Source organism: Balaenoptera ricei, chromosome 5 (genome assembly GCF_028023285.1).
Source record: "Balaenoptera ricei isolate mBalRic1 chromosome 5, mBalRic1.hap2, whole genome shotgun sequence".
Taxonomy (NCBI): domain Eukaryota; kingdom Metazoa; phylum Chordata; class Mammalia; order Artiodactyla; family Balaenopteridae; genus Balaenoptera; species Balaenoptera ricei.
Genome location: NC_082643.1, coordinates 52,060,363 through 52,348,720, shown reverse-complemented (window position 1 = coordinate 52,348,720; position 288,358 = coordinate 52,060,363). Strand labels below are relative to the sequence as shown.

The 288,358-nt window shown below is 36.9% G+C and overlaps 4 protein-coding genes across 11 annotated transcripts; all 4 read left to right on the top strand.

The window, feature by feature from the left end:
* The first annotated feature begins 53,388 nt into the window (after positions 1 to 53,388).
* Positions 53,389 to 55,110, top strand: LOC132366447 (growth-regulated protein homolog alpha-like). Its single transcript, XM_059924042.1, has 4 exons — positions 53,389 to 53,542; positions 53,638 to 53,761; positions 53,864 to 53,947; positions 54,528 to 55,110. Exons 1-4 carry the CDS (start codon positions 53,452 to 53,454, stop codon positions 54,541 to 54,543), a joined length of 315 nt encoding a protein of 104 aa, XP_059780025.1. The 5' UTR covers positions 53,389 to 53,451; the 3' UTR covers positions 54,544 to 55,110.
* A 9,043-nt stretch (positions 55,111 to 64,153) lies between these two features.
* LOC132366446 (growth-regulated protein homolog alpha-like) lies at positions 64,154 to 66,080 on the top strand. Its single transcript, XM_059924041.1, has 4 exons — positions 64,154 to 64,320; positions 64,416 to 64,539; positions 64,636 to 64,719; positions 65,482 to 66,080. Exons 1-4 carry the CDS (start codon positions 64,230 to 64,232, stop codon positions 65,495 to 65,497), a joined length of 315 nt encoding a protein of 104 aa, XP_059780024.1. The 5' UTR covers positions 64,154 to 64,229; the 3' UTR covers positions 65,498 to 66,080.
* Positions 66,081 to 91,433: 25,353 nt separating this feature from the next.
* Positions 91,434 to 239,704, top strand: MTHFD2L (methylenetetrahydrofolate dehydrogenase (NADP+ dependent) 2 like). 8 transcript variants are annotated; one of them, XR_009503443.1, is made up of 10 exons: positions 91,434 to 91,735; positions 108,684 to 108,868; positions 109,497 to 109,619; positions 133,518 to 133,670; positions 135,075 to 135,182; positions 160,871 to 160,963; positions 208,944 to 209,069; positions 220,915 to 221,004; positions 222,092 to 222,409; positions 239,534 to 239,704. XR_009503443.1 is itself a non-coding variant. In XM_059924038.1 (9 exons), the coding sequence occupies exons 3-9, from the start codon at positions 108,715 to 108,717 to the stop codon at positions 233,410 to 233,412; spliced, it is 870 nt and encodes a 289-aa protein (XP_059780021.1). In that variant the 5' UTR covers positions 91,687 to 91,735; positions 93,555 to 93,588; positions 108,684 to 108,714; the 3' UTR covers positions 233,413 to 234,611. The 8 variants fall into 8 exon arrangements, 6 of the variants coding, with proteins under 6 accessions (XP_059780017.1, XP_059780020.1, XP_059780023.1 ...); XR_009503442.1 differs by lacking the exon at positions 239,534 to 239,704 and adding an exon at positions 233,300 to 233,381; XM_059924038.1 differs by lacking the exons at positions 220,915 to 221,004; positions 222,092 to 222,409; positions 239,534 to 239,704 and adding exons at positions 93,555 to 93,588; positions 233,300 to 234,611 and having other exon boundaries at positions 91,687 to 91,735.
* Positions 239,705 to 239,783: 79 nt separating this feature from the next.
* On the top strand, positions 239,784 to 245,673 carry EPGN (epithelial mitogen). Its single transcript, XM_059924033.1, has 5 exons — positions 239,784 to 239,826; positions 240,359 to 240,448; positions 243,182 to 243,302; positions 244,034 to 244,186; positions 245,613 to 245,673. Exons 1-5 carry the CDS (start codon positions 239,784 to 239,786, stop codon positions 245,665 to 245,667), a joined length of 462 nt encoding a protein of 153 aa, XP_059780016.1. The 3' UTR covers positions 245,668 to 245,673.
* The last annotated feature ends 42,685 nt before the right edge of the window (positions 245,674 to 288,358 follow it).

Here is a 288,358-nt window from a genome sequence, read left to right as displayed (position 1 = left end):
TTCCACTGCCCAGATCCCCCTTCATAGAAGAACTTGCTGTTTCTGCTGCAGGGAGCTGCTTTGACCAAGGTCGTGGCCTTCCTGGAGCAGCCTGCATCCAGTAGCTCAGTGAGAGTACAAAAGTGGGTCATTTCAATTCTAGGTGGGATGACAATATTTGCTCTGGGGCTTGCCCTGCTGAGTTGTCTAAGTCTATGTAAGGTTTGCAAAGCAATTCGACTGTTCTCCTCTGCCCAATTCTGCTTCCTCACACTTCTTTTCTTAGGTTTTGATCCTTAATAAATGTCTTGAACTCCAAAATCATCTCAGAATTTGCCTCCTAGTTTTTTTTATTGTGATAAAAAGCACATGACATCAAATTTACTACCTTAACCATGTTTAAGTGTACCGTACAGTAGTGTTAACTGTATGCACTTTGCTGTTCAATAGATCTCCAAAACTTTTTCATCAGAATCTGCTTCCTGAAAAGTCAGTCTGTGATCATACTTTCTCTAATGATCTAAATCTTTTTCAGATGTTTTGAAGTGCAGCTCTTCTTTCTTGGTAATACCCTGAACAGGTTTGCAATATGAAATTGTGAGATTGAAAGATGGCAGAAACCACATAATGCAGAGTATTTGCAATGATCACACCCTCTTTTTTTTTAAATGGGGTCTGTGAATGTTTTTCATGCACCTTGAAGATTTAGGTTTTTCTTTTTTCTAGCCCACATGAGAAGTAGATAGGAATTGGAAGGCTTTCTCCTGAGAAGTGGTAAGCAGACAGCTAAAGGTATTTTTTATTGAGAGGCCAAAAGCAATGTGGCAGGTATCTAACAAAGTTTTTACGTAAAGTTTTCAGTCCTGAGAATCACATTTGGAGTTTAGAGTTAATTGTGTTCACTCAAAATTAGAGTTGTAGAGTTAATTGTGTTTACTCAAAATTGATGTCACATCAAAACTCCATGCTTCGGTATCTCTATCTGTAAAATGGGAAGGTTAGGCTATTAACAGTGGTTTTCAATCCTATTGTGATAATTTAAAGATGGCTGAGAATTTTTTGCTACTCTTTCCATTGAAAGGTAGAATCTAATTACCCTCCTCTGAAACTGAGTTGATGTTAGTGACTTGCTTAACAAATAGGATGTGGCACAAGTGATATGACACGACTTTTGAGCTAGAACAGATAAGGGCTTGCAGCTTCACCTTAATCCCTAGGACCACTCTTCTTGGGAGTCTCTGAGCAGACCAGTGTTTTCCCAGGGACTTGAGAGGTAGGGTTGGAGGGAGAGATTACAAGTGGCAGGAGGGTGATGAAACTTTTGAGGGTAATGGATATATTAATTACCAAGATGAATGGTTTCTGGTAATGCAACAATCTGGTGATGGTTTCGTAGACATACATGTATATCAAAGATCATCAAATTATACGTTTTAAATATGTGCAGTTTTTGTAGGAAAAGTATGCCTCATCAAAGCTGGAGAAAGAGAGAGAGAGAGATTGATTAGCTCAGAGAATTTCCTCAGGTGCCAGAAAGTCTGGCCCAGAGGACCCATAGCTGGAAAAACACTCACCTGAATTTCACAACAGAATGAGGCTGACAAAGACAATACGACTCTTCCTTATTGGACAGGGACACCACAGATTGCATCATTGACCCCTGGACTCCTAAAAAGTGATTGCTTTCATGGAAGTGTTTGTTTCTGGTGCTTCATCTGAAAAGGAAGGCATCAGCTGCCTCTGCTACCACCCAATGCCAGAGTTAAGTTAGCTCTTCCAGGTGAGTTTCAACACAGACCATCTTCTATTTAGGTTCTGAATCCTACTGGGACTTCTCAGATAAGCCCAGAAGCATCTATTAAAATTCATGAAAATCTTTTTGAAAAGGAAAAAGTGGTTTCTTTCTTATTTTTAACAGCTTTTGGAACCTGGTATTATTATCTCACAATCTAACCATGAAACCCTGGCTTCACAACAAGCTGAACAGTTCATAACAGGGTATGGAAACTAAGTACTTGTCAGCCAGCCTTAGTTGACCAATAGAAGTATGGAAACCCACAGTCAGCCACATTTTTCCCAGGATTCTTTTGCACCATGACAACGTGAAAGGTATTCTCATGATGAGATACCATAATAATTATATTGGTCAACTGTTCATTAATAGATGTTCTTAGACCATTGGTCTCTACCAAAAATAATTCTCCAAGATTGTTTAATAGCCTTCAGTTACTCAATGTTACCGTTTCTTGCTTCCCTTATATATATATCCAGTATTCTTTCCATCTAGAGAATATACCTCAACCCTAGCACAAATCTTCCCCTCTAGTTTATCCTTCTATCTCCCAATTACTTGAGCTTCTCTTAAATAAAAGCTATTTAGATCCAACTCATGGGGTTTTCTATAATGATGCCCAGGAGAGAAAAGGAGTATGCTTTATTTTTTTCCCCCATCTCTGTATTCTATGAGGTAATTAATTTTCATTGGCATGCTGTGGCACTAATATACCTGGACTTTAAAGACAATAAAAATAGTCTTGTCAATGCCCCTTCTTCCTACTATAAATTTTAGATCTATATGACCAGAGTAACCAGGTCTATCTTTTTCTTTAATCCTACAACTTATTCAAGGAATTTTATCTTCTCCAAAATATACCTTGTTTTGGAGACCTCAAAACTTCTACCATGGGCATTATCACACTCCCAATTGCAAGTTCTAGCTTCTAGCTTCAGAATAATACAATCTTTTTAAAAGTGCTTTGAAAGTAGGTATTCATAGGCGCTGACTTACAGGTTAGTTCCGATGATCCTCCTTCTTACCGCCTTGGATAGTTCCCCTGAAACCCAGTACACCTCACTCTCCATCAGCTATATCCTGTCTATATATCCAGATGCTCTGTTGCAGATAGAAAGTAATTTAGAAAGCTACTTCATCATCTCCAAAGTGGTTACAAAGTGGTTACATAAAGTTACATTCCCCTTTGGGCAATGTATGTGTTCCCATTTCTCCATATACTTATGCTCAGAGTTATTCGATATATTATTTTTTAGTACTTCATTGTGGTTTAATTTGCATTTCTCTGATGGGCAATGAGCATTAACATCTTCTCACATGCATATTGGCTTACATTAAGTTTTACTTCCCTGTGAATTGCCAATATTTGTTCTCCCACATTTTGTAGTAGATTGTCTTTTTCTTCTTGCTTTGTTATCATTAATTAACTGAATAAGCTGAAAACTCATTGTGGAAAAATGAAATTTTCATCGTGTTTTAAATTAACCTGTTGGAGACACATTTCAGAGGTACCCAAAGTATCTCTGACTGTACTGAGTCTTAACAGGAATACTTTTCAATCTGCTTTACCTTTATTCACAGTTTCCAGTCTTTCTCCTAACTATTGCACCAAACTACTCCCATCAACTCTAATATGCCTTGATATATATGTAGTTCTATATATCTGTACGTCTGTAGATATATAGGAATACTTAAGTTTTCATCCAGCTTTGAACCCTCTAGCTATATAACCATTAGCATATCGCTTAACTTCTCTGTGCCTCAGTCCCTTCACCTGTTAAATTTAGAAATGATACTACCTACTTTGGGTTGTTATAAGGATTACAAACATGCAGATAAGATATAGAATAATGATAATTAGACAAAAATATATAACACACAAAAAGCATTCCAACTTCTACTCATTTCCTTGCTTAAGTTTTCTTTATGTTTTTAACAGTTTATTGATGGAGTCAAAGATAGTTTAAGATAATATTTAATATAGCTTTGAAAGTTATCTTCAGGAGTCAATCTAGCTACTTGTTCCATTTGATAGAAACAGAAGTCTATAGAGTTATGTTTCAAGCCCATAATTCTATTCCTTATTTCCTTATAAGAGTGACTATATCCACTCTTATAACCCTTGAAAAAAGTTCATTTCTCATTAGTATATGTAAAGTATCTAGGAAGAAAAGCATTTTGGTTTCTGAAAATGGTTACTAATATAGGTATTCGTCCTATTGTCTACTGTCAACTCACTTCTCAGGCCAGTCTCTTATCTGGGAGAAAGTGGATAATAATCAGACCCTCTCCTAAGGCTAATAATCTGCCCCGACTGGGCAACATGTATAGATTTGGATAGACTGTAGATTCAAAATGAAGAGAAATTGGATCTAAGGAAGAAGAAGCCATCTGTTTGAAGCCCAATTGTTAGTGGAAGTAACCACATGGTAATATTTTTAAACCTCAGTTAACTATAGATGTAATCTCACAAAGCCGTCTTGAAACAAACAACAGCAGGAAGCAGCAAAAGGGAAAACAAATTCTTCAAGTGCTATGGATCCAAGATAATCAGAACTTCTAACACAATCAATATCCTGGCTAGTCCAAACCTTATAATATCTACATTATGCCTTATGATCTGTACAACATAATTTATTCTGGGTGTCCTGAAGGTAGCGTGATAACAGAGCTAGAACTAAACATCCTGACTAGATCTAACCAGGTTATCTTTCATTTGAGCATCTGCCTGGCTTTACTATCCTGTTACTACTCAGATTAACTCTACAAGTTTTTAAACCTCTTTGAGCCTCAATTTTCTCATTGATAAAATGGGGATTCCATCTACTTCACGGCATTGTTGTGAACAGTTAATAAGATGTGAACTGTATGGCACAATTTAGATACACAATAAAAGCTAGTAAATTTACCCTCAGGATCATATAATCCGAGGATTTTGCTTCATATGTGTAAATTTCATTTCCTTAACTGACTGATAATCTCAGCATCAATTGTGTTTCCTCTCCCCTTCCACTGGGAGCCTAGGAGGGCTAGCCTTGCTAGGCATAACCACTGGTTGATGGATAGTCTGAAGTCAGCCTTGGGAACAAGTATCTAAACAGTGAGGACTTTTTCTAATAACTCATTATGAGGACTTGAGAGAAAATTCCGAAACTAAGAGGCTCAAGTATATAAACCCTCTCTGGAATTAGTTCTGTATTTTGAAAATAAAGGTATAACAGTTTCTGTAGAAGATTTTAAACTTTCTAAGTCAAAATGTGATTCATAAAATAAAAAGCTTTCAAGAAAAGTTTACATTTACAAGGAGGGAAGGGAGGGATGAAGGAAAGGAGGAAAAGAAGGAAAGAAGGGAGAGAGGAAGAAAGGGAAGAAGGAAGTAGAGAGAATGGAGCAAACATATATATTTCCAAACTACCAAAATGGTGGGAGAAAAAGAATCTGTCTTTGGGAACATATGAATAAATATGTTTTTAAAAGTTTAAAAAATAAAACTTGACATTGACAAATGACATTTATCTGAATAAAATAATGACAACCTATGGTAGAGAATAAATAATTTTGACCAATAAACAATGACACTGAACACAATGTCAAGTGAATCCTTGCTATTTTGTGTTTCAATATAATGAAACTATTATAGGGGTACTGCTCTAAAACAAGAGTCTCATGGTTCAAGCTATAACTGAGTAAAAATGAAAGCAGGATAAGCAGGGTGCCAGCAGAGAAAAGATGAGACCAGCAGCATCAAAAGCTCTCTAATGGAATATCATTAAGAATCTAAAAGAAATATAAATGTTCTCATAGGCCATTATATTATCCTATTAATATTTTTTCTCTTTATAATTGTCTCTATTACCTTTGGTTGACCCTACAATCTAAGTACATATGTTATACTATATTTGAACTAAGTTACATTTGAATATAATATTTTATATGACTATTTAAAAACTTAAAGAATTTTTACATGTCCTCACAATTCTCTTGTGTGATACCAAGTGGCATATTCTTATCCCACTTTAGAAATTCAGGAGAAACTAAACACAGTGGTTGGTTCCCAGCCCTGCAGAGCATTCAAAGCTACTGTCTCAGTCTGGTTATCCCTAAAAGCTGTCACTCAGGTATGGATTCAAGTGTCAATAGTTTATTTTGGAAGTGATCCCAGTAAACAAGAGCAGTGGGTGAGGGGGATAATAGCAAAGGAAAGAGAAGGCAACCAATAAAGTGTCAGTTACTGCTATAGGTTAATTGGAACTTCACTGGAAACCACGTACAGCATGTTTCAGAGTTATCCCACCTGAGGGGTGAGGGATTTGGGCTATTTACACACTACTCTAGTGAGTCATTAGTTGAAGGCTGCTTCCAGGGGCATTAATTTCCCAGTATTTCCAGCCTTTGGTTCTGCTGTTATAGTGGACTCCAGTGGCCAGAGAAAGCCCTGAAAGACTAAATACAGTGAGTACTGAAGTAGTGAGGATAGAGTGATATGGGTGGGGATCGAACAGAATTGGCTAGAGCTCTGATTTTATTTACTTGAATTTCATGAGCATATTCACTGAGAAATTTTTGGAAACCATGGAAGAATTATCCTTTAATTTTTTTAATCATTTTTTTCTCATTCCTCAAAGCTATCAATAGCAAACGATGAATTAAGAGTAAAGGAACTTGGACTTCCCTGGTGGCGCAGTGGTTTAGAATCCTCCTGCCAATGGAGGGGACACGAGTTCGAGCACTGGTCTGGGAAGATCCCACATGCCTCGGAGCAACTAAGCCTGTGCGCCACAACTACTGAGTCTGCGTGCCACAACTACTGAAGCCTGCGTGCCTACAGCCTGTGCTCTGCAACAAGAGAAGCCACCGCAATGAGAAGCCTGTGCACTGCAACTAAGAGTAGCCCCCGCTCACTGTAACTAGAGAAAGTCCACGCGCAGCAACAAAGACCCAACACAGCCAAAAATATATAAATACATTAATTAATTTAAAAAAAAGAGTAAAGGAATTTTTTGTTGTGCTTTTTTCTTTATTTTGAGAAATTAATAGTTTTAGGTTTACTGATTTGCTCTACATTTTCAGTTATTAAAAAAGCAAAATTGCTATTGCTGCTATTTTTTTTCTATTATTGAAGAGGCAAATACATGAAAGAAAACTTTTAAGCAGCAGCAAAAAAGGAGGGGGAGTGGAGTTAGTAAGATTCCATCAGGTAATTGAAGAGCTGAGTTTTCTGAATTTTCCTATTAGTTGCATGATAAATAAAGAATTTTAATTGAGAAAAATCAGCTCACTTCCTCAAAACTATCTGTACAACTGTCTGCACCCACTTTTGCTGAAGGTCTAGGCAGAGATACAGGTCTTTGTGAATGAGCTTAAAAAAAAAGATTTGGAGGATGAATTATTTACCTGTTTTAGATATTCCTTTGCTATTGAAATCATGGTCCTTTGAGTTCAGCGGTGAACTGAAATGGTGCCAACAGGATTTCTTCACAATTTTCTGGAAGCCACGGCAGCACTTCACTTACATTGCCAAAGGCCATTGGACCCAGCAGTCACAGGGAAAGGAATTCCCAGATTACCTGGAATCAGATTGCTAGGGTTAGCCAGCATGAACCTAGAGTTGCTTTGATCACACTAATTCCCAATTCAAACTTAATAATTATTTCAGAAATTTTGTCCTGCTTCTCCAATTACTTTAACTCTACAGGATGGAGGTTAACCCGCTCCCCAGGCTGTGTTTTGGAATCTGCTTATATCAAATAAATGAAACTACTGCTCTAGGATTCAGAAGTAAGGCAACACTGGAGCCAAAACTAAACAGACATCAGTACCACATTAAGTTTCATCAAGACAGAGATATTTCTCGTTTTTGTTTACCACTGAACACCCAGCACCTAGATATTCTACATTTGCAGATGCAAAATAACTCAGCACTTTTAAAAGCATTTACATGATTTCTCAACTTTTATAGTGTGATCTATTCTGAATCATTCTTCATTCTTTGATACATTTTGGATAGAAGGGAGTGGAATGGGTCATCACCCACTGGCACTGAAACACTGCACTCATACTTGACACAACGGAAGCAGTGAAAACAATAAGGGAACAGGTACCGGTTTCATTAAAAGTCATAACTCTGTTACATACTCTTTAAACTCTAATATAATGATTTGGAGGTCCACAAAAAAAGTCTTAATTTTAAGAAACAGATTGCTACAAGTAAAAGATTACTTTTTGGCCAGGCCTTGACATCCATTTCCTTTTTTAAAAAATGATTTTCACTGACTACTTTGAATAACTTTCTATATGAAGATTAATATTTGTAGTTTTCAAAATTAATGTTGAACCTCCATATGACAATTTTTCTTCTACTTGATTTTGCAGAATCCTCTGTGACACCATATTGGTATTTACAGGAGGTCAACTATGATCTCATCAACAAAGAAATCACCTTTAGAAAGAATTAATAGAAACATATACTATTTCACAGACATGTGTTATGTTTAAGAAAAATTCTTTAATGCTAATAAAAGAAAAAATTCAAGTGCAGAAACCACATGTTAAAAACAAGATATTATTTGTTATAGAACAGGATCTCAGAAGGGTCTAGGATCCATCATGGGGTCTTCAAAACAGATAGGAAATGATAGTTGTCTGAACCTTTGTTAACAGAATGCTAAGTAAAAATATATGGGTTACCTGGTTTGATGTTAATGGACAATATTTATCAACTGTGGCTCCCAGTGGAATATAATATAACTTATAAATGGATTTAGGTATATATAGTGATACATAGGTCTATAAAATTCAACTAATATTCAGACATATAAATATATTTTTAGCAACCAAATGCTTATATCAACTCAAATATTACACCTTCCTTAGAAGAATAGAGATAGAGCTTAAATATTTCAAAATCTAATTCAATCAGAGCTGACTTATACATTAAGCATAGCAGACACAGTGCCTAGGGCCCACAATAATTTTAGGGGCCTTTGAAAATATTTTGATTTCTTCTAAAATCAAAAAAGAAACAAAGATTTAGAGTCAAAAAAAGTGTTATTTTTTTCCTCACAACAGAAAAAGGTGAAATTTTTTGGACCCACAAAAATCTACTAAATTTTCCCTGAAGCAGAAACAAAGGTGAAGTATTTAAAGTTATATCAAAAACAATTTTTAATATTGATATCATTATGATGGGAGAACCCCCACAAAGGTAAAATTGTCTAGGGTCCATGGAAGTCATTTTGCAGCCCTGTCAACGTTAAATGAATTTTTTTTGTTTGTTTGAATAAAAATAAATGTTTGTCCTTAAAGCAATTTTGATCAGATTGAAAGCCCCTTGCTTTCTGAGGAGCATAGTTATACAAAAGAAAGCTCTAGTGGTCAGAAGGATGTGCCTACCTTCGCACTGTGTACAGAAAGCATGGAACCGCCAAGGAAGCAATAGAGCTATGGTCAGCTTGGAAGTCATGTTTACCCTGGATCCTTTCCTTCCAGTGTCCTGCAGCCCCAGACGCTGGTGTGCTTGGCTGTCTCTGAGCAATTGTGTTGGCTGGTGTGCTCCTGAGGCTTTTTATATTATTGCAACACTAAAGGTATGTGGGACCTCATCTTTGCACTACGTCACTGGAAATTACACAAAATCCAGTATGTCCCCCTGCACTTTGAAACTAACCCAAACAAACACTCCTAGGCCTCAAAAAATTTTCATCAGTTTAACTGATTTGGTATAAAACTATTTTGTTTAATGTACGTGTCTTAATCTGTTAGGGCTGCTGTAACAAAAATACCATAGGCTGGGTGGCTTCAACAAGAAACATTTATTTCTCAGAGTTCTGGAGGCTGGGAAGTCCGAGACCAAGGTGCCAGCAGATTGGGCGTCTGGTGAGAACCGACTTCCTGGTTATAGACAGCCTTCTCACTGTGTCCTCATATGGCAGAACGGGTGAGAGAAGTCTCTAGGGTCTCTTTTATAAGGGCTCTACAGGCATACCTCATTTTATTGTGTTTTGCTTTATTGCGTTTTGCAGACATTGCGTTTTTTTACAGATCAAAGGTCTGGGGCAACCCTGTATCAAGCAAGTCTTCTGATGCCATCTTTCCAACAGCATTTGCTCACTTTGTGTCTCTGTACCATATTTTGGTAATTCTGGTAATATTTCCAACTTTTTCATTATTATTCGATTTGTTATGGTGATCTGTGATCAGTGATCTTTGATGTAATTATTGTAGTTGTTTTGGGGCACCACGAACCATGTACATATAAAATGGTGAGCTTAATCAATAAATGGGTGTGTTCTGACTGCTCCACCGACCAGCTATTCCCCCATCTCTCTCCCTCTCCTGGGCCTCCCTAGTCCCTGAGACACAACTTTGAAATTAGGTCAATTAATAATCCTGCAATGACCTCTAAGCCTTCAAGTGAAGAGACTCACATCTCTTACTTTAAATCATAAACTAGGCATGGTTAAGCTTAGTGAAGAAGGCATGTTGAAAGCCAAGGTAGCTTGAAAGCTGGGCCCCTTGTGCCAAACACTTAGCCCAATTGTGAACGCAAAGAAAAAGTTCTTGAAGGAAATTAAAAGTGCTCCTCCAGTGAACACACAAATGATAAGAAAGCAAAACAGCTTTATTGGTTTTTGTTGTTGTTTTTTATAAATTTATTTATTTTTATTTTATTTTTGGTTGCGTTGGGTCTTCCTTGATGCATGCAGGCTTTCTCTGGTTGCAGTGAGTGGGGGCTACTCTTCGCTGTGGTGCGCGGGCTTCTTATTGCGGTGGCTTCTCTTGTTCCGTAGCACAGGCTCTAGGTGCGCGGGCTTCTGTAGCTGTGGCTCTCGGGCTCTAGAGCACAGACTCAGTAGTTGTGGCGCACGGGCTTAGTTGCTCCACGGCATGTGAGATCTTCCCGGACCAGGGCTCGAACCCCTGTTCCCTGCATTGGCAGGCGGATTCTTAACCACTGCGCCACCACGGAAGCCCAGCTTTATTGTTGATATGCAGAAAGTTTTAGTGGTCTGGATAGATGATCAAACCAACTACAACATTCCCTTAAGCCAAAGCCTATCCAGAGCAAGGCTCTAACTCTCCTCACTTCTGTGAAAGCTGAGAGAGGTGAAGAAGCTGCAGAGGAAAGGTCTGAAGCTAGCAGAGGTTTGTTCATGAAGTTTAACGAAAGAAGCCATCTCCATAAGATAAAATTGCAAAGTAAAGCAGCAAGTGCTGATGTAGAAGCTGCAGCAACTTATCCAGAAGATCCATCTAAGATAATTAATGAAGGTGGTTACACTAAACAACAGATTTTTCAAAGTAGATGAGACAGCCTTCTATTGGAAGAAGATGCCATCTAAGACCTTTACAGCTAGAGAGAAGTCGATGCCTGGCTTCAAAGTTTCAAAGGACAGGCTGACTCTTTTGACTCTCATGGTTAATCAGCTGGTGACTCTAAGTTGAAGCCAATGCTCATGTACCATTCTGAAAATCCTAGGGCCCTTAAGAATTATGGCAAATCTACTCTGCCTGTGCTCTATAAATGGAACAAGAAAGTCTGGATGACAGCACATCCGTTTCCCAACATGGTTTACTGAATATTTTAAGCCCACTGTTGAGACCCACTGCTCAGGAAAAAAGATTCTTTTCAAAATATTAATGCTCATCGACAATGTACCCAGTCACCTGAGAGCTCTGATGGACATGTATGATTATGATTAATGTTGTTTTTCATGCCTGCTAACACAATATACATTCTGCAGCCCATGGATCAAGGAGTTATTTCAACTTTCAAGTCTTATTCTATAAGAAATATATTCATAAGGCTACAGCTGTCATAGACAGTGATTCCTCTGGTGGATTTGGGCAAAGTCAATTGAAAACCTTCTGGAAAAAATTCACCATTCTAGATGCCATTAAGAATTTTCACGGTTCATGGGAAGAGATCAAACTATCAACATTAACAGGAGTTTAGAAGAAATTGATTCCAACCCTCATGGATGACTTCGAGGAGCTCAAGACTTCAGTGGAGATGTGGTGGAAATAGCAAGAGAACTAGATTAAGAAGCAAAGCCTGAAGATGTGACTAAATCGCTGCAATTGCATGATAAAATTTTAATGAATGAGGAGTTGCTTCTTATGAATGAACAAAGAAAATGGCTTCTTGAGATGGAATCTACTCCTGGTGAAGATGCATTGGAAATTGTTGAAATGACAACTAAGGATTTAGAATATTATGTAAACTCAGTTGATAAAGCAGCGGCAGGGTTTGAAAAGACTGACTTCTATTTTGAAAAGAAGTTCTACTGTGGGTAAAATGCTGTCAACTAGCATTGTATGCTACAGAGAAATTGTTTGTTAAAGGAAGAGTCAATTCATGATGCAGACTTCATTGTTATTTTATGAAGTTGTCACCGTCACCCCAACCTTCAGCAACCACCACCCTCATCAGTCAGCAGCCGTCAGCATCGAGGCAAGACCCTCCACCAGCAAAAAGATTAGGACTCACTGAGGGCTCAGATTAGCATTTTAAGCATTTTTTAGCAATAAAGTGTTTTTAATATAAAGTATGTACATTGTTTTTTTAGACATAATGCTGTTGCACACTTAATAGACTACAGTACAGTGTGAACATACTTTTTATATGCACTAGGAAACCAAAAATAGTGTGTGACTTGCTTTGTTGAGATATTCACTTTATTGGGGGTTTCTAGAACAGAACTCACATATCTCCAAGATATGCCTGTAATCCCATTCATGAAGGCTCCACCCTCATGACCCAATCACCTCCCAAAGGCCCCACCTCCAAATACCATTACATTGGGGATTAGGTTTCAGCATATGAATTTCGGGGAGGGGAACACAAGGATTCAGTCCATCACAGTATGTATCTCTCAATCTGATTATTTGTATTTATAACCCTAATTTTTATAACATTTTTATTTTGAAATAACTTTTTTTAATGGAACAGAGTATGAAAAATTTATTTATATGGTTTATTTAGGCACAAATTTTAAGAAACTACCACTTGTTTTGTTGTTTTTTAAATTTCTTTTTCCATTCTTGAAAACTTTTTTCACAGTCTGGAAAATTTCATTCAAGTTTCTTTTTAGAAATATGTTCACACATTAATCAAATGCTGCAGCTCGTGGAACCCATGCAGGATTTTTTTTTTAATTCATTCATTTATTTTTTAATTGAAGTATAGTTGATTTACAATGTTGTGTTAGTTTCAGGTGTACAGCAAAGTGATTCGGTTTTACATATATATATGAGTGTGTGTGTGTGTGTGTGTGTATTCTTTTTCAGATTCTTTTTCCATATAGGTTATTACAAAATACTGAATATAGTTCCCTGTGCTACACAGTAGGTCCTTGTTGGTTATCTATTTTATATATGAAATAACTTTAAACTTACAGAAAAGTTGTAAGAAGAGTATAAAGAATTCTAGAATACACTTCACTCAGATTTCCCAGTATATCCTAAGAACAAGAAAATTCTCCTCTAACCCATTACAATGATCAAAACTAGGAAATTAAGAGTGATACAATACTATTATTTAATCTGCAAACTTTATCCAATTTATGACAATTGTCCCAATGATATTCTTTACATAGATGAATAGTTGGATAGATAGATGGATACATGGATGGATAGATAGATGAATGATGAACGGATTGGTGGATAGAGACAGAGAAAGATACAACTATTCTAGGATCCAAATCTAGGATTACATACTGCATTTAGTTTTCATATGTCTTTAGTTTTCTTTATTCTGAAACAAAATTTCCTCAACTTGGATTTGGCTCATATTTCTTCATGATTAGATTCATTTGGGGCAGCAATATCCAAGGTGATGTTTTGTACTTCTCGCTGCCTCATATAAGAATATATATCCTTATTTCCATATGCACAAATAATAGTTAAAATAATTTTGCACCCCCTCAAAATAGACATTAAAGTATCAGTTTGTGCCTTAGAAAAAAGACTTGCTTAGTGAAACTCCCTTGCTCTGTTCCCACTGTTCTTCCTCTTGTTTTGTAAGAATAGTTTCAGTTTCTGGGTATAATGAGCACTGTCCAAGAGCCTTGCAGTAGTTACAATTAGTGAATATCTTGATCTAGCACCTTTCCTCTTTTCAGGAGCTTAATGCAACAGTAAGGCATATGTGTGTGTCTTGGGGGAGGGAGGGGTGAAATCTACATTAAAGTGCTCGCTAGTGAAGGGGAGCAAATGTTAGAAGTATTTGGGTCTTCTTGTTTTTAACTTTTGTATTTTTTCTCAACTTCATCCTTTATTAATTTAACAATGTCACTTAACAAAATCTGTGTTATTAATTATTTAGCAAAACCTCTTCAGCATGTATGTGCCAGGCTTTGTGGTGGGTGCTGTGAATACAACAGTGAATAAGATATAATTTCTTTACAGATGTTAAAAACTAGTGCGAGTACAGACAGGCAAGTAAAATGCAATGGGTGGAGTGTCATAATATAGATAAGTGCAAACGCCATGGGAGCACATGGATAGGACCTTTTAGTCATGTTGGGGGAATGTATTTATGAACTGAACTCTGCGTTTGAGCATAGAGTTCTTAAGGCAAAGGTGGTACACAGAGAGAGACGTGGCACTCCTAGGGAGAAAAGAGCACCTACATCCACACGGTCTCTCCTTCAGAGACACTGAGCTTGCTCATAGAGACAGCTCTAATAAAGGAAGATATTGCACAGAATTTCAGGTCACTTGCTGACTCTTCTTGGAAAAAAATGACCCCCCCAAATTTGAATCTTAGAACACTCAGTGAAGCTGCTGATATTATTCCTAAGTCTTTTGGCAAATATATTGTATTGTCCCTATTTTTTAGTCATCATTGTGACTATCGTTTTTAATATAGTTATGAGTATTATGGCTCATTTTCCAAGGGCTCAGAAAAGAAAAAGCAGCTGCCAGGGCAGATAACGACTGGGTATTTACCACAATATTCTGTTCCAACACATTCAAATTCTCAATATATACGAACAACCAAGGCATCGAATGCTCTGAGTCAGGAAAGTAGAGCCTAGGGCTGGACAGGGACGGGGCAGAGTTGCATAGCCAGTCAGGGACCCGACTTCAGCAGGGCAGCCTCTATCCAAGAAACCAGAATCAAAGTCTGCTGCTTTCCTACAAAACACTTTACACATTCCCCTCCAGTTACCTCAGCAGCCATAGCTAAACTAATGGACAGTCAGAAGAACACAACTTAAGTACTTTCCCGCCCTGGCTCCAATCTCATGTTTACTCCCCAACCTATTATATATCCAACCTGGGTCCTATAGCCTATAACGCTTGCTTTGTAGAAACTTCTAGAATAGGTTAAGTTAAAGAGGCCTCTGTAGGAATCATAAGTCTCTCTCTGTTTATGAAACCATTTCCACTTCCCATACACCACTGAGCGTATCTCCTTAACATCTCTGAAATGTCTCCTTTCTGCCTTCCTCCTTTTTTTCACTTCTTTTCATCCTTCTTTTCTCCTTAACTTTTGTCATAGTTCTGCATTACAAATATGATTCATTCTGAGTATATAAAAGTATAAAAAAGAAAATAAAAGTTATCTGTCATCTCACTATCCAGAGATTATGGCTATTAAGGTTTTGATATATTTCATTTCAATCTTGTGTGTTGTGTGCATGCCACAACTTTAGGTCTTGGTTATTTCACCTGCTATTGTGCTGTTAGCATTTCTTAATATCAATCAGTATTTCTATTTCACAACTGTCTGGCCAGTATTTCTACTTCTACTTGCATCTGTGAAGTATTCCAACATGTAACACTACCTAGTCTTTTAAACTTTTTAAATAATTTCTTAGTGAATTTCTTCTCCCTTCCTAGCTCCACTACACTGGACTGAGCCCCCCTTTCTCTCCCCCAGACCACCACAAAATATCTCCTAAATGGTCTAACCCCAAGCTTTCGCCCTCCACCGTTCACTCACTTCTGCCAAGTGAACTCTCTAAAATAGGAATCTGGCCATGTCTTTTCCCAGGCTTAGTCATCAGTGTCTCCCCCCTTGCTATGGTCTTCAGGATAGTTTACATTCTTGCCCTGATAAAAGTTTTTCTCTGCTTGGCCCCTTCTGTTCTCTCTAGATGTCTCTCTCCTCCCACCCTCAGCTTTAGTCTTTTACATTCTTGCACCTCTGAATTTTTGCTCATAATATTTTCTCTGTCTGGAGTATCTTTCCCCTTTTTTACATGACAAAACCAATGCAACTTTTAAAATTCAACCCAGGTCGCAACACGGTGTGGGCCCTTCCTGAAAGCTCATTCTTTCAGCCTCCACCTCACCATACGAGTGAGGATCTCAAGGTTTGCCCTCTCCTGTCTGTGAGCCTTCCTATAGCCCACTGTACCCTTTCCTAAGTGACTTCTTGGTTTCTTTTCCCTTAACAACAGGAGTTGAATTTGAATCCCTAGCACATCACACAGAGCGAACATTCCAGAAAAATCTGCTAAAAAAAAGACATCTTTCAAAGTTATTCTGGCTCAGCAGCTGTGAGTCCCTGTGTCTGAGGCCAGCTTCCTTCTGTTGACTCTATTCCAACATCGGCCTGCCTGACGCATGAATCATGGATCCTGGATGAGATCATTTGTTGACATGGCTATGAAGAACAGTTATGGAATTTCCCAACGATTTCAGAATCTCCCTCTAAAGTCCCTTTCCCCCAACATTTCTATCATAGGTACCTCCAGAGAAAAAGAGTAACAGGGCATTGTTACCCTGAGGATAAATCAACCACTGAAAAAATCTCCCACATTAACTTTGCTTTTAGGAGTTACAAAAGGGGAAACCACGTGAGAGTTAGTTTATAAATTTGATAAATTTAACGTGCAGATTTTAATATAGCAGATGTGAGAGTGGTTTGGGTGGACATCAGAAAAGCAGAAAGAAATCTTTGTGGCTAATTCAAAATACTAAACCAAGGAAAGAAAAATCTCTTTGAGCCTATCCTAATGTAAGTTTTTCATAAAAGTATTTCAGTGACCCAGATCTGATTCACCGTTTTGACCATACAACAGAATCCTCTCATATTTGTCACTGTTACCAGTTACTAGGGTCAGATTTACTAACCTAAACATAAGGATGAACATTTTTCCATGTTTTAAGCAATGATGCCACTCAGATAGATGAGAACTTCATCACAGCCATAGGTGGATGTATCACGAAGCTAATTAGTTTAAGCTCCAGGACCCTCACTAGTTTACTAACAAGAGTCATATATTTTTATAAAATTTGCTGAAGCCACATATTTTAACCAAATTTGTTATGACTGCTTATTTTTCTCACTCTCACTTTCCTTCTTTACACTTCTGCTTATACTGGATGATGTCGATCTAGCTGTGCTTTTGAGATCCGGCTAAGGAGAAGTTGAGTTGAAGATGTTTAAACGTAGATTTAATGATATATATTTTAGTGGTTCACAGTCATGTTAGGAATGGTTCTGTTTTTAGTAGCCATCCTGGTGTGAGACTAGCTGCTAGGAATATCCCTCTACTTACTGTGCCAACTCACCCACCTTCCTGATAGGAGGATTAGAATGGGTCTTAAGGTGCACAACAATAAAATGATGTAGGTATGGGAGAAACAAGATTGAAATACACAGAGCCAGAAGCTAGTCTGGGGAAAACTCTTCCAGTTATCAAAATGTAAAGTCAAGAGCAGAGGATTCAGTTCACATCAACCCTCAACAAAACAAACCCTCTCATTTCAGGAATATAGTTAGTAATTCAGGGAATACAATTACAATTGTTTCATACTGTTTTTTCCTATTTGACTGGAATCCTATGTTTGTGGAGCGTGCACCTGCAATAGCACAACAAATAAGTACATCTGTATATGAAATTTCATGCTTTATGCATCCAGCTATCTATAATAAAAACAAATTTTGATCAACCATCCTAACAGAAAGAATAAACTATCTTTCTATGCATAGAAGATCATCTTAAAAAATCATTGTTATATGAAGAGATCAACAGTATGTAACCAAAACCAAAGAGTAAGAGTATTTTAGAGATATTGCAAACAGTTATTTAATAAGCACATACTATTTTTTTCTGTTTATGGTGTTTTTCAGCTTTATGAATTTGTAATTTGCTATAAATTTTTTCTTATTTAAAATTAATGTTCATTTTTTCATTGTAATTTGTATTCTTTCGTTTAGAGTGGCTCCAGAATTGTATGATCCTACAAAACCAGGGTATGCATAACTTAAGATTTTTTAAAAGTTTCATGTGTATACTGCTCTGTTGGTGTCTTCAGCAGAGGGGCCCTTGTCCCCTCACTTGGATTCACATGGCATTCAAGAGCAGTAGCTGTAAAAGGCAGTCCACCCTGGGTTTGAATCCACCACTACAATTTACTTACTAGCTGTGTGACTTTGCTGCTCTCTCTCTCTCAGTCTCCATTTCCTTACCTCTAATACAAGGGTGATCCAAGGAACTCAGAAGGGGGTGAGGGCCAATTAAGGTACATTTTTGTCAACCAGTGTCTAACACAGAATATATACTCAATAAGTGATAGGTATCATTATCAAGGTGTCACAGAAATTCAGTTATATTTCTTACATGAGTTATTTATTATTTTTGAAAGACTTAGATCTATTTAAAGTAATACTCTAAACTCAATCTCAAATCCACTAATGAAATTGCTACTGTAGTCTCTCTTAATGTTAGAAAATAAGTCAACTAACTGAACCAGATAAATATCAGACATTTCATACCAGATACATATTTAAAGAAAAAAATGGTCCAGAGAATCTAATGTATAACGTGGTGACTGTAGTTGATAATACTGTTTTGTGTAACTGAAATTTGCTAGGAGAGTAGAACTTAAATGTTCTCACAAAAAAAAAAAAAAAGGGGGAAAAGTGTGTAAGGTTATGGATGTGTTAATTAACTAGATGGGAGGAATCCTTTCACAATGTATACATATATCAAATCATCACCATGTATACTTTAAACATCTTACAATTTGTCAATTATACCTCAATAAAGCTGAAAAAACAAGCAAAAAAGTCATTATACTCATAATCCAATAAATTGTTTTAAAATTTTTTTAAAGAAAAGAAATGGTCCTCATATATTTAAATATGCTCAAAATGTCTTCCCTGGCCAAAAAAAAATTTTAAAGCCATTATTTCTTTGTTTCAGGGAAATGGTATTTTAATCAAACACGGTGATAGTACCACTTACTGCGAAAAGGCAGCTGCCTGGTCCAGTCATATTGCTCTAACCTAGAATCCCAGCTCTCCCACTTGCTGCCTGTGTGACTGAGGACAACCTCTCTGAGTTCCAGTCAACTCGTGGGTGAAGGGCTGATAATCCTTCCTGGTGAGGCTAATGCCAAGCAGGAGGGGCTCCTGGGCACAAAAACCTTTCTGTGCCCCCCATTTCTTGATTACAGGAATAGGCTTCATTCAGCCTCCAGGACCTTCCTTGAGTTCCAAGGGAAGGGATCAAACAGTTGCTAATTAGGGAAGGGAGGGGATGCTGAGACAAGGGAGGGCCAGTCAAGAGAAACAACAGTGCAGCCTTGGGGCAGGGTCCTGGTTCCCCCTCAAGGCATATACACAGCAATGTCTTTGAGCTGTTTTGCAGATCCTGAAACCGCCAGCAGGTGGGAGAAGTTAACGGTATGCTACCCACAAACACATAGACCCCAGACCTGCTGGAACCAGAAGGTTGTTGATGCTGCCTCCCACTTACCTCTCCACCAACCAATTGAAGAATTTTCACGAGCTGATCACAGCCCCTTTGAACCATTATTATAAAACTCCTCACTACCCCCTCCAGGTTGGGTCACACAGTCTTGAGGGCATTATCCTGCTGTGGCCCCCTTTGACTGGCAAAGCAATAAGGCTATTCTTTTCTACTTCACCCAAAACTCTGTCTCCAAGATTTAATTCGGTGTTGGGGTAGAGAGGCCGATTCGGCTTCAAGGCTGGTGTGAGAATCAAACTAATCCACCGACTAAACCAGCACCCTGGGGCACACTGTTTTGAGCAGATACTTAACATATATTTTAATCCTCGCTCTCTTGGCAGCGTTGCCCAGCTGTTGTTCTTTATTGTGACCTCTACGATAGCCTCAAGCCCCATAAACCTAGACATTAACATGTCTACTAATGAGCTCGTGCATTTGTGAAATACTTTGGAGTTTTCAGAATGATCTGTCATGGGTAACAGAGACGATAACCCACTTCCTGTGGTTACACAGCTAGTTAGTTACAGAGCGGAGACTGTGGAACCAGTTTTCCAGACTCCAGGTCCAGCAGAACCCCTCATTCTCCACTCTCCCCACAGAGGGTCTTACACAGCTTTCAGGCTGGTACGTCCAATAGGCAGGACTTTATAGAAAGGGAAAGTGTGCTGGGTCCATGAATTATTACTTTGGACTGGAAATTTTCAAGGACATGCTTAAGGCAAGGTTTAAAATTACAAGAGGAAGTCATTTCTGCTTCCTTGTTCTGTTCCTTACTTTCTCAGAATGGGTTCTGGTGACTCATCTTGTTAACTTCAACCATCCTGCTTATTTTGAGTGCTGCAAAGCATCATGGGACATGGTCATGCATGCGAAAACAAACCCAGTACCGAAGCAGATACACCAAGCTCCTACCAGAATGAAAGCTCCACGAGGGCGGGGATTTTTGTCCATTTTATTCACTCATGGGTCCAAACTTCCTATAATACTACCTGGAACATAGTAGGTGCTCAATATATATTTGTCGAATGAGTGAATTCTACTCAACAAGAATGAGATTCTGACTTCTGACCTCACAAGGGAATTTTGGGCAGCTGTAAGGTGGCCCTTAGTCTGAATTCTTAAAGCACTTAGGACAGTTTACCTGGAACTGCTGTCAGGTGTCAGGTGAGGTGTCAGGTGGTCTCCCAACTACGCTGTAAACTCTTCTGGAACAAAAGCTGGACCTTGTGGCTGAGGACAAGAGTACATAGCACAGTGATAAATCTCAGCAGGTGCATAATATATAAATAAGCAAACAAATAAATAATTCCTCTTTGAGAAATTGATATTTCTACAAATTGTAATCCTAGTCTTAACCTAACCTGTATGTTGCTATCCTCTAACCAGAAGGTTTTCTGCTAAATGCCTGAATAATCAAAGATTGGATGGGATTAAAGGCAAAGGAGGTAGATTTGAGGCCTGTGCCGTCCAGGCCACGATGAGGCCTCCCAGAGATCACCTCCTTGTGACCAGTTCAGGGTCCCCCCAGTCCCGCCCTTGTCATTTAGGTGCTTGTGGTTACTGTATTTCATGCTATACAGCATTTCCAATGGGGGGAGGGGTGGAGAATTTTACACAAAAGGCTAATTGGAGAAAACAGTGACTTAAACCCTAAGCAAAATAAATAAAAACAATAATGTTTAAAATTACATTAAATCAAAAACTTTCCCATCTAGTTTGGGATAATGTTCTGTGGCTTCCTGCAGTTGCTCCTCTCATGACTGCCTTTCTTTTACTTGTATTCAGTCACCCACTCCTGCATTCTCCTATGAATTTTGGCACCCAACTTCCAGAATCAGAGAGCAGAATTTCCAATCCTAAGTAGGCACTGAAGGGGAGAACTTTTTTAATTGGAATTTCACAGAAAACCTCTGTGTACTTACCAAGTTTGTAAAGCAACATGCAGCCAGACATTTCCAGGGCAAATTACCTCACTACAGAATGTGGCAAGTGAAGGTCCTACTATACCCAGACAGGTCATGATAAATATCTATTCCTCATTCTAACATCCAGTTCTCAAGTAGAATGTATCCACTGTTACCTCTTCAGAAATACCAACAACATAAACCTTTTGATCAGAAGGTAGGTGTTAGATTTATTTAACATGGCGAAGAGTATTTTTGACAGAATCATAGTTTCTCAGAAGAGAGGGTATTAGGGGGGCTGGGATCAAAAATTTAAAACAGGACATTCATGGCAGGAAATTGCCTGGAATTGGGCAAAGTTAGCTGACATGATAATTTCGGGTTGGTCGACAAGTGAGGTGATGAATGACAAGTGTCTGGACGGGAACCTTGATAAGCAGCCTACTGTCTAATACAAGGGCTGTTAGCCAAGATGATCAGATTGCTGATCCAGATAAACTGACTTATAAACATTTCCTGAAGCAAACAATAAAGTTCTCAGTTGGATGACAGTTTTATTTTATAGGTAAGAATTTCCTGGAACACAGAGTAATTAAGTCATGCTAACACAAATAATCTTTGTTCTCAAACGAAAGCTCTAGGAAAGTGGGGAACTTATCTATAGCCTCAACTCCTAGTACAGTGCCTAGCATAAATAAGTGCACGTAGATATAAATCTGATAGTCAAAAAAAGTATTTGTTGATTTGAATGAACATTATCTTGGTCCCAGTTACAATATTTTTTTAAAAAATAGACATTGTTGCAAATTTGAAAGTTCCCAGAAGTAGGAGTCAGGGTTCTGAATCCCAGTCTGAGTCAGGGTTCTGAATCCCAGTCCCACCACTATCTCTACCACTATCTCTCTGTGCCTCTGTTTACTCACCAGATTAAAAAGCAAGCTGGACAAGATTATTTCTAAGGTTCCTTCAGTTCTAAAACACTATCTCTTTCCACATTCTTTTAGGAATATTTAAACCACCCACAAATACACACTTTATTCCTAGGGCATACAGATTTCAGATGTTGCTTAGAAAAAAACAGTATGTTCTGGGATTGAGGCTGATTAGGGGAGCTAGTCATTGAGAATTGCCACTTGGTGTCTATTAACAGTAATTTGGGGATTACAGAATGCCTCACCAGCCCCAGGACATGTAGGCAGGGGTGCCCGGGTTTATGATCTCAGTGGAATAAATCCTTCATCTTCTAGAATTTCATTTCTAGAGTTTTGCTTGTGCCCACCGACCCACACCCCCCCCCAAAAAAGTTGTTTTCTCTGATCAGTCCAAGGAGAACAAAGTCCCAAGCATCTTCCATGCATGAAAGCTGCCTGAATGATAAACCCAAGGAAAAAAAAAAAAAAATGAAAGAGAAAAGGACAGCTAAGCGAAATAAAAAATGTCCAAAGGATCTGAGCAGAGGACAGTGGGGCAGAGGACAGAGGCTATAGAAGGGAGAGGGAATAGGGGATCATGTTCATGCAGATCTGAGAGGGATTATATGTATGTAGTAGCATGTTGGTAAAGCAACTCTCAAGAAAAAAAAAAAAAAAAAAAGGAAAAGCCCAGATTTATAGCATTTGCTGATTTCCATGGTATAAGCATTCTCCCCATGGCCAAATTTATGCTGCCGAGAATTAATAACTGGCTACCAGAATTATTAACCTACCACTCAGCTCTTGCAGTGGGATGAGCTGGCCTGAGCCCAGCAATGACTGTAAGCAATGCCAGGAAAAACTCACTGACTGAAGGATAAGCTCCTACGGTCTCCTTGGGATGATAACTTCCCAGTTACAAAAAACTTACTTCTTCTGAGTTTTTCTTTTAATGAAACTATGACCATATTTTACTCTAGGGTGTCAGTGTGCATATCCTGTTCTTCAAGAGGAGATTTTTGAGCAGGGGCTTGTATAAAGTAAAGTGGTTTTACGCCTCAAATGACAGGCATCTCTGCTCCCCAGCTTAGATGACAATCACTATTCCTTGAGTGAACTCTAGCCACTCTGAGATGGTAGGAGGAGTGGGAGAAAGGAATGGAGCATTAGGGACACGGCCCTGTGTTCTCACCCTGCCCTCTGGCCTCTCTCACTCCGGAGCCCTGCATGTAAGGCCCTGATTTTTCTGTGAGATAAACACCCTTGGCCTTAGCTTGGAGGAAAACTGGAAGGGCTAAACTCTAAAATAAGCTAATTATCATCCATAGTCTAGGCCAAAGAAAACCAGGGAAACATTTGGCACAAAGACGTCATCTTCGAGAAATTATCTTCCATGTTACATTTGCATACATTTGTCATGGGCCTGTTATTGATGCCGAAACTCAGCCTCTGTGCACCAGTGTCAAACTGAATCTTGGAGACAGAGTAGAAAAAATAGCTTTATTGCTTTGCCAGGCAAAGAGGGACACAGTGGGCTAATGCCCTCAAAACTGTGTGTCCAACCCAGGGGGGATTTGGTGAGGAGTTTTGTAGCAATGGTTCAAGGGCGGGGCTTCTGATAAGATTAGGGTGTGTGCAGGGCCTGCATTCCTTTAATCTGGCCTCAAGTGGTCTCCTGATGAACTTCTGTGGTTCTGGAGGTTATCAAATTGTGACCTTCTCTCTGGAATGAAGAATGCTTCATCGAGTAGTTAACATCTTCCATTTGTTGGGGGTTTTAGTTTTGCAGAAGAGCTCAGAGATATTGTTATGTGTATCTCTTGTGGCAGAACCAGGATCCTGTCCCAAGGCTGCACTAATTTTTTTTTTTTTTTTTGCCATAACCATTTTTAATTGAAGTACACACATTAAGAAGGATGAACTACATGAAGAAGCATGCTCTAAAAGAAAATGTGTACAATCCAAAATGCAGAATTACAGTTATGATCAAATAACATAGCAGTAATAGTCACAAAATTAAAAGTACAGGTGTACCTCATTTTATTGCACTTTATTTTATTGTACTTTGCTACATTTTATTATGCTACATTTTTTACAAATTGAAGGTTTTTGGTAACTGCGTAGACCAAGTTTATCAGTGCCAATTTTCCAACAGCATTTGCTCACTTCCTGTCTCTGTGTCACATTTTGATAACTCTCACAAGATTTCAAACTTTTTCATTATTATTATTAATATATTTGTAATCTGTGATCAGTGATCTTTGATGTTACTATTGCAATTGTTTTGGTGTGCCATGAACTGCCCTCATATAAGACAGTAAATTTAATCGATAAATGTTATGTGTGTTCTGACTGCCCCACTGACCAGCTGTTCTCCGTCTCTTTCCCTCTTCTCAGACCTCCCTATTCCCTGAGATGCAACAATATTGAAATTAGGGCAGTTAATAACCATACAGTGGTCTTTAAAAGTTTAAGTGAAAGAAAGAGGCTCTCACTTTGTCAAAAACTGTAACTGATTAAGCTTAGTGAGGAAGGCATGTCTAAAGCTGAGAAAAGTTGAAAGCTAGGCCTTTTGGACCAAACAGTTAGCCAAGTAGTGAATGTAAAGAAAAAGTTATTGAAGGAAATTAAAAGCGCTACTCCAGTGAACATGCACATGATAAGAAAGCATAACAGGCTTATTGCTGATATGGAGAAAGTTTTAGTGGTCTGGATAGAAGATCAAATCAGCCACAACATTCCCTTAAGCCAAGGCCTAATCCAGAGCAAGGCCCTAATAACTCTCTTCCATTCTGTGAAGGCTGAGAGAGGTGAGGAAGCAGCATAAGAAAAGTTTGAAGCTAACAGAGGTTGGTTCATGAGGTTTAAGGAAGAAGCTGTCTTCACAATATAAAAGTGCAAGGTGAAGCATTAAGTGCTAATGCAGAAATGTCAGCAAGCTATCTAGAAGCTCTAGCTAAGATAATTAATGAAGGTGGCTACACAAAGCAATAGATTTTCAATGTAGATAAAACAACCATATATTGGAAGAAGATACCACCTAGGACTTTGTTAGCTAGAGAGGAGAAGTCAATGCCTGGCTTCAGAGCTTCAAAGGACAGGCTGACTTGTTAGGGGCTAATGCAGCTGGTGACTTTAAGTTGAAGCCAATGCTCATGTACTATTCCAAAAATCCTACAGTCCTTCAGAATTATGCTAAATCATATTGTTATTGTTATGTGTATCTCTTGAAGCAGAACCAGGATCCTGTCCCAAGGCTGCACTAATGTTTTTTTTGTTTGTTTTTTCTGGCCACACCTCACAGCTTGTGGGATCTTAGTTCCCTGACCAGGGATTGAACCCAGGCCCTCGGCAGTGAAAGCACAGAGTTCTAACTGCTGGACCTCTAGGGAATTCTATTCTATTGTTTCTTGACTGCTTCTCCCTTATCTCTGCATCTCCTGCCTTCCCTGATTAGCAACTGTTTGAACCTGCCTTTTGGAATTCAGGGAAGGTCATGGAGGCTGAAGTCTATTTCAGCCTCCACGGGGGACACAGAAAGGCTTCCAGGCTCAGGGGCCCCACAGGGTCATGCTTGGTTTCACCATTACAATAGAAGAGGGAAAACAACAAGACCTTGAGTCTGATGGCATCCTGTTGCCTTTCCCACCAAGATCAGACTGTTCCTCCTCTTCTTTCATTTCTTCTCCTTTTAGTGGACTCAAGTTTGGCAGATCTGAGGCTGCAGACTGAGTCCTGCTGATTTTTTTCCCCCAATATTGTGTGCTGTAAGTAATGCATATTGCACAATACTATTTCATTTTGCTGATATTTTTAGTTTGTTGAGCCATGAGTCCAACAAGTTCTTTGAACCACAAAGCAGCATTTCCTGTGGAAATGCCAGTCAGTGAGAAGCTGTAGTCAAAGGTTAAGCTCCAAAGATGAATTTGGCAAGGCCGTCTGACTTTACCATTCTTGCTCTAAGATCTGGATTCCCCTCTATTTAATACAGTCACATTGTTTGTATAAACTGAACATGAGGCTTAGCCATCTGAGAACATATCCCAAGACACATGATGACCGGGTCAGACTTCTGCCTTAACTGTGATAGTCTCACACCAGGAAATGACAATTGCTGTCCTGCTGTTAATTCATGAGCAATTTGTTGCCTCTTGTGTAATAAGTGCAAGTTGAGAAATAAACTTCCTTCCTGCGGTTGAAATTTCTACATCTTGGAGTACTTCAATAAATGGAACAAATTAGCATGTTAAATTTAATTATGAAAGAATTTGCTTAAAACCAGACCAGATTAACTTAGAATAAGTGTGTAGAGTAGGTTAGATTCTAAACCACTAAAAAATAGGCCTGTCTCCCGTTGCACAAATTTTCAAGGATACTTTGAGGAATCGTTGAAAGTTAGACAATAATTCTGTTTTTCCTAATAATGCCATATATTGCATTATGTTATCAAGAATTGATTATAGTTAAAATAGCATTTGCTAATTGGCCAAGAAACTATACTTGAAAGAAAAACACTTATTATATCCCTTAGTATAGCTTTCCTATCTGAGGTCTTAACCATTAAAACTTATTATCTACGCTCCATTCCTCTTTCTTCCCAAGAACATCGTATTTCAAGTCATTAAGCACTGTTGCATTCCAAGCACTGTAAAATGAATCCTGTGTGTAGATAAAAACATAAGTAGAAAATAAATAATTATTGTTTCCAAAAAGCAATATGTTCTCTGAGGGGGTATCAAAATGAGCAGAAATTGAAATACATTATTATATTACTCAACTTTTTTCCAAAATTCATCTCCTCAGTCATCTGTCCTAGGATGCTTTCCAGAAATCCTTCCTCAAATACACTTCTCCAATATCTATGCCCTCAGGCCCATCTCTAATAATGGTGGGGTCTTGGGGGAAGGTTCAAAGAGAGGTCCACATTCCCCTGCCTAAATATTTGAAACTTTCTAAACAAGCTAACAGAATGTTAAATGAAATAGTTCTATCCTCCTACCTTGACAAATATATATAAAAAATATTTTTAAAATAAATAAAGCTTATGGATTTTACATGATGAGAGTCAGTAAAATAGCAAAGATAACAGATTTAATTATTTCACACATCTGGGTGTTCTGTTGTTGTGCAGCCATGTTTGGATGCATGCAAAGTAAAGAGATACATAATTTATGAGTTATGCTATATTAATGGTTTAAAATTTATTTTTCTTGGCTACATTTCAGCAAAATTAATTCTTAAGTTTTTATAATTGAAATTTTCACATAGTTTGTGTTCCCAGACAGTCATGCCAAATTAGATGTTACTTGAATTAATAATCCTTAGATAGCTTTGTTATCAATTTTAATTAGAGGTTTCACTCTGCTAATGTAGTGACTTGAATGGTCAATTAGATTTCTAAAGTATTACTTGGATTCAAAAATGAACCATGAATTTTATATCATGTTCACACATTGTAATGGGTTGCTTACAATAAATTACCTAGACACTGAGCTTCCAGAATAAATGATAAAACACACAATGAACAGATTGCTTCAGGTTGTGTTTATTGAGAGTATGGGGAAATTGTTGGTCATAAGGGTACGTGGCCCTTTTGAGTTCCCCCAAGATTTTTAGGTCAAGTCCCCTGTGAAAATTCTGTCTTTTCAAACGTTACCTCCAGCTCTTCATGGGCATTCCAGGGCAGAAGAAAATGGAAGGGAGTCCGACCCTCACCTTTATTATTCATTAGCTTCCCCACTGTGTTATCCTGGGATAACACAGCCTTGGGACTGAACTCTGTTAGTCAAAAGAGTGGACATTTAAGGTTAAGGATTTTTAGGATGTTAAAGGTGATTCAATGCCCACGCTGGGCTCTGGTTCCTTACGTGGCAGAGTTGCCCGTGTGTTCTATGGTACGTTGCTTTTTCCTGTTTCTGAGAGGAAGGCCTTCTGAGCCTTTGGTTAAGAACAGGGGGCCATTCTTTTCTGAGCCTAAGGTCAGTACTGGACCCCATGTGAAATTGGCCATAACACGATACACTTTTTTCCCCCCTCTATTTGTCTATTCTATCTTTTAGAATTTAAGCCCTGCAAGAACAGGCACACTATTTTGCTATTTTTATTCCCAGTTCCTTACATAGATAAAGTCTGGCATAAATACTGTGTTAGGATTAGCTGTTGACAACCCTGTCTGCTCAACCAAATTGTGACTCTTGTGGAGGAAGGAATAGATATTTTGGTTTGTGGATCTCAGTGCCTCGCCCAATCTTGGAAGCATGGTCATTGTTTAATCAATGAGTTCATTGGTTAATGTATGTGTATCCTTAGAACTCTACTCCTACTGTGGAAAAGAAGAAACGGTGTAATCCATGTCCCACACGGTCCTAATGTTAGTTTGGTAAACATCCAAAAGAAGCAAGAAGAAAATAATAGAACAAGAATGGCATTAGAACACAGAAGTGGCTCCTGTGTCCATTATGTCCTTTCGGCTACCCTTAATTTTACTTTCTGTTTCAAAGATTCCTGAATCTTGGACCACCAGTTGGCCAAAGCCTCAAGGTTGACTAAAGAACTTCATATCCCTTGGACTTACTTCTCCTTTCCCTCTCTCAAGGATCTTTCATTCTTTCATTCCCATTTTCGCACGGCTCTCTTGGTCTCCCCTTTTTTTTTTTTGAACTCATGATCAACCCTTTATCTTCACCTAGTTCCCTGCTGGATACCACAGAGATGGAAGAGTAGGAAGGGAAAGGGGGGCTGTCACAGAGTTATACATACTGCCAAGATGAACAATTTTGTTTTTTTCCTCAGCTCTCTCCTTCCAGGGAAGTAACATGACTATGGAAGAAAGCCTGCATTCTGTACTTAGAAGACTCGTAAGCACTGGTATTACCAACCATAGAAATGATTTCTGTGCTACAGAATGGGAAAATCTGCACAGTGCTGCACTTCAAATGACCGTGCCAATGTTTATCCTTTTAAGGAAAACAAGCTTAAGCCAAAGTCCAGAGGGACATTCCTGGATGTTTCGCTCTGCATAAATCTCTTGGGACCTTTTCAGTACCAAGGGGTGTGATCAGGGAACCATAATAATGACTGAGATTGAATACTTTTCTTTTTGGTGAAATAGGATCAAACTTTAATATGTTTTAAAGAAAACAGAGAAATTTAAAATTTCCTGCACACTCAAGTTTATGGAGCAAATTCAGACTCACCACCCAATGTTTGAAGACTCAAAAAAGTGATTTGGAGGACAGTAGAGATGGAACTTTTATAAGGGCAGGTTGAAAGCTCAGAATTTAAAATATAGCCACTGACTTTGCTTTTGTTTTCACTGTAACTATGAGACGGCATACAACACAGCTGACTGCCTCTTTCATAAAGCTCTGCCTATTTTTATCTATTTTTATAATGGATATTTATGCAAGCTAGAGAAAAAAAGGTTATAAAGATGTGACAAAAAGATTATACCCTAGACAAACATATTACTATGCAAATTTCTTTGCAATTTAAAGATTTTTCAATTTGTTTAATGACCAGCTAATGTATAATTATATTGGATTTAACCAAATTCTATTACAAAAACAAAGAGTATCATCAATCTGTTAAGGGATTGAAAATTGTCCTGATTCAAAGCACACTTCAAGCTAAAAGGTAGAATTCTCAGAAGGGTATTGCCTCAGTAGTGGGGTCAAATTAATCCTTGCCTAAAGGGGATTTTGTTTTTTGTGTTTTTTGGTTTTTGTTTGTTTGTTTTTGGCTGAACTGCACGGCTTGCTGGGTCTTAGTTCCCCGACCAGGGACTGAACTCAGGCCCACTGCAGTGAAAGCAGAGTCCTAACCACTGGACCGCCAGAGAATTCCCCTAAAGGGTATTTTGAACGCACACTAAGAAAGTTTAAAATCAAGCCTCGAAAGTCAAATTGATTCCAAATAACCTAACTGTATTCCAGAACAAAATGAAAAAATATTTAAAGTGATATAAAATATATAATTACATTTATAACCAACATAAAATTCACAATATTTGACATCCAATCAAAAATTACTAAATATAGGCACTCCACTTCAGTACTGTGTCTCATCAGTTTGATTTTCATTCTGAGCATCAGACTACTACTGCTGATTAGATAATGAGTGTTGCATTCATCAACTCTCATAGTTCTCCCTGTATAACTTTCAGATATATATTCTCTCTATCATTACCCCCAGGATAGGCCCACATCATTCATGTCAACAAATATCCTATGAAGGGCATATTGCTCTGGGCCAGAAATTGTTTTATTTATTGGGATTCAAAAATGAGTCTCTGCCCTTGTTCACAAACTAAGATAATTCCAATCTAATGTAGCAAATGTTTATACAGATTAAATGAAGTGCCATAAGAAGATGTAGAAAAGAATGTCTGGGGGACTGTGGAAAAAACATAATTATAAATGGTACCATCTCATAGGTCCCTATTAAATGTCAAGGATCATTTCTAATCCTCCCAATAACTCTTCAAGGCAGGTAATATTCCCATTTTACAACTGAAACAATCTCAAAAACCTTAAGGAACTTGTTCAAGGTTAAGAGGCAGAGAAAACCTGGCTGATTCCCAACCCCTTGATTTTTCTACCATATCATGCTATTTGCAAAGGGAAATAACATGTAAGTAATTGCTTCCTGGAGGTACCAATAGATGAGCTTGATCTTGAAAAATAAAAAAGAGTTAGAATTTACTAATGGTCAAGGGAAGAACTAAACTGCAAAAAGAAGGAAAAATGGGTACAAAAACATTAAAACCTGAATGATCATAGCACGTTTAGAGAAGAGTTTATTGTTCTAAACAAGTAGAATACAGAAGGGTGGGGCAGGGATACATTGGACAGAGAGTAGATAGTCATTTCTCAAAGAGTTTTGCTCCCTTTTTGAATTTCGCCCTCATATTTCACCTTCAATGCCAGAAGAATTATCCTGCTAAATAGAATGATGTCACTCATCTATGTATAAACATTCAAGGTTTCTCTTTTTTTCTGCAGCTTCAGGTCCGTATTTCTTAGCACTGATGGCACATGTGCCTTGTTTTTCTAATCTTTGAAATGGGTATATTTTGAATATCTATTTCCTCAGTTACTATAAGGAGATTTTATACACACACACACATACAGTCCCAGCCCTGTTTTTTATAACATATAAAATGGTATGTTTTTACTAAATGTTAGTGATTATTAATAATAATTATTATTATTATTGCTATTCCTTGTGCTATCATAGTATAGTGAGTCAAATCAGACATTTAGCAGAGATGTTTTGGTGAAAATAAAGAATGTTGAAACTGAAATACAAGTACTTCAATTGATTTTTTGAAAAATTAACACATTAGGAAGTGGAGTGTAGGTGATAAGATCTTATGGTTTTACTTTTTTCTTTATTTCCCTTTTTATGCCGGCCACAAACAATTTCCTTAGTTGGATATAATAATTAGCAAATATGACCCAACAGGCCAAAGAACCAAAACAAATTTTGCTCCATGTTAACCTTTATTTTAGATTAACTTCGCTGAGAACATTAACTAAGCTGTCACCCTTATCTGCAAGAACATTAGAAGCAGGCATTCCTGTCAGGAAAATCACAGGTTGTACGGTAATTTACTGTGGTTACCTGTTGTGCAAAGTTTCAGGGAGTGATGAAATTGAAATGGCATTACTTCAGGTTTTTTTTTTCTGACCAGAAATTCTCAGCAGGTAATGTCTACAAACCAGGAACTTATAGTCACAACTTTGATCAATGAAACAAAATCATTGAAAGAATATTTTTGCCTATGGAAATTCGTTTTCTACATTTTGTGCATCAAGGGCTTAATTTCACACAGTTACTCATGTATATAAGAAAATTTTTTTCACAAGATAACTAATTATATGTGATGTATTATAGTATTTTCTTTTTTTAAATTCTATCCTATTGTACTCGACTCTGTTATATAATAAAATAATAGTTACAAGCCACAAAATTGATTTTATGACCTACTCATGCATCACAACTTGTAGTCTAAAAGCATTGCTCTAGTCTCTCATGACAGAGCCAAGCTTTGACAGTCCATGGTAGAGTCTATGTCCTTATTAGTGCCTTCCAAGGTACTTGGAGAGTTGATAGAGGTAGAATGCTTAGACCAGCTAGGTCCTTCACACACCCTGCCTATCATCCACCTTCAATCTGATTATCAGATCCTGACCTATTGTTGGAAGTCTCTGAGAATTCCATGGGATGAAGTGTTTGGAGCTGAGCTGGCACAAGTAGGAGGATCTCTGGGCTATTGGTACTCTTGGGGGCTAGTACCTGTCATCATTTCTCATATATTTTCATTTGATTCCTAGGACAAACTAGATTGAAGATTTTAAATAATGCATTGTTTCCTAGGAGGGCTTAAAAAAATGAAATGCTCTCAGTAGGCTTAAGATATACATGGTGTCTTTCTTCCCCATCTTTCTTTCCTTGTCCAGAGAAAGACTGGCTTTGAGCCAATGGGCTTCTAAATTAGACATTCTTGGGTTTGAATTTTAACTTTACCTTTAGGGTTGTCTACCTCACTTTTCTCATCCATAAAGTGAGACTAATGATATCAACTTCATAGCATTCTTGAAATTATTAACACGATTATTATGAAAAACTCAGGCACTGCATCTGACCTAGAGTTGGGACCTAACAAGTATTACTCTCCTCCCCTTCCCTTGATTCTTTACCCCCAGAACACATATTGTTTCCAAACAGCAGTGGGCACAATCCCTGAGCTAACAAGCAACCCACTAAGGACACCACAGATAATCAAAAATTTTTCTTTGGCAGAACCAGAACCCAAAGCTGGGGTGTTACAGTCAATTAAGAAAAATTTAGCACAATGAATATAAACTACATTCCCCCCAAAATCAAATTAAAAAGCCTGTAAAGCCAGTCAACCACCATGTTTATAAGACTATGGTAATTGAGAGGCTATCTTAACTTTCTCTTTAGTGAAAAAAATAAGAAGAAATAAGCATACTATGTAACCAAGTCAATTATTTCTTCTCTGAGTCAGACACAACAAAGAGATTGTACCAGTGTCCAGTTTTGTATGGGGGACAGCAAAGTTTGAAAACAAAGGGGTCACCAAGCATAAACAGAGTAAGGACTCTCAAGTCTTAATTACCAACAGCATCAGCTTACTCTATCTTCTACGCTGTAATTTTAAAGCATGGTATCCCGACCTCCATCAGATGTCAATCTAAAATCTATTGTCATTATTTCTTTGTCCTTCTGATCTCTTCCTCTAGAGGAGCAAACTTTATCCTTCCTAGTATATCTACATTCCAAGGAAATGCCAACCACAGTAGATACTTAAAAATGTGGTTAATATTTTTGGTAAGTTGCTGGGATAAGTAACTCAACTAAGCAAGAATTAATTAAGAAGAGTAATGCCAATAATTACCTAATCTGGTTTTCAACTGTCATAAAATACTTTACAGATGTGATAATCCCCCACCAACTCATTACCATCAGCAGTGTTTCTAGTCTTTTTTCAGTACGAAGTACATCTGAGAACTTTCAGGGCCATGCCAACGTTTCCCCTCATCTGTCCATCCACACCCTCCAACCACAATCACACAATATCACAAAATGTTCTCAGTAAATAATATTTAATTGTATATATATATATATTTAAGGTGGACTGTATCATATGTGATACATAACCAAGTCATCCTCCCTCCCTTTTCCTCCATATTTTCCACCCACCTGTCTTAACTGGATCTCATGGTTCTTTAACCTCCTCTACTTCAGCACCTTCAAATGACACACTAGCTCAGTCACCCACAGGCAGAACCTCACCTTTGACATCATTATCTTCAGAATGCTGCTCAAGAGTAAAGACTCTGAAAGGCCTATCCAAAACTATAACTTTTTGTCCTAACTCTTCTACTCTCAAACTTACACTGAACATACCCAACATCCTATTGGGACCTGAAAGCCCCTCAAAGATACCCCCACCACCACTTTTTCAGTTTATCATACCTTATCCTGCTTTCTGCAACTTCCACCTCAGCCTGGACTCTGTGCTTAGTCATTTCTGCAAATTATGGTCTTTATGATTTACACCAGGCTAATCCCATGGTCTTGTTCACTCTCACTGTCTTTCTCTGTTTTTGCCCTTCAGCTACAAAACATTGCTGAAGAAATGAAATCATGTGAATTGGTATCAGTGTACTTTAATGCTTTCTAGTCCTAGGTGACCTTTTCCTGATATTTTACAATCCTTTTGTTCATTAAGATCAACTACCTTAGAGACTTTCAAGAGGGCGGAGGAGTAAGACGTGGAGATCACCTTCCTCCACACAAATACATCAGAAATACATCTACACGTGGAACTGCTCCTACAGAACACCTACTGAATGCTGGCAGAAGACCTCAGATTTCCCAAAAGGCAAGAAACTCCCTGCATACCTGGGTAGGGTAAAAGAAAAAACAGAGGCAAAAGAATAGGGACGGGACCTGTACCTCTAGGAGAGGGTTGTGAAGGAGCAAAGGTCTCCACACACTAGGAAGCCCCTTCGCGGGCAGAGACTGCGGGTGGCGGAGGGGGAAGCTTCGGAGCCACGGAGGAGAGCGCAGCCACAGGGGTGCAGAGGGCAAAGCGGAGAGACTCCCGCACAGAGGATCAGTGCCGACCAGCACTCACCAGACCGAGAGTCTTGTCTGCTCACCCGCCGGGGCGGGCGGGGGCTGGGAGCTGAGGCTCCGGCTTCGGAGGTCGGATCCCAGGGAGAGGACTGGGGTTGGAGGTGTTAACACAGCCTGAAGGGGGCTAGTGCACCATGGCTAGCCGGGAGGGAGTCTGGGAAAGTCTGGAACTGCCTAAGAGGCAAGAGACCACTGTTTCTGGGTGCATGAGGAGAGGGGATTAAGAGCACTGCCTAAACGAGCTCCAGAAACGGGCGCGAGCCGAGGCTACCAGCACCGACCCCAGAGACGGGTGTGAGACGCTAAGGCTGCTGCTGCAAGAAGCCTGAGTGCGAGCACAGGTCACTCTCCACACCGCCCCTCCCGGGAGCCTGTGCAGCCCGCCACTGCCAGGCTCCTGTGAGCCAGGGACAACTTCCCCAGGAGAACGCACGGCGCGCCTCACGCTGGTGCAACATCACGCCGGCCTCTGCCGTGCAGGCTCGCCCCGCCTCCTCCGTACCCCTCCCTCCCCCCGGCCTGAGTGAACCAGAGCCCCCGAAGCAGCTGCTCCTTTAACCCCGTCCTGTCTGAGGAAGAACAGACACCCTCAGGCGACCTACATGCAGAGGCGGGGCCAAATCCAAAGCTGAACCCCGGGAGCTGTGCGAACAAAGAAGAGAAAGGGAAATTTCTCCCAGCAGCCTCAGGAGCAGCAGATTAAATCTCCACAGTCAACTTGATGTACCCTGCATCTCTGGAATAACTGAATAGACAACGAATCATCCCAAAATTGAGGTGGTGGACTATGTGTGATTTTGTCTGTATAACTTTGCTTTTACCATTTGCCCTAGGGTTCTGTCTGTTGGTTTTTTGTTTTGTTTTGTTTTTGTTCTTGCTTTTAGTAGAGTTTTTTAGCACTTGTAATCATTGGTGGATTTGTTTTTTGGTTTGGTTGCTCTCTTCTTTCTTTCTATCTTTTTTTTTAATTACTTAAATTTTTTTTAATTTTTAATAATTTTTTATTTTTTATTTTAATAACTTCATTTTATTTTATTTATTTATTTACTTACTTATTTTTTTTCTCCCTTTTCTTCTGGGCCGTGTGGCTGACAGGGTCTTGGTGGTCCGGCCGGGTTTCAGGCCTGTACCTCTGAGGTGGGAGAGCCGAATTCAGGACATTGGTACACCAGAGACCTCCTGGCTCCATGTAACATCAAACGGCGAAAGCTCTCCCAGACATCTCCATCTCAACGTTAAGAATCAGCTCCACTCAACGACCAGCAAGCTACAGTGCTAGACACTCTACGACAAACAACTAGCAAGACAGGAGTACAATCCCACCCATTAGCAGAGAGGTTGCCTAAAATCATAATAAGGTCACAGACACCCCAAAACACACCACCGGATGCAGTCCTGCCCATCAGAAAGACAAGATCCAGCCTCATCCACCAGAACAGAGGCACAAGTCCCCTCCACCAGGAAGCTTACACAACCCACTGAACCAACCTTAGCCACTGGGGGCAGACACCAAAAACAACAGGAACTACGAACCTGCAGCCTGTGAAAAGGAGATCCCAAACAGTAAGTTCAACAAAATGAGAGACAGAGAAACACAGCAGATGAAGGAGCAAGGTAAAAACCCACCAGACCAAACAAATGAAGAGGAAATAGGCTGTCTTTCTGAAAAAGAATTCAGAGTAATGATAGTCAAGATGATCCAAAATCTTGGAAATAGAATGGAGAAAATTCAAGAAATGTTTACCAAGGACCTAGAAGAACTAAAGAGCAAACAAACAATGATGAACACAATAAATGAAATTAAATATTCTCTACAAGGAATCAATAGTAGAATAACTGAGGCAGAAGAACGGATAAGTGACCAGGAAGATAAAATAGTGGAAATAATTACTGCAGAGCAGAATAAAGAAAGAGAATGAAAAGAATTGAGGACAGTCTCAGAGACCTCTGGGACAACATTAAACATACCACCATTCAAATTATAGGGATCCCAGAAGAAGAAAAGAAAAAGAAAGGGACTGAGAAAATACTTGAAAAGATTATAGTTGAAAACTTCCCTAATAAGGGAAAGAAAATAGTCAATCAAGTCCAGGAAGCACAGAGAGTCCCATGCAGGATAAATCCAAGGAGAAACACGCCAAGACACATATTAATCAAACTATCAAAAATTAATTACAAAGAAAAAATATTAAAAGCAGCAAGGGAAAAAACAACAAATAACATACAAGGGAATCCCCATAAGGTTAACAGCTGATCTTTCAGCAGAAACTCTGCAAGCCAGAAGGAGTAGCAGGACATATTTAAAGTGATGAAAGGGAAAAACCTACAACCAAGATTACTCTACCCAGCAAGGATATCATTCAGATTTGACGGAGAAATCAAAATCTTTACAGACAAGCAAGAGCTAAGAGAATTCAGCACCATCAAACCAGCTTTACAACAAATGCTAAAGGAACTTCTCTAGGCAGGAAACACAAGAGAAGGAAAAGATCTACAATAACAAACCTAAAACAATTAAGAAAATGGTAATAGGAACATACATATCAATAACTACCTTAAATGTAAATGGATAAAATGCTCCAACCAAAAGATATAGACTGGCTCAATGGATACAAAAACAAGACCCATATACATGCTGTCTACAAGAGACCCACTTCAGACCTAGGGACACATACAGACTGAAAGTAAGGGGATGGAAAAAGATACTCTATGCAAATGGAAATCAAAAGAAAGCTGGAGTAGCAATTCTCCTATCAGACAAAATAGACTTTAAAATAAAGACTATTACAAGAGACAAAGAAGGACACTACATAATGATCAAGGAATCAATCCAAGAAGAAGATATAACAATTGTAAGTATTTATGCACCCAACATAGGAGCACCTCAATACATAAGGCAAATGCTAACAGCCATAAAAGGGGAAATCGACAGTAACACAATCATAGTAGGGGACGTTAACACCCCACTTTCACCAAAGTACACATCATCCAAAATGAAAATAAATAAGGAAACACAAGCTTTAAATGATACGTTAAACAAGATGGACTTAATTGATTTTTATAGGACATTCCATCCAAAAACAACAGAATACACTTTCTTTTCAAGTGCCCATGGAACGTTTTCCAGGATAGATCATATCTTGGATCATAAATCAAGCCTTGGTAAACTTAGGAAAATTGAAATCATATCAAGTATCTTTTCTGACCACAACGCTATGAGACTAGGTATCAATTACAGGAAAAAATCTGTAAAAAATACACACACATGGAGGCTAAACAATACAGTACTAAATAAGCAAGAGATCACTGAAGAAATCAAAGAGGAAATAAAAAAAAAACTAGAAACAAATGACAATGAAAACACGATGACCCAAAACCTATGGGATGCAGCAAAAGCAGTTCTAAGAGGGAAGTTTATAGAAATACAATCCTACCACAAGAAACAAGAAACATCTCAAATAAACAACCTAACCTTACACCTAAAGGAACTGGAGAAAGAACAAAAGACCCCAAAGTTAGCAGAAGGAAAGAAATCATAAAGATCAGATCAGAAATAAATGAAAAAGAAATGAAGGAAACGATAGCAAAGATCAATAAAACTAAAGGCTGGTTCTTTGAGAAGACAAAGAAAATTGATAAACCATTAGCCAGATTCTTCAAGAAAAAAAGGGAGAAGACTCATATCAATAGAATTAGAAATGAAAAAGGAGAAGTAACAACTGACACTGCAGAAATACAAAGGATCGTGAGAGATTACTACAAACAACTATAAGCCAATAAAATGGACAACCTGGAAGAGATGGACAAATTCTTAGAAAAGCACAACCTTCCAAGACTGAACCAGGAAGAAATAGAAAATACGAACAGACCAATCACAAGCACTGATACTGAGACTGTGATTAAAAATCTTCCAACAAACAAAAGCCCAGGACCAGGTGGCTTCACAGGCGAATTCTATCAAACATTAAAGAAGAGCTAACACTTATCCTTCTCAAACTCAGACACTATAAAACTCTTAGAGGAAAACATAGGCAGAACACTCTATGACATAAGTCACAGCAAGATCCTTTTTGACCCACCTCCTACAGAAATGGAAATGAAAACAAAAATGAATGAATGGGACCTAATGAAACTTAAAAGCTTTTGCACAGCAAAGGAAAACATAAACAAGATGAAAAGACAACCCTCAGAATGGGACAAAATATTTGCAAATGAAGCAACTGAGAAAGGATTAATCTCCAAAATTTACAAGCAGTTCATGAAGCTCAATATCAAAAAAACAAACAATCCAATCCAAAAATGGGCAGAAAACCTAAATAGACATTTCTCCAAAGAAGATATACAGATAGCCAACAAACACATGAAAGAATGCTCAACATCATTAATCATTAGAGAAATGAAAATCAAAACTACAATGAGGTATCACCTCACACCAGTCAGAATGGCCATCATCAAAAAATCTACAAACAATAAATGCTGGAGAGGGTGTGGAGAAAAGGGAACACTCTTGCACTGTTGGTGGGAATGTAAATTGATACAGCCACTATGGAGAACAGTATGGAGGGTCCTCAAAAATCTAAAAATAGAACTACCATAGGACCCAGCAATCCCACTACTGGGCATATACCCTGAGAAAACCATAATTCAAAAAGAGTCATGTACCACAATGTTCACTGCAGCTCTATTTACAATAGCCAGGACATGGAAGCAACCTGAGTGTCCATCGACAGATGAATGGATAAAGAAGATGTGGCACATATATACAATGGAATATTACTCAGCCATAAAATGAAATGAAATTGAGTTATTTGTAGTGAGGTGGATGGACCTAGAGTCTGTCATACAGAGTGAAGTAAGTCAGAGAGAGAAAAACAAATACCGTATGCTAACACATATATATGGAATCTAAAAAAAAAAAAAAAAAAAAAAAATGGGTTCTGAAGAACCTAGGGGCAGGACAGGAATAAAGATGCAGACGTAGAAAATGGGCTTGAGGACATGGGGAGGGTGAGGGGTAAACTGGGACGAAGTGAGAGGGTGGCATGGACATATATACACTACCAAATGTAAAATAGATAATTAGTGGGAAGTAGTTGCATAGCACAGGGAGATCAGCTGGGTGCTTTGTGACCACCTAGAGGGGTGGGATAGGGAGGGTGGGAGGGAGATGCAAGAGGGAGGAGGTATGGGGATATATGTATATGTACAGCTGATTCACTTTGTTATAAAGCAGAAACTAACACACCATTGTAAAGCAATTATGCTTCAATAAAGATGTTAAAGAAAAAAAAAGAAACATAAAATGGTGGTCAAAAATGAAAAAAAAATTAGCAGAGCCTCCCATCAAGCCTCTTAGATAGCCTCAACCACCAGAGGGCAGACAGCAGAAGCAAGAAAAACTACAATCCTGCAGCCTGTGGACCAAAAACCACAGTTACAGAAAGATAGAGAAGATGAAAAGGCAGAGGGCTATGTACCAGATGAAGGAACAAGAAAAAACCCCAGAAAAACAACTAAATGAAGTGGAGATAGGCAACCTTCCAGAAAAAGAATTCAGAATAATGATAGTGAAGATGATCCAGGACCTCGGAATAAGAATGGAGGCAAAGATTGAGAAGATGCAAGAAATGATTAACAAAGACCTAGAAGAATTAAAGAACAAACAAACAGAGATGACCAACACAATAACTGAAATGAAAACTACACTAGAAGGAATCAATAGCAGAATAACTGAGGCAGAAGAACGGATAAGTGACCTGGAAGACAGAATGGTGGAATTCACTGCTGCGGAACAGACTAAAGAAAAAAGAATGAAAAGAAATGAAGACAGCCTAAGAGACCTCTGGGACAACATTAAACGCAACAACATTCACATTATAGGGGTCCCAGAAGGAGAAGAGAGAGAGAAAGGACCAGAGAAAATATTTGAAGAGATTATAGTCGAAAACTTCCCTAACATGGGAAAGGAAATAGCCACCCAAGTCCAGGAAGCGCAGAGAGTCCCATACAGAATAAACCCAAGGAGAAACACGCCGAGACACATAGTAATCAAAGTGGCAAAAATTAATGACAAAGAAAAATTATTGAAAGCAGCAAGGGAAAAACGACAAATAACATACAAGGGAACTCCCATAAGGTTAACAGCTGATTTCTCAGCAGAAACTCTGCAAGCCAGAAGGGAGTGGCATGATATACTTAAAGTGATGAAACGGAAGAACCTACAACCAAGATTACTCTACCCAGCAAGGATCTCATTCACATTCGATGGAGAAATCAAAAGCTTTACAGACAAACAAAAGCTAAGAGAATTCAGCACCACCAAACCAGCTCTACAACAAATGCTAAAGGAACTTCTCTAAGTGGGAAACACAAGAGAAGAAAAGGACCTACAAAAACAAACCCAAGACAATTAAGAAAATGGTCATAGGAACATACATATCGATAATTACCTTAAACGTGAATGGATTAAATGCTCCAACCAAAAGACATAGACTGGCTGAATGGATACAAAAACAAGACCCATATATATGCTGTCTACAAGAGACCCACTTTAGACCTAGGGACACATACAGACTGAAAGTGAGGGGATGGAAAAAGATATTCCATGCAAATGGAAATCAAAAGAAAGCTGGAGTAGCTATACTCATATCAGATAAAATAGACTTTAAAATAAAGAATGTTACAAGAGACAAGGAAGGACACTACATAATGATCCAGGGATCAATCCAAGAAGAAGATATAACAATTATAAATATATATGCACCCAACATAGGAGCACCTCAATACATAAGGCAACTGCTAACAGCTATAAAAGAGGAAATCGACAGTAACACAATAATAGTGGGGGACTTTAACACTCCACTTACACCAATGGACAGATCATCCAAAATGAAAATAAATAAGGAAACAGAAGCTTTAAATGACACAATAGACCAGATAGATTTAATTGATATATATAGGACATTCCATCCAAAAACAGCAGATTACACGTTCTTCTCAAGTGCGCACGGAACATTCTCCAGGATAGATCACATCTTGGGTCACAAATCAAGCCTCAGTAAATTTAAGAAAATTGAAATCATATCAAGCATCTTTTCTGACCACAACGCTATGAGATTAGAAATGAATTACAGGGAAAAAAACGTAAAAAAGACAAACACATGGAGGCTAAACAATACGTTACTAAATAACCAAGAGATCACTGAAGAAATCAAAGAGGAAATAAAAAAATACCTAGAGACAAATGACAATGAAAACACAATGACCCAAAACCTATGGGATGCAGCAAAAGCGGTTCTAAGAGGGAAGTTTATAGCTATACAAGCCTACCTAAAGAAACAAGAAAAATCTCAAGTAAACAATCTAACGTTACACCTAAAGGAAGTAGAGAAAGAAGAACAAACAAAACCCAAAGTTAGCAGAAGGAAAGAAATCATAAAGATCAGAGCAGAAATAAATGAGATAGAAACAAAGAAAACAATAGCAAAGATCAATAAAACTAAAAGTTGGTTCTTTGAGAAGATAAACAAAATTGATAAGCCATTAGCCAGACTCATCAAGAAAAAGAGGGAGAGGACTCAAATCAATAAAATCAGAAATGAAAAAGGAGAAGTTACAACAGACACCGCAGAAATACAAAGCATCCTAAGAGACTACTACAAGCAACTTTATGCCAATAAAATGGACAACCTGGAAGAAATGGACAAATTCTTAGAAAGGTATAACCTTCCAAGACTGAATCAGGAAGAAACAGAAAATATGAACAGACCAATCACAAGTCATGAAATTGAAACTGTGATTAAAAATCTTCCAACAAACAAAAGTCCAGGACCAGATGGCTTCACAGGTGAATTCTATCAAACATTTAGAGAAGAGCTAACACCCATCCTTCTCAAACTCTTCCAAAAAATTGCAGAGGAAGGAACACTCCCAAACTCATTCTATGAGGCCACCATCACCCTAATACCAAAACCAGACAAAGACACTACAAAAAAAGAAAATTACAGACCAATATCACTGATGAATATAGATGCAAAAATCCTCAACAAAATACTAGCAAACAGAATCCAACAACACATTAAAAGGATCATACACCACGATCAAGTGGGATTTATCCCAGGGATGCAAGGATTCTTCAATATACGCAAATCAATCAATGTGATACACCATATTAACAAATTGAAGAATAAAAACCATATGATCATCTCAATAGATGCAGAGAAAGCTTTTGACAAAATTCAACTCCCATTTCTGATAAAAACTCTCCAGAAAGTGGACATAGAGGGAACCTACCTCAACATAATAAAGGCCATATATGACAAACCCACAGCAAACATCATTCTCAATGGTGAAAAACTGAAAGCATTTCCTCTAAGATCAGGAACGAGACAAGGATGTCCACTCTCACCACTATTATTCAACATAGTTCTGGAAGTCCTAGCCACGGCAATCAGAGAAGAAAAAGAAATAAAAGGAATACAAATTGGAAAGGAAGAAGTAAAACTGTCACTGTTTGCGGATGACATGATACTATACATAGAGAATCCTAAAACTGCCACCAGAAAACTGCTAGAGCTAATTAATGAATATGGTAAAGTTGCAGGATACAAAATTAATGCACAGAAATCTCTTGCATTCCTATACACTAATGATGAAAAATCTGAAAGAGAAATTATGGAAACACTCCCATTTACCATTGCAACAAAAAGAATAAAATACCTAGGAATAAACCTACCTAGGGAGACAAAAGACCTGTATGCAGAAAACTATAAGACACTGATGAAAGAAATTAAAGATGATACCAACAGATGGAGAGATATACCATGTTCTTGGATTGGAAGAATCAACATTGTGAAAATGAGTATACTACCCAAAGCAATCTACAGATTCAATGCAATCCCTATCAAATTACCAATGGCATTTTTTATGGAGCTAGAACAAATCATCTTAAAATTTGTATGGAGACACAAAAGACCCCGAATAGCCAAAGCAGTCTTGAGGCAAAAAAATGGAGCTGGAGGAATCAGACTCCCAGACTTCAGACTATACTACAAAGCTACAGTAATCAAGACAATATGGTACTGGCACAAAAACAGAAACATAGATCAATGGAACAAGATAGAAAGCCCAGAGATTAACCCACGCACCTATGGTCAACTAATCTATGACAAAGGAGGCAAAGATATACAATGGAGAAAAGACAGTCTCTTCAATAAATGGTGCTGGGAAAACTGGACAGCTACATGTAAAAGAATGAAATTAGAATACTCCTTAACACCATACACAAAAATAAACTCAAAATGGATTAGAAACCTAAATATAAGACTGGACACTATAAAACTCTTAGAGGAAAACATAGGAAGAACACTCTTTGACATAAATCATAGCAAGATCTTTTTGGATCCACCTCCTAGAGTAATGGAAATAAAAACAAAAATAAACAAGTGGGACCTAATGAAACTTCAAAGCTTTTGCACAGCAAAGGAAACCATAAACAAGACAAAAAGACAACCCTCAGAATGGGAGAAAATATTTGCAAATGAATCAACGGACAAAGGATTAATCTCCAAAATATATAAACAGCTCATTCAGCTCAATATCAAAGAAACAAACACCCCAATCCAAAAATGGGCAGAAGACCTAAATAGACATTTCTCCAAAGAAGACATACAGACGGCCACGAAGCACATGAAAAGATGCTCAACATCACTAATTATTAGAGAAATGCAAATCAAAACTACAATGAGGTATCACCTCACTCCTGTTAGAATGGGCATCATCAGAAAATCTACAAACAACAAATGCTGGAGAGGGTGTGGAGAAAAGGGAACCCTCTTGCACTGTTGGTGGGAATGTAAATTGATACAGCCACTATGGAGAACAATATGGATGTTCCTTAAAAAACTAAAAATAGAATTACCATATGACCCAGCAATCCCACTACTGGGCATATACCCAGAGAAAACCGTAATTCAATAAGACACATGCGCCCGAATGTTCATTGCAGCACTATTTACAATAGCCAGGTCATGGAAGCAATCTAAATGCCCATCAACAGACGAATGGATAAAGAAGTTGTGGTACATATATACAATGGAATATTACTCAGCCATAAAAAGGAACGAAATTGAGTCATTTGTTGAGACGTGGATGGATCTAGAGACTGTCATACAGAGTGAAGTAAGTCAGAAAGAGAAAAACAAATATCGTATATTAATGCATGTATGTGGAACCTAGAAAAATGGTACAGATGAGCCAGTTTGCAGGGCAGAAGTTGAGACACAGATGTAGAGAATGGACATATGGACACCAAGGGGGGAAAACTGCGGTGAGGTGGGGATGGTGGTCTGCTGAATTGGGCGATTGGGATTGACATGTATACACTGATGTGTATAAAATTGATGCCTAATAAGAACCTGCAGTATAAAAAAACAAACAAAACAACTAATACTAAACTTTCATTGGGTTATTTGTATGGAAATATGTTAATATAAATGTTTCAGACATTGCATGAAATTTCTAAAAATCTTATATGTTCTGGTATAATGTTATAAGTAATAATCCTAGTTATTACTTTAAAATGTATATCTCAGAAATAACTAATTTTCTTGTCAACTGCATTATCATGAACTTTCATCAAATCTTTAACCGTGGTCATTTTTAAGTCTTTTGTCATTTACAGACAGTTCTGGGTGTACTCTGATGATTTTGCAAATATGTTCCTATAAAAGGGTTTCATCTTCAAGAAATTCATGGAAAAGACTCTGACAAGTACAGGTTTCTGGTAACTGAATGTACTGCTGAACTGAATGAATAAGCATTTTCAGAACTCTAATGAAAAACTGATGAACTCATAAAAGTGCTAACAAAAGATCAAGATGAAAAAAAAATTAATTACATGGGACTGAGTGAACTGATGAGGATGAGTATAATTTGTGTGACTTTCTGTCTGAATTAAAAAAAAAAAAATCCCACAAGGACTCAGAGGCAAAGAATATACAAATCAATTTTCACTGCAAAGTAAAGGAGCTGTTACAGTGAAGGATTACTGGACTGAATATCAATATTATGACATAGTATGAGTGTGTTTCATGTTTGGTAATTGCAATCATTGTTGCTTTTGTTGTGGTCATCCATGTACAATGCTTGGTGTCAGTCTATTTATCTCTTGTAAAAATAAAATACAGTGTGTGTGTGTGTGAAAAAAAAAAAAAAAGTCAGTGAGATAGAAGAAAGAGAAAAAAAGGACATAGAATTCTGCCAAAAAAATTTTTTTCAGTCCAAGGTTGAGAACCTGTTGGACTCCAATCTCCCTAAATGTAACTCACAGTGGAAGAAACATCAGAACAGAATTGACATAGTCACATGACCCTTGACGAACACAGTCACTTGTAATAAATCTAACATGTAGATGGGGTTCTTGCAGTGCCTAGAATGTTTAAAACATTTTTGTACACATTAATTCAGTGCTTTGTTTTAATGAACCTTTAAAAAACCCCAATCATGTGCCAGGAGCTGAGGGCACAAAGGTAAACACAATAAATAAAATAAAATAGAATCTCAGACAATGCTTGAAGCCTGGTACAGGAAGTAACCCTACGCACTACAAATCTGTCTGACTTAACAACAGGGTGACCCCAGGCTCCATGTAGCCAGGAGAAGGAACTAACTACCCTCCGGGAGCTTGAGCATCTTCAGAAAGTTGGTGCCTTGGATGTGGGCCTTGAGGGATTGGAGGTACCAGATGAAAGAGGTTAAAAGAGGGAAGCAAACGCAAACTCAGTGAGTCAAAAAAAAAAAAAAAAAAAGGAGCAGCATCTTTTGAGACGTGAGAAGGTAGTGAGGCTGAGATCTAACTCAGCGGGACAGAGAAATGAAACACAGGCTATACTGTCGTGGTTTTAAATGTGATTGGCAGCCTGGGAAGTGCACACACACTGACCTCAGACACCACTTTCCGAATGTGTGTCAGGCACAAAAGCAAGGGCCTAAGCAAATATTTTTTTCTCCTATTATTTTGCAATAAAAGAGTTGGTTTCTGTCAAAAAAAAAAAAAATGAAAAAAAATTAAAAGATCAACTACCTTTGCACTTTCAGAAACTGTTGTTCCAAATCCTCACAATTTCCTTCAAACACCAGCTCTGTTGTTAGCCCTGATCACTCAGCCTGCTCTGCCCTCCTACTTTACTGTGATGACACCTAAACTCATCTCCCTTCATCCTCAGAACCTCTGTATCTTCCCCTTTTTCTCCTTTTACTTTGTTGATATTGAGAAATAATTACCCCAGCCTGATCCCATTTGCTAAATTTAAGCAATCAATAAAACTGATTACTTAACCTCAGCTATGGAAGTCCAAATTCATGCATGACTTATTTTCCTTTTGCTTTTAAAAGCTATTCTTAATTTTTGTTATTTTATTATTTTCCTTTATTTAACAATATTTTATATAGAGTTTACTTTCAAGCACATTTTGCAAATGTGAACTTACTTGATTTTCATAATAATCATATGAGGACTGTTTTCAGGACTTTAAAAGAAGTAAAAATGTTTAGGTTGGCTATAAGCTGGTGGAATGCAGAATGGATAAAAATGAAGCAGATACAATGAGAAAAGCTGTAACAAGAGATCACATGGTACAGGAAAAACAGAGAATAAGCTCTATTCCTGATTTTCTATTTATCCATTCCAGCCCCAAGTAATAAGTGTTGCTATTTCCTGCCCTGGTCATGTATTGATTTCTTTCCTGGGCTTCTGCAAGTACCAAATAAATGCTAATACCATTGCCATCCCCTCACACAGAGCTTTTATTTTGCTTATGTTTGTTTGATAAGACTTCAGTTACTTGTGACATATGTTCTGTGTGTCTCTTTAAAAACAATGCATGTACAAATGGACAAAGTCAAGAAGAGTAAAAACAAAAATAAAAGTATTTCTGATGAAAAAAATATGTGGAACGTAGTAAAAAAAAATCATTGGAAAATATACTATTGACAACATTTAAAAATCAAGTTTTTGATTCTTTATTCATAATTCTTCTAGCTAAAACCCATATTGTGACACCATGTGTATACTTTTATTTGTGATTTATACACTCATCTATTGACTTCCTAAATTTTGCTTCCATAAAACCACAGTCATCATGATTTTATTCTCCAAAAACATCTTATAACATAAACTACGTATTTCCATGGAGAAGTTTCCCTTTTCTCTGTGCTGAGTTCCCTTTTTTAAAGTTGTCATAGCACCATTTCTTCATGTTACGTTATCTGAACATGGTAGCATTTATTTAATCAGGACTACTTCCATAAACATTTAGGAAACAATTTTAAGAAAATAAAGATGAAAACCTAATTTGAAGCAATTTTTAAAAATCTTTAAAAAATTGCCCAAAGCCAATATTTTTGAAGGGTACTTAGTGTAACTTGAAATGATTTTAAATTGTTGCAAATTGCTCAAATCATCCAAACCTTTACTATAGATATAACAACAGAAGTTACCTAACATTCAGAGGGGAGTATATTGGATAGATATTAATGAATGTCAAGTTAAGAGTTTGGAGTCTATCCAATTTTGCATCTCTTATAAATCCTGTCCTAGCACCTTATAGACAGTCGGTGGTTAATAAAGGTCTATTGAACTGAATATCCACTATCTCCTCATTTTCTGTCTTATCCTGAACCTTTTATTTACTCTGACCTTCCCACACACCACTTAGTACTTGGTGAATTTGTGCACATAGGTCATGGAAACACCTTGAGATGGATTTAAGAGCATTCTAATGGAGGTAACATCTGAACTGGTTTCTGAACAACAGATAGGGGCTACACATAGCCTTCAGTGACCAGGTCTTGCCTCCATCTCTCCCCCCTCTCCCTGCCTCACAGGTTTAGCCCCAGATACATGAATTGCTGGCTGCTCCCAGTAGACATGATACTCATTCTAGCCTTGATGGTTTTGTTCATCTGGTCATCTCCTTCTGGAATGTATCCTCTATCCTTTGATCTCCCAGTTCACCTGGGAAAAATTCATCCATCCTTTAAGACTCACTCAAGAGGCACCTTCCCTCCAGAGAAGCTTCTCTGAAGTTCTTCTCTGAGAGTTTGGCCCACCCCCTTCAGAAATAAGGTTAGGTATCCCACCACTATGCTCCTATCATATCCTGGGCATACTCTTCATGGGATTTACCAGGCTGCTTCATAATCTTCTGTATGTATGTCTGCTTCTCCTGTTAGACTGAAAGTTTTGCGATAATGGAATGAATCTTAAACTTTTTGTATTCCTTGAACACAGCATGTTTCCAAACTCATAAATGCTAACTTTAAAATGAACAGATGGAGAAAAGAAGGGACGGAAGGATTTAACTAGTGAAGAAATCAGTCTGTTAGAAAGATAACTTTAGAAGCAATATGAAAGACGGAGGTATTTTTCTGAACTCTTTCACTGCGAGTGATGGAATCACAACTCAAACTGGCTGATCAAGAGAAGAGAATCTATTGCTATATAACAGCGAAAGTCAAAGGATTAGACAGGACAATGCTACACTCAGGTGCTCATGCATCTTCAATAATCTTGTCTGTGCAGGCCAGGTCTGTGCTTTCCTCTGTGGCAGTCTTCTCTCAGGCAAGCTTTCCCCAAGTCATGGCAAGACCTTGGGTTTCCATTTTACCAGTTTAGCAATCCCAGCAAGAAGCAAGAGCACCTCAGTTCCCTTTGTTCCTGCACACCTGGCATTGTCTCATTGGTCAATCTTAACTCATTGGCTCCACTGTGAACCCATATTGGCTTGGGCAAGGGCATAGGTAGGAAGCAGGGAACAGCACTGCCGTAGGGTCACAAGCTCCCCGTCTTCAGCTCAGAATTGAAGTCACCGCACCTTAATCACATGGACTGACAAGGGCAGAGGTGAGGATTTCCAAAGGAAAACCAGGGCTCTGTTTTAAGAACAAGCAAGGCGAATTCCCTGGCGGTCCAGTGATTAGGACTACGCTTTCACTCCCTAGGGTGCCGGTTGGACCCTTGGTCAGTGAACTAAGATACACACTGTTCCGGCGTGACCAAAAAAAAGAAAAAAAAAAAAGGGAGGTCGGTGCCAGGCAGGAGACAGATAGAAACAGCAAATGTAGTAGAGCTTGGAAGGGGAGGTTAACAACGATGTTCAACTGAGTGCTCTTAGAGGGATGGGAAATCTTGGGATCTGTCAATAGTAGCATGTTCAGTCATCTTCATTTTCTCCCTTCAGTGTAGAACCAGAAACGTTATACACAAACTATAGCTGTTAGGAAATGGGAGGGGTGGCAGGTCAATGGCAAAGCTCTCAAGGCAAGCTAGGATAAAGCAGAGCCACACCACTCATTCTTGCTGGCCAGTTAGCAAGGTCAATTTTCAGCATGGAACAACGACCCCAGATTTTGCAGGCATAGTACATTGTATTAGTCAGATCTCAAAGATACAATAAAAATTACAGGGTAGAATGGAATTTAGGAAGCCGAGCTCCTATTTTAGAGATGACTTCATTGAGTTAGTGATTGCATTGGTTTATAGCTTGTACCTATAAAAGAGGCATTCAGGACATGTTAACACAAGAAGAAATTTGCTTATCATGATAGACTTCATAACACTGGTGCTCTTAACATTTTCTGAAACTTACTATGGGGCTGTCATGAATTAAACAATGGAAAGAGGTACATTATAAAAGAAAAAAAAGTCTTTCTCATTCCTTCCTGAAAGCAAATGATTTTAATTTAACAAGTTCTAGGAGTCACATTACAGATAATTCTACAGATAATGAGTTGATTCTTGAAGTATCTCATCATTTTGGCTGCTACTGTAAATAAGCTGAAATTCTACTCCTCCTGGGTGTTTACTCACGTCTTTGGGTTGGGTCTGGGAATCATTACAGCTAATACTTTTCATTGTTTGAGCAGCTAGCTATTAATGCCCAAGGCAGAGAGTCATTTCTTAAATATTTTCCCATAAGTGAATTAGGAAGAATTTTACTCTTATTCCTATTCTATGTGGGAAGTGATTGAAAACAAAATTTCAAACAATGGATTTTAAAAATCTATTCCAAGATTCCCAAAGAATACAGATGCATCCCTCTTACAAAATTTCTAATGCTGAAAATTTTTAAAGATAAATTAACAGATGTTTCTTTGAAAAAAAAAATATTTTTTCTGTTTACATAAGGATTCACTATAGACTGTTGCTGTTCATGTATGTATCTTAATCAGGTCGGGTGCTATAACAAAATATCATACACTAGGTGACTGAAATAACAAGCACTTATTTCTCACAGTTCTGGAGGCTGGGAAGTGGGATCAAAGTGTCTGCAGATTCAGTATCTGGTGAGAATCCTCTTCCTGGTTTGCAGATAGTGATAGTTGCCTTCTTGCTGTATCCTCACATTGCAGAGGGAGAGAGAGGATAAGCTCTCCGGGTGTCTTGTCTTATAAAGGCACTAATCCCATCATGAGAACCCCACCCTGATGGCCTCATATAAACTGAATTACCTCCCAAAGGCCCCATCTTCTTGTACCATCACAATGAAATATAGTGCTTCAGCATATGAATTTTGGAGGACCCAAACGTCTAGTCTATAACATTAAGGTTGTAAAACACTTCTATTTTGTTTATTTAATAAATATTTATACAGCATTTAGTATGTGCTACTCTTCTACAAATGTTAACACATTTAATACTCATAACAACTCTGTGAGGCAGGCACTATCATTAGCTCTCTTAAACAGAGGGAAAGCGAGAGCAGAGAGAGATTAAATAATTCCCTGTGGTCCCACGGCCATGTGGCAAGTAAGTGTGCAGCTGAGACTTCAGCCCTGACTGCCTGACAAACTCTCAGCTGTCCCTGAGGTAGACCCACTCCCTCAGCTCCCCAATCCTTCTCACAGCATCCACAGAATATCACACACATCCCTGAGGTCCTCATCGATCCAGGAGGATCAACTTAAACCATCTGCTGTTTAATCCAAAAGGGATATTGGAACTGATGGTGAAAGTGAGAAGGCCTCAGTTACATAGAATCTGAAATGTAAGTACATTGATAGCTGATACTCAAGAGAGAATCAATCCCAGGAAACAGGCAAATTCAGACAACCTGGAGTGAAATATACTAGTAAGCTAGTGTTTATGTATGTCGAAAACCATATCTGTTTGCTGCTTATATCAATAGTAAAGTCAGGAATCACTAGGTACTAGCTTTCTGATGTTTATGATCTTTTCTGTCCACGGACAAGCCTAGAAAAGGGGAATGGACCTCCTGAGGCCAGCACGGCCCCTTTCAACACCCGAGTAACTGTCATGAGTGAAAACACAGCCTCCTATACAACAAAAAGTGGTGCTCCTGTAATGACTAAATTCCAGAAATTCAAAGAGAGGGCAGATAAGAAATTACAACACTGTATCTTAAAATAAACAGTGAATTAACCTGTTCAATGGCCTACCCCCAGGCCCCTCCTCGGAAAAACAATGGCACTAAGTGTGATTTATTTGAGATCCTAAAACACCGAGAATTTGACAAACGTTCTTACACACAAACTGAGATGACAGATGTAATTTTAAAGAGTGCGTTTATTCCAGGGATAAATAAAATCTACAAAACCCAACTTAAAGAGAAAGAAGAGAGACAGACAAAAAAAGGCTGCCATTCCAGCCTCAACTCTTCCAATCTCCAAAACAGAAGTGTCTTTAGAAGAAGTTAACTCTCGGACTTCCCTGGTGGCACAGTGGTTAAGAATCTGCCTGCGAATGCAGAGACCAAAGGTTTGAGCCCTGGTCCGGGAAGATCTCACATGCCGTGGCGCAACTAAGCCTGTGTGCCACAACTATTGAGCCTGCGCTCTAGAGCCCATGAGCCACAACTACTGAGCCCACATGCCACAACTACTGAAGCCCACGTGCCTAGAGCCCGTGCTCCTCAACGAGAAGCCACCGCAATGAGAAACCCACGCACCGCAACAAAGAGTAGCCCCTGCTCGCCCCAACTAGAGAAAGCCCGTGCACAGCAACCAAGACCCAACATAGCCAAAAAATAAATAAATTTATAAAAAAAAAGAATAAGTTAACTCTCGCCCTAAAGTTGTGGTGCAGTCCCTATATTGGTCTAACCAGTCTGACACTCACCGCCCGCGACCAGGGCTGGCCAGGCGCCCACGGCCTCCCTCGCAGGCGGTAGCCCCGGCGTGGCGGCGACTCACTCCCCTTGCGGGGATTTCGGCGCAGAGACGACACCCCACCCCCTCCCCGAAGGCACGGATTACGCGGGAGGCCCGGGGGGCCGCGCCCTCCTTCCGGACCCGGGAACGACGCGTGCTTCGGGGAATTTCCAGGGCCCTGGGCTGCCAGCTTCCGCCCCGACCAGGGATAAAAGGGCTTCGCCCGGCTCGGGGAGCCACAGAACCCGCTCCGCCAGCCCTCCAGCCCGCCTTCCCGCCGCACGCAGTGACCCTCCGAGCTGAACCCCATGGCCCGCGCCGCGACCCCCGCCACTGCCCGGCTCCTCCGCGCCGCGCTGCTGTTCCTGCTCCTGGTGGCCGCCGGCCGGCGCGCAGCAGGTGCGACCCGGCGCCCGGCATCCCCAGGGCGGGACGGGGGGCAGGTGGGTGCCCATCCCGGGACAGCCCCCTAACCGAGTCTCTCCTCCCCGCAGGGGCGCCTGTGGTCACCGAACTGCGCTGCCGGTGCCTGCAGACCTTGCAGGGGATTCACTTCAAGAACATCCAGAGCGTGAAGGTGACGCCCCCGGGACCCCACTGCGGCCAAACGGAAGTCGTGTAAGTGCCGCCGCTGTTGCTGTGCTTGTCACCCCCGCCGTCCCGACGCTCCCACCCCGACCCCCCGCCCGACCTCACGTGGATTCTCCCTTCTCTCTGCAGAGCCACTCTCAAGACTGGTCAGGAAGTTTGTCTCAACCCTGAAGCTCCCATGGTTAAAAAAATCATCAATAAGATGCTAAACAAGTAAGTCATGGACTTTATTCCCACTTGCAACTAGAGCCATTGGTCACAAATACTGGCATCTACCTCCTGAAAATATTATTCGAGAAACCTATGGTTTAGTTGCAGGACTGAAAATCATTATTATTTCCCCATTAAATTCGATCTGCTCTGTGTCAGAAGGGTATTTCCAGGGCCCTCTGTCCTGATCCCCCTCTCCATCCCTATTCAAATGAGTGTGGCTATGTTCCTAAAAGATCAAGTAGATTTAGCCAGGGATGGTAAAATGCTTGTGACCCATTAAGGAACAAACATTGTTTACCTCCATTCCTCAATGGTTTCTACCTGAAATGTGGAACCCCCGGTTTTGGGCAACATGGGCCTCTGAAGCTTAGTAGTGAAGAGCAGGGACTTTTCAGTGAGACCTCCCTGAGGTCAAGTCCAGGATACCTGTGAAAGGTTTTTAACCCCTTTGAGCAGGAACCTTTTCTGAGTGCAGATCTGGGCCAGGGTCTACATGCAGAAGTCCCTCCAGCCTCAAGGGCCTGAAAGAGAAAAGCAGCTTTCTTCAGCACCTGTAACACTAACCCTTTTCTCATCACAGGGGCAGCACCAACTGACCTAGAGAGAAGTAAGAAGCTCATACGGCATTTCCTGAAGAGTGGTCTCTGCTCTTGTAGGAACTGAAAATGAAGAAGAGAACAGCTGACTTCTGGGGACACCTAGAAAGGACTTGATGTGCTGGACTATTTATTATGAGTTCTATTTATTTATACATGTATTTATTTATTTTTCATAGCTCATATTTTAATATTTTACATGTTAGTATTTAAAGATGTCAATGTGTTTCATCAAACTTAACTCAGTCCTGATAGTTATTTAATATGAGGATGATGGGTTCTAAATGTCTCATTAAACTGATATTTATTGGGAGACCATAAAGTGCCAGGCACTGTGATAGAGGTGGAGGGCGTGGGTGGGAGAGGGGATCCGTGCAATTGGACAGTGAGATCACTGTTAGAATCAGGGAAAGTGTGTGCACATCTATGTTTGTACTTGTTTAAAACAATGTCAGTTATTATTTATTGAAATTATTTCACTTTATGTGGTCAACATTTTTATGTTGAAGCTTCTCTTGGACATTTTATGTCTTGCTTGTAGGGCATAATGCCTTGTTTAATGTTCATTAGGTAGTGTTTCTCTTTGTTTTGGAACAGAGAAGTTAAAACTATTGTTACATTTTTTTAAATGACATGAAAATAAAGGTTTTGCAAAAAAATTAACATGCTTAGATTTTGTTTTATTCATCTTGATCTTTGGTTCCTCCTGGGTGCCCCCCAAAGTATTATACAGTTAGACTTAGGTTGTACCTAACTTTATGCCTGCTTCTGGCTGTTACTTCCCTTACTTTTCTGTTACTCAAAAAAGAGTATTTGGCACTCTACCCTCCCCAACCACCTTGAGAATCTTAGTTTTATATAAAATATTGCTGTTTTTCACACTGACCAATCTGTTATTCAAAACTAGTTCTTCATAAACTGTTGAATTTTTATCAATATTTCAACAAGAGCTCCTATTAAATGGTTTTGGTAAGTGGTTTTTCAAACAATTATGCAATTCTTTTCCTTTTAATGAAGCTGGGAGCAAAGGATAGAAAAGTGGATTCTTCCTAAGAACTCAAACAATTTGTGCTATTTAACAATAATAATGACCAATGGAGATACATACATACTGTACAGTAAAATACATGACAAAAATAACAAATGATAGGTAGGGAGATAAATGGATTTAGAATATGATACATCTCTTCAATTGTTAGAGAAAGTATTAAGGAAAATTATACTGTGGCAAGCATATAGTAATTTTTAGGGCAACCATTAAAAAGGAAATGCAAAATTTTGGATTAAAAATCTGAAAAGGGGATAAAATGGAATAAAAGAAAATACCTGCATAATACAAAAGTAGACAAAAATTAAGGAATAAAGGAACAAAACAACAGATGGCACAGGGACAGATGGCTTCCTTTCAGAAGAATGCCTAATAATATAAGTAAAGCCTCTTGAAGGTGGGGTTTAATTCCCCTCCCCACGTGAGTTTGGGCTGGACTTTGTGACTTACCTCCAAAAAAGAGATAAGGAAAAAGGAAAAACAATAACCTTTCAGTGGAGAATCTGGCAGATACACCTTAACCAAGAGCTCAAGGTTATTATGACCGCTTATGTCATGTGACTATCATGTTACCCCTCCCCTATATGATTTGATGAGAAGGGCACTTCATCTCCATGATATTCTCACCCCAAACCCACAACTCCAGTATAATCATGAAAAAAATCATCCTAAAAACCCAAATTGAGGAACATTCTACAAAATAATGAGTATTCTTCAAAACCTTCAAAGTCATGAAAGACAAGACTGAGAATCTGCCACAGGTCAGAGGAGAAAAAAGAGACATGATGACTAAATGCAATGTGGTGTGCTGGATTGGATCCAGGAATAGAAAAAAGACACTAATGGAAATTGATGAGATTTGAAGGAAGACTGGAGTTTAGTCAACAGTAATGTACCAACGTTAATTTCTTAGTTTTGACAAGTGTACTATAATCATGTAAGATATCAACATTAGGAAATACTGGGCAAAAGGTCCACAGGAACTCCTTGTACTATCTATACAAATATTTTGTAAATCTAAAATTATTCCAAATTGAAAGTTTATTTTTAGAAAGATAGGACAACTACAATAGCAAGATAGTAGACTTAAATCCAACTATTTTAAGAATTATAGTAAATTTAAATGGAATAAACACTCCAATTAAAAGTCAAAAATTACCAGGCTGTGTAATTAAGACAAAAAAATCTATGTTGCTTAAAAGAGGCACACTTTAGGGCTTCCCTGGTGGCGCAGTGGTTAAGAATCCGCCTGCCAATGCAGGGGACACAGGTTCGAGCCCTGGTCCGGGAAGATCCCACATGCCGCGGAGCGGCTAGGCCCGTGAGCCACAACTGCTGAGCCTGCGCGTCTGGAGCCTGTGCTCCGCAATGGGAGGGGCCGCGACAGTGAGAGGCCCGCGCACCGCGATGAAGAGTGGCCCCCGCTCGCCGCAACTGGAGAAAGCCCTCGCACAGAAACGAAGACCCAGCACAGCCAAAAATAAATAAATAAATTAATTAATTAATTAAAAAAAAAAAACAAAAGAATCCTCCCCTCTGGCCAGTTTAAAAAAAAAAAAAAAGAGGCACACTTTAAATATCAAGACCCAGATTGCTTGAAATGAAAAGAATTGAAAGTATTATATCATGTAAAAACCAACTGAAAGAAATTTGGCATGAATACATTGATATATTAATTACTTATTAATAATTATTAATTTATTATTAATATAAATTATTGATATATTTGTTAATGATTGATATATTACTTAAGACCAAATTAATACAGTAAGACTTAAGGAAAGAAGTAGTCAGAGACAAAGAAGGCTGATTTAAAATAAAAAGATGGTGGGAATTCTCTGGTGGTCCAGTGGTTAAGACTGTGGGCTTCCAAAGCAGGGGACGCAGGTTTGATCTCTGGTTGGGGAAGTAAGATCCCACATGCCTTGTGGCATGGCCAAAAATATAAAATAAAAAGGTGGCAATTTTACAAGGGACAAAAATAATTCTAAAATTTTATGAACTTAATAACATTATCAAAATATATAAAGCAAAATGGAGAAACACTAAAAGAAGCTATAGACGAAACCACAGTCATAGTTAAAAATTCTAACAAACCTCTGTCAATGCTTAATAGACAAAGCAGTAAAGAATCAGTAACAGTATAGAAGAGTTAAACAACATGACCAACCAATTTGGCCTGAAGAAAACACATAGGAATGCTTCACCTAACAATTGCATAAATGACATTTGTTTTTCCAACACACAGATAACATTTTCTAAAAGAGAGCATAGATGAGCCATAAAGAATGTACCAACAGATTTTTAAATTCTGAAAGGTTACAGAAGATATTCTCTGATCATCAGGATTTTTATGAAGATTGTAACTTTCCTAGCTGAAATATGTAACATATCACTGTACTTGATGTGTGTGCTGTGGTTTATAACTAATTTCTCAACCTCCTAAATTTTGCTTCCACAAACAGGAAGCATCAAAGCAGGGTCATCATGCTGTTTTCATGCCCATCACAGCCAAGTGTGATAAAAAACATTTCCACAGAGACATTTCCTCATTTCCTATATCTATTTCTTGACATATTCTTTGGTAATTTTGGCATTTCTGTTTTTCTTTGGCTTATACTATATGTAATGTGATTTAATTACTTCCGTAAAAGTTTAAAAAACAATCCTAAGAAAATGGAAATACAAAGCTTATATTGAAATTTATTCTTTAGAAGCCTTGGAATTATGCCCAAATCTAATATATTAGTTGGTATTCAGAGTTAGTTGAAATGAATTTAAATAATCATAGACTTTGAAACCACCAGGCTGTCTTTACTATAGGAACAGAAGGTAAGACTAGCTCTATTGCAGAAGAAAGTATGCGTGAAGAAGAACTTCATATTTCAGCTTTACCCACTACATGTCTTTTGCAAAACTGACCACAGTCTCTTGTATATTGTGTGTGCTTCATAAATGTCTTTTGATTTAATATTTTTGACGTCAAACAAATAGACTGTCAGATATTTCTTCAGCTAAGATGGGTTTACTTGAGATTAGCAGAGAACTGCAATTTGGGGATCTGTAACCACGGCAAGCTGCGTGCAAGTCCCCACGTGGCAAAAGAAGAACACTTTTGTAGATAGGAGAAGGAAGTTGGGGGCTATGGTAAACAAAGAATCCGTGGATTATCATTGATCATGTCCTTGCCAGGAAAGGAGTCTTTCTTCTTCCTCTTGGACTCTGCTCTTGTCCCAGGGTGTGAGAGCTCCCCCTTCTGGTCTCTCAACTCTATTTAACTGAGGTTTCTGCTTATTACTTTTTTACAGTATCTACCACCCCTCATTTTCCGCACACTCCGTGAAGCTTTAGGTTACCCTAGCCTTTCTCCCTCCCCGTGGTAGATAGCTGATAAAGGTCATGGTGTAGTCCGTGCAAGAGGGCTATGGAAACACCTTGAGGTGCATGTAGAGACTTCCCAATGGAGGCAACACCCACACTGGGTCTTGATGGACAAGCAGGATCCTATGGGCACATGGCCTCCAGTGTCTGAGCCCTCCCACCTGCTCCTGCCGCAGTCTCTCGCCTCTCCTTGCTCGCAGAGTGAGCTCCAGCTGCACGCGCCGCTTGCTCTCCCAGTATTCCCATGCTCTTTTTAATAGCCATGCCTTTGCCCATTTGGCCCTCTCCTGGAATGTTTTCCACCCCTCAGTGTTCCCCCTCTACCTGGAAAACTCCTTATCCTTAAGACTAACGTGAGTGAGCACTGCTTTCAGGAAAACTGTCTGACATCTCTCATAAAGCCACTCTATATAAGAGTTGCACTGGGGGTCCCTCCTCACTCCTAATACCTTGGGAATGGTTTGCCATGGTGTTTACCAAGCTTTCCTAAAAGTTTTCTATCTGTTGGGACTCCCCTGGCAGTCCAGTGGTTAGGACTCTGCACTTCCACCGCAGGGGGCACGGATTCAATCCCTGGCCGGGGGAACTAAGCTGCGGGGCAAAAAAAAAAAAAAAAAAAAAAATTCTATTTGTACATTCATTTCCCTTATTGCATTGAGAATTAGAGGGCGGCAGAGTCTTCTATTCCTCTTTATATCCCCAGCACCAAACTTCATTCCCACCTTATAAATGCTGAAAAAATTCTCATTGAAAATGCTGAAACAAATGGAGAAAGAAAGACATTAAATGTGAGTTGAAACACCCTCCTAGGTGTGAGATAAGATAACCAGCATAAGTGGAGTCAGTAACAAAAACCTAACTCAAATTAGCTTAATGAAGAGAAGCATTTGACCTATGAAACTAAAAGATTGATGAATAGATGCGATAAAGCTTGGTGTTGCAGTTCAAAAATTCTCTTCAGTAACAATCTCACTCCAGATCAGGCTGCTTTTCTCTATCCTGGCTTCATTATAGGCAACCTGTTCTCAAGCACTGGCAAAACTTTAAGCTTCTGTTCTACCAGATATAACCCAACAGGAAGCAAGGGCTTTTTTTTTTTTTTTTTTTTAAACCATTTCTTGACAAAAAGGACCCCAGGGATTTTTCTAATTTATTTATTTTTGGCTGCGTTGAGTTTTCGTTGCTGCACACGGGCTTCCTCTAGTTGCGGAGAGCAGGGGCTACTCTTCGTTGTGGTACGCGGGCTTCTCATTGCGTGGGCTTCTCTTTGTTGCGGAGCACGGGCTCTAGGCGCACGGGCTTCAGTAGTTGTAGCTCGCAGGCTCTAGAGTGCAGGCTCAGTAGTTGTGGTGCACGGGCTTAGTTGCTCTGTGGCATGTGGGATCTTTCCAGACCAGGGCTCGAACCCGTGTCCCCTGCATTGGCAGGCAGATTCTTAACCACTGCGTCACCAGGGAAGTCCCCCAGGGATTTTTCTGACTTGGCCAGGCTTAGGTCACTCACCCACCCCTGCACCTATAGAGTGGCTGGGGGTTGGACCCAGACTGGAAGGACTGACCAATACTACTTTCAGTCATCAGCTCACTTCTGGAGCTTTGAAGCAGGGTCACCCTACCTGAGCTACCCAGATTGGGAGGAAGAAAAGATGGTTCCCACAGGAAAACCAAGGTTTTGTAACCAGGAGCAGGAGGAAGGGGCTCAAGGCAGGCAGAAGTGACAAATGCACTAGAGACTGGACCAGGTGGATGACACTGACATTGGATGAAACGCTCTGGACTGAAGAAGTGGATGGATCCAGGGATTTAATGCTTCCAACATCTTCCTTCTTCTCCCCTCGGAGCCAGACTCATTCTACTCAAAGTAGTAATTGTGACAAAATAGGGTTAGCAGTTGTAGGCACAACTTCCCAAGGCCAGCGTGGGGAGAGCAAGACGGTACTGCCCATTCCTGCTGCTCCGTCATCTCGGGATACAGCAGCAACTCTGGATTTTAAAGGCAGATTATATACTGTCAATCAAATCTGCAAGATGCGGTAAATACGGTAGCTCAAAATAAAATTTAGCAACCTATGTTTTTATTTTAGGGTTGGCTCTATATTTTTAAAATTGGTGATTGTATTAGTTGAAAGTTTGGGCATATACATCTGCCATTCAGCTTATAAAACGAGTAGTTAGGGAAGATACTTGTTAAAACAAGAAAGAACTGGATTATTTTAGTAGGTTTCAGAACACTATTGCTTTTTATTTTTTAATTTTTAAATTTTGTTTTGTTTTGGCCACACCCTGCTGCTTGTGGGATCTTAATTCCCCAACCAGAGATCAAACCCGCGCCCTTGGCAGTGAAAGTGCGGAAAGTGTGTAACAGTCAATTAACACATATTTTGTATATGTATTATATACTGTATTCTTAAAATAAAGTAAGCTACAGTAAAGAAAATATTACTAGGAAAATCGTAATGAAGAGAAAATACATTTACGTTATTGTACTGTATTTATTGATACTGTAAGATTAAGTCATCTGTTTATAAGATGAATCATCTGTCAGTACCTCCATCAATATTGTCTTATTTAATACAAAACACTATAGATGTTATACGTATGACTAACATGATTCATCAAAAATGAAAGATAATGTAAAAAAGAAATTCATATTTATTTCAGATATAATAATTAATTCACTGATAATGAAGAAGCAATATGATTGCTTTGTGGTAGCCTAGTGTAATTGTTACAACTGCTTCACAGTAGCCTAGCCTATACACTAATGAATGAACCATTATAACAATCTTACGGCCCACAGTATTACAGTCATATTCATAACATAGTATTAGAAATATTGTTAAATTAAAAAAAAAAATTTACCTGTGATGATAGCCTTATACACGGTTTCCCCAATTACGAAAGAGAAAGACATACTGTATGGTAATGCAATGAAGGTAATGTAACGAAAGCAAAGTTATAAAACAGGAAGAAAACTAACACATTAACTTTATATTAAATATCACTCACCTTATGCCTATGTAAGAGCAGACTAACATGTACATATATTCTATACATTCTTGACATACCAAACTTTTTCTTAATTTTTTTGACATTTCTGGGCTACACGGTTAGCCTGCAAGTTTTTTTCAAATTGTCACAAATCTCCAAAAATGTTTCCAATATATTTATTGAAAAAAATCCGCATATAAGTGGACCTGTGCAGTTCAAGCCCATGTTGTTCAAGCGTCAACTGTATCTCCAATTAAGAATCCCAGAAAAATAAAAAATAACAATAATATCTAAACAAATTCTCAATTATTGTTGAGTTACTCATATTTTATAAACTTTAGATCATCTTTCATTCCCTACTCTTTAAAAAAAATTGTTTTTTAATTTCCTGTCCTTTTTCTCAGGACTGTGCAGACGATTACTGACAAAAAATAAATGTAAAGACAAATCTTTATTTATAATCTAGTCATTCATATTCTTTTCTAATAATCAAGATGGGACATCTTTACTTTTATTCACATTTTGTAGTTGAAATTACTAAAACTAGAATTATAAAATTACCCAGCAATTAAACTAGACGACACAAAAAAATTCATTCTAAGTTTTCTCTTAAGAAAAACAAAAACAAATAAACAACCTTTTATATTGGAGGAGTTTTTGTTTTGTTTTGTTTTTTTCAATAATTCTTTTCTCTTTGCACAAAGATTTTATCCCCAGGTTAGTTTCAGCTTAGTAATACAGAAAAAGCAATTTCTATTTTATTTATTTAAAAATTATTTATAGCATTTAATATGTACTGGTGTGTTCAAATGCTAACACATTTATTCATCATAACAACCTGCTGAAGAAGATACTACCCTTAATCCCCATTTTACAGATGAGAAACTGAGGCACAGACAGGTTAAATGTCATGCACCAGGCAGTCTGGAGCAGAGTTCTGCTCTGTGCCTCTACCCACCCCTGGAGCATCCCCTCCCTGCTCTTGCTTGCCACTGGGTATCCCCACACCTCTCACAGATCTGCATCCAGAATCACACCTAAACCATCTGAAACCTACCTAAGTATAATCCAACAAAGGACATTAAAACTAAGGGTGCAAAATAAACTACACAATAATAAAGTCTCCAGTTAACAGGTTGAAATGTCTTATTAGAAATTAGAAAAAAATAAAATATGACAGCAATTACTTCTCTAGAGGGAAATCAAATCGCTGGAAGCAGAAAAGTCCATATAACATGGAAATGAAATGAGATTTGTGATCATAAAACAAGCAAATGGTATTAAATTCACGATCTAGCTCTTAGATACTTCACAGGAACACATGTTTTTTGGTGCTTAGATGAGCAAAGCGTGCTACTCACACTCGGCATCCCCTCCTGATTCCTATGACCTATTTTGTTCTTGGATAAAACTAGAAACTGTGTACCTGTGAGCCCAACACAGCTTTCCCTCCCTGCAACAGCTCCAAATGACCACCCGCTCCTTATTTCATGGATTAATCAACACCCTCTACACAAAAAAAGGTGGTATATCGTGGATTTACTCGAGCTCTGGAAGTTCCATAATTTCATAGGGGAAAGCAGCTTTGTAGCATTGTGACACTTTGTTCTAATTTAAACACTGAATTAAACTTTTGATCCTGGTCATCCCCTCATCACTGCGGGATGATATGACACCAAGTATGATTGATTTGTGCTTGCAAAATACCAGGAAATAAGGGAACATTCTTATGCATAATTTGAGATGACGCGTTTTAACAGAGTGTATTTATGCAGACGTAAATAAAATCATCAAGCCCCAAGATACGTATGCGTAACACATGAAAAATCAGTTCTTACTTTAAAATGTATATCTCAGAAATAACTTAAAAAAAAAGAAAAAAGAAAAAAAAATCAGTTCTCTCTGCCTCCCTCCTCCCTCGCCTTAATTCCCTCTGTCTTAACTACCGTTCGTCACGATGCCTGTTCTATAAGATGTGACACCACCTCCTGCAAGGCGACTCACTCCCCTTGCGGGGATTTCGGCGCAGAGACGACACCCCACCCCCTCCCCGAAGGCGCGGATTACGCGGGAGGCACGCGGGGCCGCGCCCTCCTTCCGGACCGGGAACTACACGTGCGTCGGGGAATTTCCCTGGTCCTGGGCTGCCGGCTGCTGTCCGATCGGGATAAAAGGGCTTCGCCCGGCTCGGGGAGCCACAGAACCCGCTCCGCCAGCCCTCCAGCCCGCCTTCCCATCGCAGGCAGAGACCCTCCGAGCTGAACCCCATGGCCCGCGCCGCGACCCCCGCCGCCGCCCGGCTCCTCCGCGCCGCGCTGCTGTTCCTGCTCCTGGTGGCCGCCGGCCGGCGCGCAGCAGGTGCGACCCGGCGCCCGGCATCCCCAGGGCGGGACGGGGGGCGGGTGGGTGCCCATCCCGGGACAGCCCCCTAACCGAGTCTCTCCTCCCCGCAGGGGCGCCTGTGGTCACCGAACTGCGCTGCCGGTGCCTGCAAACCTTGCAGGGGATTCACTTCAAGAACATCCAGAGCGTGGAGGTGACGCCCCCGGGACCCCACTGCGGCCAAACGGAAGTCGTGTAAGTGCCGCCGCTGTTGCTGTCACCCCCGCCGTCCCGACGCTCCCACCCCGACCCCCCGCCCGACCTCACGTGGATTCTCCCTTCTCTCTGCAGAGCCACTCTCAAGACTGGTCAGGAAGTTTGTCTCAACCCTGAAGCTCCCATGGTTAAAAAAATCATCAATAAGATGCTAAACAAGTGAGTTACGGTTTTTATTCACACGTGTTACTAGACTCAGGCATCTGCCTCCTTTTTTTTTTTTTTTTATCAGAGAAACCCACGGTTTAGCTGCAGGACTGAAAGTCATTATAATTTCACCATTAAATTTGGTCATTAATCTGCTCTGGTGTCAGAAGGATATTTCTAGTGCCTTCCATCCTCATCCGCCTCTCATGAGTGTGGGTAAATGTATGTTCCTAAAAGATGAAGTAGATTTAGCCAACGATGCGAAAAAGCTTCCTACCCATTAAGGAACAGGTATTGTTTACCTCAGTCTCTCATGGGCTTCAGCCCTGAGAATAGAACCCTTGGTTTTGGACAGTATGGGCCTCTGAGGCTTAGTGGTGAAGAGCAGGGAATTTGCAGTGAGACCAACCCCTTCCACCCCAATGCAAGTCTAGATTCCACCCTTTATATTCCTATAACCCCAGGGAAAGTACTTAATCTCTTTAAGTCTCAATAACATGGGGAAAATAATAATAGCTACTTCATGGAGTTTGCTGTGAGGCTTAAATGATGTCATGCATGTACTTTTTTCAGCCCAATGTGGCATTATGTTGTGGCTTTTTGAAGATAATAATAAGACTGTGACCACAGACTCCTTATTTCTAATTAAACAGCATCTAAGAGCCTGGCATTTTCTGCCACACAGGGCAGCAGTGGTTTAGGTAGCAACCACTTGGTGCAGGGCTGTGAGGTCAACGTTTTGGGTCCTACTAACTACCCATTTTCTCATCACAGGGACAGTGCCAACTGATATAGAGAGCTGGAGAGAGCTTACTGGCTACTACTGCAGCCTTAGTGGAATCAAAGTGAAAGAAGAAAAACAAATGGCTCCTGGGGCCACCTGGACTGTGTCTAATGTTTTTGCCTGTTTCTTATGAGAGCTCTTCTATTTACTTACATATGTATTTATTTATTTATTTATTTTTCAAAGCCTGTATATTACTATTCTATCTAATATTTAAAGGTATGAATGTGTTTGGCAATTCTCTGTACTGTTATTTTAAAAGGTCATTTTTACATTAAATCAAAGTTAGTTCAGTGCTGACTATTATTTATTTGAAGGTGATGTGTTTTAAATGTTTTTCATTCATAAAACTATTGTGGTTTATTTTTGGCCGGATACCACACTGTACCATCCACCGTGAAAAACCTGGAGACAATAGTGGGGGATCCAAACAAATAGATCACTGTTAAGGTAGGGGAAAGTATGTGTACATTTACATTGTGTACTGATGAGAAGATCGTCAGTTGCTGACAATCTATTTATGGAAATAGTTTCACCACCTGTGGTCAACATTTCTGATGCTGAAACTTTAAAAATGACAATGTTCTAAATATCCCTTGGACATTTTATGTCTTCCTTGTTAGGCATAATGCCTTGTTTCATGTTAATTATGCAGTATTTTTCTCTGTCTTGGAATAGAGAAGTTTAAATATTTATTGACGTATTTTTATAAATAACATGAAAATAAAGCCCTTTACAAAAATTTCTTGCTTAGGTTTCTTTTGTACTTTTTGACCTTTTTTTTCCCCTCCTGCGTACCCAGCACTTGGATTTTCTATTGCTGCTGTAACAAATGATTACAAATTCAGTCATTTAAAAGCATACGAACTTATTCTCTCACAGTTCTGGAAGTCAGAAGACCAAAATTAGTTCCACTGGACTAAGGTCAAGGTGTCCGCAGGGCTGTCTCCTTCTGGACGCCCTAGGAGGTCCTTCTGGAGGCAATGGAGAAGCCATTGCCTTTATCCTTTTAGCTTCTGGAGGGCATCTGTATATCATAGCTCATGGCCATCTTCCTGTGTCTTCAAAGCCATCAACATAGCAAAGCCATCAACCTAACCTCTTCAGATCTCTTTCTAGGGCAGCAAATTTTGTTCCTACCCCAACAAATGTGTCTCTTTGTTGATTATTTTTAATAAACAGAAGATTCAAAAAGTTTTTCTTGTAACCTCCCTCTTAACTGCCTAAAAGAATTTTGATAAAGGACCTGCTCCTAGAATAGAGGTATCACCAGAGATATCTATAAACAATGTGAGCCAGGGGTGGTGAGGGAAACTCTTTAAGCAGGGCCTAAAAATCAGAGTCTACTTTGTGCCCCATTGTCTCTGCCTGGCCCAGCAAATATTGTTTACCAAACATTTGCTTTTCCATCTCCAGGTAAATTGCTTTCCTCCCCTTTGAAGTCCCATTACCATTACCCCCAACATCCTCTCTTGTCTTTAGCTGAAGGTGGTATTTAAGGTGAGGGCTTTGGCTATTTTGGTGAAGTATTCAGTTTTCCTGGGTCTCTCCCATGTAGACATGCTATTAAACTTTTGTTTGACTTTCTCCTGTTAATCTATCTCACGTCAATTTAATTATTAGACCAGCCAGAAGAATTTAGAAGGGCAGAGGAAAATTTCTTCCTCCCTGACATTTTCTTTCTGTCCGTCTGCTCTGTCACATTATCTTCTGTCTGATTCTGACTCTTCCTACATCCTTTTTATAAGCATCTTTGTGATTATATCAGGCCACCCAGGATAATACAAGATCATCTTTCCATTGCAAGATCCTTAATTTAATCCTATCTGCAAAGTTGCTTTAACAATGTAAGGTAACATATTCACAGGTTCTGCGGATTAGGACAAGGATATCTTTGGGGAGTTATTATTCAGCCTTCTGAATTCAGGGTGCTTGAATTTCAGTGTTAAAAGTATTTTTGATTTGTTTAGTAAAATATATTGATACATATTATAGGAGGGGTGTTGGAGATTGTGGGAGAAACTAGAATGGTATCAGCACTGGCTAATGTTCAATAAATGCAACTACTGTTAATGTCTATAAGTTAAGGAGAAGCAGATGTAGGTATTTTCTCCAGGCTGCTACTGGAAAGCTTCAGAGTGAACCAAAATATATTTATCATATATCTGGAGAGAAGATGTGAATAACTGGAGGAGCAGGAGGAAATTCTGGGTCTACATGTATCATTGGTCTTCTGGCTTGCTCTCACAGATATCAACACATATCCTAGAGCAAGCAGACATGGCAAGAGTGGGTATCCCATTAAATTGTCTGGGAGAGTTTGGAATACAGGGCAGCCCTCCACTGGGAACATCAAGGTAGGAAGTGGAGGACAGGGGTATTTGAGAGGATGGTCAAAGATTGATGAGCTCAGGAAAGAAATGTTCGCTGCATGAGCGTATCAGTCTTAGAACAGTATGACACGGTAGGACCATATAACCTTGAGAAGCCACCAGGAAACAGTAATGGCAGCACTGCCTGAGGTTTCCTGGGCAAAGAAGCCAGAGCAGAAGAAGAGGAATGATGGGTGATCCCACTCACTGATTATGACTACTTATTTGAGAGTTCTCTTGAGATATCCTCAGGAGACTTTCAAAAATTGACAGGATGTGAGAGACAGGAGAGAAACAGCTTTTGTAATAGCAAGATGGGACAATGTTTTCTATGCTGCAACAGGAAAATTAGAAGGTAAGGGTCTTGTTTTATTCTAGGTTTCCCATAAAGCAGTCGGAGGTAAAGGCCCTTGTGCTAGTGCCTTGTTAAGTCCACCAGCTCACATTTGGGACTAATCTTCACCTATGTGTGTGGGACCCCGTGGAAACATTTTATCTTCTGCTTTCAGAGTGATAGCAGCAGGGGACTTGAATTGTGCCTTTTATTTTTAGCAGTCCCGTGAAAAGAAAATGAGATGGTCTGGGCAATTGTGAACAGATGAAGTGGGCCTGCACCCGTAGCAGTGGGTTAGAGCTCAGAGAAATCTGCTCAATGGGCCACAAAACCTGCAAGGAGTGCATAGAACCACCCAGCCAGTGCCCTCATAGAGCTGCCTAAACACAGAACAAGAGAGAGAACCAAGGCTTTTGAACGTTAGCCCAGTTCACACACCTTCAAAGGCCTGTGGTTTGACCTCTGACCCTAGCATTGTCTGGAACCAGTTGTGGGACCACCTTTTCCCTCTGCTTCTCAAGCTTCTTCTCAGACCCTCACTATGAGCCACCGCAGGGTGGACCAAAAGAAAGTTATGGGCATTGTGGCCAAACACACTTGAAAGAAAAAAAATTATCTTCCTCTTTTTGTGACCTTGCCAAATTACTTACCTTCTCTGAGTTTCAATTTCCTCATCCATAAAATAAGAACAAGCCTTGTAACATCGTTGTAAGGTTTTAAGAATATACACCAAAAACATGTAGAGTAGTACTGGCATAAAGCAATACTCAACTAATGGTTGTTATTTTTAGTACAGTATATGGTATCTGTGTCAGGATAAACAATTATTTTTGAGGAGAGAAATACAGGACACAGTTCAAGTTGGAGTATTTAATGTGACTTACAAATTTATACATACAGCCCTCAGAGCAGTTGGAAGATCATGGTATTATAACAGATTATCTTAGAAACCTGAGAATTTGCTCATCTTAGAATATTAAGAATTTAGAAATTACTACAAATTAAATATGCTATCAATCTGGCAGTGAGTCAAAGCTCTCAAATTACAGACCCATATTTGAAAGTGAAGCTCCCTGAAGACCTAAACACAATTGCTTTGACAAATTCCATGATAACTAATTTAAATTCCATTAAATCCTAAACTGTAATTCCAAGTTAGAAGCTGCTCCTTTATTTTGATTCTTCAAACATTTTAATCTTATGTTTGTATACGTATTTCTTTATTATCATCGTTGGCTACAAACACTGATAATACATAGTTTGATCACCTCCACTTGGAACATAGAGAATTGAGACTCAAGGAATTTAAGATTGTGTCTGAATAGGGTTTCTGATTCATTGTGGAAGCTTTTTGCCTGGCATGAAGGCCAAGAACCCATCAATCAGTTGAATGTTACAAAGTCATTCAGTATTCTTGCATGTGGAACTTAATTCCTAATACGCCATTCCCTGTCACAAGGCTGTGCCTCTTGGAGCATGAGTCTGTCTACAATGTTTATCAGTGCTTTCTCTGTATGCTGAGCTTTTATTCATCTTTATAGACACAATTCAACGATTTCTCCCCTGGTGAAGGCAAATGAGATATTCTATTGAGGTCATGTGTCAAGTGGCAGTGTATCAATAATTATATTAATTATTCATAGTTAAATGGTTTGATTTATTGATGCAGAAAAAATGTGTTAAATATGATATAACCAAGGCCATTTAATAGAACAGTTAACAGAACTTGAGCTCATAATTCACTGTTAGTAATTCAGTTTTTGGAGCTTTGAACCTTAGCATACTCTTGACAGCACAACAATTATTAATTTATCAATAGATGACAGATTTAATTAAGACTTTAAATATGATCATGCACACAGACATAAAAGGCAAAGACACATTAAAACATTTTAATTTTACGCTTTGTACAAAAATGGTTTTTAAAAAGATGCACAGATTTTCTCATGACAATATTCTTTAAATCATCATTAAACAAAAACGGCATTGGATCCTTCAAAGTAGCATAGTTCCACCTCCAGGAAATAACAAGGCAAAAAGTTCATATCTTTTTTAACAAATCTACTATATTCTGAACTCCCCATCCCTCCCAAATAAAATAAACTGGAAAAATAAATTTCACTTCCTTATTGGCTTGTAACTGACAAATACCGCTTTGATAAGCTTCTCCTTTCATTCTTCAACAAGGAGAGAGAAAGCAACAAAACTTAATCTCAAGACTGTGGTGCATAAAGAACACTATAGTGTTAAGTCCACCAAGGTCTGAAATCAGAGGTGTCTACCGTGATCTCATAAACATTTTTATCTTTTCCTTTTATCCATTGGAAAGTTTCGCAAAAGAGAAACTAGATCTAAAGAGATTTTTCTTTTGGCTTTCAGCAAAACAAAAACTGTGACATATCTAAAATTAAACCAGACGTACATGCAGGTTGTCATGTCAAAGAAATCCATGTAGAGGCAGACAAAATCTGTTAATTACCTCGACATACTGACTACAATGGTCTGTACTTCTCTTATAAGGGGTGATAGTAGTAATATTACTGCAAATCAATCTAGGATGTTTCTTTTAATGTTGGTTAGCAAATGGAGTTACTACATTCAACTATCTCACATCTAATTATCACATTAATAAATTTTCATTGAGTGAAAATATTTTCTGCTTATATTGGTTATCGTGATGACAATAAAGGCCTAAGGAATGGATTTTTGATCTATTCTGCCTAACACAGTTCCATAGTAGCTGCTCAATAATGCAATGTTTATTATGATATCGGCAAATGATTGGTTTTTTTTTATTTCTCCTTAATTATTTCTATCAATGTTGAATTGTTAATCCAATATTGTGTCCTGCTACATTGATTTAAAATATTAAACCAAGAGTTAGGAAGCATGACTGCCTTTATCTTCACTCAGAGTTTTGCTATACTTATCTCACATAGCTAATGCCTATGAAAGCCAAGTTGCAATGTTATATATTGACATTCAGGAATTTCTCCTGAAGTTGTTGAACATGTCCAGTTAATACCTGAAGCTTCTTGCTGTAGCTGAAAAGAAATCATGTAAGGAGGAATCATGAGGGGGAAAATAAGAACCTCTGAGAGTGGGATTTTCAGAGCTGAAATGCTTACAAAATGAGCTAGACTGAGAATATAGGCGATCAAAGCTTTGGGCATTATCCATATAAGGTGCAGGAAGAAACTGCTCAGTCTTTAAGGTCCCATTCTAGAAATTGCCATGTACCTTCTCCAAAAAACCCCAAATATCTAACATGGGAACATGAGTAAGTTATGAACTGGGGTGTGTAGATTTAATTTTGAAAGGGAAGAATATCCTCATTAAGCAAAGATACATGGTTAGTAGTAAGGATACATGGATAATTCTAGATAATTTGGAAGTGCCTTACATACTTGGACATTCAAAAGATGCAGTATGACTTAACAGGTTTTAAAAGTTTTTTTAAATTGTACAATATATTGTAGATATAAAAGATTGTATAAAAACATTTTATAAAGCATATCTATACATTTTTATATATACAGTATAAAAGATTATATAAAATAATATATATGTATGCATGTGTATAAGTGTGTGTGTGTATACATACATACATGTACAGGTTTAGGAAGAGTAACGAAATGAACAACTGTGCTCATTTCCAAGTCCAAGACATGAAACATTACCAGGATACTGGAAGCCCTCTGTATACCCATCTCAAATCTCATCCCTCTCCCTCTGTGTTTGCTCTGCGCCTCACACACACCGTAACCCTCATCTTGAACTCAGCGTCAATAATTCGTCACTTATTTTTATAGGTTTACCACCTATGAGTGAAATCCTAAACAATTCTTTAGATTTGTTGGTTTTTGAACTTTGAATAAATGAGATAATGTGTAAATATGACTTAATTCTCTCACTCGGCAATATGTTTGTGAGTTTAATCCAGGCTAATTTATTTTTACAGATGACTGCTGTTGCATTTCATGACAATACCAAATTTGGGTTGCTTACAGTTTTGCTATTATGAACAATGCAGCTCTCAACATTTTTGTGCTGGTCTCTAGCTACACATGTGTAAGAGATACTCTAGGATATATATGTAGGAGGGGGATTACTGGCCCAGAAAGTATACACATCTTCAGCTTCACCAAATAATACTATTGGGTTGGCCAAAAAGTTCGTTCGGGGTTTTCCGTAGGATGTTACAGAAAAACCCAAACGGACTTTTTGGCCAACCCCAAAACCGTTTTTCCTAATGGTTGTACTGATTTATTCCACCCACAAGCAATTCATGAAAGTTCCTCTTCCTCCACCTACTGGCCAGCGCTTGGAATTGTCAGACTTCTTAAACTATCGACAATCAAATTATTATATAATGGTATCTTATTGTGGTTTTAATTTTCATTTCTCTTATTACAAATGAAATTGAATATCTTTTCTCATGTTTACAAGCTATTTGCATTTGATCCTCTGTGAAATTTTATTTCTTTTGCCCATTTTTTCTGTTATTCCCTTTGCCATTTCATACAACATTTTGAAAAAACATACATTTTGTATACTAACCATTTGTCCGTCATGTGTGGCAAAAAGGTGTATCTGTGTGGTTTTTTTTTTTTTTCAGAATCAGTTGTCAATTTTACCATTTTCTTTTCTTTTTTTTTTTAGTTTTATTTATTTATTTAATTTATTTATTCATGGCTGTTTTTTTGGGTCTTCGTTTCTGTGTGAGGGCTTTCTCTAGTTGCGGCAAGTGGGGCCACTCTTCATCGCGGTGCGCGGGCCTCTCACTATCGCGGCCTCTCTTGTTGCGGAGCACAGGCTCCGGACACGCAGGCTCAATAGTTGTGGCTCACGGGCCCAGTTGCTCCACGGCATGTAGGATCTTCCCAGACCAGGGCTCGAACCCGTGTCCCCTGCATTGGCAGGCAGACTCTCAACCACTGCACCACCAGGGAAGCCCTATCTGTGTTTTTTTTAAATAATTTTTTTATAATGTAACTTTTTTCTTATGGCTAGTCTCTTCTTAAAATCATAAAAATATTCTTTTGTGTTACCTTCTAAAAATTGGGTAGTTTTGTCTTTTACATTTAGAACTCAGAATTGATTATCCTCTACAATGTGAAGTAGAAATTCAATTTTATTTTTCACATATAGATAACCAATTGTCCCAGCATCATTAATAGAAAAGTCCACCATTTTCCAGTCTCTGTCATAAATCAAGATAAGTACATGTAAGGGTTTGTTTCTAGACCCTGTTGTTTTCCTCATAGGTCAATATGTTTATATGTACACCAGTGCCATACCATTTTAATGACTATAGCATTATAAAAATTCTTGATAAGTGGAAAGGCAAGCCCCCAACATTATTGTTCTTCTTTAGGAATGTCTTAGCTTCTCTTAGTTCTTTCATATACATCTTAGAGTCAGGTTGTCAATATGGGAATTTTGAATAAAAGTGCGTTGAATTAATAGATCAGTTTGGATAGTGGTAATTGATGCATATTTAAAACAGTAACTCTTACGTTTTATGACCTTAATATGGTCCATAAAATAAGGTTTTTAAATAACATTTAAATTTTTTTCTTCTTGCACATTATTTGTTAAACTTCTTTCTAGAGACTTTTTTTTTTTTATCTAGGTGCTATTGTAAATGGTGTCTTTAAAACTGCATTTGCTGATGTTTGTTTATTATTTTTGTATCCATCAGCCTTCTACTTACATATCTGTAAATTATTTTGCATTTTCTACATAGACAATTATGTCATCTGCTACTAATGGCAGTTTTGTCTTTTTCTAGCCTTCCTGCACAGGTTAAAATTTTCCACACAAGCTTGAATGTAAGTGATTATAGCAGGTTCTCATGTTTTGTTCTCAGTAAACCTCTTATATCACTAAGTATAATATTTATTATAGATGTTTTATAGCTTTATGAGGTTAAGGAAGTAACCTGCTATTAGTGATTTCTTAAGAGTTTATTTTTAAATCACAAGTTAATATTGAATTATATTATTTTTAAATCCTGGAATTTCCACTCTGAGTTGAGACTATGGTGACATGGTCACATCTGAACCTAATGAACTCTGAGGACACCTAGAGATGCAGGTAGAGACCTGTGGTCTATGAACAGCAGTTGACAACTTCAGAATTAATTTAATGGGAACTTAAATAGGACACAGAATACTTTCTTGTGATTTGGGCAACGTATACTCTCTCTTCCCAATAATAAGCGAGATCTTAGATTTTAAAAGCAGAACAAACAAACAAACAAAAATAGACCAGAGAGGCTGCCAGAAATACAATGCTAAATTATATATGGTAAATATTCTATGGTGGCAGCTCGGAAGATACATGTGTAGATTACCAAACCTAACACAGAACCTTGTACATAGAATTACTTGTATTATGTACATATTACCTACATAATAATAAATGCTTTCTGACTTGCTTATTGTTGAAAAAGTCTACATTACATTTTGACTGACATTATTTCTAGTCAGTGGTAGAAAACTGTGGTAGTACATACAGAACACTGTATCCTAAATATGTGGTTAGTGTGATATCTGAGACAAATTTGTTTTGAAATACATGTATTTTGTAGTTGTTCTTGAAAGCTCAATGAATAACATTAATATACCTTAGAATTTTAAACAAACCTTTTTTTAAAAAAATTTATTTATTTATTTATTTATTTTTGGCTGTGTTGGGTCTTCGTTTCTGTGCTAGGGCTTTCTCTAGTTGCGGCAAGCGGGGGCCACTCTTCATGGCGGTGCGCGGGCCTCTCACTATCGCGGCCTCTCCTGTTGCGGAGCACAGGCTCCAGACGCGCAGGCTCAGTAGCTGTGGCTCACGGGCGCAGTTGCTCCGAGGCATGTGGGATCTTCCCAGACCAGGGCTCGAACCTGTGTCCCCTGCATTGAGAGGCGGATTCTCAACCACCGCACCACCAGGGAAGCCCTAAATAAACCATTTTTTAAAGGCCGTGCTCCCAAGTTTAGTAATCCAAATAGTCTCCTTTTAGAGTCACAGTGAAAGATAGAAAATTTGCTTGGCTCCTGAGGGTGTATGGGTGATGATCATTAGCAAAAAGAGAAAGACAGGTACAGTACATGCCAAGATGTCTTGAGGCAAAATTTTTTCTTCTTAAATAGATTGATATTTAAACAAAAGTTCTGCTATAGATTTGAATTACAACTCTACCTTTTATGGAGTGTGGGACCTGTTATCCCTGCTAAGTGATTACAATGGCTATAAGTTGTCTTATGCAGATCAAAACATAGGTATATTGACTAGGAAGAATTTTGAGCAAAACTTCCTCCCTTCTCTTCTCCCTTTGGAGGAAATCCTTGAACTCCAACACAGTGTTGCTAAAGGTTCAACTGCCAGCACATTTGACAAATCACTGGGTAGAAATGGAATAATGAGAACAAAGTTTGAGACAAGGATTGAAGAGCAAGTATGCATTGGGGAGGTGCAGCGAAGGCCAGCAGAGAAGTGTACAGAAACAATATCCAAATGGGAGCAACACCAGTAAAGGGGGCAGTGTTAAGCCAGCTGTCACACCGGGACATCAGCTGAGCTCCTGCAGCAGGTTCTATTGGAGGAGGATCCGAGTGACGTACCTCCATGGCCATCAGAGACAACAAGCCTCAGATTCAGGAACCCAACAAACTACATGCAGGATGAACAGAAATAATTCCACACCTTGTCACCTCACAGTAAAACAAAAGAACACAGAGGACAAAAAGAAGATTTTATAATAAATCAGTGTAATCTTCCATGGGTCAGTGCTCCAGGGAAGAGGCATAGACAGACCAGGTTATCCAGTTTCTGGGTAGTATATAACACAGTTCACCCTGCTGCTAAGTCCATATGAAACTGAATTGATCTGGATCTGGGTTTTGTTTTGTTTGTAAAATAAATGCAATTACCATGGACTTTCAGAGTTTAGTGAATCTTTAGTGAGTGGTAAGCAAGTTTACAATAGAAAACTAATTATGAAAATTTTTTGTGGGGGAGGGATGGATTGGGAGTTTGGGATTAGCAGATGCAAACCATTATATATAGCATGGATAAACAACAAGGTTGTACTGTATAGCACAGGGAACTATATTCAATATCCTGTGATTAACCATAATACAAAAGAATTTTTAAAAGAATGCATATGTATATAACTGAATCACTTTGCTGTACAGCAGAAATTAACACAACATTGTAAATCAAAAATTAAAAATAAATAAAATAAAATAAAATAAAATAAAAATAAAATTTCATTTTTTGTTAGTCACAAAATTCGGTTTGATATGGTTTCTCTATTTCCAGAGGACTAGAGTGGAAACAAAGATTAGTAGGTTTATCTGTTGAATTATTTGACTAAGTTTTACTTCCTTTCTTTTGTGACCTAAATTCTATATACTTAGTGACTCTCATTCTAACATTCTCACCTTTATTTTTCTATTTAATCTCATGTGACTATTCACTCTATAATCTCTTAGACACACTGGGAAATATTAAGCCTGTATTACCCTCAGTCGCGGTCTTCTCCTGTTTGTATGGTGCTGTAGGGAGGTTGTACACGATTCATAGTTTAAATGCAAGTCCTGGTGCAGACATGCTCAATTCAGAGATCAGACTCTTAACTAGCTATGTGACCTTGAGCAAATTATTAACTGCTTACAGTTTAGGCTTTCTCACTTCATCCCTTTGAAACTCTATGCTCTAGTGTGTCAGATCACTTCTTGGTTCTCTGAAAACACCATTTCTGTTTGCCCTCAGGGTCTTACAAATGCTGTTCTCTCTAACTGAAACATCTTTCATCTCCTCCCCACCTCCTAGCTCGTTCATCTGGTTAATTTTTACTTATTTTTCAGCTCTTAGTTTATAAATCACCTTCTGGAGGAGGCTCTTCCTGAGCCCTTCAAGTGTTAATTAGCTAGTGAAGTTGCCAATCATTTTATTTTCACCCTGATTTGCTAGTGAAAGGAAGTGAGGCAAAGGGAAGTCAACTGACTTGCTCAAGGTTATCAAACCTGTTAAGGGCAGAGCCAAAACATGATGCCAGGATCATTATCTCCCTTTACTTTCATTACTTCTGCCTTAGGGAGGCCAGCTTCACCATGGTTGCACCCAGATTCTATGGAATGCTGAGAAAAAACTTCCAGAAAGAGGCCCTCTGTGTATTTCTGGGTGAGGCACATTTCTTTCCCATGAGATGGTAATTCATCAGACCATCTAAGACATCCTGACTGCTACTCCTTGCCAGCTCTACCAGCCTCCCTTCACTGGATCATCGGGTGCTATGATCTTAATCTGGACTGAGGCCTATCTCCTGCATTTTCTCCTTGCTGTCAGTGTTAACATGTAACCACGGCAATTTACTTAGCTCTTCTGAGATTTTACATGGGGAACCCGCTGCTCCTCTGTCCATTTTGCTTTATAAACAATTCACTCAGTTGTCGAAACCAGGGGCCCTGGTTTCATCACAGACTGACTCTCTGCTTTTGCTTTGCATCTGACTGGGATCTAGGTCCTGCCATTTCCATCCCCTTAACAACTCTTATATGAAACTCCTCCTCTCCCTTCCTTGTGAAATTGCCTTAATTATGCCTTTCATCCGCTTTCACTGGACCATTGATGTAACTTCCTAACTGGTCTCCCAGGCTGGCCTGTCCAGTCAGTCTTATTGACTGCAAAGTGATTGTTCAAAAGAGCAGGTCTCTTCTGGTCATTCTTTTATCTGAAATTCTTCAGTGGCTGTCTATCACCTGCAGCCAATATCACTGGGCTTAGCTGTGTATTAATTTCCTCAAGCTGCCATAACAAAGTACCATACCATAGACTGAGTGGCTTAAACAACAGAAATGTATTTTCTCATAGTTCTGGAGGCTAGAAGTCCAAGATCAAAGTGTCATTAGGATTGGTTTCCTCTAAAGCCTTTCTCCTTGGCTTGCAGACTCTCATCCTCTCCTTGTATGTTCACATGGTCTTCTCTCTGTATTCATCTGTGTCCTAATCTCCTTTTCTTATAAGAACACCAGTCACAGTGGATCAAGGCCCACCCTAACGACCTCATTTTTTCTTAATTACCTTTTAAAATAGACTATCTTCAAATAAGGTCACATTCTGAGGTAATGAGGATTAGGATTTCAACATCTGAATTTTAGGGGGAACAACTTCAGTATATAAATAAGTGGCTTACTCATCTTATTCTTTATAAAAATTCTTATTATTTGTCCACATGATAAGCCTCAAAACATACAAAACTCTATTAGTTGGCCCAAGAACTGACTCAGTCTTCTTTGAGCCTTTCAAAATTTAATATCCCTCTAACAGAAAGAGATCCAAATTCCTAACTATCTTTATGATCATTCCATAACACTTTACTCAACATGCTGTTGATCATTCAGAATCTAAAACTTGTACCATTGACTAGGTAAACTGGTTATATTTATTTATTGAAGAAAAAAATGTGTACTTCATAAAAATTCAAATGGTAAAAAAGGTTATACAGTAAAAAAACAACAACAACAAAACACCCAAATCTGTCCCTCTCATTCAAGATCTTTGTTTCTCTTTCCCAGAAAATGTTAGGATTATTAATTTTCTGTGTGTAGGTATCTTGGAAAAAATATTCTATACATAAATTAGCACATGTGTTTATGCACTGTGTCTGTTCATGTTTCTTTTTACGGTACACATGGGGAGATACCATGCATGCTGTTCTGCACCTTGCTTGCTTTGTGTAAAAATATGTTTTGGTGACTGTTCAATTTCAGAAAGTATTTTCAAATGTTTTCTTAGAGGTAGAGAGATGTGAGGCATAGTATTTTATTGTTGGAATGTATCATTATTTAGTTAAGAAGTTCTATATAGATATAGCTAAGTTTCCTCTAGTCTTTTGCATCTTTTGCTCTAATTACAGTATGTAATTTCTTTCCCTTGTCTAATTGCATTGTCTACTTCCCAAACTCTGTTATATAATAATGGTGGTTCCAGACATCCTTGTCTCAAGTTCAGCCTTTCAAGCTATTCCTTCTATTTTTCCACCATTAGACTAGATGCTGATTTTGACTCCTGTTATACATATAGGTTTTTACTATTGTTATTTTTAATATTTTAGAAATATCTGTTGGAACACTTTTCCACCCTTCATGTTACTTTTTAAATTGAAGTAGTTCAATTTGCATAACATTCCTATTCTCTACTCATTCCTTTTGATTCTGTTCAGTGGAGAAATAACTTGCCTTATTTGGAAAGAATGAATTGGTAATGCTCAGTTCCGTACTTCCCATTTTACTCTTGGAAGCAGACCCTCCATGTGGATGAGCTCCCTCTTGTTCAGCATTTGCAACGACTTGATGGCTGTCTCCTTATTTGTAGTATTCAGTTGGCAGCCTATTTGACACATACTAAGCTGTCTTCCAATGTTTGACACATACTAAGCTGTCTTCCAATGTTTTTTAATCAATATTAAATACTGATTTTATTCCATTTGTCTTTCATTTGACTTTTTTTTGCATATTTTTAGTGCTGAGATGGTTTCTTGAGCTCTTTAGACACGCCAAAAATATGATAGTAAATGTGCAATCGTATTTTTTTAAGAGCTTTAAAAATCTAGAATGGGTGTTTAATCCATCTTTAGCAATAACTACAGATAATTTAATCTATTGTCAGTTTATTAATATAGGCACATAGTATGTGCTGAATAGTTATTAAATAAAAATTTTAAATCACTGTATTTGTATATTCATAAATAAATACAACACAGCCTTCACAGTTTTGTGCTTTAAGGTATGATTCCTAAATTTACTCCTTTTCACACCATATCAGTTAAAAACCATCAATAAAGAACACCATGGGGATGTGTTTTATTCTCTTCTAATTTTAGAGGCTAAGAAAGAGTTTCATTTCCACTCAGATATGGTACCAGAAAGGTGTCTTATAGAACAAATTAATATACTACAATTATCTGTACCTATAAATAATGTTATAGCTACCAAATATAATAGCCTCTGGACAATGGAGACAATAACAATCATAATTACAAGAGTAAATCATTCCCTATATTGATATTTGATAAAGTAGTAGGTTTAAACCAAGACCCTCATCTTTCTTTTGTGTTAGGAAAGAAATTGTACTTTGGGTTTGTTTTCAGGGACTGAAGTAAATATCAATTATTTTAAATTATTTCTTTAGGTTTCTTTGAATGCAACATGTTGATGGTGATACACATTAAAGTGGCAAAAAGTTCTGTTTTGAAAGGGTTTTATGTGTAAAGTTCCTGGAAATAGGAATGTGTAGGTTAAAGGTATTTCTGTTATAGCTAGACCTGACTTATGTGTGAACCCCAACTTTAGCACATACTAGTTGTGACTTTGAAAAAGTTGCTTACCCTCTCAGAACCTCAGATTCTATATTTGTAAAATGAGAAGGAAAATAGGAGTTCCACTTAAACCCTTATAGAGCTGTTGTAAGTATTAAATAAAGAAGAAAAGGTAATGCATGTAACACAGTACCTAACATACCAGGAATATATTAAGTTTACAATAAACATTAGTAGATACTGTTTATTTTAATATAATTGTTAACATTCATATTAACTTTCTTCCCTTTATCCCCTCCATCACTTAAAATCTACATATAACTCTTTTGTGACAAATGCATCTTAATGAAATTACAGGTAGTTCCAACAAAGCTCAAAACCTATTGTTTATCATTGTTTTTCATTGTCCCCTCTACTTAAGCATGAATAAATTATTGTTACTTGGCAAGGTAAAGCTGAGTTGGAATGCATGTACGGTTTCTTTTTCTTTGGAAATGCACCATATGACCAGTATGTAAATAAGTCCAAAAATGTGCTTTTTATCTGAGACTTTTTCTTGCTCATAAATTAAAATTTTTTCCTCTAACAAGTTAAGTGGAGATTATTTAGGATAAGGAATAAGGATTTTGTCATCCACTCCCTGCCCCTTTCCCGTTGTAATGACTCAGATTTCCTGCATAAGAAAGTTAGAGCAACCAAAGGACATTTTAATGTGACTACTAAATATTAATAAGCCTTTATTATGACTTTTTGAATTGAGTACTGTTTAAAAACACTTCAAAGAGCATTAGTTAATGTAATTATGAGCATTCTACATTCTGTACAATTATTTCATTTATAATTCATTTTCATGGTTAAGATACCAAATAGTGGTTAAATTTTAACTTTGTGTTATTTGTGATTACAATCAAGTGAAAATAATATGTACACTAAAATCTCTGGGGCAATACACTCAAATTTTGATAACATTCTTATTTTCAGACTGTGACTATAGTGACAACTGTACTTCTGATTTTTCTCTTCCTCTTTCTTTTCTTTCATTCAGATTTTCTGTAACTTTCAAATTTTCTGTAATGAACACGTATAACCTCATAACCTTTATTTTAAAAAAAATTCCAAGGTTATGGTTAAACGACCCATAACGTCTAGATGAAAGTCAAGATCAGGTCTACTATTTAAACATACTAGTGAAAGAAGCTTCATCTCTTCCACAAGTAACATTTTAATTTTCTTTATTATTATGGCCAGAAAAGGTTTTACCAAGTTTTATTAAAATTTCTTACAAATATGCTCATGAAAACTTTTTATAGTCATTGTTCTTTTCTATGCATTTACATCCAGTGCTTTTTAAAATCATTGCCAAACTTTTGTGCTCATGAGATATGGGCTCCCTCTAGTGGCCAAATTAATTACAGAAAATCAACGTGAGATGGATGGATAGATAGATGATAGATATAGATAGATAAATAGATAGATAGACAGATAGACAGATATAGATAGACTATACTATGGATCTATCTAGTAGATCTATCTATCTATCCATATCTAGCTAGCTAGCTATCTAGAAGAGAGGCTTCTTATTGAGGCCTCTTTTCTAGATATCTAGAAAAGATATATAAACCCTTGCATGTGTGGATTACTTCTAAGGAGAATCAACAAATGCTTAATCCCTGTATTTAAACAATTTTAATTGAGGTAAAATTTACATGCAATAAAATTTTCCGTTCTAACTGTGTAACTTGTTGAGTTTTGACAAATGTATAGACCATGTACAATACCACAAGCAAAATATAGAAAATTTTCATCACCCCCAAAAGTTCTTTTGTACCCTTTTAGAGTCAGCCCCAGACAAGCAGTATGGAATAGTAATGGTGGAAACAGACATCCTTGTCTTCTGTTAATCTTAGGCATCTTTCACCACGAAGTGAACCCATCGTTAGCTATGGGTTTTCATAGACATCCTTTATAAGCTTGATGAATATTCCTGTATTTATAGTTTTCTGCAAGTTTTAAATTTTTTTCATGGATGAATGTTGAATTATGTCAAATACTTTTTCTACATCTATTGAGATCATCATTGTTTTTTTCGTCTTCGATCTCTTGCTATGGTGAATTACATTGATTGATTTTTGAATGTTGAACCAGATTTACATTCCCAGGATAAACCTCAGTTGATCATGATATATTTCCCTTTTTATATATTGTTTTATTAAATTTGCTAGTTTTTTTGAAGATTTCTGTTACTATGTTGTTGAGGGATATTGGTCTATAGTATCTTTTCTTGTAATGCTTTTGTATCAGGGCAACAGTGGCCTTATAAATGAGTTGGGAAGGTTCCTGCCTCTTCTATTTTCTGAGAAATTCACATAATATTGTTACTATTGTTTTATTAAATGTTTGAGAGAAATCATCTGTGATGCCCACTAAGCCTGGAGATTCTTTGTCAGAAGATAATTAATTAGTAATTTGATTTTTAAAACTTTCATGGAATTATTCAATTTTTAAATTTCTTTTTGGGTCAGCTTTTGATGATTTGTGTTTTTAAATAAATCTGTCTGTTTTATTTAGTTTGCCAAATATATTTTATTAAATTTTTATTTCACTGTACTGTTTCATTTTTTATTTTTTAAATTTAATTTTTTTGTTTAATTTTTATACAATGTTTAAAAGTTACTTTCCAGTTACAGTTATTACAAAATATTGGCTACATTCCCTGTGTTGTGCAATACATCTCTGAGCCTATCTTAATAGTTTGTGCCTCCCACCCCTTCCCACTACATTGTTTTAAAATGAACTAACTAGTGGGTGACAAAGCCTATAAGTGCAAAGGGCAGCAAGAACTAAAACATGTTCTCCCCAGAGTGACACATCCCTTTCTCCTCGTTACAATACCTGACATGCTTTTCGAGTTTCCAGGCTTTCTACTCAAAAGGCTACCTGCTTCCTCTTGAACAGTGTTCCTGTACTACAGCCCTACTCACCTCATGTGGAGTGCATGCCCCTGGTGGAGGCTGGCTGATGGCTGCCCTGGGCACATGGCTGACCCGTGTCTCCATCCCGCCTTTTTTTTTTTTTTTTTAATAGATCTTTATTGGAGTATAATTACTTCACAATATTGTGTTAGTTTCTGTTGCATAACAAAGTGAATCAGCCATATGCATACACATGTCCCCATATCCCCTCTCTCTTGAGCATTCCTCCTTTCCTCACTATCCCACCCCTCTAGGACATCGGAAAGCACCAATCTGATCTCCCTGTGCTATGCAGCTGGTTACCACTAGCTATCTATTTTACATTTGGTAGTGTATATATGTCAATGCTACTCTCTCACTTTGTCCCAGCTTACCCTTCCCCATGTCCTCAAGTCCATTCTCTACGTCTGTGTCTTTATTCCTATCCTGCCCCTAGGTTCATCAGAACCATTTTTTCTTTTTTTTTTAAGATTCCATATATATGTGTTAGCATACGGTATCTGTTTTTCTTTTTCTGACTTACCTCACTCTGTATGACAGACTCTAGGTCCATCCACCTTACTTTAAATAACTCAATTTCGTTTAATTGAGTAATATTCCACTGAGTAATATTTCACTGTATATACGTGCCACATCTTCTTTATCCATTCATCTGTCAATGGACACTTAGGTTGGTTCCATGTGCTGGCTATTGTAAATAGTGCTGCAATGAACATTGTGGTGCATATCTCTTTTTGAATTATTGTTTTCTCAGGGTATATGCGCAGTAGTGGGATTGCTGGGTCATATGGTAATTCTATTTTCAGTTTTTTAAGGAACCTTCATACTTTTTTCCATAGTGCTTGTATCAATTTACATTCACACCAACAGTGTAGGAGGGTTCCCTTTTCACCACACCCTTTCTAGCATTTATTGTTTCTAGCTTTTTTGGTAATGGCCATTCTGACCAGTGTGAGGTGATACCTCATTGTAGTTTTGATTTGCATTTCTCTAATAATTAATGATGTTGAGCATCTTTTCATGTGCCTCTTGGCCATCTGTATGTCTTCCTTGGTGAAATGTCTATTTAGGTTTTCTGCCCATTTTTTAACTGGATTGTTTGTTTTTATGATATGAGCTCCATGAGCTGTTTGTATATTTTGGAGATTGATCCTTTGTCTGTTGTTTCGTTGGTAAATATTTTCTCCCATTCTGAGGGTTGTCTTTTTGTCTTGTTTATGGTTTCCTTTGCTGTGAAAAAGCTTTTAAGTCCCATTTGTTTATTTTTGTTTTTATTTCTGTTACTCTAGGAGGTGGGTCAAAAAAGATCTTGCTGTGGTTTATGTCAAAGAGTGTTTTTCCTATATTTTCCTCTAAAAGTTTTATAGAGTCTGGTCTTACATTTAAGTCTATAATCCATTTGGAGTTTATTTCTGTGTATGGTGTTAGGGAGTGTTCTGATTTCATTCTTTTACATGTAGCTGTCCAGTTTTCCCAGTACCACTTGTTGAAGGGGCTGTCTTTTCTCCATTGTATGTTCTTGTTCTTGCCTCCTTTGTCATAAAGTAGGTGCCCATATGTGTGTGGGTCTTACCCTGGACATTCTATCCTGTACCATTGATCTATATTTCTGTTTTTGTGTCAGTACCATACTGTCTTGATTACTGTAGCTTTGTGGTATAGTTTGAAGTCAGGGAGCCTGTTCCTCCAACTCCATTTTTCTTTCTCAAGATTGCTTTGGCTATTCGGGGTCTTTTGTGTTTCCATACAAATTGTAGGATTTTTTGTTCTAATTCTGTGAAGAATGCCATTGGTAATTTGAAAGGGATTGCACTGAATCTGTAGATTGCTTTGGGTAGTATAGTCATTTTCACAATATTGATTATTCCAATCCAAGAACTTAGTATATTTCTCCATCTGTTTATGTCGTCTTTGATTTCATTCATCAGTGTTTTATAGTTTTCTGAGTACAAGTCTTTTGCCTCCTTAGGCAGGTTGATTTCTAGGTATTTTATTCTTTTTGTTGCACTGGTAAATGGGAGTGTTTCCTTAATTTCTTTCTGATTTTTTGTTGTCGGTGTCTAGGAATGCCAGAGATTTCTATGCATTAATTTTGTATCCTGCAACCTTACCAAATTCATTGATTAGTTCTAGTAGTTTTCTGGTGGCATCTTTAGGGTTTTCTATGTATAATATCATGTCATCAGAAAATAGTGACAGTTTTACTTCTTCTTTTCCAATTTGTATTCCTTTTATTTCTTTTTCTTCTCCTATTGCTGTGGCTAGGACTTCCAAAACTCTGTTGAGTAAGAGTGGTGAGAGTGGACATATTTGTCTTGTTCCTGACCCTGGTAGAAATGCTTTCAGTTTTTCACCAGTGAGTATGATGCTTGCTGTGGGTTTGTCATATATGACCTTTATCTATGTTGAGGAAGGTTCCCTCTATGCCTATTTTCTGGAGAGTTTTTATCATAAAATTGGTGTTGAATTTTGTTGAAAGCTTTTTCTGCATCTATTGAGATGATCATATGGTTTTTACTCCTTAATTTGTTAATGTGGTGTATCACACTGATTGATTTGCATATATTGAAGAATCCTTGCATCCCTGGGATAAATCCCACTTGATCATGGTGTATGATCCTTTTAACGTGCTGTTGGATTCTGTTTGTTAGTATTTTGTTCAGGATTTTTGCATCTATGTTCATCAGTGATATTGGTCTATAATATTCTTTTTTTGTGATATCTTTTTCTGGTTTTGGTATCAGGGTGATGGTGGCTTCATAGAATGAATTTGGGAGTGTTTCTCCCTCGCAACTTTTTGGAAGAGTTTGAGAAGGATCAGTGTTAGCTCTTCTCTAAATGTTTGATAGAATTCGCCTGTGAAGCCATCTGGTCCTGGACTTTTGTTTGTTGGAAGATTTTAAATTATGGTTTCAACTTCATTACTTGTGATAGGTCTATTTATATTTTCTAATTCTTCCTGGTCAATCTTGGAAAATTGTACCTTTCCAAAAATTTGTCCATTTCTTCATGGTTGTCCATTTTATTGGTATATAGTTGTTTGTAGTAGTCTCTTATAATCCTTTGTATTTCTGTGGTGTCAGTTGTGATTTCTCCTTTTTCATTTCTAATTGTATTGATTTGCATCCTCTCCCTTTTTTTCTTGATGAGTGTGACTAAGAGTTTATCAATTTTGTTAACTTCTCAAAGAACCAGCTTTTAGTTTTATTGACCTTTGCTATTGTTTTCTTTGTTTCTATTTCATTTATTTCTGCTCTGATATTTATGATTTCTTTCCTTCTACTGACTTTCTTCTTTCTCTAGTTGTTTTAAGTATAGGGTTAGATTGTATATTTGAGATTTTTCTTGTTTCTTGAGGTGAGATTGAATTGCTATAAACTTCCCTCTTAGAACTGCTTTTGCTGTGTACCATAGGTTTTGGGTGGTCATCGTGTTTTTGTTGTCATTTATTTCTATGTAATTTTTTATTTCCTATTTGATTTCTTCAATGATATCTTGGTTATTTAGTAGCACACTGTTTAGTCTCCATGTATTTGTGTTTTTTACAGTTTTTTTCCTGTAATTGATTTCCAGTCTCATAGCACTGTGGTCAGAAAAGATGCCTGATACAATTTCAATTTTCTTAAATTTTCCGAGGCTTGATTTGTGACCCAAGATGTGATCTATCCTGGAGAATGTTCCATGTGCACTTGAGAAGAAAGTGTATTCTGCCACTTTCGGGTGGAATGTTCTATAAATATCAATTAGATCTATCTGGTCTATTGTGTCATTTAAAGCTTGTGTTTCCTTATTTACTTTCTGTTTGGATGATCTGTCCATTGGTGTAAGTGGGGTGTTAAAGTCCCCTACTATTATTGTGTTATTGTCGATTTCTCCTTTCATGGTTGTTAGCATTTGCCTTATGTATTGAGGTGCTCCTATGTTGCGTGCACAAACATTTATAATTGTTATATCTTCTTGGATTGATCCTTTGATCACTATGCAGTGTCCCTCCTTATCTCACCACAGGAGCTTCCGCCTGACCCTGAGCTCATGAATTAAGATCCCGTAAGCTGCTGGGGGCAGAAAGAAAAAAAAAAGAAAGGACAATAACAAAGTAAAAAATAGAATTAGACTAGGAAACTAACAGATATGTTAGAAAGAGCGTAAAAATAAAAATATAGATGAATCAACAACCGGAAGGTACATCAGTACCACAATAGTAAAAAAAAGTGGACGGAAGAGAAAAAAAAAAGGTGGGGGGGGGGAAGGCCTTGGCTGTGGATAGTGGGGCCTAAGCAAGGGCAAGGTTTGGGTGGTGGGTGGGACCAATGCTCAAGACCCACAGGGCTGGAAAAGGCCCTGGGGGCTGTGGGGGGTGTGGCTTAGGCTCAAGGAACAGAAGGGGCCCAGGCGTGCCCCCCACCCCTGGTCTCAGAAGGCAGGGGACCTCACCTGGGAGCCCAGCAGGCTTCCTGGGCTCGAGTGGGTGGGGCAAACGCCCTCCTCTCCTCTCCTGCTTCTGGGGTCTGGGAGGGCCCCTTCTACCTGCCTCTCCTGATCTCCCCGGCCTCCCTCCTAGGCCCCCAGGACCAATGTGGGCAGAGGAGAGGAAGGGGGTCTTGGAGGGCAGAGGACCCACCCGGGAGCTCAGCAGGCTCCCCAGCCCAAGTGGGCCAGGTGATCGCCCGTCACTCCTCTCCTGCTCTTCCCAGAGAGTCCCTCCCACCTGTCTCTCCTGATCTCCCCGCCTCAGGGTAGCTGATCTTGTCTGGCCTCCACTTCTCTTACCCCCTCGCTCCCGCTACATCCCACTGGCTCACTCTGGGGTTTCTCCCGTCTCCTTGGGGGTCAGAGTTCCCCACCGGCGGCCGGCAGGTGCCCTAGTTGTGGGGAGACACTAACTCCGTGTCTTCCCACACCACCGTCTCATTAAATATTTTTATATTATTACTTTATTAACATTTTAATGCATTTATGTCTGTAGTGATATCTCCTCTTTCATTCCCTATGTTGATAATTTGTGTCTTTATGAGGGAATTAACTGTGCCTTATCTACAGTCTAATAAGTTAGCCCTCTACAGTTTTATGAAGACTTACAGAAGACATGAGACTGCTGGATGGAGACAAAGAAATTTGTTACAGCAAAAGTAGTTGCCAAAAATGACCAATCCAAAAAGAAAATGAAGAAAATATTTCCATTTACAATAGCACCAAAAAGTATAAAATACTTAAAAATAAACCTAACCAAGGAGGCCTTTTACACTGAAAATTGAAAAATGTTGTTGAAAGAAATCAGAGGAGACATAAATAGATGGAAAGATATTCTGTGATCATGGATTGGAAGACTTATTATTGCTAAAATGCCAATATAACTCAAAGCAATCTACAGATCTAATGAAATACCTATCAAAGTCCCAATGCCGTTTTTGGGAGAAGTAGAAAAATCCATTCTAAAATTCATATGGAATCTTAAGGGGCCTTGAATACCCAAAACAATCTTGAAAAAGAAGAACAAAGTTGGAGGTCTCACACTCTCTGATTTAAAAATTTATTACAGAGCCACATGTATCAAAAGATGTGGTGCTGGCAAAAAGCAGACATATAGAACAATGGAATAGAATAGAGAGCTCAGGAACAAACCCTTACATGTGTGATCAAATGATATTGACCAAAAAACGTAGTTGCTGGAGTATTAACGTCAGCGTTCCATTTTCCCAGGCCCCACATACCACAGGGTGATGTGGAAGACCAGATGAAGCCTGCATGTGTAGTGGGTTGCACCACAGAAGAGGAACTCTGAGCTTAAGGAGCCCATCACTTTTTTTGGCAAGCAGTAAGCAAGTATCCTCTTTGTACACAGGGAGAATTTACCTCATCTCTCAGAATTACCTTGAAGACCCCTGAGAAATGGCCCAGGTAAAAAGTGGTCAGGGTCTAGTCTTAACACTCGGCAAGACAAGTAGGAATGCGAATACATGTAGAAATGCACTGCCTCCCTCCAGTCCTCTTTTTCTCTAATTAGTCTACCTGAAAGTTTATCAGTTATATTGATCTTTTACAAAAATTTGCTTTTTATTTCATTAACTTCCTCTGCTGTTTTTCTGTTTTCTATAATTTAGCTCTTATCTTTAGCTCAACTGTTCTCATTTTTCTAATTTGTTAAGATAGAAGCTTAGGCCATTGATTTTATTTTATTTTATTTTTAATGTAATTTTTATTTTGTATTGGAGTATAGTTGATTTACAATATTTTGTTAGTTTCAGGTGTACAGCAAAGTGATTCAGTTATACATATATCCATTCTTTTTCAAATTCTTTTCCATATAGATTATTACAGAATATTGAGTAGAGTTCCCTGTGCTATACATCGGTCCTTGTTGATTATCTATTTTATATATAGAAGTGTTTATATATTAATCCCAAACTCCTAATTTGTCTTCCCCCTTTGGTAACCATAAGTTTGTTTTTGGAGTCTGTGAGTCTAGGTATCTCCTCACACCAGTCAGAATGGCCATCATCAAAAAGTCTACAAACAATTAATGCTGGAGAGGGAGTGGAGAAAATGGAACCCTCCTACACTGTTGGTGGGAATGTAGATTGGTACAACCCCTATGGAGAACAGGTTCCTTAAAAAACTAGAAGTAGGACTACCATATGATCCAGCAATCCCACTCCTGGACATATATCCAGAGAAAACCATAATTGGAAAAGATACATGCACCCCAACGTTCATTGCAGCATTGTTTACAATAGCCAAGACATGGAAGCAACCTAAATGTCCATCGACAGGTGAATGGATAAAGAAGATGTGGTACCTATATACAATGGAATATTACTCAGCCATAAAAAAAGAATGAAATAATGCCATCTGCAGCAACATGGATGGACCTAGAGATTATTAGACCATTGATTTTTGACCTTTATTCTTTTCTAAAATAAGCATTTAAGGCTTCCAATTTCTCCAAAACAATTATGTATTTTTCGTTTTGTGCACACCTTTTTCTATATTTTGCATTATCCCTTTAGTCCGGACTACAGGAAAAATTTTAAAAAAATACTTAATTCAAGGGCATAAAGATACTTCTGTCTGTTTCCTTCTTCATTATTATCACTAGTTAGATAAGATGTCTGATTGACCCCTGCCATCCCATAAAGGAAAGTAACCTTGCAATGACCAAACCGCTTATTTGTCTGGTATAACTTCCTTGTTCCTGCTCCCTTCTGCCTACAAGTCTTTCATTTTGTGAAAGACATGCTCCTTAGAACTCCTTTCTATCTGCTAGGTTGGATGCTGCCTGATTCAAATTGATTTTTGCTCAAATAAACTCTTAAATTTAAAAGCATGCCTCACTTCATCTCTTAACATATCCCAGCATAATGAATGGCCATTCTGATTTTTACTTTTTCAAAGGGAGCTGATGTTTTGTTTTCTCACTACAAATTCACCACATAACACAGGTTCCTAGGTTGTGTAACCTTGATCATAGACTCTAGAAAATAATAGACAGTGGCCAATTTTTCCCCTCCTAAGTGGAGATGATAAGGTAGAGCTATAGAAATCCTTAGGTGCAGGCCTTGCTCAGCCAGGTCCTCCTCCTCCCTCCACACACACTTTTCTTTCGTTCTCCTGCTCTCTAGGTATCCCAAGGTCTCATCAAGGGAAACAGAGAACCTGTAACACCCTTCTTGCTTTTAATGAAATTCCAGGTAGCCTATTGTGGGGCGGAGCTCCGGTTTGGGAGAAAGGGGGGGTGCTGCTTGCACTGATTAGACGCTTTCCCTGTGTCCTCGCTATGGGCACATCAGCAGCGTGCCCAGTGGGTGAGAAGCCAAGTCGCCGCCAGGCCACATCGCAAACCAACAGTCTCTAGACGCACCTGCCAGTACTCTTCCCAGCTTAGGGTTTGGGTCCCGGCCCCGCCCCCTGACGGTCCAGGGGTTCCTTCGGCCCCGCCTCCGGCCCTCACTCGGCTCCTGGCCCCACCCGTGCGTGGTGCCCTCGGGAACCCTCGGCTGGAGGGACTCGCTCTCCCGCCGAGCCCGGTCGGGGCAGAGCCCGGTCTGCAGCTGCGAGGACCGGAGCGGCGGGAGGTGGCGCCTCTGGCCTGGAGCCGGGATTCGCGGCCATGACAGTGTCGGCCCGCGCCTTGTGGCTGCTCCGCGGCCGCCTGGGCCGAGTGTCGGCGCTGGGCCGGAGCGCGGTGTCGCTCTTGGCGGCGCCGGGAACGGCCGGGCGCGCGTTCCGGGGCTTTCGGAGCAGCGGCTTGAGGTACGCAGCGCTCCCGGACGCTCGACCTCCTCGGGTCAGGGCGCTCCCGGGTGCGAAGCCGCTGGCTGTGGGAGGGGCGGCGGCCGCTGGCGCGGGCGAGGCCCTAACGCGTGAGGCCGGGGGCTCCGGGCTGCCGTGCGGCGCGGCGGGGCTGGGGGCTAGGCCGGCCTTGGCCCCGTACTTGGCCTTGAGGGCCGGCCGGGCGGGTAGCGTCGGCCTCGAGTCAGGCACCTTGGCCGTGCTCTGCGCTCCCTGGAACTGCAGCAGGTGCGGTTGAATGACTGAGGAAGACCTTTGAGGCCCAGAGGAGAGAGGCCCTAAAAACACGTGGTCTGCTTGTTTGAAGCATTTGTTTTGGTTTGGGTTATTGTTGTGTTTCGTAAACAAAGGAGTGGGCGATGGCCAGATGGTTTAGTAGTGTTTGAGTTTCTGACTTTCTTTGTTGGTGGTAATACTGAGGTCTTTTCCAGCTCTAAAATTCTTAATGATTTCACAAAATAAGGCATTCATCTTGACTTCTCAGTCTTTTTCTGTATGGCGCTTCTCGAATCTCTGTATTCTTAGATTGACGTGCTCAGTCTTAGATTCTCTGCATCTCTTTGGACCTTGTTGCTGGCTGGCAGATTGTGAGTATGGTTTTAACTCTTCTGCACAAATAGTGCCCAGGAGCACTTCACCTGTCCGTCATCTACTTGTAGCTGCAAACTCAAATCTAAGAAGCTAAAAATATATTCCCTTGACCCAGAGCCAGTGAGCCCAGAAGAGATTCTGTTTTCAGACTTTAAGGGCTTCCAGTAACGTGCTTTCACTGCGGTTTCATGTGACCAGAGATTGTGTCTTACTCGTCTTTTTGTATCCCCAATGCCCAGCACTGTACCTGGAAGAAAGTAAAGATCGGCAATGTGGAAACATAGCTACTGCTGTTTTAACTTAAATTGATTAACTCTTCATTGTATATATTTGGACCTTAGTCTTGAGTGACTGAAATTAAAAACAAATATTCCCTATCGGGTTTACTTTGGACGAGGTTTCTATGGACTACTTGTCCTCCACGAGGATATGTGAAAAAATAACAGTGACTCAGAGTTCTGATTGTGGAAGCTCTCATGGTGTCTGAAAAAATTTGCCAGTTGGTTTGGAATTATCGACTCTACAACCTAGGAAAAGCAGATTCTGTAGAATTCTATTTGTGTTACAGGTTTGAAGGAATTATGCACTCTAGTCGCCTTTTTTAGATAATTATTTTTGGAATTTCAGTTATTTTACGGCTTCTTTCCAGAGTGAAGGTAACCTTTTTCAAATTGTATAGGTTGGTTAATTTCCCTTTGTCAGCTGATGTAAATAGACAACCTCATCACCCTATCTTCTCCAAGGATATTGAATGAGAGCCACGACAGTTAAAACCCCAGCATCTCATTGAAGCCACTTGCTACACACATGCACCACCCATATGGATAATTGAGATCTTTTTAAATTGAATTAATGACCTCTATAATTTAAAGTAATTGAGTGCAATAATTTTGGAAAGCTATTTTAATATAAAGAAGCATTGCTTTCAACCCAGCTGCTTTCAGCTCCATTTGATGCAGATTATATCTGTATAAAAATAAATAATACCTTTGATAGGTTTTAATTTTTTCAAGGCAGTACTAATTAGGTTAGGATAGGGTGGTGTTTTTGACATCCTCTTGGCACTGAGTACCATATATGAAGGTGAGGTTGGCTGTAAGGTTGAGAAACACCTGTGACTGGTGGGGCTCGGGTGGGGAGGAATGCAGACAGTGTGTCGATGCTCATTGGTGTCTCTTTTCTCTTCTAGGACCAGCAGAGAGAAGAGATTCCATCTTCCAGAGGTCGCCACTGTCTGCCTCCCCACTTGTCCCCATCCTCAGTCATCTCTTTCAATATGTAGTAACTCATTAGTTGTCTAGTTCTTCATAGTGAATGTGGTTTAAGTCTGACATCATCCTATTGACTTAAAATTTGAGCCTTAGTGTTATTCTTTCTGAAAAGTGTCTTTGAGTTTGATAAACTCTTTCCGCAATGATATTGACTGTTCTCAATTAACAGATTTATTACCAGTTTCTGGTACAGAGCCTTAAATGAAAAATGAAAAAGTATTTTTGATTATTTTTTATATTTTTGGCTAGGTACCTGTAGTAATGGAATAAATAAATGCTTTTTTAGTGGAGAATTTTTTTTTAAATAAGCAGAATTTCAAGAAATAATGTTTGACAGAATTTGAAAGTTACAAAACCTTGAGATATCATTTAATATTTATATCTCAATGGTTTCCTTTTAAAATTTGCCGTGAGTTTTTTTTCCCATTTACTCATGAAAAAATAGATTTATTAATTGGAAGAAAATATATTTCATGTCAAAGAAATAAATAAATAGCCCTTCTATTTGTTGCAGCTTATTGTTTCTTAAAATGAATTACCTAAACAGCCAAAAAGTTACAAATAAAAAATTCTTGGTGATTAAATTTTCCAATTTTGCCTCACTGTGTGAGGAGTTTACAAATCAAACTGTACTTGGGTTGTAAACATCGCATGAGTCCGGCCCAGTGTTTTTCAGTGTTTGGAGCTGGGCAGCAGTCTATCCCATTCGGAGGCAAAGTTGACAGACTTTGTACATTAATGCCGTGCTCAAATCAGATTTGCAGGTGTTCTACAGCGGGGACTTCCCTAAACGCTGCTTTATTGCCTGAACTCATTTTTAGTAACTAAATGGATATCCCAAGCATTTGTTCCATATTTATGCTGTTGTTCAGTATTCCAAAAAAAAATTAACTTGGCAGATTTTCCCTTTTTTCCCTGTCTTACTATGATTGCTTTCAGCGTTTGCAAAATTTTGTGTACTGACCTACAGCTGTTTTTGGAAGCCTCACCTTTTCTTTGTGTCTCGCTGCCAATGGCTTTATCATTTTTGCAGCTAGGCCAGCATTTTAAAAAACTACATTTTTGGAGCTAGTAAGAGATAAGCGGTTTATGTTATTTAAATAATAATGTCTTGTAGAGCGGATAGTTTAATAATTTTAAAAAGACAAATTTTATTTATAAGGCTGTTCATTTTTCTTCAGACTCTCTCCTCTAATACTTACTCAGTTTCTCTCTCTGCTATAGAATTATTTGATTTAAAGATCCTTTTATCCTCATGTGAAGCTTGAAGGACCCAGACTCCAGTTAGGACCATTAGTAAAGCTGATTTTCTATAGCATTATATCAACGAAGATAGAGTTAGTCCCAGTGACTAGCAAAGGCAGTTTCTCAAAGGCATATTTTATTTTGCTGGCAAATCTAGTGTGATTTTCCTATCTTAATGCCTTACCTATTCTAATGAAAATGAGGTATGATAGTTTTTATTTCTAAGCAGTTCTTTTGTCATTTTAAATTTAGAACTAAAAGTTTCACCATTTAGTGATTTATATATTAGTTTTATGTCTGTGTCCCAGCTGTTCAGAGATAATGTGTTCTAACGTAATGTCTCCAAAATCAAGTTTTCTGATTAAAAAGGATCAATAGATGAACAAAGGAGACTAATACTAATCTCAGATCTTGTTACTCAGTCTTGATTTTAGTAATAATCTAGCTGTTTCTTTAATGACCCATATCTTTTTTTTTTTTTTAAACAGTGTTGAGAATTGCTATGGTTTATTTTATTTATTTATTTTTATTTATTTATTTATTTATTTATTTATTTATTTATTTATGGCTGTGTTGGGTCTTCGCTTCTGTGCGAGGACCTTCTCCAGTTGTGGCAAGGGGGGGCCACTCTTCATCACGGTGTGCGGGCCTCTCTTGTTGCGGAGCACAGGCTCCAGACGCGCAGGCTCAGTAATTGTGGCTCACGGGCCTAGTTGCTCCGCGGCATGTGGGATCTACCCAGACCAGGGCTCGAACCCGTGTCCCCTGCATTGGCAGGCAGACTCTCAACCACTGCGCCACCAGGGAAGCCCCATATCTTTGTTTTTCAGATGTTTTGAAGTTATATTATCCTTTCCTGTTAATACCCTGATGGGATGATAAAAATAGCAGGAGAGAAACCCACCAGATTATCTTCCATGGTTACATACTCTTCATGGAATTCAATGGAGCTCAATGAAGATTTTTTAAAATAGTTTGGCTTAGGGGTGATTAAGTTGTGAAAGGATGCTTAAAGACATAGGAGCTTGGGTGAAATCTGAACCCAAGAGATTTACTATTAAGAAGTGCAATTTGGACCAGAAAAAAACCCACCTAATTTGTGTATGGAATATCCAAACCTAAATTAGCGTCAAAGGAGAACCCAGGGTTGGATAGTGTCCAAGAAGGCTTATCCAGCTCTTCCACTTAATATTGCATCATATGCATTTTCTGTGTTGCCATTGTTTTTGTTAACATTTTGACTGCATCATATTAAGTCAAGTGGCCATTAACTTACCTAACCATCTTGCTATTGTTTAATGTCTAGTCCTTGAAACATGAAATAATTTACTCTCAGATTCAGGTCATGTTCTTGTCAACATCATACCAGCCAGGTTTGTTCACTTAATGATCTGAACTCTACTTGGGTTTCTATAATTACTTTCATTAAAGAATGTGCCTAGAGCCAAGAGACTATTCAAAGATTCGTAATTCTAAAGTGAGGGCATATTATAGTTTAAAATACGTGTTTCCTCTTCCCACTTCAGCTATTTATCATTAACTCTGCAATGAATATCATCTTGCCTTTGAATAATCCAGTTGTATTGTTGAAAAATAAATTCTTATTAATATTTAAGGGAACATTAAAAAACTTGTCCAAGATAACATAATTAATAAATGGTGAAGACAGGATTTGAACCTGCATGATCTATCCAGTGCTTTACTCTACAAGCAATTTATAATTGTTGACATATCTCCCTCTTGCTTTTCCTCTTTCTGAAAACTCTAATTAAATCCTGTAGAACTTTTGTGAATCAAGAAAACTGATTTTGCGTATAAATCTTAAAAATTGTCTAGTTAGATTTCCTTAATACAGGGTGTCTCTTAGCCTGGGACTTAATGGATAGAATTTAGGGGATCCCTAAACTTAGATGGGAGGTCACTAACCTCTAATAAACTTAGCATTTTCTTCAGTGTTGAATGTTGGCCTCAAACCACAGTAATATTTGTAGTACTTATGATATTGCCAGTGAAAACATAGATATTTTAATAACAGTTGATGCAGAGATCTCAAAACATGATATACACTCACCACTACTTAGATATTATGGTAGTAATTAGACTTGCCACTAGATCCTTTTATTTAACGCTTTAAAAAAAAAAGTGATAACAATATTTCAATAAAATTGGTTTCCTTGTAAACCTGTGTATTTTATGTTAAACATTTTAAAAAGATTGTTCTGAGAAGATGTACATCGGATTCAACAGACTGCCCAAGGGTCCTCATGGTACAAACTTTAGCATCTAAGATTTTTTCTGCAAAAATTATGGATGTTTAGGTTGCTACTGATGTTCTAAGTTACAGGTTAGGGTCCTGAAAGAGTTAAGTTACAAAATTGAATAACAGAATCACACATCATGAAAAGAACTTGCTTTACTTTTTTTGACTTATAAAAGTATAATTTCTGATAAAATTACTTCACGGTGTAAGATAGTATCTAGGATGTGAAATGAAATGTTTTTAAAAGGCCACAAACTTAACATTTCTAAGTATTAATTTACTTTAAAAAAACATTCACTTACTTCGAATAGCTCCCTAGTACTACTGATTGGTTGGTTTTATTCCATACGTAATTTTGCCCTGGTTCCCTTGAGTTTGTTTCATTTCTACTGTATAGTTAATTTGAACTCAAAATCTTCAAATTATGCTCTAAGATACAAGGCGATTAAACTATGCTAAGGACTTGCAGAGATATTTGAATTGCTAATTACCATATTTGGCTTTTTCATCTTTATAGATCATAAAACAGTTTATTGCATCTCTAAAGTTGTGGTTGAAAATGAGATTGAAACATAGATGCAGAAGCAAGATGTGAAGTATACAAATTAAATACACTGTTGATCTTGAGCAGATTTTGTTATTTTACTGTTTTGTGAAGGAGTATTTAGATACACAAGAAAAGTAGTGATTTTTTTCCTCCTGTTTACTACTTTGTTTTAGTTAGTTAAACTAAATTAACTTCATTTAATTCTAGGAACTATAAATTTAATTTAATTCTAGGAACTGTAGATTAGGATGGTTGCAGTTTATTTTCTGGAAAGTAAATAGGTAAATAAGCTCATAGAAACAACACTAAATGTTGATGGCTTTTTAGTTGCATATTACTTCTGGTTCTCTGAATACGTCTCCATCTGTTACTTAACAGAAACTAGGAGAGCCATTTTTACAAATCAGCCAATCAACTCCTTAGCCAAATCCTCTTACGTAAGGTCAATGGAGACCATTCCCATTATATAGATGAGGAAATTGCATGCCTTTGAAAGCAGTTACGTGACTTGTCCAACTTCATTATAGCTACTAAGGGTGAACCAGGGCTGACACTCGGTACTACTGGCTTTGGGTGAGTAATTTGTACTGCATTGTGCTGCCCTACTGCTAACTCTCCTCCCTAGCCCCTTCATTATGATTTATTCTTTCCTAATGAAGCCATATTTAGTGCTAGCCTAGAAATGGAGGGGAGAATAAAGTGCTGAAAGGGAGAGCTCCTTGTTCTGCCTTCTTTGGGGGCGACTTGCAACATTTCTGCCTTTGCAGGAGATGTCACCTGAGCAAGTAATGACAGGGTGCATTGTGTGAAAGATATCTAAGGGGTCAAATTGACTTCACTTTTGATGTGTATTAATGGCAATGTCAGTATATAATTTTTTGACGAAACCACATTTTTAAGAGTAGAAAAACCCCATTAAAGTAATGAAAATTACATATTTAGAATATTTATTGACTTATATTAGTCGACCTATAAGAGTTCTACTGAAAACTATTTTCAAAATTAACATTTTAAAATATAATTTATACCCTTATACATTAAAACAATTTAAATTTTTAATATTAATTTTATGTTAGCACATTTACATTTTTATGTTAATTATGTGACTGTTAACTTTTAACATATGACACATTCTTGGTACATATACATACAGTTGACCCTTGAACAATGCAGGGGTTCGGGATGTTGACCCTCCAGAGAGTCAGAAATCTTCACAGGTGGCCCTCTGTATTTGCAGTTCTGCCTTCTCAGTTTCAACCAGCTGAGAATTGTGTTGTACTATGGTACCTAGTTAATAAGAAAAATCTATGTATAAGTGGACCCATGCAGTTCAAACCCATGTTGTTCAAGGGCAACTGAACTTGAATCAGTTTCTTAGCCATATCTTCATTTAATGCCTTGATACTGATAATTTTCTGGGAAAAAAACCAAACATGCTTAATTTAAAAATTAAATTTGCTGTGTTTTCTTATAAGTTGCAAATTACTCTTTTCTTTAGACAGTAGTATTTTTAGTTTTAAAAATACTTTCTCTACAGATGCTGCTAAAGCACCTGGTAAACTCAGAGCAAACTCTTCTAAATTGAACATAGTCTCAGTTCTAGTTTTTTTCATGAAGATGTTTCAGCCTAAATATTTTCACAAGTGCTATTTTCATGTCTCATTTCAAAGTACCTTTCTTTGACAAGTATTTAAGATAAAAGTCATCAAATAAGTTGTATCTATTTATGATTTTTAAAATATTTTGCCGTATTTAGATGCGGTAAAATGATAGGTCTTCTCAATTATGTTCCATTACATTACAAAATATAAATTTATTCAATGAAAAATAGGAACGTCATCAAAAGTTCTTCCCACAAATTGGGATATTTTAAATTGGGATTATAGATGTATTTGTTTACTAAGTCTGTCATAAACAAAGTACCACAAACTAGACGGCTTTGTGGAGGAGGGGATACTCCCCTTTTTTTCCTCTTAGTTCTTTTAGCTGGCAATTAAAATGACATAAGCAGATTAACCAGAGAAAACCAAATTTGTTAAGTACATAAGGGAATTCACATAACCATGAAGAATTCCAAAGACAGTAAGGCAAGATGAGGTATATATGTTATTCTGGACTAAGGAGAAGAAGGTAAGGGTCTGGGACTTAAAAGAAAAGTAAGGTAATTCACAGGAAGATGAAAAGAGTTAATGTTTGGTGAACAAATGTTTGCTGGGCCATCTAGAGACAGTGGGACACAGAGAGGACTTTGATCAAAAACAGGCCTTGCTAGGTTCCTGCTTGTCTACCACACCTAGTTCATACTTTAGAATGGTTATCTGTTGTGATAGCTCCTTCCTGGAACCAGCATTCTATCTTAAGTTCTTTTAGGCATTTAGGGGGAAGTTCAGAGGTTTCTTCTGGAGTCTATTAAGCCTTGGTTATTTTCGGCTGGAAATAATCTGCATGCCAGAGTGGCACAACTTGGGGCGGCCTGCCCTGAACCCCATCAGTTTATTTTATTTATTTATTTATTTATTTATTTAATTAATTATTTTTTTTGGCTGCATTGGGTCTTCGTTGCGGTGCATGGGCTTCTCACTGTGGTGGCTTCTCTTTTTGTGGAGCACGGGTTCTAGGCACCGCGGGCTCAGTAGTTTTGGCACGTGGGCTCAGTAGTTGTGACTCACGACCCCATCAGTTTAAAGCAACAGAAACTTAACCTCACACCTGTGGAGGCTAGAAGTCTGAAATCAAGGAATCTGCAGAGCCATGCTCTCCTGGCCTCTCGTTGCTGGCAATCCTTGGTTTTCCTTGGCTTATAGCTGCATAACCCCAACTCTGCCTCTGTGGTCATATGGCCATCTTGCCTCTGTGTCTTCACGTGGAGTTCTGTCTTCTCTTCTTATAAGGACAGCAGTCGTATTGGATTTATGGTCCACTCCACTCCAGTATGACTTCATCCTACACCATAATTACATCTGCAAATACCTTATTTCCATATAAGGTCACAGCCACAGGTACCAGGGATTAGGATTTGAACATAACTTTTTGGGGACACAATTCAACCCACAACAATAGAATTTCAAAATTGCTTGTATATTGTTTGAGGCATCATTATTTAATTAGCTCAGTACTTCCCTTGCTTTTGAAGGGGTACATTTCTGTTTGTAAGCTTTGGTTTCGGTATTTGCAATTCACTAAAAGTTTCAAATCTGAAGCCTCCCCCTGTGTCTTAGCCTATTTTTTGAATATGTTAACAATTTCCAACAGATTTTGAACAAAATGCAACACTTTTAGGTCTTTTTGGCTCATTTACAAAATAGATTTTTAAACACATTTCTAAAATCTGTTGTAGGCAATGAAGAGAGAGTACATTCAAGTTTTTGTATTCAATGTAAACTTCACAATAGCTTTGTAATTTAGTTACAATAAGTGAGTTTATGTGTACAATATTTGTTAATTTATCAATTTATACTTTAGTTGGTAGATTATAGCTTGTTTGCATACAATTATGGATATCTTGCTCCATGACCAGTTTCAAGCACATATGCTTCATAGGTTTCTTTGTATTGAAAGTAGCTGACCACCTATCTAGAATACTAGAGTGGGGATTTCTGCTTTGAGAATGATGGGGGCATAAATCAGTGGTTCTTAACTGAGGCTTAGCAGAACCACTTTCTAGGTGTTTTTGTTAAACCCTGTGAGATTTTTAGATCTAGCCTGTAGAGAGCCTCAAAAAGTTCCTGGCAATTCCTTAGCCAGTCTGTCTCATCAACTGTGAGTACTGTCGTGTTCTGTAAAAGAAATTTTGTCAGAGATGAAGAAAGTTTTCTTAAGAGACAAAAGTACAAACTCTAGAGGCAAAGATGGTTTTCACATTAGAATTAAGAACTTTTCATCAAAAGTAACCATATAATAAGTGAAAACACAAGCCACATACAGGTGATACTTGATACATAGATATACTTGATACAAGATTAGTGTTCAGAATGCATAAATAACTACTACAAATTAGGCACAAGTTAATAATCCATTAGAAAAATGGTCAATGAGGAGGAACAGGCATCCCATAGAAGAGGAACTCCAAATGGCCAATAAACCTATAAGACATCCAACCTCTAGTAATTAGGGAAATGCATAGTAAAACCACAACAAAATGCTGTTTAGCTAATTGGTTAATTTAAAAACTTTGACAATATCAAGGAAGTAGAGCAATAGAAATTCTTAAACGCTACTGGTGGACTTATAAATTAGTGCAACCACTTTGGAAACAGGTTGACATAAATTGAACACACATAAATGTATCTTATAATATAGCAATTCCATCCCTGGGTGTAAACCTTAGAGAAATATTATAATATTCCATGTTATTTTATATTTATATCATGTAAATGTGATATATATCATATATATCATCTATATTATACATTATCATATATAGTATACATATGTATATTATTATATTATAAATAATGTATATTATTATATTTTTAATATTTATAGATATAAACATTAGGTTAAATGATAAAAGAAAGGAATGGAAAGGAAAGCAATGCAATTATAAACCCAAATTTCAGGATTGTGTTTAACTCTATGGGAGAGGATCAGGTTTTGGTAGAGGAGGATTACGAAGACAATTTCAATGACAATGGTAATATCTTTCTTAAACTGAGTGGTAAGTTTGTTAATTTTACTATTATATTTTCTTTTCATGTGTTTTATAGATATTTTGCATCTACTCATTTTTAATATAATTCAAGATCTGTTTTGATAGCACTTTAAAATATTCTAAGATAGAAAGACATATCCAGAATACTACCTATCTCACCATTTTATTTTGTATATTTCTTTTTAATCTTTAGCCATATACATGCACATTTTAAGTTATAATTATGTACCTACAATTTTTCATTTAATTTCTTCACTTAATTTTATGCAATGAGCATTTTCACATATTGCTGTTTTTATAATTATTATTTTCAGTGGCTGCATAGTAACTCCAACAAATTATAATACAGTAAACAATTTAACTCCGATAATTCCACAAATATTTGATAAACACAATGTGCAAAATACTCTTAGGTATTAAGGATGTCATAGTAAATATAAGCTTCCTGTCCTACACAGCCTAGAGTATAGTGGGGGAGACAGTAATTTTAACAAGGACTTAAGATACTACCTGAGGGTAAAAGCTGGGTGCTGTGGGCACTCATATAAGAGGCAGATCCCCAGGTTGAAGGGGTCAGAGAACATTTCCCAGAGTGCTTTCCAAGCTGAGACTTGAGGACTGTGTGGGAGGGAAGGAGGAACAGATTTGGTGGGGATGTCAGAGAAGTGAGAAGGAGGATGAAGAGTGTTTCAGGTCGAGGGAATAGTGTATGTGAAGGCCCAGAAGTGAGAACCTAGCACAGGTGATAAATGCAGCAATGTGTAGTGTGGGACTTGGTGAGCACAGGGAAGCTAAAGAAAGCTCATGCAGGGGCGTGTAAGCTACGGGACGTTTGGATTTGAGTTAAAACTTCCTTTCCTTAGTTTTTCATGTCAAAAACTTTGGAGTCATATTTGACTTCTTTTTCTCACACCCTATACCCAATCTCAGTAAATTCCAGTGGCTCCACCCTCCAAATAGTTTCAGAATTAGAATACTTAGCATCTCCACTGCTACCCCCCTTGCCCAAGCCACCCTCATCTCTTGCCTGGGATACCACTAGCCTCTTAACTGGTGTCCCCACTTGCCCCTTCTTCCCGTAGAGTCTTTCCTCCACATTTTAACCAGTTATCACTGAATAATGAAAATTAGGTCATGAAAATCAGGTCAAAATTTCTAAATGGCGTTCTTTCTCATAATAAAAGCCAACATCCTTCTGAATGCCTGTAGGACCCTATGTGATCTGATGTCACACTACTTCTCTGACTTCATGTCCTGTTCTGGTCCATTTGTTCTTTCTAGTGTAGCCACTGGCCTTCTTTCTATTCATCAAACATACCAGGCACATTTTTGCCTAACGTCCTTTGTACTTGTGGTATATTTTCCTTAGCCTAAATTCTTTTCTCCAGATAACCACATAACATGTTCCTTCCTTTCCTTCATTTATACTCAGATGTTACCCGATTAATCAGAGAAGTGACACCTTAACCAACCTCTGTAAAATGGTAACTCTGGCCTCCAGATGTGCCTTTTTTTCCCCCCATGTTTCACACATGATATGTTAAATATTTGTTTTTAAAAAAAATTTGCTTATGTCTTCTTCAACTAGAATATAGTTTCCATGAAAGTGAGCAATTTGTTTTGTGCATTATTATTTATATTCCTGGTGCCTAGAATAGTGCCTGGCACATACATGGTTTTCAATATGTATTTATTAAATTAATAAAAACGGGACATGTAGTACAGTTTTAACAAGGGAACGGATATGATTCCATTTGGAAAATCACTCTGGCTGCAGTGTGGAAAATGGACTGGCAGAGATCAAGACTTGAGCCAGGGTGAATTCTTAGGAGTGTGTGCTTCTGTGGCTGAACATTTGAGTTGTTGCTGATATGTAACATTTTTCAACAATGTGCATGTTGAAAAAAACCTCGTTTCTTTATGCACTAAAGTCTATATGAGCTATTAATGTGTGTGTTTACCATTTCTTCCAGCATATGGACAGATACAGGCATTCTCCCACTGAGCCTCCACTAAGTCCGGGTTGCTTCATTTATCCTTATATTGTGTCTCCCATAGAGCCAGGCTTGCTGAGGCTCTGCAGTGACTGAGGGAATCAGTGGGATGGGCCAGCTGCTACTGAAAATGCTTTAAGTCCCTATTCATAATTGGGTGGCAGCCTTTTGGGTGTTTACCCATAAACACCAACTAGGCCAGGCCATATCATGTCAGCTATAATTAGCAAGCTGAATTAGCACATTGGTACTATAATGTAAAGCAAGCCCTGTCACCTCAGACCCCAACAAAAAATGTGCAGTCAGGTTTAATCTGTAGGTAGATTGTCTTTTTGGAAGTCAGGAATCAGTTTATGCCATTGTCATCTGACATTCTCAGGGTCACACAGCTTTGTAGTGTCTAGGCCATAATTATCCTGGATTATGTTCAGTTGTTGCCAGTTTCACAATAACCTATGACTAAATCATTGTGTTTAACAGAGAATCAACTAATAAAACATGTAAGCAGCTGCATTGCTATTCATATGCTATAGAATGCAACATGGAGCTCAGATGGTTTTATATTTTAAAATGCAAATATATGTTCTTTACTATAAGAGTGACTTCTAGTCTATTAGCAGATAAATTTGCTTCTATAGCAGAGTATTTTACCTATCTGAATATTGCTGGCACAATTTAATTTTTGGAAAGTATTTTTTTTTAACTACCTGAAATTGTTTGCCATATCTGCAGCCCTTAGTACTTGTTAACATAGGAGGTCCTTGTTTTCTTAGTATTAAAAGTCCACTTAAATGAATCAATAACAAATGAGCAACAGGAATTCAAAGTAGATAGTGAAAAAAGTTCATTACTTAATCCTGAAAAATAAAATTTAAACTCAAAAGTGAATGTATTTTATCTTAACTTGATTTAGTCTAATAATTATGTACTAATTATTAGAATGTACAAAGACACAAATTACAAAAGCTCACTCAAGAAATGATAGATAACCTGAAGAGCCCTCTGTATTAAAAAATTTTAATTTTTAGTTTTAAACCTCACCACAAAGAAAGCTCCAGGACCAGATGGCTTCACAAGTGAATTCTACCAAACATTTAAGGAAGAAATAATACCGATTCTACACAAACTCTTCTGGAAATGTGAAGAGGATGGGATACTTCCTAACTCATTCTGTGAGCGCAGTATCACCCTGATACCAAAACCATACAAAGACAGTACAAGAAAAGAAAACTACAAATATCTGCCATATACATAGCTGCAAAATTTTTTTAAAAAAATTGATGAAATCCACAATATCTGGAAAGGATATGTGGGAGGTTTATCCCAGGAATGCAAGGTTGGTTTAACATTTGAAAATTAATGTTATTTACCATATTAAGAGACTAAAACCAAAAAACCATTTGATCATATGATCATCTCAATAGACACAGAAAGAGCATTCAGCAGTATCCTGATATAAAGTCTATTCAGACTAAGATAGAACTAAGTCATAAAACTAAATGCGTAACCTAAACCCATAAAACTTCTAGAAGGAAACATGGGAGAAAACCTTTGTGACCTTGAGTTAAGCAAAGATTTCTTATGCACAATACCACAAGCATGATCCATAAAAGGAAAATTGATTAAAATACATCAAAATTGAGAACTTATTATACAAAGACACAATTAAGAGAATGAAAAGGCAAAGCATAGACTTGGAGAAAGTATTTCAAATTATATATCTGATAAAGGACTTGAATCTAGGATGTATGAAGAACTCTCAAAACTCAATAAGGAAACGACCTATTAAACAAAAGGCAAAAATTTAAATTACACAATTCACCAAAGAAGATAGGCATATGAAAAAAATATGCACGTGAAAAAAAAATGCTCAACATCATCATTCATTAGGGGAATGCAAATTAAAAGCACAGTTAGGTACTATCATATATCCACTAGAATATCTAAAATTTAAAAGACCGACCATATCAAGTGATAGCAAGTATGTGGAACAACTGGAACTCACATATACTTCTTGCAGAAATGTAGAATGGTACAACCACTTTGGAAAGCAGATTGACAGTTTCTTACATATTTAAACATATACCATATGATCCAGCCATTCTAGTCCTAGATATTTGCTGGAGACATGAAAGTATATGTGCATACAATGACTTGTACATGAATGATTGTAGCAGCTTTATTTGTCATGACTAAAAACTGGAAACAGCACACGTATATCTATCAACAATTAAATGGATATACACAATTTGATATATCCTTACAATGGAAAACTTCTCAGCAATAAAAGGAGATGCACTATTGATCAACATGAATGATACAGCAACATGAATGAATTTTAATTATGCTAAGTGAAAGTAGCTAGATGAAAAGGAGCATGTAGTGCGTGATTCCATTTTTATAAAACTCGTGATAATACAAACTAATATATAGTGACAGAAAGCAGATCAGTGTTGTCTGGAGGCATGACAGGGACAGATAGAATGGTGAGATTACAAAGGGTTACCAGGAAACTTTTGAGGGTGATGGATACGTTCATTTTCTTGATTGTGGTGATGGTTTCTCAGATATACACATATACTAAAACATCAAACTTTACGCTTTAAATATATGCAGTTCATTGTATATCAATTATACTGTAATAAAACTATGACCAAAATTAAGACAGTGGAGCAAGATTGATACACTGCATTTACCATGACCTTCCATGTCTTGAAAGTGGAAAGTAGACAAAATTAGAATCAAAAGTAGAGTTTACTTATAATTGTATTGTCTAACCAATGTATATTTGCTCAGTTAATTGTTTACTCATGGTTATGATTATTATTGAAATATACTTTTGTGTTGAACTGAAGAAGTGTTTTTCAAACACGATCACGCACAAGAATACCTGTGGGGACCTGTTAGATGTGCAGATTCCCAGGCTCTCTCCCCTCTCCCAGGGATTCCGAATCATGGGTGTGGTCATGGGGTCTAGGAATATGCAAGTTCAGTAAGGTTCCCAGGCAATTTTGATGTATGTATCCATAGACTATATTTCAGAATCACTTCTTAGCAGAACATTGTTTACATCAAAATTGTTTGAATCTGAATGAACTCTGTGGACCACTGGTGCCAGGTTGATATGGAATATTCTCAATCTGGTAAATGTATGTGTACATCAACCTATTAGGGAGGGGGGTTGACTTATTTGGAAGGGGCAGCAAGTTTGCATGTTGTTTGTGCTGGCTGATATTCATGATGGCTGCTCTCACTAGAACATAGAAAATGTACAGGTGCTTGAAAAAATTAAGTTGCTATAAGGTTTTTCTTTCCTCCTTTTCTTCTCCTTCACAATATTCATTGACCTGCTTTTGATATTTTGTGTAATATTCATGCGCTATAGATCATGCTTTCACCAGGCCTTTCAATAGTGAAAGGACAGGGACCCCAGGAAGAAGGAACCATCTTTTACTTTATCGGGTACCTTTAAAAACTAAGCATGCAGTAGGAGCAACGTTAATTCACCACTTTTAAGTTTGAGATCATGGAGAGCAGGAAAACCTTCCCATAAGGCATTTTTTGTGCCTTTCCAGAGATAGATTTATGTCCTCTATCAAAGTATAGTATTTCTTACCTACTTAAGCACTTAAAAACTGCCAGGAAGTAATGTTTTGTGCAGTTTTTCTATTAGAAATGATGCCATGGTGTGGGTGTTTGGGTAGGGGGGCAACTGAGCCTTACTGGCCTGGTCCCCACAGTAATCAATGACAAGCATGGCAAGTCTGGCAGCTGTTGTCACAGTTGTCCTTGTCCTGGAGCTGTGGGATAAAATTTTTCCTTGAGTAAGTGAGAAGAGTTGTGTAGTACGGAGCTCATGACTTCAGGGTCTTGTACAGGATATTCTACTAAGAGTGAACTGATTTTGCCTTTGGGTCAAAAGGCTATGGGGCCACGTACATACACCATGGCCTGGAGCTTTGAAGATGGGTGCCAGTTTTAACTAGACTGTACTGATCTGTCTCTTCTGAAAAAAATAGCAGAGCTTTTAATACAGCCAATATTCTAGAGCCAATATTCTAGATCTTTAGTATGTGGTTTGATAATTGAAATATATATATGTGAAAGTTATGTATACTATAGATAGATTGTAATGCAGAACTAAAAAGCAGAGTTGGACTCCTTTGAAAAAATTATAAATATATTTTGGAACCTGAAGAATGAGCGTCAAATATACCTGAAAGAAAGCAAATTTTGGTTGCTCACTTGGGGAATCATAAATGTTTTGTTCACTCTTGTACCTTAAATTTATGTGGTTGAATATTCCTTATTGCCTTTTTAGTACTACGTTTATTCCTTTGTTTTCCACAGACATGACGCAGTTATTATCTCAGGAACTGAAATGGCCAAACAAATCCAGAAAGAAATACAGCGAGGTGTGGAATCTTGGATTTCCCTTGGGAATGGAAGACCTCACCTCAGTATCATTTTAGTGGGTGATAACCCAGCAAGCCACACATACGTCAGGAAGAAGGTCAAAGCCGCTGCTGCTGTAGGTGGGGACGTGTTTTAGTTGTACTTGTTACTACGTGTTTTCTGGTTTTACTTCAAAGTGTGATAATTATGAATGATAACTGTCAACTAAGTGCTATTTGAATTACATGTATTATTATTATTATTTATTATTATTATAGATTATTTAGTTACCGAAGTTTATATTCATTTCTTACTCTTTTTCTTCAAGTTTCTTATTGAATCAATTCAGTGTGATTTCAGATCCTATGGTGAGATGTGAGAGCAACATGTTACATTTAAAGGGCCTGTTTTTTTGCTTTAATCACATGATAAACCTGGCTGGTTCACTCTGTCGAACTTGGCCTAATCGTGGTGGTGGTGGTACTGGTATTCTTTCTCTCTTCAAATCCACTAACAGTAGCTTATCACAGATGAGCGAGATTTGCTAAATGGGTTACTGGGCCAAAGAATGCCTGTGAATCACGAGAAAGGATCTGTACTATTTGAAAATTCCCTCCTGATGGTGCTTTGCACATGATTTTTGTAGAAGGGCCTTTTCTTCCAGTGGGATAGGAGCAGAGGGAACCAATCACGCACTGTGTAAGACGCCATCAATGAGAAAACACATCTTTTTGTTAAAGTGACTTTCTGTACTTGTTTTTCTTCCAGGTATCTGTAGTGAGATCATTCTAAAACCTAAGGATGTTTCTCAGGAAGAACTTTTGGATATAACCGATCAATTGAACATGGACCCAAGAGTCAGTGGTATATTAGTTCAGTTGCCACTGCCAGGTACATAACGCTCTTCTATATGTCTGGTTTGGTTAGGAGCAAGGACATCTTTCAACATTATATCATGACACTGCAAATAATTTATAAAATACGTTCAGAAGGGGACTAGCTATTATATTAGCATGCAATTTCTGAATGACGTTTACAATGACTGAAAATTGTGAAAGAAAAATTTAGGCTTTGACAATACATCCAGTTCTTGTTTTGCACAATAGTGCAAAACCATGAAAATGATTAAGTTGAAACTGGACAAAGCAATCTTAGTAAATCAATAGGAGAATAACAATTGTTCTGTGACCTTTAAAATGTTTTCTCAAAACACTAAAAACTCTCTTACTGTGGTTTATAAACGTATAAGGAAATGAAAAATAGTAAAATTAATATTTATTCAGTACACTGTAATTTAAAACGTTAGAAACATTGAGAATTAAAGTATCTTATTTCATTGCCAAAATCTTGTCAAGAGGAGTTTGAACAGTTATTTGCCTTCTCATCATATGACTTATAATATGGAGCAAGCATCTTTTCTATGCCTTGGTGAATTGAACTGTCAAATTCTTTTTAAGTTTGGATCAACTTCCATTTTGTCCTTTGTCCTTTCAAAGTCATGAGATATCTCTGAGAGTTTCTTTAATGTGAAGTTTTGTTCTGGTGTCACTTCCTCTGGGGCGTTGTCATCCTTTTTGTCACAATCACATTCCTCATTTATTTTGATCAGTTTGCCTTCACTAAGTTCTTATGGCTGCATAGCTACATTGCTCCAAAGGGCACGGTGTCAACATTCCAGGGTCATCCCCTATTTCTCGTACAACCCATTTACATTCAGTTAGAATCCTGTTGAAGCAACTTTATCTTGTTTTTTACATTCATGGCTCTTACCTTCTTGCTGGCCTCGGTCTCTTCTATCCTTGCTTTGCTGTCACCATCTTCAGATCTTCTATTCACATCCAATTTCATTTCCAGCACCATCACGTTTTATTTCTTTGTTGCACTTTCATCTTTATGGGCTGATAGCCTCTTTTGATTACTCACTTTTGTGAAATGTCAAGTGAGTTTATCACTGGAACACAAGGAAGCAACATGATTTGCTGTCTGTGTTTGAACTGAATAACAGATGTGCAGTGACCAAGCACTGACAGACTTTGAAAGAAGTGACATGTTAGTCACTGATCATGATGCTCATCTGTTATTTACATAGTGATTTTTGGACCAAAGAGCTAGCAGCTCTTATATAATTAGTCACAGTTAATATGCCGTGATAACTGAAATTTGAACTGTGTTGTTGGAAGGCTGCTGTTATTTGACTAAATTGTGGCTCTGAAATTTGTACATATTTCAATGAGCAAGGCAAGGACTGCCTGAATATTATAGATTACAGTAGTTTTGTGCAGTTTTGAGTTCTTCTGTAAGTTCTGACTTGCAGAAAGTAAAGCTGTATGATGCTATCACCTGGGATCTTTGTATAGTATTAATTTTTAATTTATCCAATGATATAACTTAATATCTTAGTATATGTTATAACATTTATGCTGTTTAAATTACACCCAAAATTCACATTTCTAATTATTTTCCTCCAATATGGCTGCATTTAAAAAAATCAGAAAGTTGGAAAGGATGTTAGAAGTTATCAAGGTTCCCCCCAAAATGCTTCTGACAGATAATACTATAGATTCATCATGTTAAAATTAGCATAGTGATTTATCCCTTACTTTTATAACTACAAAACGAATTCAACACATATAGCACGCTCATTTGATTTCATAGGAAATTAAGGTCTAGAAAATATCAGGCATATATATATATATTTTTTTAAATTAATTAATTAATTAATTTATTTATGGATGTATTGGGTCTTCGTTTCTGAGCGAGGGCTTTCTCTAGTTGCGGCAAGTGGGGGCCACTCTTCATCACGGTGCGCTGGCCTCTCACTATCGCGGCCTCTCTTATTGCGGAGCACAGGCTCCAGACGTGCAGGCTCAGTAATTGTGGCTCACGGGCCTAGTTGCTCCGTGGCACGTGGGATCTTCCCAGACCAGGGCTCGGACCCGTGTCCCCTGCATTAGCAGGCAGACTCTCAACCACTGCGCCACCAGAGAAACCCTTTTTTTTGTTTTTGTACTGTGTTTGCCAAGCAATCTTCTTGTGGTTTGCAGTTTTTAAATTTCCCCCACTTATATTTGTATTACATTCAAATCATTATAGAAAACATATCACATTTCCAAATATCTAGTTTGTCTTCAAAAATTAAATTCATGTCTGTAGAAATTTTACCCCTTTATGGGCAATATTCCTTTTGGTTAAATTTATTAGCAGTTTGCCACTAGATGGCACTAGTGATCTGTCTGTACTAAAATACATTGAGTCCTGTGTTCATTTTAGAAGGTGAGAAGCCTAGAGCCAAAGGGATGATAACAAATATTTGGATGCTTTGAGAAAGGGCAATTTTCTATCTAGCTGAAAAGCCAATAATATACAAAATAACAGTGACTAAAATGTGTTACGTTAAGCATGTTATTATGTCTTAGGCACTTCACACTTATTGATTCATTGGATCCTCACAATAACCCAATGGTGGTGGAGCTATTATTATGTACCTTTTACTGATGATGGATTTAAGGTACAGAGAGGTTAGGTAACTTCCCCTAAGATCACAAGCTGGTAATTGAGCTGGGATGTGAATCCAGGCAGACTGGTCCCTCATGCCATTACCGTTATGTTACCACCCTCACCAGCATGCCGTGTTAGCTAGTGAGTAATGTGTGCTTACTAGGTGACAGGTATTCTTTTATATGGATGATTTTATTTAATCCTCAAAACAGCCTTATGAGTAAGAATTACCTTCTTCATTTTACAGATCAGGAGACTCTATATTACTTAACCTACATTATACTGGGACATATAGTTTGTTGGTTACTAGAAAAAGTTGGATAAAGTAGGAAATCATAAAACAATGCATTTTACCTTAAACATTGTATTATGACATAAAGTATTTATATATTAATTCATCAATCTTTTGATGTAGGTTGTTGGGGAGGAAAGTTTCCTCTTCCCTTCTAGGTTCTTCTGGCTGGTGACCTGAGATAGATTCACAGGAGAAAAACAAACAAAAGTTTAATAACATGTGTACTTGGGAGAGACCCAGGAAAACTGAGTAACTCGCCAAAATGGCTGAAGCTTTCACCTTAAATACGATCTTCAGCTAAAGACAAAAGAAGATGTTGGGTGTAGTGGTTTGGGACTTCAAAGGGGAGGAAAGCAATTCACCTGGAGATGCAAAAGCAGATGTTTGCTGGGCCATGCAGGGGCAATGGGACACAGAGTGGACTTTGATGTCTAGGCGCTGCTGAGTTTCCCCCAACACAACTAGTCCATTTTCTTTGCAGATATTTCTGGAGATACCTCTATTCTGGGAATAGGTCCTTTATCTAAATTCTTTAGGCAGCTAATGAGGAGGTAAAAACACAGACTTACTGAGTCTTCTGTTTCTTAAAAATAATCAGCCTAAAATAATCCTTATGCCAAAGAGACATTTTGGGGTGGCAAATTATGCTTCCCTACAAGATCCAAGTCTCTATGGAACCTACTGTTTGGAATTTTGTGTTATCTTCTGGCATTAATAATACCTATGAATCACTGCCTATAATTTTCAGTTTGAGATAAAACTAAGTGAAAATTCATCTATATTTTTAAAGTGTCTCCCAGTGTTCATGGTTGTCTTGTCCTTATCTAAGTCATTACTAATTCTTTTTAATTCTCGAGTCTTTTGAGAACATTCAACTTAGTCTTCATAGATGTAACAACTGTTTGTTTGTACTGTTTTAATTAAATCACATAATTTACTGTGAAAGAACTGGCAAAAACAGGTTGAGAAATACACACATTTGTCTCTTGATTATCATGAAACTCTACTGGTAGGTGCAGGGGTAGTTTATTAATTACATTCTGATATTCTTTCAGCAAGCCCTGGGCATCAACCTGCATGCTTTAAGAAGACGTGGAACTCATTAGTCAGTTTGATAGGTTGTGTTGGGGAAGGGCAAATTTCCCCTCTATGTCTCTTGAGTTCTGTGGCTGGACTACTACACAAGACAGATTAAAAGGAGAAAAAGAAACAAAATTTAACTTATGCACATGGAGGTCCCACAGTCATGTGACCTAGGAAGTGGCCAAAGCAGGCAGCTTTTATACTTTTTAGACAAACAAACAATAAGTTTGTGAGGAATTCACAGGACAAAGAAAATTAGGCTTTGGGTGCTTAATTAGTGAAGAATCTAAGCAGAGTTTGATTTTGGGATGGTAAACTAAAGGAGTAACAAGTTTTGTTTATATAAGTTTCTTGCCCCAAATTCCCTATCTCTGGAAATCAGGGTGTCCTTCTACCTTCAGATGCAAGGAGTGCACCTTTCATGAGAGATTTATTTCCTACTTTCAAGGAGACAGAGAGGAGGGTCAGAGTGTCCCTCTTACAATGGCTCTTTCTTAAGTAACTAATTCAAAATAATTAATATGCCATTGAGGCGTATTTTGGGATGGCCTGCCCTGAGCCCCAACAGTTGGCTATGTGCAAGTGGATTGAAATAGCCTCTCTCTGGTACATGTCTTATAAGATTGTTATAATGAACCAATGAAACAATAAGCAAATGAACAAATGAAATGATTCTAGTCAATTACATCTCCAATTTTCCATCATTTTGTTAATAATCTGGATTCCAAGTTATTTCATGATTAGAAGTCGGAAATTATTTTTCACAATTAGGACAATATCTTGAGCAATAGAAATTCTAAATTAAAATTATAATTCTGGTGTTGGAATACAAGCTTGCATAAGGATTAAACAGAATGTGCAAGCAGTTTTCATGCGTCTCATTTGGGTAAGAAAGCAAAGAAATGAGAGAAAATTCTGTCCTATTTGATGGTAATGAATCTATCACAGGCTTAAGCCCATGCTTTTGTTCAGGAGCTGTGTGACTTTGGTCCGGATTGAAAGTACTCAGGATAAAATTGTGTGTCCACAGTCACATGGTCTGGCTGTTTGTCCTGTAGCTGGTCCTACATCTAGGGAGAGATGAAACAATCATATGTGAATGCTTCCCTACTCCTTTCCTATCTGTGCATAGATTCTGTCAGTATCAATAAGTGATCATTTTGTCAAGGCCAGAATGATGTCTGCTATTCGTGTTGTATATATTTTTCTCCTAATTACGTATTATTTGCTTTTAGCTTTTATTGAGTTACATCTATTAAACTTGTATTAAAAGTTATATCATTTGTAGAGTATGTCAACTGAAGAAAAATGCACACCCTAAAAGTTGAGAGTTAAGTTTTATTTGGGGACATTACTGAGGACTGTAGCCTGGGAGACAGCCTCTCAGGTAGCTCTGAGAAACTACTCCAAAGAAGTAAGGAAGGAGCTAGGATATCTAGGAGTTTTTGCTGGAAAAAAAAAAAAGGTAGTTGAACATCAAAAGATTACTGCTAATCACAAAAAACAGACATCTCAAGTTAATGATTTTAGTGATTTTCTATGTATGGGAAGATGCAAGAGTCTGGGCTCATTGAAATTATTCCTTAGATATGCATCTTAACTATCTAGGGTCAGTATCCAGAACACAGAATGTTTCCTGTTTTTCTCCATCCTGAATTACCCTCAGGGTGCACTGTTAGGCAGGGGGTGGGGTGACTACAGTGGTTGATAGCTTGATGATGGGCAACATTTGTTGTTGACTGGAATGGCAGGCAACATTCCCTTTCCACAAGTATGTGTCAGTTTGTAGTGTTAAAAATAAGGTGGAATAATGGTCTTTAAAAATTGGGAACCAGTGACATTCTTTTTCGACTAAAGCAATGAAAGGGAAATGATAATGTCCACAAGCTTGAAGCACACTGGAAATTTGCTCTAAATGTTTGTTGTAGGGTGGTGTTTGGTACAGGGTGAATTTGGTTTAAAAGGGTTTAAATTATATGAATTATATGAAAGCATTCAGATGTAACTCTAGAAAACAGCAATCACTCAATTAAATTTTAATGTGGTTTTTTACAACTACTGCTCCATGATAACTATTACTAGTATTAGTAATGGCAATTTTTATCATTTATTATTGCCAGACATTGTTATAAAGTGCTTTATATACAAGAAATCATTTAACACTCCAACAACCCTTAACAGTAGGTACATTTTTTTTGATCTGTGGTTTATAGTTAAGGAAACTGAACTGAGAAACTTGTGTAAGGTCACAACAAGTGAGTAGCAGAGAAGTACCAGGAGACCCAATTATAGTATTCTTTCAATCATAATCACAGTCCCACAACTGAGACTGCAAGTCAAGCACCAAGAGAGGTGCTTACTCACCTTTTTGTATTTTCTTGCTTTCTAAGAAATCTACCTCTCATCTATTTCTGGGAAGAAAATTATTAGGTAGAATGGGAAAACTTATTCTATCTTATCTATCTTTTTCTAAAATAGTTTTTTCAAATATTTCCCTTCATTTATCTAGTTTGAAGCCTTTGAGGATTAACATCTTCCAATTTATGTAAGAGGATTGAACAGAGAAATCAGAATGAAATACAGGATTAAAGGATTAAATATGGAGAGGGCGAGTAAGAAAAGTGAGAATTCACGGTGTAGCTATAACAAAGACAAAATTTCTAGAATTTAGTAGGCATAAAAATGTGGATATTGACCTAATTAATGCATGAAGATATGTATATTTGTCTAAAACTTGTTTCTTCATTTGGAGAAAAAAGGTCTTGCTATAATTGCTCTTCTTGAGAGCTTATGGAATTTATGTATGCAGAATACTTTTTACTCTATATTTAATGTTCTTGACCAGAGTGGGAAATTTTCATCACTCTGGACTCCTCAGTTTTTGTAGAGCTTCTTTTCTGTTTATTTCTAAATAACTTCTAAATTAGACTTGACCTTTGTTATAGCTCCCCCCTTTCTTTATGGAGAAAAATGATTCCACATAGAGTATTTCATTGCTTTTTAGTAATATGTTTCTTCCACTAGACTATTAGTTCCATCAAAGCAGGGGGAATTGGAGTCAACATTTTTATTCCACCTTGTATCATGGTAGACTCTTAGTGAGTGTTATTGCTGGAATGAATGAACCCTGTACTTTCACAGCTATTGCTTTGTGTGTATGTGTGTCATTGAAGGTTCATCCTTCTACCTATTCTTCTACATCTAAGAGAGTAGTGTGTAAGTTCTGTCACTGATCAAGATTTGGTGAGGATCTTATACCCCCATACCCTTGAAGGCTTCCTAAGTGATAGTATTTATTATACAAAGGACATGCTAGGATAATGTACATTTTATTACTTGAATAGGACTTTAGCCTCTGACCTCTTAACTACATTGATTATCTTTCAAACATACTGGGACTGACTTCTTTCCAACTTTTAGGCCTTAGCTTAAATGCCACTGGCTCAGAGAGCCTTTTCCAGCCCATACCTTCTAAAATTACTTTAATTCTGTCAATTCCTATGTTAGATCTGCTTTTTTCTATGGCAGACAAATAAAGTACTCCAAATATCCACATGTTCCCTTACATTTCCCAACTTCTCCTAGGTTGGGGCCATGTGACTTCTGGTTACTGGACTATGAGGGAAAGTGACTTTTTTGAGCCACTTCTGGACTGAGATGGTTAAAAGCTATGTGGCCCCCATCGCCTCTCCCCCTTTTGTTGCAGTTATCATGAAAGCCACGTGTTATAGATGATTGCCAGTTATGAGAAGAAAGGAAGTGGGATTGTTTTTGTTTTTTTTTTTAAACTTTGGATGTATGTATGTATGTGTGTATGTATGTATTTATTTATTTATTTATGGCTGTGTTGGGTCTTCGTTTCTGTGTGAGGGCTTTCTCTAGTTGTGGCAAGTGGGGGCCACTCTTCATCGCGGTGCGCAGGCCTCTCATTATCGCGGCCTCTCTTGTTGCGGAGCACAGGCTCCAGATGCGCAGGCTCAGTAATTGTGGCTCACAGGCCCAGTTGCTCCGCGGCATGTGGGGTCTTCCCAGACCAGGGCTTGAACCCGTGTCCCCTGCATTGGCAGGCAGATTCTCAACCACTGCGCCACCAGGGAAGCCCTAGGAAGTGGGATTCTTAACAGAGGCTTACGTGAGTAAGAAATAAGTATCCTTTCATAAATGATTGGGATTTCAGATTAAAACACACACACACACAAACACAAATGTGATGAAAACTATAAACACACAGATCTAAGAAGCTTAACGAACTCCAAGCCCAGAAAATATGAAAAAACTATAACAAAAACACAAAAATCAAATTGTTCGAATGCAGTGTGATAGAAAAAATGTTGAAAGCAGCAAGAGGGGGGAAAATGTCACATTATATACAGAGAAACAAAAAGAAAGAAATAGCAGATTTCTTGTCAAAAACAATGTAAGCAAGAAAACACTGGAACATCTTGATTTTTAATGTACTGAAAGAAAAAAAAAACTATTGATCATGAATTCTATACTCAGTGAAAATATCTTTAAAAACCAAAGGTAAAAAAGCATTTTTTAGACATTTAGGAAGAGTAGAATCCAGACAGAGCTGAAAACAATCAACAGCACACCCACACTATAAAAAATGGAAGTCCTTCAGGCAGAAAGAAATGATACCAAATGAAAATATGTATCTAGCCAAAGGAATGAAGAACAATGGAAATGGTAGCTACATGAGTAAGTATATCTGATTTTTTTTTATTAGTCAAATAATTTTAGAATATAATTGGTATTTATCCCAACATAAAAACAATTTAATGTGTGGTTTATAACATGTACAACAATAGCACAAAAGTCAGAAAGGAAGAAATGATAGGACATTATTGTTAGATTCTTATGCTATATGTGAAGTGATATATCACTTGAGGGTAGACTGAAATAAGTTAAAGCTGCATACTATAAAATCACAAGCAACTGCTAAAAGAAAACACACAGCAAAGAGTTATAGCTAATAAGCCAGTAAAAGAGATAACATCCAATAATTAAAAATGTTCAAATTATTCTAAAGGAAGAAAGAAAATGGGGAAACAATAGATTTAATCACATAAATGTAATGTTGTATATAATCCTATTAGATGTCAGAGGTTGTCAGATTGAATAAAAAACAAGACCCAACTATATGGTGCCCACAGAAAATACATTTTAAGTATAAGGATCCAGAGAGGTTAAAAGAAAAAGGATGTGAAAGACACACTATATTAACATAAATCAAAAGAAAGCTGGAGTGGTTATGTTAATAGCAGGCAAAGTATATTTCTGAGCAATGGATACTACCAGGAATAAAGAAGGTCATTCCACAGTAATAAAGGAGTCAGTTTATCAAACAGAAATAGCAACCTCAATTGTTTATATACCTAAGAAGAAAGCATTAACAAAAACTAATAGAATTGTAAGGAAAATAGACAAATCCAAAATTATAATCATAGATTTTAGTACCTCTCTCTCAATAACTGAGAGAACAAGTGGAGAGAAAATCAGTAAGAACAAAGGTTTGAAGTAGAATATCATCCAATTTGATCTAATTGACATTTACAGAACACTCTCCCTGCAAACAACAGAATACACATTTTTTTTTCAAGTTCACATAGAACGTTTACCAAGAGATAACATATTCTAGGCTAGAAAACAAATCTCAAATATAGAAGGATTTACATTACCTAAAGCATTTTCCCTCACCACAATGGAGTTAGATTAAAAATCACTAGCAGAAAAATATCTGGAAAATTCCCCAATATTTGGAAACTAAATAACATCTAAATAACCCATGTGTCAAGTAAGAAAATAAAAGGGAAGTTAGAAATCACTTTTAACTTTTCAATGAAAATACAACGTATTAAAATTTATGGTATGCTGCTAAAAAATTACTTAGGAGGAAATATATAGCACTAAACACCTATCTTAGAAAAGAAGAAAGGTCCCACATCAATAACCTCAGCTCCCACCTTAAGATACTAGAAAAAGAAGAGCAAGTTAAAGACAAAGTAAGGACAAGAAAGGAAATACTAAAGAACAGGGCAGAAATTAATGAATTAGAAAACAAAAAAATAATGAAGAAAATAATGAAATGAAAGCTAGACTATCAGGGAAAAAGGAAGATACAAGTTACCAATATTAGGAATGAGAAAGATAACATCACTATAGATTTTACAGATATTAAAAGGATAAAAGGGAATATGTCAGACAACTTTATGCCAGTTAATTTGGCAAATTAGAGGAAATGGACTACTTTCTTGAAAGATACACACTGCTAAAGCGCACTCAAAAAGAAATAGATAACCTGAATAACTCTTATTAAAAAATTGACTTTGTAGTGAAAATCCATTCCACAAAGAAAGCTCCATGTTCAGATGGCTTTACTGGTGAAGTCTACCAAATATTTAAAGAAAAAATAATATTAAAGAGGAGGAAATACTTCCTAAGTCATTATATGAGGCCACCATTACTCTGATACCAAAAAACAGGCAAAGACATTACAAGAAAGGAAAACCACAGAACAGTATCTTTCATGAACATAAATGAGAATGGTATTAACAAAATTTAACAAATAAAATCCAACAGTATATAAAAAGTATCATTCATCATGACCAAAATTCATCATGACTTTTATTACAGGAATGCAACATTGGTTTAACATTAGAAAATCAAACAATGTATTTCACCACATTAACAAACTAAAAATGGAAAATCATATGATTAGCTCAATAAATAGATTAATTTTTTGGTAAAATTCATTGATTCCTGATAAAAAGCTGTCATATAACTAATAATAATAAAAGGGAACTTCCTCAAGCTGATAAAGTACACATATAAAAAATTCACAGCTAACATCATAGTTCATTATGAAAGACAATATTTTCCTCTTATAATCAGGAAGAAATCAAGAATGTCCATTCTTATTATGTCTACTCATGGAGATTCTAACCAACACAGAAGGCAAGGCAAGGGAAAGAAAATAAAAAACAGATAGCATGATTGTCTATGTTGAAAATCCAATGGAATCTAGGGGGAAAAAAAGCTACTAATACTAATAAATGAGTTTAACAAGGTTGGAAGATACAAGATTAATATGCAAATATCAATCTCCATTCTATGTATAGCATCAAATATCAGATACTGAGATGAAAAGAGACATTTAAAATAGCATCAAAAATGTGAAATCTTCAGGCATAAATTTGACAAAAGATGTGAGAACCTGTGCATTGAAAACTACAGAACATTCCTGAGAGAAATTAAAGAAGACCTAAATAAATCAATATATTATGTTCATGCGTTAGAAGACTAAATATTGTTAAGATGTCAGTTATCTTCAAATTAATTTGTAGATTCAAGGCAGTCCCAATTAAAATCCCAGCATACTTTTTTGTAGCAGTTGATAAACTGATTGTCAAATTCATATAGAAATGCAAAGTACCTAGAAGAGTTAAAACAGCTTTGAAAATGAGTAATATTGTTGAAAGAGTAATACTTCCTGATTTTAACACTAATCAAACGTCTTAAAATCAAAGGATTCAAACTTTCAGTTATCAAATAAATAAGTCATGGGGATGTAATGCACAGCACAGTGACTAAGATTAATAATACTGTATGGCATATTTGAAAGTTCTTAAGAAAGTACATCTTAAAAGTCCTCATCATAAGAAAAAAAAATTGTGACTATATGTGATGAGGGATGTTAACTAGACTTATTGTGGTGATTATTTTGTAATATATGTAAATATTGAATCATTATGTTGTACATCTGAAACTAATATAATGTTATATGTCATTTATACCTCAATTAAAATTTGTTAAAAAGACTAATTATAAAGCTACAGTAATCAAGACAGAGTGGTATTGGAATCAGGATAGAGAAACATCAATGGGCAAAAATTGGAAGTCCACAAATAGATCCACACCTATATTAACAACTAATTTTTGACAAAGGTGGAAAGACAAATTAGTGCAGAAAGGATGTGCTTTTCAATAATGGTGCTGGAACAATTGGATTGCATATGGATATGAAACAAGAACTTGATAAATTAGATTTTATAAAAATTTAAAACTTCTGCTTTTCAAAAGATACTATTAAAAGAATGAGACAATAAGGCAGATGAGAAGAAAATATTTGCAGAGCACATATTTGATAACATATGTATATGCGGAATATATGAAGCACTCTCAAAAATCAATATCAAGAAAATGAAAACAACCCAATTAAACAAAGCCCAACTCTAGCCAGAATAACATAAATCCTCTTGTCCTTAAAACAAGAAAAAACTGAACAAACTGAAAATCAATACTTTTCTTGACCCATCAGAGAACTGAGGTTGCAAGGCAAACCACCATCCCAAAATCTGGAGAGATAAGAAAATCCAGAAAGTTGCAACCAAGATCTATTTACCTGTACAGAAGCTACTGGAACCAAAAACGGATGGAAACAATGTAATTGGGAATTTTGATGAATTTCTGGAAGTAAAGTGTGTACTAGCATAAGAATGAGAAACTCCTGGGGGCCGTAGTCTTGGATGTAGCTTTCAACAAAAAAATGACAAGACATGCCAAAAGGCAAAGAAAAACAGTCTGAAGAAACCAAAAAACATCAGAACACAATTCACATCTGACACAGATTTTGGAGTTATTAGGAAACTTAAGATAACTATGATTAATATATTAAGGGCTCTGGTGGAAAAAGTAGACAATATGCAAGAACAGATGGGTAATGAAAGCAGAGAGATGGAAACTCTAAGAAAGATTCAAAAAGAAATGCTGAAATCAAAAACACTTTAACAAAAATGGAAAATGCATTGATGGTCTCAATTGTAGACTGGACATGGCTAAGAAAAGAATCAGTAAGCTTGAGAATATATAAGTAGAAACTTCTCAAATTGAAATGCAGAGAGGAAAACAAAAAAGACAGAAGAAAACATCCAAGAACTATAGGACATTTTCAAAAGGTATAACATACACACAGTTGGAATACCAGGAGAAGAGAGAACAGGGCAGAAGAGATATTTTAAGTAATAATGGCTAAAACTTTTCAAAATTAGTAACAGACACCAAACCATAAAGAACACCAAACAGGATAAATACTAAAAATCATCAAAAGATTTGAACAGATACTTCACCAAAGAAGAAATACAAATGATAAATAAGGACATAAGTAGATACTCAACATCTGTAGTCATTAGAGAAACTCGAATGGAAACTATAATAAGATACTACTACACACCTATTAGAATGGCTGATACTAGAACTACAGCTGACAATACCATATATTGGTGAGGATGTGTTGCTGGTGGGAATGCAAAATGGTACACTTTGAAAAATAGTTTGGCAATGTCCTAAAAATTTACATATATATATTTATTATACAGTCCATCCATTCCATGTCTATGTATTTACTTAAAGAAAAAGATATATGTGTCAATATAAAGACTTGTATATGCATGTTCATAGACGTATGATTTGCAATAGCCAAAAGCTATAAACAACTCAAATATGCATCAACAGGTGAATAGATATTAACTGTGGTTTATCTATACAATGGATTATTACCCAGCAGTAAAAAAAGGAATGAAATATTGATGCGCACTCCAGCTTGGGTGAATATCAAGATAATTATGCTGAGTGAAATTATCCATACAAATAAGAGTACATACTCTATGGTTCTATTTAAATAAAATTTTATGTAATACAAACTGATGTATAGTGACAGAAAGCAGATCAGTGGTTATTAGTCTGCTTGGGCTGCTATACCAAAATATCATAGACTGGGTGCCTTAAATAACAAAAATTTATTTTCTCACAGTTCTGGAGCCTGTCTGAGATCAGGGTGCCAGCATGGTCGGGTCGGTGAGAGCTCTCTTCCTGGCTTTCAGACAGACAACCCCTTCTTTCTGTGTCTGCACATGGCAAAGAGAGCAAGCTCTCTGGTGTCTCTTCTTATAAGGGCACTAATCCCATCATGAGGGCCCCACCCTGATGACTTCATGTAAACCTAATTACATATCATTGCATTAGGGGTTGGGGGATTCAACATATGAATTTTTGGGGGACACGGTTCAGCCCATAGCAAGTGGTTACAAGTAGTTGGAGGTGAGGGGACAGGAAAGGGAAGGAGGAAGGGATGAGGAAAAGGGGCCTGTGGAAACTTTTCAGGGTGGTGTATATGTTCATTATCTTGATTGTGGTGATGGTTTCACAAGTATATACATATGTCAAAGCCTATCAAATTGTACACTTTAAATATGTGCAGTCTATTATATTCAAATATTCTTAAATAAAGCTGTTTAAAAAAATCTATTAGGAATACAAATAAATGCAATAAAACTATATGGAAAGGAAGTCAAGGGAATGATAAGCACAGGATGCAGGATGAAGTTTACCTAAGGCTGGAGCAGGAAATGAGGTGGGTTCATGGGCGAAATATATGATTAAATATAGACTATTGTCAAGTCCATAACTTTTGTTTGGGGTGGTGGATTTGCATATATCTAGCTTATTATGAAAAATAACTAATTAATAATTTAAAATTCGATTGTGCTTGGACCAATATTGAGATCGTGTCACAAGCCATTCAACCAATTTATGCATTTAAGGTTTATGCAGAGAAAAAGCTCCAGATTTTAAACAATATTTTATTCAAATCCTTTCTAACATGATTTTAGTGTTAATATAGAAACAAAAGCATCCCCACAATATCATTTATCTACTTAAAAAATTTTTCTCATAGGTGACATTTCTATCAGAGAATTTATGTGGGGATGTGGGGGAACAAAATGGAAAATTCTCCTGTTGTGGTTTATGAAAACCACATGATGGCAGCATCAGGCAAGCAGTGGTTTAAAAAAAAAAAAGTTTAATGGTTTATACTGAAAGCTGAGTAAATCATTTTGATATGATTTACCTATCAGTGGGATTGGTAGGTCCCTGTAGCCATATGTGTGTCTTCCTATTCATTTCCAGATGGAAACCATCCCAAGAGTTATTTTAGTCACTCAGATCTATATAATTACGTCTTTTTGAGCCGTTGCTATCATAAACATACTATATCATGTAACTTGAGATTATTTACTTTTCAAAGTATCTTCAAAATCTGGAATTTCTTGGATCAACAATAGTTACTTCTTTTCTTTTTCATATTTTTCTCTTTTCTTTATCATGATATCCTCATGTATTTTTGAGTGCGTTCAGCTTTGATAAAGAATTTACCAAAATCAAAAGGCCCTTGTAACATCTGGGTATTTCTTTGTAGAAAGTCTTTCAAGAGAAGTATTTGTATGATTGCTCTCTGACGCTCTTTGTTCATTTACCAGTTCAAAAAATATTTACCTAGAATCCAATCTATTCATATATATGTGTCTGTGATAGTCACTAGGGGAAAGGAGTAGTTAGAAAACAATTTGAGACTCACTGTCCTTGAGAAGTTGGCAAGCAAGTCCCTAAAACACAGCATCTCTTCTTTTCCCTTTTGTGTAAAAGAAGCTCATCAGAATAGACATGCTCACTTATCCAACTGTTTCCTCTATGGAATAGACACTGCTTCAAGTTTAGTGCAATGTATTTGACAGAAGTCACCGTGTATAGTGTCTAGGAATCCAAGGGCTTAATAAACCAGGGTGTCTTCAACACTACTTCTGAAAAATAAGGCAATTTTTGGATCTCCATCTACTCTTCATATGACTCAAGAAACTCTAAGGTTCAAAGGTAGCAACCATCGCGTGATGTGTAGGTTCCCACTTCATTAACTTTTTTTAATAGCCTATGAAGTAAGCCTGCCTAGGGATGTCCTCGTAGTTTCGTGGCTATAGGAGAAAGAGGCTAAGGAAGGGTAAAGTGCCAGATCCACCCCTTTCTGACCTAGAGAACACCTCCCGCTCCACCTCCAAGCTCTATTGTTTTCTCAGATTTGGGGGTAGAGTAATACAGTGAGATAATAGTCACTTCCCATTCCCTTTTTGTCCTCTTACCCCTTGATGATGAAACAGTTCTAAAATGATATTGGGTAAGTGGTAAGACCTGATAAGTATTTTCTGTCTTGAAACATTGATGTAGAACCCAGAGGGTGTAACTTATATATTGGGTTGAGAACAGTGAACCCAGCTTCCAAAAGTATATCTCTCATTTACTCCTAGAAAATAGTTAACTCATTAAGAGGCTGCAGCTAAATAATTTGATTAGGCAGATCTTTATTCCTTTAGAATGTAAGCTCCAGAGGTTAAGAGTTTTGTTTGTTTGGTTAGCTTATATATCCTAAACCCTTAGAACAGTGCCAGGCACATGGTAGACAATAAATATTTAAATATTATAAATACATAAATATTTATTGAGTGAATAAATGAGTGAATTTTCAGAGGCCTTGTCTACACTTGTTCCAAGTGTGGACTTTAATGTGTCAGCATAAAGCTTTGCCTGAGATTTCTTATTTTTCAAGTCCTGAAAGGAAGAAATAAATGAAAAACAAACAGACATGAATCTTTTACATTAAATTTATATCAGAGGATATAAAAGTGCCAAATATCTAATAATGTAGATGCAGCTATTGACAAATCAAAATTTTAATGAAAGCATTTTGGTTTTTCATTGTATTTGAAAAAGATGGATGTCAGAGGTTGTAGAAGGATCAGACATCTTTTCCTTATATTAGTCTATTCTAATTGTCTGCAGGTTTCCACTCATTTGTCTCAGCTTCTTCATTTATAAATCAAGGGTAATTGTAGTCATTTATTCAACAAATTTCCAAGCACTGTGCTTTGTGCTAGGAATACATCAATGAAAAAAAAAAAAGAAGACAGAAAGTTCTGCCCTTGTTGAGTAGTAGGAGAGACAGACAACAAAAAATAAACACAATAAATAAGTAATTACTGTATATCTATTAGAAGTTGATATGCTATGGGAAAAAAGAAAAAGTAGAGCATGGTAAAGAGGATTGGGATGTTCGGGGATGTTCAGGAATGTTATATTTTTATTTTATAGTATTTATTATACAAAGGACATGCTAGAAAAATGCACATTTTATTACTTGAATAGGGTTTAGCCTTTGACCTCTTAACTACATTGGTTATCTTTCAAACATACGGGGGCTGACTTCTTCCCAACCTTCAGGTCTTAGCTTAAATGCCACTGGCTCAGAGAGCCCTTCCCAGCCCTTCTGAAATTTTTAAAATTCTGTTAATCCCTATTTTAGATCTGCTTTTTTCTGTGGCAGACAAATAAAGTACTCCAAACGTGCACATTTTTCCTTACATTCCCATCTTCTCTTAGCAGCTAGGCTTCGGACTTAAAGGGGAGGCAGGCAATTCACCTGGAGGTGGAAAAGCAAATGTTTAGTAGACAAATATTTGCTGGGCTGTGAAGAGATAGTGGGGCACAGAGTGGATTCTGATTTCTAGGTCCTGCCTAGAGTTTCCCCCAGCAACCTAGCCCATATTCTTTGCAGGTGATCTCTGGTGATACCTCTATTCTGGGAACAGGTCTTTTGTCTAAATTCTTTAGGCAGTTAAGGGGGAGGTAAAATGAAATCCTCATGCCAAAGAGACACATTTTGGTGTGGCAAATTTTCTCCTTCACAGTATGAAGTAGGGATTGTGGCTCAGTTTGTTTTTTTTTTTCTATATGGCTATCAAATTGTTCAAGTATTATTTGTTGAAAAGACTTTCTTTTTCCCATTGAATTGCTTTTGGCAACTTTGTAAAAAGTCAAATAACTGTATAAGTGTTAGTCTAAAGTTGGGCATTCTATTCTGTTCCATTGATCTATTTGTCTATCCCTACACTAGCACCACACTGTCTTGATTACTGTTTTGTAGCAAATCTTGAAGTCAGGTATTGTAAGTACTTTTTGCTCATTTTCAAGATTTCTTTGGATATTCTAAGTCCTTTGCATAGCCATATAAATTTTAGAGTCAGTTTGTCAACTTCTACCAAAAAAACCCTCATAGGATTGTGATTGAGATTACATTGAATCTATAGATCAAATTGGAAGAATTGACATCTTAATATTATTGAGTCTTCCAATACATGAATATGGTACACCCTCCATTTATTTAGGTCATCTGTCAGAAACATTTTGTAGTTTTCATTATAAAAATCATGCCCCCAATTTTAAAATTTACTCCTAAGAATTTTCTGATCTGTGAGTTTTTGTAAATAGAATTATTTAAATTTCATTTTTTAGTAGTTGCTGCTTCTATACAGAAATACAATTGATTTTTTTTTATGTTGACTTGGTATTCTGTGATCTTGCTAAATTCACTTTATTTTTTGTTTTGTTGTTTTGTATATTCTTTAGAATATTCTGCATAAACAACCATTAGAGTGGCTAGAGAGTTTTACTTCTTCCTTTCTGATTTTTAGAACTCTTTTTTATTTTCCTTATCTTATTACGCCAGCTAGGATCTCCAATAAAATGCTGAATAGAAATGGTGGGGGTGGACACCCTTGCCACCTTCTGATCTTGGGGGAAAGGTTCAGTATTCCATTATTAAGTATAATGTTAACTGTAATTTTTTTTTTTTTTTTTTTTTTGTGAATGCCTGTCATATTGAGGACTTCAAGCTTTGCTTTGCCCTTGGTGAGCCACAGCTGCATTCTGTTTAGTTCTCTTAGTGTTAGATGGGCTGCTTGGAGTTCGCCTCTTGTGTGTGTTCTTCAGGGGTCAATCAGAGATTTGGGAAGAATTTATAGACACAAGTTGAGTCTCCCCTCTGTGGTTTTCTCTTTTCCTGGGTATATCCCTTCAATTTCCAGTTTCTGTAGTAGCCCCAAACTTTGTCCTTTGATTCCTCAAGCAAGTAAGACTGCAGATTTCTATCCAAATTCTAACTGTCCTTTGTCTAGAAAAACCTCCAAAATGGAAGCACTTTCAGTGATATTCCTTTCAGATGTCCATTCTCTTCCAAATCTGTCTGCTTCTAGTAACTCTCCAGAGTCAGATAGCTGTGTTTTTTTATTTTTAATTTAAAAATTTTACATTTTACATTCCATTTACAGTTATTACAAAATATTGGCTATATTCTCTGTATTGTATGATACATCCTTGATACTTCTATTTTAATATAATTTTTCCAATGTTTACAGTTGTTTCCTGTGAGATGTTTGGTCCAATGTAAACAACTTCAACATTATCAGACATGGAACTTACCTTTTAAAATAATGTGGTTGAAATAGTCCTTACAGAGAATGTGGAAATTAAGCAAAGATTTGAAAGAAGAGAGGGATTTAGCCAAAGTGGCAGGTTTTTTTGAAAAGCCTCCAGGCAGGCACAAGAGCAATAACCAAGGTGGGAAATACCTGATATGTTAGAAGACTAGCAAGAAGAGCAGGGTTTTGAGGAAAAGAGTGGTGTAAGCAGACATGCATTTGAGAACAGTATGGAGGTTCCTTAAAAAACTAAAAATAGAACTACCATATGACCCAGCAATCCCACTACTAGGCATATACCCTGAGAAAACCATAATTCAAAAAGAGACATGTACCCCAATGTTCATTGCAGCTCTATTTACAATAGCCAGGACATGGAATCAACCTAAATGTCCATCAACAGATGTATGGATAAAGAAGATGTGGTACACATATTCAATGGAATATTACTCAGCCATAAAAAGGAACGAAATTGAGTAACTTGTAGTGAGTTGGATGGGCCTAGATTATGTCATACAGAGTGAAGTAAGTCAGAAAGAGAAAAACAAATACCGTATGCTAATGCATATATATGGAATCTAAAAAAGTGTTACTGATGAACCTAGTGGCAGGACAGGAATAAAGACGCAGACGTAGAGAACACAGACTTGAAGATATGGGCGGGGGTGGGGGGAAGGGGAGGCTGGGATGAAGTGAGAGAATGGCATGGACATATATACACTACCAGCTATAAAATGGATGGCTAGTGGTAAGCTGCTGCAGAGCACAGGGAGATCAACTCGATGCTTTGTGACGACGCAGAGGGATGGAATAGGGAGGGTGGGAGGGAGGCTCAAGAGAGAGGAGATATGGGGATATGTGTATACATATAGCTGATTCACTTTGTTGTACAGCAGAAACTAACACAACATTGTAAAGCAATTATACTCCAATAAAGATGTGGAAAAAAATAACCTCTGCTATTTTGTGAATAGATTATATGGATGCAAATATAGAAGCAAATAATTAGCTAGGAGAATTAGTCGTTGCAAGAGTTCACAGGAGAGATAATGGCCACTCAAACCAGAATGGACATGGTGAGGCTAGTGAAGGGCTAGATATGTTTATGAAGGAAGAACCAACAGATTTTTTAATTGATTGGATGTTGCGTGTGAAAGAAAGTGAGGTGTTCAGAATGTCTCCAGGTTTTTCTGGCAAGTAAGGATGATTTCTATATAACACAGAAGGATGGAATTTCCATCAACTGAGTTCGAGAAGGCTATGGGTGAATCAGTTTAATAAGACAAAGTCTGTTCCCTAAAAGGCTCACACTCATAAGTAAGAGAGATACTTAAATAACTAACGTGATCAACTAACTGAAGTAATGTGGTAAGTGCTTTTTATAGTAGTTCTATGGGGACCAGAAGAGATAAAAAGTATCATTTCACTTTGTGATGAGGGAACAGCTGAGAAGGGATCAATATATTGAAGAATAAATAGGATGTGAACAACAGGGAGGAAGGAATTAGTAATGGAAAAATAATCATGAGCAAGAACGTAGAAATGCAAAAATTAATGTTAAGGGCTTGGGAATGGGACACAGATTGGTGTGACTTGAGGTAAGGATGTGTCATAATGATGGTAGGAAAAGGGATGGGGCACTTGGAGGGAGGGAAGTATAGGACAAAAGATATAATCAAGCTAAAGAACATATTTACTCTGCTCATGAGCTTGCCCTTATCCAGCAGGCATTGGGGAAGTGGAAAGAGGTACTTTTGAACAGTAACGTGAAAATCCTTGGATGGAAAATAAACCAGTAATTTGTTTGTTGTCTTTTTGTTGTTGTTGTTGTTACTTGTCCAAAGGCAATGAAACATATTATAAATAAATCACAGAAATATATATTCAATGTTGTAGTTCTAGAGTGTGGCCCCTAAAGACATTCCCTGAGCTGTTCTATTGCAGTATTATGAATTCAATTTGATGACTTTTTTTTCCTGGCATGATTTAATGACTTCTCATAATATTAAATAGATGGGAAAAACACACACTCACAAAGTGAATAATGCCAATTTTCCCCGTTCATTTGGGTAAGATATTAAGTGGTTAGTTGTTTGCCAATGTATTCTATGAATGAAAAATGTTTTATAACCATTGTGAAAAAATTAATGCTATTGAGGCTCATGATTGTTTCTTCTTTTCAAGTCATGGGCCCCAGGGATGAGACATCAGGGGACTTTCAGTAGCAGTCAGTTAAAAGCATGAAATGTATTTATTTCTCTTACTCATTTAACAAAAGGTGCTATAAAATGTTTGATGCTTTTTGCATGTATTTAGATACATGTTAATTAATCCAAAAATACTGTTGTTTTTGGAGGTCTAGAAGAAACAGTGCATTCCTTGGGATATTTTAGGATTATCAAAATGTCTTGATTAGAATGGACAGGGGCCCTTGCTGATATTAATTGTTGAGTGGTATTTAAGATTGATTAATATTTATGATTTATGTATAACACAGAAAGAAAAACTGGTTTTAGGGCAAACAGATGTGGATTTTAATTCTGGACCCCTCTTCTTAGTAGTAGTTTGAGATTGGCTGAGTCTCAAAATCTTTGAGCTTCATCTTTAAAATGAAGATAATACCTTTTCTATCTTAGCCCTCAGTAACTATGAAGACCAAAGGGGAAACCTATGTGATGGTAACATGAACATTATAAAGCACTGTTTGAGTGTAAGATATACTAACTCATATTATTTCCATACACTGTAGATTACATAATGAAAGGTACATCTTTCCTGGCAAAGGATGTATGTGAGATTTAATCCACTCCTGAGATAACATAGAGTTACATAAAAATGATGTATGAATTGGTGTCCTTGATTTTTATGATCTTAACATTTTTAATCTACTCATATAGGTTTTTTCCTTTTAGATTAAATAGTAAGCACATTAATAATCAGTTTTCATGTGTTCACTACATCACACCTTTTATATCTCCACACATCTGTCTTTTAAACAAAAATTACTTAATTAACTTAAGATAAAATTGTTCTGAAATGAAGATCTGAGTTGAAGTTTTAAGAATTACGTTAGAGGACAGGTCTATAGTTGCCAGTTTCTAGTGCTTGCCCCCAAATTTTCAGATGCTTACATTTCTTCCTGAGTATTTCAGCTATTGTGTGAGATGAATTGTTCATTACAAGTTAATGTTATTTTTAGTGAGTAAAACAGCACAGACCAGTAGACTGCGAAATTCAGTATAGTTCAGACTTATTTGGTAAGAGGATGGCTCTCAAAATCTACTAAAGAACCTTTGTTGAATTCTTTCAATACATTATTGGCCCATACATACAGTAGCCAATTTTGAATTTAGAAATGAACTAATTTAAGCCATAACTCAATAATGGAGGGTTCAATTACAGTTATTTCTTTTTTTATTTACAAAGCTTTTGATTTTGTTGTAAGAAATATCCATGGCATGAAGCTTCTGCATGAGTGGTAGGTGTCTAAAAACTGAATCATCACCATCATCATCATCATCATCATCATCATAATCAACCAGATTTAAAAAGGAACCACTATTTTTGTCCTCAAATAGTAAGTTAAATATGTAATTCTAAAAAAAAATTTTTGCTAGAACTTGTATAATCATCTTCTGTCTTCAGAGAAAACAGATGGAGGCTTACTCTGCTAGGACATTATAGAATGAATACAATTATTGAAAGTGACAAACTAGGCATTGGAGAGATATTCCAAAGACCCAATTTCTAATTGAATATGATTCATATTATGACTTTTATATATGTAAATGATTTGGTAGCCTAGTAATGGCAAATTGGATCTATTTAAAGTAAGATGGCAGTAGTGTCACGTTTAGGATGTAAAAGATCTGAGACATAAGGCATGTCTCTTTGAAAACTGTTTGAACTTGGGCATTGATAATGTTTTAAAAAATTATTTCTAAATGGCATTCATTGTGTAATGCATAAGGAAACTTTTCTGTAGCAAATATACCTTTATTTTAATATTTTAGGAATGTGGGTTAATTGTTGGATTTAGGGTAACCTAAGCTACTCTGCATAGAGTGGTATTAAGAGCCTATTTTATATTTCTATACTTATTACTTTTCAGAATGAGACGATTGGCATCTCATATCTCATTTGATTAGTTCATTACTCAAGTTATGTTCTTTTCCTTTCATAAAGGAAACCATAATGATATTTTGGATTTCAATGTAATAATGCTTCAGGGGAATGATGTGTGTGGTGTGTGTGTGTGTGTGTGTGTGTGTGTTTGTGTGTGTGTGTTTGCTTTTCTATTATGTCATTTGGGAGGAAGCTAGGCATTAATGATGTCATGGCTATTTTTAACACTAACAAAGCCCTTTTAATCTGTAATGCTCACAATATTCAACAGAAGCCTATTCATGGAACTATCTTGTATAGGAAAAACATACATTTAAATATGCAAACTTACAGAGGCAAAGCCTTATCATCTGACTGTTCCCAGATCTCATTGGTATTGTTTGATTTCACAGATTTTTCCCTTTTACCAGGCCAGCCACTTCTGGCCCTGTACTTGCATATACTCTTACAGCAGTTAATTACAGCCATTGGTCAAGAGCAGTTTGGCTTACTATTTTCATGGCAATAAAAGGAATAGAGTAATGATTTTATATCTTAACTAAAGCTGAACCGTAAGTGATCTGGCTGTAGGCCCTCTGATTTAATTTTCCAGACTTGCAAATAGATAATAATTGTAAAATTAAATCAATTTTATTTACTTTTCAGACCATGTGGATGAGCGGACAGTATGCAATGGAATTGCCCCGGAAAAAGATGTAGATGGATTTCATATTATTAACATTGGAAGACTATGCCTGGATCAGCATTCTCTCATACCTGCCACTGCTAGTGCTGTTTGGGAAATTATCCAACGAACAGGTTGGTCTATGGGACATGGGTGCTAAGTGCCAAAATGAGCATTTGCACATTGCCTTGAAAGAGAGTGAAAGAAAATAAGCACTAAACTTCAATCTACAGGAATATATAAAGTTACGGAAGTCAAAGAATAATCTGAAATAAGATAAAATGAAGAACACATGCCAGGTTACAAGAAACTGCTGTTTCACCTTTCAGGGAGTGAATTTTCCAAATAGAAAGTTTATCTCCCTACTCTAAAACTATAAGCTGAAGGTATTTTGATGTACATTTTTCAAAATGTATTATGTTTCTCCTTACCTTTAAAAACAAAATGTGCTGGGCTTCCCTGGTGGTGCAATGGTTAAGAATCCGCCTGCCAGTGCAGGCGACTCGGGTTCGAGCCCTGGTCCGGGAAGATCCCACATGCCGCAAAGCAACTAAGCCCGTGCACCACAACTACTGAGCCTGCGCTCTATAGCCCGCGAGCCACAACTACTGAAGCCCGCGCTCTTGGAGCCCGTGCTCTGCAACAAGAGAAGCCATCGCAATGAGAAGCCCCTGCACCGCAACAAAGACCCAATGCAGCCAAAAATAAATAAATAAAATAAATTTATTAAAAAAAAAATGTGCCGATAATTTTGCACCATCTCTAATGACCTAGGTTTTCATTATAAACACTTGCCCTTGAATTGTGCTCTAAGTACAATAATGCTCTCAAAGACCCTCGATAGTTCTCCTGCCTTCATCACTGTCTCTTACATTTTTGGCAGCATCTCCTCCTGCTAATCTTCTCTTTTCTAACTGAGGGAGAGAACTTCCAAGGGAAAGCAGATCCTAGAATTATACTCTTAGAATGTTAGTACTTAGAAAAACCTTAATTCTAAATTTTTCATTTTACTTATGAAGATACTATGCCCCAAAGAGTTTAAGTGTGTTAAATCTGTAAGCTTTATCTTTCAGACCTTTCTAAGTCCATAAATTTAGTGCTTCTCTCCTAAGAATAAAGTGCATGAGTTTTGTGAAAAATACTTTTTTTCCCCCACTTCATTTTGTCCTAGATTTGCTCAAAGTTTGATTGCCAATTAGTCTTGACCTTGCACTTTGCTTGCTTTGTGATTAGTAGTTAATAATTTTGTCTCCACACTTCTAACTCTTCATATGAATTTTAATGTTTAAAACTAATTTAATGGAAGCTTGAAAATGTCTGTGGTTTTTTAATGAGGCCATAATGAGAGGGAACATGATGGGTCCAAGAATTATAAAAAGAAATATTTATAAATAGAGAATGTGGGAACATTATAGACAAGCCACAAAATAATTCAAATTTAATTAGAAGTTTTTAAAGAATATTGCAGTTGGCTGTTGAGATGTTTACTTTGCTTCTTGTTGCTTATTCTTCATTTAAATCAAACTCTGTGTTTTAAGGAATTGAAACATTTGGAAAAAATGTGGTTGTGGTTGGAAGATCCAAGAATGCAGGGATGCCCATCGCCATGCTTTTGCACACTGATGGAGAGCACGAACGGCCAGGAGGTAAGGGCAACCTGGAGAGTCTATGTACTCTTACAATTTTCTCACTTCTTACAATCATCAAATAAATGTGTTTGAAAATGTGACATAGAATATTTGTGGGCTTCTGCAAATAAAGATTTCCCTTTATTCCCTATCTAATGACATGAGCACCTTGACAATGAATAAAAGAATTACTGGAAAAATGTGGCCCCTTTGTTCCTACTTTTTCCTTTGGCTATATATACTTCCTTTATATCATTAAAGATATAGACATTAAGAAGGGTAGAAAGGCTAGATTCATACTAGATGCATAAAAATCACAAGTTGATAGATATCTGTATACCCATACACACCATGCCCCTAAAACACACCACCAATGTACAGATATAAGTTTGGGTGGTTTTTTTTACCATTATTAACCTTGGTGAACTCCAGTTTCCTGATCTTAAATTTTCAAATACAGTTGACTGTTGAACAACACGGGTTTGAACTGCGCAAGTCCACATATACATAGATTTTTTTTTTTCACTAAATACATACTACAGTACTATATAATATGTGGTTAGTTGAATGAATGGATGTGGAATCATAAATCCAGGGGCTGACTGTAAAGTTACAGGTGGATTTTCGACTGTGCAGAGGGTGGGTGTCCCAAACCTCCGCGTTGTTCAAGGGTCAATTGTACTAATTTTATGATCTTGGTTGATGTAATGCATATGAGATATTTTTTTAAGCCACAAAGCCCTAAGGAAAAAGAAGCCCAATGATAACATATCACTTATCTAAAAAGATAAATTATTAGAGTTTGAATTGTTTTTTCCTGCCTGGACTTAAGGACTTAAATATCGCAACAAATCGAAATGTGTATGTGGATCATAGTAAACTAGGGCCTGATAGTGACTCAAAGTAACTTTAAAAAGCCTTAGTTTTGAAGAGCTCTTTGAAAGGCCAAATCTGGTAGTATCAACATAGTTTTCATGGTAACCATCTACAAAGTTGCATCTCTAGCTTAACTATTCACTTCTAACTTAATCTGTTAATGCTCATCTACCTCTTAGGGTATAACAAAGATATTGATTCATATTTACATTTATTTAAGATTTTCTGTTAAGCAAGGTAAAACAACCAGGAAAGTTTACCTAGGTGTACCATTTTTGTTGGAAGATTTTGACCAAGAGCCAAAATAGGCAGTTTTTTCTTCATTTTCAACATATTATTTTCTTATCTCATCAATAACATAACAAGCAGCATTATGCAGCTCTATTAATTGCACAGCACTTTCTCATGAACTATCTTATTTTGTTCTCAATAATTCTGGAATATATTCATATTCACATCTTGCAGCTAAAGGAAATGAGCTTTAGAGACTTCAGTGACTTACCCAAGGCCATTCAAGGAAGTGGTGTACAAAGCTGGGAGCTGGGTGCTGACTGTCTGGTTAGGAGGATAGACTTGAAGTCAGACCCCTCCCCTGCCAAGCCCGGTATCCTTGGATAAGTCATTTAATCTGTGTAAGTCTCCACTTCCCTCATTTGTAAAGTGCAGATAGTATTAATATCTCCTTCATTGGGTTATTATGAAAATTGAATGAGACTTGAATGTAAAGCAGTGTTCACAGTGCCTGACACAGTAAGTTAAGTAAGCCCTTGGTACGTGTGAACTGTGACCATTACTGTTATTTCCATTATTATGCTTAAATTAATAATCTGTGGCCATACTAACTAAAACGTTTAGAATAACATAATCCAAGGTCAATGATGTATTTTTCACCTTCATTTGAAATTGTATTTTCTTTTTCTGGTAGGTTTTATATTTGCTTTTATTTGGATCAAATCTAGTCTTTGTTGTAATAATTTGCATAAACAGAATTTATAAAGTTAATAAAATATTAGATTATAAATATGACATCGTAATATTCCAAATTATACTTTACATTGCACTTTTTCTTGTGGATATTAATATATTGTGTGCTATTTTCTTGATAAATTTCAATTTTGAATTATTTGTCTATAAAATACCTAAGTCTAAGAAAGTTAATTTACCTCTTATTTATTTATGCAATTTTAAATTAGATATTCCTATGTCATAAAACACATTTGCTTTATAAATATTTTATACTTTGTGTTACAAAATATTTTCACTTGAATGCATGTTAGAAATTGAATAAAATTGGAATTAGATATAGTACTGGTTACTTTAACGCCAGGTGCTTAAATTTACAGTTATTATAGTGGCATCCAGGTGCCATTATAATTACGGTATCCAAAAGGTAATAAATTGTATTAAAAATGATGTTGGATAGTTCGCAACATGGGTGGTGTTTATTAATCTCATGCATATTTAATAGGAGTATGGTGACATATATGATTAATATAATGAATTGTTGAGAGCTGCTTACTGAAGGTTTGCAGTCTGTGGGAAAGTTAATATTTCAAATGTCCATGTCTGCTAGAGCAGTAACGATGTGCAGTGACTACATGTGCATTGTTAGCTAATGGAGATAATGAAGGAGGATTAACTGGGCAAATTCATATCTATAGCACTTGTTCTGATGACACTGAGAGTGTTGAGCGTTCGGCTCACACGGTACTTCTTTGCCAGAAAAGACTCAGAGCCCTAATGATTCATTTGTGTCTTAAAGCCAAAGATAATTGCACTAGAAGAAAAATGGCGATACTGTAATTTAGCTTGATTAATATGTGTCTACACAGGGCTGGCTTTTAGTCTTGATTATTTAGGACATGGATCCCGGCTGTTTTGTGAGAAAGAACTTCTTTTAATTCTTCAAGGGCTTGAAATATTTAGAGGACTGAGAATGTGCTAAAATCTTGAGGTAAAGAATTAGTGCTGATACTCAACACAGCAGGATGCTGCAGGGAGATAACCTTCTGCTGAGGACATGTCATCACAGGAGGCTTTAAAGATGACATGACATTCAAGCCACTATGTACTTTATAGAGAGTGAGAGATAGTTCCTGTCTTCCAAGAGCTTATAGTCTTGGTGGTGGTAGGGTGGGGGGACAGGGTACAGAGGGGGCATGATATGCAGGTATGGGTGATTGAAATGATAAATATTTAGTGGCACAAAATAAAATTCAGCATCCCTAAGAAAGCATTCAATTTGCTAAGGGAAGCCCTTGGTTAATTGAGGAAACAAAGAGATTGACAGTGGAGTCTCTTCTCATGAGCCCCACTACTTGTTAGGATGTTTGAATATCATTGTGATCACCTATAATTCACTGGTATTCTTTTAACGTCTTTGTATGTAGTAACCTACCCAGGTAAGTTAACCTTCCAGTATTCAGAATGAAAACTGAATACTATTGGCTTTAGCAAAATGTCTTTATGTTTAGCTTACCCTGATGGAGTAAAACAGAGTTCTCCAATTTCTCTGAAACAGTTTTTTTTTTTTTTTTTAATTAATTTATTTTTATTTTTGGCTGTGTTGGGTCTTCGTTTCTGTGCGAGGGCTTTCTCTAGTTGCGGCGAGCGGGGGCCACTCTTCATCGCGGCCTCTCTTGTTGTGGAGCACAGGCTCCAGACGCGCAGGCTCAGTAGTTGTGGCTCACGGGCCTAGTTGCTCTGCGGCATGTGGGATCCTCCCAGACCAGGGCTCGAGCCCGTGTCCCCTGCATTGGCAGGCAGATTCTCAACCACTGCGCCACCAGGGAAGCCCCTCTGAAACTTTTTTTTTTTTTTTCCTTTAAGATAACAAAGTGCCATAATGACCAGGCATTATGTGTATTAATTAAAACCAAAGGAATATATAGTCTGATTTTTTTTCAAATTCTTTTAGAGTAAATTCCTTTCTGCCTATTTTATATTCTTACATAGGGCATGTCATCTAAATAGATCCCCCTAAATGGCCACAATATGCTTCTCCTTTTAGCTAAAAGGTTGGGGTACTATTGCAGTGGCACTGGTTGCTGGGACTTTTTAAAAGAGCATTTTGGAAGAGTCAGCAGCTAGCTGATTTTGCTTAGAGTCCTTTGGGATACTCTTGACTTCATTCAGGTAATAGGCATTCAGTACGTATCCTCTGTGAAACACTGGGGTGGGGGTGTGGTACAGGGGTGAAAAAGGCTTGCCCCCCTGTTTCCAGAAGATGACAGACTGCATCTTCAGGACACTGTGTTTCTCAAAGCACAGCTTCCGCATTGGTGTTCAGCTTTTGCACTCAAGCTGCCCACCTGCTGCAACTTGTATATATCAGGTATTTTTCATTCAAGGGGACATCCTATCTAAATGGAAAACCACAAGATATTTTGTCAGTGTGATGCCTTTCCTTTGTGAAAATCGGCTCCAGTTGTGAAAATGAACATTTTTGCCAGCCTGGGAGCATTCTCTCTCACCTACAGGAGGGGCCTTCAGGTAGTAACACAGGAATGGATGTCCCAGGCAGTGCAGTGTGATATGAGTGGTTATGTGTGATTAAGCTCAACCCAGTGCCAGGTTGGACCAGGTGCTCTCAAGTTTCAAAGAGAGGAGCCAGAAAGTAACACCCAGGAGAGAGGAGTCGCGCAAAGCAATCACGCCTCCCGGATGGAGAATCTTAGTCTTGTTGCCAGTAGAATGGAGTGGGACTTTTGCTGCCGCTGTGGAATGAACCATTGTCAAACGGGGGCAGAGGGACGGCAGGCATTTATAGTCTTTGCTCCTCCCATTCCACTACTCCTAAGGTAAAAGTACTCGTGGTAAGATATTGGGGATATTATGTTTTATGACGCCTCTGTGTTGACTAAACTTTACTGAATTACAGCTTTGAGTTTGCATAGTGGAAAGCAATAGAAAAGAACAAATGCTTGTTGTAGTCTCATTTTCTAAGTTGAATAGTAGGAGTACTGTTTCATTTTCCACATCTCTGAAATTCAGCCAGCTAGTATCTGGAAAGCACTGTACTTGGAAAAATGTCACATATTCTCCCATCAGGCAGCTGGAACTATTAGTTGCCCTGTTGAAAATAACATTAAACACTATTTAAAATATAAAGTGAAGTCCAAATCTTTTTATTTTCCCTTTCATTTTCCCTCTTTCCTCATGACCTCAAAGTACCAGGCTTTTTTTTTTTTTTCATAATTATCAGCACAAAGCATCCCTTTTCTGATGTCTATAAGCCCGATTATTCAAAGCATCACTTGTAAGGATATTCATTTCTGCTCCACCAGCCTTTTCAGCCATTCATCCCATCGAGTTCCCCCTGGTACCTTATGCTGAAGCTTCATAGAACTGCACATTGTTCCCCAAACACACCATCTCTTCCAGGCCTCCTTTCCATTACATACCCTGTTCCCTCTGCAGGGAATGCTGTTTCCCATCACTCGCCTGCTTTCCTCTCACCTCCAGCCCATCTTTCAAGATGTGCACCAAATCTAACTTTTACATGTTATATGTGCTGCCATCACAATACTAATCCTGTTGCATATTGATTGTCTACCTGGTCCCCTTTTCTACACACACATAGTAAATATGAACTGCTCAATGACAAATATTTTGTCTTAGGCTTTTTGTATCTCTGAAATTTAGCACAGGGCTTGGCATGTAATAATGCAACTAGTCAGTGAATCAATAACAGTTTATTTAGTGTTTCCTGTGTGCCTGTATTGTAGAAAATAAGACTGCAGGCTAGGGATTTAATATAAAATACTGCCATTTATGGAAAAAAAAATCCCTATATAGTGGGGAGGAGGGAACAGAAGTAGCTAGGTACTTACTATAAACTAACTCCTTCATATTTTAACATTATAGGCATTTATATAAAAGTATAACTTATGACTCCCCTTCGCCCAAGAATCAGATCACAGGAGAGGAGAATGCCTCGTGACCATCAGGAAGGGGAGAGGAGACCTAAGGATACTGGGAAGGGAAGGAAAGTTATTGCTGACAGCATTAATTGAAAGAGGTCACAGCATTTTTCCAGTAAAACATTTAAAATCTATCATTTTGTTTAGACTTTTTTTTTTTTTCTTGAGCTGCTGACACGTAGTGCTGCCTTCTTATAGAGGAGCTGATTTCTTTGTCACTAAGCATGGGAATATGATGGTGAATAAATCAGATATTGCCCTGTCCTCTTGAGCTTACAGTTTAGTAGGAAAGACAGTCATCAAACAATTAGGTATGAATGATTAATCATTATAATTGTGCAAAATGCTGCAAAGGAGGAGAGCTTTCTATAATAAAAAGCTTGGTTGTAGGAAGGAATGGATGATTTCTGACTACAGTTATACATGAATGTTATACCTTTTTATGCCTATCTTTTGTACTATTGCAATGGAATGTTTTTATTGTCTACCTTCTGTCACTACTCTTCACTTCAAACTAAAAAATCCCACCTCACAGACAAAAATAAAAATATATTCTACTTGAAGTTATTAAAAATTTCTAAAATCTCTAGAAGAAAAAAGTTCACTCTGTACAAAATAAATAATTCATACCATAATGGTAAATGATGATTTGATGATTTAAAAAACATCAAGTCAATGCCAAGCAGTGTTATTATACATATGTAGTAAGTATATCAGATAGAACTTCCTCAAGTAGGCTTCTCTTAAAATCTCTCCCACCCCCTCACGCACACCACCATAGACACATTGAAGAACTTTTCCTTCACAACATTTATCAGTTTGTGATTGTCATTTATTTGTGTCATTATCTGATTAATTTTCATCATACTCACTATTAACTCCACAAGAGCGAAAACCATATCTCTTTATCTTCCCATTTTATTTCCAGCATCTAACGTAATAGCTCTCCAAAAAGTCTTTGTTCAGTAAATGAATGAATAAATTCTCTTTATTTGTAGACCAAGAGTATCATGAAAGTTTTTTTTTAATTAATTAATTAATTTATTTTTATTTTTGGCTGTGTTGGGTCTTTGTTTCTGTGAGAGGGCTTTCTCTAGTTGCGGCAAGCGGGGGCCACTCTTCATCGCGGTGCGTGGGCTTCTCACTATCACGGCCTCTCTTATTGCGGAGCAGAGGCTCCAGACACGTACGCTCAGTAGTTGTGGCTCATGGGCCTAGTTGCTCCGTGGCATGTGGGATTTTCCCAGACGAGGGCTCGAACCCATGTCCCCTGAATTGGCAGGCAGATTCTCAACCACTGCGCCACCAGGGAAGCCCTCATGAAAGTTTTAATACAGCTATTCATAAGCTGTATTCTTAAGAGCACGGATGTACCACAAGATTTTAAATGGTTCTGAGGCCAGCCAAAAAGGCCAAAAAGTGGGAGGTGGCCCAATTTCTGGAAATCTCCACCCCTTCCCGGAAATAGTTGGAATAATCCTCCCACTCATTAGCCTATGAAATTACCCGGGCCATAAAAACTAACCACCCCATATTTCGGGGCCTCTCACCTCCTGAGATGGCCCACACCCTGCAGAGTGTGTTTCTCTAAATGGGTGTAGTTTTTTTTTAAGGGACAAAAATTAGTCAAATTAAGTCTGGGAAATCTGGGTTAAACAAAATCAAACGTATATCTTGACTGTGAATATAGTAATATAATATAACCTTTAATATAGTAAGTACTGTGAATCTCTGAGAGAGTAAAAGTCTTTAGTATTTCACCCTGGAAGTTGTTTTTATCCCCCCTAAAACTATTATATATATATATATATATATATATATATATATATATATATATATATATATATATATATATATATATACACACACACACACACACATATATATATGTGTGTGTGTGTATATATATTTGTATTTATAGTTGTCATATTTGTATCTATATATTTGCTAAATTTGTACTAATATACCCCAGAGGTCTAGCCTTTTTCCACACAGAGAATGAATTCAGAACCTTGAGAATACTTATTTAGCCTTAGTCTATGGTCTTTTAATCAAGTTTGCAGAATAAGACTTTGTAATAAGATTCCTGAGTTTCTTTTCATCTGTTAATCTTGGAAAGAAGAAAATAAATGTAAAAATTATATAAAGCTTTAACAAATAGACCTCATACATACATCTCCCAGCCAAAACAACTAGAAAGGAAAGGGCAATACTTTGGCTCATGCCCCTTATCCCATGACTGAGCTGACTACCTCATTTTGGCTAAGATTTGGGAGGGTCTGATTGCTTTAAAATTTAGTTCGTTATGTGTATATATATATATATATATATATATATATATATATATATATATATATATATACATAAAATCTGTTTCATAGTCAGGAATACTACCATCAACCCTGACCTGGCAGTTTGGTACCATGAGGAATTTGGTCACCTGGGAATTGATTCATGTGGATGATTTAACACATTTTATCCCTATTAATAGGAGAATAATCCTAGAAATATAAGACTCCAAAGACAATATTTTCATTTATAACTGGCAACTTGTTCACACCATAGTTGCAGTCTTGATGGGTGAAGATTGACTGCTGGAGCAGGAGAGCCTAGTGTTAATGAGAATAGGCTCTCTATCATATTGCCCGAGTGCACACTCTGTTCCTGCATTTCCCTAGAACTCAGTGTTCAGTTCATATAAGCTATTATAGTGCATTTATTCTAAAAAGTATTTAAGGTGGTCCACGACAATATATGAAGCACAATGTAAATGAGGAATAGTTAAGAAAAAGGGGAAGCAAGGCCTGGAACTAAAATGGAGCCAAGAATAAAGCTACTATTAAAAATAGGCATATCATTAAATCTTCATGGATATTTTCCCCTGCCAAGAGCACTGAGTATGTGTTTGGTGCATTTATTTAATTGAGTCTAAACTATACTTCCTGTGATAGGGTTACTAATTTCATCCTGTGAGCTTTTAGGCAGGAAAAAAAGATGACTAGTTACCCAAGTAAGTATCTTTAGGATTAAAAATAAACACATGCTACAAAACAGAAATAGAGTCACGGATGTAGAAAACAAACTTATGGTTACCAGGGGATAAGGTGGGGAGGGATAAATTGGGAGATTGGGACTGACATATACACACTACCATGTATAAAATAGATAACTAGTAAGAACCTGCTAGCACAGGGAACTCTACTCAGTAGTCTATAATGGCCTATATGGGAAAAGAATCTAAAAAAAAAGAGTAGGTATATGTATATGTATAATTGATTCACTTTGCTGTACACCTGAAACTATAACTACAACTTTGTAAATCAACTACACTCCAATAAAGATTAAAAAAAAAGAAACACATGCTCAGGATAAATAAAACATTTTCTGCTATTAAGACCAAAAAATATTTTCTCCTAAAATTCCTTATAAGCAGGGAACTATGTAATGGACTGAGTAATATTTATAACATGCTTTTTAATTTAATGAAATGGCCATATTTTATAGGGTTGTTTCTCTTATTGTTTAGCATAGATCAAAGCTACCATTGACATGCATTTCTCTGATCTCACTTGGACGTTTCTTCTCATTCTCAGTTTTTGAGTCATTCTCTTCTTCCCAAATTCTAAACCAGTGTTTCTCAAACTTAGCTGTCCACTGTAATCATCTGAGGACTTTAAAAAAATGTAACCACCTAAGCCCAACACAGAACAATCATATCAGAGTCTTCATGAGTTGGATCTGAGTATCAGTATTTTTTAGGAAGCTCCACAGAAGAATGTAATACAGTGAGGGTAACTGAGGAAGACTACTCAAAGCATGGGAATGAGCCCAGGGCTTCACTTCCTGTTCCAGAGTCATTCCCTAGTCAATCTTGTCCGGCCTCATAGCTTTAAATACCGCCTGTGTCACCTCTTACTCTGGACCCATATAACCACTGTCCACTTGACAACTCCACTTGGATGGTCAGTAGGCATCTCAAAATTACCATATACAAACCTTCACTCTTAATTTTACTCCCTTAGTCTTCCCTGTCTTAGTAAATGGTGCCATCAATTCACCCAGTTGCTCAGGCCATCCTTGACTTCTCTCTCTCACACCCCATGTCTTATCCATTAACAGTCTGTGTCAAATATACCCATGATCTCACCATCTTCACTAATAAGACCTTAGTTCAGACACTCGTTATCTCACACTATAAAATTTACAAAACAGTTTCCCGCCTCCACCCTTGTCCCATCTCCCGCGTGCAGTCTGTTTTCTAACTGGTGTGTCTCAATCATCTGCGGCTTCCCATAACACTCAAAACAATAAAACACCAGAGTAACATCCAAATTCCTTACTACGATATGCAAGATCTTACGTGATCCTATCTGGGCTGCCTCTCCTTACTCATTTTTTACCATTCTTACCTTCATCACTGCCCTCCAAGCCACACCTGCATTTTGCTTTCCTAGAACATGTCATACATGCTCACGTGTCAGGATCTTTGCCTTTGGTTTTCCTTCGGCCTAGAATGCTCTTTTTGGAAGTTATTTACATAATTATTTCCTCACTTCCTTCTGGTTTCTGTTCAAATGTTACCTCCCCAGGCTGTCCCTGACCACCTTAACAAAGTAGCACCTATGCTATTACTCTGTTTACTTACTCTGTGCTTTTTTCTTCATAGCACTTATTTCTATGCAAACTTTTTATTATATATATATTTGCTCATTTATATATTGTCTATGTTAAAGGAATGAATCCATGATTTCAGTTCAATAATTTTTGGCTGAAACCAGGGGCAGATCTTTTAACTATCTAGAGACAATGGTGGTCAAGATTCAGTAAGTCCTTCCTAATACTCTTTCTCACAAAAGAGATAGATTGAGATGTTTAAAAGGAGTGAAATTGAAACGGTATTTGAGTAACTAAACGTGAAACCATATTCCTTAGTTGTAATCCACCTAGTGACCCAAGATGTTTGGAAGGTAACTGAAAGACTGATAAACAGCAAATCAAACCAGCCAGGTCTTGACCAGATACCAGATTAAAGTCTGGCCCATTTTAAGCATGAAAAGAAGGCTTAGATCTGAGTACTCTGTAACTATATCTAAAGTTATTTAAACAAAGAAAAAACAGCTGAAGTTGAAACAGAAAACTTATAGTAGATGGAATTCAGGAGCCAAGAGAGTACAGTATTGCTTTAAGATCTGGGGAAATTAGCTCTTGATTATTTTACAAGAGGTAAAACTTAAAGCTGAAAATGTCCTTTTTGTGTTAGAGACACATGTGTTTTCTGTCAGATGCTGTCTTATTAGTACGACCAGTGTGTTCCAGGTGAGATCTATAGGCAGACTTTATCCCTAAGGAAAAAGAAGTGTCATCCAAGATCCCACACTGGCCTCCTGAAAGAGTCAGGATGATAATCCCAGAAATGCTATTCTGCTGACCAAAGTGAAAACGTAGTGTTTCTCAGCTCTGATTTTACAACTGTGAACTCCAGTGGTTCCTTTCCTTTCTGCTCAGGGCGGAGGCTGTGTAGTGAAGTGACTAGGAGCTTGGCCACTAGAGCTGAACTAAATAAATTTGAATTCTGACTCATATAGTTTTATGACCTTGGACAAATTAATGGGCTTTTTGTATTTTCTCGGTTTTCTCATTTATAAAAATGTAAATAATATTAGTTTCTACCTCATAAAAATACGCTTACAGTGTTTGGTGAAGATTGTATGAGTTAATACGTGTAAAGTACTAGAACAGTGCTAGACGTGTAGTAAATTCTTTTTTTTTTTTTTTTTCCACACACACACACTGTATTTTATTTTTACAAGAGATAAATAGACTGACACCAAGCATTGTACATGGATGACCACAACAAAAGCAACAATGATTGCAATTACCAAACATGAAACACACTCATACTATGTCATAATATTGACATTCAGTCCAGTAATCCTCCACTGTAACAGCTCCTTTACTTTGCAGTGAAAATTGATTTGTATATTCTTTGCCTCTGAGTCCTTGTGGGATTTTGTTTTTTTTTTAAATTCAGACAGAAAGTCACGAAAATTATACTCATCCTCATCAGTTCACTCAGTCCCATGTAATTAATTTTTTTTTCATCTTGGTCTTTTGTTAGCACTTTTATGAGTTCATCAGTTTTTCATTAGAGTTCTGAAAATGCTTATTCATTCAGTTCAGCAGTACAGTCAGTTACCAGAAACCTGTACTTGTCAGAGTCTTTTCCATGAATTTCTTGAAGATGAAACCCTTTTATAGGAACATATTTGCAAAATCATCAGAGTACACCCAGAACTGTCTGTAAATGACAAAAGACTTAAAAATGACCACGGTTAAAGATTTGATGAAAGTTCATAATAATGCAGTTGACAAGAAAATTAGTTATTTCTGAGATATACATTTTAAAGTAATAACTAGGATTATTACTTATAACATTATACCAGAACATATAAGATTTTTAGAAATTTCATGTAATGTCTGAAACATTTATATTAACATATTTCCATACATATTTCCATACAAATACAAATATAAGATTTTTAGAAATTTCATGTAATGTCTGAAACATTTATATTAACATATTTCCATACATATTTCCATACAAATACAAATATAGGATTTTTAGAAATTTCATGTAATGCATGAAACATTTATATTAACATATTTCCATACAAATAACCCAATGAAAGTTTAGTATTAGTTGTTTTGTTTGTTTTTTTATACTGCAGGTTCTTATTAGGCATCAATTTTATACACATCAGTGTATACATGTCTCAACTTCTGCCCTGCAAACTGGCTCATCTGTACCATTTTTCTAGGTTCCACACACATGCATTAATATACGATATTTGTTTTTCTCTTTCTGACTTACTTCACTCTGTATGACAGTCTCTAGATCCATCCACGTCTCAACATGACTCAATTTCGTTCCTTTTTATGGCTGAGTAATATTCCATTGTATATATGTACCACAACTTCTTTATCCATTCGTCTGTTGATGGGCACTTAGGTTGCTTCCATGACCTGGCTATTGTAAATAGTGCTGCAATGAACATTCGGGTGCATGTGTCTTTTTGAATTATGGTTTTCTCTGGGTATATGCCCAGTAGTGGGATTGCTGGGTCATATGGTAATTCTATTTTTAGTTTTTTAAGGAACCTCCATATTGTTCTCCATAGTGGCTGTATCAATTTACATTCCCACCAACAGTGCAAGAGGGTTCCCTTTTCTCCACACCCTCTCCAGCATTTGTTGTTTGTAGATTTTCTGATGATGCCCATTCTAACAGGAGTGAGGTGATACCTCATTGTAGTTTTGATTTGCATTTCTCTAATAATTAGTGATGTTGAGCATCTTTTCATGTGCTTCGTGGCCGTCTGTATGTCTTCTTTGGAGAAATGTCCATTTAGGTCTTCTGCCCATTTTTGGATTGGGGTGTTTGTTTCTTTGATATTGAGCTGAATGAGCTGTTTATATATTTTGGAGATTAATCCTTTGTCCGTTGATTCACTTGCAAATATTTTCTCCCATTCTGAGGGTTGTCTTTTCGTCTTGTTTATGGTTTCCTTTGCTGTGCAAAAGCTTTGAAGTTTCATTAGGTCCCACTTGTTTATTTTTGTTTTTATTTCCATTACTCTAGGAGGTGGATCCAAAAAGATCTTGCTGTGATTTATGTCAAAGAGTGTTCTTCCTATGTTTTCCTCTAAGAGTTTTATAGTGTCCAGTCTTATATTTAGGTCTCTAATCCATTTTGAGTTTATTTTTGTGTATGGTGTTAGGGAGTATTCTAATTTCATTCTTTTACATGTAGCTGTCCAGTTTTCCCAGCACCACTTATTGAAGAGACTGTCTTTTCTCCATTGTATATCTTTGCCTCCTTTGTCATAGATTAGTTGACCATAGGTGCGTGGGTTAATCTCTGGGCTTTCTATCTTGTTCCATTGATCTATGTTTCTGTTTTTGTGCCAGTACCATATTGTCTTGATTACTGTAGCTTTGTAGTATAGTCTGAAGTCAGGGAGTCTGATTCCTCCAGCTCCATTTTTTTCCCTCAAGACTGCTTTGGCTATTCGGGGTCTTTTGTGTCTCCATACAAATTTTAAGATGATTTGTTCTAGCTCCGTAAAAAATGCCATTGGTAATTTGATAGGGATTGCATTGAATCTGTAGATTGCTTTGGGTAGTATAGTAATATTCACAATGTTGATTCTTCCAATCCAAGAACATGGTATATCTCTCCATCTGTTGGTATCATCTTTAATTTCTTTCATCAGTGTCTTATAGTTTTCTGCATACAGGTCTTTTGTCTCCCTAGGTAGGTTTATTCCTAGGTATTTTATTCTTTTTGTTGCAATGGTAAATGGGAGTGTTTCCATAATTTCTCTTTCAGATTTTTCATCATTAGTGTATAGGAATGCAAGAGATTTCTGTGCATTAATTTTGTATCCTGCAACTTTACCGTATTCATTAATTAGCTCTAGCAGTTTTCTGGTGGCAGTTTTAGGATTACCTATGTATAGTATCATGTCATCCGCAAACAGTGACAGTTTTACTTCTTCTTTTCCAATTTGTATTCCTTTTATTTCTTTTTCTTCTCTGATTGCCGTGGCTAGGACTTCCAGAACTATGTTGAATAATAGTGGTGAGAGTGGACATCCTTGTCTTCTTCCTGATCTTAGAGGAAATGCTTTCAGTTTTTCACCATTGAGAATGATGTTTGCTGTGGGTTTGTCATATATGGCCTTTATTATGTTGAGGTAGGTTCCCTCTATGCCCACTTTCTGGAGAGTTTTTATCAGAAATGGGTGTTGAATTTTGTCAAAAGCTTTTTCTGCATCTATTGAGATGATCATATGGTTTTTATTCTTCAATTTGTTAATATGGTGTATCACATTGATTGATTTGCGTATATTGAAGAATCCTTGCATCTCTGGGATAAATCCCACTTGATCGTGGTGTATGATCCTTTTAATGTGTTGTTGGATTCTGTTTGCTAGTATTTTGTTGAGGATTTTTGCATCTATATTCATCAGTGATATTGGTCTGTAATTTTCTTTTTTTGTAGTGTCTTTGTCTGGTTTTGGTATCAGGGTGATGGTGGCCTCATAGAATGAGTTTGGGAGTGTTCCTTCCTCTGCAATTTTTTGGAAGAGTTTGAGAAGGATGGGTGTTAGCTCTTCTCTAAATGTTTGATAGAATTCACCTGTGAAGCCATCTGGTCCTGGACTTTTGTTTGTTGGAAGATTTTTAATCACAGTTTCAATTTCATGACTTGTGATTGGTCTGTTCATATTTTCTGTTTCTTCCTGGTTCAGTCTTGGAAGGTTATACCTTTCTAAGAATTTGTCCATTTCTTCCAGGTTGTCCATTTTATTGGCATAAAGTTGCTTGTAGTAGTCTCTTAGGATGCTTTGTATTTCTGCAGTGTCTGTTGTAACTTCTCCTTTTTCATTTCTGATTTTATTGATTTGAGTCCTCTCCCTCTTTTTCTTGATGAGTCTGGCTAATGGCTTATCAATTTTGTTTATCTTCTCAAAGAACCAACTTTTAGATTTATTGATCTTTGCTATTGTTTTCTTTGTTTCTATTTCATTTATTTCTGCTCTGATCTTTATGATTTCTTTCCTTCTCCTAACTTTGGGTTTTGTTTGTTCTTCTTTCTCTAGTTTCTTTAGGTGTAAGGTTAGATTGTTTACTTGAGATTTTTCTTGTTTCTTTAGGTAGGCTTGTATAGCTATAAACTTCCCTCGTAGAACCGCTTTTGCTGCATCCCATAGGTTTTGGGTCGTCGTGTTTTCATTGTCATTTGTCTCTAGGTTTTTTTTTATTTCCTCTTTGATTTCTTCAGTGATCTCTTGGTTATTTAGTAACGTATTGTTTAGCCTCCATGTGTTTGTCTTTTTTACGCTTTTTTCCCTGTAATTCATTTCTAATCTCATAGCGTTGTGGTCAGAAAAGATGCTTGATATGATTTCAATTTTCTTAAATTTACTGAGGCCTGATTTGTGACCCAAGATGTGATCTATCCTGGAGAATGTTCCGTGCGCACTTGAGAAGAACGTGTAATCTGCTGTTTTTGGATGGAATGTCCTATATATATCAATTAAATCTATCTGGTCTATTGTGTCATTTAAAGCTTCTGTTTCCTTATTTATTTTCATTTTGGATGGTCTGTCCATTGGTGTAAGTGAGGTGTTAAAGTCCCCCACTATTATTGTGTTACTGTCGATTTCCTCTTTTATAGCTGTTAGCAGTTGCCTTATGTATTGAGGTCCTCCTATGTTGGGTGCATATATATGTATAATTGTTATATCTTCTTCTTGGATTGATCCCTGGATCATTATGTAGTGTCCTTCCTTGTCTCTTTTAACATTCTTTATTTTAAAGTCTATTTTATCTGATATGAGTATAGCTACTCCAGCTTTCTTTTGATTTCCATTTGCATGGAGTATCTTTTTCCATCCCCTCACTTTCAGTCTGTATGTGTCCCTAGGTCTAAAGTGGGTCTCTTGTAGACAGCATATATATGGGTCTTGTTTTTGTATCCATTCAGCCAGTCTATGTCTTTTGGTTGGGGCATTTAATCCATTCACGTTTAAGGTAATTATCGATATGTATGTTCCTATGACCATTTTCTTAATTGTTTTGGGTTTGTTTTTGTAGGTCCTTTTCTTCTCTTGTGTTTCCCACTTAGAGAAGTTCCTTTAGCATTTGTTGTAGAGCTGGTTTGGTGGTGCTGAATTCTCTTAGCTTTTGCTTGTCTGTAAAGCTTTTGATTTCTCCATCGAATGTGAATGAGATCCTTGCTGGGTAGAGTAATCTTGGTTGTAGGTTCTTCCCTTTCATCACTTTAAGTATATCATGCCACTCCCTTCTGGCTTGCAGAGTTTCTGCTGAGAAATCAGCTGTTAACCTTATGGGAGTTCCCTTGTATGTTATTTGTCGTTTTTCCCTTGCTGCTTTCAATAATTTTTCTTTGTCTTTAATTTTTGCCACTTTGATTACTATGTGTCTCGGCGTGTTTCTCCTTGGTTTTATTCTGTATGGGACTCTCTGCGCTTCCTGGACTTGGGTGGCTATTTCCTTTCCCATGTTAGGGAAGTTTTCGACTATAATCTCTTCAAATATTTTCTCTGGTCCTTTCTCTCTCTCTTCTCCTTCTGGGACCCCTATAATGCGAATGTTGTTGCGTTTAATGTTGTCCCAGAGGTCTCTTAGGCTGTCTTCATTTCTTTTCATTCTTTTTTCTTTAGTCTGTTCCGCAGCTGTGAATTCCACCATTCTGTCTTCCAGGTCACTTATCCGTTCTTCTGCCTCAGTTATTCTGCTATTAATTCCTTCTAGTGTAGTTTTCATTTCAGTTATTGTATTGGTCATCTCTGTTTGTTTGTTCTTTAATTCTTCTAGGTCTTTGTTAATCATTTCTTGCATCTTCTCAATCTCTGCCTCCATTCTTATTCCGAGGTCCTGGATCATCTTCACTATCATTATTCTGAATTCTTTTTCTGGAAGGTTGCCTATCTCCACTTCATTTAGTTGTTTTTCTGGGGTTTTTTCTTGTTCCTTCATCTGGTACATAGCCCTCTGCCTTTTCATCTTCTCTATCTTTCTGTAACTGTGGTTTTTGTTCCACGGGCTGCAGGATTGTAGTTTTTCTTGCTTCTGTTGTCTGCCCTCTGGTGGTTGAGGCTATCTAAGAGGCTTGATGGGATGCTCTGGTGGTGGGTAGAGCTGACTGTTGCTGTGGCGGTCAGAGCTCAGTAAAACCTTAATCCACTTGACTGTTGATGGGTGGGGCTGGGTTCCCTCCCTGTTGGTTGTTTTGCCTGAGGCAACCCAACACTGGAGCCTACCCGTGCTCTTTGGTGGGGTTAATGGCAGACTCTGTGAGGGCTCACGCCAAGGAGAACTTCCCAGAACCTCTGCTGCCAGTGTCCTTATCCCCACGGTGAAACAGAGCCACCACTCGCCTCTGCAGGAGACCCCCCAACACCAGCAGGTAGGTCTGGTTCAGTCTCCCCCAGGGTCACTGCTCCTTCCCCTGGGTCCTGATGCACACATTACTTTGTGTGTGCCCTCCAAGAGTGGGGTCTCTGTTTCCCCCAGTCCTGTCAAAGTCCTGCAATCAATTCCCACTAGGCTTCAAAGTCTGATTCTCTAGGAATTCCTCCTCCCGTTGCCGGACCCCCAGGTTGGGAAGCCTGACGTGGGGCTCAGAACCTTCACTCCAGTGGGTGGACTTCTGTGGTATAAGTGTTCGCCAGTCTGTGAGTCACCCACCCAGCAGTTATGGGATTTGATTTTACTCTGATTGCGCCCCTCCTACCGTCTCACTGTGGCTTCTCCTCTGTTCTTGGACGTGGGGTATCCTCCTTGGTGAAGTCCAGGGTCTTCCTGTCAATGATTGTCCAGCAGCCAGTTGTGATTCTGGTGCTCTCGCAAGAGGGAGTGAGAGCACGTCCTTCTATTCCGCCATCTTGGTTAATCCTCCGTAAATTCTTATATAAGAGCTATTTTCATCACATATGTTTTGGCTCTGTGCATTTTGTTTTTTGTTTGTCTGTTTTATGCTTAAAGATGTAATTGCAGCTTATGGAGAGAGAAAGAAATACATGTTCAAATTCAGAATCTTTAGGCCTCTGGAGGCATTTGTCCAAAAACAGAACTCAGGCTTCTCTTATCCATCTAGTGCTATTCTGTTGACAAATACTGAGTTTTCCTTCTTGCGATTTCCCTGGTGATTTTCCCTTTAAAACAGACCATGGTATGAGTTAATATATTGGGAATGACTCATTTTTCCCTTAAAAAGTGACAAAGCAAAACCCTACATGTGAGATTCTAGCTCCTGTTGGATTTGCCATTTGCCTTCATCTGCTGATACAGGCACAAGCAAGTATGTATTTGAAGATTTGCCTCATGGAATAGGAAGATGAGATTTGTCCTGCGTTGCTGTGGAAGATAGATCTAGGATCCTGGTAAAATTTTCAAAAAGGGAGACTTTAGCTCTTGTAAGAAAGAACTTTCTAACAGTTTGGGCGAAATAATATGCCTATAATTATTTTTATAGAAAATGATTTATCAGTTGGAAAGGATAGGAAAAGCATAAGGGAACTGAAGCAGAAGCAAACCAAATTCCTACTCACATCAAGAATCTCTCTCTTAGACCTTTAAGTGCCCCTGTGCTGTTCTTAGCTAGAGTAGACAATGGTTCTCTGTGCCAACACTGTAACTTATACCTCCTTTTAGTGTGGAATTATCACACTGTATTATAATTCTGATTCACAGATGTGTTTTCCATATGAGAGGAGAGAATTGTGTGTCTCCATCACTTGGCATGGTCTTGGGATTATTTCTTGATTGTCGAATAAATGAATGTAGGGAATGGCTGGAAATGTCTGACAAAAGTAAATTCCTCATTTAGGTAATTTTAACAAAAAAATGATACTCTAAAATGAATCATATTGTGTTGTTTGTCTTAGCATTTTTAAATAGAAAATATTAATTTCCTCAAATTTTAATTGCCAACAACTGTTTGCTACAATCTGCAATTTTGCATAAATTACAGAGGTAATGATAGCCTAGAAAACTGTGCAGGTGGCTCCCAGTGAACAAGTCTTGATTGACTGTGGACTTTTATATAGTGAGAAGCATATCTTGCCCAGCAGCTAATTATTAAGTTCTAACAGAACTCTATGATTCTGGGAGATAGGTTCTAAGTCTTTTATTCTTACTATATCTTACAAACATGATGTAAAGCACTGGGCACAATGAAGTTGCTTAATACTTCTTATAAAACATTTTTTTTAACATCTTTATCAGAGTATAATTGCTTTACAATGGTGTGTTAGTTTCTGCTTTATAACAAAGTGAATCAGCTATACATATACATATATCCCCATATCTCCTTCCTCTTGTGTCTCCCTCCCATCCTCCCTATCCCACCCCTGTAGGTGGTCACAAAGCATTTTTATCTGGGTTTGTGTGATAGAAAAATTAAGCCTGAGCCCAGGCTCTTATCATACTCACAATATGAGGATAAAACTGAGTGAGGGAAAAAGTCATCTGAGGGTCAGAGATATGCATCATTTTATGGAGTAGCTGCTGTAACCTGTTGGTTCTGATTACCCTCGGGAAAAATTTGAGACGCTAGAAATGACTAGGTGAAGCAAGCCATAGGATTCATTGAACAAAAGTAATTGTAACCAGAATTGAAAAGAGAAATGACAAGAATTTTCACAACACCAAGTAAGACAGGTTAAATAAGAGTATAGTTAGGATATCTAGTTCTCAGAACCAGGAACAGGTATCAAGGGGCAAAGGCAGAAGTGTCTGAGGCATTATTTGAACACATTTGCTCTTCATTCCCTTGGTTCAACTCTCTTTTGCTATCATCATCCAGTTTAATGAATAGCAGGCTAAAAACCTTCCCATTGATAGCACAATAGTCAGAAACTGATCAATCAAGTCTAAATAAGACTTTGATATTGCCATGGGTATTCCTAGCCAAACTCACTTAGGAGTAAAAACAATTTAACTAGATATTATTATTGAAGGAGTGGAGTTATCTAAAAGATCTTTCCATGCTGATTGAAATTCATCTCAATATTTTTTCTTTTGCTTGAAGCTTTACAGATTGTTAATTATATGTGTATATAACTCACTGGATTATGTATCGCTCAGTTCCTTGATGAAATCATCAGTAATGATGAAGTGGGAGGTTTTGGTTTTAATTTTGGTTTTTGCAGGGATTTGGGAGACTCTCATTTGGAACAAGAGAATGCTTGAGTGGGCTGCTAATGAATGTGTAAGGGGAACCTTCTAAATATAGGAGAACTGTATTAAGATAGAGATGGGAGGATGCTTCATAATTTTGGTGGCTTGGGATGGTTCTAAACATACACTCTACATTTGTTGATTGTTTATAGCAAGTGAAAGAAAGAGAAAAAACAAGGGGAACTCATAGACTTTTACTCTAAGTAACTGGGCAGAAGGTGGTACCATTACCAGAAATGAAAACGACTGCTGTATCAAGTACAAAGAGTTCCCTCTCATTGTTCTTCCTATTCAAAGATTTCCTGGTTTTCTCTTTTATTTTTCCATATTAACTTTAGAATAAAATTATATTCATCTACGAAAAAGCAAAATACCATTTTTTATTGTAGTTGTATTAAATGTGTAATGAATATAGGGGGAACTGTCATCTTTATGATGTTGAATCCTACTCAAGAATATGGTTTGTCTTAAAACCATGACTAGTGCCTCAGTCTTACTTAAATCTTTTGGTGTTGTTCTAGAGATTTTCTTTTACCATATAGATTTTACACATTTTTTGTTAAGTTTACTTCTGAGTATTTTATTTTTGTCTTGCTATTATAATGGGTTCTTTTCTTTCATTATATCTTCTTACATGTTGTTGTATATGATAGTATTTATATCAACTTTAAAAATAAAATAGCCAGTTACCATACCCACAAGATGAGTTTATTTGGGAATAGCCAGACGAATTACAATTTGGGAAATGCAAGCTATGGTGGACCGTAGGCAAATCCAGAGAACAAAGGAGGGGAGGTTACTTTTATAGAGAAAAGGGGGTAGTTTGGAGGGACTGTTCTAAACAAAAGTTTACTGGAGGAAAGTAAGAGTTCAGGGTGGCAATGGCTTCTCATTGGCTGGGCTGTTGCTGGGCAAGGAAAATCTTCCTTCCTGAAATAGAAGACTTCCTCTTGTTTGGTAAAACAAGGTACAGTTCTTCCCACGGGGCATGAAAATAGAGGCGAGTGCATGCAAACGATGGAAAGTGATAGTAGTGAGAGCACCTTCTACAGGCCCTCTCAACTCTAATTTTAGTTGAGGTTTTCTTTAATTTTCACATTTATTTCTATATATTCATTTTTACTTGGCTAATTTATTGAATTCTCTCCTTGCTTATAATGTTAGTTTTTAGGCTTAGTTATTATAAACATTTTAACATTTATGTTTATTAAGTTTTTTCTAATATCTTTTGTTTATTTTATTGTTCTTTAACATTTTAAGTTAAATGATTGATTCACTCATTTTTTAATTTCTATTTTATTTATGTAATAATTTAAGTCTGTGAATTTTCCTCTAAGCTTTGCTTTATTTATATCTGATAGGATCTAATCTGTAGTACTTTTATTATAAATGTTTCTAGAAATTCTGCAATGTTGTTTTGTGTTTTCCTTTTGACCCAAGGATTGTTCAAAATAGTATTAAAATTTTTTTCCAATGGAAGGGTTTCTCAATTTCTGATTTTGTCAATACTTATAACTTTATTGATTTGTGATCAGAGAAAATATCTATAGTTTATCCAGCTATCTACTTTTTGGTATTAATTACTTTTTTTTGTTGTTGCCAAAGTCATATCATTAAAAATATACTCTTTGGGCTTCCCTGGTGGCGCAGTGGTTGAGAATCTGCCTGCTAATGCAGGGGACACGGGTTCGAGCCCTGGTCTGGGAAGATCCCACATGCCGCGGAGCAACTGGGCCCGTGAGCCACAGCTGCTGAGCCTGCGCGTCTGGAGCCTGTGCCCCGCAACGGGAGGGGCCGCGATAGTGAAAGGCCCGCGCACCGCGATGAAGAGCGGTCCCCGCACTGCGATGAAGAGTGGCCCCCGCTTGCCGCAACTGGAGAAAGCCCTCGCACGAACAGAAGACCCAACACAGCCAAAAAATAAATAAATAAATAAATAAATAAAGTAGTTATAAAATTTAAAAAAAGAAAAAAAAAAATTCTCAGCATTTATATGTTAAGAAAGCTGAAAGAAACATTAAAAAAAAAAAAAAAAAATATATATACTCTTTGGGCACCTGAAAGGAAATTATATGATCTACTTTCAGAATTTAATGTATTGTAGTCAGATATATATCATTAATTATGTTGCTTATATTTTCTATACCTTTGATCTGTAATGGATTGAGAAAGGTTAATTGAATTCAACAAATTCAATGTGTTTCTATTTCTCCGTGTATCTCCTGTAATTTCTGCTTTATGAACTGATTTCTTTTTTATTTGTTACTTATATATTTATCATTGTCGTGTCTTCATTTAAATCACACCTTTGCATTATAATGTGTACCTTTTTATCCTATTTGATAAAGTTGCTGTATTTCTCCTTATTTGATAATAAGAGCATCATTTTTTTTTTGATTAGTCATTTTCCTGTTATATGTTTTCCCACCTTTTATTTTCAACATTTCTGAACAGCTTTGTTTCAGATGTGTTTTATATAAAGTATAGAACTAGACTTTACTTTGTGAGTCAATTTTAATATATTATTCTTTTAATAGATAACAGAAAAATTTATATTTATTATTATGGTAAATATATACAGTCTGAAATGTCATATTATCTTCTGTTCTGTTATTTTTACGGTTTTTGTTTTCTTTTTATATTTTTTCTTTTTTGTATATAGTTGTTTTATTATTTAGGAAGATTTAGGAAGTTAATAATTATAACTTTATACAGTACTCTTAGTTCTCTATTTCTTTATGTGGTATCTATTGATACTCTCTTAGAAGAAATGATAAAATGTTTCCTTTTCCTTCTGTGATTCCATTTCTTTTGTCTCCTACCTGATATTTGCCAATAAAAATTATCTTTGTAGTGTGTTTACCTTATACTTTTAAATATTCTCATATTTCTATTATTTGATTGGTCAGCTTTAAACTATATCTGTTCATTCTAGTCATTAAATATAAGGCAATCAGCAAACTTTCTCATTTTTGTCCTTCCTATTCTAATTTTGTTAGTTGCACCAATTCTACCTAATCAGAGCAAATAACATTTAACATTTTGTCTATCACGCCAATCCTCACACTTTTTTGCCTTAATTTTGTTATTAAATATATTCAAAACACTCCAATAGTCCTTTTGCCAGTTTCCTCAGATATATTTTGATTCATTAAAGTTCATCTTTTAGCACATTCCTCTGGAAAAACTCATGGGAACAATATTTCCTGTGTTCTTACAATTTCAAAATTGTTTGCAAACTTTAATCTTGGAAGACAATTTGACTGGATATGAAATCCTTGCTCCCAGTTTCTTTACATGGGTTTCTTGTAGGTATTGCTCTGCTGTTTTCTGGAATTGAATGTAAAAATCTGAATTTTTGCCTGGTTGCTCATAGGATTCTTTTTTTAGTCTTTAAAATCCAGCAACTTTACTGATATGTGTCTCACTGTTGACTATTATAGGTCAATTTGTATGGACTCAAGTCTTTTTTCCCCATTTTGTATGACTCTAAATTCTTATTTTTAAAGTGTTTGGCATAGTGTTTGGTTATAATGTTCAACTTTTCCATAACAACATTTTTCTGTTGAGTTTATTACTTTGTTGTTAAATTAAAAATTTTCTTTGTTTTTTTTTTCCTTGGGTCTGCCACTTTTAAAATGTATCCTTTTATTTACTTAAAATTTTGCATATAGTAAAATTTACTCTTTTTTGGTGTATAGTTCCATGACTTTAGACAAATGCATACAGTCATGTAACTACCACTAGAATCAAAATTCCCCTGGGCTGATTCTTATATAGTATCCTTTTATTGATGCTGTGTAAAATCCTTTTTAAAATTACTTATCATGGAATGAGCTGGGTTTTCTTGGATCTTCTCTTTGCAGTGTGCTTCTGTTAGGGTTTGGGGAGGACATGCTGAGCAGCCTTCAGATTCTTCCTTCACCACTTTCACAGAGTCAAACTACTTCCTGTTTGAATGGCTCCTCTGAGTCTTTGTGTTACTACCCACTGTGAACTATGCTAGGTCCAAGAGGGCTTCTTCTGCCCTTATTCCCACATCTTCTGCTACAAATAGGAGAGATATATATTGCATTTTATGTGTCCCCTTCACCTTCAGGAAGTATATTTTTGTAGTCATTTCCAGAGATCTGCCGCTGCTGGCCATCTTGTTATTCTCTGAACTTCTTTCTGCCTTTCTCCCTGTGTGGTATCTACTAACTCTGCTGATCCTGGGTAACTCTTCCATGTTTTTGGAGTCTGTGTACAATATGTCTTCTAGTTTTGCTAAAAATTGTGCAGTTTTTATTGTTGTCATTAACTGTGTAGCATTTGCATGTTATCTGGGAGGAGAAGAGAGACAATACTGTCTCACACGGCCCTGTTCTTACTGGAAGTCCTTCCTTTGACTTCCCTCATCACTGCCTTTCCCTCATTCCCCTTCCTTGGCTCACACATTAAGCACTGGAATCCCTCATACTGCTAACCTCTCTTATTCCTACGTCTCTTAATTAAAGCATGTATGAATACTTCCTGTTATATCCTAGACCTCGTCATCATTTTCTAAACATATAATTTCAGTTGGTCCATTTTTTCCTGCTATCCTTTTGGCTTGGAATGCTCTTCTATTCTTTCCCTGATTAGTATACTCTTGTTCATACTTTATGACCTAAAAATGTATATTAACTACTTCAGGAAACCTTCCTTGACACCTCCTCAGGATGAGGCAGAATTAATTTCTCACCTGTGCTTCTACAGTACATTGTGCCATTTTTAGTGCACTTATTTTGTTGTTTTCAATATTTACATATTATCTAGCCAGTGAGTATCCCCTACATCTATGTATTGACCTGTCAATACAGAACTTTCAAATCCTGGGTTTCTAGGACTCTACTTACAACTCTCCTATGATGGTCAGCACATACCTTCATTTATCTCATTTGATTTTCCACTGTTCAATTGAGGGGTACAATATTTTGAGTCATCTAGGTTTCCTTATCTAGCTTTTGCTTGCTAAGTGATTTGATAATTTCAAAGCAATTTTCCTATTCTTAGGATGTAACTGGAACTCCTCTAGAATTGGAGCATTCACAAATTAAAAAAAAAAACAAAAAACAAACCTCAGTAATCATTAATGGAAGTTATTCTGCATTCCAGGTGATGCAACTGTGACAATAGCTCACAGATATACTCCTAAAGAACAACTGAAGATCCATACTCTGCTGGCAGATGTTATCGTAGTAGCTGCAGGTAAGTCTTTAGTGGCTGTTATTTGGTGAAATGTCATCAGCAGACTAATTCCTGCCCTAATTGCTGACATGTCTATAAGAACAGCTTCTTGGGAGACTTAGGTATATGTAGGACTGACTTCCATTCTGTCTCTTGGCAATCATCATATTGGTCCATTATGCCTATGTTAGCATTCATCACTTCATTGTGGAAAACCAAAACAGCCTTTGGAATGACAGATTAAGCACAAGAATAAATGTGTACTTTGACAATTACTTTGACAGACATGATTGGTTCTAAACATGAATAAGTTATGGGGAGACTGATAGGAAATGCTGTTGAAAGAGTAGCCAGGGCTAGCTCACATAGGACCTTGTGGACCCTGTAAGGACTTTCATATAAGCCAAAGGTGGCTGTGAGCAGGAGACTGACATGATCTGTCTTATGTTTTTAAAATATTATTCATACTGTGTCAAGGGGAATTGAGTGTAGAAGAGCAGGAGTAGAAACAGAACAGTTATTGCACTTCTATTTAATGGATCTAGGTTTTTCCTTAATTTGTTTTATAATCAAACATACAAAGTAATTCTACCCGTCATTGCTATCTTTACTCTTGCCACATAGCATTTCTACATTGCAGACAATTGTGACTCTTTCTGTTTTATCCAAGACTTGAATGGGAGCATTTTTCATTTTGTTTATCAATTAGATGTTATTGGTAATTTCTAGGCTTTACACTTGATTTGCTGAGTATTTACAAACTATGAAGGGAGGGTAAAAGTTCCAGAAGAAATTGAGTTTGATGAAGAGAATAATAATAGTTTAAATTAGTTTCAACCAAGATTAATTCACTTTTTATTATAATATAGGCCCTTCTCTGAAAGTCAGAATATATATGTGATGATTCCAGGTGGAGTAATTTGCCTCTTCATAGAGTAAAAATAGAAATATTCCCTTTTCAAGAAGTCACCAGTAAACTGGTAAAGCTAAGCACATTTCCCGTTTTTCTGAGAAATTATATTCAGAGGATATCAAGTGCAAATTTTTGAACTGGGTTGACATAAGTAAGACATCAGATGTTTAGACAGGCAATACAGTTTTTCAGACCACAGGTCAACACTAAGTAAAATACTGCTGCAGCAGCTGATTTATTCACAGAAGACAAATATTGGGTTGGCCAGAAAGTTCATTACGGCAAAGCCTAACGAACTTTTGGCAAACCCAATGTTATGTTGACTTCTTTTTATTTATTTATTTATTATTATTGTATTATTATTTTTTTAATGTTTATTTATTTATTTATTTTCTTATTACGCATCCATTTTATACACATCAGTGTATACACGTCAATCCCAATCACCCAATTCATCACACCACCACCCCCACCCCCCTGCCGCTTTCCCCCCTTGGTGTCCATACGTTTGTTCTCTACATCTGTGTCTCAATTTCTGCCCTGCAAACCAGTTCATCTTTACCATTTTCTAGGTTCCACATATATGTGTTAATATACGATATTTGTTTTTTGCTTTCTGAATTACTTCACTCTGTATGACAGTCTCTAGATGCATCCACGTCTCTACAAATGACCTGACTTCGTTCCTTTTTAGGGCGGAGTAATATTCCATTGTATATATATATATACCACATCTTCTTCATCCATTCGTCTCTTGATGGGCATTTAGGTTGCTTCCATGACCAGGCTATTGTAAATAGTGCTGCAATGAACATTGGGGTGCATGTGTCTTTTTGAATTATGGTTTTCTCTGGGTGTATGCCCAGTAGTGGGATTGCTGGGTCATACAGTAGTTCTATTTTTAGTTCTTTAAGGAACCTCCATACTGTTCTCCATAGTGCCTGTATCAATTTACATTCCCACCAACAGTGCAGGAGGGTTCCCTTTTCTCCACACCCTCCCCAGCATTTGTTGTTTGTAGACTTTCTGATGATGCCTTTTCCAACTGGTGTGAGGTTACCTCACTGTAGTTTTGATTTGCATTTCTCTAATAATTAGTGATGTTGAGCAGCTTTTCATGTGCTTCTTGGCCATCTGTACGTCTTCTTTGGAGAAATGTCTATTTAGGTCTTCTGCCCATTTTTGGATTGGGTTGTTTGTTTCTTTAATATTGAGCTGCATGAGCTGTTTATATATTTTGGAGATTAATCCTTTGTCCGTTGATTCATTTGCAAATATTTTCTCCCATTCGGAGGGTTGTCTATTCGTCTTGTTTATGGTTTCCTTTGCTTCGCAAAAGCTTTGAAGTTTCATTAGGTCCCATTTGTTTATTTTTGTTTTTATTTCCATTACTCTAGGAGGTGGATCCAAAAAGATCTTGCTGTGATTTATGTCAAAGAGTGTTCTTCCTATGTTTTCCTCTGAGAGTTTTATAGTGTCCAGTCTTACATTTAGGTCTCGAATCCATTTTGAGTTTATTTTTATGTATGGTGTTAGGGAGTGTTCTAATTTCATTCTTTTACATGTAGCTGTCCAGTTTTCCCAGCACCACTTATTGAAGAGACTGTCTTTTCTCCATTGTATGTCCTTGCCTCCTTTGTCATAGATTAGTTGACCATAGGTGCGTGGGTTTATCTCTGGGCTTTCTATCTTGTTCCAGTCATCTATGTTTCTGTTTTTGTGCCAGTATTATACTGTCTTGATTACTGTAGCTTTGTAGTATAGTCTGAAGTCAGGGAGTCTGATTCCTCCAGCTCCGTTTTTTTGCCTCAAGACTGCTTTGGATATTCGGGGTCTTTTGTGTCTCCATACAAATTTTAAGATTTTTTTTCTAGTTCCGTAAAAAATGCCATTGATAATTTGATAGTGATTGCATTGAATCTGTAGATTGCTTTGGGTAGTATAGTCATTTTCACAATATTGATTCTTCCAATCTAAGAGCATGGTATATCTCTCCATCTGTTTGTATCATCTTTAATTTCTTTCATCAGTTTCTTATAGTTTTCTGCACACAGGTCTTATGTCTCCCTAGGTAGGTTTATTCCTAGGTATTTTATTTTTTTTGTTGCAATGGTAAATGTGAGTGTTTCCTTAATTTCGCTTTCAGATTTTTCATCATTAGTGTATAGGAATGCAAGAGATTTCTGTGCATTAATTTTGTATCCTGCAACTTTACCAAATTCATTAATTAGCTCTAGTAGTTTTCTGGTGGTATTTTTAGGATTCTCTAGGTATAGTATCATGTCATCTGCAACCAGTGACAGTTTTACTTCTTCTTTTCCAATTTGTATTCCTTTTAATTTCTTTTCCTCCTCTGATTGCTGTGGCTAGGACTTCCAAAACTATGTTGAATAATAGTGATGGGAGTGGACATCCTTGTCTTCTTCCTGATCTTAGAGAAAATGCTTTCAGTTTTTCACCATTGAGAATGATGTTTGCTGTGGGCTTGTCGTATATGGCCTTTATTATGTTGAGGTAGGTTCCCTCTATGCCCACTTTCTGGAGAGTTTTTATCATAAATGGGTGTTGAATTTTGTCAGAAGCTTTTTCTGCATCTATTGAGATGATCCTATGGTTTTTCTCCTTCAATTTGTTAATATGGTGTATCACATTGATTGATTTGCATATATTGAAGAATCCTTGCATCCCTGGGATAAATCCCACTTGATCATGGTGTATGATCCTTTTAATGTGTTGTTGGATTCTGTTTGCTAGTATTTTGTTTAGGATTTTTGCATCTATATTCATCAGTTATATTGGTCTGTAATTTTCTTTTTTTGTAGTATCTTTGTCTGGTTTTGGTATCAGGGTGATGGTGGCCTCATAGAATGAGTTTGGGAGTGTTCCTTCCTCTGCAATTGTTTGGAAGAGTTTGAGAAGGATGGGTGTTAGCTCTTCTCTACATTTCTGATAGAATTCACCTGTGTAGCCATCTGGTCCTGGAGTTTTCTTTGTTGGAAGATTTTTAATCTCAGTTTCAATTTCATTTCTTGTGATTGGTCTGTTCATATTTTCTATTTCTTCCTGGTTCAGTCTTGGAAGGTTATACCATTCTACGAATTTGTCCATTTCTTCCAGGTTGTCCATTTTATTTCCATAGAGTGCTTGTAGTAGTCTCTTAGGATGCTTTGTATTTCTGCCGTGTCTGTTGTAACTTCTCCTTTTCTATTTCTAATTTTATTGATTTGAGTCCTCTCCCTCTTTTTCTTGATGAGTCTGGCTAAGGGTTTATCAATTTTGTTTATCTTCTCAAAGAACCAGCTTTTAGTTTTATTGATCTTTGCTATTGTTTTCTTTGTATGTAGTTCATTTATTTCTGCTCTGATCTTTATGGTTTCTTTCCTTCTGCTAACTTTGGATTTTGTTTGTTCTTCTTTCTCTAGATCCTTTAGGTGTAACGTTAGATTGTTTATTGAGATTTTTCTTGTTTCTTGAGGTAGGCTTGTATAGTTATAAACTTCCCTCTTAGAACTGCTTTTGCTGCATCCCATAGGTTTGGGATCGTTGTGTTTTCATTGTCATTTGTCTCTAGGTATTTTTTGATTTCCTGTTTGATTTCTTCAGTGATCTCTTGGTTATTTAGTAACGTATTGTTTAGCCTCCATGTGTTTGTGTTTTTTACGTTTTTTTCCGTGTAATTCATTTCTAATCTCATAGCTTAGTGGTCAGAAAAGATGCTTGATATGATTTTAATTTTCTTAAATTTACTGAGGCTTGATTTGTGACCCAAGATGTGATCTATCCTGGAGAATGTTCTGTGTGCACTTGAGAGAAAGTGTAATCTGCTGTTTTTGGATGGAATGTCCTATAAATATCAATTAAATCTATCTGGTCTATTGTGTCATTTAAAGCTTGTGTATCCTTATTAATTTTCATTTTGGATGGTCTGTCCATTGGTGTAAGTGAGGTGTTAAAGTCCCCCACTATTATTGTGTTACTGTCGATTTCCTCTTTTAGAGCTGTTAGCAGTTGCCTTATGTGTTGAGGTGCTCCTATTTTGGGTGCATATCTATTTATAATTGTTATATCTTCTTCTTGGATTGATCCCTTGATCATATGTAGTGTCCTTCCTTGTCTCCTGTACCATTCTTTATTTGAAAGTCTATTTTATCTTATATGAGTATTGCTACTCCAGCTTTCTTTTGATTTCCATTTGCATGGAATATCTTTTTCCATCCCCTCACTTTCAGTCTGTATGTGTCCCTAGGTCTGAAGTGGGTCTCTTGTAGACAACATATATATGGGTCTTGTTTTTTATCCATTCAGCAAGCCTGTGTCTTTTGGTTGGAGCATTTAATCCTTTCACGTTTAAGGTAATTATCGATATGTATGTTCCTATGACCATTTTCTTAATTGTCTTGGGTTTGTTTTTGTAGGTCCTTTTCTTCTCTTGTATTTCCCACTTAGAGAAGTTCCTTTAGCATTTGTTGTAGAGCTGGTTTGGTGGTGCTGAATTCTCTTAGCTTTTGCTTGTCTGTAAAGCTTTTGATTTCTCCATCGAATGTGAATGAGATCCTTGCTGGGTAGAGTAATCTTGGTTGTAGGTTCTTCCCTTTCATCACTTTAAGTATATCATGCCACTCCCTTCTGGCTTGTAGAGTTTCTTCTGAGAAATCAGCTGTTAACCTTATGGGAGTTCCCTTATATGTTATTTTTCGTTTTTCCCTTGCTGCTTTCAATAATTTTTATTTGTCTTTAATTTTTGCCAATTTTTTTACTATGTGTCTCAGCATGTTTCTCCTTGGGTTTATCCTGTATGGGACTCTCTGTGCTTCCTGGACTTGGGTGGCTCTTTCCTTTCCCATATTAGGGAAGTTTTTGACTATAATCTCTTCATATATTTTCTCGGGTCCTTCCTCTGTCTCTTCTCCTTCTGGGACCCCTATAATGCGAATGTTGTTGCATTTAATGTTGTCCCAGAGGTCTCTTAGGCTGTCTTCATTTCTTTTCATTCTTTTTTCTTTATTCTGTTCCTCAGCAGTGAATTCTGCCATTCTGTCTTCCAGGTCACTTATCCGTTCTTCTGCCTCAGTTTTTCTGCTATTGATTCCTTCTAGTGTAGTTTTCATTTCAGTTATTGTATTGTTCATCTCTGTTTGTTCTTTAATTCTTCTAGATCTTTTTTAAACATTTCTTGCATCTTCTCAGTCTTTGCCTCCATTCTTTTTCCGAAGTGCTGGTTCATCTTCACTATCGTTATTCTGAATTCTTTTTCTGGAAGATTGCCTATGTCCATTTCATTTAGTTGTTTTTCTGGGGTTTTATCTTGTTCCTTCATCTGATACATAGCCCTCTGCCTTTTCATCTTGTCTATCTTTCTGTGAATGTGGTTTTTGTTCCACAGGCTGCAGGATTGTAGTTCTTTTTGCTTCTGCTGTCTGCCCTCTGCTGAATTCTTTTTAGAAACACTTGGATTCACACACCAGTCTCAGGATTTGGTGAGTAGTTAGGAATTTGAGTGGTCATCCTTGTTTTTCTCGAACTTTAGACAGAATGAAATTTACACTGTCTTTAAAAGGTGCTACTTGACTTCAGTGTTACCAACTTGTAAAGACTATTTCACAATTGACCTTAGTTCCCATTTATCAATTATAACATTGAATGAATATTTTCTTTTAGTGGGGAAAAATCCCTCAGTGTACATTCATGCTCATGTTATTTTCTTTGACAAGAAATGACAAATGGGTGATTAAAATCCTCTTTCAAGAACCAATGACATTTTTTTGTGACTAAATCAAACCTTAGGTCCCAAGTATGCACGCGAATACTATCATCACCCTTGAGTTCCTCCTATAGACTCACTGTATGCTCCTTTGTAAAGCCTAAATCAGCACTGAGTACTAGGTGTTAAAAATAAGACAGGGAAAGAAAAAGGAAAATAAAGGACGAGAAGGGAAAGGAAGGACCAAGCCTATATAAAATGAACAGAAAATGAGTCAGGAGGTACTCAGGCCCCTAGGGGTAGAGACAGCATGGAGGCTGTGTACAGCAGCCATCCTGCTCAGAGTAACCTGTTACCACCAGAGTGCGCCAGTCAGGTGTGTAGCTACTTCAGACAGCCAGTTGGCCGCACACCATCCTAATCCTGACCTGGAAGACATTTTGAACGAAAGCAGTGCAAACAGGTCTTACTCCCATCTTGTATTTTAGCTCTAATGCCTCTAATTAGATACAAAGGTATTCTGAATGCTGGAAGACAGCCCTGCACAAAGCCCTGTAATCATGCTGAAGAAATACATATTTGGATAATGGGAAATTTCAGGGTAGAAAATTGAGAATTTATAAGAAATAACTAAAGATTGCTACATTTCCACTTCCTTAGTAATCACCTGGAGAATTTAAGGGTAAAATACGTAAAGGTAAATTACAGTGAAATTATATAGAAAGCAGGAGTTAATGTAAAAAAGAAATTCTATATAACCGGACAATAGGAATGAAATATTACTAAAATGATCACATCGTGCATTATGTGTGGGAAATAACAAATACAATTAGCAGTGGGTATTAAAGAAGGAGATAGCGATCTAATGACAGAGGTAGCTGGAACAGGGAGGGCTGGATCATTGTCATAACTAGGATGTCAGCATATAAGGAAGCAGTCCCATCTAGAAGTCAGGAAGAGTAGAAGGCGGAGCAGTGCGTAATGTATCAGAAAGATTAATGATATCTGATAGATGACAGTACAGAATGTAATGACGAAATCTCAGAATGGGCTTGAAAAAGAAAAATGTAAAAGAGGAAATCATTGTGTGAAGATCCTGGGGCATTAATAAAATTAACTTATATTAATATTAATCTCACCCCTTCAGTTTCTCAAATTCCCATAGTCCTATGCTTATAGATTTAACTGTGTATCACTTACTTTTTAAGCATCTACTTTCAAAAATCAAAAATTGGGCTAATTTAGAAGCTTGAATCTGAAAATCAGATTGTCAAACTGTATTTAGAAATAAGGAGCTTCAAGTCTCTACTTATAGCTACCTCTGAGTTCACAGAGAGCATGAATCTGTTTCTAGGACATTTTCCTGTATCGTGGTTATAGCACTTAACACCTGTTTATGGTTGTTGGACACCTTCACTAGATTATAGCAGGAACAGGACTGTTCGTTTTGTTTTGTTTTGTTTTGTTTTGTTTTAGCTTTTTTTCTAAGCCAAGTGCTTAGAACAATATCTGACACACAGTGGGTACTCAATAAATGTGTGCTGTATTCATTTTGAGATTACAACTGAAGCAAGGATTTCTTCAAATTGATATAAACTTAGATGATAAATTTTTAAGAATAATTTTATAAAGATGGAATCATTCGTCTGAGATATTGGTTGATTCACTTAGTGATAGCGTTATTTTTATGACTACTAAGCATACCTACTTTGTCATTGTAAAGTAAATTGATAAAGCCATAAAAGTGAAAGATTTATTTATAAACGAATAGTTCTTATCATTAAGTGGATGAATGGGCTGATTTGATTTGAAAGATTAAGATTAAGAAATTATGAGCAGGATGAAGAAAGTAAAGAGACTATTATAGACATCTAAAATATAGTAAGAAAGGGGAAAGGTGGGGGGGGGGATAAATTAGGAGATTGGAATTAACATATACACACTACTATATATAAAATAGGTAATCAACAAGGACCTACTGTATAGCACAGAGAACTCTACTCAGTACTCTGTAATAACCTATATGGGAAAATAATCTGAAAAAGAATATATATATATATATATAACTGAATCACTTTGCTGTACACCTGGAACTAACACAACATTGTAAATCAACTATACTCCAATATAAAATAAAAATTTTTTAAATGAAATAAAATATAGTAAGAGTATTAAACAGTTGAATGGAAGTAGTTTAGGGGAAGGCTAAATTGGCTTTGTGTAAGGCTAGTGATAAAGCAGGGGAAACTAGCCAGAATAAGGCACCAATTCTGAGAGTGTGGTAGAAGACCTTTGGTTGGCCTATATCTCATGCTTCCAGGAAACTGGGGGGAAATCTTCAGTTTGTAAAACTTCTAGGAATCTTGATTATCCAGGCAGGATAGGCACTTTTTTCCCAGACATTGTCCAAAGGACCCTCCACCCATCTGAGTAAACTCTGTGGAATTGGCTTCATTCAGAAGATAAGCTGCTGAGTCAATGCCACTAGCATATTAGCTTCTGAATGCAGAATGTCATAGTTAGTGATAGCTGATGTTTTGTCCACTAAGCTCTCCCCACCAGCATGATGAATGAACCTTCACAATCGTAACTGAAGCGTCTCTATTGCAACACTTTTAATAATAGACATTGTAATATAAAACAGGATAAATGGGTAATTCAGTAATTTGGAATATTCATACTTACTCGTCATAAAATGCAAGGTGACCAACCAACTTCTTTTCACTGCTTCTCCCATCATATTATCAAGTTTTAGACACACTCCCATTACACATCATCCTACTCGGAGTTTTCCCTCTGTTAAATTTCCTCCTCTTGGAGCCAGGTTAGTAATTTTCAGGATACCATGACACTGAGAAGTTCCAAGGGGTGGGGCGTGGAAATACTCAACTCCACCATAGGCAGCTCATGCAACTCGGAAGTGGAACTTGCTCACTGACAGCCCTGGGTGCTTCCTGAGTAGATGCCAGCACACTTCATGGTCTCACTAAAGCTATTGTTCCTCCCATATCCTATTTCTCATTCTCCATCTTCTCACCTTTAGCCTCTGCTTCTCCATTTAGAATTCCTTCCTGCCTTCCCAAATTTGTCATTTATCTTAGTTTTGTCAATTATTTTCAATGGTATAGAGTAGTATGAAAGCACAGGCCTTGCTAGAGTAAGAATTCCAGAATTTAACTCCCAGTTTTGCCACTTGCTAATCGTATAACCTTGTCAAGTTATCCCATCTCTCTGAGCCTCAATCTCTTCAGTGTGAAAAATATGATAACCTCTAACAATAGTGTTGTTAAGCCAGCCAGTCTGTGTAAAGAACATAGCACAGTGACTCGCAAATTACAAATACTCAATAAATGTTATATGCTAATTTTTATATGCTAGTCCTTCTCAGGCCATTACATATATATATCTGAACAATAATTTAGAAATAATAAATCAGTTGATTATTAAGCTATAACTTTTATATAACTAAATCAATATACTTTTTGGTTACTTTTGATACTAACGTAGTATCAAAGTTTACTAGTCATCATAAATGTAAATAAATTAATCTAAGATGTGACTTATGCATGAGAACAACTTCATAAAAGCTTTATTTTCACTTAAGATTTGTGGCTTCTCATGATGCCATGAGCCTTTGCTCATAGCTGTGTACTCTGTTGTCCCTGGATGAATCCCTTGTTGCCTCTCTCTCTTTTGGAAGTCTGACTTTGCAAGGAGCTGGGGGAGGTGGAGGCACTTCGGCTAAGGGATTTGTTATCTCAGGCCTTTACCCACCCTCCCAGTCTCCCTCTCTCTTTTTCTACCTCCTCCCTGTCCCCACTCCAGTCCCCACAATCCATCCCCAAATGAGGAAGGCGAAGCCTTAGGCGAAGCCTCCCTGGTCTACAATGAGTAAGCGTCATCAATGTATAAGAGGGCGCTTGCTTATTGATTTTTTTCCCTTGATGTCAGTAATATATCCCTAAGGTAAAAACCTAGGAAACATGGACAATAAGAGGGGAAAGACCCATAATCCCAGCCAAAGCCAACCACAGCTAACAATTTGCTGTTTGGCCTTCCGCTATTTTGTATTTGTATGGAAATCTAAATATTTACAATAGTTCTTTCACCTGGTGTGTACAGTTTGTATTTTAGGTCTCTACACTGTGTTTCTCATAAAATGCATTATTCTAAAACATGATTTCTTTCTTTCTTTCTTTCTTTTTGGCTGCGTTGGGTCTTCATTGCTGCAAACGGGTTTTCTCTAGTTGCAGCGAGCAGAGGCTACTCTTCATTGTGGTGCGCTGGCTTCTCATTGTGTTGGCTTGTCTTGTTGTGGAGCATGGGCTCTAGGCACGTGGGCTCAGTAGTTGTGGCTCACAGGCTCTAGAGCACAGGCTCAGTAGTTGTGGCTCACGGGCTCTAGAGCGCAGGCTCAGTAGTTGTGGCGCACGGGCTTAGCTGCTCCTCGGCATGTGGGATCTTCCTGGACAAGGGCTCAAACCCATGTCCCCTGCATTGGCAGGCAGATTCTTAACCACTGCACCACCAGGGAAGTCCCCAAAACATGATTTCTAATGACTCCATAGTATTCTATATGATGAGCATACTGTAATTTATTTATTCAGTTCCTGATCGTTGGACTTCTAGATTGTTCCAAGTTTTTTACTATTATGAATATTGCACTAAACAACTGTAATCATCTTTGTAAATGCCTAAGATTATTTGCAAAAGGGACCTTTAATATTTATTATATTGGTGTTAAGTTTTTTCTTTGCTTATGAATGGTTACTTGTATTCTCAAAACCAAAATTAACATTTAAACCTTTGTGTATAACAAAAGCTGTATATGTGTATATAGTATTCATATATGTATATATAATATTTCATGCCTTACATGTGTATAATTAAACAGTTTTAACATATACAAAGTTGATATATGAGTATCACTTGTAACCCTGTAACCCATTCTCTAGGCCTGTTATTATTACAAATAGGTACACTATGAGGCTTTAGGGATACACATACAAGAAGATGGTATTCTGTGGGGTAAAGAGAAAGGGACTAGAATATGAGGCAGGGTATTGTAGTAGAAGAAGCTTGCCTTTAAAGTAAGGAGGATCTGGGTTCAATTTCAGTTTTAACCTTAAAAATCAGATTTAACTCTCTGGACTTCATTTTCAACTATTATAAAATGGAGCTAATAATACTAGTGGTACAGTCTGCTATAAGAATTAAGTGTCTAGCACATGATTGGTACTAAATGAATGTAGTTTCTCTTCCCTTCACTTTGTCATGTTATGACTCTATGACTAATACTACAGTATGCTTTAAATGAAAATATACAAAAATTTATCATCTAGCACTAAAGGGCTTAGTTAAGTTGCTGGTACCTTGATATATATGCTGTGACAGGTGTATATAAACTTTTACTCTTATATTTTTCCTTGACCCATGTTATCCTAAGCAAAAACATTCCCCCAGGAATGAGCATCTGGAAGCATCCCAAGGCTTAATTTCTTTTTCTTCATTTACTTGAGACCCATATATATATATATATATATATTTCAGCTTGTTATAATTGCATGGATTTAGGCAATCTTTCAACTCCAAGTGTTTTCATTTGATGGTATCAGTACATGATAAGCAGAGACTGATTTTTTTTCTTTGGAGATTCTTTTCTTACACATATATATACTTCCTAATTTTCATGAATAAAGCAAGTGTCCATAGCAGTATCCAAAAGAACTGCTTCGGTAAAGAGCTATTAAATCAAAGACCTTTCTTTATTATGAAAAAATACAGATTTCCTTTGAACCATGTTTTATATTGTTAAATGACGTGTTGTTTATACTTAATTTTACTTGGTTACATATATGTATATCACAAAGGCGAAAGGCCCTTTCAAGAAATGTCTCTGGCCATTGTTATTATTACTCTGTTATGTTTTTATGGCCAAGTCTTTAAGAAATTTATATTGTGAAATATTTAAAATATGCACAAAAATAGCAAGAAAACAATGTTAACACCTATACGACCATCAACCAGATTTGTTAGATCTGAATATTATGTATGTTTTTAATTCTACATGCTGTACATTTCTGCAACTTGTTCTGATTAGCATTATGTTTTGGAGATTTGCTCATGTAAATACACATAACACTAGTTGTATAATACTCAGTTGACTAAGTATCCATTTTCTGTTGATGGATATGAATGTTATTTCCAATTTGTTGCTATTATAAACAGTGCTGTAGTGTAGAAGTCTGTACACATTTCCTTGGGTTCATTCATTTTTTGAACAGATACTAATTTTGCCACTACATATATTAGGGCCTACATCAGGTTCTGGAAAACAAAGATACATAAATTATAGTTTCAGCTCTTGGGAAATTCAGAGCCTAGCAGAGGAGAAAGGAGTACAAACAAATTAGGGTAATACAGTTCACTGACATAGTATTAGAGGTAATTGTGTGTAGATATGTATATGTCTGGCTATGTATCATCTAGGAAGAGAGAAACAGAGAGAAAGAGACAATACAGAGAGAAGAGAGAGAGAGACAGAGTCCAAGAGAGACAGAGACACACAGAGACAGAAGGACAGAGACAGACAGAGACAGAGAGAAAGAGCCACTGAGGAGGAGTGACAGCTGTGTTTTACTGACTCTGAAGATGAAATGATTGAGTGGGTCCCATCCCACAGAATGAACAGAAACTCCCTGGGAAGAATGAAAGGGAAGAGGACTTTTGGTAGATTAAAGCTATAAAACACTATGCATATATCAAAAAAATTTTAACTATTTCAAAATGATAGATGCCTGTCTGCGAGTGGTGAAAAATGAAATTGAGCATCTGGGAAGGACCAGACAGCAAAATAAATGAAAAGATTTGGATTTTATCCTGTAGGTTATGGGTAACCTTTAAATAGTTGTAAGCATTGGAATAACATGCTTGGAATAAATTTAAATTTTAGAACGGTTACTCTGGTAGCCCTTGGGCAAGGATGAGACTGGAAGTAGCATTGATGTGGTTCTAAACTAATACAGGAATAGTTGAAAATCAAACAGAGAAACAGAAAGTAGACTAGAAAGACTTTCTGGCTTTGGATCCTGGGCATATGGTGTTACCAGTAACAAGGAAGAGCATACAGAAAGGAAGCAAGGTTTGGGGGTGGGGGAAGAAGATGAGAGGGTGGGAGGTGATGATGAATCCCATCTGAACTTGTTAAATTTGAAACACTCATGGTATATTCAGGTGGAGAAGTCCAGTAGAGGATTGAGATATGTGGATTTGGGGTGAGGGAGAAAGCTATAATCTGGAGTGATAGGTTTGGAAGTCATTAGCATCAATGGTACCGGACACTGAGGCATGGATAAAACCATGAGAGTGAGTTTGTTTATACAAAACAATTGTTTATACAATCAGTGCCATTCGCCTCCTCTTTTATTATTTTGTTACACTTCAGAATTCACAATGTGGTATTTGAGAGGACTTTTCTACTTTAAGTAAAGATACCCAATATTGTCCCATGTAAGCATGATGTACTTAAATTTTACATAACATTAAGGTATATTTTATGCCTTACATGAGTGTTGTTAAATAGATTTTTTAAAAATTAATTAATTAATTTATTTATATTTTTGGCTGTGTTGGGTCTTCGCTTCTGTGCGAGGGCTTTCTCTAATTGCGGCAAGTGGGGGCCACTCTTCATCGCGGTGCGCGGGCCTCTCACTATCGCGGCCTCTCCTGTTGCGGAGCACAGGCTCCAGACGCGCAGGCTCAGTAGTCGTGGCTTACGGGCCTACTTGCTCTGTGGCATGTGGGATCTTCCCAGACCAGGGCTCGAACCCTTGTCCCCTGCATTGGCAGGCAGATTCTCAACCACTGCGCCACAGGGAAGCCCTAAATAGCTTTTTTAAGAACGAAGCTGTGTGGATTGAGCAGTCCTGTCATGTCTGACGCTTATTGGTTGGTATAAGTTCCATATGTTTCCTTTTTGCCTCTGCATAACCAGTGCTAATGAAGGATGGCCTATTCTTGCTGCAGCATTCATTTTGAATAATTGTGTAAGAAAAATATTGTGGTTTTTTTTTTTCTGAAGCTTTGCTGTTTCATACTTGTTGTTCCCTTGTAACTCCACTCTTTGTCATCTTTGAAAGTACTTTTTGAGTAACATGAGAAAACATCTTTGGGAAAACAAAATACACCATATAGTAGAGGCAAAATTATGCTCTAAAAATAGAATGATTGTCTTAACTTCATAAATGTTGAATTTTTCCACATATAAACTTAAGCATCATTAATAAATGTTTCTCACAGCTTGTATTTTCTGTTTGAGCTTGTGTTTCTGGTATGTGCCTAGTGGACTTGCCATGATCATCCTTTATCCTTCAATGCATTTGATTTCCATTATATGGCTTGGCTAGGTTTCCCAGTTGACTTGCTTTTTCCAGCCTCAATTCTCACAGACTATTGCATCTTCATATAATTTTTTTCACCAGAGAGCCTGGTTTCAGTAACCATGTATTTCTCATGCTTATTATTTAATTATTTTAATGCTTTGTAAAACAAGAACAAATTATTTTTTCAGTTCTTTATGGTCTGATCATCTGATTTCTGAGGCTGAGCTGCTTAATTTTTGCTTGAACCATCTATTGACTTAAATTCATTCTTATTTTTTAAAAACTAGGACCTGAAACAAAAGTTCTACATACTTTGGATATGCTCTATAGTTTTTCCTGGCCATTTAGGCTATTTTTTCCTGGTCATCCAGTCTATTTTTTTCTATTTATTATTACACCCCTATGCTGTCTATTCAACTCTCTGGAGGGTCTGGTCAAGGCAGACATGGGTATGACATTCAGAGTCTACATGCTAGTAGGGATTAAAAGCCCTCTACCCCTCTGTTACCAAATTTTTCTCTCTGCATTAAAAACCAATAGGTTCTAGGGTATCTAATCCATATTGAATAAAGAGTGGTGCCTGAAGCCATGATATTTTCCCTGGTTATCAGTAGATGATTTAAAATCTACTCTACAGCTTCTGTGCCCTTTTGAATATGTCCCTTGGATATTATGACTCACTTCAACAAGTGGCTCCAATAAATGCTATCTGGACTACACTGAAGAGGAGGTTTAAGGCATTTTCTTTTTACCATGCCTTCAATGGACTTACCTCTTTCTAGTTTATTAATTTTTTAGTAGCCCTTACTTTATATGAGGCTGTATCAAGTCATTGTTTATAGCTGAAACAAAGCTGTTTAACAAGACCCATGTAAGGCATAAAATATGCCTTAATATTATGTAAAATTTAAATACATGATGCTAACATGGGGTGACAGTGGGTGCCTTTATTTAAAGTAGAAAAGTCTTCTTTCAAGCATCACATCGCAAATTTTGAAGTGTAACAAGATAGTGACAGAGGAGAAGGAGAATGGCAATACAGAGGACCTAGATGAGATACGTGATGAGTAAAGAACAGTACGGATTACAAGTGGGACAGCACTGAAGGTGACCACATTAGGGGATAGTATTGATGTTACTCCTACTGCATTGTGACCTCCGGTGGCCAGGACCATGTCTTATTTATCGTTGTATTTCTTGTACCTCGTGAAGAACCTTACATTGGAAACTAGAAAACTCACTGTTAAATAAATAAACTTCCTTCTTTAGAAGTCAGATGCTTACCTTGGTTTAAGGTTTTTTCCTAAAACTTGAAAAAAGCCTTCATCGGGGCAGATGATCTCTTCAGGATCCATTCAAACTTAGATTCTCCTTAACACCTTGTTTAGGGCTGTTCCACTTCCTGAAAGCTTAATATAGCATTGCATCAACATCATTGACTCAGAGCTTACAGGTGCAGAATTCAAAGGTAAGGTAGGGAGAAGGCAGAGAAACGGCTGAGAGGTGATGACTGTCCTCAGTGAAAGAACGAGAAAATACCATTGCTTTACTTTCTCGTGTGGGTAGCAGTATGAGCCCTTCTTTGGTGAAATCATCATTCCTGCGGTACATTCGGATTTGTGGTATTGCTGAATGTCTCTCCCAAATGTGTGTTGACTGGCAGAAAGTAAAATGATTTCATTAGATCTAGAGTCAGTCATTACTAGTTGTGGCTTTGCAATAACACCGCACATCTAATTAAAATTTAGGAAGCTATTTTTTAAAAAAAAAATCAAGGATGAAGTATCACACATCAATGCTTGTGTAATAATCTATACAGAGGTGGTGTTTGAAATAGGCTATGGAGAATCTGACTGTGCACCTAGCTACCTGCTTTAGGTGTGGCTTTGGTTCTGAAGGAGAGCAACGAGAAGGAAGGAATCACTGTGTTGCCATAGATCTCCTCAGGCAGGTTTCTATGAAAGTCCTTTCCTCTCACCCATGTATATATTCAGAGAAATGTTTCTGGCTCTGGCTCTCCATCTTTCACCTAAGTGCGTTTCCTCCATTTCCTCCCTAATTTATTTCCGATTTGGTTACTTAATAATTGATTATTTTACAATGACTTACCTTTGTTACAAAACGTGAACATTAATGAGTAACTATGCATGGGTCTGGGCTTTATGACTGTGGTTGGAACAAATTTAAATAAGTCATAGTTCTTCTCTGAGTGTGCAGATTGCAGCCAATCTGCCTTAGTATCTTCCTAATGTGTGCCCTTTCAATCAAGATAGAAATCAATATCAGGGATCACATATTACATTGCAAAACAAGGGCAGTTGTATTTCCATCATGTTTCTGTTGTATGTGTCTCATAATTCATACTTACACTTATTTTAAAGATAGGCAGGAAGATTCCTTGTCTCTGTAAAACACACACACACACACAAAACAAAGGACACATAACATACATCTTTCACAGGACACTTAGGATAGTCATAAAAATATGTGATACACCATGTCAGAATGAATGAGAATTCCTCTTTGTACATTAAGAGTAATATAAGTTCTTTTAGGGCTTCCCTGGTGGCGCAGTGGTTGAGAATCTGCCTGCTAATGCAGGGGACACGGGTTCGAGCCCTGGTCTGGGAAGATCCCACATGCCACGGAGCAACTGGGCCCATGAGCCACAACTACTGAGCCTGTGCATCTGGAGCTTGTGCTCCGCAACAGGAGAGGCCGCGATAGTGAGAGGCCCACGCACTGCGATGAAGAGTGGCCCCTGCTTGCCGCAATTAGAGAAAGCCCTTGCACAGAAACGAAGACCCAACACAGCCAAAAATAAATAAATAAATAAATAAATAATAAAAATAAAGGAATTCCTTTAAAAAAAAAAAAAAGAGTAATATAAGTTCTTTTAGGTCATTAAGATGTCACCCCAAATTTACTTTTTTTTGAATAAAAAACTACTTGAAGGAGTTTCCCCCTCCTCTACTTTATGATAAATTTTCTGACTTTTTAGTGGAAGCTCTGTATGGCTTGAAACGAACTTAGAAAATGGCATTAGTTTACTGTGGGCATTAGATGAGATCGTAAACCTGAGTAAATTTCTTCAAACACAAATAAATAGACTTTAAAACTTGTTTCAGATATAAGCTTGTGAACAGACATTATCTTAGGTCTCAAAATACTACATCCAGGAGTTTATCCTAAAGAGCAATACAAGGAGGCTTTCAGAGAAATATTCAAAGATATCCATCACAGATTTATTTATCATAGCAAAAAGTTGGAAACAGCCTAAACATCCAACAACATGAGAATATTTAATGAATGATGGTGTAGCTATAAGAAGGAATTCTTATGACCAATTACATTTTGAAAAATAATTATATTAGGTTATAGACATGCCAGAAATCTAAATAAAACCACACACACACACACACACACACACACACACACACACACACACTGACAACAGAAAATAAAGATGAAAAAATACAACTTGAGAAGAGTTGTTACCTCAGGCTAACAGCTAATAGGTGATAGATAAATATTGATTCTTTATCTTTCTCTGATTTCTCCAAGTAAATTCTTCAAGATGTACTGATTTCAAAATTATAAAATGAAATAAAAAATATTAAGATGATCCAGTCCCAGTCTGTGGCAAGATTCTGCCTGTGGTCCATGTTGTCTTCTGGGACTGTAAACCTTTTAACGTAGAAGAGCGTGGGAGTGGTGTACTAAGCTGAAATGGCTTGTCTCCTGCAAAGCACCAAGCGTGCTAATTAAATGACTCTTCTTGGGAGAAAAGAAGAAATGAAAAGACATGTGAATTAAATGGATAAACTATATGGGATATAAATTATATCTCAATAAAGCTTATAAAAACAGATGGGAAACTGAAAGGCCTAGGGATGCTGAAATTGAGGGTAATTTTGGCTTTTAAATTAATTTAGTAGAAAGAAGTAGAAAGAAGTCATCTAGTTTTCAATTAGCACCAAGAGAAAGGAGTGGGGCAAGAATATGAGGGAAAGAGATAGGAAAGGAAAACCTGTACCTGCTCTCATTTGGGTTCCTTTTTTCTACCTTTGCCATTCTGTCTTGAATGTTCCTTGCTGCTGAAGGTCTTTCCTCTTGCCTCAAGCCCCTAGAGCTATCCAGATGTCATTAATACCTCATTCTACTGTAGTCAGTCACAGACAAATCCAGATTTTAACTGAAGCAAGCTTTGTAAATAGAGGCACAGTCATTTTTTGCCCCTGTGTTAATTATTTTAAACCTTAGAAAAACCTATTTAGTTTCAAATTTATCTGATTCATCTCCAGGACTAGCTAGTCCTTGACATTTCTGAAAAAGCATGTATAGGGACATTAAGTTTTTTTCTATGTGATTAAATAATTAATACCTTCTTATATTTGAGTATCATGGGACATTATTATTATTATATATTTTTTGCAGAATACAAAAATCAATATACATTACCAATTTTATTTCTATGTATTAGCATGGACAATCTGAAATAAAATCAGAAAGCAATTTCATTTCCAGTAATACCAACAAAGAATAAAATGCTTATGAATAAATCTAACAAAATAACGATATAACTTGTATTAAATTAAAGAAGACCAACATAAATGGGAAAATGTCCTATAGTCATAAATCAGAATACTTAACATTGTTAAGATGGAAACACTATCCAAATTGTTATACAGATTCAATGCAATTCTTATCAATATTGCAGTTGCCTTTTTTGTAGACCTTGACAAGTTTATCTTAAAATTCATATAGAAATGCAGCAAACCCAGAATTGCCAAAACTATCTTAGAACAAAAAGAAAGTTGGAGGACTTACAACTCATGATTTCAAAACTTACTACAGAACTATGGTATCCATAGTACTATAGTTTATGTGGTACAAGCATAAAGATAGGTGTGTGTGTGTATGTGTGTGTGTGTATTTCCCTCAGTGGAATAGAATTGAGAGTTTAGAAATGAGCCGTTACATTTATAGTCAATTGATTTTGAAGAAATGTACTAAGATAATTCAATAGGGAAAGGACAGTGTTTTTGAAAAATTTTACTTGGACAAGCAGATATCCACATACAAGTAATTAAAATTGGATCCCTTCCTCACATCATATAGAAAAACTAAATTAAAATGCATTAAACACCTAAATGTATTAGCTGAAACAATAACTCTTAGAAGAAAAGAGAGGTATTAAATAATTATTACCTTCTTATATTTGAGTATCATGGGACATTATTTTTTTTTTTACCGTTTTATTTTATTTTTATTTTTTCACACACACACACTGTATTTTATTTTTCAAGACGTAAATAAACTGACACCAAGCATTGTAAATGGATGACCACAACAAAAGCAACAATGGTTGCAATTACCAAACACGAAACACACTCATACTATGTCATAATATTGACATTCAGTCCAGTAATCCTCCACTGTAACAGCTTCTTTACTTTGCAGTGAAAGTTGATTTGTATATTTTTTGCCTCTGAGTCCTTGTGGGATTTTTTTTTTTATTCAAACAGAAAGTCACAAAAATTATAATCATCCTCATCAGTTCACTCAGTCCCATGTAATTAATTTTTTTTTCATCTTGATCTTTTGTTAGCACTTTTATGAATTCATCAGTTTTTCATTAGAGTTCTGAAAATGCTTCTTCATTCAGTTCAGTAGTATCATCAGTTACCAGAAACCTGTACTTGTCAGAGTCTTTTCCATGAATTCCTTGAAGATGAAACCCTTTTATAGGAACATTTTTGCAAAAGCATCAGAGTACACCCAGAACTGTCTGTAAATGACAAAAGACTTAAAAATGACCACGGTTAAAGATTTGATGAAAGTTCATAATAATGCAATTGACAAGGAAATTTAGTTATTTCTGAGAGATATATTTTAAAGTAATAACTAGAATTATGACTTATAACATTATACCAGAACATACAAGATTTTTAGAAATTTCATGTAATGTCTGAAACATTTATATTAACATATTTCCATACAAATAACCCAAAGAAAGTTTAGTATTAGTTGTTTTTTTGTTTGTTTGTTTGTTTTTTTGTACTGCAGGTTCTTATCAGTCATCAGTTTTACACACATCAGTGTATACATGTCAATCCCAATCGCCCAATTCAGCACACCACCATCCCCACCCCACCGCGGTTTTATGGGACATTCTTTTTTAAAACATAGTGGTTGTTATCAAGCAGATTGGAAAATAATCTTTGAATAGAGAGTTTCAGTATAGGATTTTCATCATTTTATTTAAATATTAGTGTTCATAATGTTTATCTATTATGGTAATAAGGGCTAATATTTGTTGAGCATTTCTGAAACATCATCTTATTTAAATCTCACAACACCCTTATGAGATTAGTAAGTTTATTATCCTTATATTATAGATGCAAAAAGTTGAGGCTTATAGTGAATTAATTTGCCATGGTCATATAATGAAGTAGCTGAACCAGCACTTGGAATCCTGTCTTATTCTAAAGCCCCTGATCTTGATTCTTCATTCTGCTTTTGGCTATTGTTGCCATAATTTTGGAAAGTGGGGATGTGCTTTTATTTTCCTTGTTTATTTGTTTTTCCTTAAGTGCCAGTGTTATAATAATTGAAGGAGCAGGCATCAAGCATGCATAACTGTTTCTCAAGAATTTATAGCTATGTTGGTCACGCTCCACATTTTATTAGTAACACTTTTTAATAGAACCCAAGGGGCATATTTAAGGAAGACAAAAAACAAGCATGAGTTTAAATTTGCAAAGCTTCCAGAGTTATATCTACACTTCTGTAACTCTCTGCCAGTTAAGAACATTTCACATTCATATATTCAAATAGCAAAAAACTTAGCATTTTCCTTATTTGAGTAGAGTATTGCTACATCTTTATTCCAGTTCTGCTTTTACAAAACAGCCTGCCATGTGTGTCCCATTCATAATGCATGGCAGTGCTAAAGAGCATAATCTCACAGAGTGAGGTTGACATGCTTTAGGAATCAATAATCTGTTGAAAGGGGCAAAAATTATCCCTTCATCTCCGTTTCTTTTTGTCATAGACCCATATTTGTTTCTAGCAAAATACGTGCTCCAACTGGAGAAGTTTTAACTCCTTGTACATTTTTTGTGTGTTTTCATGGCCAAGGAATTAATTTAGAACTCAAATCAAAATCTTTTTTTACCTATTGTTTATTCTTATATATTCATCAAATGTTCTCTCATCATCCAATGTGCCTCATTAGGGATTCTGGCCTGTAAACTCTAGATGGAAAATGGTTGGTGCACCACTAATCCTAGAATAATTATGTAAGGGAAAGGCTCCCCTCCCCTCGCCTGACCAAAGAGACAAAAAATAATGGCTCACTGATTCTGACATTGCTTTCCTGGAATCAGCTGGAGATCATAGTCACATAACAATAGTGGCTAAAACAGGTAAAACTGGGGCAATTTTGGTTTATTTATATGTGGTCCTTTAAGCCATATTTGTTTTTTACCCTAAACAAACAACTAGGGATATTCAGAAAATAACTTGAATTGCTAAAATTGCTGAAAGGAAGTTAACAATGACATTTATTTAAAGATATTTAATTATACCTTGACTTTTTTGAAAAAAAAAAGTTTGAAGCAACTTATAAAGAAAGCAACTTATATAAAGAAAGACATTTCAATTACCTAGGAATAAGGTCACTTACGGTAACTTAATGTCATTAAAGCTATATACAACACAATATTCATATTGTGTTTGAGATTTCAGTTAGAAAACTAAGAAACCAAAGGCAATTGTCATTCATCAAATGCTACTGTATGCCAAGCACCATGCTCTGAGCTTTCATCTACCTAATTTTATTTTTACAAGAAATTTAGGGCTTTGGGAAGTGTCATTGTGTATATTTTTATAAAGGTGGAATATAATCTTACCATTAGTGTAAGAACACACAATTTATAATTGTCAAGGTGGAGATCTGTTTGCCCAAAGCCCAGGTTCTTTCCAATGACTCAGACTGCATGCTTGTGCAGACCAAGTGGCAAACCTGATTACCCTACTGGGTAACTACTAGTTCCTAATGGAGAAGCTTTCTCAAATCCCTCAGTGTGGATTTTCTTCATTTTTTAAAACAAGCATTGGATTTTTTTTTTTTTTTGGGTATTTAGTTTTATTATTTAGTTTCATTTGTTTGTTTTTAATAAGCGCTTTTTTTTTAACCTCAAAAAATTATTCCCTTGATTTCCCGCCTTTCATCTCAAGCCTCTTCAGAGTTCCATGCTCTGGATAGTTTTAATGTTTCCAAATGAATATGAATGTGTTGCCCTCAATTTTGTGGTCCTTGCATCACAGAGAATGATATAAGCAACTAGTTATTCTCCCAAAACAAAGCTTGTAGGCAAGGTAACAGACCCACCCATTAAATCCCTAAGAGAACAGAGAGTCTTTTTCGTTCTCTCAAGGTGCCCATTCTTTCCTGACTTTGGCTTGCATACTGACCCCATCTATGGTAGTGGACTCTGTAAAGTTTGGCTCCAAACATTGTTTAATAACATTGTTGTTATGCTTTATGGAGGACCAAACTTAGAACTAACACCGTTTCAGTTTGTTGATAGGTGTGACAGAACAACCCTCTTGTTACTATTTGTCCCAGCTGTTGTTATGGGATGATTATATGCTAAGATTGTGACACTCTCTGTTTGTGGAGGGTGGGGTCTCAAGTGAAGAATGAAATCATTCATTATATTCATCACCACAATCTTTCCAATGTGTGGAAAGTGGCATGACCCTCAGATCAGAAAGGTGAATGGGGTGGGGAAATCTTTGTTTGGCGCTAAAGACAGATCCTTCTATTGGGCTTGAAGGAAATGGATCAGCGTGCCCACTGGTGTGTTTTTGTCAGTGGGAAGGAAGATATGAAAGCAAAGACTGGTAGCAGGTACAAAAGGCACCCAGGCGAGTTGTGGTGGACTCGTACTAGCTGTGTGAGCTAGGCTATAGTTTGATTTCAAGCAAACTTAGAATTTTGCAAAAGCAGTGTCCCCACTGTGAGCTTGACAGTTTCCAAATACTTAATGATTTTTCTCATGAGAGCAGTGGTGATATTAATGAATAGGATTTTTTAATACTGTAAAATGATATGTCATGACATTTGGAAGATCTGTCCTCCCCACAGGTACTTCTTTCATGCCCATCCCTCCACATCACTGGGTACACCCAGCCAGAGTTTTTCCAAGAATTGAATGTAATATAAAACTAGATGTTTCTGACCTTTTCAGTGGAGAAACCAGGTTTCAAAATTCAGGATACACCTGAACTGGAATGTTGATCAATTGAAATTGAATCAGCCTTTCTCTTTTCCTAAGTGACTAGTGGGAAATAAAATATTTTGTATATCATTTGACTATATGGCAAAACATTTTTTAAGTTAATAAACATAGTTATTCTAGAAAATAAGAAAGGTAGGTCTCTGTAGAGTAGAATAAGGATATTCCACTAAAAGAAAAAAGCAATGAGGAACAAATAAAATTCAGAAGTCTGAAGCTGTGAAGTTAGCCCACGGGTAGGAGAGGGCTGAGACTCAGGTGAATGCTTGAAAAAAAGTGCTGGCATCTTTATGCCCACACAAGTTGTGCACATAGCTCAGGACCACATCTGCACAGCTTGAGTGACACTGGGTTCTGGGAAAGGTGCCACCTGCTTTCTACTCTCTTGGCTGAGCTTAGAACAGCAGTACCTCCTGCCATATAGCTTGGGGCTCCTGCAGCACAGCTGGTACAGTTATGGGAGTCTGGATCTGTGCCTTAGCAGGAACAAACCTGGAAGTGGATCTGTGAAGAGTTGCAACCCTGAGTGCCAGGCCTGCTCTGGAGCCAGACCACCAGCAGAGCCTGTGTTGAGGCCACCACAAACTTGCTGTAAGAGACCAGGATGCCCTAGGAGGAGATATCTTGTGGAAAATGGCTATACAAGCACTTAACAAAGATAACAAAAGACAAACGACAAACTTGGTAAACAGAAAAGCTGACTAAGGAAAATAAGCATACTAGTACAACCAGAAAGGACTTTTAAAAAAGTTATTTTGATTTCATTAGCAAGATGAAGAAGGGATTACAACCATGAGAGAAGAATGAAATTTTAAAACAAGAAAAAGGGGGTTATGCAGCAAGAACAGATAATTATGAAAAATAATTAATTAGAAACATTGTAGATGAAGAATTGTTATTGAAATAAAAAAAAATAAAACTTTAAAGCAGGCTGAATACAGTGAACACAGAGGAAAAGTAAATCCACTGGAATAATACAATGAACTCATCCCAGAATTAAACACAAAGAGATAAAGTGCTAGAATATATGGCTTGAGATATGGATGATAAATTAAGAAATTTCTCCAGAAGGAGATATTAAAGATAAATGTAAACAAAACATTTTAAGGGAAGATCACTGATAATTTTATGAAGCTAAAGAGAGATATGAGTCCTGAGTTTGAAAAAATTTACCACGTGCTGAGAAATATTACAGTAAAATAATTACACTTAGGTACATAAGATGAAAACTTCAGGACTTTGACAATCCTAAAATATACAATGGAAAAAGAGGGTATCTACACACAAATAAGAATCTGCAGTGAAGATTAATTACTTATCAGTGGTTTTGGTGCCAGAAGACAATGGAGTCATATCATCAAAATTTTGAGGCAAAAACATTTTAATTTAGAAATTTGTACCTAATTTAGAAATTTGTACCTGAGTGATAGCTGAACTATCACTCAGAAGTGAGGATGAAACAAAGAAATTTCCAGATACATAAGGACTCAGAAAGTTTATCTCCTTTAAAATGAGTCCCAAAAACAGAAGTAGAAGACAAGATGTAAAGGTAAGTCCCCCCGCCAAAAAAATTATACATCATCTGAGCACTGACTATATAAAATATTAATAATTCAATTTAACATGTTTGATAAGTTGGGAATAAAATTTCCAGTCAATGATAGTATTGGATTTGTGGGGAGGAAGACCTTGGAGAGTGAGTAAAAGTGTGGGACAAAGAAAACCTCATCATTTGAAATTTTCAGGAGTTCTGGCTCTTCTCTGAAACTCATTAAAGAGGACCCAAATAAACAGAGAAAGATACCATGTGAATATGTCACTTTTTAATCAAATCAGTATATGGAGAGTATTGTCTGTATGTTCCAGTTTTCCCAGAATAGTTCCAGCTTATTCCATATCTGGAATTCCATTTAGTTTAGTGTTGGAATACAGACACACACGCACACACACACACACACACACACACACATATATATGTGTATGTGTGTGTATATATATATATATATATATATATCATTATATATACAATGTTATATATATAATGTATATTATTATTTTTAGTAGTAGTAGTATGCATTGTTATTATTGTATTGAAAATCCAGAATGGACGTGGTGACTTCCATATTGTAATTCCAGACTTTACCATCATCTCATCTAGTATAATGTGACACATCTTTGCAGTGAAAAGAGTTGTTATTTTAATTCGTGATTAAATTTGAAAGACAGAGATAAGCCATCTTTCTTTCCCTCTTCTTTCCTGACACAAAGGTACCTCCCTTTGAACAGCATGCATGGTACCTGCTGAGTAAAATAAAGTGTGCTTAAAAATATCAGACACTGCAGAGAAACTCAATTAATTTTAATAATGGTTTGTTTTTTTTATTGAATTCATGGAATCAATGTAAAGCTTTTAGAGTTTTATTCTGTAAAATATTAAACATCTGACATTATAGTGAATATTATAGTAAATTTGGTTTAAAAGTTCATCATTGAAATGAAATAGTTTTTGTGATGATAATATGAACATAAATATCAGTGCAGAATAATGATCTGGAGAGGTTGCTCAGAGTTCTTACCCAGGGGGACAGGCAGGCTGCAAGAATAGAAAGCTCCATAACTCTTCCTAAGGGAAATGATTTTATTTGGAGAGAGTATAGGGAAGTTCGAGCCTAACGGCACTGTCAAATACAATGAAGATTTTGGTGGCAGACAATTAAGAAGAGGCTGGTAGTCCATGAAAGCTACAAGCTAAATCACAGATCAGCTATATGTTTAACAGAGAGAAACAAGGAAAGATAAAGCTAAGAAAACACTTCGTGTGGTTGGAACAAAAGACTGGCCTCGAAAACTACCCCTGTAAAGAAGCTTGACTCTAACTGAATCAGACTGTAGAACAGTCTATTCCCCAAGGTATTGTTGAAATAATACAGCAATCAATAGACAATTAGTGGAGTCTAAAAGCTGGGTGTGATACCAATAGAGGAAGACTAGCTAAAAGAGAGAGAGACTGGCTTACCAGAGGGATCAGAGAAAGATATAGTTAAAGAGAACTTTGTTAAAACCACTGTCATCCCATGGTGACTGTTTATGCCCAAGGCTGTGCTCTTTGAGGAGTGATATCAAAGGATGCACACTACAGGTAAAATAGATTTCACTGAAGTAGTATAGCCAAGTCACTAAACAAATAAAGAATAAAAACAACAAAAGAAATTCAAGTAGGATAGATCAATATCCAGAGTTGCTATAATATGTTATTTAAATGTCTAGTTTTCAAAAAAATATTGAGACATGCAAAGAAACAGTAAAGTGTGAGAGCAATATATAGAGAGGGAGAAAAAAAGCAGGCAAAAGAAAATGCCTTTGAGAGGACCCAGATGTCAAATTTAGCAAACAAGACTTCAAAGGAGCGATTGTAAGTATATTCAAAGAAGTAAAGGAAACCATGCTTAGAGAAGTAAAGGAAGCCATGATAACAATGTCTTAGTAAAAAAGAATATCAGTAAAGAGATAGAAATTATTTAGAAGAACCAAATAAAAATTCTGAAGTTGAAAAGTGAAATAACTAAATGAAAAAATTTTCCAGAGAGGTTCAATAGTAGATTTGAACTGTTAGAAGAAACAGTTAGGGAACTTGAAAACAGATCAATAAAGTTGTGCCATCTGAAGAATAGATAATAAAAAGAATAAAGAAAAATGAAAGGGCCTCAGAGCAATGTGGAAAACTATCAAGCACACCAACATATGTGCGATGGAGTTACCAGAACGAGAGGAGAGAAAGAAATGAGCAGAAAAAAATGTTTGAAGAAATAATGGCTGAAAACTTCCCAAATTTGATGAAAAACATTGATGTACAAATGCAAGGAGTTCACCAAGCTCCAACTAGGATAAACCCAAATAGATACACCCTCAAACATATCATACTTAAAATGTTGAAAAGCAAAGAAAAAACCTTACAGCAAGAGAAAAATGACTCACCACATATAAGGGAACCTCAATAAAATTAACAGTTCATTTATCATCAGAAACAATGGAGGCCAGATGACAGTGAGATAACATATTTACAGTGCTGAAAGGAGAACTGTCAAACAAGGATCTTACATTTAGTAAAACTATCTCTCAAAAATGAAGGCAAAAAACATTTCTAGATAAATAAAAACTAAGAGAATTGCCAGCTGACCTGCCTTACAGGAAATACTAAAGAAGCCTCTTTAGGTTGAAAGCAAATGACCCCAGATAATAATTCAAATGCACACATGCCAAAAAAACCAAAGAGCTCCAATAAGGTAATTATATAGGTAATTATAAAAGACATATAACTGTATATTTCTTTTTTCTTCTCTTATTTAAATAGTAAATACATACAAAATATGTATATAATTGTATTGATGGGCTTATAACATATACAAATGTAATATATTTGATAATAGCATACAAAGGAGGCAGATGAGAACAAAACTGTAATGAAATGACTCCAGGTGGTAAGTTTAATCCACAGGAACAAATGAATAGAAACAGAAGTGACATTTAGTTCTTGCTCTAATATATTCTCTCATATATCCTAAAAGACATAAAGTTATATAAAATAATATTTATGACAATATATTGTTGAGTTTGTAACATATAAAGATGTAATAAGATATAATATGTATAATAATAATAAATTTAAAAAGGGAGGAAGGAATAGAGATACTAGGATTAATATTTCTATATCTCATTGGCACTAAATTAAGATAAATCTAGAGTCAATTCTGATAAGTTAGTATGTATACTGTAAACTTTAGGGCAACCACTAAGAAAATAAATAAAGAATAAAGTGAAAAAAATTAGAGAAATTAAAATGTTACACTAGAAAATATTCTCTTAATTAAAAAGTAAAGCAGTAAAGGAGAAACAGAGGAAGACAAAATACATGAACTATATACAAAAATTAATGTAAAATGACAAACATAAATCCAGCCCTACCAATGTAACACTACATATGAATTGATTAAGCAATCCAGTCAAAAGGCAGGGATTGTCAGACTGGTATAAAAGCAAGATTTAACTATATGTTGTCTATAGGAGACACACTTTAGATTCAAAAATACAAACAGTTTAAAAAGTAAAAAGGATGCAAAAAGATACATTATGCAAAAAGCAACCATAAAAAAACAAGAGTGGCTATACTAATAGACAAAATAGACTTTAAAACTAGGAAACAAAAAAGTTACTAGAGATAAAGAGGGACATTTTATAATGAAAAAAGTGTCAACCTATCTAGAAGATATAGCAATTATAAACATTTATGTACCTAAAAACAGAACCCCAAAATCTATAAAGCAAAACCAGATGGAATTGTAATGAGAAATAGACAATTCAGTAACAATAGTTGAAGACTTCAATATCCCACTTTCAACAATGGATAGCAGAACTAGTCAGAAGAGCAACAAGAAAATATAAGACGAACAACACTACACACTAGTTACACTTAACAGACATCTTTAGAGCACTCCACTCAACAACAGAATACACATTCTTCTCAAGAACACATGGAAAATTCTCTAGGATAAGCTATATGCTAGGATTTAGAGCAAGCCTCAATACATCTTAAAGGACTGAGATTACATAAAGTATGTTCTCCAACCACAATGGGATGAAGTTAGAAAGCAATAATGGAAAGGAATTTGGGAAATTCACATATGTGTGGAAATTAAGCAGCACACTCAATAACTAATGGGTCAAAAAAGAAATCACAAGGAAAATTAGCAATTACTTTAAACTGAATGGAAATGAAAACATAACACAGCAAAACTTATGGAATGCAGTTAAAGCAGTGCTTAGAGAGAAATGTATAGCTGCAAATGTCTGTATTTAAAAAAGAAAAAAATGTATCAAATCAACATATTAGCCTTCCAACTTGGAACACTAGAAACAGAAGAGCTGGCTGTACTCAAAGGAAGCAGAAGGAAGGAAATAATAAAGTTTCCAGCATAAATGAAAGTAATAGAGAATACAAAACAATAAAGATTATAAACAACACCAAAATTTGTTTTTTTGAAAAGATCAACAAAATTGATAAAACTTTACCTAGAATGACCAGGAAAAAAAAAAAAAAAGGGAAACATCAAATTACTAAAATCAGGAATGAAAGAGAGGACATGATTACCAACCTTACCAAAATAAAAAGAAATTGTAAGGGAATACTATAAAAACTATAATGGGCAAATTCCTAGAAAGACACAGACTACCACAACTGACGCAAGAAGAAATAGAAAATCTGAGTAGACATTTAACAAGTAAGGAGATTGAATCAGTAATTTAAAAGCTTCCTCTCACAAAGAAAAGCCCAAGCCCAAACAACTTCACTAATGAATTCTACCAAATATTTAGAGGCAAATTCATACCACTTCCTCAGAAACTTTTCCAAAAATAGGAGAGATGGGGGCATTTCCCTACTCATTCTACGAGGCCAATATTATTCTGATATTGAAACAGACAAAGAAAAAGTACAGACCAATATTCCTTATAAATATAGATCCAAAAATCCTCAATAAAATACTAGCAAGCTTAATCCATCTATTAGTAAAAAGGATAACATACCAAGACCAAGTGGGATTTATACTAGAAATATATGGTTGCTTTAACATACAAAATCAATTAATGTAATACACACCATCAAGAGAATAAAGGGCAAAAACTATGTGATCATCTCATTAGACGTAGAAGACGCATTCAACAAAATGCAACATTCCTTCAAGATAAAAACACTCAACAAACTAGGACTAGAAGAAACTTTCTCAGTTTGATAACTGGCATTTTTTAAAAGTCCATGGCTAAAATCATACTTATTGGTGAAAGAGTTAATGTTTTTCCCTAAGATGAAGAACAAGACAAAGATGACCATTCTCACCACTTTTATGCAATATTATACTGGAGGTTCTAGCCAGGGCAAGAAGAAATAATAAAAAGCATTCATAATGGAAAGGAAAAAGTAAAATGATCTCTATTTGCAGATGACATTATCTTGTATATACAAAATCCTAAAGAATCTAAAAATTATTAGAACTAATAAATGAGTTTAGCAATGTTTCAGGATACAAGATCAATATATAAAAATCAATTGTATTTCTATACATTAGCAATGAATAATCTGAAAACACAATTAAGAAACAATTCCAAAAATAATAAAATACTCAGGAATAAATTTAACAAAAAGAATAGAAAATATCCTACTCTGAAAAACAACAAAACATTTTCGAAGAAAATTAAAGACAACATAAATAAAAAGAAAGATGTCCCATATTCATTCATCCCATGTTCATAGTTTTCCATATGATTTTTAGGATTAAGTTGTCAATTTCTGAAGGAAGTCTGCTAGGGTTTTGACAAGAATTTCACTGAATCTGTAGAACATGTGAGGAGTATTGCCATCTCAATGATATTAAGTCTTTTTAAATCAATAGCTCTGGAACAACTGGATATCCACATATGCAAAAGAATGAAGTTGGACTGCTTCCTCATACCGTACACAAAATTTAACTCAAGATGGATCATAGACCAAACATAAGAACTAAAGTTATAAAGCTCTTTGAAGAAAATATAGCAGTAAATCTTCATAACCTTGGGCTAGGCAAAACCTTCTTAACTATGACACCAAAAGCACAATCAACAAAAGAAAAGAATAGATAAATTGAAGGTCATAAAAAATTTTAAAAACGCTGTGCTTCAAAGGATATATCATCAAGAGAGTAAAAAGACAACCCAAAGAATGTGAGAAAATATTTGCAAATCAAATATCTGATAAGGGATTTTTATCGAGAATATACAAAAAACTCTTACAGTTCAGCAGTGAAAAAACAAATAACCTAATTAAAACATGGACAAATGATTTGAACAGAAGTTCCTCTAAGAAGTTATGCAAATAGTCAATAAAATCACATGAAAAGATTCTCACCATCATTATAATTAGGGAAATGCAAACCAAAACCAAATACGATACCACTTCACACCCACTAGGATGGCTGTAATCAAAACTGCAAATAATATCAAGTGTTTGCAAGGAGGTGGAAAAATTGGAATCTTCATACATTTCTGATGGAAGTATAAAATGGTTCAGCTTCTTCAGAAAATTATTTGGCAGTTCAGGATGGTAAACGTGGAGTTACCATATGACTCAATAATTCCATTCCTAGGTATATACCCTAAGAAAAAGAACACGTAACCCCACACAAAGCTAGTACACAAATATAGCACCATAGTATGATTCCATTTATATAAAATGACCAGACTTGACAAATCCATAAATATAGAAGTATAGATTAGTGATTGGGACTAGGGGAAGAGAGAAATGGGGAGTGCTAATGGATAAGAGGTTTCTTTTGAGGATGATGAAAATAGTAAAAAAATTGATTGTGGTGATAAATGCATAACTTTGTGATTGTGGTGATGAATACTGAAAGCCACTGAATTGTAGATTTTAAATGGGTGAATTATATATCAATAAAGCTGCTAAGAAAAAAAATGCTATGGACAGAAATGACTTGGGATTAATTGTGGTACACACATAATTCAGACTTTCTTCCAAATGAGATGAGATATTGTATCAATTGAAGCAGAAGCAGTCATTGTCAAAATTTGCAATTTTTAAAAATATGCATACACATATGTATACATATATGTGTATGTATTTCTTTTCTGCTCATCATTTATATTATAGAAATTTTGAACGTTTAAATAATATTTTAGTCAATCAAACTAAGTGTACTAGAGTGGAGTTGAAATTTTATAAATGAATCATCTAAATTTTATTTGCATTTTATTCAAAATCAATTGGAAATTTCAAATCTAAGTATTCAATGAATGTAATACCAAGACTCTGCAGGTTTTATTGCACTTATTTGAATTTATTACAAACCTTAATTTATTGAAATATAGCTTTATGACTCAAAGAATAAATAGAAAAAATTAAATGTGAACTATCAAAAGCTGTATACAGGGGCTTCCCTGGTGGCGCAGTGGTTGAGAATCTGCCTGCCAATGCAGGGGACACGGGTTCGAGCCCTGGTCTGGGAAGATCCCACATGCCACGGAGCAACTGGGCCCGTGAGCCACAACTACTGAGTCTGCGCGTCTGGAGCCTGTGCTCCGCGACAAGAGAGGCCACGATAGTGAGAGGCCCGCGCACTGCGATGAAGAGTGGCCCCCGCTTGCCGTAACTAGAGAAAGCCCTAGCACAGAAACGAAGACCCAACATAGCAATCAATCAATCAATCAATCAATAAATCTTTTAAAAAAAAAAAAGCTGTATACACATCTAATTTTTAAATTCTATAATTAAAATTTGGAATATCTCAGTTAATGGTATGAATCATTTGATGGAGTTCATATTTTCAATAGGATAAATTCATAGTTGGTATTAGAATACACCAAAATTTTCATGGATGTATGTAGTCATTAGGATCAAAATTAGGGGAAAAAAGGAAAAAGAGTGGCACAAAAAGTAAAATCAGAAAATATAACTGAGACAGTGGAACACTTTAAAATTATATAAATAATTTTATGCCATTAAATTTTAAAACCTAGATTGAAACTTAAAACCTGGATAACATTTTAGAACCCAGAGGGAAAAAATGACCAAAATTGGCCCAAGATGTAGAAAATCTGATTAAGCTACTAAGTATAAAATAAATTGAAATGGTAAACAGAGTTCTTCATATTAAAAGACATAAGTAATAGATGATTTGGAGATAATTTCTATTAATTCTTTAAAAAATAAATAATTATGCTTTATACAAACTTAGTTATGGGATGGCAAGGAGGGGGATAGGCAGGGGAAGGGTGACAGAAAGGGAGAAGAAACATTACCCAATTTAATTTATAAGATTATGATAATAATGATATCAAAACAAGACAAAGGTGACAGGGGAATAAAAAGCCTTCAGCCTAGTCTTATTTCTGAATATTAGTAAATTAAAAACAACAGTATTAAAAGAAGACAAGACAAGAATTCAAATTTTTAAAACTGTATAACTATTACTCTTATAACCTCAGTGGATGCAGAGAAAGCAATTTATAGTAGTCAACACCTATTCATGATTTAATAAAACAACAACAAAGAAACAAATTTCTAAAAAATCAGGAATAATCCTAAAAGCTAGGAATAAAGGACATTTTCTTAATCTAATGAAAGTTATCAATTGAAAATAAATAGAAAAAATATAATCAATTTTTAAATACTAGAATTATTCCCTTTAATTTAAGGATGAAAGATAGAAAACAACTGTTTCTGCTATTTTTCCTGGCACTCTGTCATTTTTGCCCTATTCTACTGGTTAGATTGATTTCCATGGCCAGGCTCAGATTCAAAGCACTGTAAAAAAGACTCCACCTCTTAAATAAAGGAACTACAAGGTCATGTTGACCTAAAACAAATAAACTGACAGTTATTTCTCCACCAGGCTTCCCTGGTGGCACAGTGGTTGAGAATCTGCCTGCTAATGCAGGGGACACGGGTTCGAGCCCTGGTCTGGGAAGATCCCACATGCCACGGAGCAACTAGGCCCGTGAGCCACAACTACTGAGCCTGTGCGTCTGGAGCCTGTGCTCTGCAACAAGAGAGGCCACGATAGTGAGAGGCCTGCGCACCGTGATGAAGAGTGGCCCCCGCTTGCCGCAACTAGAGAAAGCCCTCGCACAGAAACGAAGACCCAACACAGCCAAAAATAAATAAATTAATTAATTAATTAATTAAAATATTAAAAAAAAAAAAGGATTTATTCCAGGTCAGCAAAGAATTGCAGTTCAGGGTCTGCAACCATGGTGAGCCATGTGCAAATCCCCAGCAAAAAAATAGAGAGGAGAACTCTTTTATAGAGGGGAAAAGGAAGTTGGGAAGACTAGTAAACAAAGCATCCATGGCTTTATATTGACTGAGTGTGACAGTCTCTCATTGGCTGAGCTCTTTCCAGGAAAGAAGAGGAGGTCTTTCTTCTTCCTGTTGGGCTCTGCTATCAGCATAAGGCATGGGAACTCCCCTTTCTGGTCTCCTGACTCTATTTATTTAATGTTTCTGTTTATTAATTTTTTATGGTCACATGGTAAGCAGTTTGAATATAGGGGAATGGGGATAAAAATTAGCCTTTAATGCATTATATAACATATTTCATAATGCTATATATACTTACATATATGTTCATAAAATAAGACAAAATTTAAAAAAAATTATTTTATATTGGACTATAGTTGACTTACAGTATTGTGTTAGTTTCAGTTGTACCACAAAGTGATTCAGTTATTCATATATCTATTCTTTCTCAAGGTCTTTTCCCATTTAGGTTATTACAGAATACTGAGCAGAGTTCCCTGTGCTATATAGTAGGTCCTTGTTAGTTATCTCTTTTAAATATAATAGTGTATTATGTCAATACCAAACTCCTAATTTATTCCTTCCCCCCACCTTTCCTCTTTGGTAACCATAAGTTTGTTTTCTAAGTCTGTGAGTCTGTTTCTGTTTTGTAAATAAGTTCATTTTATAATTTTTTTTAGATTCCGCATATGAGGATATCATACAATATTTGTCTTTCTCTGTCAGACTTACTTCACTCAGTATGATAATCTCCAGGTCCATCCATGTTGCTGCAAATGGAATTATTTCATTCTTTTTAATGGCTGAGTAATATTCCATTGTATAGATGTACCACATTTTCTTTATCCATTCATCTGTCGATAGACATTTAGATTGCTTCCATGTCTTGGCTACTGTAAACAGCACTGCAGTGAACATTGGGGTGCATGTATCCTTTTGAACCATGTTCTTCTCCAGATATATGCCCATGAGTGGGATTGCTGGATCATATAATAGCTCTATTTTTAGTTTTTTAAGGAATCTCCATAGTGGCTGTAACAATTTATATTCCCACCAACACAGTAGGAGGGTTTCCTTTTCTCCACACCCTGTCCAGCACTTATTTTTTGTAGACTTTCTGATGATGGCCATTCTGACTGGTGTGAGGAGATACCTCATTGTAGGTTTGATTTGCATTTCTCTAATAATTAGCGCTGTTGAGCCTCTTCTCACGTTTGCCTCTTGACCACCTCTATGTCTTCTTTGGAGAAATGTCTGTTTAGGTCTTCTGCCCATTTTTTGATTGGGTTGTTTGTTTTTTTGATATTAAGCTGCATGAGCTGTTTGTAAACTTTGGAGATTAGTCCCTTGTCGGTTGCATCGTTTGCAAATATTTTCTCCCATTCTGTGGGCTTTTAGTTTTGTTTGTTTGTTTGTTTTTTATTTTGGCCATGCCATATAGCTTGAGGGATTTCAGTTCTCCGACCAGGGACTGAACACAGGCCACGGCAGTGGAAGCGTTGAATCCTAACCAGTAGACCACCAGGGAACTCCCTGTCTTTTCATTTTGTTTATGGTTTCCTTTGCTGTGCAAAAGCTTTTGAGTTTAATTAGGACAAATTTTTACAGAAGAATACTTACCTTTACCATATGTCTTGCTCTTTGATTTATGCCATGGACGTTATGCTGTGCTGTTCCTTTGAAAAAAATGCTGATTGCCACTGGATTGTTTCAAACCCCTACAGTTTGAAAAATAGTAGATTATAACATAATATATGCATGTACAGTAACTTTCTCTTTTTCCAGATGTTTTGTCCAGGATAATATATGAATAACTGGCATATCCTCAGTATGTATTGGATATTTTCTATGCAGCAGGCAATGTGCTAAGCACTTTATATACATTATTTTGTTCACCTCTCTAGCCATTCTTATGAAGTAACTATTATAATTATTCTAAATATATAGGTAAGAAAGCTAAGGCTTAGGCAGGTAATTCTTCGAGGTAACCCAGGCACTAAACTATAAAGCCTGAGTCTGAATCTGAGTCTTAGATATTGGCCAGGGAACAGAGGACGCTAGACAAGCACTTAAAATTTGCCATGGCTAGTATTTTTGTTATGGATAATTCTAAATATATAAGTTAGTAAAATAGTAATTTGATGTATCATACAATCTTTTAAGTTTAATGTTCTCTATATCCAGATTTGTACAGCACGATTTCTAGAGCAATACGTTGTGTGGTAGATGAAGAAATACAGTTTGCCTAATTTGCACTTATGGAGCCTTCATTATTTGTTTATTTTTTAGCAAGCAAAGCACTGTTAAATTGTCCTTCCAAAGTACTTAAACATGTTAGATTAAAGTCAGTTATTTATGCTTGCGATTCTGGTATTTGTAGATCTGATTTAATTCTAAAAACATTTCTGTTATTTGGTGGCCAGTTATCCAAACCACTGTACACTTAAGCATCTATTAAACACTTCCCTCTTTCCTGAGGTTGCCATGTAAGTACCAAGGCATGGTGGGGGTATTTAGTTCTCACTATTATGTTTCTAAATTGGTATCCAATAAGATATCCTTCACCTTATTTGGTCCTTGCCAACTATCTGCACAGACACTGGTCAATTTCTTTCTAGTGGCTTTATCACTCTGCTACAGGAAACTCTAAAAAAGTGTCTAAAGCATCTTCCTAGGCCCTCCTTGCATCCATTTAATTATTTGGAGCCATGACACCTCCTCAACTTCTACACAGGCTATGAGGAAAATGTCCCTTTGTTTTTGGATATCCCAAACTAATGCTGGATTTTTTGCCAGTTCTCCAAGACACAGCTCTAGGCAATTTGACTAGCAACCTGTCCTTGGGAACCTCTTAAGTCTAAGCTCTCATCACTTCTTCCAAACTTCCTGACTCTTCATATTTAACACTCCCATTTTCTAGTTTGAGTCTCTCTACTCTTCCGCGGGGGAGCAAAATTTGCCACCCCAAAATGTGTTTCTTTGGCATGAGGATTAATTTAGGTTGATTATTTTTAAGAAACAGAAGATTCAAGAAGTTTTTCTTGTTACCTCCTATTTAACTGCCTAAAAGAATTTAGTTGAAGGGCCTGTTCCCAGAATAGAGCTATCACCAGCAAAAAATAATGGGCTAGGTGTGATGGGGGAAACTTGGCAGGGCCTAGAGATCAGAGTCCAATCTGTCCCATCATCTGTGCATGGCCCAGCAAACATTTGTTTACCAAACATTTGTTTTTCCATCTCCATGTGAATTGCCTTTCTTTTCTTTGAAGTCCCAAACTCCCAGCATCCACTTTTGTCTTTAGCTGAAGATGGTATTTAAGTGAGGGGTTTTGCCATTTTGGTGAGTTACTCAGTTTTCCTGGGTCTCTCCCATGTATACACGTTATTCAACTTTTGTGTGATTTACTTCTGCTAATCTGTCTCATGTAAATTTAATTCTTAGACCAGCCAGAAGAACTTAGAAGGGTAAAGGAAAATTTCTTCCTCCCCACCACTTCTAAAGTGCTAGTCTTTTGAAATCCAGGAGCCAGTGAGCAAATTCTTTCTTCTTGGCTTCTCTTTCTTGTCTGTGTCACTTCTCTGAGTCAATAAACACAGGTTGTCTTAGCTGATGCTTGAATACTTAAAGGAGGTGCATAGTGCAAGCCCTGACAGTTGGCTTTTCTTTTTATAATGCAAGTGCCTAAATTGTGGAATCATCCACTTCAAAGAGGCATCCACTTCAAAGATGGCTATCTTGAATAAACACATTGTCAGCCAGTAGATAAAGACCTGGGCTACCCATCCCCTCTTTAGACCTTAGAGATGTCTAAACAGACTTCTCTGTTTTAGAGATCTTGGTTGATTTTGATAACTGATGATTTGGGCTGCTTGTTTTCTCTCTTCCTGTGCTGTTAATTCCCATTCTTATGTTTAAATTCACCAGTAAGGAGTGAGCCTTTGAAACACTAGATACGCCTCAACCCCAATAAAAAGCAGAACCCCAGTCCCATGCTCTCTCACTCTCTCTCTTTACCTGTGACCTTGCTCTGTGGCCCCAGGTGTGCCATGTAATTTCCAGGTCCTGTAATCAATAGGATTTTTTTTTTTAAGTTTCTTGATGGTTATTGCTGAGAGCATCTTGCAATCATTAATAAGAACCACCAGGGCAGGTCCAGCCACAACACTGGTTATTAATAGGCTGAGACCAGCAGGCAACAAGGTGGAAGAAGAGAAGGTCTAAGACTAAGTACAAAGGAAATAAGAGAATTATGAAAAAAGTTTGTATTTCCTAAATATCGGCCTTATTTGCATACATTATTTAGACTCTCTGGCCTTCAGGAGCTATATTTTTAAGCAAAAGGAATTGGACTCACTAGTTTTCAAACTGGACTCTTGGGAACCTAAGGAGCTGTTGACTGCCTGCAGAGGTCGCCCAACCCTACCTTCTCTTTTCAACTAGTACATCCGTCCTTGCTTTGATCATTTTACATACTGAGCTTGGTAAACGTTTTTCCTTTAAAGAAAGGGTGAAAAAATGTTTGAATCCCAGTCCATTTGTATGCTGTATATATATGCTCTGTATATAACCTGGTGATTGATAATGTAGACCCTTACCTATTGCCCCCACTAGCCTCCAACCTCCACCGATGCCCCAAATGCACCAGTGTCTATTTGAAGGGAACATAGTTTTGTTAATGGGAGGAAGAAAAGAGAAACATGCATCTTGCCCCAAAGGTCCACCGGACTTTGCAGAGAAAAGGTTCAAGGCAGAAGCTGAAAGAACTACTCAAGAGTGATCCTATGAATTTCTGAAAACAAAGGATTCCATACCCCTAAATGATCAAGTAGGGCACAGAGCAGGGCCCTGTTGGCCCTCAGCTCTGTAAGGAACTTAGTACTGGCCTGGCACCCCAAGGATTAGAAGCTTTGGAAGCAGCTAGAGATTGTCCTAGGTATAGACATTACTCTCATGACAGGCATCATAGTCAAACACGTATCAGATAGGAATCAAGGAAGCCAGAGAAAAAAGAGGGTATGTTCTATGGTCATTGCCACTGACTCACTGGTTTATACACATTTCTTCAGGATTCCTAGAAGTAACAGGAGGACACTTTGGGGAAGACACTGAAGTACTATTACTACTAATGTTGGTTCTATTTAGCTAGGATGCATTTAGCCATCATATGACTGTCTCCAAAGTAAATACTGTTGAAGAAAGTTTTTCTAATCTAGACAGAAACATATACATTCATACAAACTCCATTGCAGTTACTCTTGTTATTTATGTAGTAGGACAACTTCCAGCTGAAGGAGTGATCCACCTGAAAAAGCATTTCCATGGTGTTACTTTTATATCTGAGCAAGAGTTCTGGTTTTGTTCCCAGCCTCACCTCTGACTCATCATTGTGAAACCAAGAAATCATTTAGCCTCTCAGCACCTCAGAATCTCCCTTCTGTGAACGAGGATAATGGGTAAACCTTCTCTTGCTTCACTGAATTGTTGTGAAGTTTAATTAGATAATGTTTGCACAGCCCTTTGAACTCTACTAATTAAATTGTTGTGTAAATATGGTGCTTCCTTTTATCAGGATGCCTTGACTGAGCCATTTCATAAAGAAAGATGACTACGATAGGACTCATAGGGAAAGGACTACTTTAAAAAAAAATTCATGTGAACTGAGTTCTGAGATTGTCAAAGAAGCATATGAAAATACCTAGTTGGCGTTCTAATTGATAAGAATAAGGATATAGCCTCTGTGTGCTCAAGGGGTATTGGTTATACCTTCATATAAAAGGAAACTTAGCTCCTAAGGTCTAGAATAATGTCCTGTTTGTACTTTAAGTATTGATGTTGTTTTTTAAATGTTATGTTTATTCAGTATATTTTGCTAAGACAGCATTGGTGCTTTATTTCATATTTGTCATATAAGGAATCACAAAATAACAGATTTGCATTCACTTAATAAGAAAGTCATAACCTTTGAAGTAATGTGATTCTGTGTAGATCATCCATTGGTTAGTTTACTTATCAGTGAAAGAGATTTCACCCACAACAGAGAAATCTTAGATGAATCATAAATCTTCTTACTACATTTTCTGATGAGAATATTTCGCTCTAAAATAGTTATCCCAATTATTTTTGAAAAGCTGCGTTAATAAAGACCTTTTTCTTCTGCTAGAAGTAACTTCATAGATGGATTAATTGGCTTGGGGGAAAAAACCACAAGCTACCTCCATAAACCTGCCTTGGGCTTTAGTATATAATTTTATTTGTAAGCTAGAAATTTTTAAAAATTATTTTTAAAGGTTATACTCCATTTATTGTTATTGTAAAATATTGGCCATATTCCCTGTGTTGTACAGTATCCTTGTAGTTTGTTTTCTACAAAATAGTTTGTACCTCTTAATCCCCTATCCTTATATTGCCCCTCCCCGCTTCCCTTTCCCCACTGGTAACCACTGGTTTGTTCTCTACATCTGTGACTCTGCTTCTTTTCTGTTATATTCGCTAGTTTGTTGTCTTTTTTAGATTCCACATATAAATACAGTATCATACAGAATTTGCCTTTCTCTCTTGACATATTTCACTTAGCATAATACCTGCCAAGTCCATCCATGTTGCTGCAGATGGCAAAATTTCATTCTTTTTTATGGCTGAGTATTATTCCATTGTATGTATATGTGTGTGTGTGTATATATATATATATATATATATATATATATATATATCTCACATCTTCTTTACCCATTCATCTGTTGATGGACACTTACGTTGCCTTCATATCTTGACAATTGTAAATGATGCTGCTATGAACATTGGGGTTTGTGTATCTTTTCAAATTGGTGTTTTGGGTTTTATTGGATATATGCCCTGGGGTGAAATTACTGAGTCATATGGTATTTCTATTTTTAGCTTTTTGAGAAACTTCCATTATGTTTTTCACAGTGGCTGCACCAATTTACATTCCCACCAACAGTGTACAAGCGTTCCCTTTTCTCCACATCCTCACCAACATTTGTTATTTGTGTTCTTTTTGATGACAGCCATTCTGACAGGTATGAGGTGATATCTCCCTGTGGTTTTGATTTGCATTTCCCTGATGTTTACTGATGTTGAGCATCTTTTCATGTCTGTTGGCCATCTACATGCCCTTTTTAGAAAAATGTATATTCAGGTCTTCTGCCCATTTTTTTAACTGGGTTTTTTTTTTTTTTTTGATGTTGAGTTGTACGAACTGTTTATGTATGTTGGATATTAACCCCTTATCAGTCATATCATTTGCAAATATTTTCTCCCATTCAGTAGGTTGTCTTTTGTTTTGTCAGTGGTTTCCTTTACTGTGCAAAAGTTTTTAAGTTTAAAATTAGGTCCCATTAAAAAATTTTTGCTTATATTTTCTTTGCTTTAGGAGACAGATCAAAAAAATATTGCTATGATTTATGTCAAAGAGTGTTCTGCCTATGTCCTCTAGGAGTTTTATGGTTTCTGGTCTTACATTTAGATCTTTAGTCCATTTTTTAATTGAAGTCTTTAATCCATTTTGAGTTTATTTTTGTATACAATGTTAGAGAATGTTCTAATTTCATTCTTTTACATGTAGCTGTCCAGTTTTTCCAGCATCACTTATTGAAGAGACTGTCTTCTCCATTGTACATTCTTGCCTCCTTTGTCATAGATTAATTAACCATAAACGCATGGGTTTATTTCTGGGCTCTCTATTCTGTTCATTGATCTATGTGTCTGTTTTTGTGCCAACACTATGCTGTTTTGATTACTGTAGCTTTGTAGTGTAGTCTGAAATCTGGAAGGTGATTCCTCCAGCTCTGTTCTTTCTCAAGATTGTTTTTGCTATTTGAGGTAAACCTAGAAATTTTTAATGATGATATTACAAGTGTGACAACTAAATTTCATGTTACTGAATATTCTAGAATATAGAGTTTTGAAAATTACTAAATATCAAGGTGGGAGTTTACAACAGCAAATGTTTCTATAAAATCTAATAGCTATTTTATTGTACTTGTAATGTTTTTTATTACCTATGGACTTGAGGACTATATCTGCTGATGGACCAGCATAACATAAAATTACTTTGAACTGTTAGAAACTTCAAATTCAGTTTTGATTCACATCTTCTGAAATATGTGTTCTGCCCCAAATCTTCATCTGAATGATAAGAATATAATTACAGGGAAATTTCAGATTCTTTAGGTCCTGGCAGAGGATTTGGAAAAAGTATGAAGGTGCCTTAGTAAACTCCTGGGTATAACAGCCCAGGTATGTATATTGTTGATATTTCCAGAAGGCAAATAAGTATTGATTATTATGATCTAAAGGAACACTAAAGAAAACAAAATACAGATTTAAAGCTGAAACACATTGTCTCAGGAGGCACAAAGATAAAATAGAATTTGAGGTTGCTACTACAGGGAACCAGGGAATGAATATTCTATTTATGGCTCTAAAATTCTGAATGAGTCTATATCCTCAGTGCATTGGTGTTTTTAACTAGGAGGACAAAAGTTTTAAGAACTAGTCCATTTCGTATTAGTTTTAGTCTATCTTTAGCTTGTACTTTAGGAGAGTATTATGTATGTTTAGATAGAGGCTCAGCCCTATTAATGCTGCCGATATCATAGAAGTGTTACCCACAAAAACTCTGACACCTCTTTGAGATCTTCAATTTGGGCTTGATTTAGACACAGTAAATCTAAGTCAGTATTCAAATTAGCTGTGACCTCATTATGAACAGGGAGTCCTCGGAGATTTTCAGGAAGGAGACCATCAAGAAATCATTTAATCTGCTGATTATTCCATTTTAAGTGTACATCTCTCCCTATCAAGTTAGCAATGTGGGGTCACAGAGGAGGCAATATTGCACCTCTGCTCTGGGACAGGACGTGCGGGATGTCTGACGATTCTTAGATACCCACCACCCAAGTGGTTTGTTTACTCCAAGGGAAATGTTGAATTAAATAACAAAGTTTAAGACTAATAAAGTAGCACCCAGGTCATGCAAAAGGTTGTCCTTTAACACTGTGGGAAATTTCTCCTTGTGAATTTTTAGGGATAAAATGAGGGATTCAATCTCTTCCTTACCCTATTGTGAATATTTCTAATGAGGAATAAGGACAGTATTTCTCTTTGTGGCTTATTTTATTACTCTTAAAGTTCTCTATATTGAGCTAAAATCTATTCCCTTCCTTTGTCCCTTCATTCTTCCTTCTGAAAATATATAAAGTAAATCTACTCCCTATTCAGTTTAACATACTGGAGACACTGCTGCAATTACTGGGTTTTGATTGTTTTTAGCTTTTTGGGTTTTTTTCCCCTGAGATAGGCTGCCTGAGTTTATTCAGCCATTCATCTACTTCAGAGATATTCGGCGTGTGGACCAGTACTGACCCATGACTGTTTCTTACCCTCTGGGAACTATAATTGTAGGTCCACAACAAGATAAGGAGCTGTGGCAGAATATAAGTCAACATACTGCTTTCTTCATTGAAAAAGTCTTGCTTTGAAAAAATAAAGCTAGCTGAATTCAACAGCTTGTTTAGTGATATAGCTGCTTTGCATTGTGGCATAAGCTTTTTCATCTTATCGAAGACTGACGGTAAACAGTTGAACCAGTTAGTTTGAGAGCACTGGCTCCATATGACATGATTTCTAGATCCATTCTAATCGTTCTTCTCTAGATCAGTCTCTAGAATACAACCAACATTTCCAGAGAGAATCTGCTGAAAATATAGTGGAAAACATTACATCCCTGTATCTGGACACTATTTGTCTTAGCATAGCCTAATAGTTTTTAATGAGTTTTTAATCAAGTAAAGCAACTGATCAGAATTATACATGTAACCCCTTTCTAATTCTTATTGCTGTTTATCGTCCATATTCCAAAGTGGCTACCTACTAGCTATTCTATCCAATTTTGTGTCATTTGCTAATATGGGCTATGCAGCTTTAGCTGTGTAAAAAAACAAAAAAAACAAACTCAGTCACCTTAAACAACCGCCTTTAAAAAAAAATTTCTCATGAGTCTGGTTCAGCTGGTCAATTATGGTGACCTTGGCTCATCTCTTCTGACCTTGACTTGGCTTGTTCAAGTATCTGCCTTCAGCTGGTGGTTGGCTAGTTGACTGGTCGAAAATGGCCTCCACTGAAACAACTCAGCTCTCTTCACAGGATTGGAACCTGCCAGTTGGCTAGCTTGTACTTGTTCTCATGGCTGTGACAGGGTTCCAAAAAAGACAGGAAGCACACAAGACCTCTGTAAGGATCAGTCCCATCTCTGCCGTAAAGTAGAGCAGGGAAAGGTGGAAAATGGACCTGGAGGAAGACAAAGATAAAGCAAACATTATAATGCCAGTGTGTTCTTCGAAGTTCTTCATACAAAATTTGAAAATGGCACTGAAAAATACTTTTCATGGAAGACCTCAATAGACCTTTTTAACGGATGCATTGATAAACCATTTCAGAATATGTGATTTAAACAGTCATGACTGTACCAATGAGAGCTTTTATACAGCCCACATTTTTCCATGTTAATAGGGGTTCAGTGAAAAATTCTGTCAAATGTGATGCTGCAATTCAGAAATCATCATAGTTTTCTGAACATAAATGATCATCACTGCATTATTTATAATAGCAAAATATTGGAAAGAGTGCAGGAATGAATGACTTATGGTAATTTATATAATAAATTATTTCATGTAATTTTTAAATTTCAAATAATTGATAAAATAGGAAAAAGCTCACAATTTAATTTTAATGCAAAGTGGTAAGATATACAGTGAAGCATGGTGCAAACCAAATTACAGGCTTTTATATCTAATGTAGAAATATTTTGAAATCCTAGAAAGAAATACAATAAAAATATACTTCTTATCTTTGGATGGCAAGATTATAGTGATTTTTGTTTCACTCTTAAACTTTTAAATATTTTTCAGATTTTCTGCAATGGACATATGTAACATAATCATCAGAAAAAAATGCATTCAGTTTTTTTCCATTTTGTAATTTTCCTGGGAATTAAAATCAAGCTCACATTTCCCTCTTTTCTGAAAATTGTGCATTTGACCATTCCCAGTTGATATTTTCTGAGATATTTTATTTAACAATTCTAATTAGGAGGGAGATTTGGATCTTTCTCAAAAGCACAGTAGCTGGATTTTAATAACTATTTCATCAACATTTTGATCTTAAAAATATTTCCTGCAGTTATAATCAATTATGGTTTCTTTTTCTATTGAATGCCAAGAAGAAACAGGATTTTATGACTATCTTTAGAGCAATACTCAATATCGATGCTAGAACTGGTAAAAAGGAAGAAGTTCTATGGGATAGGATAGGAAAGCAAGAGAAAAAATATATCTCAAACACTGATGCCTTCTTGGTTGTATCATTACGTGGCTGAGGAACCTATCAGCTAGCTACATCTATTTTGGCACTGTTTCTTTATAGCCTTTCAATTCTTACTAGCAGTAAAAATCATATGCCACAAGGTGACATTTAAACCATCTGGAATGTTTAAATGAATATTCAGACGCTAGAAGAAAGTGTCTGCTGACACAACAACAGGTAACCCTTTTCCAGCAAGGGATGTAGCAAGTGAAAGTGAGTAAATCACCTACCAGACACAGTGTCCACCAGAGGCATTCTGGTGGAGTAAAGATGGACACAAATTCTTTGATTTGTGGCAAGAATGAAATGGCATCTCCATCCCTCCTTTTAAATCTAAGTGGATTCTGTCACTGCCTGCCCAATAGAATATGACAGAAGTGACACTGTGCCAGTTTCCAGGTTCCAGTCTTAAGTGACGGGCACCTTCTATTTCCTATCACTTGGAACACTCACTCTTGGAAGCCAGCTGCCAGGTTGTGAGAAGCCCAAGCCGCATGGAGAGGCCACACCTATGTGCTCCATTTGACGGCCCCAGCTGCGCTCAGCCACCATGAGCATCAACTGTAGCCCTGTGAGTGCGCCACCTCGGACGACCAGCTGCATCATAGCTTTAGATGACTCCAGCCACAGCCACTATCGGACTCCATTTATGTGAAAGATCCCCAAGAAGATCCATCCAGCTGAGCTCAGCCAACTCACACAACTGTGGAACATAATAATTAGTTGTTTTAAGACACTAAGTTTGGGAATGGTTTTTTAATTTATAACAAAAAAATTGGAACACTAGCCATTGTTAGCTGGTACTGTTGTACCTGAAATAAAATTTGAAAAGAGTTATAAAATATAGATGGTGACATAACATCTCTGTAGAGCTATCTTTCAAACTTGAATGGAGAAATAGTGAGTAGAACTAACTGTTTCTTACACCATTCCAAGTCATATACAGACATAATGAATCAAAGAAACCAAGAAAAATAAATATAAAGCTCAAGATAGCCTTTCAGGTTTGGAGTGGATGAGATAATACTTTGTATTCAGCACTTTACAGTTTACCACAACCCTGAGGAATATGAATTATTACCATTTTCACTTTTTTTCTTTGTATCCTTCCTCCCTCCCTCCCTCCCTCCCGCTCTTCCTTCTCTCCACCTCCATCTTCCAAGTTGTTTTCACTCCACTCACCCTCAGCAGGAGCCTGTTTTATCTCCATAATCTTCCCATGCTATTTATAGTACATGAAATACAAAAGGATGCTGCTCAAGTGGGTGTCCATTTGGAGAAATGCTTTGGTAAGAAATTGCTTTGGTAAGCAGTCTCTAAGGTGAAAGGGTAAATCCTGGCAGGATTTCACCCAGAGGGGCCCCCATGTGCTACCTTTCCATGACAATAAAAAACTAATATATAAACTTTGTTCTACTCAAGGACAAAGCTTAAGTATTTTCCAGTGTTTTACAACTCTGTTTTGCTTTCAGGTATTCCAAAGTTGATTACATCTGATATGGTTAAAGAAGGTGCTGCTGTAATTGATGTGGGTATCAACTATGTCCATGACCCAATGACAGGAAAGACAAAATTAGTTGGAGACGTGGACTTTGAAGGTAGTAAACTTTATCTCTTTTGATACGTGAAGGAAAAAAAAAGATTCTATGTTGCATGTTTTGATAGTAGAAAGAGAAACTTTCTATTTGATTGGGCATTATTATCAACCATTACATTAATCTTTCCTCTGAGGGAAAAGAGTTTAATGACAATTACATATTTCCTTCCTTCCTTCTGCCTGACTTCCTTCCTTCACTCCTTTCTTCCTATCTTCCTTCCCCCTTTCTTTCAGCCCTTCCTTCTATCCTTCCTTTCCTCCATCTTTCCCTCCTTGGGAGAAAAATATAATTGTACCATTATTATTTAGCTTTAAGATGAAATTCCTTATAGTGCATTTTTTTAATGAAAGAATTCAGCCGGCCTTTTATAGTGAGCATTATTTTGACTTTTGGGAGTGTGTCTCTATACTCCATCATCCATGCTCCATACTCAGCCATTCACTCTCGGAGCAAGAAGACATCTTAGGGTGTGTTTGCTAACTCTATATTTCAGATCTAGACAGTTAACTGGATAATTCAAGTCAACATTCTTCACTTGTGTTTTAAAGAGGACGAGAAAAAGGAGCTAGGCTAACATTTCCATGGCCAATGAAGGAGATAAAGCACCCATTGTGTAGTAATAAAAAAATTTCCAACACAATGCCGTATCTCTACAGATGAGGAAACCAACGCAAGATAGATATATTTTTAGATGCCTGACCCCCAATCCAATTTTACTTCCAATATCTTTGTCAGATACTTACCTGCATTCAGGTTTTCAGTATAGTCTAGGAATCTTAGATGACTAATACTACAGGCATATAATAAAGTGGACATATTTTCATATTAGAAATATTTTATATATTCGATTGATCATTCTGGCCAAAAATCAGGGCCATGCGAGAACTTCCTTAAGTTATAGCTGTGTCTTTATAGACAAATTGAAAGGAAAGATGGTGCTCTTTCTAAAATAATTCAAATTTTACATTTTCTCTTGGAATCTAGTCATCAGCTGATGGTTTGCCCGAGTCCTAGCATGGTGTGGAATACAAATGAATATGCAGGGACTCAGAAGTGTCCTTCTGAGTGAGGTACTGGCCCCATGTATGTGAGATTCCAGGGTGCATCAGGGACCAGGTCCAGGTAGGCAAGGTGAGCCTGGTGCTAAAAAGAAAAGAAAAAAAGGAAAGAAAACCTGAGAACAAAATACTCTGGGGACAGAATGGTGAAGAAAGCAAAGTACAGATGGACCTTATCACCTACTGCCCTCATAGGCTGTCATTCACAGGGCCCTGCCAGCCTAGAAGGGTGGCTCTCCAAGTGAACATGTGTGTCTGTATGTGTGTGTGTGTGTTACGTGTACATGTTGACCTCTTCAGGAAATGACCTTTTTTCTTTATTTCATTTTTCATGTTCAATCACTAATGTCAGATATCAATAATATATTTGAATTTCTCAACTTGAAAGAGTAAGGGTACATTTCATTTTAAAATGTATTTTATTTCTGACCTTATTTCTTATTCTTTTGCACTGTCATTCTGCTTCATGATTACATTTTAGTTACCAGGTTTATTGCAAAATCGCCACACACTTACGATGCACCCAGATGGCACAGACAGCACATAATAACCAGCTCGAGGCAAGAAAAGCAGGGATGTTAACAGCTCACAACCTTGACTGTGCTTGTGGGGCAAGCTTACTCAGCAGTTGGCAATGTTTTATATAAGACCCTTCTCTTATATGATATTTCATTGGTCTCAGATCATTTCCATGCATTCTTATGTTTAGCTAAGAATTTTTTTTTGCTTGTAAGGGTATTATGAAAGCATTAAAAAATGAGCATTTTGGGGTGGGTGCATATGCTAAGTCACACATGGATATGAATCTCTTGGTAGTATCTATTCAATTAAATTGCAGTTATGTGTATCTAAGTATATAATGAAACAAAAAAAGAAATGACCATGAGAGACAAAGATATAAGATGAGCAGGAAAGAGCATTGGGCTGGGAGACTGAAGAGATGCTCTTAGACCTAGTATGGCAACCTGATAACTTTGCAACCTTTCTGGCCATCAGTGTTGTTATCGCTTAAATGATAACAATGTTGGCAACGGCTCCTTCCAGCTCTAACACTTGGTGCATCTTGGACATTCAGCTGAGTGCTACCACATGATTGTGTAAAAACACAGAAACTTTCGGAAAGTCAGGTTTTTCTGACCCTATCATAAATTACGCCCATGTGACTGATAATATTACTCTTGTTGCCCTGCTGGTTCATGGAACCAGAGCCCTAAGGAAGACCTGGACTTGGTAAAGAAAGCCTTGTCGGTGAGGCCATGACTCAGCCACCCAGAGGAGCACGCAAGTGATAGGTTTTGACATGCTGCTCTTCAGTTTGTTGATCAGGACTTAACTTGAGGTGAGGGATGATCCTGCAGCTGAGAGGGAGGAGCTTTCATGTGGGTTCTGATGCAAAACTTACAGGTAGTGTTTGGCTGTAAATTGCCACAGGGAGTGTGGCTGCTTTGTGAGTATCAGTGAAAGTTTCACTATAACCATAGCCAAGAAGATAAAACAGACACAGGTAAAATCCAGTGCTGAAGTAAATTGTCCTTGCAGAAGTCTTTAGCTCACTAGTAAAGGAAACAACATGGCCTATTTCAAGTAGATTACTTTGATGGGAATGATTTTTAAAGAAAAATTTCATCCACGACCTCATTTGGGCACTACTGGAAATATGTAAATAACTGCAAATTATTTTACAAATTCAATGATTTATAAAACCAGGAGTCATTTAATCTATTTTATTTCTAAGAAAATATAGATGCCTACTTGTATTCTTCTTCACTATTAGATATTTTAGCTTCAATTTTAAATCAGGCTTCTCTCTAAGAAGAGTGATATTTTATATCAAATACAACATGAAGACTGCATCACTCTTACTATAGTTCTTGACAAAAGGAAATATAAAAACACCCTAAATATTTCCTTTTGACTTTAAGGTCAGGTTTTCTGTCTTGGTTTAGATATAATTCCCTCTAGACCACATCTTCCTTCATCTACTAGGGTTTCCTGCTCTTATTTCCTGCTCTTATTTCCTGCTCTTATTTCCTGCTCTCATAGCCAGTGTTTGTGTAGTGCTTACAGTGTGCTAGGTATTGTTCTCAGGCTTTTACATATGATAACCCTATAAGTAGATATTGTTTAATTTTGATTCAGTTATTATGATACCCCTATAAGGTAGGTATTGTTATGCCAACTACAAATTGGCACTTGCCATCTGCCTCTACAAGGATTAAATCAAGAGCTGCTGCAGCTGCTGACCTTCAACACCCCCTGAGAGGAGTTCAGGGTGGAGGTCAGGAAGGAGGCACTCTGGGCTCTGGGAAAAACTGGCAGAACAGGTCTTCAGATAGAGATTTTCAGGAGAAGATTTTATGAGCCCAATTCTTGCATCTCCTCGTATCTAGAGAAGCACTAAAATCCTTCATGGTGATGCCTGTTCCTCGTGACTAGCAGTAACCTTCACGAGACTAGCAGCAACCTTCTGCAAAAACTATGTACTTGATTGCATGTACTCCCCCTTCACCAGAATCACTGACCTTCCCTCCTACCTCTTTAGATCAGTTTCTCAGAGCTTTCTGAAATTCTGTCTCCCGGGCTATAGTCCTCATTTTGCACCAAATAAAACTTAACTCCTAACTCTCACGTTGTTTATTTTTTTTCAGTTGACAGTTATTATGCTGCATTTTACAGAGGCACACAAAGCCTGAGCATCTTGCCTGAGAGGACATAGCATGGGGGGCACCGTGGGTTTGTAGGCATTTATCATTTTTACCCTTTATTATCTAGACTATCCTATATTTCACTTGGTTAATACTTTCCTTTTAGGACGTTGAGTTATTTCTTTTATCCCCTGCCCACCTTATGTATAATAGCAGGTTTTAAAGTGCCTAAACAACAGTATTGGTGTACAACAGTCCTCACTTTGCATGGTTCTGATATACACAAATTTCAATTACCACGGATTAGCTAAATAACACCAGTCCCCCAGTAGAGTGATTTGAATTTCAGTTAGTAATTGCATCAAGTGCAAACTTATCTGCTAGCTCTTCAGGGCACAAATCGTGATGTCAGTAACAAATGTGCATCATGATCTGTGACCAATCATACCACTTCTTTCAAAGTCTGTGGGCGATTGGTCATGGCACATCTGTTATTCAGTTCAGACAGCAAAGTGTGTAGTTCTGTTGACGCTTTGTTTCTCAGTGATAAACCACATAACATTTTGCAAAAATACATCATGCAAAGAGAGAATTGCCAGCAAAGAAATGAAAAGTGATCATGCTGAAAGTGAAATTTGAAATAGCTGACCATGGGATGTTGACAGTGCCACTGTTTGCCATTTGAGACTCTAGATATACAGCCAGACGAACTTAGTGAAGGCGAACTTATCGACATAAGTGAGGAAAGTGATTGTTACTGAAAGGATGACAGTGTCCCAGGGGAAGTGACACTGGCATAAAACTCTACATTAAAGGAACTCTCAGAGATATTTCATGACATAAGAAAGGGCAAAGACAAAATGTTGGAAGTGGATCCAAACTTAGAAAGGAATCTGACAATTCATCAAGTCATAAAAGAGATACTAGCTTTGTGTTATAAGGTATACGACCAGGGGAAGAAAAGCAGTATTCAAACTACTCTTCATAAGATTTTTACAAATAAAGAAAACACTTTGATTCTCAATGTTTCTAATGTTTAAATTATGGTATAATAAATAAATACTAGTTTTACTATTATTTTCAATTCTCTGTACATTTATAAATCACAGTAAGAGAGTTTTTAGTGTTTTGACAAAAAATTTTTAAAGGTCGTTGAGCAAATGTAATTTCCCCCCATTGATTATTAAGATTACTTTGCACTGTTTCAGCTTGCATAGTCATTTTTATGATCTTACATTACTGTAAAAAGTGAGCCCTCCCTGCATTTATCTCTATGTTCAATAAAATTCATGAAATTAGTGGTCATATGTTCAAATTCATATCCACTGTCATAGTCACCTCTACTACATGATTATTCAATTGTGTTTGATTACAATTTCTCAGTATTACTACCCATGGAGGTTATGCAGTGTTGGAGGCATTGTTTGCTTAGCACCTTTTCTAGGAAATCCACACTGGTGCTTTTGCTCAAAATAGATACAAGTTAGGCCTCTATGCAACACCATTCCTCTCTGGGTGCGTTGAGGAATAAATAAAGCCTTAAAGCTATTACTAAAGTGCTATTTTGTTTTGTATTGATCCTCAGTTATGCAACTCAAGATAGCTCATCATTGCTTCCAGCATCTGACAGGTGCTTACTGCTACCTTTCAATTACTTGAACATGCCTCCCCCCTTCAATTTAAGACATTACAAGAAGAAACAGTATTTTAAAACATCAGTGATAAAATTACTGTGTATGTCGAAAAATTGTTTTTCATTACAAACAATCATAAAATAAATAATCTTCTGAAAACCTTACATTTGCTAATATAGATTTAAAACAAAACAATGAGGCATACCCACTTTCACTTGGAATTTCTTTTAATCATTTTCTATTGGTAGCTTTGAAAGGAAATTCATACATTCCTAACAAAGAAGGCTGTATTCTCATGAAACAGAAATAAGAGATGATATGGTATGAGTTGTAAACTGCTTCTTCTGAATAATGAGCTGGGAAACAGTCTATGGGCCAGGACTCAGAAGCTCATAATTACGATGCTTTTGTAACAGCCATTCACTGAATGGATTTGGTCAGCTGAACAATCTAATTAATGACTTCCTATGCTGTTACTTCAGCTAAGCTTGTTCACATTGGTGAACATTCATATGCCTCATTTACACCTCGTAGATAACACACAGATGTGTCTATAATTTTTGGCAGCTTCAATAGCTTTGCCTCAGTTTTGTGATGAATTCTGCAGGAATTGAGGTGGAATGAAAGGAACTGAAATGTCTGCTCTGTATTTCCTCCCATCTCTCCTCCTTGTCTTCAATTCTTCCATCTCTGACCGCTCTGCTCCACTTACTGGTCTGTAAGAAAGCAGGGAGTAAGACAATGCTGGGAAGAACTGGTGAGAAGAAAGCAAAGAGATAGGAAGGAGGAACAGTGTGTAGCACTTTTCTTAGAATCAGAATAGGTGGGGTTAATGTCTAAGCATGATTCTCTTTGCTGACTTAAACTTATAGGATAGTAAATAGAAGTTATAGAGGTAAGTCTAAAGGTACATATATTGTTAATGGAACTGATTTAAATTATCAAAATAAAGAAGCCATGTTTTATGTGTTGAATCCTCTAACACAACCAATAGTTTTTTTTTCTATAACTACAGTTGCTTCTAGACATTTTGTGTATGCATATTTTACATACTTTGAGGAATATATGACTTATGCACTTAAATTTTTATCAGTCATTTTCCATGCTGAGGTCCTAGCTCATGGTTATGTTCAATGAATATATCATGGTTTGCCTCGCTCCTTCTCTGTTGTTAAATGCTTGTTTCCCTTTTTTCCCCCTCTAAGTATTATACTAGAGTATAGGTTAAGCTGCTATAGCAAAGGGACACCAAAATACATGAACTCAACAGAATAGATTAGTTCACTCCCATAAAAGTCCAGAGTTAGGCAGACAATCAGCTCTGCTTCATTCAGGGATACTGGTTTCATCCATCTTACCTTTTATATTAGTTTGACAGAACTGCCGTAACTAAGTACCACAGACTGGGTGGCTTAAACAACAGAAATTTATTTCACATAATTCTGGAGGCTAGAAGTCAGAAATCAAGGTGTGGCCAGGGTTATTTCTTCTACTGCCTCTCTCCGTGGCTTATAGGTGGTCGTCTTCTCCCTGTATCTTCACATCATCTTCCTTCTGTACATACCTGTGTCCAAATTTCCTTTCTTATAAGGACACCAGTCATATTGGATGAAGGCCTACACCAATGGCCTTGTTTTAACTTAATTACCTCTTGAAAGACCCTCTCTCCAAATACAGCGACATTCTGAGGTACTGAGGTTGACTTCAACGTATGAATTTTGGGGGGACACAATTCAGCCTGTAACGCTATTCCACTTGAGCATTGTTATCCACACAGTTGAATTGCCTCCTCATCCATGGTTCCTTCCATGGAGGTGAAAGAGAGATGAAGGCAAGTGACTTCACTTTTGAGAAAATTGAACTGGAAGATGCATGTATCATTTCTGGTTGCATCCTATTGACCTGAACATAGTCACATGGCTGCTCCTATGTGGGAGTAAAAAAGATGTGGAATTTAGAGTCTCTAGATGGGCACCATACTTGGGTGAATAGCAATCCATTCTGTATATAAGAACTTGAAGACCAACCTCTTAACTTGGGAAAAAAAAAGAGATTTCTTCATCCAGCATCCACATACCATTCAGTCTGTCCTAAATTCATTCTGTTATGAAAACCTCAGGGACAATCTCATCATTGTCTGCTTGCTTTTTAGTCAGTTTCAAAGCGTGAGCTGCTTTGTTTTTCCCTAGGGGGTTAGTGGACGCCTAGTGTCAGCGAAGTTATGTCTTGACTCAGTTGTTACAGTATTAACTCTGATCTCTCTGTAGGTAAAGGATATGTAGATTTCCAATAGAATTTGCATAGTCTTTATAGCCTCATCAAACTATCTGGTTCTAACTACATTCATTTTTATTATTCAATCATTGGTAGAGACTAGACACTTTTTGACTACTTCATGCAATGTCAAAAATTATATCAAGACCTTTTGGGGCTTCCATTTTTCGTAACTCCACCTTTACTGACCTTATTTTCAGGCTCTTGATTATTACTGATGTTTTCAGTAGCCCTTCTAATTCACTAGGCTATACTTTTTTATTGAAGTGTATGTCATGCAATATGTCCAGAAGTTGGAAAAATAACAAAGGGAGCAGGTCAGGAGACACTCCTTGGCCCAGGAACCATCTGCAACATGTCCTGAGAAGGAAAGGCCCATGACTTACCACTTATTTTGACTGGTGAGAAAGAGAAACCTACAAAGTGGGATGTGGCAGGAGAGCAGGAGGCCTTCAGGGTGGTATGCTGGGAGGAAAGCCAGCTGGCTCAGGTCCACAAGCTTCCCTCTGCCCCTGCTGGTCTCACAGTGGCACACAAACTGAGAAAGGGCTCCCAGAGTGTTCCAGGCCAGGTTAAGGGTAAAGCTGGGACACCAGATAAATGGGATAGCAACAGAGAGTAGGTTTGCCAAGGCTGAATTGGGCCATGTTAGCCAAGAGGTGGGCAGGGGGCCACAGTGTAGGGGTCTGACTCAGACTCAGGGCCCCCGGCCTCAGGAGATGGAGCTATTGCCATTGCCACGAGGCTCTTCTGAAGACCAAGGGCCAGGCCTGGGCACAGCCTACAGAGACCCCAGTCGTGGGGGCAATGGTACTTTAAGGCAGCCCGAGTCGAGAAGGCCTGGGTCATACTTGTAGGAACTGGGGACAAGCCTATAAGAAAGCTCTTGGCTACTGTTCCTGGGGCCCAGGGCTGCATAGGGTCCCAAAGACCCATGTTTCTCCTGGTTCAAGTGTTAAGATTTTTTGCATATGCCCAGCCAGGCAAGGTGAGATACCTGCTGTTAGAACACAGCCTGTGCATATACACCCAGAAGCGGGATTGCTGGATCTATTTTTAATTTTTTGAGGAAATCCATCCTGTTTTCGACAGTGGTTGTACCAATTTACATTCTCACTAACAGTGCATGTGTTCCCTTTTCTCCACATCTTCTCTAAAACTTATTTCTTGTCTTTTTGATAGTAGCCATTCTAACAAGTGTGAGGTGGTATCTCACTGTGGTTTTGATTTGCATTTCACTGATGATTAGTGATGTTCAGCAATATTTCATGTACCATTGGCCACTTGTATGTTTTCTTTGGGAAAATATCCATTCATTTCCTTGGCCCATTGTTTTAATTGGGTTGTTTGGGGTTTCTTTTGCTATTTAGTTGTATGAGTTCTTTATATATTTTGGTTATTAATCCCGTATCCAATATGTGGTTTGCAAATATTTTCTCCTATTCTGTAAGTTGCCTTTTCATTTTGTTGTTACTTTTTCTGTGCTGGAGGTTTTTAGTTTAATGTTGTCCCACTTGTTGATTTTTACTTTTGTTGCTTGTGCTTTGGTGTCATATCCAAAAAACTGTTGCTAAGACCAATGTTAAGGAGCTTCTTCCCTATGTTTTCTTCTGGGAGTTTTATGGTATCAGGTCTTACATAGACTTTAATCCATTTCAAGTTAATTTTTGTGAGTGCTGTGAGAAAGGGCCCCAATTTCATTTTTCTTCATGTGGTTATCCCGTTTTCCTAGCATTGTTTGTTGAAGACACTATCCTTTTCCCATTGAGTATTCTTGTCTCCCTTGTCAAATATTAGTTGACCCTGTATGTGGGGCTTATTTCCGAGTTCTCAGTTCTCTTCCATTGGTCTGTGTGTCTATTTTTATGCCGGTATGGTACTGCTTTCATTACTGTAGCTTTGTAATATAGTGAGAAGTCAGGGAGTGTGATGCCCCCATCTTTGTTCTCAGCACTGCTTTAGCTATTCAGGGTCTTCTGTGTTTTCATACAAATTCTAGGATTTTTTTTTTTTCTATTTCTGTGAAAAATGCCATTGAAATTTTGGTAGAGATTGAACCAAATATATAAATGGCTTTGGGTAGTATGGACAATTAAAAAATATTAACTCCTCCAACCCATGAACATGGAATATCTTTCTGTTTATTTGTGTCTTCTTCTATTTCTTTCCTCAAAGTCTTGCAGTTTTCATTGTACAGATCTTTCATTTCCTTGGTTAAGTTTATTCCTAAGTATTTTATTGTTTTATGAAGCTATTGTGAGCAGGATAGTTTCATTATTTCATTTTAAGATATTTCATTGTTAGTGTATGGAAACAGAACTGATTTCTGTATGTTGATTTTATGAACAATCCCACTTCTGGTATATATCCAAAGGAAATGAAAATAGGATTTCAAAAAGATATGTCATGTTTATTGCAGTTTTATTCGCAAAAGATATGGAAATAACCTGTGTCCCTTAATAGATGAATGGATAAAGAAGATGTGATATATATACAATGGAATATTATATAACCATGAGAAAGAAGGAAATCCTGCCATTTGCAACAACATGGATAGATTTTGAAGGCATTATGCTTAGTGAGATAAGCCAGACCGAGAAAGAAAAATACTCTATGCTCTCACTTATATGTGGAATCTAAAAAAGCTGAACTCATAGAAACAGAGTTGGATGGTGGTTACTAGGGGCTGGGTGGGAGAACTGGGGAGATGTTAAAGGATACAAACTTGCAACTAGAAGATAAATAAGTTCTGAAGATCTAATGCACAGCATAATGATATAGTCAACAATACTATATTATACACTTCAAACTTGCTAAAAGACCAGTTGTTCTCACCACAAAAAAGAAATTATAATTCTGTGACGTGATAAAGCTGTTAACTAAACTTACAGTGGTAATCATATTGCAATATATAAATGTGTCAAATTAACAGGTTTGTACACATTAAACTTACACAATGTCAATTATATCTCAATACATTTTTTTAAAAAAGAACACGGCATGCAGGATGTTAGGATCGGCCTGAGACACTGCGGGCAGGGATGGGGACCGGGACTCACACCTGGGTTTCTGCTCCTCAGTGCCCTGCTTGCCCTTCGGATCCTCCTTTGGGGCCCTGTGTGCTGCCCTGCTGGGCACCCTCCTGTGGACAGTCTGGGAAGGCAGTGGGGCCGAGTGCCCTCCTGCAGCTGGGTTAACTTCACAGGGAGGCGGGACCAGCACCAGCTCACTAAGCTACCGAGGAAAACAGTTTTCATGATGGAGTCTGTGCTTGAACTCGGGGAGGGATTTGTGGATGAGGAGTGGTTGGTCCTAGAGAGGGAGGGAAAAGGGGGCATCTAGCCCAGCCACCCTGGGAAAGTAAGGAGAAAGAGAAGGCCAAACCTTGAGCTGGTCTGTCCATCCACTCCAGGCCTATAACCCACTCGTTTCTTAAACTGCCCCAGGAACGAGACACGTCCAGCCTTGGAGGGGAGACAACAGCTGAGCCCACCCCTGGCAGTGATTTCTCTCTGGCCCACAGTTCCCTGCACAGTAAAGGCCTAGGGGTTCTCTGGCCCCTCACAATAACCCTTTCTAAAAAATGCTGAGGAGGACAGTGGGAAGAGGAGGGGCTGCTCGGGGTCCTCTCAGGAATTCCTGGAGGCCAGAGAGGAACTGCGGGATGGGATGCAGGAGGGAGTGGGAGATGCTATGTGTCTGGCATTGTCATAGGCACTTGGGATGCAACAGTGACAGAAATAGGCCAAGTCCTTCCCCAAAAGTAGCTTACATTCTGGTTGGAGAAGACAGATAATAAATAAATACATACATATGCTATATTAGGCAGTATTTAATGTTACAAAAATAAAACAAGGGGGGCTACAGATTTATGGAGTGAGGTTGTTTAGAAAGGGTGGTCAGAGAAAGCTAACTGCTGACCTGAACAAAGTGAGGGAGAGAGCCATGTGGATATATGGGGGAGGAACAGTCCAGACACATGGAACAGCACGTGTAGAAACCCTGAGGTGCAGTGTGGCTGCTGGTATTGATAAGCTGAAGAAGGCCACTGTAACTGGGACAGAATAAATAGGGGGAAGAATGCTCGGATATAAACTCAACGAGGTAGCAGTAGGGGTGCCACATCATGACCGGCCTTACAGACCATGGAAAGGAATTTGAATTTTACTCTAAGTGCAATGGAAAGCCATTGGAGGATTTGGGCCAAAGACATGATATTTTTGCATTTTCACAGGATAACCCTGGTTTTCTGAATGGCAAATAGACCTTAGAGAGTTGAGGATATAAATTTGGTGCCTGTTAAGAGCCCACTGTAATTATCCAGGTAAGAAATTATCCAAGATGGGGTGTGGCCCAGGGTGGTAATGGGTGAAAGTATTAAGAGGTAGTTAGATGGTAGATAAAATTTAAAAGGAGAGTTAGAATGGTTGGCTAACTGATTAGATATAAAAGGAAGAGGAGAATTATTTATGACTCTAAGAGTTTTCAAATAGGCAAGAGTGAAGGTACCTGTTCTAGAATCCTTTTGAGATGAGTCTGAAAGGATCAATGAATTTCATCTATTTATGTGTATATAGGGCAGAAAATGGGAGAGGAAAAAGGGGCTCTTTCCATGTGAAGGGAACAGCAGATCAAAGGCAAGGAGGAAAAATTACAAAAGGCCTTATGTACTCAATAATAGGTCCAACATTGTTGAATGAGGAAAGTATGATATTCTAAATAATCGTGATTTGGCCCCAAATAGCTGTAGCTTTACCATGATTTCTTCAAAAGAATCTCCACTGGACAAATCTCTCCTAGAGCAAAAAGAACCCTATAATTTGGGACTCCATCTGGTCAGAATTATTCCTCAAAATTCCAACCCAATAGTCAAAATATGAGGACAGAAGAGTGTCTAGAATTACATAGAAGGTACCATTCTTCTGAGAAACTACTATAAAGGAAACTAGTATAAAACTCCCAGAGTGCTTTTAAAGCAGCTTTTCATCTGTATTTTCTCTTCTTTTACTACAGTTGCTTGCAGATGTCTTATTTTTTATGCATAGTACTGTACATTCAAAACCTGAGAGTTACCTTTTACTCCATGCTGTTTTTATATTATGTACAACCTTTCATAAAAGATTATGATTTGGAGTTAGGGTGATTTAGGTTTGAATTCTAGCTCTGTTGCTTAAAACAATTATGATCTTGGCAAATCACTTCACCTCTCTGAGACTTGATTTTATCATCTGAAAGACTGAGATAAATAATACCTATCTTATAGAGTTGTTATGAAGATTAAATGAAATAATCACCTCACCTGAGCTAATGTATGTGACTTGCTGAGCATAACACCTGGCAGAAAACAGTGTATGTTTGTGTTTGTGTACATGCACATTGTTCAGCCTTTCTCTCCATTCCCACTAGAGCAGCAGTCCCCAACTTTTTTGGCACCAGGGACCAGTTCCAGTTTCGTGGAAGACAGTTTTTCCATGGACAAGGGAGGAAGATGGTTCAGGCGGTAACTCGAGCAATGGGGAGTGATGGGGAGCGGCAGATGAAGCTTCACTCACTCGCCCACCACTCACCTCCTGCTGTGCGGCCTGGTTCCTACCAGGCCACGGACTGGTCTGCAGCCCAGGGATTGGGGACCCCTTCACTGGAGTACTAATCCGGAAATATGTAACTTCACATTTCAATTACCACCCAGCTCCTCATTACTTTTCTGGCCTCAGCTCTCTTCTGATCAGGTATGTTTTCACCCAACAGTCATATGAATAACTTTAAAGCGCTCATGATTATCCCCATCTTCTCCAAACTCCTGTAGTAGATCTCAGTCTGCCTCTATTCTTTTTGCTCTTAATCCTATACTACCTTGCACTTTTATTTAGTTGTTCCCTACTAAATTGTATGCCTCTGTAACGTAAGCTTCTTGTCCTACATTTCTTTTGTCTCTCCATCCCATACCAGGTCTCAGCCTTCTTAGTCATATCATTGGTCATTTGTATGATCATCCTCGATACTTATAAATCTCTTGTGTCACTCTTACATTACAGAAGCCATTCCTTATAGTTGCCCTAATGGGAACAAAATCTCCCACTCAAGATGGCATCCAACACATTATTAATCTACAGAAACCCAGATTCAGTAGTGATACATCCACTGAGTCATACATTGATTTGCTCAGCACATATTTCTCACTCAACAAACCTTCCGGGTACTAGGGATATGGCCATGCACAGAGAGACAAAGTCCCTGCTCTCACGGAACTTATATTCTCTAGATTATATGTCAAAGTAAGCTTCTTTTGGAAGTGGTTTTGGTACTACTTATTCCAAATGTGTGTTCTACAACAGGGGTCCCAACCCCTGGGCTGTGGACTGCTAGCAGTCCTCCGGCCTGTTCAGAACCAGGAGGTAAGAGGTGGGCGGGGGAGCGAAGCTTCATCTGCCGCTCCCCATGGCTCACATTACCACCTGAACCATCTCCCCCTCCCCCCGCCCCTGCCCCCACCACCACCTCGTCCCTGGAAAAGTTGTCTTCCACAAAACCGGTCCCTGGTGCCAAAAAGATTGGGGACCGGGGGACCACTGTTCTACAGGATGGGAAAGTAAGAGCATGTTACCAGTTTCTATGGAAATAAGGCTATTTTGGAATGATATCACTTTTAGAGAACTATTAATCTGTGATGACATTGTAAAGAACCAGAATTAGACTGGCTCTCTAACAACTCAGCTTCCGTGTTAATCATTTTAATTTGATGATATGTGTCTTAGTCAGTTTGGGTTGCTATAACAAATTACCATAGACTGGGTGGCATAACCAACAAGCATTTACTTCTTACACTTCTGGACACTGAAAGTCCAAGATCAGAGTGCCATCATAGTCAGGTTCTGGTGAGAACCCTTCTGAACTACAGACAGCTAATTTCTCATTGTATCTTCACATGGCACAAAAAGCGAGAGTTCTCTGGGGTCTTTTTTTTTAAAGAGTATTAATTCCATTCATGAGGTTGGAACCCTCATGACCCCTAATCATCTCCCAAAGGCCCCGCCTCCTAATACCATCACACTGAAGGGTAGGATTTCAACATATGAATTTTGAGGAACACAAATATTCAGTCAAAAACAACATGGTTGATCAGTCCAACTCAAAATATCAGCTCTTTGTGGTAAATGATTACAAGGTAGCTCAAAAGTTCAGCTTTAGTATAAAAGAAGATCTAACACTGTAGCCCAGAGGTGATCTCTTCCAGTCATTTTTTAAAAAGCTGATAGAAATTGGTAAAAGCCTCTGTTAGAGAGACTGTTACTAATACTGTGGTCATAGTGCTACATATGTCATTTCAGAAAGCAGGTAGAACCACTGATGGTCACTATGAAATCCCTACCAGTGAGCCAATTGCCACCTTGTTACTTACAACATGGACAAGATGCTTACTGTGAAGTCTAGGTCTTTGAAATCAGGTCAACCTTTAGAGACATTCTTTTTAGTAGAACGTATTTGACATTGAATGATCTATCTTTATAGAGCAGAGTGGAAGTTGAAGCACAAAAAGGCCGTCTACCAGAACAGGAGAAGTGCCTGATGCCTCTGCAAATCTTTCTTCTTTTATACTGAAGGATGAGAGGTTTTTTTTTTTTTTTTTTTTTTTTTTTGTAGTTGTTTCTCAGGACCTTTTAAAAATAAAAATATCTATGGAAGGGAAATTTTATCTCCTAGTGTCTTGGGTTGATTATGACAGACTACTGGGATCAAGACCCCGCCAATTTTGAGAAGACTCCAAACACCCTATCTAGTTTACAGATTTGCCAATCTATTGTACGAATGTTCAGAAGCTTGAGGAAAAGGATTGGGTAGGAAAGTAAAAGGACTGGGGAGAATGACAGGAGTAAATGATAATTTTTTGTAAAGGAAGTCATGAAAGGAAGATATTTTTAGTCATGTTGATAGAGTACTAGAAATATCCTAGCAGTGATTCCCTACTCCTGCCCACCAAAATAGAAACTGGCAATGATGGCTGACACCATTCATGGTCAGAAAGGAGGTTCCTCTGGTGGGTCATAGACAGAGTTTGTAGAAAACAATTTCAAAATTTCATTGGGTGATTGATTTGCTATTTGGCTCCATTGAAAGCCTTCCGAGTTGTATGAGTGGCAGTTTTAGATATTCATATCTATGATACAGTAGCTGGATATACGTAGATTTGATTTAACATAAGGAGAAAAGTAACTAAAGCAAAAAAAAAAAAAAAAACGAAAAGGCTTAGCCATCTTACCCATTCAGGTAATACAGTAAACAGGTGAAGGAAGTCTTTGTAAGTACAACTTATAGAAATGTGACCAGAGTCTCATATTCTTGTCCCCAGTAGAGCATTAATCCTGTCTGTCCCATTAATACCCCACTGGGTGCCATGATAATGAATATCTTAATATATTTATAAAAAAAAACCTTGTAGAAACCCCAGGAATCAGGCAGCTAGGTAAATGCAAGAGAAAGCATAGTAAATTGTCTCTGGGGCACCTGATTCCTCGTTGCCTTGCAAGAATTCAGTGGCGAGCCATTCACTTCTCAAGGAGCCCTTTACTCTGTCTGGCTCATCATGCTCTCAAGTGCCATTTTTTTTATCAACCATATGAGAAAGTACAGTGTTTTCCATACTATCTCCTGAGTCATAATATTTCTCCAGTCTTATGCCAGTCAGGTTTTTCTGGTTGTTATTCATGCACTTCATTTTCCTGAAGCGTGTCTCCCCTTCATTACAGTGGATATATTTGAGACGTCATGCCTAAATGCACTGCATTTAGAAGCAAGGGGAAATCTCCAAGCATTTAATTTAGGCAATTGCACATGTATAGGAGGAGGCTGAAATTCACATGAAAGGAATGAGGAGTTTTTCTTCTGCTGCTCGTTGCCACAGATAAGGAATCATCCCTTTTTCCTTTTGGAGAAGGGGGTTGGTTTTAAAAATTAGTTGTAGCATTGTTGGAAATCTGACATGGGCTATAGAGTACTTCGTTGAAAGAGACAGAGAATTGGACAAAATATAAAGGGAAATAAAACAATGCTACAGGAACTTGAGATATCAATTCCTCCTCTTCCACCCAAAAATAGATTTATAAAGCACAAATATATTCTTTGACTTTGCCAGAATATACAATTTCCAAACTGTATTAGCAAAATTAAATTCTGTTTAGGTACATATGGAGATTCCATTATTTGGGAACTTTGGACTAGTATATCATGTACTGTAGCAGAAATTCACTATCTGCCTAAGAATTAGTGAGTCTTCCTAACAAAGTATTTTAGATGAGAGTTATTAAGCTCAGGCCCTGGGAACGTGGGAACATAAATTTTCCAGAGGAAATAATGACACAGAACACGCAAGCCAGAGACACCCTGTGGTGAAGCATGGGTTGCTGGTGCCAAAAGGTTAATGATCACATACTTCTTCCTTTATTCCTACCTTAATTGTTAAAAGGCATTTTAATGTCCCTTATGTTGTTATAAGTATCCTTCATTAGTAATATTTCCACACCTTGTGTCACCCCTGGATTTTTTTGAGGCACACACATAAACTGAACACCTAGTTTCTTTCATCATCCCTCTCATCACCTCAAATTTTAAACATGAATATCTTCTGCTCCATACCTATTCTTCTTATCATGACATTGAAAGATGGTTGACTTCAAGTAAGAAATGTTGTAAATTATGTCAAGCGAAACCTGTGTTAATTCTTCCCTTTAGAAATCTGAAGCCAATAACATGATAAAAAGTAGATGTCTCTATAGTGGAGAAAAGGGAGCACAGCAGATTAGATATATATTCCAGGCTGAAAAAGGATTTCTTGAATGATAATTTAATAGCATTCAAGAACCTGAAACTTTATGAAAATACAACATGAATTTCTCCTTTAAATTTTCTTCTGAAAATTATTTAGTAGCATACATTTTTCTCTCCAATTTCTCATCTTGCAAAACTGGTTATTCTTAAATATATAAATGCCTAGGTTCATTCACAAAAGATATTTTTTTAAAAGCTCATTCACCCAGAACACAGTAACTACAGCTGCCATCACCCAGTCTAAGTTTCCTGACCCCTCACTTCGGGGTCATGCAGCCCTTGACCACCTTCCTAGCCTCATCTCTTTCTACTCTTTGTTTCCACCATGTGCTTCGGTCATAATGAACTTCTTTGAGCTCCTCCATTGCATCAGCTTCATTGTCAAGTCCAAAGTTCCTTTGCTTTTATTATTCCCGATGTTTGCATTGCATTCTCTCCTTCTTTCTTACCCCCTCAGACATCCATAAAATCTTGAAGATTTTCTGCCACTTTACAAATATTTCTCTGACCCCCATTTGATTTGGGGTGCTCCCACAGGAACCAGAATTTGTTCCCATCTTAGCACATCTCACTTCATGTTGCTATTGATACTTTTGTGTTCTCCCTTCTCTGCCCCAGATGATAAACTGATCTCATTAGAAAAATGTACACAGAACAGGTAGTTTCCCCATTTGACTTATCCTGCCTCAGAATATTTTTTTTCCAAATTTTTTTTCCAAATTTTATAAACAAGAAGGTCCTACTGGAAAGCACAGAGAACGATATTCAATATCCTATGATAAACCATAATAGAAAAGAATATATTTTTTAAAAGTATGTATATATGTATAACTGAATCACTTTTGTATTGCTGTATAGCAGTAGTTAATACAACATTGTAAATCAACTATACTTCAATAAATAAAAATAAAAATACTTTAACCATTGCTCTTAGGCTAATGCCCCAGATTTTTAGCATTGTCTGCTGGGCCCTACATGAGCTAGACTCTTTCACGTCATCTTCTGCACTCTTCACTTGTGCATGCCAGCCCTGCTGGCCTTCTTGCAGTGTTTCCAGGAGTTCACGCCATTTTCTGCCTCGGGGAAAGTTATTTCCACCTCATCACAAACACTGTTCCCCAACCAAGAACACTGTCTACTCACCTCTCCATTTCACGTGGAAAAGTTTGGTTCATCCTCTGATTTCTGGACTTGGCAGAGATACACCACATGTGCTCAGGCTCAGTTAGGTCCTCCCAGCACGTTCACAGTGCAGTAAGCATTTTGTTTGTAGGATATTTCATAGCCTTAGCTCAGTTACTACTTAGGTAATTATATTTGTAATATATAGCCCCCAACTAGACTGTAAGTTCCAAGGGGCAGTGACTGTGGCTGTCTTTCTCATGAAACTTTTGCTGTAAATTTATCCGGGGCAGTTTTTAGCATGTGTGGGAACAGTGAATAATGAGGTTAGGAGAATACGCCAGGGTTAGGAAATAATGCAAACATGGATGTAGGGCCATATCATAAAAGATCCTAATTGCCATGACAAAGAATTTATATTTCATCCTAGAGACAGTCAAGATTCATCAAATGTTTATAAGCTGAAATGATCTAATCTGTGTTTTAAAGAATAAATCTGGCAGCAGGTTATATGGCTAATAAGGTAGAGACTGAAATCCAAGAGACGATTATAGTAGATTATAAAAAATGACTATACTATCTTCTGTCCTCATAAGCACATCCTCTTGGCAATGTGACTTTGCCATTCTTCCTATTCCAGGCCTTTAAATTTGAGCTTGACCATGTGACTTGCTTTGACCAATGGGGCATTCAAGTATTGCACACTGGGGTTTGCCTGGGACCTGACTGGGAAACCTGAGGCCACCATGTGAAGCAGCCTTCACTGAGGCAATGAATTTTAACCTTATTTTAAATCTACCCTACACTGTTTATATGTATAATACTCCCCCCTACCCCCACCAGTTAGAAACATCTCTCATTTCAGCAGTGATTCTCAGTGATGTGTACTGGAATCATGTGGTGGGAGGGGGCATATCTAGTTTGACTACAGTTCTCAGGAGATTCCAACATACTCTATGACTACAAACTGAAAATCACTCTACTAAGTTTCATGGATCAATGAATGAACAGTTAACGCAGCCTGGGGAGTTAACAAGTACCACTAAGAAAGTGACATTTAGCCAGATCTGAAAAGGAGGAATAAGTATTCATCAGATGGAGAAGTGCAGGAAGTATATGTCAAAGAAAACAGTATGTACAAAGGCAAATCTTGTGTCCAAAATGACTGATTTTAAATGGTAATTTCTTTCCTTTCTATACAACTGAACATACACTCTCTAATGTCTAAATCTGGCTGGTAGAGCATTATTTTTAAGGAAATCTATAGAATATACTTTGCAGGGTCAAGAATTTACAGAGAGGTCATTCAGATAAATTATCATAATTGTCACTTTTCCTCAAAATATTCTTATTTTCAGGTAACTGCTTTAAACATTATCAAGACATTTCCATCTAAATCTCATTCCCTAGAGTAAGTTCCACACAGGTAACAGTAGGATTTGGTGATTATTCTACTTGCCTCCATTGTCAGTTTCAGTAACTCTAAAATCATGTTGACTTTATGAAATTTAATCTAACTCTGGTTTTGAGATACCTGTTCATGAGCCTCTCTTGAAAGCATTGATATCAATCAAGATCTAATACCTGATTCTCATATATACAGAATTGTTAGTATTTTCCTTAAAACCCGCACATACTCCCTCACAGCAAATAAGTTTTTGAATGAAACTATTACCTAAAAATTCTTCTGTAATTGTTTTCAATGGAGCATGTAGTATACTTTTTCCTCACACATAATAGGTTTAATCTTTAATAGCATCATCTTCTACAAACAGGTGCAAACCCTTGTCTGCCCTCGGGAAAGACCAGCCAATGAGAAGTTATTCTGGTGATGTAATGCTTGTTAACTCAACTATCTCTCGGACATGATTGGGGAAGATGCTCTTCAGAGCATCAAACATGAATTGAATTTAACTCTTTCTCACATGACTGAGTTTAGCTCATAAGCCACTTCTGGTACTTCATAAACATGTCGCTTAGGACAGCCTTGAAATAGTTACGCAAAATCATTAGACTAGAGAATTTCTTTTAAGCATTGGCATCTGTACCCATTGGTATTGGCCAATGATAATTTCTTATCTCTCTTGAGAAGTCACTTCCATATCTTTGTCCTTATGTAAATAGACAAAGAATACATTAACACTAGCCAGCAGCAGAAAAATTTAACATTTCTTTCTCAGATGTAGAACCTAATGAAAATCAAATTAAACGGAATAGAGATCTTATATTTTTAAAATCAGATTCATCACAGTCTGCCTCTCATGACTGTGTACAAACTTCATCTTCACATCTGCCCAGTTTATTTCAAAGATAAAAATATTTGAAACAAGTATTTGTATAACCAGGTGTGTTCACAGTGATGTAATAAACTTCTGCCTAGTGAGTAATTTACAGGGCTCTGTTGATGCAACTAAATGCTTATGAATGTCCAGAGAAGTCCTCGCCCACGTCAGGTAAAGACCCATTACCTATCACATAGTCTAATTCTATGAAGTGATAGACAGGACAGGATAAATGTGTGTTAGTTTCCACAGTAAAGTGTGCAAAACTACAGACACAGAGCTACAAATTTCGGGCAGGTATTATTTCATGCAACAGCTTATTCTCATTCCCTATTCCTCCACCTCAAACCTCACTTTTTGAGCAAAAGAGTGCAATAGTAAGCATTTTGTGAAAAACATAATTTGAAAGAGGAGGGTATAATACCAGATCAGTGGTTTATCTGATCTGAATCTCACCCAAGAAAGAAAGCAACTCAAACTGCTAAGCCAGCTGAAATTTGAAGTGCTGGATATAATTCAAAGATGATGAACTAAGAGTACTCACAGTAAAATTGTAGGAAAATTACTATATTAGAACTTCCCCCCCCCTTTGTTTCTTTTTTCAAAATATCCTCTTAACCCTTTGAGAAAACTGAGTTAATTTGGGGCACATGAGCCCTTCTTGGGCCTTTTCAACTTGTTCAGGTCATGGTAATACAGTTGCATTGGGATGAGATAGAATTATGGAATCATAGAATGATTCAAACCTAGCTGTGAATAATGTCTCTACCATATTAGAAAATGGTAAGTCACTTTAACTTCAGTGAGCCACACTTTGTTCAGCTATTAAAATGAAATAATAATTAACATTAATTATTAAAATGATGTGTATAAAGTTCTTGGCAAGTAGTAAGTAGTCAACTGATAGTGGCTATGATTACTATTTTTCCATATATACATAATTCCAAGCCACTTCATTTTTCAAAGTTGAAAGCCAAATTATATAAAAAATTATTGTATACCCAGAATGGATTCCCAATTTTATCTAACTTTTGATTGTGAAATAAACCATTTTATTTTCCATTGAAGATTTAGTTTGTACTTGATTCTTAATTTGCCATATTATTCAGTAGTATTCTATTTTTATCTATTAATATTTCAAAGTTAGTGCTCTACAAATATATGATTTTACATACTGTCAGTGTAAATAATAGTAGTATAGTACATTTCTTCTAGAGATCTGCTGAAATTTTTAAAGGCATTACTTCTCTAATCCTATAGAAAAGGTTCTGGAAGGCATTGTTCATGCCATCAAGTCAGCTTATTGGAAAATGAAAAATGCAGTTTGTCACCATCATGCAAAATATGTAGTTTGAGAATTTCAGTAAATTAACTTGAACTAAATTGTTTTGATGTTGTTTGTATCTAGTCAAAAGCACTGACACATTCTTGCAAATTGATTTTAGATTTTAAATTTCAAGGGCTATTTAGTTCACATTATCATAATTTACTGAATGCCTCACCTGTGTATGGAGAAGTTCTCAGATTAAAAATGACAACAATAATCACCACGAGACTTAGTTTCTGCCTTCTTGGTGCCGGTGTCTAATGAAAGGAACAGCACAGCGTGGTAAATTCCATAACAGAGTTTGGTATAAAGTGACTGGAAACATAGATAATGGTGCTTTTACTTCAATGCTGGAGGGGTGAATTTTTGAGAAAAATGATGGCCAGGTAACATTTTATTGGCTTTTAAAGAATAATAAGGAATTTCTTATTTGGGTAAGGTAGCAGCGTATTCCAGGTGGAAGGAATAACGAGAGCAAAGGAAGAAAGGAATGATAATTTGTAGCTATTTATGAAAATAGCTGTTGACCTAGCCTAGTGTTTCTACAGCATAGAGTACATTGGATAGAAGTATGGCGGGAAAAGGACATGCTTCATGTATAGAGACACGTTTTGGAAAACTAAAATATTACCTTCTAAATCACAGCATTCTTATCTTTTCTTTGTTATATGCCATGAGAAGATTCGTGATATACACTAGCTGGATTTTGTGTGTGTGTGATGCCTTCAAGCTTATCTGGACTTTTCTTCAAGTAAAAGAATATTATTCCTTTGCTTTTCCTATTATTAAAAAATATTGCATTATACTAATACACTTAAAATAAGGTAAATGTAAATTCTACAAACCATATTTCAAGAAGGCAATATAAATTGTGCAAAAGTAATGCTTAATTAAGATTTAGGAAACATCTACTGATTTCGTTTATGTAGAAGCATATACGAGCAAACTTGTAAAGGCAATACATCTAACTAGCATGTGATTGATAAGGTCAGAGTATGCATTAAAGAAGTATTGTCTATGCTAACTTTGTACTAAAAGAGTTATCTGGGAAAAGTTCATTGTTCTTATTCACATGGTGAAACACTAAACCAGTAGGTCAATTCATGAAACCATTCACCTGTAATATTGTGGGTGTGAGAACATTCTTAAATAAAACTTGATGAAAATTCTCTGCCATTTTCTTTGAGTATATTCACTGAATAAGAAGTCTTCATTCATACCTTAGAACAGGACTATGTGTATTTGCTCAGTTAATTTTAATGTGTTTAATGATTTTTATTAGACTTGCACTGGAATGTATTATCCACATATACGTGATGCTGTTTTTATAACAGGACTATTCTAATTTAACGGATGATGTGTGCTGGACTATCTATATCCTGTATCCCCTTTGTGACCAATATCATGTATTTTAGAAGTAGTTAACTGGAATTACATGTAGTTGGATCAATCATGGGTTATAGATTTTCATTATGTAAAACTAACTGAGCTGCGTAGAGATTCATCCTACAGTGTTGGCCTCATGGTGTTCTTTCTATACACATTAGATATCATACACAGAAGTGTGTGTGTGTGTGTGTGTGTGTGTGTGTGTGTTATAGTCTACTTCATTCTAAAAATGATTTGAGGATGTTAGGGTTATATGTGTAATGCAGAAAAATCCACTGTATTCTGTTAATTAAACAAGGGAGCCATTAGACTGAGATGGCTCTAATGCCCTGGCTGCCTATGTAAGCAAACCAAAATCTAGGCTTGTAGATTTTGCCTCAAGGTTACAAAATCAAAACCCAAGGGCAACCAATCACAAACAGCCAACTAGGCTTAAAGCTATAACCAATCAATGATTTCCTTTCTTTGCTTCCACCTTTTCTCTGTAAGTCTCTCCTGTCGGTGGAAGCTTTCCTAGCTATACTTCAGGTTTGGCACTGCCCGATTAGACTCCATTTTTGCTCAAATAAACTCTTAAATTTTTAAAATGCTTCAGTTTTAACAGTTCAGTATGTTTAAAAATATGAAATTCTCAGAAAAAATAAAAAATAAAGAATCCTTTCTGTTTCCTCCATCAGCTGTTAAGAAGAAGGCTAGCTTTATCACTCCAGTTCCCGGAGGCGTGGGACCCATGACAGTGGCAATGCTTCTCAAGAACACCCTTCTGGCAGCTAAAAAAATCATTTACTAGATCACATGAAAGAATAAAGCAAACTGAAGTCATGCTACGTATCTATTTGACAAAAGGCAAAAACCTTTATATTTTACTACAAAGCTATTTCTACATTGTATTTATTTTTTCACAGATGGAATCACTGTGGATCAGATGATTCACACAATCTTATGCATTTCCTGCTAATAATTACTGAATATTTTGAGTGGATATTGAGTTTTAGGAAAAAAAACCAAAACAACTGCAATGAAAACTTTGGTAACAATTGTTTATTTTGTGATTAATATTTGTTCATAATGTTAAAACTAATACAGGGCTCATAATAAACGCATATATTTTTGACACAAATATCACAAATAGTGTGTTTTCAACAAACATTTTGTCAGACAAATAAGCTCCCTTGTAAAATGTAATTTAGGTTTTACCATAATCATGCCCAATTTTTATATATTTTACGTACTATATCATATGATGAAAAAGAGTTTATTTGCTAAAGGAAAGATAAAATATTAAAAATAAACTTTTGATCTCATATACTTCCCAAATGCATCCTACGAGGCATACTAATGAGAAATGATGCTCCATTCAAGGAAAGAAAAACATGCAAGGAAGGCAAAAAATGCAGTGCTACTTGGAAAGGTACTGATTATTTCAAGTGGTGAATTACTAATTGCCAAGTAAAAATGCAATAAGAATGTGTTAGGTTTACATGTAATTTCTTTGTTCTTCTAGAAAAATATTTGGACAATACCTTCCTTGAAGAATAATGGAAACTCCAAAACCAAACAAATATACAAAACAAAACTAAGGTTGTATTTTCCCACAAATATCAGGAAAATACAATATAGTATGAATGAGGACTTCATTAAAGAATAGAAGTTATGTTTGTTCACAAATCTAGAAATCTAATAGAAAAATATGACACAACGCGCCCAAGCTAAGCCTTAGGATATGACTAAAAATCTATTGCTTTGTTACTCACAGTTCTTCCCTCTTCTCTTATAGCATTTGGTTCTCAAAGTAGATGCCATGTTTCTAACACAATTTAAATTAGAAAAAACATGTGACTGTCGGTTGAAGGCTATTTTGAGACTACCCTGAGCATATAATTTTATTGCTTTCAGGCCCAAATCCCAGTCTGTTTATGTACCAGTAATGATTCTTACCCAATGCATGTCTTTATTAGTGTATACTCTTGATCATTTGTGTGAAAATAGACTAGATGTTTATAATTAATATTTCAACTGTATAATAAAACCAATTTGGAAAGGAATACCTGTCTTCTTTTTCTTTAAGCTATCTATAAGTTTCTTTGTTCATATTTTTGTTATCTATTTCTTCAGAGCATGCTGGGGAAATGTACAAGTTCCTCAAACATGAAAGAAAAGGTTCTATAGCCCATTCCAGACCAATCTTTGTCTAATAACCCTGATAAAAGTTTAAATTCAAAGCTCCCAAGCTAACATTTCAGAAAGACCCTCTTTTTAATATTTAAGTGCCCCAAGTTCCCAAAACAAACATAATGACCCAAAATACATTTGCATGGAAAAGGTGAAGTCTGTAATTTTGAGCTTCTTCCTCCCCCACCCCAAATGCAGGAGTTATTTTTTAGAAATATTTTTCCCCTTTGGTGAGGCTAAAATTCAGGAGTGAGCCTTTCCAGAGACCAATTAAACCACTATAAAGGAAAAATTATTCTAACATTTGTTAAAAATATAAGGACAACTTTATTCAGGACTATTGCAATGGGGTCGAGACTATCACAATAGAAGAGATTGAAAACTCCAAATATAGCTGCGACAGCAATGGATTTATAGGCAATGAAGAGAGTGAGGGGATCAGTAGATGGAAAATTACTAAGAGGAACTTGATTAGATAACAAGGCTAGAGGGATTCTTGTTAAACTAGCTTACCAGGATTCTTGTTAAAGTTAGGCCAGATATCAAGGGTGGGAGATAGGGAACTTGATCAGATATGGCAGGGACAAGGGTGCAAGGAGCAGGGCAGGGGGATTCTCCATAAACTAACTTAGCAGATTTCTTTGCTAAAACTGAGCTCAACAGGCTAAGTTGATGCCTAGTTGAGAAAAGGACTAGGAGGAGTCTAACTAAAGTTTGGTCAAGAAGGAAGCCTTTGTCAACACATAAAGGAAAAAAAGTTGGTTCATTGGTATCATGACTTTACTTGTGCATATTTGGGGTCTATAAAAGACATATGATTGTCTTGTGGAGGAGGTTTGGAGAAGTAAGTTCTCTTCTCCTACACGTATCTGTAAAAAGGACCCTGAAGAATTAATGAGGATTGAACAATAACATGAGAACATGGAGGTGAGAATGAGCTTAGCATATATATATGAAAGCAAGGGCTACAGTCAGACTGAAATGAAAAGTGTGTTGCAGAGTGGTGGAAATACAGCTGGATAACAGCAGAAATAGATTAGAGAAAGCCTGGATAAATCAGAATTTAGACTCTATTTAGTCAGTGATGAGAGTTGTAGTTAAAGCCTAGAAGACGTTATCACTGATTATCATGAGGAAGTTGTAAAGAGGAGCTTATTTTGGAGAAGAGATAATATGTTCAGTTTGACATGTTGAGTTTGAGGTGATGACATAATATATAAATAAAAGTCCTGACATAGTATCAGTCTGGTATGAGAATAATTCATGGCTAGTGATGAAAAGTTAAGATGCATCAACATGTGTTAACCACTAAATTCCTAACCTTGATTGACCACTATACACACCCTGCATCTTTCTACACTTGTTTGATAGTAACAGCTGTCTTTAATTGAGCACCTATCATGTGCTAAACGCTTTACTTTTTTGTTATTGTTGTTACTGACAATCCACATTTGATATATAAGGAAATCAATGCTTGAGGTTATTAAAAAGTCTCAGCAAAGGCCAAATGGATAGCAAAGGTAGAACTGGAATTCAAAGAAAGGTCTGTTAGGATGACGTGAGCCAGAACCCACTCTCTTTTCATTCTATCACTCTACCTCCCCTCAGTGCCCACCTCCCCTGCCACCTAGAATTCTTTCTCTTATCACTATATGTCTAAATTCTATTTGCTAATTAAGATTCACTTCAAACGAAACTCATCCATGAGAAATGCTGTGAGAGTTTGACCAAGTCCCACCGCTGAACTCTTATACACATTTATGTACACATTCATGGCAGTCATCCGTCTCTACCCAGCACTGTAGTTATGTATGTACTTTCCTTAGCCCCCTCTAGTTCTTTGAGGTCAGAGTCCATGCAGGATTTTTCTATTTGTCTTACAAACATTACATGTTACAGGCATAAAATGGTTTATGAATGGATGAATGGCAACTGAATTCCTGAGAATTACAGAATAAGTTTAGAGAGAGATAAGCAATGGGCTGATGACCATTTCCTGCCAATGTCCAGCAAAAAATTTTGGCTGTTAGTGAAAGAGCAAGAAAGAAAAAGGGGGCTTCCCTGGTGGCGCAGTGGTTAAGAATCCGCCTGCCAATGCAGGGGACACGGGTTCAAGCCCTGGTCCGGGAAGATCCCATGTGCGGCAGAGCAGCTAACCCTGTGCGTCACAACTACTGAGCCTGCACTCTAGAGCCCATGAGCCACAACTACTGAAGCCCACGTGCCACAACTACTGAAGCCCACGCGCCCTAGAGCCCATGCTCCGTAACAAGAGAAGCCACCGCAATGAGAAGCCTGCGCACAAGGAAGAGTAGCCCCTGCTCGCTGCAACTAGAGAAAGCCTGTGCATAGCAACAAAGACCCAATGTAGCCAAAAATAAAATAAATTAATTAAATAAATAAGTTTAAAAAAAAAGAAAGAAAGAATAAAAAAGGAAGGAAAAGAGAGGAGAGATGAAGAAAGGAAAGGAGGGGAAAGAAAGGGAAAGTAGGAGAAGGGAAGGAAAAAATAAACTTAATGGCAAGGGAAGGGAAGGGAAGAGAAGACACTTCCAGAGATGCTTATGACTAGGGAGAGATGAATAAACTAAAAAGACAAAAAATGGTCAGAGGGAAAAATGATAATGGGGTGCTGCAGCTCTTAGCCTTCTTTCTCACTCTAACATGTATCAAGAATGAATACAAATATCCGTGAGGCCATGTTACAGTACCCACCTCTCCCATTCTTCAGGATTGCGGAAGGACTCCCTGATGAGAGGATTGAAGATGTGAAGATAGGAGATTTTCCTATAGAGAGTGTAAGTGGGATTCATCATGATGAGTCCCAGAGGAAAAGAAACATATGGGATGACTTGGAGCTATTTTCTTAAGCTCAAGTGGTAGATGAGTTTCTATATTATATGGCTTAATTCACCAGAGTGGAGAAACATCTAGAGAGACAGTGGTCCACTTCTCTCAGCCCAAACATGTGTAAAAGCCATAATTCGTTTGTTTAGATTCTTATGGTAAGGTAATTTACTTAAATCTTGATCTTAGGAGACAATCTGAATTTCTCTAAGGTCAGTATACTGACTCCTACCAGAGGACACAGCTGGGGAACTGGAGAGGGCGTATGATCTGGAATCTGAACATGGGCTCAAGTCCTGACTCTAGGGTGTGTCCTTTGGCAAGTCACTTAATTCTTTTGAGTCTTCATTCTTTATTTGTCATATGGGAATAAGAATAAGGCCTGTTGTTTATTTCTTTATTCACTCAAGACAGATTGATTGAGTATACTCTACACTATATATTAGGCACTGGATTTGTTGGGGCCGGGATTACTGAAGACAGAATTGAGATATGTGTGAAAACCTTCTGCAAAATGCAAAGCACTGTCAAGTGCCAGTTAACAGTTACTATAAAGATGGTTGTGGTACTATGTCCCAGTCTTAGAAATAAATATATTTAACATTAGACCTAGCATCTTCCTCCTGAAACTGCAATTGGTTGTGGTTTATTTAATCCTTTGTAAATGATTTTTCCTTAAATTCTTACCAGTGATACAGAGATGATTATTTGACTTATAATTCAAATACGATTTGCTTGGGAAAAACTGTATCCAGAACTTGTCTTAATAATAAATAGTTTTTTAAAACTCCACGAAAGTAGGAATATGAACTGTAGGCACATGTAAAGCAAGCCAAGTATACTCTTTTAACTTTAAAAGGATGACTCTGTGGCAAGCGATTGCCCAAGGTATAATGAGTTCAACAAGCTCATTCTTGTGTGATTTCTAAAGCCAAATTCATATTTGAATAGTGAAAGGGATCCTTTCCGGTAAACTGAATTTGCTGGGTGGACGTAATGCAAATGACAACCTATCTTGACTTAAACAGGTTTTTAAGGTACAGAAAATATGAGCAACTGAAATTCCTGGTAGAAAGGTGAAATACCTCAGCAAAACATATTTATAAATTGTTTATAATAATTTGGGGCAAGTGAAAAATTTATGGAAGTTCCTATAGTCACAAAAAGTAATAGCAATAATTACATATTTGGGCCTTAAAAGTGGTACTCTAATAATCATAAGTAGATTAATAGTAAGAAAAATTTGAATGTTGTATTAAACTAAAAGCTTTCTATTCATTAGATGTACCAAACATAAATATTTTAAATATTTTAATTTTACCTTAATGGAGATGACATTATTATTATTATTACTATTATTATTATCATCATCATCATCATTATTTTAGTGCTTTACTAGAGCCTAATCATTGGAGCACATACTTAAGAACTGTAGTTCCTAAAACTCGGTAGCCTATTCCATTTACTCAGAAAAATAAATGGCAGAATGACATAAATGTAAATCTTATGCTCTTAAAAACAATTATTTTTACAGAAATTGAAATAGTAAAACTAAGTAGCAAAAACCAAAATGGAATATTAAACCTTTATTTTTACACACATTTAATTGTTCTCTCCTGCCCATAAATTACAAAATATCTTGATTTGCAGTGGAACCCAATCTGTACTGAAAAGTAGTGTAACTGACTGCAGCTTCAGAGATATTTCTTTTATGAACAGGTTAAGATGTTTCCTAGTTTGGAAATATCAAAACTCCCCTTTCTTGGAATCTTTTATAGGTCACTATCGACTTTGGAGCTGGGATAATTCTGTTCACACCAAGGGGGCTTTTCCTGAATTCAGATTCTTTTTTGTTGTTTTAAGTATGTTTACAGACACTATTATGCCCACAGGTAACAGGAAACCAGTGTTTCAAAAGAAAATTTGATCACACTGCTAGATAACACAGGTATCCTAAACAAGTATACGAACGCCTCAAGGCTTCAAGCTGCTGCCAGAAAGACATATTTTTTTGATTGGTAAGAACTGCCAGATGACGCTTCATGAAATATAAATGCAAGAAAGCCTCCGAGAGCTCAATAAAAACCTTCCACCCGTCATTGTAGGAGGATAAGAGCAAGATACTGTTAACAAGTGCAGGAAATGGCTTTCGGAGTTTCAGTATCAGTCTATTTCTTATTCAATGGTATGTCATTTCTTTTTGTCGTGTTAATTTTGTGTCATTGTAAAATGTGAATAGGATTTATGTGAATTAGTGAGGAGTTGGCTTTTAGCAGTTATTCTTCATGACAAAGATCCAAGCAAGGAATTTGTGAATTAATTTAGTTTCTTATGTAATGTATGTTCCTCTTTTAACATATTTTGACACCTCTTTTTCTGAGATCTTTATATTGTTTGTTCTATACAATTGAAGAGTAGTTGATACATATGATATGATAGCGTCCTTGTGACTGAATGAGTTTATAAAATGTATTTCTTTCCTCTTAATAATTAATGTGTTTCTACTTTCTCTAACTATAATGTAGTGAGTGGAATTGATATGCATGAGAAACTATCAGGAAACTGCCCTTGTCAGGTTATGGATTTCAAATGTAAATGAATTAAAAATAGAACAGATGTGGGACTAGATAGAACAACTTTTGATCTGTTGCTTGTATGTAGAAGGAGGTTCACCTGCTAAAGATGCCTTCCCTCCCCCCCCACCCCCTTTCACACAGCTGTGACAGCATTGACTGAAGACGCAGCCAGGACTGTAACACCCCCAGTCACAACCCAGCAAAGTAACTGGACCGTTAACAAAACAGAAGGTATTTTCTTCACACTTTTGTATTTCAAGTGACTTTTTTTTTTTTAATGTTTGAGAGAAATTTGGATTGTGATAAAAGCAACACTGGAAATTTTTAAATATATATTTTATTATTAGACAATCTTTTATCAGGATGCTGTTAAATGGAAGTGACAGGTAAATGTGTCAGCAGAGAATTGTCTTTTTAAAAGGAGGAAGTGAAGCAAATGAGAAAAAGTTGTTTTCAGTTATGTCCTGGATGTGAAACATGCCACACTTTCTGCTTGATTCCTGCTGGGTTCCCAATAACCCATGTGCTTCCAGAGGCAGTCTGTCCCTATTTTGGCATTCTTGATGAGTGACTTTATATTTTGATCTGTGATTGTGAGCTTTGCAGCCAAATAAATTTATGGCTACCAGATGAAGCCTTAATCCACTTTCCCCCATCTTTGGAAAGATCTTTTTTCTTGTCTTTGGGGGCTTTTATTGTTGCTTTAGTATATGCTATACCTCCCAACCACTTGTATCCAATTTTTGTTGTTGATGGTGATGATATATTTTATTATTGTTATTAAAATAGCTTCTGGCCACTGTTGAGCATCAGCATTTTTCCAAACTCTTTGAACTCTTAGAGGTGAACTTGGGAAACTTGTTACCTGCCAAGACCTGTGTATCAGGTGGTTGTGATTCTCACACAAATCACATGCCACCCCCTGATGTGAAGATGGGCTTCGTGACTTAGGACCAAAGAAACACCATATCTTGCTCTCAGAGGCAGGCAAGTAAAAGAAGATCAAGTTAAATATTTTGTTTCTGAATATGAAAGATAGTAACAGTTAAGTATTCTTCATTTCACCAATAATTTTAAATTTAAAAAATTTGCTTAAAATAGTTTGCTCATTTGAGTTTTTGAATATATATCAATTTGCAAATTAAAATTAGTGTGGCTTTTAGAATAACTTTTAGCCAAATTCTTCATGTCTTTTGAGCCTTTAAACAAAGAGAAAACATCTTTGTTGAGAGAGAATACTGTAGAGAATTAAAGAAGTACAGTTTCCTCTCAGTGACATAACAGTGTGCCCATCACCACCTGTTTTCTTCCCTAATAGTGAACCGCAAGGCAAATTCTCCAAGTTACAGGTAATAATTATGGACAAAAGGGATTGAATATATCACTTCAGTAGTTTTTCTTTGCTTTCTTGATGGGTGAATTTCAGTTCCCTGCTTTTCATTTAACTTAAAAATCTGAATCCAGTATCTCAGGAAAGTTTCATGAAGTTATAACTAATATTCTTCTCCTTAGAGGAAAGATGAGTCTCTAGTATATTCTTTCTTTGTAAATGTCTTCTCTCAATTCTCACATTTTCTAGTAAGTCCTGGTTCAGGCTTGGTTAATTGAACTTATTTAATCTTGAAGTAGGAAGAACCTAGCACAGTTTATAATGAGAAATTCCCACTGCCTTAGAATTAATTATCAAGATGAGAAATTAGATTTACTATACCACATTTAACAAAATGAATATGAATTTTAAGGTAATGTTGTGTGTTCTCAACCAAAATGAAGTTCTATAACAGTATCTTGTTGGTGACTTAGTACCTAAAGATTTAGTATTTTCAATATAAATAAGTATGCCTTTTTAGATCTTTTTCTCCTGAAAACAAATAAGTATGATTCTCTTAATCTACTTAGCAAGGTGAATATAATATAACATGATAACTAAGGTTGAGGAGATATGTTTATTCATAATAGTGACAAAAATAAAATGCCACTAATTCTTCTTGTGAAGAATTTAAGAATCAGTAATTAAAGTGTACTAAAAAGGACTCATTTACGCTGTTTTGTCATTCCCACTGCATAAACCTCAAGGACAGTATAGGTATATGTCTTTAGTACATCAAGGAATGAAGGATGAGCATCCTGAAATCTATGTATTTTGCCACAGTACAGCTTCCCAAAGGGAAGTTTCCAATAAAGAGGCTTCTGGACACTTGACCACAAAGGTTTCGCCAAGTGTTGTCATTTGCATAGTGTTAAAGCTAGAAATCAGAACCCAGGTTTTCTAATTCCAACTCCATGGCTTTTCCCACAATATCATAATGCCTCTTAACTGAGTAAATTTTCTAATTAACATCTGAAGGTATTGTCTTAGCTATGTTAAGCCATAAGTTGTTTCTGGCTTCACCTATAGGTCATAACAATACCTCTTCTGAAATCAGTTAGGGAAAACAATCCCTTTTCCATTAGCTACTTAAGGTAGTCTGCATAAGAAGAAGGGGGGATTCTCATCTCACTCTTCTCTGGGGAATGAAAAGAAATCAAGTTCATTATCTCCCACCCATAAATCCAAATCTTCCTGAGTGCTACTTCTCAGGTGTAAAGGGGACAATGAAAAAAATTGTATTATTTCATTTGTATCCAGGCATATATTTGGGAAGCCTTGCTCAGGACAGCATGCTAAGACTAGAATCAATGCTGCCACCTTTTGGCAAACTTGTATCTCTATCTTATCACATAGTTTCCAAAGAATGGAATGATCATCAATCCACCTCCAGCCCCTAATTCATTAATATGTCTTAGATGATATTAACCCAAGCTTTGTAAATATAACCTGTCAAAGGAATCAATCAATAGTTCAAATGACAGAGCACTCAAAGAATATTCTTAAAATTAAAGGTCTTTTTGTATATGTGTTACAAATCTACCGTGGAAGTGTGACCCACCTCATCTGTTAATACTGTTATCTCCTTTTTCTAGCTGGTTACACAGAAGGACCCATAGTGTTGAGGCTCTCACATCCTTGCCTGGAGGACCACAATAGTTACTGCATCAATGGTGTTTGTGCATTCCACCATGAGCTGGAGAAAGCCATCTGCAGGTAATTGCAAAGAACTTCCCAAGCCCTAGAGATGGGAGAAGGAGAATGTATGCCTCCTTTCACATGGTGTTTCACAACATTTCCACACGCCTCCATCTTATCTAGTAAAAAAGGTACATGATCTGAACGTGATTCACCAATTCTCTTTGTATTTGAATAGCTAAGGAGTCTTTTTCTAACCTACCTAGTTCTCATTACTCAAAAATATGGTTCCTAGATTAGCAGCATCTGTATAACCTGGGAGCTTGTTGAAAATGAAGAAGCTCACACCGTACTTCAAAACTACTGAATCCAAATCAACTTTTAACAACATGCAAAGATGTTTCCAAGTTTTTACGGATAGATTATAGGATAAAATGAAACAGACTATGGCAAAAACACTTCAGGAATATAAAGTTCTAGATCAACTGAGATACCATTTTTATGATCATTGATTTGCTCAGCATCCTCCTATGAAAGAGTAGGTTAACAATTTTCTAGATCAACTCATGCAAGGGTCCTACCTTTCCCTCCTACCAATGAGGGAATTTGCATTAATACGGGGTCTTAATCAAATGATTATTGTAAAATACATGGCTTCTTCAATACATTTAATAGATTGGCTTTCATTTGGTATTGGCCTCTTTAATTTAAATCACTTTTTATTAAATTTTTTTCATTCTTCGAAATTTGTCATTTGTGTTTCTATCATAATGAGTTTTAAAATTATACATTCTTTTCTTTTTTTAAAGGTGTTTTACTGGTTATACTGGAGAAAGGTGTGAGCACTTGACCTTAACTTCATATGCTGTGGATTCTTATGAAAAATACATTGCAATTGGGATTGGCGTTGGATTATTATTAAGTGCTTTTCTTGTTATTTTTTACTGCTACCTAAGAAAGAGGTATGAAAAAAAACAAATTATGAAGTCACTAGATACTCATTCATTTGACAAATTTTCACTAAGCCCCTACAATGTACCAGGCACTGACATATATAATTTTTTAGTGAAAATATGGCTGTAAATCTGGCAAGTTCCTGCATATTTGTTTTGATGTCTTTTCTCATAAACCCAGACAAGAGGTAAAAATTTACCCACAGTTGCAATAGGATAGTTCCAAATTACAGTTTCCCTTCATCCCCAACTCTGTCTGCCTACATCAAAGTTATAAATGTGTAGGACAGTCGGCCCACAAGGGTAAAGATTAATGTGTTTTGTGCACAATTATATGAAGTGTCAAATACCATGTCTGGCACACCATAGACGCTCAGTAAACATTTGTTGAATGGACAAATCAAAATATGAGTATTAAATGAATGAAAATGTGTGATAAATGTGGGCCATTTTCTTCCCAGACATTAGCTGAGGGTATATTCAGGAGATACTGTCTACTGCTAAAAGCTAAACAAGATAAATTTGATCCACTAAGTATAAATTACTCATGCATTAATTATTAATCATTATTTCTGGCTTTTCCACACTGGTAATTTTTCCTTTAATCCATGTATAGGGAAAAGTCAAGAAATAATGTGATATACATTAAAGAAAATGTATAAATACATTTCCCTTGCTGTACTCTATTAACTAAGTTGTCATTTTTAAAATGACCAAAAATTACTGTACAACATTAAAAAAAATTGTTTGCTTAGTAATTGCATCTTAGAGAGAATAAAATCTGTTATATCAATTGTGGATCAATTGATATAAAATCTGTTATATCAGTTGCCTAAGAGACTAAGAAAGAAAATAAAAAAGGAAGTAAGACCTTTTAATATTAACAAGACAGCTGTCTGGGATCAGGTTCCCTAGAAGCTGAACCTGAGATAGAGATTTCCTGACTGAGTGATGACTGGTCGCGAGAATGCTCAAAGGTGAAATCTGTAATGAAGTAGGAAAGCTAGAACAGAGGAAGAAGGTAAGCAAAGATGTAGTTTAGCTGAAATCTATCCTCAACCTGACTCCAAAGGGAGACCTAGAACATGACTGGCATCGCTGCCCCATCCCAAGAAGGTGAGGGATCTTGGTTGTAGTACCCAGCGTCATCAGGCATGGGTGTCAGAGTGCTCCTGGCAGGGTAAGGGGCAGGGGCTTGGAATCTCCTAGGAATCTTCAGGCAAAGTCCTCTCTTGGCTGAGGACAATCTTCTAGAGAAGGATGGTGCTATGAGCCTTATTAACACCCACAACTGCTGGGGGATGGGTATACCAGTGGGTAAAGAGGATATGGGTGGGATACCAAGAGCAACTGCTACACCAGAGCATTTATATAATCCTCAATAAGCTGTACAAACAGGAGTCAAATTCATATGAAAAACAATACTCTGTTTTAGGTGTCTAAAATTGAAATCACCTTACAACGTCTGTTCCGGAGGAAGACCACTATGAGGCCTTTGGAAGAAATTTTCATGAGTCATTGGTGAAAATCAGTGGGCCCAAAACTGAAATTTTCAAGTGAAACAACACAACTTCCTAAGCTGACTAGAAAGTTGGAATCATGATGAAACAAGGGAATAAATTTCAACATTGGTCCTTAGACTTTGCTATTTTTAAAGTGCCATGGGAGCCAAGGGAACAAGGTACAGTGACAGAAGTCAAGTTCACAGTTCTACTCTGGGTTTGTTGCTGCTGTGTGATTATTGTTCTCACTGCAGAGAGACTGAGTTTTATGCTTCTGACTATGTCAGATGTGAATTTTCATGGGAATAATTATCAACCTTGCAGCCAGCCAAAGCAATGCCAAGCTTGGATTCTTCACTATGCTTGCTACCAGGATTCTGGACCACTGCTCTACGGACCAAATCCCAAACATGATGCTTTCATGGTGTCTAAAAGAATGTGCTATTCAGATGAGATTACTATTATGGCACCTCCAGTGAACCAAACTTATGATTGAAGTCTAAGCTAGAGAAAAGAAATGGAATGTCCAAGGCAAACATAATCATACCCAACTTGCGACAACACTGTGAAATATGGAATAAGCTAAAGAGTTTCTGATGACTGAAAGCTGTCTGGACACTGAGCCCTGAGGAGGCAAAACGTTTTTGTTTCTGCATGGATTATAAAATTTTGTGTTGGACTCACTGGTCCCCGAATGCTTATGTTCATCACTTTCTCCTATTGTTAGTGGAATTACCTGGCGATTATCTACTTGGACTGAAATTCTAAAATTCTACTAACAAATAAAATTCTACAATTGGCTCTGAAATAGAAACTGAAGAACATGACATAAGAATTTTCCACCAGCCAACAGCGGGTGGAAATTTTCTTTACCATTTCTGGGTACTGGAGAGAAGATTTGCACAGAGGGAGAGAAAACGGAATATTGGTAGAAATAACAATTTGAGAATTAGGGTCCTTCCTCTCTAATCATATTTCTTCCACCTAATTTGAATAGTCTTGTTCAGGTCCCTTAATTTCTTTGGGCTTTGATCAGTTTCTACAAGGTCCTTCTAGCTCTAAAATTTGATTGTGACAGAAGAGAGAAAATTTTCCACCTCTCAACTCCATCTCTGTCCCCGACCTCACCTCTCACCCCACTGGATATCATCTTAGGTGTATATTTTATTATTTGGTTTGTAAAATAATAATTTAAGAATTTGTTTTTAAAGGAAGTAAAACATGAAATTAAAAATAATAATATCTACCATTTTTCTTTTAGATTCAATCTAAGACTGTGGACTTTTTTTCTATTGTGGTGTAGATAAGCAAAATAATTTTGATCATGAGATGGGTTAAAAAAATATCAAACATGAATATTCTTACAGTGGTAGCCCAGTAGCAAGCCTTTCTCTTATATTAAGTTGTGACTTTTCATTCACTTCTAAACAAAACTACATTCTGCTTTCCTTTGAATAGAAGGCATTTCACTTGCTTCGTTTTTCCTTCAGAAGGAATTTAATGCAGATGAATTGCAGGTCAGCACTTTCTGCATGACCTCACAAAGTATGCAGAGGTTACATCATACCAAGGAGTGGGGAGATGAAGGTTCCTCCCAGTGACTCCAGTGACCGCACCTAGAAAGCTAGGCTTTTCCTGAGCATTTCAAAAAGGTGTTAAAAAGCTGGGTAGAGTCCAGGAAGAAACACTAAAGCTTAATTAAGGACTGCCTCCCAATGAAAAGAAGAGGAAGTAAGGGTAGAGTCTGGGGAGGTGATAAACTAAAAAGTTATAAATATTTGCTGTCTATAAATATTTCTAAAATGTAAACATAATTGAATTGATATTAATCAACAAATTAAAATTCCCAGAATGCCAAACCAAAAAGTAAACCAAAACATAAAACCAATAGAAATTCAATTTTTTTCACCTGTGGAAGAGTATATATTAACATTATAAAATCCACCCAGTGAGACTACATATATGGAAACTTATTTATTTATCTATTTATTTTTATAAATTTATTTATTTATTTTTGGCTGCGTTGGATCTTCGTTGCTGCCCATGGGCTTTCTCCAGTTGTGGCGAGTGGGGGCTACTCTTCATTGCGGTGCACGGGCTTCTCATTGCAGTGGCTTCTCTTGTTGCAGAGCACAGGCTCTAGGCGTGCAGGCTTCAGTAGTTGTGGCACGTGGGCTCAGTAGTTGTGGCTCGTGGGCTCTAGAGCACAGGCTCAGTAGTTGTGGCTCAGGGGTTTAGTTGATCCACAGCATGTGGGATCTTCCCGGGCCAGGGATCGAACCAGCATCTCCTGCATTGGCAGGCGAATTCTTAACCACTGCGCCACCAGGGAAGTCCCTATGTATATGGAAATTTAGAGTGTAGCTCATGAGAAGCCATCTGTTTATGGTCCGTCATACAAAAGAATCTTGTGAAAAACTCCTAGAGTTCATTTTCCAGGAAGGAATCCCTGGCATTCCTATGGCAATATTTACATATGTAAGCAGGCCTTAAGTAGGAAAATGCATAAGTATAAGATGTTCTGCAAATTTTTCATTTTCTATTTTTTCCTATATGCAATAAGACCCTGAAAAAAGCCTACCAGTGAAGCCCTGGCATCAGAACTACATTTTCAGCTATTAGGTGAGGTGGGTTATTTAGGAAAGAAATGAGAACATGTTTCTGGCATCTTTGACTAAATCAAACGGGCCAAGGGGTTCATCAATTTCTTTTATTTCCCATTTTGTCTCCTTCCTGTGTCTGCCCTTCAGTTCTTGAGAACACATTCTTAGGTCATCAATATTCATGAGTGAGTCATTAGTTAGCCTTTTGGAGCATAATGGCGGTGGGAGCAAACACTATAACTTCAGTCACGCTTGAGTGAGTAAATTTACAAAAAGGGAATTATAACTGCTTGTTATTGTATCTTCTTTCTCCAAATTACTTTTCTGTATAATTATGTTTTTATAATGTTGGAAAGTAGATGAAATCATAACACAGTCCATCTTTTAGTGTTTCCTGGCACAATACAACCCTTAATTTTGAAACATCTATTTTGGTGACGTCAAGAAGATTTCTATTCATTATATGTAATTGAAAAAAAAATGTCTAAAGGAAATAACAAGGCAAACATGAGTAATTTAACCTTTTGATGTTGAACTTAGGATGATTCGCCACAGAGGACATGAGTAAACCACTTAACTTCTCTGTCTTACAAACTGTAACACATTCTGTGGTATGATATAAATATTGATATCCTACAACTCATACTCATGGGAAGGGTTACCAGAATCTCTCTGTTGCAAAATACCACTCTTTCTGGCTTACATCGTGACTGCATGACATCAGGATATTAGCAGTTGCCAAGATGAACTGGAAGTGTTGAAATTTAATTTGTGAGCCTGGCACTGCTAATCTGCATGAGTCCACATTTCTGTCCAACCTTTTGGCACAGCTCTAGTCAGTAGCATATTCAGAAGCATATCTTCCAAATTCAGCTCCAAATTTCTGTGAGATGTTCAATGAATGCACAACTCAGAGTACAAGGGCCTAAGTAGTTAATATCCTAAGAATTCAAAGGCTAGACTCCTTGAGAATACCCACATGAATAAATGTGTCCCATCTGGACATTTCACTCCTCTGCCAAAACTAAACATGAGGGCTGTTATAGATTTGGACAACACCCACAGCTTCCAGAGAAGCATCTCCTAAAGATTAGGAATGCGATGATATGGTAACAAGAACTGAATTGTTTAATTGGGTCTTATCTCTATACTTCATGGCCTTGCCTTTCTTTGTAATTTTTATGTCTCAGATAATATTGGAGCATAAGTCACTTAGATTGAAATTCCGTTAAGACCATAGCCAAGCAGGTATCAAACTAGCAGTGTTAAGAGAATGTTAATTAGGCTTCCCATCTTTCTGGAAAAAAATGGCACATATAGATTTTTTAAATTGCACAAAAATATTGATTCAATATTAAGTCCCTTCACAAAGCAAGTTGAAGTAATAGTGTAATATAGCTATCATTTATAAGCACTTATAATATTTGAAAAGCATTGTTAGCTTTGTTTCAATTAATCCACACCTATATGTAATTGAGGCTTAGAGAAGGCAATTCACTTTTTCAAGGTCACATAGCCTTTAAGTGGCGGAGCCTAGACATGAACCAGATAGATCTAATGCCAAAGTCCCTCATCTAAACCCTAGATGATAATGCTTCCCAATATTTTATGAGAAATACTAGTGTTGGGGTTGGTTTCTTGATGAGCTTGGAGATATACCCAAGAGACTTGTATACAAATTTTAAAAAGTTCTTTTCCTTAAAATACATAAAATAATGACCTTTGTCATGGGTCAACCACAAAAATTCCCTGGTGTCATCTGCAGATTATTAAAATATGCATATCTTCATTAGGGTGGGGCCAGAACAAGCTTCAAGTGCCTGTTGACAGTTGAATGTACAGTCTGGGGAGAGACTTTAGACTGTAAATGAACCCTGGTTTATCCTCAGGACATAGAGAATGAGGTGGTCATTTGGGAACACTTGATCCCTGTTTGTGGACAAGGGTTTGCTGGCACCAGTGTTATCCTAACTGGGACACTCTTGGTTCAGTTTGGTAATGAGATGAGGAGTGAGTGGTGTTCACATCTATAGGAAAATCTCATCAACCTCCTTCCAACACATCACTCTCAATCCTACCCTAGTGCCATATATACCTTAGAGAAAAAGTCAATGGTAGTGGTCCAGCTTGGGGCAAAAACTGGAAGCAACATTAAAAAAAATCTGCAATGGATGGACACTTCAAGGACCTGTGATCTAGTCTGGCTGTATGATTATCTAACTTTGCTGGGGCCCTTTGGACAGGCTATCCTTGTCTGTTAAGTGAAGAAGTTATACTCTAGAGATGACCTCCACACTCCCTTCCTGGTCGAAAGTCGTATGTTGAAAATGTGCAGCCTAAAAGGCAGATCCAGTCCACAGTCATATTTCCTTTGGCTTTCATGATGTTTGTTTTAAATCAAGCCCATATTTAGAAATCAAGATGTTTTAGTATAAAAATCCAGCTTTTCTAGATTCTAGAAAAATAGGAGATATAGGGGATATCCTAGAAAAATAGGAGATACAGAGCTCTGACCCTGTATTCTTACATAGCTTTGATCAGAAGGAGTGCTCCCTTGACACCCAGACTGCTTCTGTCACTATGCTTCCCATTCAGGGTTCCTATAGGCCTTAAAGTCTGCCTCCATGGTTCTTTGATTGGATTAATTTTAAGATCCTGCCTCATCTAAATTCCTCTGAGTCTAGTTATCAGAGTACCTGCAGAGGGCCTTGTTGTACTGCAAACCACTCAAGCCATAAAAGAATCTCAGATTCTTTAGGAGAACCCACACTCACCTGGAAGCTGGCAGGGGCAGCATTCAATGACTCAGACTCTCTGCCCTGCCCATGCCCTCAGTCACTCTCTGCTACAATCTTTGTCAGATTTGTTTTCTCAGTGTTCAATCCTGCTTATGTTAACTCCCTGCTCAAAAACAAAACTGACTCCCCATTGCGCGCCATGTTTAACAAAGGCTCCCCTCCCAGTAGTGTGAGGCCTTCCACAGGGAGGCTCTGGTGGTCTCTCTTTCTCATCTACCCTCCAAGGGCTCCCTACTCAGACCATCAGCTGCAGCCACCAGCTGCCCTCTGCTCTCTGAACAGACCTCACAATTCCTATCTCTGTGTTAGGGTCTCTGCTTTTCCCTCCACATGTATTACCCTCCTCCATCTCTGTCTGCCAAGATCCTATGCAATTTTTTTCAAATCCTGCCTTCTCCTTGAAGAATTATGTTATTTACAAATATCATCACTCCTTTCCTTTGAACTCCTTGATTATTATTTTCTTTAACCTCTCAAATAGTGCTTACATTCTGCCTTGTGTTATAATGATTTTTGTTCTTGGCTAAGTTCCAGTGGTGGTAATAACAATAATAATAATAATAATAGACTTCATTCATTAAGTTCATACCATAGACTGGGCACAGTGCTAAGTTATTTCTATACAGCATCTCTTTCAGTCCTCAAAGACAGCCTGGAGGAAGGTTTTACTGGGAACTGTGATGAACAGCAGTTAAAAATACCAGTCTTTGGAGTTGAAAAGTATGTGGCTTAAATCCCAGCTCCACCCCCTACCAGCTGTGCTGCCTTGACCAAGTTTCTTAACTTTTCTAAGCCTGAGTTTTGTCATTTGTAGAAAATGGATAATATTTATCTGCTAGAGTTGTTTGGAGGGTAATAGTGAGTGTTCAATGAATATTAGCTATTTTATGATTGTCTTCCATTTTTCAGATCAGGAAACTGAAACTTAGAAAGTTTAAGTAACTTGTTCAGTGATATGCAGCTAGTAGGTGGTGGAACCTGGATTTTACCACAAGGCTGTCCAGTTCTGAGGCCTACTTCACTTAGCACAGTACTTTGACCATGGCTGTCACTTGGTTAATGTTGTCTAAAGCAGAATCTGAAATCTCGGAGGGCTGGGTTTTGAGTCCCAACTGTTTGTTAGCTATGTGATGGAGAATAAAATATTTAACCCCTCTAAATCTCAGTTGCCTCCCTTATAAAATGGGGATAATAATTACACCTAACCTATATGGTCATTTTAGGATTAAGTTAAATTTGATAGCTAAGTATGTAAAATATTTAGAACACAGTACTCATTCAATAAATTTTACTTACAATTATTAAACATTTGAAACTCCTGTTGAAATTCTTATCGATACTTAATACAATCAGTTTTCTTTTTTATAACATGACATACGCCTTCCTAAAAAAGTTATCACACTGCAAATTTAAGCAATAAAAACCACAAGTCTTATGGGATAACTAAGGCTAAGGGTATAATATTCAAAAACTTTGTCAGTGACGCATTAAAAAAAAGAAACACTAAAGAAAATCATCAAGCCACAAGGGAAGAGACAAAAAGAAGAAGAAGGAATAGAGAAAAGCTATAAAACAGTCAGAAAGCAATTAACAAAATGGCAATAAGAACATACCTATTAATGATCACTTTAAATATAAATGTACTAAATTCTCCAATCAAAAAACTTAGAGTGGCTGAATGTATAAAAAAACAAGACCTACCTATATGCTGCCTACAAGATCTAAACACACACAGACTTAAAGTTAAGGGATGAAAAAAGATATTCCATGCAAATTAAAACAAAAAGAGAGCTGGGGGCAGCAATCTCATATATGATAAAATAAAGTTAAAAAACAAAAGCTGCAGCAAAAGACAAAGAAGGGCATTACATAATCATAAAGGGATCAATCCAAGAAGAGGATGTAACATTTGTAAATAATTATGCATCCAACATAGGAGCATGTAAATATATAAAGCAAATATTAACAGATATAAAGGAAAAATCAACAGTAACGCAATGATAGTAAGGACTTTAATGCCCCACTTACATCAAAGGATAGATCAACCAGACAAAAATATCTATGAGGAAACATTGGCCTTAAATGACACATTAGAGCAAACGAGCTTAACAGATGCATACAGAACACTGCATCCCCAAACTGCAGAATACACTTTCTTTTCAAGTGCACATGGAACATTCTCCAGGATAGATCACATGTTAGGCCACAAAACAAATCTCAATAAATTTAAGAAGATTAATATCATATCAAGCTTCTTTTCCAACCAAAACATTATGAAACTAGAAATCAATTACAAGAAAAAACTGGAAAAAACACAAACACATGGAGATTAAACCACATGCTACTAAACAACCAATGGGTCAACAAAGAAACCAAATAAGAAATTTAAAAACTACTTTGAGACAAATGAAAATGGAAATACAACTTTGCAAAATCTACAGGATGCAGCAAGAGCAATTATAAGAGGCAATATCAGAGCAATACAGGTTTACTCAAAAAACAAGAAAAATTTCAAACAAGCAATCTAACTTTACACCTAAAGGAACTGGAAAATGAAGAACAAGCAAAGCCCAAAGTTAGCATAAGGAATGGAATAATAAAGATCAAAGTGAAAATAATAGAAATAGAGACAAAAAAAAAAAATAGAAAAGATCAACGAAATTAAGGGCTGGTTTTTTGAAAAGATAAACAAAATTGGTAAACCTTTAGCCAGACTCATCAAGAAAAAAAAAGAGCCCAAAGAAATAAAATCAGAAATGAAAGAGAAGTTACAACTTATACCACAAAAATATAAACAATCACAAGAGACTACTACAAACAACTATACAGCAACAAATTGGACAGGCTAGAAGAAATGAATAAATTCCTAGAAACATACTGTTTTCAAAGATTAAATCAGGAAGAAATAGAAAATATGAACAGACGATTAGTAGTAATGATACTGAATCAGTAATCAAAACCTCCCAACAGAAGTCTAGGATCAGATAGATTCACAGGAAAATTCTACCAAACATTTAAAGAAGAGTTAATACCTACCCTTCTACAACTATTCCAAAAAATTGTAGAGGAGGGAGTGCTTTCAAACTCAATCTATGAGGCCAGAATTACCCTGATACAAAAATCAGACAAAGACACACAAAAAAGAAGAAAGAAAGAAAGAAAGAAAGAAAGAAAGAAAGAAAGAAAGAAAGAAAGAAAGAAAGGGAGAGAAAGAAAGAAAGAAAGAAAGAGGAAGAAAGGAAGGAAGGAAGGAAAGGAAGGAAGGAAGGAAGGAAGGAAGGAAGGAAGAAAGAAAGAAAGAAGGAAAGAAAGAAAGAGAAAGAAAGAAAGAAAGAGAAAAAGAAAGAAAGAAAGCAAGGAAGGAAGGAAGAAAGAAAGAAAGGAAAGATGGAAAGAAAGGAAGAAAGAAAGAAAGAAAAAGAGAAAGAAAGAACATTACAGGCTGGCAGGGTGGTGGTGGTGGGATGAACTGGGAGATTGGGATTGACATATATACACTAATATATATAAAATAGATAACTAATAAGAACCTGCTGTATAAAAAATAAATAAATAAAATTCAAAAGAAAAATTACAGGCCAATATCCCTGGTGAATATAGATGCAAAAACCCTCAACAAAATATCAGCAAACCAAATTCAACAATATATAAAAAGGATCATACACCATGATCAAGTGGAATTTATTCCAGGGATGCAAGGATGATTCAATATCTGTATATCAGTTATTGTGAAACACCACATTAACAAAACAAAGGATAAAAATCATATGATCATGTCCATAGATGCAGAAAAAACATTTGATGAAAGTCAACATCAAGATGTGACAAAAACTCTCAACAAAGTTGGTATAGAGGGAACACAACTAAACATAATAAAGACTGTATATGACAAGCCCACCACAACTAACATCATACTCAATGGTGAAATGCTGAAAACTTTTCCTCTGAGATCAGGAACAAGAAAAGAATGGCCACTCTCACCACTTTTATTCACGTGGTACTGGATGTCCTAGCCATAACAATCAGACAAGAAAAAGAAATAAATCCATCTGAAATGGAAGGAAAGAAGTAAAACTGTCACTATTTGCAGATGGCATGATATTCTATATAGAAAAACCTAAAAACTTCACCAAAAAACAATTAGAACTAATAAATGAATTCATTAAAGTTGTAGGATACAAAATTAATATGAAGAAATCTGTTGTATTTCTATACACTAATAACAAATTATCAGAAAGAGAAATTAGGAAAACAATCCTACTTACAATTGCCTCAAGAAGAACCATATACCTAGGAAGAAATTTAACCAAGGAGTTGAAAGACTTGTACTCTGAAAACTATAAGACACTAATGAAAAAAAATTGAATAAGATACAAACAAATGGAAAGATATTTTTTGCTCATTGGTTGGAAGAATTATTGTTAAAATGTCTATACTACCCAAAGCAATTTACAGATTCAATGCAACCCCTATCAAAATACCCATGGCATTTTTCACAGAACTAGAACAAATAATCCTAAAATTTGTATGAACCACAAAAGATCCCAAATAGCCAAAGTGTTCTTGAGAAAGAACAAGACTTGAAGCATCACATTCTCTGGTTTCAAACTATACTACAAAGCTATAGTGATCAAAATAGTATTGTACTGGCACAAAAACAGACACATAGATCAATGGAATAGAATAGAGCACCCAGAAATAAACCTACATTTATTGGTCAGTTAATCTATGACAAAGGAGGCAAGAGTACACTATGGGGAAAAGACAGTCTCTTCAATAAATGGTGTTGAGAAAACTAGACCATTACCTGAAAAAGAATGAAACGATTTTTCTTACACCATAAACAAAAATAAACTAAAAATGGATTAAATGCTTTAATGTAAGACCTAAAATCATAAAACTCCTAGAAGAAAATATAGGCAGCATACTCTTTGACATCAATCTTGGCAGTATTTTTTTTTTTTTTTTTTGGATCTGTCTCTTCAGGCAAAGCAACAAAAGAAAAAATAAACAAATGGGACTACATCAAACCAAAAGGCTCTTGCACAGGGAAGGAAACCATTAACAAAACAAAAAGGTAATCTACTGAATGGGAGAAGACACTTGTAAATGATATGTCTGATAAGGGGTTGATATCCAACATATATAAAGAACGCATACAACTCAATAGCAAAAAAAAAAGAATTAGATTAAAAATGGGCAGAGGACCTAAATAGGCATTTTTCCAAAGAAGACACACAGATGGCCAAACAGGCACATGAAAAGATGCTCAACATCATTAATCTTCAGGGAAAAGCAAATCAAAACACAATGAGATATCACCTCACACCTGTCAGAATAGCTACCATCAAAAAGAAAACAAATAACAAGTGTTGGTGAGGAAGTGGAAAAAAGGGTACCCTTGTGCACTGTTGGTGGGAATGTAAATTGGTGCAGCCACTATTGAAAACAGTATAGAGGTTCCTCAAAATTTTACAGTAGAACTACAATATGATCCAGAAATTCCACTTCTGGGTATTTATCCAAAGAAAATGAAAATACTAATTGGAAATCATATATGAACTCTGACGTTCACTGCAGCATTATGTACAAGAGCCAAGATATGGAAGTAACCTAAGTGATCATGGATAGATGAATGGATAAAGAAGATGTGGTATATATATATATATATATATATATACAATGGAATATTACTCAGCCATAAATAAGAATGAAATTTTGCCATCTGTGACAACATGAATGGACCTAGAGGGTATTATGCTAAGTGAAATAAGTCAGATAGAGAAAGACAAATATCATATGATTTCACTTTTATGTGGAATCTTAAAAACAAAACAAATCAACAAACATAACAAAACAGAAACAGACTCATAGATACAGAGAACAAATGAGTGGTTGCCAGAGGGGAGGTGGGTGGGGGAATGGGCATTGTCGGGGGAAGGGAACTAAGAGGTACAAACCTCCAGTTACAAAATAAATGTCACAGGGATGTAATGTGCATAGGGAATATAGTTAATAATATTGTAATTACTTTTTATGGTGACAAATGGTAAGTAGACTTATCACAGTGATCATTTCATAATGTACAAAAATATCAAATCACTGTGTTGCACACCTGAAGCCAATATAATATTCTAAGTTAATTATACTTCAATAAAAAAGAAACAATAAAAACAGTAGCATAGCCTTATTGTACATTTTAAGTGATTAAAAATACACAAAGAAATAATAAAATATGTAAATAGTTCAGTATGTAGGGTACTTTATCTCAGAAAATACCTGAAGTTTGCTTGTGAAATGATAGGGGAAGGATTATAGAAACTGGATAGAAAGTTGTAACAGCAGATGCTCGTAACACCAACCTGAACCAATGTAGCCGGCATACACTTGCGATTTGGGCATGTGTGTGTGTTTGGTGTAGTCTACTAAGCTCAGCTCAACAGCTTTGTGCATTCATCTAGTGCTTCTCTCAAGTGAAATCATGTGTAAGCAAACACAGAACTCCTATTATGCTCAAACTGTTCCTTTATGTTGGAATAAATGCACATTTTCAAAACAAGCATTCAAATAAAACTGACTGTGTCTTGAAATGATCATAACCCTTGTATCTCAACCTAAACCTTAATTATTATTATTAGGCACTTGAAGTATTCTGATTATATTAGACACTCAAGACCTTGAGGGCTGGGGGTTATGATGACCCTTATTTCTCAGTCTAAATTTTAACAGGAGTGTCAAGGACATATTTCCAAGGACCCACGATACTGGACTTTCGAGTTCTCTCAGACAGACTTGTTATCATCGTGTTTGTTCTTTTCTTTATCAAACTATAAATGGACAGAAAACCTCATGATTATATTTTCCTTCCTAAAATCATAATCACTCTAAGATGGATTTCTTCCAAATATTATCGACTTACCGTCTTAATGTGAAGAGTCCCAATTCTTCTTTCTTTCATCATGATTTATTCCCCTCCTCTTATTTTTACTCTCTGAGGGTCAAAAGTCTTTAAGTGGTGCAGCAGAAAAAAAGTTTGGCTTCCTTCAGCAGTCTGTATTAGGCAATAAATTATGCCAAACTGCAGACCTTTGAGCAGAAAGAACTTAGGAATTAACAAAGCATTTAATAGAAAAAAAGGGGCCATTAAGCAAAAGGAAGTCAATAAGAAAGATGAGTCAAACTTGGTATATAGTAGGGTCCCCAGCTTGAGCCTAACACGTTACCATCAGGGTTCAGGCCTGTCTAGGTGGACTGGACAAAAACGTGTGTCTACAGATTGGTGCCTTGGATAGACTGAAGTCCATTTGCTTGAGGGACTAAGCAGCCTTCTCTGAGTGAGCACACGTTCAGGTGCTTCTCACACCTGATCAAAATTGATTTATCCTTCAGACGGTTTGTGTTTGCATGGCTAGGGAAATATATGGTACGTAGTAAAATGCAGTAACAATTCATCTGTTTGCCTTGCCATCATCCATGCCCCTTCTGAAAACAGCACCTCAATTTTGCTTTGGAATATCATCCTCCTTCACCTTCATTGTACCTGGTTTAGGTGTATTTACCTCACCTCTAACCCCAGGGGCAATCAGAGCATTCCATCATCCAATACTAGCTATTAACTGAGAGGCAGGCATGCTATCTAATCCAGACCAATAAAAATCAGCCCTGGGATTTTTACGGGAATTGTCTGGGAGGAAAAGTTCTCTTTTTCAGATTGCATTGCTAAATTAGCAGAATGAAATCTTAGATTTTTCTAAAGGTCATCAATGCCACCACAAGACAATAGCCTGCCTGAGAATGAAATTACAACAGAGAGAAGAAATGAGAAGCATGGAAGAGATTCTAACTCCTGATGACAGTTTTTGAGGCCCTGATTTGAGTCATGTTTGGAGTTCCAACTCTGTCCCTAGACTTTTTAAAATAAAGCTAATCAATACATGTCATTGTTAGCTTAAGCATTATTGACCATCTTCCTAAACTATGAAATTTACTCCAAGATTAAAGTAGAAACTTCTGAATTTTTTCTCCTTTAGAGTTTTTATAAGACATTATGTTGTCTCACTTTTCCATACAGTACCAACTCATTCTTTAAGAAATGAAAGTTCAAAGACAAAAATTTGCACATGCAGAGAGTGACAGAAAAATATGACACTTTTTTTTAAACCTTGGGAGGATCTGGATTTTAACATTACAGCCAGTAACCCATATGGCTATGCTGGAAAGTGTGTTTCCTAGATGTATTCAGGAGTCCTGCACAGAGAGCTTTTCTGAAAAATTAGTTTATAACTTCATAAATTTGTGGCAATTTAAATCTTTTGATTACATAAACCACTGGCTTCCATAAATCAGTTTCACTGTCTGCCAGAGTTGAGCTATACCAAATGTTTTCTCCTATTCTATATACACAGCTCCATTGTTCTGTAATAAGTTCCCAAATAACACAAATAACTGAAAATTCCATTTTTTAAAACATTGTTCTTCATTTACTTAAAATAAGAAATCTTACTCATATGCTTATAGAGAAAATGTTCATGGTGAGATAAATTCAGAACAACCTAAAATCATGAAGCGTGTCGAAATAAAGTAATTGTCCTTTAGGTCCCCTGAACTGAACTTGAAAGTAAAGCAGCTGAGAGCAGGCTCTCATCCACACATAATGGACCAGTAGTGGCAAACAGGAGCAGCAGATCTACAAATTTTCAGAGATAATTAGATGCTTAATTAAAGATCAGTTTATTGTTGTGAAGCTGCAAGTGATCCAAAATAGTGGTGTTTCATTGGTGAGAAACCCCCAAGATATAAAGCGTGAAATCATCAGTGTTAAAGTATATTTAAAAACTATCTTACACATTTGAAAGAAAATCATCAGTCTATTTTGCAACTTCAAAGAGAGATGTCTTAAGTAGGTAGAATGGAGAACCCAATCACAGGACCAAATTAAAATCGTTCAAAGTTTCCTTCAAAGCCAATTCTAGAATCATCTTAGAGGGTAAACTGGATATAACTAGAGAATATTTTAGGAAGCCCTGAATTGTTCATGCAACCAAAAGCTGAAGCCAAGCTGAAGTAGGTGTCTTTATAAAACAAGTTACATTTTAATATTAAACAAATGATTGAGAGATTGAACGCAACTCAATTTTGTTTAACCTTAAAATTGGATGAAAGCAGAGAATTTTGTTGTTGAATATTCTGTTTTTATTGAATTTATGGACAATGTTTGTGACAACATAAATTTGTGAACTGCTTTACGATAAAACGACTGAAGACATTTTAAAGAGTTTTTGGTATCCTTGGTACTGATTTTTTTAAAGTGCAATGTTTACATATATGTGTAAAATTTATGACACAAAATTTCTAATGGGCATAGCCCACATCAGAGCTACTGTGCACTGTATTTGGGTTCTCCTTACCTCAAAAATTTGCTTCATGATTTTCTCAGTCTGTCATATGGGTTGGCACAAATGTTAACATTTATTAAAAGAAAACAAAATAAAAATTACAGTAGTCTGAAATGTTTTGTTTTAGACAAATATGTGATAACATAACAAGTAATTAAGAAGTAAAAAAAAATAAGAAGACTTTAAAAACTTGTTTTACTGATACGGTAGTACAGAGAAGCATAGGTGCTCATCAAGCTTCAAACCGAGAACTGGATAACCGTTTTCTATATGAAAAATAATTATTAAAAAGTAATAGGGCTTCCCTGGTGGCGCAGGGGTTGAGAGTCTGCCTGCCAATGCAGGGGACGCGGGTTCGAGCCCTGGTCTGGGAGGATCCCACATGCTGCGGAGCAACTGGGCCCGTGAGCCACAACTACTGAGCCTGCGCGTCTGGAGCCTGTGCTCTGCAACAAGAGAGGTGCGATAGTGAGAGGCCTGCGCACCACGATGAAGAGTGGCCCCCGCTTGCCGCAACTGGAGAAAGCCCTCGCACAGAAACGAAGACCCAACACAGCCAAAAATAAATAAAATAAATAAATAAATAAATAACTGCACATATTTAAAAAAAAAAAAGATACTAAAAAGTAATAATATTGCAACATTGATTTTTTTCAATTAAAAAGTGAAAATGAGTCCATGGTTTATCTTAATAACATAAAGTTGAAAAGTTGGCTTACTTAACAAGTTATATTTTTAAGACTGCTCAACCAACTAATATAAATGCTGCCATGAATAATAAATTTGATTTTGTGTAATTTTAGCCATTTATTTTATGGTTTATTTCTACCAATGATATTCTAATGATCAGTTTACTTGAATTACAAATTCTAGTAGTTTGTGTATTTCTTACCTAATCCATCAGAAAATTGTAGGCTATTCCCATCAGATATATTAGAGTTGCTCCATTATCGAAATCCTTATGGGTTGAAAATTCTTCTTTATATTTGTTCACATTTTAATCACTTCTCTGGTGCCATTTCTTTTTGAAAACTCTTCTTGGTCTTTTCTTAATTTAATCCAGCAGATCTAGTGTATGAATTCCAAACCGCAGGATGATATATTTTCAATTCCACTTGCCTTTGCTATATGTAGCTTGGATGAACTGTTACAGAGTTGTTAGTATCAGTAGTTCTTCTATAAATTAGCATGGCCTGGCAGTAATCAAAGAAAATGACCAACTTCCACAGAAATCCATTACTCTGAATACCTTTCTTGGTGTATTTACTACCGTGCTCTTAATTTAGCCTCTGTATCAATGGTTCTCAAATTTTAGTATGCATAGGAATCATGTGGAGGGGGTGTTATTAAAATGCAGATTACTGGACTCCAATACAGATCAAGAGAATCAGAATTCCAGGAGTCAGTGCATAGGAATTGATATTTTAAATAGTAATATACACCTCCTCCAATCCCAAAGTCATAGAAACACACCATTGGAGATCTTTGTTGGCAGAGATGAAAAGTAAGCAATACAATAATTTTCTTTGCAAGGAGAATATTGCTCCTAACTCTGCTGTTTTTCTGTTTTTGTTTTTTTCTTTATGTTTTTAAAAGATGGGAAAAAAAAAAACCCTGAAATATTCAGCACCAGAGATATTCAAACAGATTGCTTTTAAAACCTCTTATTTAGAGTACATGGATAGAGATGTTGATGTAGAATTTAGCCACAAGATTTTTTTTGGCTTCAAAATTATGTGAGTACATTTGTTCTAGCTTGTTGAGCAGCAGCATGAATAAAACAGGAAACACAAATCTAATTGCTGCTAAATCATGTGTCATGACTTTTCTTATCTGTCATCCATGTAAAGTTTTTCATATGTTAATTCTTGTTAATGTGAAACTGTCAGGCAAAAGTAAAAATGTGAGTAGAGTCATTCTCACCAGAATAAATGAGGGAAAAAAAGTCCGTTTCAGTATAGGTCTAAAATGTTTTGACATGTCAATTGATGCCAAATCCTGTTGTGCTGGCACTAGGAATGTTCTACACTTTCATTCATGCTGCATTAGTACCTTTTCAACACAGTTATTTCTGTAATTTGCCTTTCATTGCCTATCATGCTATCCAAGCTATATTTTCAATAGTACAGATGACTATTCAACTATCAGTTCTATTTTGAAATACTTTGAAAACTTTGAATTTCAAAGTGAGACAGGTGGAACTTCAATTATATCACGTCAGTGAGAATGTTCACTTACCACTAACACAACTCTGTCACAGAAAAACTAGGTACTATAGATTTGCTTAGCACAGCAGCAGAATCAGATGCCATCATTGGGGTTCAAAACAGCTTTGCAAAGTTCTTTTCCTATGGTTTCTGATGTCATCATAATTGCATCATTTAATGTGTACAATTTAACTTGGAAAATGATTTTTGTGTCACAAATTGCTACTGCATGACTAAACTCAGAAGAAAGAAATGGATCTCACCAGCTATCAAAAAGAGCGATCTCAGAGTAATAGAGCAGAAGGTGAAGCTATAATGAGAAGAAAGGGATAGGTGGTTGGATGTGTAATAGATGTATGTCTTAGGGCTTAGGATGTTAAGATCTCATGGGGACATGTTTACAGCCCTGAACTAGGAAAGCTCTACTCTATTTATGCACAAGGACTAGAAAATCTCCACCAGATAGTCAAGATCTCAGTAGATGGAAAAATACCCACCCCAGGCTGTGAATAGAAACAGAATCAACTTCAAGAAAGCAGAGCTTGAAGATATACCAAGCAAAAATGTAGGGGCCTGAAATCACATTATTCATATTGCATAAGCATCTCAAGCTGGCAAACTGAGTGTAAGACAAAAGAAAGATTCAGAACCTATGACCCTCATTGCACGTAAGCAGAGTTCATCATACCACCTTATAGAGAGGTCTCCATAACCAATGGCATGTGATAGCTTTCCAGAGAACATATTTCCCACTGAAGATGGTCTCATAAACAAAAATTATAAAACAAATAAAGAATTTCAGATAGGAGAGAGTCCACAGATGCAAGAAATGTGGAATTGACACCTAAGTAATTAGAGGAAATGTGATCTAAAACACTTTTTAAAATATGTAGCTTAAAATGTTCAAAGTGATAAGAGAAGGAATCACAAAATAAGAGCAGTGAATTGGAAAATAGACAGGCTTTAGGATAAAATAAATCCTCTAGATAGATTAAACAGTAGCTTAGGCACAACAAAGAGATAATTAGAGAAATGAAAGGAAGATCTGAAGAAATCATCTAGAATGTAGCTCAGAGAAATAAAGAGATGTAAGGCATGAAGACTTCCAAAATAAGTCTAATATGAGTTCCAGAAGGAAAGAATAGGTTAGAGGAAATATTCAAGAAATAATAACTAAGAACTTTTGGAACTGAAGTAAGACATGAATCTTCAAATTGAAGATATATACTTAGTCTTGAGAAAGAGAGTGAAAAGAAGTCTACACCTAAATAAATCACAATGACACTGAAGAACATGAAGGATTAAAAACGTTTAGGATTTGTCAAGAAAAAAAGATATATCTTCTAAAAAAATCAGTTAGAATGATGGCATATTTCCTCTCAGCAAAAAAAAAGATTATTATTATACAAACGAATAATTTTCAAAATATTTAGGTAAAGTTAATGTTACTATAGAATTCTACCCCCATTTAAGAGCAAAACAAAATAAAGACATTCAGCCAAAAAGGATATTAATACTTTCCAACAGAAGTACTCAAACCACTGATATATAATTGAGATTACAAAAATTCAGTGAAATCCTACATAATGGTTTCATTTCACATTTTTTTCCTATTACAAACATAGTTTACAACTTCAGGTGAACAGTTTGATGAAGCAAATATTTTAACAAATACAGTTTTTTAAAATAAACATGTTTGGTCTCTAGGTTACAAGTCAAGCTGCCAAGTTTCTTTGTCTTTAGCAAACAAACTTAAAGAGATACTCAACTTTATGATGATAAGATAAAAAATTTAAAAAATTAATGCAATTTTGTAGTAACTCACCAGTTAAAATTTGCTAACCTGTTATTTCTGTGATCTATGATTTGATCAGAGATCTACCATTCCAAAGACCATGGTAACTATCTTCTCATTCTCAAAATTTCTAATTAAACTCAATAAAGGCTTAAAACCTATGACCATTCTTTTTAGGAAAATCTAAATTAAAGAAATTGGGTTTAGAATTTTCTATTTCTGCAAAAGACTAAGAGTTTCCAATCTCTAAATTATCACTGAAAGAACTGCCAATGAATATGTTTTAACAAGATGAAAAAAGATCGCAGAGGAAAAAATGTCAGGCAAGTAGCAATGATGAGCAAGAAAATCAGAGATATGTTTTGGTAAACAGAGATAAATTTTGAGTTCTGGTTACAATTAACCTGGGAGAACAGTTAGAAAATGATGTAAAACTTAAACACTAGAGCACAACAAGGATATTGGAGAAGGAATTTAGAAAGAAGTTAAACTGTACTAAGGTCCTCGTCTGTTCAAACAAGGATATTGACTAAAAAGAGACTATGTTATAAAATTATAAAAATTAAGAATGAGTGGAAAAAATAAAATGAAATTCAAAAAAAAAAGGAAAAAAATAAAACAATTCAGTGCAAATAGCAGGGGGGATGGATAAAACAGTACTGGCAAAATGTTGATAATGGTGGTAATTTTCATAGCTGAATGATGGGTATATATGGAATCATTATACTATCCAAAAAAAATGAGTGGAAAACAATATGGTAAACCATTAATAATATTAAATATTTATAGCTTAAGGATGAACACTATGTATTACTCTTAAAATAGGAGAATAAATAAAAATATACCAGAGAAAACTTTCACCAATAAAAGTCACAAAGGGAAAAGTAAAAGATGGAAAAAATCCTATTAAATAGAAAAACGGAGATAGTAATGATAAGGTGGAATATATTATGAATTATAATAATTGTAAACAGTTGGAGATTTTGAAACTGGGATAAAAACTGAAATGCAGGCATTCAGTTATTTACAAAAGATACACATAAAACCAAATGACAGAAGCCTAGATATCAAATTATCATGAAAAGAGAGCTGACATAAAATATTAATTGGAATAGAGTTTAAGGCAAAAAGCTTGAATTGAGATATAGATACAAATAATGATGCATTTAAAACTGTAACAATCCTGCACAGGTATCTACATAATAACCTGAAAACTATAAAACAAAAGTTGGCAGAATTACTAGGAGAAATTGACAAATATATGATCATAGGTGGATAATTTTAAATGTCTCTAAAGAACGGCTTGTACAAGCAAATGAAAGCTTAATATGAACAAGAAGAGTTGAATAGCACAATTAATAAATTCAATGTATAAGATATGCACGCACACTATCCCATAAAGAAGGTACAGACATTCTTTTCAAATGCATGAGGAAAGTTTATAAGAGTCCACCACAACAGGACTCCTCAATGAGAATCTTAAAAGGGAAATTATACAAATGTTCTTTGATTAAAAAGCAATGAATGAGAAATTAACAGCAAAACTGACAATGAAACAAAGCATATGGCTTTGGGGGTAAGAGCATGAACCCCAGTGCCAGGCAGCCTGGGTTTCTTAGCTAACCAGCTATGTAACCTTAGGCAGGCTACTTAATCTCTCTACACTTCAGTTTCTTCATCTGTAAAATAGCAGTAATAGTAAAAGCTAACTCATAGGATTCTTCTGAGGATTAGTTAACAGATGAGTTCATATATTAGTTAACATAGGAAATCCTGAGTTAATATACAGAAAGCACACTGAACAGCATCTAACACAAAAGAAATACTATACAAGGTCAGCTATTTTTATCTATCATATCTGATTTATTTTAGTAAGAAGAGTTGGTAGCAAATATTAAAAATGTGCAACTCCAGACAAGAGGGCAGACAGCAGAAGCAAGAAGAAATACAATACTGCAGCCTGTGGAACAAAAACCACATTCACAGAAAGATAGACAAGATGAAAAGACAGAGGGCTATGTACCAGATGAAGGAACAAGATAAAACCCCAGAAAAACAACTAAATGAAGTGGAGATAGGCAACCTCCCAGAAAAAGAATTCAGAATAACAATAGTGAAGATGATCCAGGACCTCGGAAAAAGAATGGAGGCAAAGATGGAGAAGAGGCAAGAAATGATTGACAAAGACCTAGAGGAATTAAAGAACAAACAGAGATAAACAATACAATAACTGAAATGAAAACTACACTAGAAGGAATCAATAACAGAATAACTGAGGCAGAAGAACAGCTAAGTGACCTAGAAGACAGAATGGTGGAATTCACTGCTGTGGAACAGAATAAAGAAAAAAGAATGAAAAGAAATGAAGACAGCCTAAGAGACCTCTGGGACAACATTAAATAGAACAACATTCGGATTACAGGGGTCCCAGAAGGAGAAGAGAGAGAGAAAGGACCCAAGAAAATATTTGAAGAGGTTATAGTCGAAAACTTCCCTAACATGCGAAAGGAAATAGCACCCAAGTCAAGGAAGCACAGAGAGTCCCATACAGGATAAACCCAAGAAGAAACACGCCAAGACACATAGTAATCAAACAGGCAAAAATTAAAGACAAAAAAAATTTATTAAAAACAGCAAGGGAAAAATACCAACAAAATACAAGGGAACTCCCATAAGGTTAACAGCTGATTTCTCAGCAGAAACTCTACAAGTCAGAAGGGAGTGGCGTGATATACTTAAAGAGATGAAAGGGAAGAACCTACAACCAATATTACTCTACCCGGCAAGGATCTCATTCACATTCGATGGAGAAATCAAAAGCTTTAGAGACAAGCAAAAGCTAAGAGAATTCAGCACCACCAAACCAGCTCTACAACAAATGCTAAAGGAACTTCTCTAAGTGGGAAACACAAGAGAAGAAAGGGACCTACAAAAACACACCCAAAACAATTAAGAAAATGGTCATAGAAACATACATATCAATAATTACCTTAAACGTGAATGGATTAAATGCTCCAACCAAAAGACACAGACTTGTTGAATGGATACAAAAACAAGACCCATATATGTTGACTGCAAGAGACCCACTTCAGACCTAGGGACACATACAGACTGAAAGTGAGGGGATGGAAAAAGATATTCCATGCAAATGGAAACCAAAAGAAAGCTGGAGTAGCAATACTCATATAAGATAAAATAGACTTTCAAATAAAGAATGGTACAGCAGACAAGGAAGGACACCACATAATAATCAAAGGATCAACCCAAGAAGAAGATATGACAATTATAAATATACATGCACCCAACATAGGAGCACCTCAATACATAAGGCACCTGCTAACAGCTCTAAAAGAGAAAATCAACAGTAACACAATAATAGTGGGGGACTTTAAAACCTCACTTACACCAATGGACACATCATACAAAATAAAATAAATAAGGAAACAGAAGCTGTAAATGACACAATAGACCAGATAGATTTTATTGATATTTATAGGACATTCCATCCAAAACCAGCAGATTACACTTTCTTCTCAAGTGCACACGGAACATTCTCCAGGATAGATCACATCTTGGGTCACAAATCAAGCCTCAGTAAATTTAAGAAAATTGAAATCATATCAAGCATCTTTTCTGACCACAATGCTATGAGTTTAGAAATGAATTATGGGGAAAAAACCGTAAAAACCACAAACACATGGAGGCTAAACAATACGTTACTAAATAACCAAGAGATCACTGAAAAAATCAAAGAGGAAATAAAAAAAAAACCTAGAGACAAATGACAATGAAAGCACGACGATCCAAAACCTAAGGGATGCAGCAAAAGCAGTCCTAAGAGGGAAGTTTATAGCTATACAAGCCTACCTCAAGAAACAAGAAAAATCTCAAATAAACAATCTAACCTTACACCTAAAGGAACTAGAGAAAGAAGAGCAAACAAAACCCAAAGTTAGCAGAAGGAAAGAAATCATAAAGATATGAGCAGAAATAAATGAAAAAGAAACAAAGAAAACAATAGCAAAAATCAATAAAACTAAAAGCTGGTTCTGTGAGAAGATAAACAAAATTGATAAACCATTAGCCAGACTCATCAAGAAAAAGAGGGAGAGGACTCAAATCAATAAAATTAGAAATCAAAAAGGAGAAGTTACAACAGACACCGCAGAAATACAAAGCATCCTAAGACACTACTAAAAGCAACCCTATGCCAATAAAATGGACAACCTGGAAGAAATGGACAAATTCTTAGAAAGGTATAACCTTCCAAGAGTGAACCAGGAAGAAATAGAAAATATGAAAAGACCAATCACAAGTAATGAAATTGAAACTGTGATTAAAAATCTTCCAACAAACAAAAGTCCAGGACCAGATGGCTTCACAGGTGAATTCTATCAAACATTTAGAGAAGAGCTAACAGCCATCCTTCTCAAACTCTTCCAAAAAGTTGCAAAGGAAGGAACACTCCCAAACTCATTCTATGAGGCCACCATCACCCTGATACCAAAACCAGAGAAAGATACTACAAAAAAAGAAAATTACAGACCAATATCACTGATGAATATAGATGCAAAGATCCTAAACAAAATACTAGCAAACAGAATCCAACAACACATTAAAAGGATCATACACCATGATCAAGTGGGATTAATCCCAGTGATGCAAGGATTCTTCAATATATGCAAATCAATGTGATACACCATATTAACAAATTGAAGAATAAAAACCATAGGATCATCTCAATAGATGCAGAAAATGCTTTTGACAAAATTCAACACCCATTTATGATAAAAACTCTCCAGAAAGTGGGCATAGAGGGAACCTACCTCAATATGATACAGGCCATATATGACAAACCCACAGCAAACATCATTCTCAATGGTGAAAAACTGAAAGCATTTCCTCTAAGATCAGGAACAAGACAAGGATGTCCACTCTCACCACTATTATTCAACATAGTTTTGGAGGTCCTAGCCCAAGCAATCAGGGAAGAAAAAGAAATAAAAGGAATACAAACTGGAAAAGAAGAAGTAAAACTGTCACTGTTTGCAGATGACACGATATTATACATAGAGAATCCTACAAATGCCACCAGAAAATTACAAGAGCTAATCAATGAATTTGGCAAAGTGGCAGGATACAAAATTAGTGCACAGGAATCTCTTGCATTCCTATACACTAATGATGAAAAATCTGAAAAAGAAATTAAGGAAACACCCCCATTTATCACTGCAACAAAAAGAATAAAATACCTAGGAATAAAACTACCTAGGGAGACAAAAAACCTGTATGCAGAAAACTATAAAACACTGATGAAAGAAATTAAAGATGATACCAACAGATGGAGAGATATACCATGTTCTTGGATTGGAAGAATCAATATTGTGAAAATGACTATACTACCCAAAGCAATCTACAGATTCAATACAATCCCTATCAAATTACCAATGGCATTTTTTATCGAACTAGAACAAAAAATCTTAAAATTTGTATGGAGACACAAAAGACCCCGAATATCCAAAGCAGTCTTGAGGGAAAAAAATGGAGCTGGAGGAATCACACTCTGTGACTTCAGACTATACTACAAAGCTACAGTAATCAAGACAATATGTACTGGCACAAAAAGAGAAACATAGATCAATGGAACAAGATAGAAAGCCCAGAGATAAACCCACGCACCTATGGTCAACTAATCTATGACAAAGGAGGCAAGGATATACAATGGACAAAAGACAGTCTCTTCAATAAGTGGTGCTGGGAAAACTGGACAGCTATATGTAAAAGAATGAAATTAGAACACTCCGTAACACCATACACAAAAATAAACTCAAAATGGATTCGAGATCTAATTGTAAGACCAGACACTATAAAACTCTTAGAGGAAAACATAGGAAGAACACTCTTTGACATAAATCACAGCAAGATCTTTTTGGATCCACCTCCTAGAGTAATGGAAATAAAAACAAAAATAAACAAATGGGACCTAATGAAACTTCAAACTTCTGCACAGCAAAGGAAACCATAAACAAGATGAAAAGACAACCCTCAGAATGAGAGAAAATATTTGCAAACGAATCAATGGGCAAAGGATTAATCTTCAAAATATATTAACAGCTCATGTAGCTCAATATTAAAGAAACAAACAACCCAATCCAAAAATGGGCAGAAGACCTAAATAGACATTTCTCCAAAGAAGACATACAGATGGCCAAGAGGCACATGAAAAGATGCTCAACATCTCTAATTATTAAAGAAATGCAAATCAAAACTACAATGAGGTATCACCTCACACCAGTTAGAATGCGCATCATCAGAAAGTCTACAAATAACAAATGCTGGAGAGGGTGTGGAGAAAAGGGGAACCTCTTGCACTGTTGGTGGGAATGTAAATTGATACAGCCACTATGGAGAACAGTATGGAGGTTCCTTAAAAAACAAAAAATAGAATTACCATATGATCCAGCAATCCCACTACTGGGTATATACCCAAAGAAAACCATAATTCAAAAAGACACATGCACTGCAATGTTCATTGCAGCACTATTTACAATAGCCAGGTCATGGAAGCAACCTAAATGCCCATCGACAGACGAATGGATAAAGAAGTTGTGTTACATATATACAATAGAATACTACTCAGCCATAAAAAGGAATGAAATTGGGTCATTTGTTGAGACGTGGATGCATCTAGAGACTGTCATACAGAGTGAAGTAAGTCAGAAAGAGAAGAACAAATATCGTATAGTAACCCATGTATGTGGAATCTAGAAAAATGTTACAGGTGAACTGGTTTGCAGGGCAGAAGTTGAGACACAGATGTAGAGAACAAATGTATGGACACCAAGGGAGGCAAGCCGCGGTGGGGTGGGGATGGTGGTGTGATGAATTGGGCGATTGGGATTGACATGTATACACTGATGTGTATAAAATTGATGACTAATGAGAACCTACTGTATAAAAAAATAAATAAAATTCAAAAATTAAAAAAAATGTGCAATTCCAAACGGTGGGTATAAAAATATGTATTACATAAATCTTTGACTATTCTAAATTTTTAAGATTGAGGAGCTACAAGATGGTGGAAGAGTAAGACACGGAGATCACCTTCCTCCTCACAAATACATTAGAAATACATCTACATGTGGAACAACTACTGAATGCTGGCAGAAGACCTCAGACCTCCCAAAAGGCAAGAAACTCCCCACGTACCTGGATAGGGTAAAAGAAAAAAGAAAAATCAGAGAGAAAGAATAGGGACAGGACCTGCACCAGTGGGAGGGAGCTGTGAAAGAGGAAAGGTTTCCACACACTAGGAAGCCTCTTCGCAGGCGGAGACTGCTGGTGGCGGAGGGGGGGAGCTTCGGAGCCGTGGAGGAGAGCGCAGCAACAAGGGTGCGGAGGGCAAAGCAGAGAGATTCCCGCACAGAGGATCGGTGCCGACCACCACTCACCAGCCTGAGAGGCTTGTCTGCTCACCCGCCGGGGCGGGCGGGGGCTGGGAGCTGAGGCTCTGGCTTCGGAGGTCGGATCCCAGGGAGAGGACTGGGGTTGGCGGCATGAACACAGCCTGAAGGGGCTAGTGTGCCACAGCTAGCCAAGAGGGAGTCCGGGAAAAAGTCTGGAGCTGCTGAAGAGGCAAGAGACTTTTTCTTGCCTCTTTGTTTCCTGGTGCGCGAGGAGAGGGGATTCAGAGCGCCGCTTAAAGGAGCTCCAGAGACAGGTGCGAGCCGCGGCTACCAGCATGGACCCCAGCGAAGGGCATGGGATGCTAAGGCTGCTGCTGCAGCCACCAAGAAGCCTGTGTGCGAGCACAGGTCACTCTCCACACCTCCCCACCCGGGAGCCTGTGCAGCCCGCCACTGCCAGGGTCCCGTGATCCGGGGACAACTTCCCCGGAAGAACACAAGGCGCACCTCTGGCTGGTGCAACGTCACACCGGCCTCTGCTGCCACAGGCTCATCCCCCATTCGTACCCCTCCCTCCCCCCGGCCTGAGTGAGCCAGAGACCCCCAATTAGCTGCTCCTTTAACCCTGTCCTGTCTGAGTGAAGAACAGACGCCCTCAGGCGACCTACATGCAGAGGCAGGTCCAGATCCAAAGCTGAACCCTGGGAGCTGTGCAAACAAAGAAGAGAAAGGGAAATTTCTCCCAGCAGCCTCAGGAGCAGTGGATTAAATCTCCACAGTCAACTTGATGTACCCTACATCTGTGGAATACCTGAACAGACAATGAATCATCCCAAATTGAGGAGGTGGATTTTGGGAGCAACGGTATATATATTTTTTCCCTTTTTTCTTTTTGTGAGTGTGCATGTGTATGCTTCTGTGTGTGATTTTGTCTGCATAGCTTTGCTTTTACCATGTGTCCTAGGGTTCTATCTGTCTGCTGTTTTTTTTTCTTATTATTTAAAAAACTTTTTTTTCTCAATAATTACTTTTTATTTTAATAACGTTATTTTATTTTATTTTACTTTATTTTATTTTGTCTTCTTTCTTTCTTTCTTTCTTTTTTTTCTACCTTTTATTCTGAGCCGTGTGGAGGACAGGGTCTTGGTGCTCCAGCCGGGCATCAGGGCTGTGCCACTGAGGTGGGAGAGCCAAGTTCAGGACACTGGCCCACAAGAGACCTTCCAGCTCCACGTAATATCAAATGGCGAAAATCTCCCAGAGATCTCCATCTCAATGCCAAGACCCAGCTCCACTGAACGACCAACAAGCTACAGTGCAGGACACCCTATGCCAAACAACTAGCAAGACAGGAACACAACCCCACCCATTAGCACAGAGGTTGCCTAAAATCATAATAAGGCCACAGACACCCCAAAACACACCACCAGATGTGGACATGCCCACCAGAAAGACAAGATCCAGCCTCATCCACCAGAACACAGGCACTAGTCCCCTCCACCAGGAAGCCTACACAACCCACTGAACCAACCTTAGCCACTGGGGACAGACACCAAAACAACAGGAACTACAAACCTGCAGCCTGCAAAAAGGAGACCCCAAACACAGTAAGTTAAGCAAAATGAGAAGACAGAGAAATACACAGCAGATGAAGGAGCAAGGCAAAAATCCACCAGACCAAACAAATGAAGAGGAAATAGGCAGTCTACCTGAAAAAGAATTCAGAATATTGATAATAAAGATGAAACAAAATCTTGGAAATAGAATGGAGAAAATTCAAAAAACGTTTCACAAGGACCTAGAAGAACTAAAGAGCAAACAAACAATGATGAACAACACAATAAATGAAATTAAAAATTCTCTAGAAGGGATCAATAGCAGAATAACTGAGGCAGAAGAACGGATAAGTGACCTGGAAGATAAAATAGTGGAAATAGCTACTGCAGAGCAGAATAAAGAAAAAAGAATGAAAAGAACAGAGGACAGTCTCAGAGACCTCTGGGACAACATTAAATGCACCAACATTCAAATTATAGGGGTCCCAGCAGAAGAAGAGAAAAAGAAATGGACTGAGAAAATATTTGAAGAGATTATAGTTGAAAACTTCCCTAATATGGGAAAGGAAATAGTTAATCAAGTGCAGGAAGCACAGAGAATCCCATACAGGATAAATCCAAGGAGAAACATGCCAAGACATAGTTTTGGAAGTTTTGGCCACAGCAATCAGAGAAGAAAAAGAAATAAAAGGAATCCAAATCAGAAAAGAAGAAGTAAAGTTGTCACTGTTTGCAGATGACATGATACTATACATAGAGAATCCTAAAGATGCTACCAGAAAACTACTAGAGCTAATCAATGAATTTGGTAAAGTAGCAGGATACAAAATTAATGCACAGAAATCTCTTGCATTCCTATACACTAATGATGAAAAACCTGAAAGTGAAATTAAGAAAACACTCCCATTTACCACTGCAACCAAAAGAATAAAATATCTAGGAATAAACCTACCTAAGGAGACAAAAGACCTGTATGCGGAAAATTATAAGACATTGATGAACTAAATTAAAGATGATACAAATAGATGGAGAGATATACCATGTTCTTGGATTGGAAGAATAAACGTTGTGAAAATGACTATACTACCCAAAGCAATCTACAGATTCAATGCAATCCCTATCAAACTACCACTGGCATTTTTCACAGAACTAGAACAAAAAATTTCACAGTTTGTATGGAAACACAAAAGGCCCCAAATAGCCAAAGCAATCTTGAGATAGAAAAATGGAGCTGGAGGAATCAGGCTCCCTGACTTCAGACTACATTACAAAGCTACAGTAATCAAGACAGTAGGGTACTGGCACAAAAACAGAAATATAGATCAATGGAACAGGATAGAAAGCCCAGAGATAAACCCACGCACGTATGGTCACCTTATCTTTGATAAAGGAGGCAAGAATAAACAGTGGAGAAAAGACAGCCACTTCAGTAAGTGGTGCTGGGAAAACTGGACAGTTACATGTAAAAGAATGAAATTAGAACACTCCCTAACACCATACACAAAAATAAACTCAAAATGGATTAAAGACCTAAATGTAAGGCCAGACACCATCAAACTCTTAGAGGAAAACATAGGCAGAACACTCTATGACATAAATCAGAGCAAGATCCTTTTGACCCACCTCCTAGAGAAATGGAAATAAAAATAAAAATAAACAAATGGGACCTAATGAAACGTAAAAGCTTTTGCACAGCAAAGGAAACCATAAACAAGACCAAAAGACAACCCTCAGAATGGGAGAAAATATTTGCAAATGAAGCAGCTGACAAAGGATTAATCTCCAAAACATACAAGCAACTCATGCAGCTCAATATCAAAAAAACAAACAACCCAATCCAAAAATGGGCAGAAGACCTAAATAGACATTTCTCCAAAGAAGATATACAGATTGCCAGCAAACACATAAAAGAATGCTCAACATCATTAATCATTAGAGAAATGCAAATCAAAACTACAATGAGATATCATCTCACACCGTTCAGAATGGCCATCATCAAAAAATCTACACAGAATAAATGCTGGAGAGGGTGTGGAGAAAAGGGAACCCTCTTGCACTGTTGGTGGGAATGTAAGTTGATACAGCCACTATGGAGAACAGTATGGAGGTTCCTTAAAAAACTAAAAATAGAACTACCATATGACCCAGCAATCCCACTACTGGGCATATACCCTGAGAAAACCATAATTCAAAAAGAGTCATGTACCAAAATCTTCATTGCAGCTCTATTTGCAATAGCCAGGACATGGAAGCAACCTAAATGTCCATCAACAGATGAATGGATAAAGAAGATGTGGCACATATATACAATGGAATATTACTCAGCCATAAAAAGAAATGAAATGGAGGTATTTGTAATGAGGTGGATGGAGTTAGAGGCTGTCATACACAGTGAAGCAAGTCAGAAAGAGAAAAACAAATACCGTATGCTAACTCATATATATGGAATCTAAAAAAAAAAAAAAAAAGAAAATGGTCAGAAGAACCTAGCGGCAAGACGGGAATAAAGATGCAGACCTACTAAAGAATGGACTTGAGGATATGTGGAGGGGGAAAGGTAAGCTGGGACAAAGTGAGAGAGTGGCATGGACATATATACACTACCAAATGTAAAATAGATAGCTAGTGGGAAGCAGCCACATAGCACAGGGAGATCAGCTCGGTGCTTTGTGACCACCTAGAGGGGTGGGATGGGGAGGGTGGGAGGGAGGGAGATGCAAGAGGGAAGAGATATGGTGACATATGTATATGTATAACTGATTCACTTTTTTATAAAGCAGAAACTGACACACCATTGTAAAGCAATTATACTCTAATAAAGATGTTTAAAAAAATGGAAAAAAAATAAATTTTTAAGATTTATTTTAAAAAATCGTAGGGAGGAAGGGAAGAGGGAAGGGAGGAAGGGAGAAAGAAAGGAGGGAAGAAAGAATGAAAACAGAAGTAGGAAAAATGGGAAAGGAAAACTTCAGGTGGCAAGGCAGAAGGAGCAAAAGACAGGAGATAATCTTGTCCCTATAGCCCCAAATATGTTGAGGCCTAGTAAAATGCAGATTATCTTTAAATAAAATAGAAATATATTAACATAATTAAGTAACAGTTGTAAGGAGAATATTGCAAAATGGAGAATAATCACCTAGGAATGTCCAATTATAGTTACCTGTCTCTTAAAACTTTTGCTCTTAAATTGAACGAAAGTGTCAGGCCATCCACTTCATCCAGAGGAAGTTATGCAAAAACACACATCAAATTCATAAAATTCAACCCATGTCTTCACCCTCTATCACCCTTACCCTGTATCATATTTTTTCTTTTTCCATAGTGTTTATAACACTCAAACATACTATACAATTTAATTGTTTATGATGTCTATTGTTTATCTTTCACTTTGCAAGACTCTAAATTCAGAGGGTATTGTTCTTTGTCTATTTTTTTCACTGATTCTTCTCAACACCTAGAACAGTGTCTGGTACAAATATTAGGACCTCAATAAATACTTGCGAATGAAGGAATGAGTGAACAAGGGCTTCAAAGCAAGCGCACCGTATTTCTTTCCCTTTTACAAGTATAGCATAAGTAACGTAGTTCTAACGGAGACAATTTTCAAATCTTTATAAGGAAAACTTGAAACAAATCATCAGGGGCTACTTTTTAATATCAGAAAGTATCACAGGGTTATTATTTCTTGAAGAAATCTAGAGTTTGTTTTTAATAATTTATTTAAATTGCACCTTGTTTCAGAAAAGATTTCAGGTAGTTGAGTATCTGAGTCAGATGAAGTTAAAATTATTTTTAATTAAAATTAAGGGGACTTCCCTGGTGGTAAAGAATCTGCCTTACAAGGGACATGCAAGGGACACGGGTTCGATCCCTGGTCAGGGAACTAAGATCCCACATGCTCTGGGGCAGTTAAGCCCATGCGCCACAACTACTGAGCTCTTATGCCTCAACTAGAGCCTACGTGCCGCAAACTACAGAGCCCATGCACCCTGGAGCCTGTTCGCCAGAACTAAAGAGAAAAATCCTGCACTCCACAACTAGAGAGAAGCCTGTGCGCCTCAACAAAGATCCTGCGTGCCGCAACTAAGACCTGACTCAGCCAAAAATAAATAAAATAAACAAATAATAATAAATCTCTAAAAAAATTAAAATTAAGAAGAATTTATATATATATATATATTTTTTTTCAAACATTAAAAAGGCACTTTCTCTTAGTGTTATTATGAATGCAGGTACAATTCATATTTAATCAATATTCTTACTGCTACTTATCAATAATTTTGAAAAATAGAAAAACATATCTAAAGTTAGATTTTGTGGTATATTATTTTAGTCATTCATACCTGGAGACAGACATGTTGTGAGCTTATTGCTGAAAGACATTCATAGAGTACAATTGCAACTGTAGGAAAAAAAGACTTGAAATGATGTAGAACATGCTTGCTAAAATGCATATTGCACGAAATTACAACATATAATATTTATTGAGCATTCAATCTGTGCTAGGTTCTGTTCTAAATGATTTACATATATTAATCATTTAATTCTTACAATAATAGTATGAGTTATTACCCCATTTTACAAGATGAGGTCTTAGAGGCCCAGAGAAGTGAAGTAATTTGTCTACAATGGACAATTAGTAAGTGTTGTAGCCAAGTTCTCTTGGACCCCTGGGCTCTGTCTCTCTTCAGACACTTATCCTGCAGACTCAAAGTATTTCAGTCCCCATTACAGGAGAACTTTACCGTAAAGTAAAGAATACATTAAAATAATCAGCCAATTTCCCTGACAGAGAGGTAAAGGTTACAAGTAATAAAAGAAAACACACAGGAAAAACAGAATCCCACAAAAACTGGTGTGGTGGTTTTGCAAGTAAGAATCTCATTATATCTACTCAAGTGGTAAAAAGTTGTGAAAGACATTACAGTCAGAGGTTGTATAAAAGGTTAAATCTGAGGTATACCAGGCTATATATGTGATGTGCTGGGTAACCAAAATCAATAGCTAAGAAGAGATAAACAATTCCAAACCAGGAACCGGACTGGGGCAGGCAAACCCTGACCCATCTGAGTAATTTCCTCCTCAGATTATGTGACCATGGATGTGCCCAGGTTCCTTTCCCTGCCTACCCTAAATTGCTGATATGTGACATAAATTCACTGCTTGAGAGCAGCCCTGAGCCCAAGCTGTTCAGAGAGGAAATGGGTTCAGAGGGAGTGATTCACATCAAGGCATGCACTGGGCATAATAACTAGCTAATTTACCACGAAAAATATTGGTCATAAAATCGAAACGTTCATGGGAATTGTTTCTTCATATCTATGTTGCAAGATTATAGACTGGAAAAAAAGAAGTGAAATTGCCATCTCAGGCTGGAACAAAATTAGTTTTCATTATGAGTAAGACTGAATATTTTTATATGTTTACTGATCATTTGTAATTCTACTTTTGTGAAATTCCTATTCATCTTCATAACCCATTTTTTTTATTAGGCTGTTTCAGTTTCTTATTGACATATAGAAAATGTAAAAAAGTTCAAATACTAACCGTTTATCATTTGGGTTGCAAACGTTTATTCCAAGTTGTTTTCCATTTTTATTTTGTCTATATTTCTCTTTGAAATACAGAACTTGAAAAGTGATATTTTCATATCTAAAGATCTTCTCTACATTAAAGTTGTTTTCACTTGAGAAAGTTTCTCATTCACACAAGAAGTAACTTTTTATTTTTAGAGATTCTTTGTACAGAATGCTGAAAATCTTAGTTGTTCTTTTTCTAATTTGTGATGAGTCTTTCATCATTTATCAAGTTATTGTATATAATACAAAAGTTATATATATTATATACATATACTTAATTAATATTTATTTATATTTCCAAGCTACAGTTCTATTTCATTGATCTCTTTTCCTCTTCTAGCCCCAGTATAACACATATATTTAATAATTGTAGCTATATAATATGCTTAAAGATCAGGTAAAGTTAGAACCTCATTATTAAGCTGATTTTTCAAAATTGCATTGGCTATTCTTGCTTATTTCTCCAGATTAAGCTTTTGAAAAAACAACTTTTAATATGTTTTATATAAACACAATATAGAGAATAAAAAAAAAAATTCAGAGACTAGTAATTATTTTTTCCATTATTGTTTCTCAACCACCACTTACAGTTTTCAGAGGTAACAATTATTTTGTACCACTTCATAGATATTCTATACATAAACGAATATAATCATTTATAAGCTTGTTTGCCCCAAAACTTTACCATACTATATACACTAGCTTTTGTTTTTTACCTAATGTTATATTTTTGTAGGTTTTTTTTAATGCAAGTGCATCCAGGCTGCATCATTTATTTCAGACTTGCATAGTATTGCCTTGCTCCATGCACCATATTAATTGATTGGTCTTTACTTGGTAGATTTACATTGCTTCCAGTCTCTTATTACAACGAACAGGACTGTCAGGAGTATCCTGTTACATGTACATCAGGTTGCAGATATGAAAACATATCTATAAGGGTAAGTTCTTAGAAATGGGACTGCTGGTTCCTAAACATGGGGTTGCTGTTTCAAAGACACATCTCTTTTCTGTATTTAAAATGTTAATATTTCCATTTCTTTATCAACCCAAGGGCCCATGCCATTAGTTAGAAATAAGGCACCATTTATATAAAGAAAAGAATGCTCTTTGCTTTAGAGATGTTTTGCAAGTATTGTCTTTTGAATTATTTATGCTGCTTTTTGATGCCTACAACATTTCATGTAGTTGAATACATTCATCTTTTTATTTTATGGTTTCTTTTCCATAATACTTTTATACTTTTATAGCTTCATTTTAAAATGTAAATGCTTGGTCCATCTAAAACTTGTTTTAGTGTAAAGAGTAAGCAAATAAAATTGTTTATTTTTTAAATGCCTATTCCAATTTTTCAACAATATTTATTGAATAATACCTGTTCTTACACACTGATCTGCAATACTACCTTAATATGATATACTACTCCCATATTGCTCTCTGTGTTTGGACTCTGTTTTGTTTCTTCAATTTACCTAGTCTATTTCAAAAATTGACATGCTGTTATTTTGTTATTATTATAATAAGTACATACCCTTACTTTAGAGAGAATTTACATTATCATGATGTTCAGTGTTTCTGTCCAAGGTTAGGGTATTTATTCGTCTTCTTTTATCTCTCACAATAGCATTTTAATATTTTGCTTATAGAACTCTTGTACATTTCTTGTTAAATTTATTCATAGCTATTAAAATTCATTCTGGTACTAATGTAAGATGGATCAACTTCTACTTTAAATTCTAACTGGTGGTTAATTCTATATAGGAAGGCCATCAATTTTTGTATATAAATATTTCAGCCATCTTACTGAAATATCTATTTGATTGTAATAGTTTATAAGGTAATTCCCTTGTGTTTTAAAGATATAAAATCATTTCTTCTATTAAGAATGATAATTTACCTCCTACTATTCAAATATTTTTGCCCCTTCTTTCTCTCTCATCTAATGTTGACAATTATACTAGTTAATAATAATTTATCTCATTCCCAGCTTTATTATGAATATATCTAGTGTTTTCCATTAACATGATATGGACTCTTGACTCCATCTATGTATAATAAAAATAAATCCTACTATTTATATTTTAGTAAAAGTATTTTTAAAGTCATGAATGGATATTGAATTTTATCAAAAGAATTTCATCATCTATGGAAATTGTTATGATTTGCCCTTGTTCTCTTAATATGTTGAATTAAATTAATAATTTTCTTCATGGTAAGTCCTCTTTACACTGTTGGTATGAATCACACCTGCTTTTATTTTTTCTATTTTTTTAATTTGCTGCTGAATTTTATTTTCTCTTTTTTTTTCAAGATTATTATGATGTCAAAATTAATATGTGAAATTGTTTTAAAGTTTTTATTTGTGCTTTGTTGGATTTGGGTGTCAATATCATGGAGGCTGAATACTGAACTGTGACGATAAAAAGCATGAACCCTTAAGCCAGACTAGCCAGGTTCAGATCAGCTCTGCTGTTAGTGACTGTATGACTTTGGGCAAACTATCCAACCTCTCTGTATGTCTAGTTCTTTCTTACTATTAGGATGTAACTCTTCAAGTCCCAAATGAAAGGCTAAGTATGTGGTAACAAGGACCCTCCTTTTGTTAAAATAACTATGTAAACTTTGTTCACTGTCCAGCCATTACAGTTCCATTTCTACTATGCCCTTGATACCAAAGCTTACACTTTATTTGAAGCTTCGCATCATCCTACATTTTGGTTTGCTTCAATATAGGGCAATGAATGACATTCTTGTATAATGTTTTATTTGCCAGCAAGGTTTTTTTTGCCCTTTTTTTAAAAATTGCAGTATAGTTAATTTACAATGTTGTGTTAGTTTCAGGTATACAGCACAATGATTCAGCTATACATATATATATATATATATATATATATATATATATATATATATATATATATATGATTTCTTTTTCAGATTCTTTTCCATCATAGGTTATCACGAGATATTGAATATAGTTCCCTGTGCTATACCGTAGGTCCTTGTTGTTACATATAGTAGAATGTATCCGTTAATCCCAAACTCCTAATTTATCTCTCCCCCCACCCCTGCTATCTCCTTTGGTAAGTTTGCTTTCCATGAAGGACCCTCTTTTTGATAGGATTTAAACTCTAACTTTTGTCCCCATCCTTGTAAGTCTGTCAATAGCCCTGCTCAGTTTTTCTGCCCGTCATCCACTACTTTCTTTGTTGAGAATCATCCAAAGTCCAAATTGTGGGGCTCACCACACTCTCGCCCAGATGTGGACCCCTCAGTACCTACTGCTACCTATCTGATGCCTTCAGATCAACGCTTTCTTTTACTTTGCTCCATCTTTTCTAGGTATTCTCAGTGGAAAGGTTAATCCAAAATACCATAGTCTCCCCATTTTTTATAATCAGTCTAAAACCTAAACAAACTACTATTTTTGGCTACAGTAATTATTTTACTTTTGTTTATATCTATTATTTTACTTGCTTTTCTCACTTCTGTCCTCTATGTCCCCTCTTGTGTGTTAAACAATGTCTAATGTCTTCTTTTGCTATTTCATAAAGGTGTTTATTTATACAAAATTTTACTTTTCTTCTACATTTTTCTTGAGATCTGACAATGTGTGCCTCTGGTCATTCTACTGTCTCATCACAAGGCCCTGAGATCTTCAATGATATCTAAGAGAACTTTGATTAATACTCTGAGCCATGCAAGTTTATGGCAATGTACTATCATGGTTTGTATCTGCTCAGTGGAAATATTTTTCTTGTAAGTGTTCTAAACGAGCCATGCTTTCTCTTTTTCTTTTCTCATTTTTTTCTGGTCATAATTTATAAGTGGTGTTGGGAAAGTTGGACAGCCACATGTAAACCAATGACTTTAGAACACACCCCTACATCATACACAAAAATAAACTCAAAAAGGCTTAAAGACTTAAACATATGACACCATAAAACTGCTAGAAGAGAACATAGGCAAACCATTCTCTGATATAAATCGTACCAGGTCACTCTGGTCAAGATATACTCAGATAAAACAGATAAAACTGTGATTCAAGCTTGCTAAACCACTTCAAGCTAATAAGTGTAGGAGCTGGGATTCGAGAATGAAGTTTAAAAATAGTGAAAATCATCATTAACAGAGTCACTACCCCATGGAGTTACTTAGTCCATTCTCCTGTCTTTGGACAAAATTGCACTTAAAATATAGATAGCAGTCTGCCCTCCACCTCTGCTGCCCCCGCTTAAAAGCTTCAAGGATAAGACTCTACACCAATCCCTTGTGGTCCATTCCAGTCGCTAGTCTTAATTGCCAGAGTACCTCCTGGAAGCCTCTAATCCTTTAAGAACATTCTGATTTGTCCTCTTGATACCACGCAGGACCCATGTGGCTTCTGGGCACAAAAACCTTTCTGTATCTCCCATTTCTTGATTACAGGAAATAGGCTTCATTCAGCCTCCAGGACCTTCCTTGAGTTCCAAGGGGAAGGTTCAAACAGTTGCTAGTTTGGCAACAGAGGGGATTCAGAGACAAGGGAGGAACAGTCAAGAGAACCAATAGTGTAGCCTTAGGGCAGGGTCCTGGTTCCCCCTCAAGGGATATACACAACAATATCTTTGAGCTGTTTTGCAGGTACTGAAACCCCCACCAGCTGGGAGAAATTAATGGAACCCAGTGGGTTGGAACCAGAAGGTTGATGATGTTGACTCCCACTTACCTCACCACCAACCAATCAGAAGAATGTCCACGAGCTGATCACACCGTCCTTGAACCATCACTGTAAAACTTCTCACTACCCCCTCCAGGTTGGGACACACAGTTCTGAGGGCATTAGCCCACTGTGGCCCCCTTTGCCTGGCAAAGCAATAAAGCTATTCTTTTCTACTTCACCCAAAACTCTGTCTCTGAGATTTAATTCAGTGTTGGGGTACAGAGGCTGGATTCGGCTTCACTGTCTCAGCTAAAGGAGAGAAAGTCTGTTCACCACCACTCAAAACTGAAAGATTTTCTTTCTACCCAACACACCCCATTCCTGTGGCTGTTCTCAGTTGTCTGCTCAGCCCAGAGATTCCAGCATAGGCACTGATCTGAGTCTGTTCTCATGTTTCACCCTGGGTTCCCAGGGCAATCCTGCCACCAAATCACAAGTTCAAGTAAACTCCTGGAATCCATTTGGTAACTTACATGAACAGACTAATCACCAACACTAATCCATGTTTTCATTTCAAATGGGAATGGCTCTAAATTGGGCTAGATCTCCTAGGGCTTACCCGGGCGATCTTAAGTACCTGGACGACTGCATATTCAACAAGGAGATCAACAGGAATAATGGGATAAATTTAAATACCTCCAAGTTTCCCAAATAGACAAACAAAAGAAATCTAATGAGTTTTACCTATATTTTTACCAGTACATTTCTATGACCATATCTATGCATAATTATTACTCATTCTTAAATGAATATACTAATAACAGTTATCACATAGGTTCTTTTGTGTATCCAATGTTGTCTTTGTTTCCAGTTACAAACAGTAGATTCATAGGCACCTCTTTGCTAGATACTGTCTTTATCAGGTCTCTGATGTTATTATACAATTCTATAAGCCAAATAAATTCATAGGTTCTGTATTGGGTACGAGAGAAACTCCAAGGGGAAAATGAGTTCACAGACAGAGGTTGACTAAACCTCTGCTTTTCAATGGCAAAGTTGTTTCATCTCATGATAATTTTTATGGACTTTTTTTTTACAAATTGGAAAATACATATGTTGATCTTATTTGAGAAATGCTGTTAAGAATGAGGTTAATCTATTCGAAGTAAGAATGTAATTTCTGACTGACATCTTTCCTACTTGAAAAATTATAACAGGGAAGAGCCAATTTTGACTCCATGTTGGATCTGTTTCTTAGACTTTAGCCTTTGCTTTTCGTTGCTTTTGTTATTATAACCATACATAATGGCCTGCCTCAGGGAACCCTACCCACCTGTGAATGGCTGCAAGAAAGAATATATTAACACATCCCCTCCCAGAGGCTGGCCATTCCAGGAAGCGTTTTGCAAGAACCATGGCCCTTATTACTTTACTTCCCTCTCTAATTCTATAAAAGAAACTGGCTCCAGACCCTGATAAGATGGTTATTTTGAGACACTAGTCTGCCATCTTCTCGGTCTGCTGGCTTTCCGAATAAAGTCGTGTTCCTTGCCTCAACACCTCCTCTCCTATTTACTGGCCTGTTGTAAGGAGAGCAGAGAGACCTTGGACTAGGTAACAAAATGTAACAAAATGATTTGATGGCTATCCAGTTCCAGTTCTGACATGCATAGAACTTAGAAGATATCACTCCCATACTTAGAATAAAAAAAAAGCTGACAAACTGAAAATCAACAGATTTCCTTGTACCTATCAGAGAACTGAGGCTACAGGACAAACTGTCACCCAAAAATCTAGAGGACAGATGAATTCAGAGAGTCACTGCTGAAACCTGCTTATCTAATACAGAAGTCGCTAGAGCTATAAACTGGTAGGCACACTTAAATGGTAATTTTGATGAATTGTTAGAGGCTGAATGTGGAGTAGTATGGAAGTAAGAAACCCCTGGGGGTTGTCGTCTTAGGGAGTCCCCCATACTTTAATGGGTTTTATCTCCAGGAATCCATTAGTTTCTCGTGGTGAAGAGCCAAGAAAAAGAACCTCCTGGCTCGGGCAGGAGGAGGGGAAGCATAACCCTATAAACTATGCACAGAGCATTCTCCATAACAGAAGTCTATTCTCCATAGGAAATACTTTACCAGAGCCTTATCCCATCTAGGAGAAGGGCATTTATCCAACTCCAGCCCCTTCTATTCTTCTTAGTTCATATAAGGGAGTCAAAAACAAGCTAAGGCACACTTTCGAAGCTCACATCCCTGGAACACAGACTGATTAAAAGGCAGATTTAATCATAAGATTATAGAACACTTCCCTTCCCACACCTAATCACCATGACATGGGGGTCTGGTATAATAAGAGTAGATTTTAGCTGAAAGAGCTGTAAGATGTACAGACTCTTTGAGGAGGAGTACTTAGAGAAGCCCTAAGTAATGAGGGAAGACTGAAAACAAGGACTCTAGAGGAATTTTAAGCCTCTCACACCTACAACTGCAGCAAACATTGAATACAGCCCAACTCATAGCCAGATTAACATAAAACCTCACACTAAAAGCCTATTTATCTCAGTTTCTGTTACCTGATACATCATGTCCAGTTTTCAACCAAAAATCACAAGACATGTTAAAAGGCAAGAAAAAACACACACATATCAAGTGACAGAACTCAGATAGGACACAGATGTTGGAATTATCAGATAAAGAATTAAAAATAACTATGATTAATATATTTAGGACACTAATAGGAAAAGGAGACAACACACAAGAACAGATGTGTTAAAGAGAAAACCACAGGCACAAAATGTCAGATGTGCTAAAGCCCATGATACCAAACTTAGGTTTAACACTTGACTTAATTGCAGTTTTGACCTTCCCCAGGAATGTAATCTTAATTGGCCAATCTAGAATTTTCTGATCAGCACCAATGAGGTAGTCTGTCACCTGAGTCCTCTCCATTCCCCAAAGGAAGAAGAGGTAATTCGCATGATTGACCCTCACACTTCCCCCAAAAGAAAATGACCTGGCCTGAAATAATCCTTTCTTTTATTTTACTAATAGCTTCCTTGGGCCACCATCTTTCCATCTTTGAAAGCCTTCCTTTTGTACAACTCCTTGGAGTGCCCTTCTAATTTATTAGATGGGTTGCTGCCCAGTTCATGAATCATTGGTTAAAGCCAATTAGATCTTCAAATTTACTTGGTTGAATTTTGTTTTTTAACAGATGGGTAATATAAACATAGAGATGAAAATTCTAAGAAAGAAGCAAAGGGAATACTAAAGATCATAATACTGTAACACAAGGGAAGAATGCTTTTGGCGGGCTCAACAATAGAGGGGACACAGCTGAAGAATGAATCACTGGACTTGAAGATAAATCAACTGAAACTTTTCAAAACTGAAATGTAATGAGAAAAATGATTACAAAAGTAGAACAATGTACCCGAGAATGTGGAAAAATTTTTAAAGGTGTAACACACACACACACACACACACACACACAGTTGGAATACCAGAAGGAAAAGAAAAAGGATAGGATGGAAGAAATATTTGAAGTAATAGTGGCTGAGAATTTTCTGAAATTAATTATAGACACCAAAGCACAGATGCTGGGAGGCCAGAGAATATTAAGCAGGATAAATAACAAAAAATCTACAACTAGGCAAATTACATTCAAACTGCAGAAAACCAAAGACAGAGGGAAAAATTTGAAAGAAGCTGGAGAAGCATGTTCTTGTAGAAGAAAAAGGGTAAGAATTATAGTAAACTTCACATCTAAAACCATGCAAATAATAGAATGGAGTGACATAATTAAAGTGAAGGAAGAAAAAACGACCACCTAGAATTCTATATCAAGCAATATTATCCTTCAAAAGTAAAAGAGAAATAAAGACTTCTCAGAAAAACAAAAACTGAGAGAAGTCATTGCCAGCAGACTTGCCCTGTAAAGAATGTTAAAATCAGTTCTTCAAGAAGAAGGAAAACAGTATAAATCAAAAACATGGGTCTACATACAGAAGAGAAAAAGCACTGAAGGAATAATAAAATATTTTTCTTGTTAACTGACCTAAAAGATAGCTGTTTAAATTAATAACAGTAATAGCAATGCATTGGATGATTGTAACATGTGGATAAATGAAATAAATGACCGTAAATGTGATAAGGGATGGGAGGAAAAAATTGGAAATACCCTGTTATAGGATACTTGCCCTACATATGAAGCAGTATTATGTTATTTGAAGATGGCTTTAGATTAGTTTAAAATGTGTACTTCAAACTCTAGAGCAAGCATTAAAACTTTTAAAAAAGTATTATAATTGATACACTAAAAGGGGAGGTGAAAGGAAATCATATAAAACAATCAATTAAAACCAGAGAAGGCAGAAAAATAGTTGAAGCCAAAAATGGAAACAAAGAACAAATGCAATGAATAGAAAACAGTTACAAATATGGTAGGTATTAATCCAATTATATGAAAAACACCACTTTAAATGAGAATTGTTCTAAATACAGCAGTTAAAAGAGAGATTGTCAGAGGGCATAGATAAGAAGACCCAACTATATGATGCCCATAAGAAACCCACTCTAAATACAAAAACTCAGAAAGTTAGAAGTAAAAGGATGGAGAAAGGCATACCATGCTAATGCTAATGAAAAGAAAACTGGAGGAGCTGTTTGATTTCCAAAAGAACATACTTCTGAATAAGGA

Excerpts from the sequence above, each read along its gene's own strand:
- LOC132366447 (XM_059924042.1), top strand. The coding sequence starts at position 53,452 with ATGGCCCGCGCCGCGACCCCCGCCACTGCCCGGCTCCTCCGCGCCGCG. Across the intron at positions 53,543-53,637 it reads CGCCGGCCGGCGCGCAGCAG|GGGCGCCTGTGGTCACCGAA; the intron begins GTGCGACCCGGC and ends TCCTCCCCGCAG. Across the intron at positions 53,762-53,863 it reads TGCGGCCAAACGGAAGTCGT|AGCCACTCTCAAGACTGGTC; the intron begins GTAAGTGCCGCC and ends TTCTCTCTGCAG.
- LOC132366446 (XM_059924041.1), top strand. The coding sequence starts at position 64,230 with ATGGCCCGCGCCGCGACCCCCGCCGCCGCCCGGCTCCTCCGCGCCGCG. Across the intron at positions 64,321-64,415 it reads CGCCGGCCGGCGCGCAGCAG|GGGCGCCTGTGGTCACCGAA; the intron begins GTGCGACCCGGC and ends TCCTCCCCGCAG. Across the intron at positions 64,540-64,635 it reads TGCGGCCAAACGGAAGTCGT|AGCCACTCTCAAGACTGGTC; the intron begins GTAAGTGCCGCC and ends TTCTCTCTGCAG.
- MTHFD2L (XM_059924034.1), top strand. The coding sequence starts at position 91,593 with ATGACAGTGTCGGCCCGCGCCTTGTGGCTGCTCCGCGGCCGCCTGGGC. Across the intron at positions 109,620-133,517 it reads AGTTCAGTTGCCACTGCCAG|ACCATGTGGATGAGCGGACA; the intron begins GTACATAACGCT and ends TTTACTTTTCAG. Across the intron at positions 135,183-160,870 it reads AGAGCACGAACGGCCAGGAG|GTGATGCAACTGTGACAATA; the intron begins GTAAGGGCAACC and ends TCTGCATTCCAG.
- EPGN (XM_059924033.1), top strand. The coding sequence starts at position 239,784 with ATGGCTTTCGGAGTTTCAGTATCAGTCTATTTCTTATTCAATG. Across the intron at positions 240,449-243,181 it reads GACCGTTAACAAAACAGAAG|CTGGTTACACAGAAGGACCC; the intron begins GTATTTTCTTCA and ends TCCTTTTTCTAG. Across the intron at positions 244,187-245,612 it reads TACTGCTACCTAAGAAAGAG|GTGTCTAAAATTGAAATCAC; the intron begins GTATGAAAAAAA and ends ACTCTGTTTTAG.